This window comes from Danio rerio, chromosome 22 (genome assembly GCF_052040795.2).
Source record: "Danio rerio strain M-AB ecotype USA chromosome 22, GRCz13ab, whole genome shotgun sequence".
In the NCBI taxonomy this organism is placed as follows: Eukaryota; Metazoa; Chordata; class Actinopteri; order Cypriniformes; family Danionidae; genus Danio; species Danio rerio.
The window spans coordinates 28,250,790-28,534,148 of NC_141042.1; the positions used below are offsets into that span (position 1 = coordinate 28,250,790).

Here is a 283,359-nt window from a genome sequence, read left to right on the forward strand (position 1 = left end):
ACAGCAAAGAAAAAAAAAGAGTAGATTTTTTTTGTTTAATTTTTTAACAAAGCATCCCAAATATTTAAAGTTAACAGATAAGAGAGAGAAAAACAGACACTTTTTTTTCTGCAATTTGTTGTAGGACATCATTCATTTGCATATGGGGTAAGGATAACAAACGGCAATAAAGAATTAGTTTATGAATATAGACTGTAAAAATATCTGTTAATTAATACTATTTTGTGATTTACAAGTGCTTCCTGTTTATTTATGGTTGTGATTTATATTATGGGATGTTGATCTCTGCTCTGTCGACTTTTGATGTTAAAAATTCAACCCTACAGTTTAACAACGTGAGTTTTATTGACATTTTAGTTAGTTTAAAATAATACAATGTATAAGAAACAATATATATGGAGAAGTAAGTCTGTAAAATAATAGAAAATGTGCAGGCAGTTTATTACAAGGTTATAATAAACAGCACCAACCCCAGTCAATATATCACTTTAAATTGTTAATAAAAACGTAATAAAAATGTTTTAAATTTTTTTTTTTTACTTTTCCAGGTTAAAAGTTGTTAAATAAAGGCCTAAATGAAGGGGGAAAGTTAAAAATAAAAACACGAAAACACAAAATACTAATTTTCAGATATTTTTAAAAGAGTACATAAAAAATGAAATACTATAAGAAGAAAAAACAGAAACATCCAACCGCATATAAAAAGTTTTTTTAAACTGCTGAAAATCAATAAAAGATTGAGAAGTCTGTAGTCTATAAACTTCTCACGTCAAAGAATAAAGTCTGTATTCTTCATATATTTGTGTCATATCTCTTTCTCTCACGTCCTTATATAAGGAGTCTCTGTTTGATCAGCGTCTCCTCGTCACTCACTGGATTGCGTTGTGTTTTTTGTGCTCTGACTGAGTGATGTGTGTTTTTTGGGACTCATGTTGAGAGCTTTTAACACTGCTCGCCTCCTCGTCTTTTGTTTATTGCTTTTGGCGGTCTGCAAAAATAAAAAAAACTGTCTACAATGTAGTACAGAAGTCTCCCAACCAAACTTTCAGCCAATAACCGAAGGTGTTATGTGTCAAATTACACGCTTTAACAGTTTAGATTGAGCGGTCTAAAGGGAAGTGGTTTATTTTAAGGGTTTTTGACTGAATTGATTTGAATTTCGTAGCTTGCGGTCTTTTTTTGTTCCTCATTAACGCCATGAAGCCTGTGTGCTTTTGTGTCTTGTATCTGTCATAAATAAAAGGAAATTAATTGGCTTATAGGTTTAGTTGGCAGTTAGTTAAGAATAATGTCATCGTGTCTTGTTTAAATGTAAGCACATGAATGATGTGAATAATTATGACAAAGGGTTTCGGGTGCTTTAGAAACAATAAACTGTGAACAGTCGCAGTGAAGAAAGCAAGAGTCTAAATTCCTGACGATATATCCTGTAACCTTTTTATAATCAAGCCCTTCAGAGGAGGATATTTCGTTTCTTTAAGAGCTCTTTAATAATCTATTTAATTGTTTGTTTCTGAAAACTGCTGTTTATTGAATATGGCTTTACTCTTGAATTATTTTTGAGTTTTCCCAGTAACACTTTAGAATAATTGTCCAGTAGTTAATGTATTTACTAACATTAACTATGAATAATCTTGTAAAGTATTAATTAATTATAGCTCCACATTAACCAATACATTATTAACATCCAAAGTTGTGCTTGTTAACATTATAATGTGTTGTGAACTAACATGAATGTTACCGGCATCCTAAAGTCTGAGGATTTGAGTTAATTATGTTTAGATTCTGTTTTTCCTTTTTTTTGTTTTCAACTTTCAAAAAACAAATTAAATTTTACTATTTATGTTTATTTATGTATTTTATGTTTATGGATTTATGTAATTTGATTAAGCAATGTTGGTTTTCCTTTTGTTTTGTTTTGTTTTATTTGGTTTTTCTGGATTTGTAACACTTTTTAGTCAATTATGTGTAGCAACGTTTATTATTATTATTTATTCATTTATTTTTTTCATTTTGTTTCAGTTAGTTCTTTTGTTCCCCATATCTGAGTATTTAAGTAGGTGTAGCATCTTATTCTTTCTGTTTTTTTTTCACTTTTATTGCAAAGAAGAATTTGATATAACGAGGTTGAGGTTTTTTTTTTGTATTTTGTCTGGTTTGGCTTCTAAGGATATAGAAGTAGTTCTGTTTTATCATTTTTTGGGGGGGTGGTTTTTGTGACTAAAGATTGACAATTTTGTTGTTTATTTATTTATTCTTCGTATATTTTTATACCCCTCACTTCCTATTTTGTTTTATTTTATGTTTTGCAATTTTTTTTGCAGTTTTAATGCAATTTAATCGTAAGAAGTTGAATGAATTAAGCAACATAGGCTCATTCTACACATAGCCTATCTAAATTTCTGGAGAATTATGTAGCCAAAAGTACATATGGCTGCATTTCATCTTTAAAAAGAACGGTTCAAGAAGACTAAAACAGAAGCCAAAAACTAAAATAAACAAGTCAACAACAGGGTGAGAATGTGGTAAAATCTTAAAATGTGGTAAAAATCAGGCGAGGGATTTTCTATTTCTGGATTGAATGGGAGGTGGGCGGGCAAGTCAATCGATCGGTCAGTCAGTCAGCCAGTAAGTCAGTCGACAGCGGGTGGTGGATTTATGCGTGAACAGCATGCACGAATGGCATTCGCAAAAGAAATTTGAGATCTGAAAAAGTGTACACAGCAGCCTCGCGATTCGCAAAAACAAAATCTGCAAAAAAAATAAAATAAAAAATACCCCCTGGGCCATATTTTTTGCGTTCTCCAAAAATGTATACTGTATTATTTATTTTATGCAATGTTTTCAATGTTTTACAAGTTTTATGTTATTTTATTTGATGTGTTACCATACATTTTATTCTATTTATTCATTGTAATTACCTATCCTTAAAGGATAAATAAATACTAAAATAAATATTAATAAATATTTTGAGTCGGCAAAGTGGAATTAAGCACTTTGTTTATCCTGTACTATTTAATATATATTTTTTTGTATTATAATATTTTATTATTTTTTTTATAGATTTTCATGCATGCAATAATTTAATTTAAAAACATAATATGAGATGTGACTGCAGTGGTGTTTAATGATCTCTAGATTTACAGATATAGGTAGATCTAGATTACTATATATAAATTTAGCTTGGAGCTCTATTTATTATAATCTTTGCCATTGATTCATTATTTCACCTTTTGAGCTTAAAATATATATATATATATATTTAAGTTTAAAAGTTCAAATCATGTGACCCAGAATCAGAACTATGATTTATTGGCCTTCAAGCCTTCACTATTTGTTTGATTTCTCAATTGCTGTACACAATTATGACCGATCAGACTCTGATTATAATCGCTCCGCCATGATGATCTACACCTGATATTGACATAAAAACACACTCCCTCAATATCTCGTCTTCCTGCAAAACTTTGAGGGTCTGAAGTTCAAGTAGGGTTACTAAGTGTGAAGGAAGTGGAGAATTCAGGTGCTTTTGATTACTTTGACATCTCATTATTATGCTAAAGCAGGAAAATAACCGAAACAATGTTTAAAACTAATACTCCCAGATTGCATTAGCAGCTGCTCCGTGGCTCCACTTTTGTTTCCTCTGCTCAACAAAGCCATATATCTTCATGCAATAGTTGTCAATGCTGTTCACTCAAGCCTTAATGATTTGCTTTACTGGGATTTGTGACTGATTTTGGCAATGAAATCTTTAAAAATGTAATGTAGAGCACTAGCATGTTAATATGCTTCAGCTTCACAAGCAATTAGCATCAAAGCTAACGTCTTAATGCATTGTTTTGTATTTTTAAAATCTTGCTAACATTTATTAAGTTCAGTGTGTTGGAAACCCAGTGGAATAGACAAATTACAGTTAATTTGTGGGACAAATTTTTATTTATGTTGGCTGGCTTGTGACTCAGAAGAGATATTGCGCTAACTTGGCAAACCTAGAACTTTTACAACTGTTAGCATGGTAAATTTAAGTTAGTTAAACTGGGCTGTTTTCTATTTCTCTGTTTAGTTTCAATGAGCAGAGAGAATTATGGGAGTAAAACATAAACAGTAGTTAGTTGCTTTATGATTCAGATACTTTAGATTTGTGACTTCATTAGCAATTAACCCTAAAGTTGATGGTCTAATTGATAGTTTTGTGTTTTTAAAACCATTACCTAGCATTTGTTATTTTCCAACCCGAATTGTTGGTCTAGAAGCAGCTAAACTAGAGAAAATGTATTTATAAATTACTGTTTAATTGTGTGACAGAATTAGAAAACTTTCAAAACCTCACTGTTGGGATAAATTGCAGATCGTCTGTGTGTTTCCTCAGTAAGCTGGAGCTCCAGGAAGGCAACAACAACTGAGAGATGTGAATCCAACAGTTTATTGCTCTCTTCTAAAGAAGACTGGGGTATTCCCAGCTTTTATACATCATACTCAGGGTTACATGGGTTATGAATACGTGCAAATATTCAGCTCAGTTAAGCAGAACAATTTTATCCAGTGCTCAAGAATGTCAAGGCGCAACGTCAAGGCGCCTAGTACAGGGACAACTTACAATAAGATAAGACACAGTTACAAAACAGAATATTTGGAGAGTGACTACATGGATATTTCTTTCAATCCCCTCTTCCAGGCTCTGTTTTTACAAGAGCCTGGATCATACCATATTCTCATAAACTCTATTTGTTAAATGGTTACCCTCATTTCCATTCATAGCTAAATGTTTATAACCCTTTACCTAAGGCATTAACCATCCTATACATTCGTTCCATAAAACATCTCAGAAGACATGGACCAAAAATACATACACATAAGAAAATAATAAGTACCGGTACTACCATTGAGACATATGGAGCCAATGATCCAAACAGGCTTTCTAAAAATCCCCATCCCCAATTAAAATTTCTTTCCTTCATCTCATCCTCATACACCTGTGATGATATCCTTTTCATCGCCTTTACAGCTTGTCCTACTCGTCCAAGATCCTCATCATCCGCGGGAACGTAAGTGCAGCATTGGCTCTCTCCGACCAGGGAGCAGACCCCGCCCCTTTCCGCTAAGAGCATGTCCAGAGCCAGTCTGTTTTGCATAGTCATTAGTCTCAGAGCTCTCATCTCCTCTCTTAGTCCAGAAATGGCATCCGTGGTACTGTTTATAAAAGAGGCCAGTCTATAATGCATGATCTCTTGCTGTTTTAAGGCATCTGCTACGCCAAAACTGGGAATCATAGCCTCCCAGAATCTAGTCCAGTGTGATCTCATACGGTGTTCGTCGGGTACGTCGTCCTGGGGAACTGACCTCCGTTCCCTTTTGGATTGTCTGGCAAGATGCATGACAGTGACCATGTGTTGTAATTGGATCACAGTACAAAGACCAGTCCAATTGGTGGGGTAAGTGTTGAAGATGGTTTCTCCCCCACAATACCAGTACCAGTCATCGGCCAGGACCGCATCCTGTCTCGGCCAAGTGGGGACACAAGTTTTGTTGCTGCGTTGACAGTATGTGTTGTTCAGGTTGTAACATGCCGTGACAGCTGTCTCATTTGTGATATTAGCACATTTAAGTTTGTTCAGTTCACAGGTGCCTGGGATGTAACGTGGACAAACACTTAGTAGAGAACTATATTTTTTATTCTTTCGCCATGGTAAATATACCCCTGAAAATCGATCCCTTTCGCCAATTACTATATTACAATCTTTAGCTCTTAAGGTGGATACATTACCTCCATTTGTCTCATTAAAGCAAAAAGAAAAAGTGAACCCCTGGGGTTTTGTCAACAAAATATTCAAACCCTTAGTTCTAGGTGTAGGTATTACAACAGAATGATTCTTTCTGCTAGTTGATTTGCAAAGAGGCTCCCATGTTTTTTTGTTAGAAACACATGTGGGGCGCCACTCATAAATATCTCCCAAAGCATTTGTACAAAAAGCAAGTTTAGTATATGTAAAAGGCAAAGGTTTCAAGGATATAGTCACAGCAGAGGAGAACACTTCTTGGCAGACAACACATGACTCATTGGTTGTCTGTCGTGCAGTCCAGTTAGCATACTGCCAGAATAAGTTGTGTACTTCAGTGTGGGCCTGTGTCAGTCCCAGTAGGGTTATCAGTAGAAGTAGTCTGCAAAACAAAAACTATTAATATCATATCATAGACATTTACTTCAATGGTTTCACTCTGGTGCCATGGATCCACTGTGGAAAAAGATCAGTTAATACAGCAGTGCGTGTAACAGCCAGAACCTCAGCTGGCCCTTCGTATTTGGGGTCAGTTAAATCTTTCTGGGGTTTTATATCTTTTATTAGCACCTTGTCCCCTATCTGGAAAGGGTGTGCTGCCTCAAGTGGAATTTCAGGGTGTTTCTTTGTTACCCTTTCCCAATACTGATTAAGTTTCTGAATTAGGGCCGCTGAGAATTCTGATATGTGGTTAGAAAGCTCAATACCCACTCCCATAATTCCCCCTTGCCATGGGATAGGGAAAGGTCTTCCCATGACCACCTCATATGGTGATAAAGAATCCAAATTTGCTTGTGGTGTCATTCTCAAATCTGCTAGTACTATTGGTAAAATTTTTACCCAATCTTTATGACCGTGTTGTCTTAAGGCCTTCTTTATCTTTCCTTTCAAGGTTCTGTTAGTTCGCTCCACAAATCCAGATGATTGTGGATGATAGGGTATGTGGAAACGCCAATTTATATTTAATTCAGTTGCCAATTGTTGCGTTACCTTTGATGTAAAAGGTGTTCCTTTATCTGAATCGATACTTTGTGGGATCCCATATCTAGGTATAATTTCAGAGATCAGTTTCTGTGTTACCACCTTTGCATTTTCCCTTGAGCAGGGAAAAGCTTCTACCCATTTTGAAAATTTATCCACGCAAACCAGTAGATACTTAAACGGTCCCCTCTTGGGCATATGCGTGAAATCTACTTGCCATTCAGAAAAAGGTGTAATTGGTCTTGGTAAATGTTGGTGCTGTGCCACAGTCTTTGATACATTATATTGAGCGCATATAAGGCATTTGTCAAGTATGTTATTAATGGTGGTTTCTAGTTTTGGGACACAAAACAAAGATCGCATTGTTTCATGTACCCCTCTTCGTCCACGATGAGTGACACCATGAAATTCGTGGACGAGGAATGACAGTGCCACATGTGGGAGACATAGGCGACCTGTCTTGTCGTGCCATAGACCCATCTTTTCATCAAACGTGGAAGAAAAGTCGTCCCAGAAGGACTTATCCTCGTCAGTGGCTGATGCTTGTAACATAGCCAAATCAATGTCAGGGAGCATCCCCGAAGCCGAGGTTGTAGACAACAAGGAAACGTGCATAGAGTCCTCAGGCAAAGGCTGTTGTGCTGCTAATAGCATGTCGGTCAGCCAGAGCGTTTCCTTTGGCTTCATCAGTGTGTTCCTTCGAATGGCCCTGAGTTTTAACAATGGCCAGTTGCGAGGGAAGATGGCAAGTCATTATTAAATCAGTTATGAGGGTATGGCTGCGCACCCCCCATTTGTTGGAGGGCGACATTCAAAGTTTGATCGAACAGACCATCGCCAGTCATCGTTCGAAGCCTTTGCTTGAGCTGTTCTGGAGTCATTTGAGATTGATCAGATAATTGAAATTAAAGTATCTTCTGAACATCTGGAGTACAGTTACTAATAAAAGTGGAAAAAAACTAAGTGGTAAAGTGGTTGTGGTTGCCTTTCAGGGAGATCAAATCCTCCCAGATGTATCCAAGCATTGGAAAAACGCTGGAGGAAGGCAGAAACTGTCTCTTTCTTTTCCTGCTTACAGCTGGTCACGTGTGACAAATCTCTATGAGCACAACGAGTGTCCACAAGGTAAGCAGTAAGCTGTCGCTTCAGGATATCTATAGCACCCTGTTCATCCCGCCAGTAAAAGTACGGTACATCTTTTGTGTATTCTTGTTCCTCATAATCCCCTTCTTTAATTTTTACTCTACGTATCATTTGCTGGGGTTGTAGTTTAACCTCATCATTTTTAGAGCACAAGCAAGGAACAGCATCAATGAGGGCTGTCTCATCATATTGAGACCCCATTTTGTTCATCAAATAAATTTATAATCAGCTCCTGTAAGCTGTGCATTTCTAGAGACACGTATCATAGTTTCTACAAATTCTACTGGCCTGCTCATATCAGGAAGCAGTGAAATGACATCCTTGAGCAGTGTTGCGGAGGGAGGGGTTACTTCGGCATGTCCCCCTTTCTTTGAGACCCATAGGAAAGCCTGATTATCCCCTTGGTCTGGTTTCTCTGTGCGAAGCCCCTCTAATTCTTGTACAGGATACAGAGGCATCCTCTGATGTGCCTTTCCTTGCCCCTCATCAGGAATGGGGGAGGAGAGGGTAGGAGTAGGAACAGTAACTGTAACTGAGGGAACAGTAACAACAGGGGCTGGAGGCACTTTGGGTGTCTCCTTTCTTTTTACCTCAATCTTTGATGCTGATCCTTTAAGAGGCTTCGGAATTAATTTCTTTACCTCTTTTGGTAGGTTAATAATTTGTTTATCATTCCACACACTCATCATCTTCATCCAGATTTCATAACCCTTTTTCATATAATCATGGTCCCATTCGGGATCTCCTTCACTTTCATAAATTAATTTGTGAGCCCGTTTTAGCACATGGGGGTCAAATGACCCATCTCTAGGGTAGGGACGCATCGCTTGTGCCTCAGTCCACCCTGCTAGATTATCTAACCATAGATTAGTGTAATATCCCCACCCACATCGATACATCCAATCTTTAGGGCCTTCCCCTATCTCAGGCTTGGGGTATGAACCACCCATGTTAGTAAATACTTACTAGAAAACACACAGAATGATCGTTTTACTTTTGTATAGCGCGCTCTTCTTGGCTTTTCAGGGAAAATCCCAGCCAAGGATTACTCAGTTCAGTAATGAAGCTTATCAGGCAGTCAAACCAAATTCATGTCTTGCCAGCTTCCTGAACACTCAGTTCAGTGATGAAACTAATCAGGTAGTCAAAACCAAATTCATGTCTTACCTGATCAGCTTCATCACGTCGGGGGTCACCAAGTTGTTGGGATAAATTGCAGATCGTCTGTGTGTTTCCTCAGTAAGCTGGAGCTCCAGGAAGGCAACAACAACTGAGAGATGTGAATCCAACAGTTTATTGCTCTCTTCTAAAGAAGACTGGGGTATTCCCAGCTTTTATACATCATACTCAGGGTTACATGGGTTATGAATACGTGCAAATATTCAGCTCAGTTAGGCAGAACAATTTTATCCAGTGCTCAAGAATGTCAAGGCGCAACGTCAAGGCGCCTAGTACAGGGACAACTTACAATAAGATAAGACACAGTTACAAAACAGAATATTTGGAGAGTGACTACATGGATATTTCTTTCACTCACAAAGTTTCAAAATGTCATCTATTTAGTATATAAATAGACAGAATATAATTGTCATCAATTTACCTAGCTTCAATAGCAATTAGCATCAAAGTTGACATTGAATTGATAGCTTTGTTTTAACTAAAACTTTCTAACATTTTTTACTTTCAACCTGTGGTAAACCAAATGGATTTATTGTCTGGATGTAGATAAACAAGAGAAAACGTGTCCAAATGACTGTTTAATTGTAGGACAAATGTTTGCTTTTGTTGGCTAGCATGCTAGCATGGAGAAAATACACTGTTCTAGGAATACAGTAATTTGGCAAACCTGCAGAAGGACTTTTTTATTTACTAGCATGGTAAATTTGAGGCAACTGTGCTGTAAAATGTGTCTTCTTGTATTCTACATGCAGTATCAAAGAACAGAGAGGATTATGGGAGTGATGCAGTGCAACTAAACCTTGATGATTTGGGGCTCGTTTAACCTGCAAATCTTCTGATCCTTCAGATTTTTTTTTCATCTGTTTACACATTCCTCAATGGTAACCCATATCTGACTCATTTGTTTACACTTGTTATACCATCTGAAAGACTGTGCATGCTTAAAGGCAGGTTATTTTTTCCAATTATTTTATTTGGTAATCCCTTTATTGAATACTCATGAAAAGTAAAAAAAAAAAAAAATCCAGTAGCTCAAAATGCATGTCAAGTTGGGTTTCCTCCGGGTGCTCCGGTTTCCCCCACAGTCCAAAGACATTGCGCACAGGTGAATTGGGTAGGCTTAACTGTCCGTAGTTTATTAGTGTGAATGAGTTTGTGTGGATGTTTCTCAGAGATGGGTGGCAGCTGGAAGGGCATCTGCTGTGTTAAACGTGCTGGAAAAGTTTCATTACACTGTGGCGACCCCGGACTGATAAAGGGACTAAGCCGAAAAGAAAATGAATGAATGAATCTGTTTAATAAATCTGTTTTGTTTAAATGCAGCAAAATAGATTAACTATATTCACAGAGAAATGGGTGCAAATATCCATTTTCAAAATGGGGTGTACTCAATTATGCTGAGCACTGGATCTGATTTGTTTCCAAACAAGAAGGAGGCCTTGGTGTTCTGGGGTTTGCAGCTGATTTTTGCATCGCAGAGCGGATGTCTTATTAATAGTCTTGATTTTTAAACATCTTGCTAACATTTATCAATTAAAGCATGTTGTTAACCTAATGGAATTGTGGTGTAGAAGCAGCCAAACAAAGTAAAAGATGTTTCCAATTACTGTTTAATTGTAAGACAAAAGTTTGTTTATGTTGGCTTACCAGGTAGCATTTAGAAGAAATGCTCTGCTAGCCCTACAGTAACTTTGGCTAACTTGCAGATGTACTTTTGTTGCTATAAGCGTGGTACATCTGAGGTAAATCTGTGCCACAAAATGTCCTTTCTTGTCTATTGTTTCAGTATATTTTGAAAAGAGGATTTTGAGAGTGGAATAGTTTCTACTGTAAGTAGTTAAAGGTGCAACAAACAACACTTTTAACAACACTACTGGACTGAATAAAAACCAAACAAACGCTGGAAGCCAATCAGCAGTAATGGGCATGTCTTGTAACTATAGCAGAGATATAAACAAAGTCATAATCGGTTATATACTCATTTGTTTTGGTATGTTTCCAGGGATTTGTGACTGATTTAGCCTCCCCTCATATCATAGAAATTTCCCAAACGTCATGTAGCGCGCAAGTAAGTAAACGTGTTCCAACTTCACTAACCATTAGCATCAAATCTGAAATCTAATCGATCGTTTTTTGTTTGGACATCTTTATTCATCTTAGGGTGTGGTGAACCCAGTAGAATTGTGGGTGTAGCAGCTGGACAAAGGGAATATATTTCCTAATTGTAGGCCAAAGATTTGTTTATGTTGGCTAGCACATTAGCACTGAGAAGGACAAGCTGTGCTAGCTCTACAGTAGCTTTGGCAAAACCCGCAGAACGGCTTTATAAATGTTACCATGGTAAATATGAGTCACAAAACATGCTTTCTGTTGAGTATCAGGGAGCAGAGAGGATTATGGGAGTGCTGGCGGTCGCTCAGCCGTGTCCGTATGCAGTGATCTGGGTGGTATGAGATGAGGGTGAGCAGGCAGAGATCTGTTTTACGCAACTCCACATGCAGCGCATACAATACAGCTTCTGTCCGCCACATCTATACATCTCTGAAGGCATTTCTCCTCTGACTGCTAACGTTCTCGCTAACACGTAAACATCTTACATGTAGGGGGAAGTTCACCTAGATCTAATGACATAACGATTGCCTCAGACAATTATTTCTGAACTGTGAGATTGTTTATACAATGGCATGTTTATAGAACGGTGATGTCATGAGCATGCGCGTCATGTATGAGCTTGACAACAATGGTGGACCACAGATGTCTATTGCACAAAGTCGGTTTGGATTTTTACCCTGGTAAGTTCTCGTAAAATTTGAGCAAACTCAGAGTTTTGGGGCTCAAAAAGATGAGTTGGTTATTGTGACCATGGTCAGCAGTTTTGGGGAAAGTTGCTTTTAAAAGTAGTGCATTACAGTATTGAGTTACTCCACACAAAAGAGTAACTAATTGTGTTAAGTTACTTTTTTATGGAAACTAATGCGTTCTGTTACTTTTGTCCTACTTTTGCGTTATTTTTTCTTACCTGGCTCTGCATTTAAAATCCACCTATATAACCTACACCTTCATTAGCCTTTTAAAAAATGGGAAAAAATTTTATTTTAAGAACTTTCTGAGCCCGGAGCTATACATGCTGTATATACATATAAATGATAGATTAATGTAATGTGTCGCTACTTATGTATGTTTTTGTGTTATTAGTTAAGTAAATTGAAAGTGAAAAGTGTTCACAAGAGCGATTAAGCAGCTAAACGTTCATATCGCTTCTAGGCATCTTCTTTAATGTTCCTCGCAATCACAGTTTTGCTCTTGAGCGCCTCCAAGTGCTGTTAACTGTAACTTCAGCAGCTCCGTGCACGTGAACAAAAGTGCCAATCTGATTGATGGAGAAGGTTTTGACGCAGCGCATCAAAACAAAAAAAAACGAGCATGAGGCGTTTTTTTTAAAAATGACGCTCTTGCATCTGGCGTTTTGCGCGTTGGTGTGCATGATCACATTGACGCCCTTTGTTTAGTCACAAGGCATTAAACGTAGACAGAAAACGCGAGCAAAAAACGTCTCGGTGTGCACGGGCCTTTATACATTGAATGCATTTCTTCAAGTGGCCTTAACAATTGCGTAAATTGTTTCCCAAAAAAGAAAAAAATCTTACTATATTACAAAACGTAGTCGCTTCTACAGTAGACAGCTACACCTTCTCAACAATGAAAGCAGTAACCTATTTTTATTATTATTTAGTCAAATTAATTGTTCTACCTTGAGAACGTAAATTGATGTCAATCATTTGTTGTTTAGCTGGAGGTGTAGTGCTTCGCATCCATTTTTTTTTCTGGTGTCATGTTTTTTGCAGTTGTCAAGAGTTGTACACATATTCTACACTTAATGACAATCCACTTCTTTTTCCTCGATGAGGTCAAAATAACAAGAATCCATGTCAAAGTCTCTGGCCTGCCACTGTTTCTGACTGTCATGACTGTCAAGTAGTGACGGGTAATTTGTGAATGAATCAAATGTTTTTAACCAGATCTTCTAAGTGAACTGTTCGAACCAGTTCATTAAATTGAACGTTGCGTCTTTAGTACTAACATACCGGATACCTGTTCTGAACCGAAATTAACCAATATCCTGAGCTATCCAGTTACTAGAACAGTACACTGACTCATCTGCTGTGAAAAAAGAGACCTGATGATGATGGCGACGAGTGCAAGCTGACTGTCTGTTCCCTCGCAGCATGCTCTCTCAATGAGTGCGTGATTCGAAGTGACTAAGGAAATTTTTCTTTCATTAATTTTTTTTCAGCTAGTCCCTTTATTAATCCGGGTCGCCACAGCAGAATGAACCACCAACTTATCCAGCACATTTTTACACAGGGGATGCCCTTCCTGTCGCAACCCATCTCTGGGAAACATCCACACACACTCATTCACACTCATACTCTACGGACAATTTAACCTACCCAATTCACCTATACCACATGTCTTTGGGCTGTGGGGAAAGCCGGAGCACCCGGAGGAAACCCACGTGAACGAAGGGGGACATGCAAACTCCACACAGAAAGGCCAACTAACCCAGCCGAGGCTTGAACCAGTGACTTTCTTGCTGTGAGCCAACAGCACTACCTACTGTGCCATTGGGTCGCTTCATGAGGTAATTTTTATTCCGTAATATATTTTGTAAAAGCCAATTAAGCAAGGTAAAATGTAACCTGTATTGCATTTTTTAAAAAGTAACTAAAAAATGATTACTTATATTTAATAGTAATGCGTTACTGTACTTGCTACTTTGAAAATGTAATATTAATACACAACGAGTGTTACTTATAATGCATTACCCCCAACACTGATTGTAACTTACACAACCCCCTAACTTGCACCAGAGCAGAGTGGCACTGCACAAAAGTAAGAAGATGGATTAAGCTGGGATTTTGTGGCTATCCAGGATGAATTTAGCCTTGACTCCATGAAAAAAGCAGGCTAAATTAAGCTAAATGATTCTCCCTAGCATGAATATCCACGGGTCATATTTAAGACAAAGTGAACGATTTAATTTGTTAATACGTCTCACCTCATATGTTTCTGTTAATTCTCTGAATGAAAGTAATGGGAGGTGTCAGATTGGTGGGCGAGAGGGGAGTTTTTCAACAGGTTTCCCAGTGGTTCACATCAGGTTTTATCCGTACTTGCATCATTGATTCTGTGGTCTTTTAACAACTTATCCTGGCTATCTACACTGGGCTTGACATAGCAACTCTTTCTCATGCTGGATCAGCAAACGTGCAACGGACTAAGCCAGGAGGACTTGATTAAACTAGGTCAAGCCACGCTTTTCCATTATCCTGACTTTCTTGATTCCACTTTTGTGCAATACCCCTTAGGTTTTATTCTGAGTTTGAGATATCAAACCCAAACCTAAAGATCAGCTTTGAGTAAAGTAATAAATATCAACTTATATGCAACACTCTCAGTACAAGTTTGAATCCGGTGAACCTAAAACTAACCAGGGTGGATGTGTTTGGCTTTGTCAACTCTAAACCTATGTCTCAGGACTGTACAGTATGTGTGCAGGTGTGTAGTGTTTATTTGTAAATTGTCATTGCCACATACTGGCCTGGCATACAATACATAATACCACATTTATTTTTTTGTGTAGATCCATATGAACATAGATTGTTTTGACATTAGCCCTTTTTACACAATACAGACCTTTCTGTATTCTTTATTATGGGCAATTTTCCAGAAAGGTCTGTACGTATGAACAAGCCCTTTTTAAATATACCGGTAAATTTGTTGCGCCAATTTTCCTGAAAGAGAAGTTGTAATATTACCGGTAATTTGCCAGGATGCTTTGCTGTGTGATAGCATAAGATTGCCGGAAAGAGCGTGTTCACGTCCTTGAGGTTTCCAGGGTGTTGCTACGTGGTTACTAGGGTGTCTTGGCTAGTTGTTATGGATTTTTTTTGTTCTATTTATTTATTATGTTTCACATCATTTTATGTAGTTTCTAGGATATTATGGGTGTTAATCAACATGGTATGTGGTTGCCAGGGATTTTTTTATGTGATCGCCAAGTTGTTCTGATCAAGTTGATGTATGGAGGCAAGCATTTTTTGGACTGTTGTCAGGCAGTTGCTATGTGTTTTTATGGGATGTCCTACATTAGAAATCTGTTTAAATTGAAAGAGTCTGTACAAAGGGCAAGCACGATGGCTCAGGTGTTAGCGCTGTCACCTCAAAACAAGTAGGTCGCTGCTTCGAGCTTCAGCTGGGTCAGTTGGTGTTTCTGTGTATAGTTTGCATGTTCTCCTCGTGTTCACATGGGTTTTCTCCGGGTGCTCCGGTTTCCCCCACAGTCCAACGAATGAATAAATGAGCCTGTACAAAAGAATTTAAAACTGAAATGTTTTCACAAACTTTCATTAACTCAATATTTTCCAGATAATATTTTAATGACTTACTATAAAGTTGCTTTACAAAAATATTACACTATTGTAGCTCAAATGGCTCTTTATACTCTACATGAAAACATATAAATGTCTCTATATTTTATGAAGGGGTTTCCTCAGAAGGGGGTTATAATATTTGGGTGTCCTTGGCATCCCCTTTGAAAACTTCATTTTTTTTTTATTACACTTTGACATTAATATAGGAGTTTTGGCTAGCTTTCATAGTAAATCATGTAGTAAGCTAGCACACACACACACACACACACACACACACACACACACACACACACACACACACACACACACACTCGCACACACTCACAGACACACACACTGTGCAGCCAGTTTTCTTATTGTACATCAGAGACAATGAACACTGACAGTATCTCTAGTGGTTTCCGCTATACAGTCTGGAGGGGACTTTGTTTTGATCAAAAGATGCTCTGTGAAATGCAAACAGGACTCAGGAAACACCTTATAGATGATCTAACCTGATGTCACTTTACAGTAGACAGTTTTAGTGTTGCAGATTTGCTAAATAACATGTAAATTGAGATGCTGGTAGACATATGTGTTCGCTGAGGGCCTGAGAAACACTCCTTCAGAAGGAAATTCAATTGAAAACCGTAGGCCTACAAAGCATACCGTCTGTTCGCATTTAAACCTTTGAGCTTTTTGAGGCTCAAGTCTCGGGAATATCTGTCTTGCTGTGGATTTGTTTGCATGGGTTTCGTCTCTTACATGGTGCGACAGCTTTGAGATCCATCCAGGAGTGATTGTCAAGAGTCTGGCTTATGGATTCATGGCTCTGACTCAAGTTCAGCATTCATTCCACCTCTTGACTTTTCTCTTTGTGAGAAGATTGAGAGTTTGGGGTGTGGAAAGCTGAACTCTCGACTTTTCCCTTTCTTGCAAGTCAACAGTGACAGTTGCGTGTCTATGACAATGAAGATCTAGTTAAAAATATTGCTACTTAAAATAAACATTACTGATACAAGACAGGTTTTGAATATATGTTTAGTTTTTTATTATGCTTTTTGATTGCTCTGGTGTTTTGGGAGTTTTTATATGTTGTTTGGTTGCTTTGGGTTTCTGTCTGGTTGCCAGTGTGTTGCTAAGGTGTTATAAATATACAGTGCTCTGTAGGGCATTGAGTGATTTTTTTTTTTTAATATGTTGTTTGGTTGCTTTGGAGTTCATTCAGGGTGTTGCTATGGGCTAAGGTTGTTACCTACTCTGGCATACTTGAAGGTTGCCAGGGTGTTCTGAGTATCTTTGGCATTTTGAGGAGATTACAGGTTGTTGCTGTGAGGTTTTCAAGGTTGTTTGGATTCTTTTGGATTCTGGGTTGTTGCCAGGGTGTTTCCAGGCTGTTTTGAGTGATGTTTAGTATGTTGTTTTGACATTCTGTGTGGTTGTCAGTGTGTTGCTAGGGTGTTCTGAGTGACTTGTAAGGCATCAAGTGTTTTTTAATGTGTTGTTTGGTTGCTTTCGAGTTCTGGGTGGTTGTCAGGGTGTTGCTATGGGGCTGATAATGCTAAGGTCTTTGGCTGCTAGGACATACAGACGCCCCATTCACACGGGGCTTCAGCGTCTACACTTCACAGAGGGTGTGTCTGAAGTTGGGGTTGATGCGATCTTCAAAGCAGCGTCAGCCAATGAAATTCAGTCAGCAATAGGCCACTGTCTAGCTGGTGTATTTGCATACAGCAATCTGATTGGCTGACGCTTCCGTCGGCGCTTGAAAAGTTGAGCTAGTCCCAACTTCCACAACGAGCAACGTCTCTGAAGCTGGTTACGGATCCACAATGTAGTTCGGCAACTCCTGATGTCACCTATTCAAAATGAATGGGAAGCGTTTATGCTGACGCCCCGTGTGAATGGGGTTGTTGCTATGAGATTTCCAAGGTTGTTTAGATTCTTTTGGATTTTGAGTGGTTGCCAGGATGTTTTCAGGCTGTTATGAATGATTTATATTATGTTGTTTGGTTGCTTTGGCATTCTGTGTGGTTGCCATGTGTTACAAGCGAGTTCTGAGTGGTTTGTATGGCATTGAGTGTTTTTTTTTTTTTTTACTATGTTGTTTGGATGCTTTGGAGTTCTGGTTGGTTGTCAGGGTGTTGCTATGTGGCTGATAATTCTAAGGTTTTGGTTACTCTGACATACTCGGAGGTTGCCAGGGTATTCTGGGTATATTACATTATATGTAATGCCAAAATAACAACATAACAGAGCCCTATGTGTGCACGTGCCTGCAAGTTGGGGAATACGACTAAAAACAGTCATGGGGACTGCAGAAACAAAGCACACTGTTCAGATTGATGCAGACATTGACTTGTACCGCAAAGAGACCTCTATCTCACTTATGGCTTGTCCTCTCAAGTGGTGGAAAGACAATGCACAACGTTACCCACTGCTGTCATCCTGGGCCAAGTCATATCTCTGTCCCAGAAACATCAGTCCCAAATGAGAGTTTTTTTTTATGTTGCAGGGGACATTGTAAATGCCCAGAGATACCATCTTTTACCAGATTATAGTTATATGATAATTTTCCTTAAAACCCATCTCTATCTAAGTGAGTGAGTGAGTGATTAAATGTTGAATGTGATGAGTTTTCAACAATACTAAATTGAAACTTTATTTTTTTACATGGTTTAATAATTTTTTGTTATTACAATTGAAAAATTGAAGTTCCTGTTTCAAAGCTTACAGATAGGTGGCTAATTTGTATGTCATTGACACTTTTGGCACTTTTTTTGGGGTATTTTCATTAGTTTTGTTTTTCCTGTAAATGATTCAATAAATAAATACCGTACCGTGCCATTCATACCGAGGTATAACCGTACCGTGAAATTCTGATACCGTTACATCCCTAATATATATATATATATATATATATATATATATATATATATATATATATATATATATATATATATATATATATAATATTATTCATGACATTCATTATATGTAATGCCAAAATAACAACATAACAGATTACATTTACAATAGATAATTTTTTATTCAGTCATTAGGGGCCAAGCAGAGAACCTGCGAGTCCTGAATATTTACAGTATCAGGGGTCACCGAAACCGAATGTTTCACCGGGATGCTTTTCGTTTGTGTTTATCATCAGTGTTTTATGAGACGTTTTTCCAGATTCAAACCCCAAACGATTTTCACTGGCATCGAGCAGAAGTTTATGCTAAATCACTCCTTGACATTAGATGGCGCTACACAACTTTAAGCTTCTGACACCCCGATTATAACACAGAAGAGGAAGAGAGGAAGTTCACACTCTTGTTAAAGTTACTGGTGACTTAAACAAGCATGGATGGTTCAACCAGCAGCTCCAGCTCTAGCGATGAAGAAATGATTAGTGTTCACCAGAGCAATAAGCAGCTCCATGTTCATATCGCCTCTGAGCATCTCCTTCAATATGCGTCGCATTGACAGTTTTGCATTGAGCGCCTGCAAAGTGCTGTTTACTGTAACTACAGCAGCTCCGTGCACGTTAACAAAAGTGCCAACCTGATTGGTGAAAAAAGTTTTGACACGGCGCGTCAAAAATAAAAAAATAAAAAAACGAGCATGAGGCGTATTTTTTTAAAAAGGATGCTTTTGTGCCTGTCGTTTTGCGCGTTGGTGTACACGATCACATTGACGACTTTTATTTAGTCACGAGGCGTTAAACATCAACTGAAAATGCGAGCAAAAAGCGTCCCGGTGTGCACTGGCCTTTACACACTGGATGCCCTTCCAGCAGCAACCCAGCCGCAATTTAGTTAATCCAATTCAATTATAGAGCATGTTTTTAGACTGTGGGGGAAACCGGAGCAACTGAAGGAAACCTACGCCAACACAGGGAGAACATGCATACTCCAAACAGCTGTGAGGCGACAGTTGCCATTGAGCCACAGTGTTGCCCCAGAACACAGACTATTTTATTCTTTTAAAATATTTACAATAATTATAATAATTTTAATAATTTAATAATAAGACATTGGCATCATAACTTGAAAACATATATTGCATGATAAATTGATATACTGATCAGAATATAAAGACCAGAATATAAAGCAGCCATGAATATTTAGTTTTTATAAATAGTTTCCTCAAATGATATTTTCCAGCTAAAGCTCTCAAAGGACATTGTAATTATCACTCGCAACCATGACCATCACTATAAATACATTATTGCTTCCTTGAGCACATGCGGCTCTTCCTGTACACGACACATTGGAAAACTAAACATTCACCAACTGACAATCAGCACATGATCCCACTCTCATTTACAGTAAATCACACATATGAGACTTTAATCATGCTGCATTTCTTATGTTTTATGTCCCAGTCGACATACGTGTCAGAACAGTGTTTTTGGTCCGTCTCTGAGTGATGCCAGTTAAAACAGCGGGTTCTGACAAACTCGTACAAGGGGATTAAATGTTGACAGTGGAGACCTGAGAGCTCCTGGCTCTCCAGAGTGGACGGATGGACCTTTTCTTCAGTCTATAGCTGGCAGAAACCATATCGTTGATTTGAGCTCACGCTAAATCCTCTCTCTTGAGACAAAGTTCGGCTCTATTCCTTTCTCCGCTCCTCCACGCTCCGATGACGGCGAGCACTGTAGCGTAAACTACACTGTATGCAGTTTCAGTGTTTGAGTTGGCAGCGTGGATGAAACCTGGCTTCTGACTCCCTCAGGAAAGCCCACCTAATAGTTGAGGGTAAAAAGAGAAGCATCTGTGCAAAATAGCAGTTTGAGGAACTCCTGCTGAAGTGGCCAACTTGGACCTGCTAGTTTTGAACTTGTCTAGTTAAAGGACGCTCTCGATAGCAAAACCTGCTTCGCATACCTTGTCCTTGCAATATGTGAGTGTAGCATTGGCAGCATAGTAGTCAAGATTTGATTGAGTTTATTATCTGACTCAAATGTTGACAAATGTATTGACCTTATTACGCAATGCGAAGTTCACACTTTTGTGTAATTGTTTTAGAACTTCTAAATCAATGGCCTATTGTAAAAACTAAATGGAAAAACAAATGGCAGACAACTGGCAAACTTCTTGCTCTACAAACAAGTGTGTTTATAACAACACAAAGTGATATATAAAGTATATATATATATATATATATATATATATATATATATATATATATATATATATATATATATATATATATATATATATATAAACCAGCATCATCATCAAGCGGTTTTTTTATGTCTAAACATCAATCTAAGTGAATGAGACTGGAAGTCTGAAGCCAATTGATGTTTTAATGACTGCACCTATTCGGATAAGATTAATAAGGTCAAAATACTTACTGGCTATATTTTCTGATATTCCTTGATAGAGCAGCCTTCAGAACTGCCATAATTGAATGTGGCACTAATTTAACAAGGTGCTGAAAACTTGTTTATATTGACATTTATTGTAACTGAGATTTATTGGCGGCACATTCATGATGTGTTCCAGCATATCCTAAATGTGCTCTATTAAATTCAAATCTAGTGATGATAGAGTATATTTGAGTATAGTGAACATACTGTTTAAGAAACCAGTTTGAGATGGTTTGAGCTTTCTGCTATGGTGTGTTATCCTGCTGGAAGTAGCCATCACAAGATGGACACATGGGCTGTTTCTCAATATGCATTCTTCAGTGATCTTGCGTCCTCGTGTTACGGCATCATCAGCTGCTAAAGTTCAGTTCCAATACTCAAGACCACAAAAATGGAGGATGTGTGAATATTCCCCTACGTGTTCTTGATATCGAGTATGCAACGATGCAAGCTTGAGCACCGAACTCGCTCGTGAAGTCGCAGAAATCATTGCGATTGGAGGTGGAAAGCGCAGCATTTTATATAGATTTACTATTAAAGTTCAGAGAAATAACTTATTTACCTTAGGAGTTTCCCTAAAAGAAACGGTGAAAGTAAACACGATGAAAATCTTAATAATGGAATATTCACATTAAGAGTGTTTATTTGATAAAATTTGTATTAAAATCTGTTTTATTTGTATTGTGCAACATATATCTGTAAGGTCTTTATGCATAGTATATATTGTGAAAAAAAATAAATCGCTGTATTTGCTGATCTCACAGGACACATTCTCTGTTCTCATGGTCTCCCGATTTTGTTCTTCCAAGGTGAAGTGGCAAGACCGGTCTTCACAAGAACCTAAGTCCGTTCTCTGCATTCTTGGAATTGAGAAACAACCATGGTTTGGCATAAAGACATATTTGTCAGCTCAGTTGCCAAAATTTTGCTTAAAAACAAATCAACAAGCAACAAGAACTGCTGATTCAAGGCAAGATGTGTAGTCCTGTGATCAAGTCAATCAGGCTCATCCTGAAAACGTACCCTTATATACATTACTGAAGCCCGCGGAATACATCCAAGGAGGTACATATTTCTGCAGTTTTTGCAAATCCACGAGAGGTCACTGTGTACGCTTGTTCAGATCACAAAATTCTCTTGCGAGTGCCATTCGCACATGCTTTTCTCACATAAAAACACCAGGGGCCGCTGTTGACTGACTGACTGACCGACCAATCAACTGACCCACCTTCCTACTTGCCTAATTGAACCAATTTTATTGATTGACCCACCCACCCACTTCCCTAAACCCAACCAACAATTTCAAAAGCAATCTAGAAAAAGAAAAGCCCTCGTCTGATTTACCACATTTTCAAATTTCACCATATTCTCAAACTGTTATTTACTAGTTTATTTTATTTTTTGGATTTTGTTTTTGTCTTACATGTTTTCTGGAACTGTACTTTACTGGAATCGAACCCTGTCATCATGATCAACTTCTCTCTGCGTCTCAAGTCTGTCAACCTACATGACGAGCTAACGGGACAAACTGGTTACAGTGGGAAAGTTCATTTAAAAAATTAAATGCAGCCATAAGTACTTCTAGCTACATAATTTGGGGTCTCCAGACACGTATATAGGACTACGTTTTCAAAATAAGCCTACTGTATGTTGATTCATCTTGTTCATGACAAATTGTACCATCAGAATGCTTCAGCAGAAACTAAAACTCATCGGACCAGGGGCCTGTACAGTGAACCTGGATTAGCTGACTAGCCAGTAAAATGTTAGTAGTTTCCACCAATCATGGGTTTTACGTAACATAAAGACAACTTGACTTCAATCACTCTTTGTTACCATGGTATTATGGAGCTGAGCTGAGCTACCTTTATGGAACCTAAAACTCAGAATTGGTGCAAACTAAACTGAACCTTAACGGGCTAGTTGGTAACTCATCTAATCCGCCTGCTTGGTACATATCCCTGGCAAGCTAATGTTGAATCTTCTGTTGTTCGCTTCTGGTGAGTCCTTGTGAATTGTAGCCTCAGCGACACCAATGTGGTCTTCAAGGTTCTCAAGTGTTTTCTGAACCTTGCAGTCTGGCCATTCTCTTCTGGCATTAAGACAATTTCAGCCACAGAACTGTTGCTCAATAGATACTTCTTATTTTTAAGACTACTTTCACTAAACCTGAACATCGACATCCATAGTTGGTACAAAACATGATGTGGAATACAATGGTTTCCCAACATTCTTCAGTATACTGTACCTTCCTTTCTGTTCAACAGAATAAAGAAAAAGTGGAGAATGAGTAAATGGTGGAAAATTTTAAATTTTCAGGAGAACTATGCCTTTAATAGACCATGCTGGTCACCTTTAAGTTTAGTGTTAGATCCGTGTTAATCTTAGATTTGCAGTTATCCTCAGAAAACAAATGTCTCAACTTAGCAGTAATGTTCTGGAGATGTTCTGACAGTTTGCGGTCCTCTGTCTCCTGTGAAAACTGTTCATCAGAGGGCACATTTTTCCTATGTCAGCCTATTTTTGGGCCTCCTCGTGCCTCCCCACATCCATCTCTCCCCAGAGTGTCTGAGCCTCTTTCCCAGAGAAACACAGTGCAGTTTTGCAAGAATATCCTTCTTGATGAATACATGCCCATGGAAAAGTGGCCATCTTCAGCAAATTCCCATAAAACAGATGCATTCAAACAAGTGCATCCATCAGACTTTGCATCTGTAATGTGTAAGATCTGAACTGTGGGTTAATCTTAGTCACTTAAGAGTTTAAAGAGATTTAGCGGACCTATAATGGTCCGGTTTGCTGAAAATACTAAAATTAAGCCTTCGGAATAAAGATTTCTGCCAGTTTTATAGTTGATTTGTGAGTTGTAAAGGAGCGTCAGTTGACTCAAGGCCAATGTAAAATTCCCTAAAAGGTGGCGAGATGTTTTATGAAGCATCTTGATAGCCGTGGAAATTAAACCCTGCATCTTTTTGTGTTTAAAACTTTGTCTCCACAACTGCAGCGTAAATATGTCATGATGAATCACTCGGATTTGCACTAATCAAAAGATTCGGCTCTGTATTTTCTCAAAAGAGACCAAAGATGGAAAGACTCCAAGCCTACATCTGTTCTGGAGCGTCTCCAAAGTGAGTTCATTCATGAAGGTATGCTAGTCTGAAACAGTGTTTTGTATCAAACCTGTGAATAGATACAGCATATTACACCCCTCATTAGTAGTGTTTATGAAGGCTAGTATTGTATTGCTGATACGATGGGGATTTTTATTAATTTTGGCATGCAATTTGTCCCAAACTGGTTGTACTATGGACATGAATGATACCACAAACCATGCAGACTAGTGTACTGTTTCATTTTTAAGTAATTAGACGGGTGATAAAACATGAACGTTAACACCCTAGCAACCACTCTGAAGACCCTAGCAACAACCAAAAAATCAGAAGATCTTAGCAACCACATAACAAACTTTTGGCACACAACACCTTAGAATTGAGTTTTGCTCCTGAAATTCTATTCAAAAGTTCATAGAATTTGATTTCCTTAAGCACAAGATATTGCTTCCACTACAACAAGGGTGCCCAAACTCAGTCCTGGAGAACTGGTGTCCTGCAGAGTTCCAACCCCAATTAGACACACCTGAACCAGCTAATCAAGCTCCTTCTAGGTATACTTGAAATTTCCAGGCAGGTGTATTGATGGAAGTTGGAGCTAAACTATGCAGGACACCAGCCCTCCAGGACCGAGTTTGGACACCCCTGCACTACAACATGTGCCTGATTGTAATTCCAGAGCTTCCTTCAATTTAACACTGGTAAAAGTAGCTTTTTGGTTTCCTTGTGGTAAATTTACTTGACAATGAGTTTCCTTTACATTTTTGATGTTATTCAAGATGCATACAGATGACAAAATTGGTGTCATGGTGCTTATTCTTCCTTCAATAATATTTTACAGTTTAAAGATAAAATATAAAAAAATATAATTGTCACTAAAAATCAGTTTCCTATTGAAAATACAATTACAATTGTATCTTTTACAGCAAAATGAATAAAGGTTCAGTAAATGATAAAACGTGACGTTTTAAACAATGTGCGTGCGGCGCTGTGAATGAACTTGAATCACAGCACCAATAAAGAGCAAAAACTCAAGTTTTTTAACCTTATGCACATAAATTCAAACAACTTTCATGAGTGGTGATGGCAAAAAGAAAAATATTTTGAAAAACATTGAAAGTTGTTAAAATGAGTGAGCAGAAACATTTGCTTTTTTGAAAGCTCTGGTACTCAGCTCTGTCTGATTTGCACAAAACGCGTTTCCTTTTGCAAAAAATCTAATGTTAAGAGACCTTTTGAAAACGGTTTTCGGCAAGCTTTTTTAAAAGCCAACAGGAGTGAGGAGCTCCTACATAAACTGCAAAACAGCTGCAGGTTTAGACAGGGGCACCTGGGAGGCAAAGGATGGTAAATTTATGAATTGGTGAATAATTCACCAATTTTTCCATGCGATTTTTGTTCTTTAAAACTACCTAAAATTAAAACGTTGCTGCATACTTTAATTAATTATTTGAAGTAACAGGCGACGCAGTAAATGTAAAATAACATTCATTAAAATTTATTTAAAAAAGCACCTGAATTTTTACATTTTGTGATTTTTCTTCAGTTGAATAAAAATCTATTTTCCATTCATATATTAGCAAATATTTTGTTACTATTTAAAATTATATGAACAATATTTTCCATTTGTATATTAGCTAAATATTTAGCAGTGTCCTTTACTGCATAGAATTCATTAAAATGTAAAATAACATTCATTACAAGTTGATTTTAAAAAGCACCTAAATAGTTTTGCAATTCGTGATTTTGTTTCAGTTGAATAAATTAATTTTTTAATTTAGATATTTCATCATTTAAGATTTCTTAAAAATACTGTAAAAATCGTCTCGTCTGTTTCTTGTGAACCCAATTTCGTGTCTTGTGTTGTCTCATGGAGTAAGCGTCTCGTCACTCCCCTAAATATACATGTCACATGTCTCTTTAAAAAATGCATTTGCCAAAAATATCAGGAACGGCTCTTTGCTGAATAAAGGTTCCCAAGCCCTGGCTTACAGATTATGGCTTCATTTTCAGAAACATAAATTTTGAAACCTAATTTCCAACATTAGCATTTTCAGGCCCTCAAAATGCAGTTGTTGTGTAAATAAACAGCTGAGATTGAAAAAGGTATGGTATTGTATTTTGTGTATTCTACATAAACAGATTTTTTTTTCTTTTGCAGAGGATACAGAATGACCAATCACTTCAATTTCATTTATGAAAAAGTTAAATAATAAATAATGCAAGAAAATTCCTTCCACTCCAAAATGTGCCTGTATAAACTTCAACCTTCCCTTCACCCCATTAGTAACTCAAGACTGATAAAACTTTCTTTTTGGACCCATTTTCATTTTTCTGTTTCCCATTTGTCTGCTTTTTTTTTTTTTTTTGGAGTACTTTTAAGTCAATAAATTCCGTTTCATTCCATGTGTTTTTTCAACAGCATTATGTTTCCGCTTCAGGAGAGATCGACTGATACCATCCTGTTTTTAATGTAGCAAAACGGCTCCTTTGCATAAACTTCAGTACAGGAATGCATTTAGTAGTGCCGAGGCCACTGATAGGAGAGCTGGCTGTGTAGTATCAGCACATGCTCTGAAGTCTGACGTTTTACAGAAACATATTGTTCTGACATTGTTCTTGCAGTGCCAGACCCACCTGATGGATCTGAGCTGGTATTTCTCTGACTGCAAAACATATTGGACAGACCGCAGGAATAAAAACTCTCTCATAAAAGCTGCAGAGCATAGAGTGTGAGAGAAAATAGCTGACAGACTTGAAGATTAATGACCATGTAATGGATGTATATTACAGTGCTGAAAATTTGAGCGATCTTAACTTTTATTTTCAGCTGGACTCATGCACCCAGCTCTCCATTGGGCCCCTTAGAACCTAATGTTCAAGTATTTGCAGATGTATTGAAAGTTTCCGAAGGTTTTAGCATTCATTAGCATGCAGCAACTTTGTCTAGGCATGCTATTCTTGGGTTAAATAGGAAACATTTTATCTATCTGAATTTTATCTAATTATATCATTCATACATTAATTCATTCATTTTCAACTGGTTTTTACTGTGTTCATATTGTATAGGATAACCCATCTGGTGCTAATGAGGCGAGACATGGGTAGGGTTATGGACAGGTTTGGAGGAATGGGTTGGTTTAAGAGTTAAGGTGTAAAGGTTGGGTCAACAGTGTAATTATGAATGTAATTTAAATTGCAGATAATACTTTAAATATAAACTCAGTGTAAAAACATTTATGTATCAAATGATTATATTAAATGTAATTACATAATATTAAGTGGGACCAATGATTATTATATATCATTTTGGTCACACTTTATTTTGATTTGATTATTGGTGCGTTTGTTGAACTTAAGTTACATTGCATCTAAATGCCTACTAATTCTCATGATATTATAAGTAGACTGTTAGGTTGGGGTTAGGTTTAGAGTAAGTTGACATGTACTTGCAAAACTTTCTTATAGTCAGTTAAATGTCTGTTGAAGGAGCAAAATCAGCAGATATTAAGCAGACAGTCTACTAATACCCAAATGGACCATCAAAATAAAGTGTTACCAATTACTTTTATATTATATTATTTAAGATGATAAAAATCTTTATTCAGGGCGATGCAGTGCCCCAGTAGGTAGTGTCTCACAGCAAGAAGGTCGCTGGTTCGAGCCTCGGCTCAGTTGCGTTTCTGTGTGGAGTGCATGTTCTCCCTGTGTTCGCGTGGGTTTCCTCCGGGTGCTCCAGAAAGTTGAACATCATGAAAATTGAATTACTTAATTATAACTGAAATTTATATTTAAAATATATATGAGATTTTATAGATTTTATTTAAAAACTTCTTAAATTTATATATATACATATATATATATATATATATATATATATATATATATATATATATATATATATATATATATATATATATATTTATATATATATAGATATTATAAATTTAAGAAGTTTTTAAATTAAAATTTTATTTTGAAAATTTTAATTTTAAATAAACAATTAAGTCTGATATATAAATATCTAATATTTATAAATAAATATAAATGTTATAAATATATTACATTAATTGTAATTAATTTAACTATGTAATATAATATTAACATATTTTAAATAAAAATATGTTTTTTGTCACATTAAAATATCCTTACTGAGTTACTGTTAATTACATTTAAAATAAAATATTCTGATTAAATATAAGACTGAATTGTACATATATATTTTAAACTTCCTAATTGTATACATTTAATATTTTAGTGTTGTTCAAATATATGACATTAATTGTAATAAATTTAACCTCCACATTATAATATTTAACTAATTTATGCTTTTTTGTAACATTATAAATATCCTGACTGACTTACTGTTGTCTTTTGATCAATTACAATGTAATCCAAAAAGTAGTAGAGTAAATGATAAAAACCTTATCCTCCTCTGTGTCTGCAGGTGTAATCACGTTTCGCTCTGGAGGTGATGGAGAAGATGTGTGTTATCGTGAGGAATGTCTGTGATGGTGCATGTCTTTTGTCCACATCCACACTCCCGTCATGAATCCTCACGCGTGTCAGTCTCTCGTTCAGATGAATGCGGGACGAGTGTGAGTTACTGCAGTTTTCCTGAGGCCGTGTTGACATGCTGTAGAGTTTGATGCAGTCCACACGTCTGGAGCTGTGCTGGATGAGCCTCATTCTACACTCACTGGCCTGAAATACAACATAACACACAATCATCTGGAAGCTTAAATCTCTGCATGTGTTGTGAGCGTTTAGACAGCTGTGCTGAAGGAGCTCATCTGCTTTGGTCGTTGAAGTTGATGACAGTTGGGTTATGTCATGTTTCAATTAAAGGATATCTAGATGTTCGACGTTACAAACAGTGGACTTTTGTTTTGTTTTTTCTTCATTGGTGTAAATCCTTTGCTGTTTTTATGTTGCTGTTGTTGTTTTTTTTATTCTGTGTGTAACAACAAAAAAGGGCATTTAAAAAAAATTATAAGTTATGAAAATTATAATATTAAAATACATATTTATTATAAAAATAAGATTGTATCATAAATATCTTTTTAATTATTATATTTCTATATTATTTAGAATATTTTATATTCAATATTTTTGCTCTCTATATATGAGCAATAACACATAGTAGCAGTAGTAGTAGAGGTGTGCATTGTTAGTGTCCCACCAGTGACAATAAACAGCCATATCGAACTGCTACGAGTTCTGCTAACAGTTCAACAGCATAATCGTGTAAATTAAAAAGAAAATCAAACATGAAGAGTTAAAAATTCTTTTTGCACAAGAAACAGCTGATGCCAGAACAGCAGAAACTTTTGCTTAAAAACATGTCACTTCAAAACTAGTATTTGAATGATTGTGTAGCATAATGACTAAAGTGATGACAAAACAGCTGACTTTGTTCTCTTTTTAGGATTATAAAACTGAATGGCATAAAATGCTTTTAGAGATTTCCCACAATTTCTTTGTTGTCGGGAGATCACAATGATAAACCCTGAAAAAGCAAACACTACCAGATTGCTATGGTATAAATACAGCAATAAAACATAAAAAAGAGAGAGAGATTAACGTAGACTGTCTCTTACCTGTTTTATAATGATGTGATCAGCTGTAGTTGGCAATACAAAATGAAAACACAGATTTTTTTTCTCTGTTATTAGGACTTAATAAGGACTTATTATGCAGTCTTTGTCACCATCTTGTGGCACAACTGTCTTTGCTCTGCTCAGTATTGCAGGCTGATGGGCCCGACACGCTGAATCTCCAAAATTATAAAGATTTAAAATAGGCACTATTTTTTATAAATAAACTGCAATAAAAATATTTATAATACAATCTTATCTTTATAATAAATATGTATTTTAATATTCTAATTTTCAAAACTTATATATATTTTTAATAAACAGTAAACCCAAGTACATCTTATTAAATATAATTTATTTTCATTATCATAGTAGAACAGTTTCTCAAGCAGTTTGTGATGCATTTTGAAAGCAGGAGATGAGCCCCTGGTCTAATGCACCATGTGGCTTGAAAAACCCGTTCTCTTTTAGTCATTATCTGGGTAGCACACATATTCTGAATGCCTTCTGCAGAATTCAAATGAGCCATTCCAAGATTACAGTGAGATTAATCTAGATCAGAAAAAATTAATCTATGCCCACCTATAATGTATGGTGGTGTATAATGTATAATGGTAGTGGTATAATGGTAGTGTTGTCCCCTCACAGCATAAAGGTTGCTGGTTTGAGCCTCGGCTGGGTCAGTTGCCGTTTCTGTGTGGAGTTTGCATGTTCTCCCTGCGTTTGCGTGGGTTTCCTCCGGGTGCTCCGGATTCTCCCACAGTCCAAAGACATGTGGTACAGGTTAATTGGGTAGGCTAAATTGTCCGTAGTCTATGTGTGTAAATGAGTGTGTATGAATGTTTCCCAGAGACGGGTTGCAGCTAGAAGGGCATCCGCTGCGTAAAACATATGCTGGATAAGTTGGCAGTTCATTCCGCAGTGGCGACCCAATTAATAAAGGGACTAAGCCGAAAGGAAAATGAACGAATGTATGAATACATTTATATTTGCATTAATATTTTAACATGTTCATATTTAACATATTTATAATTTATTTTATAATACACTGTTGTCGAAAAAAATTTAGCATTATGTTACATGTGTATATATATATATAATATTGTAGCATTAAGTATATTGTAGCATTATTTATAATTATGAATTTATAGTTAAATTCTAGAATTATACATTATAGTTACCTATTTCATTTATAGATATGATTTAAAAGCATTAAAATATCAAATATTTATTTTACTAAATGATCTATATAACACTTGTAATTTTATATATCTTGAATGTAAAATTTATAAAATACTGAATTATTAAAATATGCATAATTTTATATATATTATACCTGTTATCCTCGATTTTATGATATAGACCATTTTAAGGCATGTTAATAAAAACAATGGCCCCAACGTATTCATGTTTTACATTTTTAATTTCTATAGCTTCCGAGAGTTTAAAAAGAGCCACATATTGATACATGATGTTCTGAAAGCTGTGTTAACATTAAGTTATGATGGATTTGCCTCTTGTTAGTTATAAAATAGTTTGATAACACGCAGGAAATGTTCATAGGCCAATGACATGACCACATTGAAATAGTCTAAATTGCATTTTTAAAAATAAATATAATAAAATAATAATATATTTTTTTTACATTTTTATTATTTGTTTTTATTTTGTTCATGCACTACATATAAAAATCTGTACAAAACAAATACATAGAGGAAAAATGACCTGGTTCTTTGTGTCTTCTGGGCAGCTTGTGATCAGTTGTTTTCATCTGACTGAAATGGACACTTATGATAACATTCTCTCTTCCCCTTCCTCTTCTCTCTCATTCATTCATACTTTCTCCTCCACTGATGTTCATCACATTGCCAAAATCTGTGTTTACACAAGTAAAAGGCTCAGACAGGACTTGCCATCGCTAAAGAAGTGCCGGGATGTCCCGCCTGGCCTGTTTGTGTGGGCTGTCAGGCTCCCCCATCCCGGATCTGTAAAACACGGAGAAGCGGAGACAGAAGAGACAGAGATTAATCTGCAATACACAATTCAGTCTCACATATAACGTACATACAGAGCAAAACACTCTTTAAACACTCATGCTAACGGCAAATCATACCTCATAGCCACTTACAAACCCACAGGACTTTATAAACACCATCACAGACACATACCAAAAACTAAATTCAATCATGTAATTGATATCAATGTCAAGCATGAAAATATGCACACATATATTTGGATTTGAGCCAAATAGGGCTGCAGGATATTGGAAAAATCTTGTTTTGCTGCGATTTATATTACGATATGAATATAACTTCACTAGATGATTTAAATCGACTGGGATAATCAAGTCTTTTTCTATGCTGTGCATCTGCAGAAAATCTAACAAATTACAAGCTTATATAAATATGACAGAGCAAAAATAAAGTTGCTTTATGGTTTCCTGGGGAGGCTAAAAGTATTTGAATATTCAAATTAAACAGTCAAACGTAAAAAAAATAACATGGTCATAAATAATTTGATACATTCATTCATTCATTCATTTTCTTTTTAGCTTAGTCCCTTTATTAATCTGGGGTCGCCATAGCAAAATGAACCTTACCCAGCATGTTTTACAAAGCGCCACAACCCAACACTGGGAAACACCCATACACACTCATTCACAAACATACACTACGGACAATTTGGCTTATTTAATTCACCTAGTTCATGTCTTTGGATTGTGGGGCAAACCGGAGCACCTGGAGGAAACCCATGCAAACACGAGAACATGCAAACTCTACACAGAAATGCCAAATGACCCAGCTGTGGCTCAAACCAGCAACCTTCTTGCTGTGAGGCAATTGTGCCACCGATGACGTCCCTAATTTGAGGCAATAATATCTAAAAAAATGAATATCTTTATATTTTATTCTTTCATAAATTGTCTTGTCCTGTGATGTAACTATTGTGGAAACACACAATACTATATCAATGTTAAAAGGTATTGTTCAGCTCTAGTGCCAAATTAGAGACACCTTTTTTACACACCACTCAATTTAGACTGTTTATTCGGTAAAAAAAGTGATTTAAAAAAGTGAGTAAACCCGTTTACTTAAAATAACAAATTGACTTAACACCAAAAAAGGAGTAAACCCATTATAACTTGAAACTGCTGAGTTGTATTAACTTAACATTAAGTAAATTACCTGAGCATAATTATTATTAAGGCAATGTGTTCACTCAATATTTTAAAGTAAAGTCGACTTAACACTTTAAAAATAATAGGTTTACTCACTTTTTAAAGTAAACTCCCAATATAAATTATTACAGTGTACATGACAACATAGTAAAAAAACTTAAATGTTTTTCCCTTGAATTTTTAAAAAATTCACAAGTTTAGTCATGACAATTTGCATTTGTACAATATAATTATTAGCTGTATTATTTATTATTTGCAAATTCATATTTGTTTTAATAAAAAGTTCAGATTTGTCCACCTGTGGGATTTTGGAGACGTATGCATCACCATATAGGGCATAAGAATAGGACGTGTGTTTGGATATAGCTCAGTTTTTTGATCACACTTCATTATTATTGTTCATTTATTCATTTACTGGAGATTTGAACTGAATTTAGAAATAGTTTTAAACAAATCTTTGTGCTTAACAGTTGAAATAAAATGTGTAGGCTAATGAATGTCTTCAGTCGAGTGAGTTTCCACTGTTTCTTACTCTACAAAAGTAAAGGAGTAAAGTAAAGAGTAAAAGTAAATTGATAGGCTGAATGGAGAAGACTCTGTCTTTATCCTCACACAGATGGTCTGTTTAACTTTTTTTGCTAGTTTTTTCATTTAGTTTTTCAACTTACAAAATCTGTCATGTAAATATTAATGAGAGATGAGAATGAGAGATGAGACTAATTAAAGTTATACTCAAAACACACCCATAACTCATTAAGAGAATACGCACAACAAAATTAAGAAATGAAAGTAAAAAATGGTGAGCCCTCTGACAAAACAGTGGATGCCCTTCTCGATCTTTAAAGTTACTTGAAGAAACATACTACATTTACGTGGACATCAGTAATAGTTATTTGCCTTAATCTAAATGATAAAATTAAAGAGTTTACTTGAAGTGCTTTTTGAATGTTGTGTCACCACACTATTCACGTTTCCTGCAGAGTTTTGAGTAATTTTGGATGTTTCATCTTTATTTTTTAAACTTTAACTGCAGTTCGTAAGTTTCATTTTCACTCATGAATATTTCATTCATGCCCCTGTGACAACCTGGGGTATTGGACATACATAAAATGCTGGGCTCCACACAATTGATTTGTGTTGGGACAACTCGAAGGAATTTAATTAACTCATTAGATTCTACAAATTTAAGTCAATTGAACATAAAACAATTATTGTCTCCATAAAGTTGTCCCCATTTTAAATTAGTTTGAACAACCAGCAACCGGCTTTTTTAGTGTACATATGCCAGGCCAGTGGTTAGCGCTGTCGCCTTGTATATAAACAGTACTTTGAAAAAAGTAAAAAACTAATAGTAGCAATTTAATAAGAGAACAGGATTTTTTTTTCTCTCAGCAATGCAATTTCAACATGGTGTGATTTGTTCTTCAGAAAATGTGCTACTGTGTATTAAAGGCAGATTTATATTTATGTCTGTTTATATTCACACATCCACTCATACTTTATTCAGCATGTCTGCCTCTCTGCCTCTGCGTGTTTCTTCTGTGGTCTCCTGTTTTGATCTTTTGTGAAGGTGCCGCAGCTCAGCGAACACAATTGCAAATGTGCCGATAGTCGACGCTTCACTTCACTTCATACAAACAATCAAATAATCAAAGTCGGCCACACACAGGCCTGACGTGAGGCTCCTTCAGCTGCCGCAGGATTCAGCTGCGCTTTAGGTTAGTTTTACTTCACATCTATTGTGGCTTAGATCAGACAAAATGTGTATAAAAGGTTATTACAAGGTCTGTTGTTATTTATTTATTTATTTAGTTAGTCATTTAGTAAAAAGTTGCTCTTCTGTGTGGAAGCCTACACTAGAAAAGAAATATGGGGAAAAACTAGTTGTTGTTGGAGTTTTACTGTTATGTATATAGTAGCAATGTAAAAAAAAAATTAAAATTTTAGGGTAAATCATCTAATTTCATAAATATTCATACACCAATATTTTGAAGTACTGATAATCAAAAAGCATGAGGATAAAAAAAAAGCCACATGATGAACCAATGCTTATCGCAGACAACACTTACCACAAGCAGAGAAATATATTGACAAGCTCGGTGTCATTCACACAGCTGGTAACCATTGTAACACATATACAATTATAGTAATAATGCAATAAACATTAATTAACATTAAGGGCCCTATCAAACACCCGGCGCAAGACGCGACACGATTGTTGTTTGCTAGTGTTAGCTCGACACAAGAGTCATTTTGACGTTTTGCACGAGGCTGTTTAAATAGCAAAATGCATTTGCGCTCATATGTGCGACAATAGGAGTTCTGGTCTAAAACAGGAGGCGTGGTTTGAGGAATTTAAATAGACTGCACAATAGACCAGAGCGCAGATTGCGTTAGCTGTGCGCCTCGCTTAAACATTGCTTATTAAACACAGGACGTATAGCAATACACAAATATCTTTACAAATGAAAAATAATTAAATGATTTAAATATTACAAAAATTATTACTTTCTACATAAATATAAAAACCACCACCTCCATGCCCTCTTCATCTCAAGTTTTTTTATTTAGCTTATTCATGACAATAATAGTAGTATTTTATTGCATATTTATATTTGTTTTTTTAAAAACAAGCTTAGATTTGTCCACCTGTCAGGTTTTGGACCGTATGGGGCACAGCATTTGAATATAACTATTATTGTTCATTATTTGTTTGCTGGAAATTAGAACTGAATTTAGAAATAGTTTTGAAACAAATCTTTGAGCTTAAAAAACAAAATTAATTATGTAGGCTAATGGATGTCTGTTTGTACAACACATTTACCTATCCATGAAAGAGAGTGAAAGTGACCCTGTTAGACCATGCGCAGGGATGCAAAGCAAATTTTTTCCGTCCTTAAAATAGTAAAAGTGGATTCTGACATACCCTTAATGCTTTTGCGCCCTGGACTTTGCGCATAGATTATCAAAATAGACCCCTAGATGTTACATAACTTATGAGAAATAAATTGAAAAAAGAGTGAAGTGTCATGCAAGAAATTGCAGTTGTTTACCGTATGTTCTAAAGAAATTAACTGTTTTTGTCAACTCTGCTATTGTTAACTCTGTTATTGTTAACGGTTTCTGTCAACTCTGTTATCGTCAACTCTGTTATTGTTAATTCTGTTCTCGTTGACTGTTTTTGTCAACAGTTATTGTCAACTCTGCTATTATCAACTCTGTTATCGTCAACTGTTTTTGTCAACTTCGTTATAGCCAACTCTGTTATCATTGACCTTTTTTTTCAACATTGTTATTGTCAACTCTGTTATAGTCAACTGTTTTTGTCAACTTTGTTGTTGTCAACTCTGTTATTGTCAATTGTGTTATAGTCTACCATTTTTGTCAACTCTTTTATCATCAACTGTTTTTATAAACTCTGTTTCGCCATCCTTGTTATTATCTACCCTTTACATTTACATTTAGTCATTTAGCAGACGCTTTTATCCAAAGCGACTTACAAATGAGGACAAGGATGCAATTTATACAACTATAAGAGCAACAATGAATAAGTGCTATAGGCCATTTTTGTCAAATCTGTTATCGTCAACTCTGTTTCACCATCTATGTAATCGTCAACACTATTAATGACAACACTGTTATAGTTGACCATTTTTGTTAATTCTGTTATTGTCAACTATTATCGTCAACTGTTATCATCAACTAGGTTAAAGTCAACTGTTTATGTCAACTCTGTTATTGTCAACTATTTTTGTCAACTCTGTTACTCTCAACTCTTTTATTGTGAACTGTTATCATCAACTCTGTTTTTATCAGCTCTGTTATTGTCAACTGTTATTGTTGACTCTGTTATTGCCAACACTGTTATTGTCAGCTATTTTTGTCAACCCTGTTGTCGTGAACTGTTATCATCAACCCTGTTTTCATCAACTCTGTTATCATAAACTGTTATCATCAACTCTGTTTTTATCAACTCTGTTATCGTGAACTGTTATCATCAACTCTGTTTTTATCAATTCTGTTATCGTGAACTGTTATCATCAACTCTGTTATTGTCAACTGTTTTTATCATCTTTGTTATCGTCAACTCTGTTATTGTCAACTGCTATCATCAACTCTTTTCATCAACTCTGTTATTGTCAACTGTTTTTATCATCTTTGTTATCGTTAACTCTGTTATTGTCAACTGTTATCATCAACTCTGTTTTTATAAACTCTGTTATTGTCAACTGTTTTTATCATCTTTGTTATCGTCAACTCTGTTATTGTCAACTGTTATCGTCAACTCTGTTATCGCCAACAGTAATTGTCAACTGTTATCGTCGACTCTGTTATTGCCAACACTGGTATTGTCAGCTATTTTTGTCAACTCTGTTACTGTCAACTCTGTTATTGTGAATTGTTATCTTTAAATCTGTTTTTATCAACTCTGTTATCACCAACACTGTTATTGTCAATTCTGTTTTTGCCCACTCTGTTAGTGGTTTTAAAAGTTTAACAATAAGGTAATGATCAAATGTTCACTATAAATTTTAAGCAGTTTGTGTTATTTACATTAATATAGGATTCAGTTTACTGTAAATTATTTATTTGTTGTATATAATTTTAGATTAGGTGATAGAATGATTCATAAGTGATATTTACTTCTTGAACAAATTTTACCCAAATAAAGCCAGGATCATTTTTATGCAAATCATCAGCAGCAAAATTCTGCTGCAACCACAAAACAAAAGCATAACATTGCAGAACCAAATTAAGATTAATTAGCCCCCTGCCACCTCAACATTTGTCAATGATTTCCCAGCACTCCATCTTTATCCAGCACATGATTATTTCAGCTGTTGTTAACCTGGACGTCTTTATTTGAAAGGTTGACCCTGTCTGCTGCTGCTTTCATTCACTGTCATTTGACTCTGTCTCTGACTCTCCTACTCAGTGAATTCTCAATCAGTTCCCACATTGTGAGCATGGGTCACTTGCCAAACTGTAAGCAGAAATGGGCGGGCCGGTTTACTGTGGCCCAGCAGGGTTAGAGACGTCCAGCCAAATACACGTCATGCTGAGCGTCTGGATAAAGCTCAGTTCAACTTTTAACGACTCACTAGCACCACATACAGTATGGTGGGAAATGTGCTATATAAAACTTTTTAAAGAATGGGGGGAAAGTGGTTGTTTTTGTTCCTTTGTTGATGGAAGTATGTAGTGTAGCAATGAATAAAATCACTGTTTACTTTAGTTAACTTTGGATAATTTTTATCTTTTAAACTAGTTGTTTACTTTGAGTTCAACTATTATTTTTTACTTTTACTTTGAACTTTTACTTATTACGTAGATTTCTGCTATAATTTAGTTATTGAAGCATTTTATATCATAATTTCTCAGTATTTTGAGTTTACATATTTATCTTATTATATATTCTACAATATATATTTTTATGATTGTCCCTCAAAGTTCATGTTTTGTTATTCTGACTTTTTCCGTAGAATTTAAAATGTACAAGTTGCAGTTTTTTTCAAAGAATTCTAAATTTAAATCCTGAAATTAGGATATTTTTCGATGTAATTAAATTTGCAATTGAGGAAATGTAAGATTTTTTTGCAGAATTCTAAATTTTGCAGAAATCTGATGTTTTTTTTCTGAGAACTTTAAATTCTAAATCGTATTATTATTCAGACTCGTTTGTGATTTTATTTCCCAAATTTACACCTTAATTCTTTTTTTTCTCCTAATTTTTTCCTCATACTTTTAAATATAATAAATCTTGCTCTTCCAAGTTTTTCCCTTCAGAACTCAAATTTTCTATCTCCAAACACTATTTTACATTTCACAAATTTCTCAGAATTGAGAAAATAGTAAAACTCAGGGGTGATGGGATATAATAAATAACACTAAAACTTAGTTTTATTTTGAGACAAATAATGCAACAAATGTGTTCCCCAAAGCTGTATTTACAAAAAAAAAACCACACACACATAAAAAGACTTTAAAAATCTTAAACAATTCTAAAGATTCTGGGTTAAAGTTTGACTCTAGAACATATAATTATTATCGTAATTTAACACAAAAATGAGGCAGATGAAAAACACAAAAGCATCTTTGTGAAGAAAAGAATTTGATTTACATTTCTGCTTGATGAAGTCTGAGTGTGAGAACTGTGTGTGTTTGATTTCAATGCTGGTTCTGAAGCTGTATTTCTCAGATGAATGAACATGAACTGATGCTATAGATAAGACTGCCACACATAACATTTATGAAAGACTATATCACACTTCTATAGATGCACCATTATTACACTATATCTTGTGTTTTAGTACTTAAATAAACATCTATTTTTATGTATATACTTCTGTCATGCATCTGTATGCATATGTCTGTGAATGCGCTCAAAAATGTGTGTGTTTATTATGCATTTATAAACATCCGCTATATGTATGTAGGGGTCGAGGGGGGTCACAAAGCCCCTATTAGTCTGTTTAATGGGTCGTGGTCCATGTAAAACTGTCCTGATGTATATTACATGCTACTTACAGAGAACAGAAGTCTGTATTTCATGCGTGCAGGTATGACTTTTTTTGGATGCGATTTGTTTTCCATGTTTCAGAAAGGCCATTTCCAGCTGCGGACACAGAGAATAGATATTTTTAGTGTAACTAATTCATAAGTGCTTGTAAGACACAGATAAGAGACTCTTATTGTATCATAAATGGGTCAGTCTCATAACATGCACATATATACACACTTATTTGGTATTTCTTTACACAAGAATTGATCCTTTTTTAACTCGTTTCCATTTATTATTCATTTATTTGACACAATATTCTAAATTCTTGCAGTTAAATAACAATTCTATAATTCTATAAATAATAATTCTTTAGTTAAATAAGTTTATGTTTCCTTTAAGTAAACACTTTGTACTGTCACAGTGATTAAATTAATACTAAATACGTGTAATGCATTACAAGTAACACAAGTTACGTAATAATATTACTTGTGTAAGCAACGCATTAGTTTTAAAAACTAAGTAATATAATTTGAGGTACTTTTTAGAAATAAGTAACACTAGCTACTTTTTAGTTTAATAAATTCAATTTTTAAAAAATTAATTGCTGAATTAAAATTAAAGTGCTCACAATGAATCACACAGTCAATGAGAGAATGTGTTCATTATTTTGAATGCATCGAAGAAAGGAAAAATGGGGTTATTGTCTCAATAGACAGTAATTTTACTTTAGACAATCAGTACAAAAGTCGCAAACACATTGCTTTAAACTTTTAATAATCTGCATATACAGCATGTATAGCTTTGGGGTCAGGAAGTTCTCAGATAACATTATCCTAAAATATTTATTGTTATTAGTAAATGTGTACAATTTTTACAAGGTAAATGAAAGTGTAGGTTATACAAAGCTCCTCTATTAAAAAAGAAAGAAAAAACAAGTACTGAAAGAGATTACCTTTACTGAAAGAGAGTAACTCAATATTGTAATGTACTACTCTGAAATGTACTGTATCTTTCCCCAAATGCATGTAAAAATACTGCATGTTGTGTTTTTTGTTCTTTAATTAGAATATCAGCCAGTTTACATTACAGCTAAACCTAATAATTTTAGTTGAACAGTTCTATATTTGTGTAAAAAATGCGTATTGAAATTTTCTGATTACTCACCTCTTGATGTGTGGTAACATTTTCTGTTGATGGCCAAATTTTCATGGGAGGACTTCAGTAATTCCAGCAAAACATCTACACAATCAAACTTTGAGAGGAGACAAAAGATTTGTACATGCAGATTTCACAATTTTATCAAAGTGGTGATAAGATGAATCTGTTTACAGGTCAGCATTTACTGCTCACACAAAGTTTCGCAAATTTTTTCTTTATAACTTCATATCTATCTATTCCTAGAAATGGGTTGCGGCTGGAAGGGCATCAGCTGCGTAAAAACTTGCTGGATAAGTTGGCGGTTCATTCTGCTTTGGCGACCCCAGATTAAAAAAGGGACTAAGCCGACAAGAAAATGAATGAATGAATGAATGAATGAAGTTCATATCTAACAATTCAAGTATCACAAAGGGGAAAAATCTGAATTTAGCCTTTATAAATTTGGGAACATTCGATTTTAGATTTAGTTTGAAAAGTCAAAAAAAGCTAATAAAAATTTATTAGAATAACAAGAGAGAACTACGAAAAAGTCATATTTCTGAGTTTATATCTCACAGTTCTTACCTTTTTTCAATTAAATTGCAGGTACAAAATATTACTGAGAAAATTAGAGAAATTCTATGCAAATCTCAACCTTGCCATGAAAAAAACTACGCTTCAACCAAAATAGTAAAACCATTTCTACATTTAAGCAAATATTTTACAGTACTTAAAAAATAATCAAAAATGTTTCTGTAAATGATTTCAAGGTATTATATTTGAATTAGCAAAGTCTAACAAGTGCCAATTTCACATCTATCACATGCATAATGGACAGATGTCACATCCATAGCGGAGCTTTTCCCTCATAAATGCAAACGTGTGAAATAAAATAAAATCAATCATATTGTTCAATAGAGATCCAACTCTTATCCTCTTATCCTTTTGATTAGCAATGTTTCTTGTGGGTTGTGCAGTTTAATTCACATAATTTCAATAAAGGATGTCTTATACTGTAAACTCGCAGACTTTTTTGGTCGTATCCATAATGCATGTTTATTTTTTTTTTTTTAAAGTCTTAAAATTTTTTACAGATTGATATTTTTCTGATCCCATAGCTCTGTGGTTAGTTGTTTTGGAAAATATAAGCAGATGATCCAATATAATGTTAACATATCAACAAATTTAAGTTCTGTGTTTTTGCAAATGTCACATCCATAATGCTGGAATTTCTCATAAAAAAGTCATTTGGTTAGTTAATTAAATAATAATACATAATACAAAGAACTTAACATTTCAAGTCATTTGCTGAGAATTGCTTGATATTTGTGTGGCTGGCAGCCTTTGCTGAATGCTGAGAAAGATCTTCCTGTGTTATTATAACTGGTATTTGTCATAAATCAGCATTGAAGCCTTTCATTGACCCGTGTCTGAGTCCAATATAACTGAGATTTACCCACCAGGCTGTCCAGCAAACAGTCTCAGGCAGGGCTGCGAGGTGTCAGTGATCCCATGAATTCTTCTGCGCTGGGCACAAGGTTATGCATCAAATCTATTGACTCTGGCACTACTTGAAGAGGAACCCGTTTATACAAATAATTAAAGCCAGCACCAGTTTACAACCCATGTTCAGGCTGGAGAGACCAAACAAGATGGTAATTTATTCCACATGTCGCTATCAGGCTTGAAATAGGGTGTTATGTGATTGTGGTTTTTATGCTTTAAAACTAAATGTTTGATAGCCAGAACAGAACACATTAGCCAAATACAACAAATCAAATGTACAAATGAATATATTGCCCTTATAAAAATTTACATTATGAAGTTTTATTAGAAATAAAACCAGAAAACTATGGCGGCCACAAATTAACCTTGGTTTTGCAACGTTTAACCACATTTGTTGTAAAGCAAAATAAAAATGTTGATTTGCTAAAAGAAAACATGATTATTATGCTTTTAATTTATCTATAATATAAAGACATTGACAAGATGTAATATCAATGTTCTTAAACATCTAAAACATCTATATGCCTAATGTCTATACTATCCAAAATACTTTAGCTGCAATACAATCAAAATTACAGCTAAACAGATTCATTACGAATTGAAATATTATTTAGGCCAGATTTGCAACTCTGAGTTCAATTAAGTTTAGATCGTGTGCAACTTTAGGCTAATAGTGCTATTTAATTGCTAGCATTTGCTATGATAAGCTAAAAAGCAATTGACCTATATAGTGAATATTATTTTTATTATGCAAATATTAAAATAAATTAGTGGATTTAATCTGTAAAAACTGTATTTGTTCATAAATGATTCTGAACGCAACTGAAATAGTATGAAGTAGTAAAAGTGTAATTACATTAAGCATGTTAAGTCACAAAAAATTACATCTCATCCCAACCCAAATTTCTTCTTAATTCCATTTTTCTCACCATATGATTATAGCACCTTGTTTTGGTTCTTTTTGTACATTTGTCAAAACAAAATGATAGATATGGGAGTCCTAAAGGGCAAAAGAAATTAAAAATGCAATGACTTCTCACATGCATGTGAGAGGTGTAAGGTCTGTCTTCGCATGAACAATTGACTGAAACTGCTATCACACCTTTTACAAAGTGAAATAAAAAAGACTGTACAATGTTTAGTTAAAAAACAGAGACAAACTGCCTGAAATGTTTTATTTGATCAAAATGTTACAGGCAAACTTTTTGGGAACTTAATTGAACTAGTTTTGAGCAGAAAAAGTTACCAAAAGGCCTGATGTATCAATATGATACATAATTAATTTATAAAAAACATGGTATAAAAATGGATCTTGATAGAATTAATAAACATTAAAGTTCCAAAAAATGTGAATATTCTGACTATTTGTTAGTGTCAGTTTTAACAGGGTTAAGAATCATTATAATTGATTCTTAGGGCTCTATTTTACGGTCCATGCGCAGAGCGCAAAACGCAGGGCGCAAACGCTTTCAGGGCGTGTCAGAACGCGTTTTTGCTAATATAAGGACGGAAAAACCTGCTTTGCGCCATGGCACATGGTCAAAAAGGGTTGAGTTTTATTTTCTTAATGAGTTATAGGTGTGTTTTGAGAATAAACCAATTTGAGTCTCATCTCCCATTCCCTTTAAGGGCCAGCTGAGTCGCGCCAAGAGCGCATTCGCTATTTACAGGACGCAAAGTAAGTCTAAGTGGGAAAAATGAGCATTTCAATAGCAAACAGTTAACAGTTTTTTTTAACAGAAAACTGTTAAACAGAGCATCTACTGAGAATGAGAGATAATGGAACTACTTTCACATTCGCTCTTGGATAGGGAAACCTTTTCGCACAGACATCAATTAGTCCATAAATAAATAATTTTGTTTGTTAAGCGCAAATATTCGTTTCAAAACTATTTCTAAATTCAGTTCTAATTTCCAGCAAACGAATAAATGAATAACAACAAAATGTGCTCAAAAACCTGAGTTATATCCTAAAACACATGCTGTGCCCCATATGGTCTAAAACCTGATAGGTGGGCAAAACTAAGCTTGTTTTTGATAAAACAAATATAAATATACATATAATAAATAATACTGCTAATAATAATAATAACATTATACACAAGCAAATTGTTATGAATGAACTGAAAAAGCCTCCCGAGATGAAGAAGACATAAAAGCAGTGATTTTTCATATTTATGTAGGCTAGAAAATAATACGTTTTTTAATATTTTAATCCTTTATATTTATATCCTATATCTATTCTTATTATATCCTATATACATCCTTAATATTTAAATTTTTTCATATGTAAAGATATTTGCCTATTGCTCTCTTGTACGTATTAAGCAGTGCGTAAGCAAGGCGCAACTCTGCGGCGTAGTTTAGACCGGGTTTGTTTTGGTCTAATGAAAAATCTATTATAGTTTCTTAAAATAGCAACGTGCCAGCAGTGCGCCTCAGAACACCTCCCTTTTTAGACCAGAATGCCTATGGGTGCACAAATGAGCGCTAATGCATTTGCTATTTAAACAGCGTAGCACAACGCCTCAAAACGACTCTTGCGCCAAGCTGAAACTACCAAAAGATTATTGCACCGCGCCTTGCGCCACACAGGGCCGGGTGTATGATAGGGCCCTTGAAGTCAGACTTGCACCTCTGTTATCAAACAAAACAGAGGATCAAACTAAATTCATTTGTTGCTCTTTAGTAAATAACTATAGTAACTGTAATCAATATTTAAATGCAGTGAATAAAAATGTTGTCTTTTGAAGCTGACGGTCCATAAATTTACGACTATCGAAAGCTTTTACCATAAAGTTTACTTTACACCAGCTCATCATGGCTTTAGCCTATAGAATTATAGTGTTTTTTGAATACTATACAGGATGCAAATATGCGATTTCGGAAGCAATTTAGGTGTGGCCGTGCGTCACTGTCCTCCTGCCTGGACAAAACCAGCCCATGCATGCAGTGACTGAGTGGCGATAATGAATAATTAATGATATGGCAGTCGCTCCCAAAAACAGAAGTTGATTAAAAGTATGGTAATAATAGTGTGGGTTAAGCTCACCAATTCCTTATTATCCAATTTGTCATGGCAGTTTTCATTTTAAGGCATTGTTTGTTTTCTTTTTGTTTTCTATTTTGCGCTCCACGTCTCTTTACTCTTCTCTCCATTTTGAACGTGACTGTAACCGAGCAACGGATCAATCAAATGGTCAATGAAGAGGGAGGGGTGGTATATATTTTTATTCAATAAAAAACTAAATTATATATTTATATAAAATGCAGGATAAACATTTTTAACCAAACATATGTATTTATTTTGTTTAATATGTATAATAATATGTTTAGTTTCAAAAATAGTTTTGGCACAATGGCGCCCCCCCATGTGTGGCGCCCTGGTACCTCTATGCGCCGCACATACTGCATGCATACCCCTTTTTTGCGCCGCTAGGTAAAGGGCCTCGAGTTTTCACAAAGACACCAGAGCTCCAGGAGTCAGTTCCTCCAGCTGGATATTTTTAAAGTCTAAACTCTGGAGATTGCCGAGTCTTTGTAGAAATGCCACAGGTAACCTGGTGAACCTGTTAGCCAAGTCCAGCCGCTGAAGAGAGCTGTTTACCGGCAGACAGTCTGCGTGGAGCTAGGAGAGCAGGTTATCCGCCAGAGTAAGCTCCACAAGAGGAGAATTACCAAACACTCGCCAATGTAAAGCTTTCAGTTTGTTACCTAACAGATGAAAAACCTAAGCAAAAATTGGTGTTGCATAATTGGTGTTCGTAATGCATAATACTATAAATAAACAAGGTGATTAAAGAACCTTTCTTTTGGCTAACTATTGCCATTTACAGTTTTTCCTTAAACAAAGCGATAGATAGATAGATAGATAGATAGATAGATAGATAGATAGATAGATAGATGCCAATTTCATTCAGTACAAAAAATAAGATTTTACTTAAAATGTACTTTATTTAAGTGTATATTTTTTTTGCAATCAATTACACTTTTTTCCCTTACCTTGCATTGGTGTTACATAAAGGGACAGTTCACAAAAAAGGAAAATTTACTCACCCCCAAATGCTTTCAAATCTAACAGTATAGAAGATATTTTGAACAAAGGTGAAAACCTGTAACATTGTCTTCCATCTTATTCTACTAAACGTGTAGTAAGTAACCATAGTTTTGTAAGACACATAACCTGTAAGGTCAAGCACATAAAGATTAGACAGGCCCACAAACAGATCCGCAGGCAATGTTTGCAGTTGGTTTCTGGTCAGACTGAGATACCGTAGATGGGAGAAGATCTTCAGGTCATCAGATGATATGGAGCTCAAATTACTGAAATGAACACGAAGGTCTGTGGTGTTTCCTGGAAAAACTTTACTGGGTAGCTGTTTTAAGTTAACATGAAGACAAATGACTATGACCTTATCATTTTCAAGGAGTTGTCTGCATTTTCCTTGATGTAAAATGCCATTCTGTATCTGAGAAAAAAGGCTGAGCAGAACTGTAAGAGTTAAAAAATAATATTTGCTCATATCTATGAGCAAGATGCAACAGAAGTACAAATGTATGGATTCTAGTTAAAACCTCAATCGCTTGATGCCTCAGCCTTATATTTAGCATGTGTAACTGATCCTGCTTTAATAAATCACATTGAATACATTTGTCAATATGCAAACAAGGGTTTTCCAGGTCCACATGTGCATCAAAGTTTTGTGTAACACTGGACTTTTATCATTAAATTCTTGTAAGTCATTCACAACAAATCATAAGATGTTTTTTTTTATCCATGACAAGTGAAAATAATATCAGCATACGTTACATTTTACATTTAAAATAGCATTTTTATTGCCCCCTCTAAAAACATCACAATAAAAAAAGCTTCATTTTATTAAGTAATCACGATTATACAGAGACCTAGAAGGGACGTGATGGTGGGGAAAAATGGGTGGGAGAAAAAAAAGGACAGTGATAGGAAAATATAATTTTGAAAAGTTTTTCCCTCGCAAAGGTATTGTGTGTTCCCTCGCAAAACTGTTGTTCCACTAACACACTCTGTTATTGATTAAAGTTACCATAGCTATTAAGTAAAAAGAAAATGAATCTCTCATTTTGTTTTGTTTTATAACAGTGGTGTCACTGTAAGAATGCACAAATCTATAATGAAAGCATTCCATTACTTTAGTAACTGTTTGTGCTCATTTAAGAGAAAATTAGTCGTGTTGACAATAAAACACGCAGAATAAACATGTTTACATATTAAGTGTGTTTGTCTGTTTAAACACACACCAAAATCCCAAAACGTCCGGCAGTTTAGCTCCTCTTTAAATGGCGTATACAGAAGCTGAGCTGGGATCAGTTTTTCATACGGAGCGCATCCATCAGTCAGCAATTATACATAATATCCTATCATTCAGTTTTTCTCCCACCCATTTTTCCTCCAACACCATGTTCCATCAGTCTGCACTATGCATACAAATTTGTCACAGCATTAAATAAAATGTGCATATTTGCATCATGATATCAGTCTTCAATAATGCATAGAGCAGACGTAATGCTTATTGAAGGTGTTCTTCAAAATAACAGATGACAAAAATATAATCTGTGCCACTAAATATTTGTTTTTCTGAACAAAAATAGATATAATACTTGAGTATATAAATTCTGATGATCACGTAATTATCATTCATTTGCTCTTGGAAACACACTTAAACATCCAGTCACACTTACTAACAACCCTATAAGGAGTCCGAAAATAACCTCTGACCTCTAACCTCTGGCTTAGAAGACACTTTTTGACAAACTGTATAGTATAGGAAGACACAAACACTCTACTCTTAAAATTAAAACTAGATACTTTAGGTGATTTATGGCTTGTGCTGTATTTAAATATCATATACTGTACCGTCCCCTTCCCCAGTCATTTATATTGTGGTGTTTGGCACTTGGATGTCCTGCCATTTGCCCAAACGAACACTATGACATTTTCCGCTTTCATAGACCCCAGATGGATGATCACCTATCCGGCCTTCACCAAGGTTAGCTGAAATTAAGAGAGAGGAGATGGAGGTCTCTCGTAAGACACGGCTTTCGAAAAGGATGACATGAGACTCTGCTGGGTAGCTGCATTGGTTTACTAACACTAGTTTAGGTCTGTAATTTCTTAGCATCTTCATAAGGGTGGTCTTGTTTTACATGGTGAAAAAGGTCATGGTGTTGCCTGCTTTTGATGACACAATTCGTCTGCTCAGTTTGCAGTGCACGTTGCTCTGTTTTGCATCGGATAGCAAAAAACGAAGTAGCTCATGAAGTCTAGTGACATTTCTTGTCAACAGTGTCTGTGATTCTGACCTTTTTTACCTTATTTCTTTCTTACTCATTTAAGTGCAATTAACACTGTATGGCTGTAAACTTGTACGGCGTGCGGGCCGTGCGGCATCTGGCAGGGCAGGCTGCAAAATGCTTGCGCAACGTTACGCATAGTGCGTAAATATTATCGAGCAATTATCGAACTGTCATTATCGTTTTATTGAAAAATTGTATATATTGGATAATTATCGATATCGAATTATCGCCCAGCCCTACCCTGTACATATGTTTGTTATATAAAGTAAACTGATATAGTAGGAAGGCTATTTGCCAAAAAAAATTCAAAAATGATTTCTTATTGAAAAAGTGAGATAAAAAAAACACACAAAAGGGCGAATAAAATTAAAAGGTAGGAAAATCTAAGAAAAAAGGCAAAGAATAAAGATTATTTCAGAACATCAACTATTACTGGATCTTTTAACAGATTGTGGTAAAAAAAAAACACTACATCCTAATTTATAGAAAACAAGCCTCATGTGTAGAAACAAGCTCCGTTTACTTGGTTGAAAATAATATAATATAAAATAAAATATAATATTCACAGCTTAGATAGGATTCGATGGCAATATTATGGAATTAAAAGAGAAAGCCTGCATTGTTAGTGGAATGTTTTTTAGTACTAAGGATTCAGATGCAAACAGAGAAGAGAACAAGCAGCCAAACATGTGAAGATGAGCAGAAAAGAGATGCAGTGCACTGTACTTACTGTCCACACATTTACACCAGTAGTGAAGGTGAAAGGTCAGTGAAGAATGATACGAAGCATTGGGCCAGGGCTACAAAAGGTTAGCGGTATCATTGTAAGCTATTGAGATCTTTACAGCCAAGTCTACAAACATGACACTACACTATGTTTACCTCAATTAAAAGCAGTAGTTCACCCAAAAATGACAATGCCAAATTGATTTGCTGACTTTCTTTATGTTTAGTGAGGTGTTTGTTTTTTAAAGTGACCACAACTCCTTGCACAACATTACAGTGAGCTGTCTATACAAGTACATTTTTGGATGAACTTTTCTCTTATTTTGAGATATGTATCTATATATGAGCAATTAATCAGAGCAACAATAATAACAGTGCAGTGATACACTTTTTTTGTTTAAAGCTGAGCAGAAGAGTTCAGACAGAAGTGCATGCACTATGCAGAAAAGTAAAAAAGATTTATTGTTCAGAAAGGGACTTTACATGAATTGGCATGAATTAGGCATTTAATTTTTCATGGAAGAGCTTTGACTAATGAAAAAAAGAAAAGAAAGTTTTTAGCATTACATAAGTAGAATGTTTTCAATTAATGATAATTATTTTTATATTTAACAAAACAAATGCTTATTTCAGCGGTTGATCAGAAAGTTTTTTTGCATCATTTTTGCAATTGGTTAAAATGCTGAGTCATGCAAATTGTAACTAATAAAGCACGATAAACATTCAAATGTTTTAAACTGTTAAATTATAATCCTTTTTCATTACTATTGTAGAACTACAAATAAACATGTTTTAGAATGAAATGGAATATATTTGGCACACAAAATGAGGTAATGGCAAAGAGCTGAATGGCAAATGATGAATAAATTAAGCTATTTCTCTTTTTATCCAATAAAACATCAAGTGCTAGTAATAGATTTCAAACATTGCTTTAGATGAAGTCTTTTAACTATATCCTCCAATTATACTATATTTCATTATAACCTAAAGGCCCCAGTATACATCAACAGAAATTGATGTTGTCATTTTGAGCAAAAGTTTGCATCCGTTGGTAAAAACCTTTAAACTGTCATTGCCTGGTCCCATTTTACGAAGGTGGTGCTTTAGAGCTCCGCCTTTTTTAACAGGTTAATCTTCTTCAGCTCATTTGTTCTGCTAAGTGTATTGAGGCCAATACTATCCAACAAATTCAAAATAAAGGTTCTAAAAAGTTTTGCACAGATTTTGCATTAAAAATTAACCATTGTTGGTTCCCCAAAGAACCTTTTAGTTTAATTAACGCTTTTCTCAGCGAGAATTCAAGATATTCAATGATATTTAAGATTATCAATTATATTTTTTCACTGTAATGAAACCTTTATGGAATGGATATTAAAAGCTGTTCATGGAACCGTCTATGCCAATATAGAAGCTTTATTTTTCAGACTAAAAGAGCTGCTTTACAGTGGAAGAGTAATTTTATTAGGAGAAGATTTTATCATGTTTGATACTTAAAAAGCTTAATACTTAAAGTATTTGATTAAACTGCTATAAACATGATGGGACTCCACATGACTAGATTGCTGAAAACTGCTGTTTTGTCACCACAGTCATTTTTGTTAACGTTTATTTAGTTATTACTGTTAGAAAAAAATTGCACAGCACATATTTACATATTCATCTAAACATCACTGAGGCGTGTTGATGATGTCAAGATGTTCACAAACAGTAAACAATGGCTCAGGAATTTCGAACTTATTTTTTCTTCTAAACAAGAACAAAACATCTTTTATATCAGGGCATTAAAGGTATAGTTTTTTCAAAAATGAAAATTCTGTCAATATCAGTTTTAAATCTATATCAGTATCTTTCTTCTATTAAACACAAAAGAAGGTATTTTGAAGAAAGTACCCATTTACTAATAAAGTATTTGTTTTTCCCTACTATGTCTGCCAACGGCTACCAATTTACAGCATTCTTCAAACTGTCTTCTTTTGTGTTGAACAGTAGAGAGACACATGTTTGGAATAAGTTGGGTGAGTGAAAGCGTCTCCTCCTCACCTGTTCTTGCTGGAGGGCTGCTGTCGTGTAGAGTGCACTTTGATGGCTGCTTCGTGTGAAAGTCTGGGTGAAGACTGAGCGAGGCGACGCTGAGGGGAAAGGGCAGTGGGTGTTGCCTCTGAGGGCACATCGGATATGGCTATGCTGGACGAGTGGGCGATAGAGGGTTTACGCGGAACCCTCTTGAGCAGCCGACTGACCCACTTCTTCTGCTCCTCTGTGGAGTTTGCCAGCAGCAGCATCTCTTTCGCTGTAGACATGTCGTAATTCACTGGAGGACAAAAACCAAAAAACAGATTCTTTTCAGAGTTCAAAATTCCATGTGTTAATATGCATTTTCAAAAGCTTCAGTTTATATCAACAATTTTATAACAAGCATTTTTTAGCAAGCAATTAAATCAATCTAAAGTGACAGTAAATACATTAAAATGTTACAAAAATCTAAATCCAGTAAAATTCAGCTCTATTTAATGTCTTTTAAAAAGCTTCTAACAGTTTCCACTGGAATATTTAGTAGCACAACTGTTTTCAGCATTGATAATAAAATATTTCATAAACATCATAGTAGTATTTTGATTTATGAAAAATACAAAGTACGTAAATATAAAATGAAGGATCATGCAACATTGAAAAAACAAATGCTGACAATTCAGTTTTGACATCACAGGAGTAAATTAACATTAACACAAATAAAAAAATACATTCAAATATTTTAAAATATTATTGGCTGAAATATGCCACAATTTGTTTGGTGTTAATACATTTTTGATCAAATACTTTTTTTTCCATGTAGTAATAAAATATATCAATATAAATATATGATATATTATTTTATATCCCATGCAAAATAAGCAAATTACTAATTTGTAAAAAAAGAAGCAATTCACATTATTATGTGTATAAATATTATTTGATTATATACATGCAGCCTTGCTAACGTCAAGAGACTTAAAATAACAGTAGAATAAAAGTAGAATATTTCAGTTATGACTAATATCCATAAATACCCGCTTACAGTGCTCAGCATATACGAGTATACCCCCCCCCCCATTTTTTTCTATATGACGCTTTACAATATTATATTTGTGCATATACATTAGTTTAATCAGTACTGAAGACAAATCTGGAGCTTATCTAACAAATAACTGACAACAATGGTTCAAAAATTAGTACCACAAATTTATATGTTAGGAATTTTTTCAAAAATAGCAAAATACAGAGAAACCAAAAATATATGCAATTTTGTTGAAATGTCGTAGTTTGTAGTTGTTGTAAAATGTTGTAGTTTTTTTTTAAATGTATTATCTTTCCATTTCTAAAGACATTCTGTGACTAAAATATTATTTTAATAAATACATCTGTCTATTAAATCTGTTTTGTTGAAATGTACCATTATATATTACCCATATTCACTGAGAAATCGATAAAAATATTCATTTTCAAAATGGAGTGTACTCATTTATGCTGAGCATTGTTTGTCTATAATTAGTTTATATGTACTTTTAATGATATATAAAAATTATTATTTCTTACATTTATATTTATTTAATTGTTAATTAATAACATTCATTTATGAAATTATATTAGATTTTGCCTTGCATCCAGACAAATATTTTAACATTCTAAGTTTAATCAGCTACAGTAAAGTAAAAAGAGTTTGTTGTGCCTTTCTGAGTGTGATCTCCTATCCTCTATCTGCAGCGAGGACCTCTTCTTTGCGATCGATGTGGCCTTTATGCTACTTGACTCTGCAGCATCTGCACTCGATAGCTGGCTGAGGTCTAAAGACGTGCCATAGGGGTCGTGGACAGACCTCGCAGCTCTAGGGGAAGTGTTAAAGCATTAGAACAAACTCGTGACCCTTGTGTGGGATACACAGCGACCTCTCAGCCACAGATAACGACTCCACGGCCAGCTCCTCTTTCTTGCTCTCTCCTTCATTCGCATATAGTTTCTGCACACAGAAGAAAAGTTCAAATGAGAGATGCCAACATTTAGTTGCTTAATTTGAGGTGCAAGTGGCTTATGCTCAAATGAAATAAGGGAGCATGAGCTTATGCTTGGAGAAACAGAATGAAGCATCAGCTTACTGTCCGGGGGTGTGGTGTTGTATTCTGTGTTTGTGTCTATTGTGGAAAGCATTAAAAATGGCTTATTATCTGAAATGGTTTAGCATATCATCTATCCCAAGAGGTACATTTAGCTCATGAATATTTAATACCTAAATACTGATTATTCATGGAAGGACAGATAACGACAGATAAAGTGGCTGATAAATAACATGTCATTCTATTCTCTAGACCAGCTTTTCTTACGCTCTGTGTACGCTGGTGTTTCAGTAAAACTTTCTCTTTCTCCAGGGATCTCAGGTTGTCTTCCGCCTCCTGTCTCGCATTCACCTACAACAACAGCAACAAAGAGACCATTTGACAAACCTGCACTTTGTTTCCGAATGCCTCCGAGTTAAGGGCTTTTGTTGGATGAATGGATAATACAATATGTCTTACTTCTTCTTCAAGATCTTTGGACAATTTCTCCAGCCGTGATTTGCTGTTCTGTTGAGATACAACATAATTAGTTTGTAGGAATTACATCTGTTTTAAATACATATATTTGATGTTTTAAATTTGCTATACACTGTTGGAATGATCTTCCCATTTCCACTCGGATTCTGGATACACTGGCTTCCTTCAAACAACAACTAAAAACCCATCTCTTCAGAGAACACCAGAACCCCTGGTAAATAATACCAAAACAACCTAGAAGCAAATTTTCCTTCTCTCCCTCTCTGTAAAAAAATAAAATAAAAAAATAATGAAAACTTCTACTCTAGCACTAAAATTTTCTGAGCAAACAAGTTACTTTGAATAAATAGCACTTCATGTTGAATCGCTGAATACCTACTCAATTCTTTGGACAAAAGTGTCTGTTAAATGACTCTGGTTAATGGTTAATAGTTTTGTGCCATTAAAACATCCATCGTATACTGCACTACTCTAAGCAAGTGTCGATTTTTTGTTCTAGAAAACAAATAAACAGGACACATTAAAACTTAGACAAAATATAGAGGTTTTTATACAAGATTAATATTTTACAGTAGTTTTTACATTAAATATTAGAAATTTTAAGTTTTATTATTATTATTATTATTATTATTATTATTATTTTATATATAAGAAAACACAGACAAAACATGAAATGAATGTATTCAGAATAATGTACTACTTATGTAATGTAAAAAAAAAAAACATTCCCATTTAAACTGTGATGATATTACTTTTTAAAATAGCCAACAAACCTCATATGAGTGCCATTGTATGTTGTCCTGCATGTATGTCTTTGTTACCGGCATTTATTTTCCAGTTATTCCTTTGCTTGCAAGCCTCTTCTCCAGGTTGTTGGACTACGTGCACAAAACACATGAAAAAAAAAAACATTAACAGAAAAACAACCTAATGCCAGTTGTTTGTTTGATTCTATTAAAAGCAGCAAATATCTAAAGAATGCAGTGAAACACTTCAGTTATGCCGGGTATCGCCTACAAACAGAGCGATTGTAGATAACTCTGCTGCAGGAGAAATCACATCAGCTATTTTAGAAAGCTAAGTGCTAATTTTGTGCCACATGCAATTATAAAGCAGCTATTATAAACGTGTCCTGCCCTAGTATGCACCCTACAGTTCTAATCTCCTTCACTTTACTGGGATATTTATTTCTCCCCAAAAATTAAATTTGCTCTTAATTTACTCATCCTCAACCCATCCAAGGTTCGGATGACTTTTCTTGTTAGCCTAGCAAAGAGGATTTAGCTCGTTGGTGATTATTAAAATGTAAGTCAAGGCTAGTAGTAAATAGGGGTGTACCAGATCACAGTTGATCCGTGATATGTACGGATCACAACCCACGGTTCGAAACACAAGTGGCCCACGGATTAATAATTGTTTTTACTTGTAGATTAATCCTAAATTTGTAACTACCACAGAGAGATTGCCTCTCGCGTCATTCAAATCACATGTATGAAAGCATTTAGGCTTTCCTGTAAAATATAATGATGACTTAAGTTAAAGGTGTTTGCTGTAACTAATTGTTTAGCCTGCATTAATGTATTCGGTGTGACTTGCATGATAAATTAAAAGATCAACAAACACGCAACAGATTATAAATGATGGGGATTTGCATATGTTTAATAATCCTTTTAGTCACTACATTCAAATCTGAAAACGCAAAAATCAAGAAAGAGATTCAATCTCTTTTGAGGTAGTTATGGAGTTACAAACAGTCAAATAACACAGAAGTACTGGCATAACAACTTATAGTTTAGATAAAACCACTGATGTTTAAAATCACCGTCATATGCATTTAACGACACTCAAAAATAAAAGTTATAGGCAGCAATTACATTTTTTATCCAATAGGTAATGACAACCAGCCATTAAAAAATATGCCATTGAATAATTAAAATTTTTTTTGAGTAAATCATTTATTGAAAATAAGACAAAAAATAATTATGGGTTGTACAATTAGCGTTTTCAGCAACAGTTGTAGTAACAGTGAATTTTTCGTGCGATTTAAGATCAATTACACCACCAAAAAAATGAATACTCGGTTTGCCAAGGCTGAAAAAAAGGTAATAAAGTTCAGTTCTTGCACTAATTGAACATTCATTTTATACGACTTTAATTTATTATCTTGAGCTAAAGGTATAAATTTAGTTTTGTTTGTATTCATTTTCCTTTAGCTTAGTTTCTATTTCAGATGTCGCCACAGAAGAACGAACCAGCTATTCAAGCATAATGTTTAACGCTGCGGATGTCCTTCCAGCCACAACCCAGTATTGGGAAACACCCATACACACTTATTCACGAACACATTCAACAACTACGAACAATTTAGTTTATTCAATTCACCTTTAGCGCATGTCTTTGGACTGTGGGGGAAACCGGAGAACCCAGAGGAAGCCCACTTGAATATAAGTAGGACATGCAAACTCCACACAGAAATGCCAGCTGGAACTCAAACCAGCAACCTTCTTGTGTAAATCAACATTGCTAACCACTGAGCCACCATACTACCCATGTTTAGTCTGTATGGTACTGTTTTTTCTTAACGTGCCGTAGCCATTGACTTGCATTTTATTAATCAATATCATACAATCTTTTTGAATTTATACTTAAACTAGTAAACTGGAAAACTTAAACTAGTAAACCATTTAATGGTGAGTAAATGTTGACAGCATTTTCATTTTTGGGCGAAATATGCCTTCTACTAAACTAATGTTCTAAAGAAAAAGTCACCTACATCTTGGCGTGAGGCTGAGTAAATCAACAAGTATATTTTTATTTTTGGGTTAACCATCTCTTTAATTGACATGAAAAACATGTTCTATTTATCGTATATTACATTAGCAATTATTTAATATTACTATGAAAACTGCTATTACTAAAAACAATATGCACCTCTGTGTGGTTTAAGCCATGATCTTCAATGATATCCTCCTCTGAACACTTATTTTGTTGTGTTAACAATCTGAAAAACACCACAACTTTTTCATCCAACTTCACTTGTTTTCATCTTAAATTGAATTACAAAGCCTCAAAGTATAGAGTAAACACTGTACTGTGTTTCTAATCAGCCAATCTAATCAGCCAATCATATCGGCAGCACTTTAATAAATTTAAGCATGTAGACATGGTCAAGACGATTTGCTGCAGTTCAAACGAGCATCAGAATGTGGAGGAAAGGTGATTTAAGTGATTTTGAACGTGGCATGGTTTTTGGTTCCAAACGGGCTGGTCTGAGTATTTCAGAAACTGCTGATCTACTGGGATTTTCACGCACAACCACCTCTAGGGTTTATTGAACCGCAGTTCTGGGGGCACAAATGCCTTGTTGATGCCAGAGGTCAAAAGAGAATGACCAGACTGATTCCAGCTGATAGAAAGGCAACAGTAACTCAAATAACCACACGTTACAACCGAGGTATGCAGAAGAGCATATCTGAACGCACAACACATCCAACCATGAGGCGGATGGGCTACAGCAGCAGAAGACCACACTGGGTGCCACTCCTGTCATCTAAGAACAGGCAACTGGGGCTACAATTTACACAGGTTCACCAAAATTGGACAATAGACGATTGGAAAAGGAAAAACATTGCCTGGGCTGATAAGTCTCGATTTCTGCTGCAACATTCAGATGGTAGGTTCAGAATTTGGCATCAACAACATGAAAGCATGGATTCATTCTGCCTTGTATCAACGGTTCAGGCTGGTGGTGTAATGGTGTGGGTGATATTTTCTTAGCAAAATTGAAGCCAACTAGTACCAATTGAGCATTATATCAATGCCTCAGACTGGTTTCCTGGACATGACAATGAGTTCACTGTACTCAAATGGCCTCTTCAGTCACCAGATCTCAATCCAATAGTGGACCTTTGGGATATGATGGAAAAGGAGATTCACATCATGGATGTGCAGCCGACAAATCTGCAGCAACTTAGTGATTCTATCATGTTAGTATGGACCAAAATCTCTAAGGAATATTTTCAGTACCTTGTTGAATCTATGCCACGAAGAATTAAGGCAGTTCGGAAGGCAAAAGGAAGTTAAACCTGATACTAGTGAAGTGTACCTAATAAAGTGGCCAGTGAATATATACTGTATTATGTGACTAAATAATTTTGGATTTATGTTTTTTTCCTCTAATTATTCCATTTAGCATTTTTCATTATTTCCATCTCAGGTTTGTTTAAAGTTTATTTTATTTCCATTATTAAAGTTAAATTACTATTATGATGCAAAAAACACAATTGCATCACTACTACTGTATATATATATGTGTGGATATATGGATGGTATTACTACAAACCATCTGAATAAATAAACCATTGTGTATTGTATTTTTATTTATTATTCTTAATTTTTTTCCATTATCTTTTAATAATCTTTTAATCAGTTTTTCTTATTTGCGTACTTATTAAAACTAAGTGTGTTTGGGTTTTAGGTATATATTGTATACATGTATTACATTAATCACTTTAAGATTGTACTCATTGTTTATGTATTCTGCAATACTTTGGCAATACTTAACAGCTATGACTAGCTCTTTGGATTTGAATTCATTTAAAATAAACAATGATTTCAATAAGGAAATGTATTTAATGTGATTTTATTGTAGTAAAAAGTTACCTTTCTCTGTCTGCACCATAACAAAAGCACTCATTATTTTAGCGTTTCTGCACGTTTTATCAAGTCAAATTTAAGACATTTTAAGATCATTTTAGGACCATTATGAATGAGATTTTAGATCATACATGTCTAAACACTAGTGGTTTTTGGTTAATGGCCCGGTTGGACCAAGGAAATTGAAAAAGAAACACATGTAGTTATTTTTTTACCACATATTTTTATGTGTCAAAACAAGAAAACTCTAGTTGTATAGAATTTTTTTAACATGCCCTTTTTTAATTACAAGTTTAACATTGTTAAAAGTATATTTATTATGAAGAGAACTACACAAAAATGCAAAAATATATATTGTTTGCATTTGGTCCCAATTGATTGAGTATAATTCTTATTCAACCTAATGCGTTTCTGTTATAAACCCTTAAGTTTCATGCCTATTTATAAACTTAATATAAATTAAATGCCACTAATAGTGAGTCATATTTACATTGTGAAATGAATATCCAGTGTTTTTCTCACATAATAATATACTTACTATTAAAACTAATGTTTGTACAGGATAATAGACAGTTGGTTGAACTGCTTTTTTCTTGAAGAGCTCTGTTAACAAATTCAAGTAAAATCTACAGTAACTTACTGTAAATCAATTACAGCAAAAATACTGTATTTATATTTACAGCACCATTTATCTTATGGTATATGTACATACAGAATTGTATGTATTATCCTTACTGTAAAAAAAAATAGTCATTTTCATAAAGCAAATTTAAATTACAGTAACATACTGCATAAATGTCCTACAGTAAAATACAGTTCATTTTACAGTTAAATATTGTGTCATTTAGAAAAATCATTAACAGTGATAATAGTAACTTCTGGCATTATTTCTTTATATTTATGATATTATTTCATCAGTAGGGTAATTACTGAGCTACAAAGTTAATGAATAGGAGAAACAGGATATGCTGAAATAGTGAATACTAAATAGTACGGTTATATTAGGCTATCATTGCATTTACGTGCATATTAATGAAACATTTTGGGTAAAATGATAATGTATTTCATTTTCAGCTTTTCTGATACAACTTTAGTCTAAAATCCTTCAGTAAAATGAGATATGCAAACAGATTTTTAATTTTCAATCGACAGCCCAGATGGCTTTTGGTGAACTGTCTTTCCATTACAGAATCACCACATTTAAGATCTGTTCTCTTTAAAAATATGTGATCTTCACAGCCTAATATATATTTAATAAAAAGTGGGTCTCAGACCAGACAAGAAGCACTGCATGAAATTACATTTAAAATAAACATGAAAATTTATTTTAGCTCAGAATTTTAAACAGAGTTTCTGTGCTAGCCTGCTGGTACTGACGATGCTAGCGGTTCCATACAATAGACTATCGTCTCGTTTTATGCTTGAACAACTAAACGAATGCTTACGTTAATTTAACTGATTGTAATTTAACTACATTACAATGTTTATGCTGTAAAAGCAACCTTATAAATTTTTTAATAATCACAGAAATCTTTCATCGGAAATTTACTGTTGGCTGAAAAACTCTAGCTGTGCAATATACCCCAGTATTCAGTTTTCTATTTTAAAAAAGTGCACTGAACATGTAGTTTTTATATCGTTTGGTGCATTGACCATTTGTGTAAGCAGTTTTATATAACATGAAAATAATAAAATATTATAGTCAATTACAATAAATAATAATAAAATAAAAAGTGTAGCAAATCCATAGTAAATTTGTGGTAACCTTGGTTTAGCTACAATAACTTTTTAAAATGTTTATATATTGGGGTTTTTGTTTTTGGTGAATGTTCATTTTAAATTATTATCAAATTACTGTGGACAAGTGTGTAAGGATGTGCAATCATTTCTCTTTTAACAGATGAGAAGGAGAAAGTGAAAGAAAAGAGAAAGAAGAAAAAGAAGAGCAAGGTTGCTTCTTTCATCAGAGCTGCTCTACGATGGTTCTGCTTCTCTCCTAGTAATGAGCCGTTCACACTTTCCTCATCTCATGGTAAATTATGGTTTTTGCATCTCAATGTTTTCTAGACTATAATGTCATTTATAAACTGTATTTTTACTCCCCTTTATTTGGAGTTTAACATCTACTTGAAAATGACTTTGTAATGCAAACTGCAATCATTTGTCTTAACAGATTCTGAGACTGAGATCTATGAAAAGATGATTGTGGAAGAGGAAGAAGTGAAGGAGATAATGCAGGAGGAGAATTGGTGGAGATGAAAAAGGAGGAGATGGAAGAAGAGGAGGAGGTGGTGGTGATGGTGGACAAAGAGAAAGATAACACAAAGCAAGAGAAGACAAATGAGGAGGAGGAGGAGGAGGAGGAGGAGGAGAAAAGTGGGGAGGAGAAGGTGGTGGAGAAAAAGGAAGAAGGGAAGGAGATAATGCAGAATGAGATTGTGGTGGAGAATAAGGAGCGGGGGATGAAAAAGAAGAAGATGGTGGTGGTGGTAGTGGTGGTGATGGTGGAGAAAAAGAAAGAAAGAAAGATACCAGCACCCGACTAACAGAGGAGGAGTTCTTGAGGAGGAAAATGGAGGAGGAGAAGGTGGTGGAGAAAAAGGAAGAAGGGAAACAAATAATGCAGAAGGAAGAGGTGCTGGAGAAGGAGGAGGAGGTGATGAAAGAGGCGAAGGTGGTGGTGGAGATAAAGAAAAGTAAGAACGATACCAGCACCCGACTGTCAGAGAAGGAGTTCTGGAGATGGAAAATTAAGAAGGATGAGGAAGAAAAGAGCTTGCATGAACGCGTCGCCAGAAGGCTATCAGTGGCAAAGTTTCTGATTGAGCAAATAAAGGAGGAGGAGGACAAGATGAAAGCTGAGGAGGAGAAAAATGAGGAGGACATAAAATACATTGAAACGGAGGAGGAGGAGGAGGAGAAAGAGAAAGTGAAGAAGAGGAGAAGGAGAAGGCGGCCAAGGAAAAACTGCAAGGTGGAAGAGGAGGAGATGGAAGGAAAGGAAAGTGAGGAGGTGGAGAATCACATTGAGGAGAAAGAGCAAATGAATGACATTGAAAAGGAGGAGGAGGAGGTGAAGGTCAAGAAAAGGAAAAGGAGGCAGCAGCCAAGAAAAAACTGCATGTTAGAAGAAGTGGAGGAGATGGAAGGAAAGGAAAGTGAGGATGTGGAGAATCACATTGAGGAGAAAGAGACAATACATGACATTGAAAAGGAGGAGGAGGAGGAGGTGAAGAAAAGGAGAATGAGGAGGCGGCCAAGAAAAAACTGCATGTTGGAAGAAGAGGAGGAGATGAAGGAAAGAAAAGCGAGGAGGTGGAGAATCACATTGAGGAGAAAGAGCAAATCAATGACATTAAAAAGGAGGAGGAGGAGGTGGTGAAGGTGAAGAAAAGGAGGAGGAGGCGGCCAAGAAAAAAACTGCATGTTAGCAGAAGTGGAGGAGATGGAAGGAAAGAAAAGTGAGGAGGTTGAGGAGCACATGGAGGAGAAAGAGACAATAAATGACATTGAAAGGGAAGACAAGGAGGAGGTGTTGAAGAAAAAGTAACATGAACAAGGAAGACAAAGAACAAAGTAGAGGAGTAGAGACATACTGTATGTGGAGAATAAGGGTGAACAACATTGTACAAATTCAATAAAAATGTGTTTTGTACAATACTGTAGGTGCTGTGTGTTGTGTTCATCTGCTTAATTCTCTGTTTCAAAAGTACTGAATTTTGTTTGTTTAAAGAAAATGTTTATTTATATTTAGATTGAACATAAATGAAAACATATATAATGTAGCAAAATGGTTTTGTATAGTTTAGTTTCTATGTATGTGTGTATCACATTTACAAAACAAATATATATAATACACACACATATATAATGTCAAACTTATATTTTTCATGTGATTAATCTGCCCAGCACTAATACAGTAAACCTACAGATCCTGGAGTCTGACCTTTAAGATTTATATTGCAATTCAGATTTTTTTGTTTAGAATTGTTAAAGTCGAATAATTCAGATAATTGCTATCTTTCCGAGGCAGAAACAAGCTTCCATAGAAACCACTTTATCTCATCACATCTTTAAATGATGAAAATCCATTAATAATCTATTAAATTTTACTTCTATCTAATTCTAACTTAATGAAATCTTAGTTTACCATCAAGACTAAAGACTTTTAGTGCAGGTCTCTTGTCGCTACGTTTTTTATTACCCTACAGTTGCACAAACTGAAATTATGAATTGAAAATAAGTCCATTGGAAATGTTTAAGTAGCAAAAACTGCCAATCTCACACAAACATACACACACACACACACACACACACTTCAGACTAGCAAGAGGTGGTTTTTCAGGCAATTCAAAAAAGCTATTTATCCGCTAAAGAATAGAAAAAAAGTTTTAGCTGCACTGTAAAAAATGTAATGACAAAAAGTCAAGACAACAAATATTTTGATGTTGCTTTAACATATTTTAATATAATAACATTTTTAAAGTTATAAAAAGTTTAACTCAATAATTGTAATCTATTTGATTGATGCAAGTTGAGATGACTAGAAAAGTTAATTTGACTCAACTGAACCATATAAGGCAGTAGGAATAGTTTTAGTGTAGACTTGAGACCACCCGAGAAATCAATGACAAAACTGTGAAATGTGTTAAAAGCGGATTACTTCAAATTAATTTATTATATATTATTTCAGTCAATATCTGTCAGTTTTTGGGTTTGAGTTTTACAACAACCTCTGGTGGTTCATTAATTGTGCTTCTTTGTCTACAGCTACATCAATTTCTAATTGATTATTTATTTAAGAAACATTTTGTCACTTAGATTTTTTATTTATTTTATGTCAATTGCACATTTGCAATCATTTGACTCTAAAAGGAAACATTTCTGACAAAACTGTAAAAATGTTGTAGAACAAAACACACATACACAAAATTTATAAATAAGTGACAGTACAAAACAGCACAATGTTGCAGCAGATAAAAAAGTAATATCGTTATTAATATTATTATTATTTTTAATTCTTTAAAGTATAAACAAGCAGAGGGTTGAAGCCAAAAACACAAAAATAAAATGAATTAATAAAAACAAAAGAACAAAAAAATGCAGAGTGATATTACAGTGCAAAAAATGTGCACAGAATAAAATGCTCAATAAAATAAAAGACTAATGTTGTAGATTAAACACAATAAAGTAAATAAAATAATTTAAAACACTTTTAAAAAATAATTTAAAAAACTAATAAAATTTGAAAATAATGAAATGTTTGGTTTATTTAATACGGTGCACACACAAAAACTGCAAGAGCAATGTAGCAATACATGGCATGCAAAGCTGACTTTCTTTGTCATTTAAAGTGTAGCATGAGAGTGTGAGGTGAATGTTTGCATGTGTGTGGAGAAAAAAGTAGGAGGAAATTCAGAAAATTAAAAAGCTGTGCTTCCAAAATCCTCATATCCATAATATCCGCAAATACATAACTTAACTCGAAAACAACATTGAAAGATTACACTTTTACCAACAAGCACATGCATAAAATGTAGATAACAAGCCATGACCCCCAGATCAGCCACACTGACTTACTGTCTCGTATGGTGTCGAAGGTCCACTGATCGTTCTTGAAGAAGGGGTGACATTTTATTTCATCCACAAGCCTCACCTCCCTAAACATAACAAAACACTGGTCAGCAAAACAAACAGAAGCGCTAATCCGTTAAATGACCATACAACAGGAACATCCAACAGCACAGCATGGAGGAGTGGAGCAGTCAGAAAGACATCCAAAAATAAGGACCGTTCACCTCACCTTCCTTTCACTTCATCTGCATTGAGAGGGTGCAGCAGTTTGGACTGCCACGTGTGGGACATTGATGCCTGAATGCAAAGGGAGGAGTGTGTGTGTGTGTATACATGAAAACACTGAGAGAAAACATTAAGCCTCTCTCTGTATGTTAGATCAGGAATGCTTGTATTTGGGCATGTGAGGGAGGAGAAAGAGGGAAGGAGAAAAGAGGAATTCAGATGGAAGTTGTCAGGCTGGAGGGTGAACGTCCATGAAGCTGACATGTAGTAAAAGCAGTAGGAGATGAAATTAACATTTTATTAGGGACTTTATTTATAAAGAGTTTTTAAAGGCATAACATGAATAAAGATCAGCTTGTATGTTGTCTTTAAATTTAATCTAATTTAATTCAGTTAAATTGTTGCTATGGCTTAGTAAGTTTTTTTTTTTTGGGCAATTTGGTGCTTAAGAAATATTTCTTGTGATAATTATTATTATTAAGAATTATATGTATATTTTAAGAATTTTTCTAAAACCATTAAAAGAAAAAAAATCTTATTTACCATAGACCTTTAAAAAATATGGAACATTTCATATGATTACACTGATAAAAGTATTTATTTATATTTTAGGTATCTGTAGTAATCAGGCTAAGATTATATTAACATTGTTGTATTTTGTCGAATATACATATAATTTACTAATTCAATCAATCAGAACACTACAAAGAGTCAACAACAACACTGGATTGTACAAAACTGTGTGTCAATTATACAGGGCTGCAAAATGATGAGAAAAAAATAATTGATTATCTTGAATGGTTTAATAAATATTATAAATTTTTTATAGCCAACATTTGTGTTTGGGGAAATGGATCATTATATTCTGGCTACAGAGACAACATATGTTTTTCCATCACATTAGCTGAGAATAAACTAAGCAAAAACTGCTATTTTTTTCTCACTGAAGCTGCTAAATTAATCTCCTTTTTTTCTGTGCCTTGTAATTTATGGCAAGAAAACTTTACTGTTTTCAGTGATAACAAATCTTAGGTACTCTGTATTTACATCATATATGTTATAAACTACAAAAGAAATCTGATCAAAATGTGTAAAATATTGTCCAGAAAATGTACTTTTTTTTTACAGTGAAACAAATTTCAAATTGAAAAAATAATAAATTAATTTCACTACCAGCCAACCTCTAAAAACAAACAAGTAAGGGTTTGTGTCTAGTAAAAGCAGTAGGACATGAAAGTTTTATGAAAGACTTATTTTATGAAGAGCTTTTAAAAGCACAATATTAATATAGACTTGTAGGATCTCCTTAAATTAAATAAAAAAATATATGATTTGGTGTTTAAGAAATATTCCTCAAGATTTTCATTTTGGAAAAAAGTGTTTCTAAAATCATTCAGAAAAAAAAAAATCCAACTGACCACAAACTTTTACAAAATAGGGAAAATTTAATATGATAACAAATCTAAGATACCCTGTGATTACATTAAATACGTTATAAACAGGGCTTGACAATAACACCCGCCAAATGGGGGTAGATTTCAGCCGTGGCGGGTTAGACAGCCACTCCCACTAGCCAGTTGGCTGTGATACATGTATTTACAGTACATAAGAATATTGTTTTTAAGTGTCAACTGTGAATAAAAAGTGTATGTATATAGCTATATTTTGTTTGCTTTACACATTATTTAAAATGTGTTTCAAAGAAAATAATTAGTTCGGTGCAGCCAAAGAAAAACTTAGCAAATCCTTAGTGTCGAGCCCTGAAAACTTATGTGAAATAAACTATTAATAAAAATAAAATAAAATTAATTGCATTGCGACACTTTAAAAATCACATCCCATGTACTCATGCTCATTGAGCAAGGTCATAAACAACACACAAAAAATGGTAAATGAACAAGGAGGCATGTGGACACAAAGTATAAATCAAGTAAAGTTAGCATGTCAAATTCAAATTTATAAATATAAAATATATTTTAAAATTAAATTAAATTAAATTGTGGCTAGTGAAAATGGCGAGTGGCTAGTAATGTTGGAAAACTCCTAGCCACTGTGGCTGGTGATCAAAAAAGGTAATGTCAAACCCAGGTTATAAACTCCAAAAATCTCATCATGTGTGTCCTAAAAATTAGCTTTTTTTATTTTATTTTATTTTTTTACAGTAGAGTTAATTTCAAATTGACAAAAAAAAAAAATTATGTTACAAGCCAACCTCTAAAAACAAACAAGTAAGGGTATGTTAAGCGAGTAAGAGTCTGAACTTTACAAGAAAAAAAGACTCAAATCAAGCTTTCATTTTCTCAGTCTCACCTACTACTCAGAAAGGCACAGATGAGGTGTTTGGCATCCTTTGACATTTCAATATCATCTGGGAAAGTTAGGCTGTTCTTGTGATCCATGATCTTTCCATATGTGCCCACCAGAGACTCGAAATAAAATGAAGTGTCGCCTTCCCAGATCGACAGAAGAAAACATTTGATTATGAGAACACTGAAATAAAATTACAAGAGATGCATATGAAGCTGACACTACTCACCCACTAGAAGCTCATAAATGAAAACACCAACAGACCACCAGTCACACTCGCATCCGTAATAACCAGTCCCTCCTTGCGAAATTAAAACCTCTGGAGAAATGTAATCAGGTGTCCCAACAGCAGTCACAGCGTACCATACCAGTCTAAACACACATGTAGACACATGGATATAATCATTACTGGCTGAGTTAATGTAGCTGAAATAAAAGTATGTTTAAAATTTAAATTATTTACACAATTCATATTCATTCAATTCAAGGACTGCACTGTATAATCTAGCCACAAGATAGCAGCACTAACAACTATCATCACCGAATGGAGGATTTCTGTAACGTACGTTAATGATTGTTTAAACACATTTGCTGCAATGTGTGAGGTGATAATTGTAAATCTCTACACTACAAAATCTAAAAGAAACTCTCTCATTCTCAGTCATGTTCAGAACATGTGAACACACCAACTACTGGTGTATGATATTTATAATTTTCAATAAAATTGTAATTGTATAGTGAGCTGGCATTACAGAGAGCTTTATTCAATTGAGAAAAACAAACAAAATCACGTCCTGAGAGTCCAGAAACGTTTAAAACTATTGGAAAGCAGTCCCAATGACAAATAGGTGGGTTAAAAATATTCCTTTATGGGGTTTTGTTTATAAAATATGTAAGATTTAGTGAAATAATACAAGTAAGTTAACACAAGCAGGCTTTCCTGAACATCCATTAAAACACAATAATGTGAGTTCTGTTCAACAGATCAACAGAAAATACCAAACAAAGCTGAAGCACAAAATGTGCATCTTAGAGCAAGAGTTTGTGTGTGTGTGTGTGTGTGTGTGTGTGTGTGTGTGTTTTGAACTTCAATCTGTTTTAAATAAATCATCAACAAAAAACAGTCACTAATTGCTTCGGTTCTAAATTAATCAGCCATTTTGAATAAATTGTTTGAATAAATGTTCATTGAATAACTTATCAAAGCAGAATAAATTCAAAATCCCACACTTCCCTTATATAAAGTTTGTGAAAAACAGCATGTGACCTTGTACATCCGAATTAGTAATTAAGACGTAGGGGCAACACTGTGGCTCAGTGATTAGCACTGTCGCCTCACAGTAACTAGGTCGCTGGTTCGAGCCCCGGCAGGGCCAGTTGGAATTTCTCTGTGGAGTTTGCTTTTTCTCCCCATGTCCAAAGACATGCATTACAGATGAATTGAATAAACCAAATTGGCCACTGTGTATGTTTAAAGGAGTGTGTATTGGTTTTTCCCAGTACTGGGTTGCAGCTGGAAGGGCTGAATGATTGAATGATTGAATGAATCAGGAGGCAAAAAGTACCAGAATTATCAATTACTGAAGTGTGAAATTAATTCATTTACTATCCTATGAGGCCTGATGACGAAAGGTTAACATGAGGTGACAACAACGTCAATGCAACAGCCTGAATTTCATTCTCACTTCCACTATTCTATTTTATTATTGTCAAGACACAACTTAGAACTTAAATGAAGTACCGATTTAGATAGTAGCCTACCATTTTTGAAAAGGAGTAAGAGACTTGCTGTGACCTACAGTAGTGGTGTCACCTAGTGGTCATATCTATTAATCCACTTCAGGCCTAAACTAGCCAAGGAATCAGCACATAATTACACTAAGCAAAATATTTTTCAATGAAATTATCAAAAAAAGGAGAGAAACATTTTTGTTAGTATCAAACCCCCTTAAAAGACACTTCTAATGCACTTATCACACACCGAGTCCATCTTCATGCATGTGCCAAAGTCTGCAAGTTTGAGGTGTCCATTGCGGTCCAGCAGCAGGTTGAATGGATGAGAATGGATGAGAATGGATGGCGTCAAGTGCCAGCACCACTTCTGCCGTATAGAATTGAGCCCATTCCTTTGGGATGTCATAGTTGTTGGTCAGAGTCACCAGATCTCCACCTGGCATGAACTCCATCACCAAATAAAGGTACTTTTCATGTTGGAATGCACAGCACAGCTACTGTATGTGGACAGAGAGATAGAGTGGTGAAAAGAGAATTCACAATATATTTCAGTAATTAATACCAGTGAAATTTAACAATACTCCATTTCAATTGCAGCAACCCAGCTAAATTAAATAATAAGTAATGTGATATTAAACACAGACTTTATTTAACCGTTTGAATATTTATTTCAGAATTTAAATACTGGTATTAAAGAACTTTTAATGCTATCAATTACAGAATGTAAATAATAAATTTAAAATATAAAAATTATAAATGTAATATTAAATGACATTTTAAGTATGAACATATACATACACAAAAACAGTTGTGTCAAGCAATTAATCATAATTAATCAAACCCAAAATTTAAATTTGCATCTTCATAACATGTACATCATTTTTTATATGTATTTATAATTTGATGTAGATATAAATATTTCATATAAAGATATAAATTAACATTTTCTCAAATATATACATTTCTGTGTGTATGTATATGCTAAATATATACATTCAACAAAAATATATTTTGTAAATACAAACTTAATTTTCATGTGATTAAGCATTTGACAGCACTAATAAAAATACAACTAGCAACAAGTTATAGCTATTTAAATGATGTTATATTTAAAATCAAGTTTAATTTTCTTTGTTTTGGTTAGTTAACATTAACATTACAGCAGCAGAAATATTAGGCTTCAAGGTCTAATGAACAGGTCTGTAGTTTTTGTCATCCTTATTTTCATGAGTTCATAACTAACTGACTACAATATGGGCATGTGCATCCTGTGAAATACAAGAGTTCAAAAACAGCCAGTCAAGACTATTTTCTCAGTCAGGTTTACATTTTACTATTTATACTATTTTATACTATTTAAGTGAAGTACTAGTAGTTTTAGTAATTTAACATTATTATTTTTTAATCTTTTACCGGCCCATGCCTAATCCCAAACCAGGGCTTTTTAAAAAGTACAAATTATTGTACCAAGGCTGCGTTTAATGGGTAATACTGTATATTTTGCCAAATTAAATACCAAAAGAGAATTACACATTAAGCTCTATTTTAGGATCACAGTGGAACCCCAAAAATAAACAAATTTTGTTCAAAAATAGTTCATAGGTTTAAAATAATCCAATTTTTCAACAGGATGTGTCATTACAGTAAATGACATTGACCAGAGATGAATGCCCTCTGCTGACCAAAATCAGACATTCTTTAAATTAATTTTCTTTTACAACGTTAATACTGTCCCTATCCTCCAAACTTGATTTGATCACTTATTTCACATTTAATTTCCTAAACTAGCATTTTATAATACTATAGCTTATACAATACCCATAATGAGTACAACCTGAAATATTTCTCAGAAAATACCTTGCTTTTAAATTATTTAGTTTCCTATAGAATGCAATATTTGTGGAAATCTGGCTTACTCCAATGATGCAGAGGTCAGTACAACATGCTAATTGAAACTATTCTAACAAAATGATTTAGCTGATTTTGTTCTAAATATACACAATAGATGTTTTCTCTAATAATTCAAACATTTTTTTATTTTTTATTTACATGTTTAATCTTTTTTTTTTTTTTACTTGTTATATTGTAGAAACTGATCTAATATTTGCCCCAGGTTTCACTTACAAAGCTTTAGGCTTGTTCAAGACTAAAGTGCATGCTTGAGTTGTCTAAATTAAAATTTGCTGAGAGATATCTTAAAATAGCCTACATCAGTTTTATAGATTTCTCTCAAGATGCACAAAGATAATGTTTTTTTTTTTTCTAAATAATGTCTATTAAATATGCTTAAATAATTAAACAAGGCCTAGACCTGGGCTGCCCTTTGTGAAACCACTAATAATCATTATTCCCTTATAGACTAAGTTAGTGTTCTCCTTGATCCCAAGCTCTGTGGCAGCAATTTCAGAAATGTTTCTTGCCCTTTATGTGTTCAGGTGTTTGACAAATAATTTTATCGTCATGAAAAATTCTCTTTCCGTGCAAACGCAGCCAATGCCATAGATAAGTTACGCCAAAAGCAGAGTCGCAGTGCCATGGATTACCAGACAACAACGCATACAAACGTCCACCCAACATACCTGAGGGCAAATTCAGTGTTGTTTCTAGGGTCGAGAAAAACAAGCTCTTTCTGTTGAAGGAAGATGCCAGCAGGAAGACTTTCCAGACGGTTCCCGCTCATAAACACCTGCTGAAGGTTACCGATGAAACCTGAAGGGTCCAGGAATTTGAGTCTATCGTTTTCTCTTTGGCTCTTCAGGAGACCTCGCGGGAAACTCGTCGTTGAGTTAAAATACACAAACAGAAGAGCAGTTTACTCGTTTTCCAAATATTTAGGCTAGTGTTACTTGACCAATTGTTTATTTAGCGTAAATCACTAAAAAAAAACTAATAATCATTTTAAAAACAAAAAGAATGTCTAAGCAAACATCCAAATTTAGTATTTCATTTAAAAATGATAACGTTTGACTTAGTTATACCAGAATATATATTGTATGTGTCTATACTATGTTATAATTGTTATGTAGCCTAAAACGTTGTTTTTAAAGTTTGCTCCTTAGAATGGTTTGACGGCCTGACTTGATCGCCAACACTGACATCTAGCGGTTGGTTTCTGTAATACATTAAATAAAATGTACAAAGTCAAACTGATGACAGACAAATAACTTTATCAGTTTACTGGTAAAAGTCCCTAATTAGTTATATTTTGTGCAAGCAGACCTTCGAAAATATGTTTTCTGCCATTTTCCAAGTAGTTTCCATGATAAGTCTAAAAACCATTTTAGGTTGCCAGTAGGCTACATTTAGCATGAGTTATAGTCAGAGAACATTGAATAGAAGTTATTCATTCATTCATTCATTCATTCATTTTCTAGTCAGCTTAGTCCCTTTATTAAGGGTCGCAACAGCGGAATGAACCGCCAAATTATCCAGCAAGTTTTTACGCAGCAAATGCCCTTCCAGCCACAACCCATCTCTGGGAAACATCCACACACATACTGTACTCATACACCACGGACAATTAAGCCTACCCAATTCTCCTGTACTGCATGTCTTTGGACTGTGGGGGAAACCAGAGCACCCGGAGGAAACCCACGCGCCAAGGCTCGAACCAGCGACCCAACGACCTTCTTGCTGTGAGGCGACAGCACTACCTACTGTACCACTGCTTCGCCCTGAATAGAGGTTATATTTATATTATTATAAGCGGCGGACATTAGATTGGTTCATAGTATGTCATCATACTAAGACACTGATAATTATGACCCATTTGAGCCGGGATTTAGCTATTCCCAGTGTCTTAAAAATACAAATGTGTTGCCAAGTTGATGTTTACATCTGAAGGCTCTTCAAAAATCTGCTCATTCTATAAATAGAAAGAACACTGGGGTCGTCTAATAATAGAAAAAATAACTATTTCAGAAAAGAACTTTGAAGGCTGTTCAAAAATAATATCTAACATAATTGTAAACAATGTGGGATATATGTGAGCATCAGGGGATTATTTCCAAGCATTCTCATGTAGAGAGCCAGAGATAATTGCGTAATATTGTTTTTAAAGTCCCAGATGAAATGAAGCATGAACACTAATGAACACAGACTTTGTGTTTTTCCAATCAGACTGCAACAGGCTTTGCAAAAAGAGACGCAACGAGTTTATTTTGCACAAATACTTACACCAAGTTTCCAAGTGAATCTTGTTTTCTGGATTCTTTGACACAAAAACGTTTCACTGTTTTGGTTGTGAATGTGGCCTGGATCTTTAAAGACCCCAAACTGTCAGCTGAATGAAGTTAGGGGGCCACCGGGGTGGTGAGGTAGCACATTTACCATGGAAACAAGTCCATTTGAGTCACATGGGCTCATACTAATGAGTATTCTGGCTGTCTCTTACTAGTCTGAGCAGTTTGTTGCTCACTTTTGGCCTATGGTATTGACAACATGAGTCTAACGGGGATCACTCCATCTCCTAACGGAATGGCATCATTCGAGACAGACGACACAGAAACACAAGCTACTCTCTATGGTGAGAAAAAGTGCCATTTTGATTTATCATTTACTTTACATTAAGGTGTTTGTGCTGTCTGTTTAAATTAATATTGTATGTGGATTAAATAAAATAAAATAATAGCGATTATAAATGTGCTCTTGCACTATTTATGCACAATTTCATCCATAAATCACAGGATTCTCACTTTCTTCACACAGAAGTAAAGATGTTCAACATCACCCTGTCTGCAGTAGCTCTGTTCATCCTGGCTGTGGCAGGAATTATCAGTTGTTTCTCATACCTGAGACACAGGAGGTGAGTGAAAAAAAAAATCAGAAGTATTTAGGCATTATAACGTATGGATAATACTGTATCAATGCATTGTAGAAAAAAAAAAAAAATTTCCAAGATGTGAACTTCCGTTTTAATTAAAAGTGTTTATATGGTATGAAGTAAAGTCAGAAAAACCTAACAGACTTTTAAAATGTGTTTCGTTCAGAAGAAATATTTCATATTGTGCTTTCCAAAAAAACATTGCATTCATTTTGCAAAAGTATTTTTGTTCCTTCTAGAAAGTTTTTGTTCCTATCTCAAAAGCACTGCATTCTTAAAAGAAACTTTGCATTTACTTGAAAAAAAAAAAAAAATTTCCTCAAAAAAAAAAAAAAAAATGCATTTCACCCAGAATGTTTAACCATTTTGCTTCCAACTCGGATTTTTGCTTTTGTTTATTTCTTCCTAGCAAGAGGTGTTTCCTTTAGAAAGTAACAAAACATTGTAATCCCCAAATAAATTGTGTGTACCCTGCATGGGGAAAGTTTGCAGTCTCTCCCAAAAGTACTGTTTCCAGAACAAGGTTTGCTAGCTAGTATTTTATTGCATTCTTCAATTAAATTAGTTTTCCCTTTAGAAAAATTGCTCTGTTCTCAAATGTATTGTGTTCCCAAGAAACTCAGAATATGCCTATAAATCTTTTGTATTTACCCCCAAAAATGTTCCCTTAACAAAAATACTGCTTTCTCTCAAGAAAGTTTGCATTCTTTCCTTAAATGCATTACATTAACCAGGGTTTTTGCTTCATTCATATTATTTAAATATTTATATTCCCCCAAGAATTGTATTCTCTCACAAATGTATTGGACTTATTCTCAACACCTACTTTTTGGATCTCAAATTAGCCGGCAACTATAGCTCTCTGCAACTCTCACATGGTATAACTACTGCTGCACAATAATATCCTTGGGGGTTCTCTTCTCATTTTTAAACAATGTTTGTAGATATAAGTCAACTCTTGGTGTTGGAAAAAATAATCATTTTGGAACACCAGATTATATTATAGTTAGAAGCCAGCTCGCTAGCTTTCTGCAACTCTCACATGGTCGCCTACTCAAGTTAAACAGGGTTGAGCCCAGTCAGTACCTGGATGGGAGACCACATGGGAAAGCTAGACTGCTGAAAAGAAGTGGTGTGTGGTCTGGCACAATATGGCTGCCGTTGCATCATCCAGGTGGATGCTGCACACTGGTGGTGGATGAAGAGATTCCCCCTAAAAATGTGTAAAGCACTTTGAGTGACCAGAAAAGCTCTAAATAAATGTAAGGAGTTGTTATTATTATTATTATTATGAAATTGCGTCTAATAACTTGTGTTCTTCATAGGAAGTATAAGAGGGCTCGTGTCTATGAGAGCGCTGTGTCCTGTGAGCTTCCCGAGGAGCCAGTGGATGTTACTTCTGCAGTGAAAACCGACCGTTTCCATAACCCACTCGCACTTTTCAGAAGATCGGAGGGCCCAAAAGACAACTCACGGATCCACTACATCTACACCAACCCTCTGCCTGTGGGACACGAGGAAGACAGAACCCCTCCTTATACGGTTTCTACACACACTCCTCTCACACTGCAGGACTACGCCAATGACCCCAGCAGTGGCATCATATTGGCTCCACCTATTTTTTACATGCAGCTCTAGAAAGTTATGAAAAGTTTGTATTTAGGAAACGATCTTGTTCCAAACTCCCATAATGCTCTTTCTAACGTGGAACACAAAAAGAGACATTTAGCAGAATGTTCACGCTGCACTTTTCATGAATGGTGACCAAAAAGCACCATAAATACAATTTACTTGTCATTCACTGTATTAATCCTCAAACTAGTTATTCATAATTTGTTCACAGCTTGAAGAATCAAGGTCTTGAACACTGAGATATATGAAGTTATAGTAAAGTAAACAAGTCTCTGAGATAAGCAAAAGTCAAAGGCTGTACATCTTTTCTCACACAGCTTTTATTTAGAGCATAAAACAGCTGAGAGCGTGCTTTACAAAAAAAGCAGAAAGTGAAATATGCACCAGAAAAGTAGACTGAGAGAGAACGCCAGGGAGGGGGGAAATCACTGGTGATTCTTATGATGATGTCAAAAATAATCTGTAAGTAATGCTTTTAGACAATTGGCTGAGTTTCCCGAATCAGCCAATCACGAGCCTCCTTCCGGCCTTGCCGCTCTAGCTCTGCCCCAATGGTCTCCCGGCATTTCCTGTGGTAGTCATTTACCCAATCACGCTGCAGGATGACAAGTTTGCATTATTACAGCAACCCATGTGTTAATTGAAGCCATTTTATACATGTTTAAAGGAATTATGGCATAAATTATCTTAAGTCAAAAGCCCAAAGTATCTTTAGATTTTTACAGATATGTTAGGATATTCTTATTGCGTTCATGACAGATTTTTTTCATCAGCATAGTATGTTTGTATCCATTTATTTTGAGTTTATTACTGTGCTCTCACGTTTATTTTGCACTTATTAGTTTTTCCACAAGGTGGCAAAACAGAGCAAGACTATTATTACAGAGTGGAAACATAAATGGAAGCAATGGAGCAATATTCACAGAGGCTATATCAAATGGAGTACACTACATGTTCATATGTTCACTTTTGTACCTGAAGATTTAGGCATGCCTAAATATTATTAGATTTTTTTTTTAATAAACACTTGTAACCAAACAATATTTGTAAGTTTTTTTATATACATAAATACATTGTACAACTGCTTAATAACACAATAGTGTTAGGGAACATTCACAAAAAATGTGTCTTTGCATCTAAAAATGCTACATGCAGTGTTCAGGAATGTGTTTAAAACCACTTCCTATCAATAAAATAGTTGTCATGCTTTGACAACTTGCTTTGAATTAGCTCATAACACTTGCTCCACTCCTGAGTTCTTCTGATTAGTCCACTGCTCTGTAACTGACATTGATGTGCAACACTGCTTGTAAATTCCTTTACTTTAACACAGCAACTACGTCCAAAATCACCCAGTACTCAAGTAGGAGCTTCATTTGAATTTAAATTTATTACACGAACATTAGAAAAGTATGTTCCATAAAGTATGAATAGAATTTGGATGTACTACATCCGCCATTTGTCATTATTACGGGAACTACCTGCATCAGTTGTGTCACTTTGCACCCATTCATGAATTCTCTCAGATTGCATTATGAAATGGCGCCACTGGGCATGCATTACATAATCTTGCTAGAAGCAGTAGATCATCAGGGTACATCTTGCCTATTGTTCTCCAAATACCCAAATTTAGACATTCTACTCCACTAGTATACTGTTTGTAATGTACTAACTATACAGTAGGGGGGTATGCGATTTCGGACGCAACAAGGTTCTTAAAAATGCAGCACCCATGTGTTATGTAACAGTCACATACATCTGTCAAGCACATGCGAAAAACAATGAAACAATAAAAAAAGGCATTTTGTTTGAATGTCTGCTTAGCATGCTAATGGAACCAAAAATGGCCAAAAATATCTACTATAGAAATGAAGCCTATATAAAGTAATCATTCCATTCTCTCAGCCTCCTCTTACCTCTTTCTGTGTGAGCAGGTCTGTGTTGATCATCTTCAGCTGGATGGGCACCAAGGTGAGGGGTTCGAATGTCAGACTACCTCTGTTTCTGTAGTTATACTGAACGAAAGGAAGATAAAAGCTGAAATGTAAAACTTTTAGACTTGGGAACATTGCATTAAATAATTTTAGTTAAGTTTGCACTGTTCTTGCACTCAATACTAACACCTATTGGTGTGAATGAATCATCACATGAAAAAAAATATATATAAAAACTAAATCAACTGGTGCACTTTTGAAAAGAACCACATGAGAAAGGCAATGCATGTATTGCAACAACTATTAGTAAAATTATTAATTTGCTGTGATTTTATGCAGTAGTTACTTTGGTTGTGGCAGGAACCACAAGAACCACATTTTCCAGCCGAATACCAAAGGATCCATCTTCATAGTATCCAGGCTCTGGAACAAAACAAATCAAAGACCTAAACAAAACAACAACATCTGGGGCAGAAGTGAAATAATGGCATCTAAAAAGAATATTACAGAAAAGTGTGTTGAAAGTGTTAGTTTCACTTTCACTTTCTAATACATGACAATGAACTGAATAATATGTGTTTTTGTACCGTCGCTGACAATCATTCCAGCCTCCAGAGGTTCATCTGCGAAAGTTTTGTAGCTGATGCCACACGGACCCTCGTGGACATTAAGAAAACATCCGACGCCATGACCGGTACCATGAAGATAGTCCAACCCAGAGTCCCAGAGGGCAGCACGAGCAAATGAGTCCAACAGGTGACCTGAACAAAAGTCCACAGTCCACTGAGACCCAACATTTCACTTGACCTTACTCTAAACAGGCTAAACTGTTTACGCTTGACATTAATATTGGCAACTTGATGATAAATACAGATGTAAATGGTGTCTAAAACATTTTGAGATTGTCTAACTTTTAACTACTTTCAGAGGTAATCTGAAAACACAATTCTTCTGACTGATTCTTGAATAACCACAAAAGAGCAGTAACTCACCATCCCCATTTACATATTTTAAGAGCGTACCTTTAGTTCCATTAGGGAAAACTGCAGCACTGACAGCAATGTGTCCTTTTAGGACATATGTAAAGCATTCCTGCAGAGATCAGAGTGTTGAAGGACAAAAGTATAAGCATTTTTAGGTAGACTGACTTTCAGTTTTTAGAGTGTAAAGTAAGTATACATTTCTTAAAGGGGACAATTATGCAAAAATATTTTTTATAAGGGGTTTAAACTGTTGTGTGAAAGTCTGTAAATAGAATCAGCTTCTAATAGTAAAAAATGTCTGCAGAAACACTTTGATTGACATTCTCTCATTGCACTTGTCACAAGAGGGGGAAAGCCCAGCCCATTAGTGACATCTCTCCATCCTTAACATAGGACATTAGTCTTGTTCTTGAATCTGCCATATGCTGACACATTTGTAGTTCAACCTTGTTTTGAAAAGAGCACAATCTCATTTGAATTTAATGCAACATTCACCAAAGTGGCACAATTTCGAATCAAAGCCTAAAATGGGTAATTTCAAAGAGTTATAAAACATTATGCATGTGGTAAAACTTCAAATACACACTCTAGGGATATTAGAGACTTATTTTACATCTTGAAAAAAAAGGGGCAGAATAGGTCCCCTTTAATGAAAAAAGGTACATCTTTATGCATTTGTAAAGAATATTTACCTTTTCATATTCAGAGGGAGTCCCAAAGTGTACCGTACGAGTCACATCTGTAGTTCCATCTCTGTATATAGCAAGATAATAGTTTTATAGTACAGTATATATTGTTTAAACTACATAGTTGCAATATATTTGGAATTGTTTAATTGACAGTTGAGGCAACAAACATTGGTACATTGGCAAACATTGGCAATAAAAACATTTATTGAGCATTAATCACATTAGAATTATTTGTTCAGGATATTGTGACACTGAAAACAGCAGTGATAATGCTAAACTCAACTTTTGAATTTGGAGACTTTTCATTATTTGGAGTAAGAAATCGATTATTTAACAGTATAAATATATTATTTTAAATTGTGACAGTGTTTAAAAAAATAACTGTAATTTGAACCAAATAAATGCAGTCAAACATATTATTTTTATTATTACATTGTAATATAATATAACAAAATATAATACAATTATTTGATTAATAATACGATAATTATGATACAATAAATAAACAAATGTAATAAAAAAGCCACAAAAAGTGTGTGTGCTTACGTGTATTGAGCTCCAGAATCAATAAGATAAACTTCATTTAGAGAAAGAGTCCTGTTGGTCTCTGGAAGAGGCCTGAAAGACAGGACATAAAGAGACGGGCATTTTAAAAACAAATTACACAACAAAATGTGATTTTTTATTTTTTTTAATATATGTGTTTAAATAGAGAATGATCATTACCTGTAATGTATTATGGCACCATTTGGCCCCACACTAGAAATGGTTGGAAAACTCAGTCCAACAAACTCTTTCTGCTGACTGGACAGAAAAAAAGAAAAGGATTTTAATGTGAAAGTAGATTAGACCAAAAAACATCCTCAAGATAGTCCTTGTGTCACAGTTTAGCAGTTCAATTGTAATGTTATGAAGCTGCGAGAATACTTTTGTGCACACAAGACTTTTTGCAACCCTTGCTGTCTACGAAGGGTCCAAGAGCTTCAGGATTTCATCTAAAATATCTTAATCTGTGTGCTGAAGATGATAGAACTTTCAGGGGTTTGGAACAACATAAGGGTGAGTAATTAATGACAGAATTTTCATTTTTGGATGAAGTAACTTTAAAAATTCAGTGCAAACCATAATATCACTACTATGATGCTGCAGTTTTTTTCATAAAATTCTATACATGTGTAACGAAAAAACTGTGTGTGCAGAAATTAATTGTTCAGAATGTTTTTTGTATGTCAAATGCAGCACATTTGACTTACCTCCGCAACTCTTCTGCTTTATCTGCAGCTGATATTTCTGTAACCGTACCTTTGGGAATCTATACATGACAAAAAAAAAAGCTCTTATATTTTCCACCAGCCACTTATCAGAATCGCGTATCTCCTGTAGATAAAATTATACATAATATTACCTCTTTCTCCAGCCAGGCAAAAAGTTCACACAGCGCCACAGCATCTTTGATCTGCGATTAAAATTATGATCTTTAAAACAAAATAGTTGATGATTTCTGTAATATTTGCAATCTTGTTTACTTACATGTGCCATCTTCATGCCCTGGATCTCGGTGGCGTTTTTGACAGCCTTAGCCAGACATAAGGGTGTGTATGGGATGGCAGATCTGTGGGACTGGACATTTACAATTGTTAAATTAATATAATGTATTTATATTTACTCACATATAGACAGAAAAATGTTATTTCAAACCTTTAAGGCACACCAAACCTCAAAACAGAATTACAAATAGCATAAAGTTTTATACACACACGCACGCACGCACGCACGCACGCACACACACACACACACACACACACACACACACACACACACACACACACACACACATCAATGGTTTTTAAAACTCTAAAGAAACAATTTGGCAGAAAAAAAAAATCAGGAAATCAAGATTCTTGTGACATAAAAGAAAGAAAAAGGATTTAGTTTTTGTGGCCACTGCAGTATGTGGCATTTTATGCTGCAGTTAATGCAGCGTGTTTGCCTAACAGGACACTATTGAAAATGGTCCAATATGGAAAAAAGCCCATTTATTTACTTATTTATTTTTATTTATATATTTATATATAATGTTATATTATCTGTTATGCATTATGGTTATGCAAAGGCTACATCTTACAGTCATGTTAATGTTATAGGTATTAAATATATTATCATTTTAAGTAAGTAAGAAGGGACGCTGCATAAGCACATTTTTACCCCGTTTTGTGCATACATCACCTTTATAAATGAGTTTACAGGTCATTTTTAGACATGTCAAAAAATTGGAAGCTGTAACCTTGAATTCATGAGGTAATGAGCCAATCTGTCAATTTTTCTGAAGCAGACCAATCAGGAGGATAAACTCTCTGAACAGAAAGCGTGGTATGTTTTATGCATGACAGAGTTTTTAGAGATATACTGTATAGATTACAGTAGACTGCACTTCATACACATGGGGTAACCAGGCAGAGCTTGAAAAAAAACCTGTATTTCTATTGGTGATGAACCAGAATGTCAGAAGACATTTTGACAGGAAAAAATGCCGCAAAATGCAACCATTTAAATACAAAAATAAGCTTTTGATTGATGTATGATTTGCAATTACAGAGGAATAAATTTAGTGAAAGAAATGATCCCTCTTTTGAACTGAACTTTGAGTCTCATAACTTTGCAGGTGTTTTTCATGCTCTAATAGTAATATTATACACAAGCTAAGCTTTAAAAAGTGAAATCATAATCAATGACCCCTTTAAATGAGAAGCTACATTGAACAAAAAACCAAACCTAATTGAAACTGTGAATGTACAGTATCTCGACTCACTTTAGGTATAGCTTGTGTAAGTGCGCAGCTGGCTTTGTCGCAGATCCACATCTTGTCTTTGGGCTCCAGCGCTGCACAAACCGCCTGCAGCTCTGTATAAACGGACTCGTACGGAAAACATTGAACGCTCAGATCCGGTTTGCTCGGACTGTCCAGTTCCAGGTGCTCCCGAATCGCAGGGTCCGATAAACGCTTACTGTCCACAAACAATCTAAAACAACATACAGACAAAAGGTTTTAAGATACAGAGGCAGAGATTTATTTTTTTTTTGTATAAAGTGAAGAATTAAGAAAGCAGTTTTACCTTATGCTGTTCATGCCGATGATGGCGTAGGCGAAGAACACAGGGTTGTACTCGATATCTGACCCGCGCAGGTTAAAAAGCCCTAAAGAAACAAGACCGATTACATTTTAAAAAAAAATTAATTTAAAAAATAAAAGTATTCCTTTCTTACATTTTATTCTATTGATTTTTGCTTTCTGTCAGCAAAATTGAACAATAGTATAAGAAATTAACAAATTTAGTACAATCAACTTCACTGCAAAATATTATATGATTAATAAGTCATGACAACATAAAGTATGTTTTTATGTTAATTAGTTAATAACATGATTAATTAAAACATACGTTGCCACATTAGATTAATTTGATTCAACTTAAAAAAAAAATTAGGGCAACAAGAATAACAAAATGTAGTAAATGAGTGTATAAGTATAATTGAATACTAATTTAACATATATAACATTTAACATATAATATACATGTAATGTTGCTACATTTGTGAAAAAATTAATTCACTAATGTCTGTCCTCCAAAACGAGCCTGCAATCAAATCCAAAATTGTTAATACCATCAACACTCAAGCTAATCTCCCACAAGAACCATTAAACGGGGGAAATAAGAAAGCATAGAGAACAACAAAGGCCCTGTTGTGATCCCTAAAACACACACTGTTGGCTTATACGTACATGCAATCTCATCCAGAGCAGTGACAACAAACCAGGAGATCTTCCTTTCGGACATTTTCCCTCTCAGAGTCGTGATTTTATCTTGCCAGGTGAAACCTGAAGAGAAAATGATACAAGATCTTATTGTTCTGGTGCAGAAACTTGCATATATGCTTTACCTCTAAACCAACAATGTTGTATCGTTCTATTTTTAAAACCACCAGTGGGTGAGATTTACCCATGTGCATGAATGCTGTTTTGATACGGCTAAAAAACATCATGGGCCCTATCATACACCCGGCGCAGTGTGGCGCAAGGCGTGACGCAGTAGTCTTTTGGTAGTTTAAGCTTGGCGCAAGAGTTGTTTTGAGGCGTTGCGATACGCTGTTTAAATAGCAAATGCATTAGCGCTCATTTGTGCGCCCATAGGCGTTCTGGTGTAAAAAGGAAGGCATTCTGAGGCGGACCGCTGGCGCGTTGCTATTTTGACAAACTATAATACATTTTTCATTAGACCAAAACTAACCCAGTCTAAACTCAGGTGCAGAGTTGCGCGTAGCTCACGCAATGTTTAATGCGCACAAGAGAGCAATAGGCAAATATCTTTACATATGAAAAAATGTAAATATTAAGGATATATATATAGGATATAATAAGAATAGATATAGAATATAAATATAAAGGATTAAAATATTACAAAACATTATTTTCTAGCCTACATAAATATGAAAAACCACTGCTTTTATGTCTTCTTCATCTCGGGAGGTTTTTTTCAGTTCATTCATAACAATTTGCTTTTGTATAATGTTATTATTATTAGCAGTATTATTTAATATATCCATATGTATATTTGTTTTATTAAAAACAAGCTTAGATTTGCCCACCTGTCAGGTTTTAGACCATATGGGGCAAAGCATGTGTTTTAGGATATAACTCAGGTTTTTGAGCACATTTTGCTATTAATATTCATTTATTCGTTTGCTGGAAATTATAACTGAATTTAGAAATAGTTTTAAAACGAATATTTGCGCTTAACAAACAAAAGTATTTATTTATAGACTAATTGATGTTTGTGCGTAAAGGTTTCCCTATCCAAGAGCGAAAGTGATCCATTATCTCTCATTCTCACGCATGCAGATACTCTGTTTAACAGTTTTCTGTTAAAAAACTGTTAACTGTTTGCTTGTGAAATGCTCATTTTTTCCACTTAGACTTACTTTGCATCCTGTAAATAGCGAATGCGCTCTTGGCGCAACGCAGCTGACTCTTAAAGGGAATGGGAGATGAGACTGTAATTGGTTTATTCTTAAAACACACCTATAACTCAATAAGAAAATAAACTCAACCCTTTTAGACCATTCGCCGAAGCGCAAGGCAGATTTCTCGTCCTTAAATTAACAAAAACGCGTCCTGACACGCCCTGAAAGCATTTGCGCCCTGCGTTTTGCACATGGACCGTCAAAATAGAGCCCAAAGTCTTGTTTACATAACTCTATTCCATTATTATTCTGTATGTTCAAAACCAGCAGATCATATGAACTTACTGTTATTTAAGTATCTGCTTAAAATAAAAATAATAATAATAATAATAATAATAATAACAATAATAATAATAAAACACTATGTCATTGTATTTGTAATATCTAAAATCCTAAAATGAAATGATATTATAAGCCTAATTATCATAAAGTTTCATTTAAGTGTGTCAATGTACTTCCAACTGAAACTGAATATTGAGTAGGGGCTGGGCTTTCTTTCTGTGCATCATTCCTTCATAGCAAACTAACGGAAAGAGCGCGTGGGTTGAGAATACTGTGGCTGTAGCTGTCAACAAAGAAGGACGGCCACTCCAAAAGCAGAAGCAAATGGTCAGAATGATTAACAAAACATTTTTTTCAGTGAATTAATAGTACAAATAGTAATTAGAATAAAAATGTTCGCTAGCAAAATAAACATTGTAAAGTTTGACTTCACGTGGACTTTAAATAGGTGATCCTGACCTGCTGCAATTTGAGGTGGAAATGCCCCATTTTGATCAGCTTTTATCTGAACTACACTGCAAACGATGCGTTTCTTACTTCAATTTTTTTTTGTTTCTAGTCAAAATATCAAGAAATTCTTAAATCAAGATGGATTTTCTAGTCTTGTTTTGAGAAATAATGTAGCAAAATTAAGTGAGTTTATAATATATAACATAATAATTGGACATTGCAAAATAATTGGGGAAAGAAAAATAATATTTTTTGCCATTTTAATATAAGATTATTTTCCTTATACCAATTATTTTGCTTGTTTTAAGGAAACATTCATTCATTCATTTTCTTTTCGGCTTAGTCCCTTTAATAATCGGGGGTCACCTCAGTGGAATGAACCACCATACTATTGTCATAATATATAATATAAAATATAATATAGTGTATAAAGTGTATAATTTTATCTTAATTGTTTTTACACACCAGCAGATCCGTTGAATCCACAGATAAACTCCTGCCGACAGTCACACGGCGCAATGTATTCACATAGCCTAGCCAATTCACCTATATTGCATGTGTTTGAACTATGGGGTAAACCAGAGCACACAGAGGAAACCCACGTGAATGCAGGGAGAACATGCAAACTTCACATAGAAATGCCAACTGACCCAACCAAGGCTCGAACCAGCGACCTTCTTGCTGTAAGGCGACAGTACTACCTACTGCGCAATTCCGTCACCCTTTTAAGGAAACTTTTTTTTTTTTTGCTTGTCTAGAAAATTTATCTTAATTTTGGATTTTGGATTTTTTTGTTTCTTTATTCATTTTATTTTTTTATTTAGACTAGAAACTAAAAATCTAAGTGAGAAAATAATTTTAGCAGTGTTTTTTTTTTTTTACAACTTGAAATTGTAAAATCTTTTTTGTTTACTTAAAGTCAGGGACTGGAAGACTTGGTGTGTGTTACTCATGTGTGTGTGTCAATGAGTCTGACCGGTGTATTTGAGGGCGAGGGCAGTGAGTTTGGTGCTGGGTCGAGAAGGTCGATCCTCCCAGATGGCGTCGATCAGATTGTCCTGCACCGCCACTAAAGAGTGGCCCGCACCACTCAGAGCCTTTGACATGTTCTTCCACTGATCTGAAAAAAACAATATCAAGCTGAACTATTAAAATTAATGAGATTTCACTCGCTCTAAACACAGGATTGAGAATGAAATATGTGAAGTAATAGTACATTTATATTTTGTAATTCCCTTTAGAATAGACTACCTAAAACATTTACATTTAAAACTTGAAACTTACGTAAACTTATGTCAAAACGTTATGTAAAAAATATTTGATCAATTATTAAATTAGGAATATTATAATAGACTGATTATATTAATATACTTTTTGTATTGATTTTAACTAATAAAAATCTGATTTCATTTTCTTCTTCTTACACCACCCTCACTTGTTCAATAATTTTTCTTTGTGTCCTTTAATTTTTTAATCACACAATAAAAATTCTAAAAGAATTTGATTTGCTTTTCTTTGTATTTATGAATTAGTTTGGTTGTTACTGTCATCTAGTGAAAATTTCAAGTCAACAGCACCTTTAGAAATGTTTTCGGAAAACATTTTAATGTAAATGTGTAAAAGCATTTTAAATTCACAATAATATTACATTTATCCCATGTAATGTTTATAAAATAGGAATCCAAAATTCAAAAAATAAATGTAATAACTAAAAATATTTTGATGACATATATAAATAATATGTTACCTCTCAAATAAAAAATAATTGTTTGCATCTGCAAATAGAAATAAAAAGTACTTTATCCACATTTGTACTTCTCAGTTTACTGAATTGCTCACCAGCAGCAATGATCCAGGGATCGACTCCGACTTTGGAGTTTTCCGGAAGGACACTGATGAGCCAGTCCTCCTGCGATGGCGTTTCCTTCAGTCCTTATCAATAAAAGAAATCATAATAATATTCATATTCATTTAGCTATTTTGAAAAATGCTGCATGCATTTACACTAACAAAAGCACAACTAGAGAGTTACACACAAGGGGAAAATTCACCCAAAAATGTATATTCTGTCATCCTTTACACACACTTTTTATTTCTTCTGTTGAACACAAAGGAAACATTTTGAAAAATATTGGAAGCCAATGATATTCACAGAATTTAGTGTTCCTACAATGGAAGTCACTGGTTTGCATACTCTTTTTTTAATTTCTGAGTAAACTATATATTAAACCTAACAAATTGAAATATACATTTGAACTCAGAATTATTAGCCTACCTTTGATTTTTTTTTCTTTTTAAAATATTTCCTAAATGATGTTAAACAGAGCAAGGAAAGTTTGGCAGTATGGCTGATAATATTTTTTCTTCTGGATAAAGTCTTATTTGTTTTATTTTGGATAGAATGAAAACAGTTTTAAATAATTTAGGGGGGCTAATAATTCTGAATTCGACTGTATATCCTATAAAACACTGTTTGATATCTTAGCTGACATGCTTTTTACATTTCTGTATGTAGTAATTTTAATAACAGCTGCAGCAGCTGATCTGGCAGCTGGTAATCATAAACTATGACTAACGTTGATTGTACCCATTTTCATGAGAGTCCAGTTGTTGTCCATCTGTTGACTGGCTTGCAGGAAGTATCGGCCGTCGGTCCATAAAGCCGCGTGCTGTTCTGTGACTATAGCAGTACCTAAATCAAACAAACACAACACTGATGACTACACTGATGCCAACAAAATATAACCTTTTGTAAGGCTAGGAAAATTATGTATCGCTAAAAATATCTGCATATCCCTTTGACTGCCGCTTGACAATGTTTTACTGTTTTAAATGATGCCTGTTAAAGTCATTTAAAGAATTACTGTTTAAAATGATGGTTTACACACACAGCATTGTTGGTTTACAAAAACAAAATAAAAAAAATCAAACAAACATAACCTTGTTGCACTACTACACTTGATTGTAATTGATTTTGGTTTTATTGTTAAACAAAAAACAAGAAAAAATGTTAAATGGGAATTTGAAATATTTTATGACGTACTTAAAAAAAAATAAACATGATTTAGCATTCAAAAATATTTATTTTTGATTATTTTATAAATAAATTGGTCTTGCACTTTAGATTTTCAGATTTTTAATAGTAAATGTATAATGTCCGGTACTTTTACCATAAACCGGCAAATCAACCATTTGGTAAAGGTTGATTTTTCAGAAATTATGGGATGTGTTGAAAAAAATTGCATTGCATGTGTTAACAAGCGACATTACGAGTTGAGAAATGCTATCCAAACATAGTTTTCTTGGTGGGGTGTGTAAGAATTGAAATATTGCAAATATTCTGATATCTTTGACAATTCAAAACATGAGCTGAAAACAGAGACTGGTGACTTCACAACCCACCAGGGGGGAATGCGGGAAAAACCAGTTCCTGCTGCATTTGCATCTGACTATGCTGAGACTCAGCTTCATCCCCCCAACTCACGCATATGGTCATTTCAATGTTTCAATGTTCTAGAATTAACCAAACTGACTTTAACCATCATGTTTGATATCATTTGAAATGTCTCAGTGCGATTGGTACAATGGTCTCATTCTCTCAGAAATAGACATAATCAGAACAATAAATATATAACTTCAGGCATCTTTTGAACCACTGAGAAGGGTGTGCCACTAAGTGTGAATGCCTTTTGTTCACACCCCCTTCCTTGAGGGAATTCTTGGATTATTTAAGGTAAGGCCTAAGAAAGACTCAGCGCGATTCTGCTTACCCAGATCAGCCCATAACATGGAGTCCAGGCTCCACGTTATGTAAAATTTACACATTATGTAAAAAGTCAGGAATGCATCTTTTAATCTTGGATTTATCTTTGATAATTTGATGTTTTGTATTGATCGTTTATGAATTGACTGATTGAATTGGCATAATACATTTACCTGACTAATAAATTGTTATGTTTTGAATTATTCAAACCTCGTGTTATTATCACTGATAAATGTTGTTGTCTATAGCACTACAAGCCACTGTACAGGTTAGTAACGGACTAAAACATGTTAGACGGAGCAGCGTGGCACGCTAAACAATGTTGTTAGAGATCCGACTAGCAAATTGGCATTATTTCATGTATACGTACTGCAAAAGGCCAACTATGGGTTTTCTATTTAGAATAACAAAATATTGTTGAAACTACTTTAAATGTGGATATTTAGGCCTTCATCTACAAATTTATAATCCTGTGCGATTATTATTAAAATACTTTGTCTCGATTAAGTAGATAACAGATCTATGGGGACCACATAAAAATCTCCTAAATTGAGTAAGTAGGGTTCTGCCTTTTTAGGAGAGTGGTTAATCGCCTCTGTTTAATGACCAAGACTGACAAGCTTGTATTAAGAGATTGTATACCCGGCCGGTGCAAGACTCGAGATGCTATCGGAATCTGAGTAAATGAGAATAAGGTATAATAACAAATCAAAAGAATATTCAATCATAATCTAAAATAATGTGAAAGGAAACAAAATAATCTTATCAATGTTTTATAATTGGAGTCAGATAAAACGAGGATAAACATATTAATATTCTAAACCATCTCATACTAAAATTGGAGTCAGATATGAGTTAAGTTTAATATAAATCAACATTGTGCACTGGAAGACCGAACATGCAGTGAACCTTCATCCACCATTGGATACGTCATTGGGCCAACTGGGTGGACCCTACAGGTGGTTAAAGAGGTATAGATACTGGGAAAATATGTGATATTGCTGTTGAGCATTGCAATAGTGATATTTCTTATAATATAACATTTTCTTCGAGAAAAGCATTTTTTATTAGCTTTATTTAAAGCATTATTTATTTAATGATCATACTAAATAAACAGGTAATAATGGATATTTTTCTGATCTAAAAAACTTTTCTGATCTTGAAAATTTAGTAGGCAGGTATAAAGATAGTAAGGCCCCATCTGATTGGTCAAATTTGGATAAACAGTCAGTGCTGATTATTGCATATACTATTATCGTAATAATGACAATTTTTTTATATATTGTGCAGCCATACTATGAACATAACTTTAATTTAACAAACAGGGACATTTTGTTTATGTTCAGTAAAATTATCATTAGTATAACTGCTATTATATAAATAGATTTTTCCAATGAAGCATCGACAGTCGGCCATTTTGGAAGCAAAAAATGCAAACAATTCCAGTGAACCTTATGAAACTTGCATATTTTGCAGATTATAGCTACTCAAAATGATCAATTACTGTAATGTTTTGGGTTGCACTTATATCTACTAATATATATATTTTTTGAGATACTACCTTTTTTAAAAACCTGCGTATATATTGTCTGCTTTGCGCATCTTGTAATAAATGTGATCGTTCCTGTATATTTCTATTTATGATCTTTTTGGCAATTCCACAAAAAATATACATTGTGACCCAGTAAAACATGCAATTAAATAATACTATTTGTCATTCATTTATTCATTCATTTCCTTTTCGGCTTAGTCCATTTATTAATCTGGGGTCGCTACAGCCAAATGAACCGTCATACTATTGTCATAATATATAATATAAAATATAATATAGTGTATAAAGTGTAAAATTTTATCTTAATTGTTTTTACGCACCAGCAGATCCGTTGAATCCACAGATGAACTCCCGCCGACAGTCACACGGCGCAATGTATTCACTCTACAGAGAAGGATACACACAGAGATGAAGAGAAAACAGAAGGTCCATCTGCAATCAGATCTAATTACTGCTCATTTAACCAGACGAGATTACCACACATAATTAGGAGACATTTCATAGTCACAGCAGGAAAGACCATCACTCACATAATAGACCGATTAAATACAGAGGGCCCTATCATACACCCGGCGCAATGCGGCACAAGACGCAACGCAATTGTTGTTTGCTAGTTTCAGCTCGGTGCAAGAGTCGTTTTGGCGTTTTGCACCACATTGTTTAAATAGCAAGTGCATTTGCACTCATGTGCGCCCATAGGCATTCTGGTCCAAAAAAGGAGTCGTGTTGGGGCGCATTGCTGGCACATTGCGATTTTGAGGAACTTAAATAGACTGTTCAATAGATCAAATCTGGTCTTTTGTCCAGCGCAGAGCGCAGAGCGCCTCACTTACACATTGCTTAATACACACAGGCCAAACAGCAATACGCAAATATCTTTACAAATGAAAAAGATTTAAAGGTGCAGTAGCTGATCTGCCAAAATGCTAACCGCTTAGCATATCATCTTTGGATGGCGGGGAGGGACTGTGATTCAAAGCCACACCCCCTGTAATCTAGAGCACGCGCATAGCGTCACAACAGCAGACAGACAACTCACTAGTTCATGTCATTCGCCAGTTAGTTAGTGCCAGCGCCGTGCAGGAATTAAATTTATTACTTAGCCACACTTACATGCTATTTCTGAGTAAATATCCAGAGTAGCATGGTAAATAGTATAGGGAGGCTTTCATTGTTCAAAAATGACACAATGTTAATATAAAAGCAACTTCAGCTCAATAAAGCAGGTTAGGTGGAATAGTGTTATTTACTGATGTTTTGTTGTTAAACAAAATTTAAATCCATCTATAAATCATTATCGATGCTATAAAAGCAGCATCGATAATGCTGCTTTTAAACTTAATTATTTATAGGCTAATGGATGTCTGTGCGTACAACACGTTTCCATATTTACGAGAGTGAAATCGAAAGTAAACAATGAGGAGGCTCATCTCTCATTCTCGTGCTGTAGATGGTCAGTTTAACTGTTTTCTCTCTAATAAAGTGTTCAGTTTTACCACTTACAAAGTCCGGCATGTAAATAGCAAATGCCCTATAGTGCGGCACAACAAACTCTTAAAGGGAGCGGGAGATGAGACTCTGATTGCTCTGATTACAGTGCAAAGTGGATATTTCCGTTCTTAAAATAGCAAAAGTGGATTCTGAGACGTCCTTAATGCGTTTTAACAATTTATCTTGAAATCTCTAAAAACATTGCCAAAAAATTCAGTAAATACTGGTAGAAATCAATTTTTTATTAATAGATTGTGACCATTGAATAGCACTATTGTCAATAAAAGAAACAATCACACTTAAAAGAGGACACTATAATGGAAACCTTTCATTTTGTTTTATTTTACTAAATGTGTAGCCAAAACCATGTTTTTTTTTTTTAGGAGTATTGATTAGCATTTCTTTAACCACAGCTTTACTACAAATATCATAGTTAAACAACTAATTTAATTACTTATTAAAAATAGCAAAATTATGCTTCATTCTTGGTTACAAAGACAACGCCAAAGCATGCTTTGTTTTCATTTTAGCAAAACAAAATATAATTTTACAGTTTCTGAATGGTTATGAGGGCTAAGCTGTTGATTAGTATCATTCATTCATACATTTTCTTTTCGGCTTAGTGCTTTTATTAATTTAAGGTCGCCACAGCGAAATGAACCACCAACTTATCCAGCACATGTCTTACGCAACGGATGCCCTTTTTAGCTGCAACCCATATCACGGAAACATCCATACACACTCATTCACTCTCATACACTACGGACAATTTAGCCTACCCAATTCACCTTTAACACATGTCTTTGGGCTGTGGGGGAAACCGGAGCACCTGGAGGAAACCCGCCCGAACACGGAGAGAACATGCAAATTACACACAGAAACACCAACTGACCCAACTTAATTATTTAAAATGGCTTAGTGATTGTGTCCTATGTGTGATGTCCTTTTTTTCCTTTTATTATAATCATAACGCATGTTTTCTTTACACTTTTTTTCTTTTTATATTTACCTTCTTTAGTAAAAATTGCTTTGAGATGCATACCTTTAGAGGCACTATAGAAAATAAAGTTAATTATTATTATTATTAACTGAACATCAGTTCATGAAATTAACTTCCCAGAAAGTCATATTTAGTCACATTTTTGCTGTAATTTTTATTTGTGGTAATCCAGAATGTTCTGGATTATTTTTGTGTCAACATTGTATGCGAGGACAATATGGTGGCTCACAGCAAGAAGGTTGCTGGTGTAAGTCTCGGCTGTGTCAGTTGGCATTTCTGTGTGGAGTTTGCATGTTCTCTGCATGTTCGCATGGGTTTCTTCCGGGGGCTCCGGTTTCCCTCTCAGACCAAAAACATGCGGTGAGGTGAATTGAATAAACTAAATTGGCCTTAGTGTGTGTGTAAATAGCTGGAAGTGTATCCACTGTGTAAATAGCATAAATATATGCTGGATAAGTTGGTGGTTCATTCTGCTGTAAGTCGAAGGAAAATTAAGGAATAAACATTGTATGTGTACCATTCGTTTTTTGTTTTTTTTATATTGCCAAAATCACATGCATAACTCAAAATTCCAGATTCCAGAAATCAACGTTAATGCAGAATTCCAATAATTTACTAATAATATTACAACTTCTCATTGCACATAAGTGCCAAATCAAATGTATAAAGTATTTTCAAAAAAGGATCTGTTGTTCACACATGATCTCTTCATGCTAATTTACCAGAAATTTTCCAGAAAATTCTATGTGTAAAAGGAAGCTAATATCAGTATATTGCAACAGATCTATTTAGCATGATTAAGATATTTTGTTCTTTAAATATCACAATTGACCCTTTTCACAAGACTATGTGCTATGTCATCTTTGCTTCAAATTAAAAAAAAAAATTACCTCTTGTGCACAGTCTCCCACTATTTCTTTCCTTTTTCTGAAAGTCTTGATAACATGATTGTGGTATTCTTCTTTTATTATTCCAGCAAATGGGATTTTTAAAAATCTATTTGATTGACTGCACTCTAAGGGCCCTATCACACACCTTGTGCAATGTGGCGCAAAGGCGCGATGCAATTGTTATTTGCTAGTTTCAGCTCGGTGCAAGAGTCGTTTTGACATTTTGCGCCACGCTGTTAAAGTAGCAAATGCATTTGCGCTCATATGTGTGCCCATAGGCAATCTGATCTACAAAAGCAGCCGTGTTATGGCGTGTTGCTATTTTGAGAAACTATAATAGTCTATTCTTTAGACTAGAACAAAGCCGGTCTATTGTCTGGCACAGAGTGCGCCTGGCTTACACACTGCTTAATATACACAAGATGTAGAGCAATACGCAAATATCTTTACATATGAAAAATAATTAAAATATTAAGGATATATATAGGATATAAATATAAAGGATTAAAATATTACAAAACATTATTTTCTAGCCTACACGAATTTAAAAACCCCTGCTTTCATGCCTTCTTTATCTCGGAAGGCTTTTTCAGTTCATTCAATTTGCTTTCGTATAATGTTATTATTATTAGCAGTATTATTTATTATATCCATATTTATATTTGTTTTATTAAACACAAGCTTAGATTTGTCCACCTGTCAGGATTTAGACCATATGGGGCACAGCATGTGTATTAGGATATAACTCAGTTTTTTGACCACACTTCGTTATTGTTGTTCATTTATTCGTTTGCTGGAAATTAGAACTGAATTTAGAAATAGTTTTGAAGCAATTCTTTGCGCTTAACAAACTAAATTAATTATTTATAAGCTAATTGATGTCTGTGCGTACAAGAAGTTTCCCTATCCACGAGAGCGAAAGTGAAACTAGATTATGAGAAGGCTTATCTCTCATTCTCGCGCTGCAGATGCTCTTTTTAACTGTTTTCCTGCTAGTAAAACGCTCAGTTTTTCCACTTACTTTACAATATGTAAATAGCAAATCCCAAAGTGGATTTTTCCATCCTTAAATTAGCAAAAGTGGATTCTGACACACCCTGAAAGCGTTTGCACCCTGCGCTTTGCGCATGGACCGTGAAAATAGAGGCCTAAGTTGTTGTCTGCAAGCATCAGTGTTTATTGAGATTGAAATAAGAAAAAAAAAAAAAAATTGAGATAAAATAGCAACACTTGTGACTGCTTTGGAAAATAACGCTCGTCATAGACATCATGGGATGACTGATTGTGAAGGAACGTGTAGTCTGGCACATTTGTTACCCACGACAAGTCAAGATCTTATCAAGAAAAAACAAAACGCATAATCTGACACAGTGACTTTTGTAACTGACAATAAATATCGTGTGATCTGACCGTGGCTTAAGTTTACCCAAGAATGACATCGTTTGCTGCAGTGAAACCCAGATATGTTAAAAGGCCCCACTAGCATCAATATCAGAAAAATAGAAACTTTTGTCGGACCACCTCACAGAATGCTTGCATTGCACAAATAACTATTACACTGTTTTTGCAATGCCTATCTCAAGATTCCAGTTATAACCTGCACCCTTTTTTTGAGATGTGTTTATAAGCATCAAATTTTAGTGCATGGTAAAATAACCTGATGTGCGTCTCCTGACGGAACGATGTAGGCCTGGATAGGCTCAGTGATGTACTTGCTGTTCTTCATGGCCTGCCGGAGCTGCCGGAGCAGCTCCACCGTGATCTTTGGAGACATTGTGTCTGTTGGGAAACAAACAGAGTGATCAGTGGTACATCAACAATGACAGGTGAGTAAAACACAATTAGAGGTCAGCCAGTGTAATATTGCAAGTAATATACACTAGTTAACATTTGAAGTGGATAAAAAACTTTTCTTTTTACTGTAGATATCATACAATACCTGCTCTATTCTTCGGTCAACTTTAAACTTTTTTGATGCACTTCAGATGTTAACTACTGTATAATACATCAGCTATATAATAGGACTGCACAATGTATCATTTCAGCATCGATATCGCAATCTGAAACTTTGGAATAGTCACATCGCAATGTTTAGTCTGGGTTATAATTTAGCATTTCACAAGTGTTTTTGAGGCCTGTGACTGTGAGAGGGGTTTAAAAGCATCCAAGTCTAACAAATTGTGCCCTTTTTTAACTTTGACAAATTAATAATGATTGATTTTATTGGTTTATAAAATGAAGACTATGCCGTATTATTTTACATTTGATTACTCATCTACTGTATACCCGAATACAGTTTGAAAACTGTATATAATTTTTTAAAAATAAAACGCAGTTTATATAATTTTTATGTTTTTTATTCATTGAATTTAATTATGCATGTAGGTCGTTTCTTATATTTTATGTACTTCCCTACAGAATCATCCCAATCAATCAAAAAGTATTAATTATTTCCAAATAGTTAAGCAAGTAATCTAGTGAAAGGGTATTCATACCGCAATATATATATCGCAGATAAAAAAAAATATTGCAAATTATGTTAGCTCTAATTATGCAGCTCTAATATACAACAACTATCATTGAAGTCGATTCCTCTGAACCCTTTATAAAATGCTGGCTTCCAGACAATTGTTTTTTGTTTTGTTTTAAGGAATTAAGTAATTAAGTTAACTTATTAAGTTGTACAAATTTAAGTGGACCGAACATAAAACATATAAAAACTCAGAATTATGTTGTTTTAGCTCATTTTAAATAAGTAGTTTATTGCAGAAAACATCATTTGAGTTTATTAAATATTAATCGCAATTTATGTGAACAAACTTTTTTGAGTGACAGACTTGGATAAAAAACATCTCATCTTTAAAAACATCTTGACAGCTTTTAGCACTTTGTGTGATCACTGACATTAACTTGCAAGTTAGTGATGACTAAACTTAATTCTACAAGTTTGTGTGTGTGCAAGCGCATCTAAAAGTGAAAATAAAAGGCTTTAAAAAAAAAAAAAGTATTACCTGTAGTCATTTTTGCTGTGTAAAGCAGAGATCGTACTGCTAACGTGGAGCTCAAAGTTGGAATGATATGAGATTTTTAACCTTTACCTTGCACAGACTGCCTCTCAGGTAATTATTATGCCATTATGCAATGTGCTCAAATTATGATTATGCCGTAGTTAAACATTTGCTCTCCGCGTCTTCATATTCTGACTGATCACAAGCAACCGATTCACAAACGTAAAACTAAAGAGCAAAATATTAACAATAAACTTACTTTTTTTTTGCAAATAAAAATTCCTGCCATTGTTGTTAATTAAGTAAATATTTACATTTGTGAATAATTAAATTATTATTTAGACTTTCTAAAATGTAAAAATTTTAAACATTTTAAATTGTGGATCAATAGTTTTTAAATGAAAAAGAAATAAGCTACTATGTTATTTTGCCAGAAATTTGAAAATTCTAATTACACAAATAAATTCTAGTAGGGACTCCAGAAAATTCTAGGTAAATTCATGTACACACATGCACGCACGCACGCACGCACACACACACACACACACACACACACACACACACACACACACACACACACACACACACACAGTTGAAGTCAAAATTATTAGAAATATATATATATTTCACAAATGATGTTTAACAGAACAAGAAAATTTTCATTTTATGTCTGATAATATTTTTTTCTTCTGGAGAAAGTCTTATTTTGGCAAGAATGTAAGCAGTTTTTAAGTTTTTTTTAAACACCATTTTAGGTCAAAATTATTAGCCCCTTTAAGCTATATATTTTTTTTCGGTAGTCTACAGAACAAACTATCATTATACAATAACTTGCCTAATTACCATAACCTGCACAGTTAACCTAATTAACCTAGTTAAGCCTTTAAATGTCACTTTAAGCTGTATAGAAGTGTCTTGAAAAATATTTGTCTTGATGAGTTATTAAAACAATTATGTTTAGAAATGTGTCGAAAAATATTCTCTCCGTAAACAGAAAATAGGGGGAAAAAAATAAATGGGGGCTAATAATTCTGGCTTTAACTGTGTGTGTTTGTGTGTATGTATGTATGTATGTATACATACATATATATATATATATATATATATATATATATATATATATATATATATATATATATGTGTGTGTGTGTGTGTGTGTGTTAGATGCGCTTGTCAATTACCCATGAACCCATGAATTTATGATAAAAAAAAACACGCAGAGAGTTAAAAAAAACATGCTTATTTATAGACATGATGTTGGTGTATAGCATAAACATTGTATCTACAATTTATTCTATGTATTTTGTGAATGATTATCTCATTCAGCGTGTTCATTCATTGACAAATGACATGCGCTTCAGTTAGAGAGCTGTGGAATCTTCAGGTGACTCTTACATCATCCAATCACGTCAGCGAAATTATCATATCGTCACCTGATTGGATAGACGGGACTCCACTGTGAAACAATATAAACAATCCACACAGTAAAATAGATAGTATTAATTTCAGATGACAGATGTGAACTGCAGGATGACAAAACAACGCACTATTGGACTTTACTTTTAAAAACATGACAAAAATACTTATTTTTGAACTGTTTTGTCTACGGTAGGTGTGGCAGTCCTCCGTCCCGTTCATACAAATACAATGCTTGCAAAATAAACATATTCCCCAAACATTTTGGTTTTATATGTGTTTACGCATCCATATGTGGTTGTTTACAAATGAAAGAGACTGTGTGATGCGCGCAAACGCTTTTTTATACATAAAATACACGCGTGTTATTCAAACGACAACAACAATAACAAACGGGTTCGTCTCACGCTGCTGAAGCAATTGCTGATTTTGGAACATAATCTGCATATAACGACTGACTGACAACAAACAGTTCATCATTTACCTTGGAGAAGCCAGTGCCAAAGTGTCAATTATTAGTTAAAAGTCTGCTGTTCCTTGTGTTTAGTGTGCGACGGAGGCTGCCATTACAGTGATGACGTGCACAGTCACCTGACAGCTGTCTCTTCCAGTCACATGGCACCCGCGGGACCTGCCCACTTGTAAGTTTAGATGGGATACAGGTGCGGATGCTCACGTCAATATTATGTTTTTTCTGACACCGTACAAAATTAATTCATATTTGTACATTACTGCGAGGGTTGCGGTAGGGGAAAACGTTATTAAAATACAATTATTAAATAAAAATATTAGATAAATAATACAAATATTTCTCGCTAACGTCTGGCCGCAGCTGTATCTCTTCTAGGAACAACCCCCACGCCAACTTCTGCTGGAGTCTGGATCTGTTTTAAACAGTCATTGGATGTTGAAAATTGTAAGTACTAGAAAAGTAATATTATTATTATTATTATTTCTGATTGATTTATTTTTGATATACTAATGTAAACAGCATAAAATGCAATCTGACATTTTATATATTACAATTCATTATTTTTATTTTATTTTAAATTTTATTAATATATTTATACATGCTATTTTTTATTATATTTATTTACATCTCTGTACAGTTACTTATATATTTGTTTGAATTTGCTTTTTTTGTTGTATATTTATTTAGGCTGTATGATAAATGATATTTAGTCAGAACTGGCACTCTATAAAGCTTCAATTAAACCTGATATACAAGGCTTATTTTGACATATAAATAAATAAATAAATAAATAATTAAATAAATAAATAGTTTATATAATGCTTATATGTATGTATGTTGGGGCAGCATGGTAGTGCAGTAGGTAGCACTATTGCCTCACAGCAAGAAGTTCACTGGTTCGAACCCCAGCTGTGTGGAGTTTACATGTTGACCCCATGTTCACGTAAGTTTCCTTCGTGGTTTCCTCCGGGTGCTCCGGTTTCCCCTACAGGCCAAAGACATGTGGTATCCTCTGCGTAAAATCATATGAATAATCATATTCATTCCGCTGTGGCGACCCCAAATTAATAAAGGGACTAAGCTGAAAAGAAAACGAATGTGTGTGGATAGATAGATAGATAGATAGATAGATAGATAGATAGATAGATAGATAGATAGATAGATAGATAGATAGATAGATAGATAGATAGATAGATAGATAGATAGATAGACAGACTCACCACTTCATTAGGTACAGCTGTCAAACTGCTTGTTAACACAAATTTCCAACCAGCCAATCACATGCCAGCAACTCAATGCATGTAGACATGGTCAAGACGATCTACTGTAGTTCAAACGGAGCATCAGCATAAGGAAGAAAGGTAATTTAAGTGACTTTGTGATGTGGCATAGTTGTTGGTTCCAGACATCTGGTCTGAGTATTTCTGAAGCTGCTGATCTACTGGGATTTTCACGCACAACTGTCTTTAGGCTTTACAGAGAGTGGTCCGAAAAAGAGAAAACATCCAGTGAGCGGCAGTTCTGTCGGCACAAATGCCTTGCTGATGCCAGAGGTCAGAGAAGAATGGCCAGACTGGTTTGAGCTGATAGAAAGGCAACAGTAACTCAAATAACCACTCGTTACAACCAATGTATGCAGAATAGCATCTCTGAACGTACAACACATCCAACCCAGGATGATGGGCACAGCAGCAGAAGACCACACCTAGTGCCACTCCTGTCAGCTAAGAACAGGAAACTGAGGCTACAATTCACACAGGCTCACCAAAATTGGACAAAAAAGGTAGGGAAAATGTTGCCTGCTCTGATGAGTCTTGATTTCTGCTGCAACATTCAGATTGTAGGGTCAGAATTAGGTGTCAACAACATGAAAGCATAGATTCATCCTACTTTTTATCAATGGTTCAGGCTGCTGGTGGTGTAATGGTGTGGGGGATATTTTCTTGGCACACTTTGAGCCCATTAGTACCAATTGAGCATCGTGTCAACGCCACAGCCTACCTGAGTATTGTTGCTGACCATGTGCATCCCTGTATTACCACAGTGTACCCATCTTTTGATGGCTTCTTCCAGCAGGATAACGCACCATGTCATAAAGTATGAATCATCTCAGACTGGTTTCTTGAACATGACAATGAGTTCAGTGTACTCAAATTGCCTCCACAGTCACCAGATCTCAATCCAATAGAGTACCTTTGGGATGTAATGGAAGGAGGACCAAAATCTCTGAGCAATATTTACAGTACCTTGTTGAATCTATGCCACGAAGGATTAGGGGAGCTCAGAAGGCAAAAGGTGGTCCAACACAAAAGTACTAGAAAGGTGTACCTACTAAAGTGGCCGTTGAGTGTAGATAGATAGATAGATAGATAGATAGATAGATAGATAGATAGATAGATAGATAGATAGATAGATAGATAGATAGATAGATAGATAGATAGATAGATAGATCTACGTTTAAATGTGTGTGATTATGTAATAATAAAATATATTTATTATTTCTTAGATTTCTTTGTATATTGTATAGATGTGTAGATGGATGAATGAATAGATCCAAGACAAAAGTACACAATGTCCAAAGAAAATGATAAAGTCCTACATCATCGTGTCACCCAGTCACATAACAAATTACAGAGTCAAGTTGCATTAAAAAGGAGAGCTGTTTTGTATTCACACTGATTGCGTCATTCAAAATATACACCAAACAGAAATCAGAGTTACAGAGAAAGAGTATAATACAGTATTAAGTTAGCTTTTTCAGGAATTTACAACAAATACACATTCATTAATCCCACCGAAACTCCACCAAGAACAGAGCAGAAACATCTGTGAAATGCGATCACATTAGTTTCTGTCAAGAATAAAGGTGTGAAATGGCAAAAAGAGATTATTTAAAAGAGTTAGTTCCAGTATTGAGTTGAGCTGTACATGTTTGTGAAAGGACTGAAGTGAAGGCAGTGTTGTGACATTATTGTTCTGTCCATCTAGAGCCTCAGTAGACAGACTGCAGCGGTCAGGGTGAACACTGACATCCAGCAGGGGACCAGTATCAGTCCTGCATTTCCAGCTGAGAAAGAAAGATAAACTCCTGGTAATGAAGGCAAAAACTGTGAAATTAATATAATGATGATCAACACAGAGTTCACACTTACTTCGAGAGCACTGTTTTGTTTCTCTGAATGAACCCATCTTGTCACTGTTCTTAACAGAGTTTAGCTTCTCTGGGCTCACTTCGCCTGAAAAACAAAATGCATAACAGCATCTTTGTTTTTATCATAGACTGTAAAAAATGGATGTAGTATTCGTGACATCACCCATAGGTTTCCGAGGAACACAAAAGAAGCTACAAGTAGGTGTGGCCAACAGTCGTCATTTTCTTTGTGCATCATCGCACCGACCGAAGGATACCAAACAAGGGCAAAAAGGCAAAGCGTGAGCAGAGCTACAGATGCCTGCTAGCGTTTTGCTTAGAGAGGCGTTTTTTATTGGGAGAAATGCTTAATACTTTATTACCTGCGGCTCGTTTGTGTAATGACCACATTTACACTTTATCAATCAAGTGTTTAGTCTTTTAAAAACACTTTTGTAACACATTGAGCCACTAAACATTGTTCTTATGACGTTTTTCAACAGGAGGAAAATGATAATTACTTCCAAACACCTAAAAATATTTATAAATGCAAGGCTATTTATGAAATCCAGGCATAACACTGTACAACTACATTTCAGATGACTGTTCTAGAGCCTAGCTAATCAATCTTTCAGATTCTGGAGTGCTTTCAAACTTTAAAGAAAAATATAAATATTAAACGACAAACAAATACATTAATAGAGATGGTATATAAGTATATAATTTCACTCACTTGGAAAATGGAGGCTGCGTAAAGGGTTTGTGAGCACAATAAAGAGCACACAGCATGCTATATCATCTGATAATTGTAAGAAATAATTCCAAAAGGCAACTGACAGTGTAAAGCCACATAAAACAACACAGAAATACAATGTATATGCAGAGTTGAGCAGCTAATCAGCCGGAATCAGCTGAGGTGAAGTGACGGCTACCAGTGAGACCTAGCTGTCACTCAAGTGACCACGCCTTTAATTATGCAGACCTAATATAACTTAATATAAACATAACAGATGAGTTATAAAAAAAAATCACTCTCACAGTTCTTATAAAGAGTAATGTTAGCTGTATGAACCAAAATCGTTCTTTGTTCCAGGCTGTAAACTTCTTTTTTCTGCTGTAAAGTTGGCCATTTTAACAGTGGGCTCGATAGAAATCTGCTCTATTACAGAGCAAGGACAAGAGGAATTTCGATGAATTGCAGTTTCAGTTAATTCCGTAATTGCTTCTCGAGGGAGAGCAGGAGGTTGCCGCTTGGTTTTAAGCTATTCTCTTTTGGTAAGTTTCTACTTTTTTGTAGTTTTTAATTCTTTAAACTTTTAGAAACAAAGGTGCAAAAGCTGTCACTAGCTATGTTTCCATCCACCTATTACTATGAGCATTTTGGAATAACACGTAAAAAAAAAAATCCCCCTAGAAAATGAGATCTCAAGGGGCTGTTCTATTTATTAAATTAAAATCTGTAAGACTCTTATTCGATTTGTTTGTACACTGTAAAAAAAGTACTTTTTGAAAAATTGTGGAAACCAACAATTAAATGTTGATTCAACAAATTACTTCCCAATAAGTAATCCAAAATGTGGGGTGGCATGGTAGCTCAGTGGTTAGCACTGTCGCATCACAGCAAACAGATTGCTGGTTCGAATCCCGGTATTTCTGTGTGGAGTTTGTATGTTCTCACTGTTGGCGTGGGTTTCCTCCGGGCGCTCCGGGTTCCTCCACAGTTCAAAGACATGCAGTGTAGGTGAATCAGATTAACTAAATTGGCCATAGTGTATGAGTGTGTGTGTGAGAATGTGGATATGTATGGCTGTTTCCCACTACTAGGTTGTGGCTGGAATGGCATCTGCTGCGTAAAACATATGCTAGAATAGTTGGTGATTCATTTCGCTGTGGTGACCTCTGATAAATAAGGTACTAAGGGCGTTTTTAATCATTTTTTTGCGTCTTTAATATCTATGACAGTTTACGTTCATTAAACAGTAAGAATGATTAATAAATTCATATGAAACAGTCATTTAGAGTCACGTCTCATCTTTAGTTTCAGGCTCAGGCACGCTTTGCACTCACACTATAAGCGTACCATGCCAAAGCCCAAGTAAACCGCGCTCTGGCACGCTTCTTCCAACCGGGCCAGGGCCGGCCAAGTGAACCGTGCCTGAGCCCAATTCAGAGCACTCACACTTCTCAAACGGGCCTAGGCACGGTTTGGATTGCATAGTGTGAGTACGCTCTATGCCGAAAGAAAATGGATGAATGATTAGCCCAAAACAAAAATCCTCTCTGAATTAATTTTAGCTGATGGTCTGAAGTTGAAGTTAAAAATATATATTTACCAAACATATTAAACTGTGTTCTGCCAATTTATCAAACAGAATTGAAATATTTGTGTTTGGCCAAAAAAACTTGTGTGTGCACATATGTGTGCACGTGTGCCTATTGTTTTCACCTGGGGCATATTCAAATTCCAGCGCTGCAACAGCGGAGCTCCGACAAAACATCATATTCAGACAGATTTACCTTCACAAAAGTTATGGTGAGTACTGAATTCTATATTTATTAAATCATCTTTAAGTTTAACCAAGTGCTAATCTCTATTTTGACATAAACACAAACGGCATGGACATTATGTTAGCCTCTGACACAGGCTAATGTTGGACACAGTACATTAATGACAAACATTTCTCTGTATGTGGCACGTGAATTTGCGCATGTAATATTGAAGCCTAAGGGTGCTTTCACACCTGTGAATCGATTCAGTTGTTCCGAAACAGGGATTAAAATTGATACATTGTTGCTCTTTGCTCTTGGTGTGGTTCGCTTTCATGCTGCAAAGTTTCTAAGCGGACCAAAAGAGCTAAAACAAGTCACGTGTGAGTAAACTCTTCTCACATTGGTCAGAGTTTCACAGTTTATTTTGCAGAGTCCCGCTCAGCTGTCAGGGAAGGTGGTGGTTTGGTGGTGTTTGACTGGGTGCACGCGATGTGTCTGAAGAGTGAGGAGGGATGCGGTGGGGAGGGGTGAGAAGGGTGCGCGACGTATTTCAGGACCGGGAGGGAGACGATTGTTTACCAGGAGATTATCACTCATTTGCGGGCATCCTGGAGAACTTCCAGGAGACTTGGGATGTCTGGAATGACCTCCCGCCCTACTCATAATTCTCTCTTCATATAGGCATATATGCCTATTACATATCCATAAAACACTGATATAACCGGGCTCGGATTGTTTGCTTTCTCACTACAATCGATCCGCTCCAGAGTTAGTTTCAATCGAGCCGAGACCACCTCATTCATGCGATCTCGGAGCGATTGTTTAAGCACGGATCTGAGCGCGATCGGTGGTATACCACATTTGCCAAACGAACCGCGCTAACTGGGCAAACGAGACAGGTTCCGAAACAAAAGTGTAGGTGTGAAAGCACCCTAAGATATGGTTTTGACCATACTGATCTTTCTGGGTACTATTAGTTACTATTTATTGTTATTAATTTGTTACTTTATGATGGAAGAAACACAAATCTGCTCTAACAAGTTTTTCTTTCTTTCAGTGTAACAGTAACATGAAGTCACCATTGCTGGGTGAGGCACAATTAAACCACAATAAACTTTCACAGTAAGCACCTTTTAACAACTGAGTTTATGTTTTTTCCATGTCAGTCTCCAGTTCTGCTAGATCTAAGATGTAACTTGTGAAGTGTGAAGTTGCTTCATTGAGTGCTGTGAGTCAGTGTACGCGGTTAACCCATGAGACACGGTTAACCGTGAGCCATTTCTTAAGTTCCTCTAGTTATATGGTACCAAACTTTTGTGAATATTTTTCTTCAGTTAAACACAAAAGAAGAAATTTTGAACAAAGCTGAAAACTGGTAACCACTGGCTTCTTTAGTAGGAAAACCAGATACTGTGGATGTCAATGGTTACAGGTTTCCAAGCTGTCTTCAGAATATCTTTGTGTTTAACAGGAGAAAGACAAACAGGTTTAAAAGAAGTGAAGGGAGAGTAAATTATGACAGAATAATTAGTTTTGTGTGAAGCAAAACCCTGTTTTTTGCCTTCTAACTTCATTTATTCACCATCTGTTGTTTAAATGTGTAGAAGATTCTTTCTTTTGTTGAACATAAAATATGATATTTTGAAAAATTGTTGTAAACAAACGGGTGCTCGGCCAGAATGACTTACATTTTACATGTGAATATGCTGTTTACCACATAGCATTCTCACAGTACGGAAAGTTAATTATCAATTATACAATGCTAATAATTATGTAAACAACCATGTTCTTCCTTGAAAACACCTAAAATTACATTTTGTGACCCAACATGGTCACAAAAAGTATATTAATGGTATGGTGACATTTGTATAAGTATTTGATAGACTTAGTATTGACTAATGCTATTCAATCTTTTTACATGCAGGGCCTTTGGAAAACCACACAACCACAACTGGATGGGATGGGAATTCCTGAAACAGTAAGCAGTAGAAATTGTATAATGAGCCATACTTCAGGTTTGTGTCTCTTTGTGATATGTTTGCAGTTGTTTGATTGTTTTATTCTGCTGAACTTACTCAGTATGCTTTGTCTGTCAAAACAAGGAACAATCACGTCCATTCAAAAGTCTCAAAAAGGGAAAACTGCACAGTAATCTGATGCCCAGGTGGAGCATAAAGACCCTGTGATTTTGCACAACATTGTGAAACAGGAGAGCGGTGTATGACAGAGGTCTTTTACCCTAGGACAGCTAGAACAGTGGAGAAAATCATAGGCACTAAAGTGTTTCTTTTAATTATAATTTTTTGTTGGAAGTTTTATGGGGGTTGCAGAAGCGAAATGTTTTGAATTTAAAATATACTTTTTACTTATCTATTTATTTATTAATGTAAATTAATCTACACCTGCAGGGACTTTATGATGGAGTTTCTCCAAACTTATTATAACATTTATTTTAATTGATCTACTGAAAAAAAATACACACACACACACACACACACACACACACACACACACACACACACACACAAACACACACACACACACACACACACACACACACACACACACACACACACACACACACACACACACACACACACACACACACACACACACACACACACACAGTGTCTCAAAAAAGTCAAACAATAATATATCTTACAAGAATAAGACTACTCATCATAATAAGTACAGGAATAACAGTGCAATCTGTGCATCACAATAATTATTTTATTTACTTTCCTTTGCGGTGAAGTAATGATGGCCTAATTATGACTTCTTTTTTTTTGCTGTGTAAGGCTTAAATAAAAATGGTGTTTTTAAAATGAAGATAAGACTTCGTTCAAAGGTTTACGAGATCTGAAAGCTACAGTGCTTTAAGTTTTATTCATGAATTTTCAACTAAAATCATGAAAAAAGGTGGATTGGATTAATTGTTAGAGAAAATTAATTGCACTGGATCAGTATGTCATGTGGCGGGGAGTGGTCGTCCACACACTGCCTGTACTGTTGTAAATGTTGTAAACCACTTTCAGTTTATAACTATTTGAAACTGCCCATTTTAAGCTTTGATCCAAATTGCGGAGTTTTGGTGACTGTCGCTTTAATTTAATGTATTTTTAAATGAAGATTATTATTATTATTTGTAAATCCTACATGTGTGCAAATGAAGTTTGTGTATTTACATTTATAACTCAACATTTTATAATGCTCCTTAGTCACTGACGTTATCATCAGCAGGTGAAAATGGACGACTGCTTCTGACTTAGGGCTGTTAATATTAATGAGGCAGGGAATCGTCACTAATAACCCTAATAACTAATAAAGTTAAACTTCCATTTATTTTGACCAGGATTTGCAGAAGGCACCAACTAAAATGTCATACTAATACAACTAATAGACTGCTCAAACCACTGATCTATGTAAATATATTGCTTACAAATAGACAGCACCTGAGTTTAATATGAGTGTCACAGCAAAAGCTCTAAATACTTAGGACATTGTGATATATCAGTTTTTTCTTTTAAATAAATCTGCAAAAAATGTCAACAATTCTTAGTTTTTCTGTCAATGTGGAGTGTTCTGTGTACATTAATGAGAAAAAAAAGAACTTTAGCAAATGGTTGTAATATAACAGAATGAAAAATATAAGGGGCTCTGAATAGTTTCCGTACCTACTATATATATCAGATACATATACTATGTCACCATGTCATTAAATAATTTTCTACTCCTGTTGGGTCACAAAATGTAATTTTGAGTGTTTTCAAGGAAGAATGTGGTTGTTTATTAACTTAATAGCATAGTACCAGTATAGTAATTCACTTTTCATACTGTGAGAATGCAGTATGTGGTAAATTTCATATTCACAAGTAATATTTAAGTCATTGTGGTCGAGCACCCGTTTGTTTTCAGCAATTCTTCTAAATTTCATATTTTATGTTCAACAAAAGAAAGAATCTTCTAAACGTTTGAACAACAGATGGTGAGTAAAAGGGAATTAGAAGGCAAAAAAAAACAGGGTTTAGTTCCATGTAAAACTATGTCATAAATTACTCTCTCTTCACTGTGTCTTTCTTTCTCCTGCTGAACACAAGGATATTCCGAAAAAAGCTGGAAACCTGTAGTGACATTAATAGTATTTGCTTTTCCTACTTAAGAAGTCAATGCTTACCGGTTTTCAGCTTTCTTTAAAATATCTTCTTTTGTGAAGAAAGAAACTCCCAAAGGTTTGGTAACACATGGTAACATTTAACCAGAGGAATTTGATAAACGGCTCATAGGTTAACCATGTCTCACGAGTTAACCTCGTACATTGACTTACGGCACTCAACGAAGCAACTTCACACAAGTTACATGTTAGAGCTAGCAGAGTTTAAGACTGATATAGAATAAACAAACTCAGTTGTTAAAAGGTGCTTACTGTGAAAGTCATTGCGGTTTATTTGCGCCTCACCCAGCAATGTGGCTTCATGTTAATGTTACACTGAAAGAAAGAAATATATGTTAGAGCAGATTTGCGTTTCTTCTGTCTTAAAGCAACAATTTAATAACAATAAATAGTAACCTAAAGTACCCAGAGAGATCAGTATGGTCAAAACCATATGTTAGACATCAATATTACATGCGCAAATTTACTGTTTGTTTGCTGCATACAGAGTAATGTCTGTAATTAATGTACTGTGTCCAACATTAGCTTGTCGGAGGCTAACAAAATGCCCATGCTGTTTTTTTTTTTTTTTTTTTGCCGAAATTATTGAGACCAGCACTTGGTTAAATACAGAATTCAGTACTCACCATAACTTTTATGAAGGTAAATCTGTCTGAATATGAAGTTTCATTGGAGCTCCGCTGTTGCAGCGCTGGAATTTGAATATGCGCCAGGTGCCAACCAACGGTACACGTGCAAGCATATGTGCACACAGATTTTTTGCTTCAAATTTTGTTGGCCAAACACAAATACTTCAGTTCGGTTTGATAAATTGGCTGAACAAATTTTTTTATATATATATGGTGAATATATATTTTTAAATTTAACTTTTTGCTTTGGGTTAATTATTGGAAAGTAATTTTATTGAGTAAACATTTAATTGTCAGTTTTTCACAATTTTTCAAAGAGTAATTTTTTTCAGTGATGCTACAAGTGCCTCATTTTAAAGATGTTTTATCAGAAGCTTAAACAGCTTAATATTGTGTGCTTTAGTTTACCTGACACCACAAAATTGACCTGCTGGCAAGTCCCATTAGACAATGATGAAGGAGACCCAGGTAAGATGGAGATTCTGGAGATGGGGATGTTCAACACCTCTGCCACTTTCTTACGGAAATCATACCTGTAAATGTGTCATAATAAAACACATATTGCTCTAGTAAAGATATATTCAATGTACAATGTAATAGTTGGGAGTTTGCATGTTCTCTCTGTGTTCACATGAGTTTTTTCCCGGGTGCTCCGGTTTCCCATAGTCCAATAACATGCGCTAGAGGTGAATTGGATGAACTAAACTGGATGTAGTGCATGAGTGTGTGTGTGTGTGTGTGTGTGTGTGTGTGTGTGTGTGTGTGTGTGTGTGTGTGTGTGTGTGTGTGTGTGTGTGTGCGTGTGTGTGTGTGTTGTGTGTGTGTGTGTGTGTGTGAATGAGAGAGTGTATGGGTGTTTCCCAGTTCTGGGATGCAGTTGAAAGGGCATCCGATGTGCAAAACATATGTTGGAATAGTTGGCGGTTCATTTCACTGTGTTTACCCTTGATAAATAAGGGACTAAAACTAAAGAAAATCAATGATTGGTCAACTCTTTTAATTTTACGTCATATAATGGACTAAAATAATAAAAATGATCTGTGTGTACTTTATGTTTGTACTTTCTTATTAATTTGAATGAAAAAGAGCAAAAAGTGAGGTTTTCCCCACTAAATTCAATCAGTTACCCATACTGTATGTGCGGCCATACTTTCAATACTCATATGTAAACAACATTGTGATGTTATGTACTGAATATGCTTCTCTGCATATTTATGCTGTTTAGACAATAGAGGAAAAATATGTGTAAGCTTCTATATCAGAGAAAGACTTGGTAAACAGAAATAGGTGCAATACTTTTACGAACAAATTTAATAACCACAAATACCTTTTGTTCCTCAAACTGCTTCTTTCTCTTCTGCTTGATTTGTTATATTAGTCTTTAGTGCTCAATTTTGAAGTCTAATTAATTTGTATGGCCAAAACATGACTATAAACAGGGCTTGACATTAACTTTTTTGAACACCAGCCACTGTGGCTAGTAGATTTCCAACATTATTGGCCACTCCTCATTTTCACTAGCCACAATTTGTTGTGGGGAAAATATATTTTATATGCATATATTTGACTTTAATATGCTAAAATGACTTGATTTAGGTTGTGTTATGTCCACATGCCTCCTCATTCATTTAACTTTTTGTGGGTTGTGTATGAATGTATGTATTATCTCCGACCACACTAAAATAAATAATTATTTCTTTACCACAAAAATTTTAAATATTTCAAAAGAAGCAAAATATAGCTGTATACATGCTCTTTTATTCAACAAAATTTTTCTTTAAAAAAATGTACATAAAAAAAATGTGCCATGTATCTAAAATATGCACAGTAGTCTGTCCTGGCTGAAGGTCCCAGATCACCAGTTACATCACATAAATGGAGTTCATCTCATATAAAAGCAATGTTATCGTAAAAATTATATATCTGCCAGGTGGTGCATTAAACCAGAGGCTCCTCTCCTGTTTTCAAAATGCATCACAAACTGCTTGAGATGATACTATGATAATTGGTGATGAAAATAAATTATATTCGATAAGATGTACTTGTGTTTACTAACTGTTTATTCAGTTAAACATAAATTCTGAACTATAGCCCTACATAAGCTCCAAACAGCGATTTTTGATGACCTTAATCCGACTAAAGTCATCTGAACTAAACAGAAATGGAAATAAGAAGTGGAGTATGCATATATTAGTGACATTACTGAAGTAAAGACTGCGATCAAACTATTAATGTCATGTAGGACTTTTCGTCATATTTTTCAACAAGATCCACACTCGTGGCTGTCATTAAAGGACCACACACATGCACATGGCAAAATGCAGAAGTTTTTTCTTTCCATTTAGCGTGCGTTATTAAATTCCATAACGCTCTCACCAGTACTTACTCCTTATTTATGTCTAATACCCCATTGTGTCACGGGGGCATGAATGAAATGTTCATGAGTGATGGTGAAACTGCTGAACTGCAGTTAAACTCACCCAAAATTACAGCAAAGTCTTACATGAAAGCACTTCACATAAACACCTTCACAAAACAAGGCAAATAACTAGATTACAGATGTCCATGTAAATGTATTCAGTAGTGTCTTCTAAGAAAGTGAAAGATCCAAAAAGGCATCCTGCTGATTTGATTCAAAAGGGCACTTTTTTTTTGTCAGACAGCTCACCAGTCAGGTATACATCCACGCAGCAGGACTGTGTGTGTGCAATCATGCTTCATCGCAAGTGATCATCCTTTCATTCGGTATTTACCTGCTTTCTTTTGCTTGCGCGAACACAATTAGTTTTTGTCAGTCGTGCTGCTTCTCAAGTCCAAGATCACATTTGCTCGAATATTGGGCCATTTTTAATGTCGAACCCTGTTTTTTAGAAAACTACAATTTAAAAATGATTTCTAACCAGCCAAAAGTGGCTAGTGGGAGTGTCTGTCTAACCCACGATAGCTGAAATCTACACCAGTTGGCGGGTATTAATGTCAAGCCCTGACTATAAATGATACATTTTCAGCATCAGTAATTTAACAAAAAATGCAAATTTTATACAGTTCAATGGCATTTTTACATTATGTGTCTCCAAAATGTCAGAATCAAGCCGCATCATAGAAACACACTTTAATAATTTAATAACAGTTATTAAAATCTATGCTAAAATAAGACATGTATGGAAAATTGTGTTACTAGTGGCAGTCACTAGTGACCTGAGGTGTATAATAGTGTACACTGTAAAAAACAAATGCTGCCTAAATTAAAATTTTAAATTTTAACTATCTTTGCCATAATGACAGTAAATAATATTTTACTACATATTTTTCAAGACACTGCTATACAGCTTAAAATGACATTTAAAGGCTTAGCTGGGTTAACTAGGTTAACTAGGCAGGTTAGGGTAATTAGGCAAGTAATAATGGTTTGTTTTGTAGATAGAAAAATAAATAGCTTAAAGGGGCTAATAATTTTGACCTTCAAATGATTAAAAAAAATTAAAACTGCTTTTATTCTAGCTGAGATAAAACAAATAAGACTTTCTCCAGAAGAAAAAAATATTATCAGACATGCTGTAAAAATTTCCTTGCTCTGTTAAACATCATTTAGGAAATATAAAAAAAAATAAATAAAAAAAAAAGGGGGGGGGGGGCTATTAATTCTGACTTCAAAAAAATGTACAGTTGAAGTCAGAATTATTAGACCCCTTCGAATTTTTTTCTTCTTATTAAAATATTTTTTAAATGATGTTTAACAGAGCAAGGAAATTTTTAAAGTATGTCTGATAATATTTTTTCTTCTGGACAAAATGATTAGCCCCTTTAAGCTATATTTTTTATCGATAATCTACAGAACAAACCATCGTTATACAATAACTTGCTAAACTATTATGTTTAGAAATGTGTTAAAAAAATCTGCTTTCCATTAAACAGAAATTGGGGAAAAAATAAACAGGGGGTCTAATAATTCAGGGGGGCTAATAATTCTGACTTCAACTGTATGTATATATATATATATATATATATATATATATATATATATATATATATATATATATATATATATATATATATATATATATAATTTATATATTATTAATAATTACATTAAATATCTTCTATCTTTTTTTAATAAAACTAATCATTATTGAAGATTGTACCTGTTGAAGGAGTCGATTTTGGGGAAGATCTGCAGAGCAGAAGGGGATTCTGGGTAAATATCGGCACATACAGCTGTGGTACCATTAACTCTGAGAACTAACGCCCTCTGGATAACTGTGGATAAAACATTTAGACATTTTCTGAGTTCAGAATCTGAATAGAAATATAAGTGTAAATGTGAAAGTTGTTCATGTAAGCTACCTGTAAAGTCTCCAGTAAGTTGCACTAAAGAGTCAGTAAACAGCTGTCTTTTGGAGAGACGTATGGGTCCATATCTGCCTGTCAGATCGCCAACCATACAGGCCAAAGCCCTGGTCTGAGAACAGTTGTTCATCTAAGAGAGAAGGATTTCTGTCTTAGTTATTCTGGATAGTGTTTGATGATAGACTATTATTGTATAGTTTTGTACATTTGTCATGTTGAACGGATTAAAGATCTCGTCATCTTCAGGACATGAGCCATCTGGGTACATGGGTTTATCTGCAATGTACCAGGAAGCCCATGAAAACTAGAAAACAATGAGAGAATTCAAATTCAGTGAAATAAAATATGTCGCAGTAATATGAAATTTTGACAAAAAATTTACTTACATTTGATGATTGCAGATCGACCTCTATCTGAACATCACCGTAACTGCCATCTGGAAATGTCTGCTGGGACTAAAGACATGCACATCTTCTCATTTAGCATTTATTTAATGTTTTTTTGTGTGTATTATAGACATTTAAACATGTATAACAAACATTACTGTAATATTTAAGATATTTGTATATTACATATTATCTTTAAATAAATATTTTATGTAATATATATTTTTTCATTTTATTTGATGCACTACACCATTCTTTTATAATAAAATTGATTATTACTTAAAATTAAAATAATATATTTAGCTTAGAGTTGTAAAAAATATTTTATTATTAGAAATCAAATAATATTTTTAAAATAGACAAAATATTTTTATGTCTTTATTAAATCTATTAAGTAAACTACATTTGTCTAATATTAATATATATTTTATATTCATTTTATTAAACATCATGCATTAATATTTTATATAGTATCTGCATGTTTACTTGAAATATGTGAATTCATGTAGTTATATTAAAACTAATTACGTGATTAAACATAGAATATTTGAGCACAAGTACACATATATAATCAGTAAAAGAAATAAGCGTATGCAGTAAGAATTCTACATAATTTTAATAAATAAAAAAAAATATTATTTATTAATATATTATTTATTAGGCGGCACAGTGGCTCAGAGGTTAGCACTGTCGCCTCACTGCAAGAAGGTTGCTGGTTTGAGTCCTGGCTGAACAAGTTGGCATTTCTGTGTGGAGTTTACATGTTCTCCTCGTGTTCGTGTGGGTTTTCTCCAGGTGCTCCAAAGACATACGGAATTAGGTTAACTAATTGGCTGTAGTGTGAGTGTGTACAGGTATGTGTGCTTGTGTGAGTGTGTCTGTGTGTAAATTGTGAGAGTGTATTGGTGTTTCCCAGAACTGGGTTGCACCTGGAAGGGTATCAGCTGCGTAAAACATAAGCTGGAACACTTGCCGGTATATTTCGCTGTGGCGACCCCTGATAAATAATGGATTAAGCCGAAGAAAATGAATGAATATTATTTTATTAGTTATACCAATAATATAATATATAGACTAGTATACATATTGTCGTGTATAGAATAAATATGCTTGCATTTTAATCTATTATTTTAAAGTAAAAAAACATTATGCGTTTTGTTCTTAATCATATGAATCATTCTTGCTCACGCAACATCAACACCACAAGACAGCCACGTAACATGTGCTGCATGTGACAGATCCATCTGCCTGCAGCAGAGTTGAGCTTCACACCGTCCCAGCAGGACAACTAGAGCCCTACCCTCCACATCCACAGCCTCACCCAGTTCCCCATCTCCCCTCACCACCCCACCCAGCATTATAATTACTGTCATCTTTTTGTGGCAGATTTAAAGTGACGGTAGATTTTAAGGCACTAAAGTGTAGGAGACAGTAGGAAGGTGATACTTATTTTTTTACAGTTCCCTTTTTTTGTTGTACAACGACAACAGTAGAAACATTAATTAATTTTTCTTTGGCTTAGTTCCTTTATTCATCAGTGGTCGCCACAGTGGAGTGATTCGCCAACTTATCGAGCATATGTTTTACACAGAGTATGCCCTTCCACACATCCATACACTCTTTCACACACATACACTACGGCCAATTTTGTTAATTCACTTCACCTATATCACATATCTTTGTACTGTGGGGGAAACTGGGAACACGAGGAGAACATGCAAACACTACATAGAAATGCCAACTGACCTAGTCGGGAACTATTCGGGACCTTGTTGTAACCTGCGACCTTCTTGCTGTGAAGCAACAGTGCTAACCACTGAGCCACCGTGTCGCCCACAGTGGAAACAAAACAAGCCATTTAATGACACATTAGTAACATGATCCAGGCAACCATCCTGAAACCCTACCATCCCTATGATGTGTTTTGAACATGCATGTAGCTTCTACTTTTATAAGTAGATGTTTTTTTTTTTTTTTTTTACCATCATCACTGTCCCAGTGACAGCATTACTGAACGTGGCCTCTGCGGTCACCCAGTTTCCATCTTTAGAGGCTTCTGCTGATATATCAGCACACCTCATTCTGGAAATAGCAAAATAAATTATGTTAAAGGGATAATTAACCAAAAAATAAATAAAAAATAAAAATTATGTAATGATTTACTTGTTGCAAAACAGCAACCAGCAACCATTACCATCCATAGGAAAAAAACAAATATTATGGAAGTCAATGGTTACAGGTTTCCAACTTTTTTCCAAAATATGCTCTTTTGTGTGATGTTTTCAACACACACACACACACACACACACACACACACACACACACACACACACACACACACACACACACACACACACACACACACACACACACACACACACACACAAAATACTCAAACTTGTTTTGAACAAGTGGAGGGTGAGTAAACATAAGCAGAACTTTCCTTTTTGGTTGAACTTTTGCTTCAAGTTAACAATGGTGAAGTGTAAGCTTCATGATTCAATCCCCATCCCCCAACATTCCTTGGTAGGTCACGTTTTGCTTGCATATATAAACATTACAAATGATAAAGTGTAGTGGAATGAGGAGTGCGAATATTCCCACACATGCTTTTCATGACAGGGTGGTTTTTAGATATCTCAGAAATCTGACCCCATAATTATTACAAACAGCTCTGCGGAAAATTTAAATGAAGTCTTTTTGCCATTGCACTTAATTATGCCTGCTAAGGAAAAATAAATGACAACATCAACTTCACTACTGCCTAACTGTGGCAAACTTTGCCAACCTTTGATATAGACACTTAATGAGGAACTGAGACAAAATGCAGAATTGGGAATCATCTGCACCACAACCTACACCTGCAGCTGTTTTCCTATTTATGGTTCTGCTTCTAACAGTTTAAAAGAAGAAGCAAACTAGTAGTTACTCTTTCAAATCTCAAAATAGCAAATGTCAGGTGAAGGAACTAACCTTGAGGTGTTACTGTAATGTATGACCAAGGACCGACCGATTATGCTGTTTGGTCCTGAAAGGGGCATATTACCATCCCTGTACTGGTTCTGAAAGTTGTTCTGACCTGTCAGGTCTCCAAACTTCCCACTAATGTCTCCAATCTCATACTGGTCAACCGTGCCATTCCCTGGAGCTGGAGATAAAGTTGCATTTACAGAAAATGGGTTAAAGTGCCCCATGATGTTACTGTCAGAACAGGGATCCTGGGTGCTCTTGATTGGGAGCATGTGGATGTGGTAGCCTCCGGCTTTTGAGTTAAGACCAGTGAAGGAGATGTCTAGTATTGTTGGTCCCTGAGGAGAGACTTGGGAGAATCGGATTTGTCCTCCAGAGGATTCAAGGCCAAACCAGGATTTTGATAGAGCAGAAGGAAAGCGGTACAAAGTAAGGTTTGCGCAAGCAATTCGGGTTGCTGTTCGGTCTGAACCGTGTATCACTAAAGAACGGCCAATCATTCCAAGCACCCAAGAGGTGGTGTCAGTGAAAAAGTTCTTGGTTGCCACCGACCCCATGTCCGACTGCAAGTCTAGAGTCTTATGCTTGCCAGAGATATCCCCAACTTCACAGGCAAAAGGGTTCCCGGGACTACAGTTAACTGTGTATGCACTCCCCGTGGTGTTGATGTTGTAAGGGTTCCAGTGTCCTCCAGTGGACAGACAACATCCCACGTCACTGTCTGTCTCAGTGCTGATGGGATAGTTGTGGATGTGCCAACTGTGATTCACTGTGGATTGTGCAGAAAGTTGTCCATAAGATAGGTCAGCGAATATGGCGACATCTGAATACGGATCACCAGTAAGCTGGCTGAGGAGGACTGTCCCCACAACTGGACCACGAAAGACAGCCTTAGCAACAGTAACTTCACCAGGGTAGTCTATACTTGAACAGGCAAATCTGGTCCCATTGGGCATGTGTATCACAACGGAGCGACCCACAATGCTATTCCACCCAAACAGAGGTAGGTTCCAGTCTATGAGAGTAGCCTGAAAGTTACTTGTATTCTCCAGAGATCCATGCCTGGAACTCAGATCTCCGACCTCAAAGCGATCATGAGTGGAGCCTTTTGGTGGTGGATATGCCGGTGCCTGAACATTCACATTGAATGGGTTCCAGTGCCCCCCAGCATTGTTATTACTACAGCTGCTGTCTGAAGGAGACCTCATCTGGGGTAGGGGAAATTGATGAACATGGTATGGCCCAACTCTTCTGTTCAGGTTAGTCAAGTTAACGGTGATGGTGGTGAGATCGAATGGAGATTTTTGCTGGAAGGAGAAGTAGCCTTTAATCCCTTGCATGTTCAGCACAGCGTTGACTGTCTTCTCTGAAATACTTCGGATCTCTGCACAAATGTAGCCTGAGGTCAAGCTTAGGACAGCAAATCGATTAGGATTGAAAGTGGAGATTTCCAACCGAGACTTCACAGCTTCTAGAGATGATCCCAAATTTAAAACACCCAGCTTTGTCAGGCTCTTGGGATCAAGACTACTAATGAGGGTAGTGCAGCTCATGACACTTTGGGACACAAAAATAGTGACATTTGTTAAAGTACTGGTCTGATCAACATTTCGTAGATTTGAGAGAACTCTTGCCCCTGCTTCTCCTGTGAGTTGCCGTATGTAGACGTTTCCAGACACGGGACTAAAAAAACGTGCCTGCAATGTTCTTACCTGGGAATCTGGGGTGAGTGCTGCACAAACTCTAGTCCCATTACATGTGTCCACCAGCACAGAGAGGGCATCCAGACTAAGGTGCTGCTCAAATAAAGTGGACACATTTACAGTAGCCTGAGGCTGTTCTACAAAAAATGAGAAAACACTGTCTCCTATGTGCGATTTTTGACAGGGTGAAGCAAAATGGCCGTACATAACTGGGAACGTAGTGAGTGAGATGTTGAATGATTGACATCTGCTGGTTCCTGTGAGATTAACGGTGGACCTCTGATCTGCGGAGTCGAATCGGATCCAGCCAGTGATCCCCATCATGTTGAAGTCAGCCTGATACCGTACACAAGAAGCTGAACCTAAGGGAAGGCAAGAGTATACACAAGAAGCAGGAATTAATGGTTATGAAACTGTTTGTGCTTTTAAACATTAAACAGGGTTTTTTTTGGGTGAACTATCCCTTTAATTTTAGCCAATCACATGCAGCTATATCAAACACACCGCTCAGATACTGTGCTCTGTTTTGAAATATTCATATTACAAACCGAAATGCTAAGTCATGTTTTCTTTGTAAGACTAGACATGCTACACTTCACCACCTCATGTGTTATGTATACATTTGGTTAACACTAACGCTGATTAAAGTACATTATTATTGACTTTAAAGGCTCTCAGGTGACGGTGGGTTCAGGTGTCGCAGTGTCAGATGTGAACATTTCTAAGAAATTCTGTAACATTGCCCTATTCAGTTCAGGCAATTGTGGGGTATAGTGCATAAATAAATAATGTCAAGTTGAGTCACACTGAGCAACAATAATCAAACAATCAACCTTTTCCACAAAACTCCCGTCCATGAAAATGTCAAGGACGTTTTTACTCTTCCACCTCTTTCTCTTGTGAAATAGTTACAAAGGTAAAATCAATTGTGCACTCATACAATTTAACTTTGCATACAGTTTAACTAAGTTAACCAAAAAATAGGGCAGCAATAATTAACTGCTTTTATATGCAGTAAAACACAGCATCCTTATGTTCAAGCTTGTTCATTTGACATTGCATTTTATCTCCCTTAACACAAAGTGTTGTGTATAAAAACAATGTATGAACAGGTTTCACTGAATAATTTAGCCGATGTTAAGCAATCACACATTAATACTGCGTACAAAGATAAAAAATAAAAAAAACATCAACAACACATTATGATGCAAATGCAGTACATCTTCCCTTTATCTATTATCAATTGTTTATCGATTTAAAATTGAAAGAGAAATGCTTTGAACATGCAGTTTTGGGAAGTAAATCCTTATTTTATTGGATAAAAACAAATTATCGCCACTTACCCCACAGGATGAATAGAGTCAAAGCTCCTTGAAGCAACATGTTGGCAGTTGTAGTTTGTGTGTGCATTTGCAAGAGGTAGAAAGTGAGGTAGACTCTGTGCGTCTGTCTAATCTTCAGCACAGGACTAGTCTGTGTTGATGTGTGCACATTTGTGTGTTTGAGTCAATTCTTGCTGCCTCAGTGTGTAGCTGTGTGGTTTGAATGAGACTCTGCCTTGTCTGCTGTGTAGTCTGAGTCTCAAGGGAGACAAGAGTGGGAGGGGCTTCTCTACATCCTGTGTTCATGCGTTTCTTGACATAGACATTGAACAGATGGCATAAAATATATAACAAACATGAGATTTAGCAACTTCAAATATCAAATATTAATAATATATTATAATATATTGTAAATATCAACCGGCTACTACTTTACTGCATCTTGAAACTTGACTGTTTATCTGAATTTATAGTTAGACACATTGTAGTAAGGAATGTGATAGATGTAAGCGATTTTGCTTAAAGTAATACAATAAAACAGTACAACTGTATTATAATACAATTCTACTTTATAAATACATTATCAACCTATAGGAAACATGCTATTAAATGCACCATCAGTCGAGATGGTAAAAACAAAATAACTAAAAATCCTGTTTAGAAATCCAGTTTGTCATTGATTTCGGGTAAAATGGATTTCAGAGGTATTTTTCCTTTGAATATTTTTGTAATTATTCTTAGAAACATTTATATTAGGATCTCCACATTATAGCGAATCCCATTGTATAAAGTCATGCAATACTGAGTTAAGAATTTTGCATTATTATTACAATATGGCAAATATACAATGTTAGGAAAACTCATTGACTCTTTTAAGATTTGTTTTTGGTGCTTTTGCCTGTATGGGGTGGGTTTTGTTTTTGTGAAAAGCCCTGAAGCCAGAGCACAATGGAGCTATATGTCAGTGCACTGCACATTGGGCTTTTGACACTGTAAAACAACACATCTGTCCTTATATGTTGACATACTGCACATGTTAAAGAGTTTAGAGTGGTGGTGTCCAAACTCGATCCTGGAGGGCCGGTGTCCTGCATATTTTTTGTTTCAAACCCTAATAAACACACCTGAACCTGCTAATCAAGCTTTTAGGTATACTAGAAACTGCCATGCAGGTGTGTTGAAGGAAGTTGAAGCTAAACTATGCAGGACACTGGCCCTCCAGGACCGAGTTTGGACACGCCTGTTTTAGAGTTTTTGAATGTGTCATTTATATATCTACTGTATGGTGAAAGGCCTCTTTAAACATTTAAAGTAGAATAGTTCACCCAAAACTGAAAACTTTGCCATCATTTATTGACCCTTCACTTATTACAAACCTGTTTGATTTACAGATTTCTAACATTTTTCAAAATATCTTTTTAAGTCATAAAGGTTTGGATCCACTTGAGGTAAATGATGACAGAATTATAGGTTTTGGGTAAACGTCCTTTTAAAGGGGTGGTCCACTATGATATCATATTTTAAACTTTAGTTGATGTGTAATGTAGCTGTGTGAACATAAACAACATCTCTGAATGTAAAAAGTTCTAAGTTCAATGCAAAGGGAGACCTTGGTTTTTACAGAGTTAGCTTAGAAAAGCCTACAATGAACGAATTTTGCGGACTGCAAAAAATACTTCCGCTCCCTGTGAGATCACAAGTTCGTTTACTGCGCACCCCAAACTGCACAGGTAAGGGCATTGGCCAGAGGCGCTGTAACATTATAGCAGAGATGAAGCTAAAAATGCGTCCAAACACTGCAGTTTCCACAAAGCTTCGCTGTTTCTGGGCTCTATTTTGACAGTCCATGCGCAGAGTCAAAACGCAGGGCGCAAATGCTTTCAGGGCGTGTCAGGACGCGTTTTTGGTAATTTAAGGACGGGAAATCTGCCTTGCGCTGCGGCGCATGGTCTAAAAGGGTTGAGTTTATTTTCTTAATGAGTTATATGTGTGTTTTGAGAATAAACCAATTAGAGTCTCATCTCCCATTCCCTTTAAGAGTCAGCTGCGTCGCGCCAAGAGCGCATTCACTATTTACAGGACACAAAGTAAGTCTAAGTGGAAAAAATTAGCATTTCACAAGCAAACAGTTAACAGTTTTTTAACAGAAAACTGTTAAACAGAGCATCTACTGCGAGAGAATGAGAGATAATGGAACTACTTTCACATTCGCTCTCGGATAGGGAAACCTTTACACACAGACATCAATTAGTCTATAAATAAGTACTTTTGTTTGTTAAGCGCAAATTTTCGTTTCAAAACTATTTCTAAATTCAGTTCTAATTTCCAGCAAACGAAATAATGAATAATAATAATAAAATGTGCCAAAAACCTGAGTTATATCCTAAAACATATGATGTGCTCCTTATGGTCTAAAACCTGACAGGTGGGCAAATCTAAGCTTGTTTTTAATAAAACAAATATAAATATGGATATAATAAATAATACTGCTAATATTAATAACATTATACAAAAGCAAATTGTTATGAATAAACTGAAAAAGCCTCCCGAGATGAAGAAGACATAAAAGCAGTGATTTTTCATATTTATGTAGGCTAGAAAATAATATGTTTTGTAATATTTTAATCCTTTAAATGTATATTCTATATCTATTCTTATTATATCCTATATATATCCTTAATATTTACATTTTCCATATGTAAAGATATTTGCCTATTGCTCTCTTGTGCGTATTAGGCAGTGCGTAAGTGAGGCGCAACTCTGCGCCGGAGTTTAGACCGGGTTAGTTTTGGTCTAATGAAATATCTATTATAGTTTCTCAAAATAGCAACGTGCCAGCGGTCAGCCTCGGAACGCATTCCTTTTTAGACCAGAATGCCTATGGGTGCACAATTGAGCGCTAATGCATTTGCTATTCAAACAGCGTAGCGCAACGCCTCAAAACGACTCTTGCGCAATCTGAAACTACTAAAAGACTATTGCACTGCGCCTTGCACCACACTGTGCCAGGTGTATGATAGGGCCCTCTGTATTTGGGCTTAAAAAGGACATGACACAAATATTACAGTTCAATATTAATTAAGTTCCAGAGGATTATAAAATACACAGCAAGCATGATTTGCTTTCCCAGTTCAGTGCTGGATTCAGCTAAAATCTCCTCAAAGCAGAAGCTGTGAGCTACAAACAGTAAGTGTTTTCATTTGTTAAAATTGATCATGACATGTACAGTGTCTAGCGTTAACGATATGCTGTAGCAACAATGTGAACAATGCGAAATGCTGCTTTGCAGGCAAGCGATTTAGCTACAAATTCATATTTATCAGTCAAACTGCTGTAAACACACACACACACACACACACACACACACTCCATCAGCACGTTCGTGTCTCTTATGTGTGTGCGCGTGCGACTGCATTGATTGTCTTCAGGCAGCTTTTTTATGTGTTTCACATCTTAGATAATGAAGTTGCAAAAGATATGTGGATGATTCATATTACTTACCCCTGCATATTCCGGATACATGTGAAACACGTTGTGTAACGCAATGGGGTAAAAAAAAAATACAGGTTAGCTTACCTGACTTGTGTAGCACCAGAATAATAAATCAAGGCTCACACAGGTAGCATCCCACATCTTGTGCTTTATTCTCCTGTCACGATATATTACAGAATATAACTTAATCCGAGCATCAGAGAAAAAGAAAAATCTCTCTCACACACACACACACACACACACACACACACACACACACACACACACACAAACACACACACACACACACACACACACACACACACACACACACACACACACACACACATAGACGCAGACAACATTCACACACACACACACATGCATAGATGCACACACAATGGCAAACGCTCTTAAAGGAGCTGCACCCCATTTTCACTCGTTACAGACACTTGTCAGAATTTATTTTAGTGAGCAGGCAGGAGGTTGACTGATTGTTTACACAGCAGAAAAGCGCATGCTTTTACGGGTGTGAAGTGGAGCCGATCCGCGAATAGCCGCCCATAATGACGATGACCAATCAGAGTCACTTAAGGGCGGGCCTTTCAGAGGAACTAGGAAATATGACAGTCATTTTCATGATAGCTGAGTAGCTGTGTATAATCAAAGTGAGATTTATGAAAAAATAACGCGATTTCCTTCAAGTGAGCACACATTGCTTTGCATCTTATAAACACAACCAAGCCTTAAAATTACATTCTGGAACACCCCTTTAAGAATGCAGGTATAAATAATGGACCAAGTTTAACAGTCACAAACACTAGAGGTTTTTTTTTTATTATTATTTCACGTGAACCAATTTGATTCCCTAAAAAAACTTACTTCTAAACATTTAGAAAACTTTTTTTTGCAGTGCAAATGTTCAATGGATCTGAAAGATTCTTCAGAAACATGAATACCAATAAGACACTAGAGTAAATTGTATGCTACGTGTTGTACTTTTTCATTTCTCATTCATTTGGCAACATTTTCCTGTTAATTACAGGTGCGGGGTTTATTTTTGGCTTAAGGTGCTCTAAGATGCTCTTTAGGATCTTCAAGCGGTGTTGTTTTAGATAATGACTGCAGAGTCTTCAATGACGTAGTCAAGAGTTCACTCAAACACTCAATGGTCTGGAAAGATGCTTATAATTTTGACTAGCTGGAGTAGATGGAAGTACAATGTGCATACTAATTGTATATGATTACTTTTCCTAATTAAAATATGAAGTAAAGTAGTAAAAAAAGAAGTGACTAAACATGCTATTCACAAATACAGAAGCTGCTACTAAGCTGTTGTTCCTTATTGATTATTCACTTCAGTTTTATAATGAATGAAGCTATTTTTTACATCAGATGTCTGTTTGTAGTTCACAGTTAGATGAACAATTCTATGTTTCAGTTCAGGCTTATCTGTCATTTCAAGAATTTATGAGAGATTCACATTTACATTTAGTGATAAAGAAATTCATTCATTTATTCATTTTCTTTTCGGCTCAGTCCCTTTATTAATCCGGGGTCGCCACAGCGGAATGAACTACCAACTTATCCAGCACGTTTTTACACAGCGGATGCCCTTCCAGCCGCAACCCATCTCTGGGAAAGTGATAAAGAAATACTTTCCAATAATTTTTAGCATATGTTTGCATATCTTTAGCAGTGCAAGTAACCAAATACCTACAGATTGTGTGCATGTACTGTACATATAAGAAGTAATATATTGTATGTACTTATACACTTCAGAAACTGGTGTCATGTTCCATACTGTCGCTCCATTTAGGACTATACAGTCCAAACCTAAAGTTAAACCTTGATTTAATGAAGTCACTCGGGCTGTAAGACAGGAGTGCAGGCGAGCTGAGGGACGGTGGAAAACGACAGATTGCAAATATATTTGGATATTTTAAAACAAAGTCTAATTGAGTACCAGAATACAGTTAGAAATCTGAACTCTAAGTATTTTTCTGATGTTATCTCTAACAATAAGCCGTGTGTTATTTTTCAAACTATTAATGCTGCTTTGAATCCTCTGCAACCATCCCATCAAGAGTTTTCTCAGGATGTGTGAACAGTTTTTTAATTTTTTTGTTGATGAAATTGTCACAGAGAGATCACATATTTTACTTCCCTCGGTCGATCCATCTACCGCTACTATGTGTTCTGCTGTTTTTTAGCAGTTTGAGCCTGTATCTCTTGCTTTTTTAATAGATATTATTATTATCAAAATGAAACCATTTACTTGTTGTACTGTTGTTGTTCCTGCACATTTTCTAAAAGTGTTTTTTTTCCAATATTTTTATAGCATTTTTTCCAGATATTATACAAACTTACAAATGTATATGAAAAACAAAAGTCCTATCAGCAAAGAAATGACATGAAATACATAGCAATAAAAACAAGAAAACTGTAGAACTCTTAAATCTAACTTACACTTTTATGCACCATCTCTCCCATCTCCCACCCCTCCCTATTTTTTGAGGTCTTCAATAAGTATGTAATGGTGAATTAAGACACTGATAAATAAATAATAAGCCAACTGAAAAAAATATAAATAAAATAAATAAAAATAAATAAATAAATATATGGGTAAATACAGAGGATGAAAATGTAAAATAAAAACTAGAAGTCTCTCTTTCTCCCTTTCGAAATTCTAGTCAGCAGTTCCTGAAATGTTAAGGTTCTCAATAACTGACAGTATGCAACTCCATGTTTTGTTAAAGGAGTTCAGTGATCCTTTAAAACAATGTCTCAGTTTCTCAAGATAGATGCAATTAAGAACCTCTTTAATCCAGTGTTCTGATAATGGAGGGGACACATATTTTCATTTGAGGAGAATTGCGCGCCTGGTGAGCAATGTGGTAAAGGCAATGACGCGGCATGATGTTTGTGTAGTTGGGGTTGGAAGATAACCAAAAAGAGCAGTCAGAGGTTAAAAGTGTTTTTGAATCAATTGTTCAATTGATTCAATTTAGAGAATTATAAATAGCAGACTCACTACTGGTGTTTTTTCACACAGTTTAAAACGCAGTAGTTGAACCATTAATCAAAAAGGCAAATTTGGACAGTTCAGTTCTTGCCAATTTTAGACCCATATCAAAACTCCCATTCCTTTCTAAAGTTTTAGAAAAGGTTGTATGTATACAACTGTAATCATACTTAGACCTATGGATTTAAAGAAGTGTTCCAGTCTGGTTTAAGATCTTGCCATAGCACTGAAACAGCACTTGTAAAAGATCGTGCTGTTCTTTGCTCTGAGATCTTACAGCTGCTTTTGATACAGTTAACCACTAGATATTAGTTTCTCATTTGAGCACTGTGTTGGTATTAAGGGTATTGCCTTGGAATGTTTTCTTTCAGTTTTATCTGACGGAATCTTTTCTGTTCGCCTAGGGGAGTTTGTGTCCATGCCAGCACCTCTGTCATGTGGAGTACCTCAAGGTACCATTCTTGGACCTATTTTGTTTTCCTTATATCTGCTTCCATTAAGGGTCTATTTGTAGAAAGTATGGGATTTTATTTCATCTTTATGCAGATGATGTACAGCTTTATTTGCCCTTAAAATGGAAAGATGCTGGGTCCATATCACCATTGTTGGACTGTCTTAAGCACATCAAATCTTGGTTGGCGCTAAATATTTTTATGTGCAATGAAGAAAAGACAGAAGTAGTGATATTTGGATCTGGGGAACTCAGGATTGTCTGGTTCTTGGTGTGTTAAACCCTTTTGTGAAACCTAATGTAAAAAACTTTTTTGTGACTTCACACTGGATAAACTGATTAATTAGTTAAAGCTATTTTTTTTTCAGTTGGGACAATTATCCAAATTAAAGTTTTTTTTGTCTTTTAACGACTATGAAAGGGTTATAAATATTTTTATCTCAACTCGGCTAGATTATTGTAATGCTCCATATGTGGATTTAATTTTCTATTACTCATCTGCAGAATGCTGCTGCTCGTTTGCTGACAGGGACACACAAACAAGAGCACATTACACTCATACTGGCTTCTCTTCATTAGCTTCCTGTACAGTTTAGGATACATTTTAAGATGATAGTTTTTGTGTTCAAATATGGACTAGCATCAAGATTCTTGTCCTCGTTAATCCAATTGTACACTTCATTTAGGACACTCAGATGTGCTGATCAGCTACTTTTGGTTGTTTCACGCACAATGTTGAAAACCAGGGGAGACTGTGCCTTTGCAGTGGTGGCCCCCAAACTCTGGAATTATTTGCCTCTCCATGTTAGGCAGGCCGCAACCCCCTTGTTTTTTTTTTTTTTATCTATATTAAAACCTATTTTTACTCTTTGACTTTTAATATCATATGAGAATCATATGTCTGTTGTATTTGTGGTGTGTTTACAGCACTTTGGTAAGCACTTTATAAGTAAACTTTGACTTGACTTGACATTAAATAATCCTAATACTCTTCTGTGGAGTGTGAAGTTGTTCAGCTGGAGACAGTTTTGGATTTTAGGAATCAAAATTTGGTCAAACTATAATTCCACAGACAATCTGTCAAATTTTTGTGAATCATGTTAGTTTTCTCTTTATATAAATTGATTTATTGATCAATTGCTGATTTAATCATTTACAGTTATAAATGATATTGTTCCAGATGTGTTGCAAAAATTTGCTTAATGATGTCATTTCATCTTGTGACATGCAACCATGACACAAAACAGGGTCATTCTGTAAAATATGTGATTAAATTAGTCAAACTGAATATGTTAATTTAGATTTGATCGCAAAAGTAGTCAGTGTAATACCTAACCAAAAAGTTTGGACACTCTATTGAAATTCTTGACTTAATTAGGATTAAACTAGGATTAAACCCTTACATGACATCTCTCTATCTGTATCATATGACATCTCACCGTGTCCTTACTTATTAAACAAAAATAAAGGCAGGATAGAAAAGCCCTATGATTCAGATACTGTAGATCCTCTTTTAGCAGTAATGACTGTAGAAATCAATTATTTTTGCAACAATTTTCTGTAGGACCTTCTCAGTTTCTTAGATCTTTCTTGGAACTTTTTTTTTCACAAAAACATCACAGCATTTTATTCAGGTTGAGGTCTGGACTTTTGTACTATTGTACTGATTGTACTTAAAATGTTTTCACATGAAAGTATTTATTGTTTACTCATATGTTTATTACTAAAAATAGGTAGGTTTTAAATGTTTACATTTTTGGTGTGGATTGGACAATCAATTTTGATAACTTTTATGTTTATCCTGTTCTGGTAGTGTAGACTGAAAAGTAGCTAAATTTAACAATAATTGCTAGGGTGACAAGGTATCAGAGGTCCTCTACTGCCCTCTGTAAGTCATAGAGTGTAATGTACACTACTGTAAAGCTGACATAGTTTATGTATTTTAACTCATTTTAAGTAGCATTTTTAAATGCAAGGTTTGTGTAGTCTTGGCTTTGATTTTTAAATCATTCTTATTTTATGTTTTTGAAAATATAAATGAATTTTAGAATAAATGTTATTATGTTGTATCTCTGTATCTCTCTATGTGATATGTGATATTACTACAGGGTATACTGTAGCCTATATGAATAGTGGTAATTGCATGATGATTATTACATAGTGATTATTACATGGATGTCTGCAATATTAAATTCTGATTGGTCTGTCATGACATTCAACAGTGTGTTATTCCTATTTTCAACCACTGAATAACATGGGCTCATCCAGTATCTTTGGATCACCTTGACTGTCAGTGAATAGGGCTATATGTTCACATCCATATACTTACATTCACATCAGTAAGGCTCCACTGTTTTTTGACTATTTGATGCCATCTTATGAATGAATAATACGTATTTAGTCTATTCTCCATTTACACAGTATCGTTTTATAGTTTGGCGTCATCTTATGATTGAATAATAAACATTCATTCATTTTCTTTTCGGCTGTTATTAATCAGGGGTCACAACTGCGGAATGAACCGTCAACATATCCAGCATATGTTTTACGCAGCGGACGCCCTTCCAGCCGCAATTAACCCAAAATTGGCATGAATAATGAACAGTTTAGAGTATACTCCATTGGCTGTTTTTGTTTCTGTCAGCTTTGCATTTTATTCATCATCATCATCATCATCATTCTTAGCGCGACAATCCATTACTGGATCCAGGCTGCCACAAGTATTTTCCGCTAATGTTTTCTCTCCCCGGCAACTGCCCACCAATTCCTTATACCTAAAACATTGGTGTCACTGCTAATGCAGTGTCGCCATCTTAGTTTAGGCCTTCCTTCTTTTCTTTTGCCTACCGGGTCAGTGCTGAAGACTTTTTTTGTAATGGCATTTCATCCATACGTATGATGTGTCCTGCCCACCTTAGCCTCGCAAGTCTGATATATTTAAACATATCAATTTCCTTATACAAGGCTGCAAGCTCATTGCTATGACGTATCCTCCATTGATTATAGTCTTTTATTGGGCCATATATTCTCCTCAGAATTTTTCTTTCAAAATCTAAGAGCTTTTGTTCTATGGCTTCTGTCATTGTCCACGTTTCTGATCCATAGGGCAGGACTGGGCGAATCAGGACTTTATAGAGGGCTAAAGGCCCAAAAAAACTTAATACTACCAATAATTGGTGACATTAAGGGAATCACTACCTCAGTCAAAAAAAAAAACATCTTTGCTTGATTGTCTTTTCCATTATGTTTGTCCTCAGATGTCTTCACATTTTTTTACATTAGTTTAAAATGACACTTCTAAGCTGATGTTTGAAATGAGCTCCTGCAATGATTAAATATTGCCATCTTCTCAGTGTTTTGAATGTAGGCTATGAATTCGAATGAGACGCGTATGTGTATTCGTGCAAAAAGAAATGTGCTCTGACTAGGGTTACCACCCGTCCCTTAAAATATGGAATCTTCCCGTATTTTAGAATAAAATTGCGCATCCCATTTTAAATCAATACAGGATGGGTTTTGTCCCTTATTTATCCATTTTTAAAGTAGCTTTTCATGCAAATCATCCCACACGCATTTTATGAAGATGCCTTATTTTCTACTTTTGAATGGGTAATGCTTGATGTCATCGTTAGTTTGATTTGTCTTTGTCCAGTGAGAAGGGTGGGTCTTTTAAGCGGAGAGAGTATTGTCCGATCATCTCCGTATAATCTTCCAATCAGATCCGAATTGAGCTGCGGATCCATTTAAATATTTGTACTCCGGTTGCATACGGTCTAGTGCCAGGAGTTCAAATATTTCAACAGATCGGCAGCTCAACTTGGATCCGATTTTTCCGCATATGGAGATGATCGGAACTCCCAGCCTGATCTCACGAGAAAACTTAATTATTTTACGTTTTACCAGTTTAGAGGCTTATTCATACGAATTTGTACGAGTTCAGTTGTACAAAATTGTAAGATTTTAAAAAGGAGGCGTGGCACCTACCCCACCCCTAAACCCAACCGTCATTGGGGGATGAGCAAATCGTACTAAATTGTACGAATTGGATTGTACAAATTCATACGAATTAGCCACTAAATGAAAACGTTACGAATTACCATGAGATTGTGTTGGAACTCCACGCAGCTGCCGGACTACTCTCCATTGGAAATGAATAATTTCCGGTCTGTTGCTTGTCGTTTGTCGTGTGCAGTGAGAAGGAGGGTACGGCTCATTGTGTGACAACATGCCTCTGGAAAGCAGCATTCCCTGACATCGATGCTTTTAATCCCAAACGTAAAACTGTTTGAAACAAATAAATTATTTAAAATATATATACATAATACATTCATGTAGGCCTACTGATAAATGTTAACGTTTGTTCAGGTAGGCTATGTTTCTATGCACATCTGCTTATATATTTTTATACGAATTTATATTTATTTAATGTTTAATGTTTAAAAATATTTTGCTTATAAATATTTCTTGAACCATACATTTTACTATATTACTATAACTTAAATATAGTGCACCTGAATTGAAAATGTACTCAACATATTTAGCTAATTTAAGCCTTTATAAATTTCTTGGTTCTTGTTGTTGTTGAATGCAGAAGAATATATTTAGATTTTATTTTATTGACAGAATTTTCTTTATTGAATTTTTTTGTTAACTTAATGTTTTATTTATTTATTTATTATTATTATAATTTTTAAAATTATATATTAAGTTTTAAAGCATGTCAATTTACCTATTACTTAATGTGTTGAACGATATGCATTATCCTGTCATGTCTGTTTAAACCCTACCCAGTTATCCCATGTACTTCTGCAAGATGTACAGTTGAAGTCAGAATTATTAGCTGATGATACCCAGCTATACCTCTCTTTTTACCGTGATGATCCCTCGGTTCCAGCTCGCATCTCAGCCTGCCTGTCAGACATTTCACACTGGATGAAAAATCATCATCTTCAGCTTAACCTCACGAAAACACAAATGCTGGAAGTTTCTGCCAACCCGACTCTACGTCACAACTTTTTAATCCAGATGGATGGGGCAACCATTACTGCATCCAAAATGGTGAAAAGCCTTGGAGTAACGATTGATGACCAACTAAATTCTCTGACCACATCTCTAGAACTGCTCAATCGTGCAGATTCGCACTCTACAACATCAGAAAGGTCCGACCTTTCCTATCTGAACATGCAGCTCAACTTCTTGTTCAAGCTCTTGTTCTCTCCAGACTGGACTATTGCAATTCTCTACCAGCCGGGCTTCCAGCTAACTCTATCAAACCTCTTTAGATGCTTCAGAATGCAGCAACATGAGTGGTCTTTAATGAACCTAAAAGAGCACATGTCACTCCGCTACTCATTCGTTTGCACTGGCTGCCAGTTGCTGCTTGCATCAAATTGAAAGCTCTGATGTTTGCTTACAAAGCGATTTCTGGCTGAGCCCCCTTTTTATCTGCTCTCACTTCTGCAGATTTATGTGCCCTCCAGAAACTTGCGTTCTGTGAATGAACGTCGCCTCGTGGTTCCATCCCAAAGAGGGAAGAAAGCACTTTCCCGAATGCTCGCGCTTAATCTGCCCAGTTGGTGCAATGAACTCCCTAACTGCATCAGAACGGCAGAGTCACTCGCTGTCTTCAAAAAGCGACTAAAAACTCAACTATTTAGTCTCCACTTTCCTTACTAATATGCAATTCCCTCTCTGACTCCTCCACTACCTACAAAAAAATAAAAAAATTACTAATGTTTTGCTTCTTACACTTTATTTACACACCTAAAACTTGCCTACAGCACTTATTCATTGTTCCTCATATAGTTGTGTAAATTGCTTCCTTGTCCTCATTTGTAAATCGCTTTGGATAAAAGCGTCTGCTAAATGACTAAATGTTAATGTAAATTAACCCCCCTGAATTATTAGCCCCCCAGTTTATTTTTTCCCCCAATTTCTGTTTAAAGGACAGACAATTTTTTTTTAACACATTTCTAAACAACATCTCATTACTGATTTATTTTATCTTTGCCATGATGACAGTAAGTAATATTTTACTAGATATTTTTTCAAGACACTTTTATACAGCTTAAAGTGACATTTAAAGGCTTTATTAGGTTAATTAGGTAAACTAGGCAGGTTGGGGTAATTAAGCAAGTTATTGTATAACGATGGTTTGTTCTGTAGACTATTAAAAAAATATATTTAGTTTAAAGTTTATTATATAGTTTAATAATTTTGTCCCTAAATTTTTTTTTTTAATTATCTACTTTTATTCTAGCCAAAATAATACAAATAAGATTTTCTCCAGATGAAAAAATATTATCAGACAAACTGTGAAACTTTCCTTGCTCTGTTAAACATAATTTGAAAGACTTAAAAAAAGTTTTTTTTTCTTTCAGACATTTTGGTCTCAAAAGCATTTGATCCGGAGACATCTGTAAAAGATCTGATAAAAGTATTTAAAAGGTTCGAAAGGAGACATCTCATATATGAATTGCAGATGTGAAAAATACATCTTTCATTAAATCAAAAATCAAATAGAGGTCTTTCTTTGCAAGGTTTGAGTGCGGGTTTCCATCTGAGGTTAATATGAGAACTGAAACAGGCCTAAATTGTAAAGGTTTTGACACGTGGTTTGAGGCTAAACCTCCACTCTAGACAAAAAGACACTTGCATACAGCGGAACCAGTGCAAGTTTGTGAATTTAATAACATTAAATATGAAGCCTGTTTAGTAAATCTTTTTTATATTTTTTTATTAAATCTATATACAACCATTTGACAGTCATAACTAAAGCAACATTACAATACATATGAACTCGTGGCCCGTATCCAGCCTGGTAAAAAGGGTGGTGGTTTTCTTTCAAAAAGTGGACATTTTTGCAGTTATACACCTCATTTTCTATTTCATTGAGATTTAAATATTGCATTTTGATGACATTTTAGCCACTATTTTTAGCTAGATTAGCCTGTCAGATGGTAATCATAACCACATTTTTTCATGTACCAAAAATATTTTCTAAATATTTACAATAAAGACATTACTTATTGAACAATACTTATTTTTAAAATACAAATTTGTCACATGATATATTATTAGGAAAAATGAAATCAGTAACACTTTATAATAACTACACAGTATGAATCATTTACTAGCATCTAACGAATTCATTATTTGTTAAGCATTAACTCTACATTAACAAACATTGGTAAGAAGTTTATAATTGCAGCTACAAATGCTGTACTTTTGACTTACAACCACATTTATAATGTGCCTAATAATTGTATTTTTATAATTTGTTAATGATTTATTTTTCATTACTAAATTAAGTATTGCATTATTTACAAACCATTTGTATTCAAAAGTAGTTGGTGGTAATTAAGATTTCTCAGAATGAGTTAGTAAATTATTAATAAACTATTGAAATCAACGCTTATATATCATATTACTCAGGCATATATTAATGGTTACTATATATGTTAATGAGTGCTTTATTAACTCAACTTCATGCAGTTTTGTGACCTAATCTAAAGTGAGGACTATTCATGCTTTATAAATCACTTATAAATGACTAGTAAATGCACCGTATTAAATAAACAATATTTGCAATCTTATCTAAAAAATTAAAATTACTGCAAAGTTCAAATATTGCCAAATAACAGGTGTCAAAATACAACATAAAACTGGATAAAACAACAATAGAATTATTTAACAATATAATCAGAAGCAATGTTTAATGTACAGTAATTTTATTTTAGTTAAGGTTGCAAAGATAAATTTTTTCATTTGTGTATCTTTAAATGAATAGAATTGAAAAAAGTCGTTTATGTAATTTTTCCTGTTTAGAATTTAACTGAGCCTTCAATTGTCATTTATAAGGGATTTATAAAGCATGAATAGTCCTAATTTTATATTAGGTCACAAAACTGCATGAAGTTGAGTTAATAAAGCATTGATTATCAAACAAATTAACTATTAGTGTATGCCTGAATAATAAGATATATAAATGTTAATTTGATAAGTTTATAAATCGTTAACTAACTCTTTCTGAATGATCTTAAAAAACAACCAACCATGCTTAAATAACTGGTTTGTAAATAATGCAATTAAGTAATGAAAAATAAATCATTAACAAAGTATGAAAGTACAATAATTAAGCACATTATACGTGTATTTATAATGCAAGAATAGAGCATTATTAGCTGCAGTTATAAACTGCTTACTAACGTTCATTAATGTAGAGTTATTGCTCAACAGATAATGAGTTCACTATTTGCTTATGCTTAATAAATGGTTCATAGTGTGTAGTTATTATAAAGTGTTACGAAATCTGTTAAAGTTTTAAATTAAAAAACTGTGGCCCATTGTAATTTATAAGGCAAATAACAAATTGAGCAGCACATTCAACTTTCCAAAGTCAGAATTTAGCCTTTTGAATAATAATAATAAAAAAACATATTGAAAATAATAATGTAAAGCTTGTTAATTTACCTTGCCTATCTTGTAAAAAATGATATTTGAACATACATAGATAACAACAATGGCCAATATAATCAGTGGATAATAACAATAACAATAGTATTCAAATTCATTTTAATATGGGCCACTTTTAGTGCTTTACACCTTTTTAACTGTTATTTTTTGTTTCAAGAATAAGTCCAAGATTTAGAATGCTGAACTATAATAACAGGTGTGAACTATTAACCTATATTTTAAAAAAACCAACATAAGTTTATTTTTTGATGCATATACATTTATTACATTTGGTTAACATAAAGCAATTCTTTACATTGAAGACTATTTACTAATGAATGTGATAAAGGCGCTGCTGGTATAATGTGTTCATAAAATTATAAACCTTTACAGAAATTCAAATTCAAGTTCAGAAATTCCAAATCCAGATAAACTGCAAAAAGTTACATTTAGCCTCAGTCTCCACCAGTACACCGGAGGTCACTGTAAAACAATTATTTTTTGACATTAAATATTAGAAACAGGCAATCAACTAATGACAAAACTTATGATTTACCTTATTGTGATGGTTTTGCTTTGGGTCTTAAGACTGATATATGACTTTCGTCTGCAGATCTGCACTATAAACCTGTTTTTCCAGTTGCTCTCTTTTTCCAATTGTAAAAGCTAAAAATAAACAGTACATTTGGTATTTATTAATGACAATATTAGATTGATTAGATGGCTAAGCAATATTTTCAAAAGACTTTAAATGTTGAAAAATGTACACTGAAAAAAAAAGATGACTTACTTTTTTTAAGGTAAGTGGTTACAAACAATTGATATGGGCTAAATTTAAAGAAACAAACTATATTCAGTAATGTTCAACTTATTTTGTTTGCTTAAATTCAGCCCATTTCAATAGTTTGTAACCACTTAATAAAAATGTTAGTAAATTCAATGAATTATTCATTTTCAGTGTACCACCTACGCTGTAAAAAGCGATTAGTTACTTTACTTTCGAAAAGCGAGTAAACCCGAAACCTAAAAAGCAACAAGTTGGTTTTACTTTAAAAAACAAAGTGAGGAAATGCATCGCCTTAACTTTTATAATTATACACATTTGTTTAATTAATAATTATAAGGCCACGATTATACTGTACTTTCTTTTTTTAAGACAAAGTCAACTAATCGCGTTTACAGTGTATCTGGATCATAATGGCATTTTAGACAGTACATTTAATTTTCTACATTAAATTAATGCAAAAACTCACCGATCAACACAATGATCATAAGTCCATTCATCAGGGCAGATATGAGGATAATAATCGGCCATTTTGTCTGATTCTGCTGAGAACAATTAGAATTCTGCTCCCACACTGTCTGATTGTGACAAGCACTTGATTGAGTTGGTTCTGAAAAAGAAAGTGTATAATGTGTAAGGTATAATGGCTAATGATAAATTAATATATGTCACACGCAGTAACAATTTAGCAATTGTTGATCACTGAATGATCAACTTCACTCACCGGTAATGTATAATCTGGTGCTTTTGCTGAATTTTGGCTGTGCGCCTGTGGTACAGTAATAAACTCCTAATTCATTAGCAGTGACGTTATTAATAACCAGGCAATGTTTAAACTGCACTGAATATTTACTCCTTAAGGTTTTATTTAAGTAAAAAGGTGGTGTAGGTGTTGAGAGTGATCGTAGAATCACTGTTGGAGGATCTGGAGTTTTCAGTATAATCCAGTTAACCTCATTTTCATCAAGATCACAGTTTATGCTCACATTTGATCCTAGATCAGTTAATAGATCTGACACTGTAGCTTTACAACAGATGAATGCATCTACAAGATTAAAATTAAAATAGTCCTCTTAAAATCATGAAACAAAATTATATGTGACTGTTTTAAGATTAAAAATTTGCATAGAAATGTATTCAATATGTGTCAAACTCACAGAGCTGAAGCTGAAGGATCCTCATGATGAATAAAGCACTTCAATATGAGTTTGAATTAATTAATATAAGTTTAGGTCTTCTGCAACTATATAGCAAAGACAGGAAACAAAAAAAAAGAAAAAAAAGTCGTCTCATATCAGTCAGAGGAATTCTAAAAATGGTTAGACTGTTGCATTAAAGGGACAGTTCACTCAAAAATGAATATATCCTCACTATTTACTTATTTAGGTGATTTTAAACTTTTAATTTCTCTCTTCTGTTGATGAGTCACTGGATGTTTTCCCCCAACATTTTTCAGTATATCTTCCTTTGTGTTCATCAGAAAAATTAAACTCAAACAGGTTTAAAATAAGTGAAGGGTGAGTACATGGTGACATGATTAAAATATGATTGAACTATCCCTTTAAGTGAGAAACTGCAATTAGCAGCCCACCTAGAGGGCAGAACAACTGCACTAATTTACCACAGAAAGTTTTAGAGGAGGGACGATGGGATATTGTAGCAGAAATAATGATAGATGGCTTAAAAACAAAATACCATGATGATATTACAAGCTGTTTTACTAATAGTAGGTCTATACAGTTAATGTGACAAATTGGATATAGGAACTCTGATATATAACATGATTTAATTTGTGTCTGTAATGTAAATTTGATGCCACCATGAAAAAACTAGAATTTCATAACCAGATCTTTAGACAGACAGCAGAACACTTGCTTGTTTAAACTACTCTTTTAAAATGAGCTAAAACAGCAGAATTCTTGAGATTTTGTTGGGACAACTAAACATTTATTTATGTTGTCCCAAAACAAATCGATTGTGTGAACCCGTTTTTTTTTTTTTTCTTTTCTTGTGATATATGTAAGGCTGATGTTCCAATTGTAAAAAAAACTAACTTTTTAATAATTATTTCAAGAATCACATGCAGTTCACTTTTTTGGCTTATGCAGTTCATTTTTTTTTTTGGTTTACTTGACACACTTTTTTAATTTAGCACTCATTTTCACAGCTGCGCACAAGACTGCTTTCTTCCATAAATGACAGTTTTGTTTCTTTCTAACTATTAAAGAATGTTACACACATTTCACATAAATCTTGCAAAATTCATCCATAACATGACAACTTACCTAACCCATATTCATTCATTATTCTTCAGCTTAGTTCCCTTATTTATCAGGGGTCACCACAGAGGAATAAACCGCCAACTATTCCAGCATATGTTTTACACAGTTGATGCCCTTTCAGCCACAACCCAGTACTGGGAAACACCCACATTCATACACATACTCTCATATTCACACACACACACTCATACACTATGGCCAGTTTACAACTCAGGCTCATTTTGAAAGCGTACCTCTATATACATTTCTGTAGAGCATCAAAAACATCTCAGGAGGTACGTTATTTGGAGTTTCTGTATTCGCGAATTCATTAGAGGCCGCTTTTTGAGATCTCAAATTTCTCTTGTGAGTGCCATTCACACCTGCTGTTCTCTGGTGAATCCACCACAGGCCACTGTTGACGGACTGTTTGACTGACTGAATGACTGACGAACTGACCGACCGATCGACTGACCCACCCTCCCCCTTAAGTGAGTCTTTACTGTAGAGCAGATGGATTGTTGTGAACAGATAGCTTAAGCAGACAGTGTAAAGTCACTTCCCTTAATGATAGTTTTGTTCATCCACATTTTTTAAAGTAATTTCCACAGGTTAAACATTCATAAGAGAGGGGAATCATCCACGGAAGAAGGCGAGTCAGGGAGAGGGTAAGGTGAACCATCAGACACCGATTCCAGCAACTGACTGATCGTAATCTCAGGGTTTATATAGGGAGTGCTGATGAGGGGTACAGGTGTGTATATGTGCATATTAGAATTCAGATGACAGAGCTCTGGTGTGATGAGAGGTGGCAGGAGATGGAAAGTGATGATGGTTGCTGAGGGAATAAGATGGTGAGAGTGAGTGGTTGGTGGAGCAGCAGGAACGAGCTGGGTATGTGACACCCAAATGGCAGATTATCCTGCTGCTGCTTCTTTAATAAGGTAGGTAATTAAATATGACAGAAATGTGGATGATGTGTCAAGGAGATTGACAGAGGACACAACTAAGCAACACAAGCAACACGGCGATCTGTTAATGAGGAAGTAGTACTGTATGTCCCAATGCTTACATACTCTTCTATAGCTGCATTCCAAATGGCACACTATACACTATGCACTCATGCAATATGTAGTTATGCACTTACACACTCAACAGGATAGTATATGTATGTAGTGTCATCCCAAATGGCACACTAATGTATTTTTTACTGAGCGGAAATTCAAACCGTCTCCCTAATGACGTTTGACGGTTGCCAAATCAGTGAAATAAACGGCCGAATTATCAAATAATACCTGCCGTAAGTATTGCCGCATTTACAATCGGGAGGCGCTATAATCCCGGGACGTGTTGTTGTCGCGTACGTTCTGATCAGCTGTGTTGTCGCGAGTTCTGATCTGTTGTGTTGTCGCGCGCGTTCTGATCGGCTGTGTTGTCGCGCGTGTACTGTAAAGTGGGTGGGGGAGGGGGTGGGTTGAGCGCGCGTACTAAAGAGCGGTGTTGTCGCGCACCTACTGAAGTGCGGGACGGAGGTTGAGCCCTATGTGTGCACGTGCCTGGCTCCACCCCTTCCGCTACGTAAGCAAAACTGCGGTTGTTGAGTGCGTGAAGTGTCCATCACTACACACTTCATTTTAGTGGCTAAATGAGTGCACTCACTATTTATAGAGTTTTCAGTGTAAACACACTACTTACACTATTTATACTACAAAATGGCGTAGAATAGTGCATAAGTATGCAATTTGTGACGCAGCTTATTACACTTTCAAAAGTATATACTTTTCCTTCACAAAAAAGTACATACTTTCAAAGTGTAGTATAAGTATGCAAATTGGGACTCGTTATTTCAACCCATTGGGGTTGTTAAAATTGCGGTTGTTTCAATCCAATTTAATGTGTAAAAGGGACTAACCCAACTGCTGGGTTATTTGTATCTACACTTTTGTTGTGTATACTTTTATATTATTTCTCTTGTTGTTTTATTGCTTGTTTTACGGTGTCCTTGAGTTGCCAGAAAGGTGCCTTTAAAGAAAAAGTATCATTAGGCTTTGTTTTAGATTAAATTAATAGGACTAAATTTAACCCAATGTTTGGGTTAGTCCAGGGGTGTCAAACTCAATTCCTGGAGGGCCGAAGCCCTGCACAGTTTAGTTCCAACCCTGCTCCAACACACTTACCTGTAGGTTTCAAACAAGCCTGAAGGACTCAATTAGTTTGATCAGGTGTGTTTAATTAGGGTTGGAACTAAACTGTGCAGAGATGTGGCCCTTTTGGAACTGAGTTTGACACCTATGGGTTAGTCCATATTTACCCAATTTGGGTTAAAATATCCTGGCATTTTTAGCTTTGCATTACAAACTGGTGATTTAGCTGCTTTCATTAATTGAGTGTGAGTAATAAACACACGACTGTGAAATAATCCAGCAGAAGGATTAAAAAAAAAATATCACATAAAAATGTCACTAACTATACGTAGCTGTAGTTAATTGAGAAGCTGCACAAACTGCTGTCATTATCCCAGAATCATTTTCTAGATGTTGTTATCAGCCAATTAAAACTAATTATATTGCTTATGTCCCCCGATGTAACGGTATAGGGAAACCACTACTGTATTGTTTATGTGTTCATAACTTCAAGGTAGTTTAGTGTCTGCGTTGTTCTCTTTGATGAGAGCTTTTGTAGCTACAACACTAAATGTGTAATTAGCCATTTTGTCATATGTGTTTGCCACCATGGTCTATCTCAGCCCATGTTTGCCAGGTTAGTGGGTATTTTAAACCCTCTCTGTCAACTCTAAACTTTCTGTGAAACTGATAGAAATAACTTTCTGCAGCAGGCCACAAGGTAGGACACAAGAAGAAACCACAGCAGCAGATATTAACTGTGTTGAAAATAGGTACTGACCTTAGACTGTAAGTTTCTTTAGACTCTGTGACTGTATAGAAGTTATATTGAAACATTATTATACAGTATATGTATGTAAACTATTCAATTACATTATTATTAGTATTATTATTGTTATATGACTATATCAGTATAATTGAGTGCAGCCCTCACTCCTCATTTAAATTAATATATTTTATAAGATTCTTTACAATAATGTATTTGTGCATATACATTAGATTAGCCAGTCCCCAAAATTAGAACTAATCTAACAAAAAAACAAAACAGAAAAAAATAAGATCAAAGTCCAAAAATGTTTAATAATATGTTTAGGGAAAAATAATGAATTTCCTTTTTGGCTTAGTCCTTTATAATCTGGGGTCGCCACAGCAGAATGAACCGCCACCTTATTCATATATATATATATATATATATATATATATATATATATATATATATATATATATATATATATATATATATATAGTTGAAGTCAGAATTTTTAGCCCCCCTGAATTATTAGCGCCCCTGTTTATTTTTTTCCCCAATTTCTGTTTTACAGAGAGCAGATTTTTTCAACACATTTCTGAACATAATAGTTTTAATAACTCATTTCTAATAGCTGATTTATTTTATCCTTGTCATGATGACAGTAAATAATATTTGACTAGATATTTTTCAAGACACTTTAAACAGCTTAAAGTGACATTTAAAGGCTTATCTAAGTTAAGTAGGTTAACTAGGCAGGTTAGGGTAATTAAGCAAGTTATTGTGTAACGATGAAAAGTTACCTTAAAGGGGCTAATAAGACTTTCACCAGAAGAAAATATATTATCAGACATACTGTGGAAATTTCCTTGCTCTGTTAAACTTAATTTGGGAAATATTTTAAAAAGATAATAAAAAAAATCAAAGGGGGGCTAATAATTCTGACTTCAACTATATATATATATATATATATATATATATATATATATATATATATATATATATATATATATATATATATATATGCATTCATGGTATATATTTAACAAGGTACTGGAAACTTTACATAGAGATTTTGGTCCATATTGACATAATAGCATCACGCAGTTGCTGCAGAATTCTCGGCTGCACATCCATGTTAATCTCCCATTCCATCACATCTTAAATGTGCTCTATTGGATTGAGATCTGGTGATGGTGGAGGATATTTGAGTACAGTGAACTTATTGTCATGTTTATAAAACCAGTCTGAGATGATTCACACTTTATACGCATGTTATCCTGCTGGAAAAAGCCATCAGAAGATGGGTACCTTGTGGTCATAAAGGTATGGACATGGTCAGCAACAATACACAGGTAGGCTGTGGTGTTGACACAATGCTCAATTGGTACTAATGGGCCCGAAGTGTGCCAAGAAAATATCCCCCACACCATTACACCACCAACAGCAGCCTGAACCGTTGTTACAAGGCAGGATGGATCCATGCTTTCATATTGTTGATGCCAAATTCTGACCCACCATCCAAATGTTGCAGCAGAAATCAAGACTTAACAGACCAGGCAATGTTGTTCCAATTTTGTATTGTCCAATTTTGGTGATCACATGTGATGGCTGATTAGAAATTTGCATTACTGAGCAGTTGGGCATGCATACCTAATAAAGTGGCCGGTGCATGTATTGTGTAAGTTTAAAGTAATACATCTGATATTTAAAGCATGAATGTCATTGCTTATTTTATATTTGTTTTTTCTAAAAGTATTTATCAGTTTTAGGCTGTTGACAGGTGAACATTCATTTATAACAACTGAAACTTATTCAATGTGAATCTATTTTACAGCCCGAGGAAAGAAGAAGGAAACAAAAGAGGTTTTGACACCATTTTTTATAATGTGAACATTTTGACAGCCAAAGCAAATCACATCACATGACAACCATTGATAAATGTTAAGATTTATATTGATAATGAAATGCAATGCCTAGGCTGCTCTGTTTCCATTTGAGGTTACGACAACTGTGAGAACTGAAGTACATCAATGCATGAGGCTAGAGGAACATGTTTGCAGTAGTTTAAGGTTAAACCCCCACTCTATACAAAGGTAAGTGACCCTGTTTGTCATTGGTCGTGCCAAAGCCAGTGGAACATATCTATGGTTTCAGTTGAGCATTTCAGTTTAACCACACAGTGCAGTGAGCATGGGCTGGCACCGTTTACACTATAAGCATTTGTGCATGTACTGTACATGCACACATGTTTTCACATTATACACTTACTGTACATGTATATGTGTATGTGTGCCTGAGTGTGTATAAAACAAAAAAATATTTAACTTTTTTAATTAATTTTGATGTGGATATTACTAAAGTACATGTATTTTTAATTTATATTTTATTTTTTCTTTAATGTTGTCATTTTAAGGTGTTACATACAATTGACCTTACACTGGACAATGAATCTGAGGGAATTAAATGCACAATGGACTGATATCAGGTAATAACAGGTAAAACACAAACAGAAGTGCATATAAATAAACAGATGTGCAGCTAAACAATGTAAAAAAAAAAAAAAAAAAAAGTTGATGTGACATTACCCATAGATCATTAGCTTCAAAATAATTTGACCAGTTTAATCTGCAATACAATTTAACGTAACTAAATTAAACTAAAATGTTTTGTGACTTTTTTTCATTTTTTCAACATGCATCATTTACATCAATGACGTACATTTTTATCTGCTTCTGCATTTGTTACTGCATCCATTGAAACATTGGAAGAACATACAGAATTTTTCCTAAATGAATTTTGTTTTTTGAATACTGTGTAACATACTTACAGTTCTTGTTTTTGGGTGACATCCATTATGTGATTAACTGAATTAATTTCATCCACAACAAAAATTTTAAACATAATACTTAGTTAAAAGAAGTAATAATTACAAATAACAGAGTCCAAAACCAAAACAAAAAGACATTGTATTTGTATTTAGAAAACTGTATGCCATTTATTTACTTGCACAACTATCTCTTGCTTACAAAACTTAAAAACAGAGGCAATAACAGCCAACAACAACTTCTGGTTAGACCTAAACTGCATTTTGTTGCCTTGTACTTGTACAGGTGTGATAACAATAAAGTTGAATCTAAACTAAATAAAATCTAAACAACAACAACAACAAAAGACTAAATCATTAAACAAACTATTAAACATTTTGCAGACTAAAAAATTACAGTATGGTCATTTAACCAATGCATCTACAGTTTAATTTCTAAAAGCATTACATAAACACAATCTTACATGTAAAGAAATAAAATATATAATTATCTCAGTGTAACAGCACTGAGTAGAATACAGACCGAAAAGTATTCAGTCCGAAGATTCATACGCAAATTTTCAATTATATGAAATTATTTTTTATCAAGATAAAATAAAATGGTTAAAAGGAAATATCAACAATTTCTTTAATCAATTAACAATAGCTGACAATAGCATATTTTTTTTAAAAACACAGTAAGAAAAAATGAGAACTATAACTTAAAAACGAAACTTGTAAACAAAACGTGCTTGAGCATGGGATTTTTTTACAATGCCACAGACCCCAAATTGTAGGTAAAAACCTTTTTCTGTTTATTCCACTGTTACATTTATAAACTTACATAACTAATTACAATGGGGATTTTCAACTGGTTTTCAGACAGCAAAATGAAATAACAACCCAATCTTATATTAATTAAATTAATATAAACTAATTTATTTTATTATCTAAATAATGTTTGACTTGTTAATGTTTGGAGTGTTTAGCTGCCAAAAAGTTTGTGGTTAGAAAAGTCAGAGATGTACATCAAGAGAAAGTGAACAAATAACATGAGATCAGTCCTACTTTTGCATTTATGATTTTGGCAGGTTTAGAGCAGCGTAGGTGGTGTTGAGTTGGCTGGAGCGCATTTTTTTATGAAACTTGGAAAAGTCCATTGTGGCATACTGAAAGAACAATATTAACATTTTCAGCTGGAGTTGAATTAGTACAGTTTGAGTTAAAATGAATAGTTATACCTGTAATTGATCTGGGTCCTGTTGTTGTTCTATTACTTGTGTCTGTGGTAGATCAGTCCTGAATTGTGATTGCTCTGCTGAACTTCTGTTTCCAACAACAAAACACTTTATTAGTCCTGAAAATGAAACAGTGAATTCAGATTTATTATTGTATATTTATTCTAATATGCATGTCCCAATAATGGCAAAATAACAATGATAGTCTAAATAAAAAAAATAAATAAAAAACTCACCGACCACCACCAGAACTAGAAACCCATTCATTACACTGGATATAAAGAAAAATGTCTGCCAATTTGTCTGATTCTGCTCAGTACAATTAGAATTCTGCTCACACTCTGTGTTATTGTGAAACTCACTTGATTGAGTTGGTTCTGAAAAAGAAAGTGTATAATGTGTGTAAGGTATAATGGCTGTGATTTTGCTAAACTTAAAATATGCCACATGTAATAACAAGTTAACATGTTTATGAATGATCAACTTCACTCACCGATGATGTATAATCTGGTGCTGTTGCTGAATTTTGGCTGTGTGCCTGTGGTACAGTAATAAACTCCTAATTCATTAGCAGTGATGTTATTAATAACCAGACGATGTTTAAATTGCACTGAATATTTACTTCTGAATGATTTATTTGAGTAAAAAGGTGGTGTTGGTGTTGAGAGTGATCGTAGAATCACTGTTGGAGGATCTGGAGTTTTGAGTAAAATCCAGTAAACTTCATTTTCATCAAGATCACATTTTATGCTCACATTTGATCCCACATCAGTTAACAGACAAGACACTGTAGCTTGACTACAGATTATTACATCTAGAGGGCATAAATATAGAAAAACATTATAATCAAGATTACAGACAAAACCATTCTGAGAATAACATTACCAACATCTGACAGAGTAATGTGAACAAAATATAATAAACTCACAGAGTTGGAGTTGAAGAATCTTCATGCTGTTGCAGTGAACTAAACAGACATAAATATATTGAATCCTCTCCTTCTACAAGTCTACTAGAAGCTTGAAGCAAAGAAAAAACTTCTCTCACATTGGAGGAAGTCAAGTTAGCTCTCACCACACTGTGCACACTTTTTTTCCAACACATACCGACAAACATACCATCACATTATTTATAAAGTTATGTTTATTTTGTTATACCAGCTATACAAATGTGTGACCATGTACCACAAAACTTAATTAAAACTACTAATTAAAAACTAATTTACAGAATTACGGGAATTTACACAATACCTTCACAGAACATGCTTTTTTATTTAATATTCTAATGATTTTGGCATAAAAGAAAAATCAATAGTTTTGACCAATAAAAGTTATTTTTGGCTATTGGTAAGAATATACTCATGCAAGTTTGCATAACTTTAATGGTGTTGTTTTTATATTCGTATTGTAAAGCAGTTGTCCAACCTTACATTAAAAACTGAATATACAAATATAGCAAGTTTTTGACAGGGACATTTTGCTCATAAACCACACAGAAATAAGGATTGTGGTAGTGGATTGGAATAAGCAGTCTGTAAAGTATAAAAATAAATGACGTCTGTGGGAAGTCCCCATTAAGATAAAAGTACAAATGTGCCTCTGTGTAGGAATGGAAAGAATTTAGTCTATTACAGCCTCTAGATGGTAGCAACGATTAACTTCAATTTGGTACCAGTACAGTTATGAGTTTTAAAATGTGACCAGCAATACTTCAGCTACTTCAGCTTAAACATTGATAATAATAATAATAATAATATTAATAATAATAATAATAACTATTATTATTAAAACTCAGCAATAACACACATCAAATGCATATCAAGAAATAAAGCAGAAAGTTTAAACCTTTGGAATTAATTTTCAGTTTCTCACAGAAAGAATAAGAAACATTTTTATGACAATATCTGCATTCATTTCAAGGTTTTATGGTGATAAAATGAAGCTGCAACCTGACTGTGCATTTAAAGAGACAATGCTCCTTGACCTGCTCCTCCGGTTTTTGTGTCACCAATGCCAGTATATTTCCATCTGTTTACAGCACTTGTTCAGTTCACCTGAATGAAAATGAAAGACAGAGAGACTATGCAGCAGCTCTTTCTGGAATAATAAATATCTTAAAAACACAAAATCTAAGTTCAGGTAATTATCAATTGTCAGCCTGTATGGTTTCTTCTTGTTTAGATTTATATTGTTATTAATACAAGTATTTATTCATTTATTTACTTATTTTTTACAAGAGAGTATGTGCTGTTTTCTGTTCTACTGCTGCTGCTATTAATACAAATTTAAGATGCAAATGACCTCCCTGTGTACATGGGAGTGTATTTCCTTGTACCTTAAACCTTCTCTGCATTTCTTTCCATCTGCATTACAGATTATGCATATATTCTGGAGTACATGAGAATATTGTTTTCACTCATTCAGGATGCATAATACAGTGATTTCCCAGAGGAGTTAAGAGGAATCCTCCATCTTATATCCATGTAAGTCACTGATTAAGTCACTTATTTTATTAATTCTTGCTATTTTAATTAAAATTGACAACAGTTCATCCTTTTCCCTTTAAAAAATTCACAAATACATTTTTACAATTCAAAGAGATCATTAGAAATATTTTTTCTTGTATTTTAACTTAGATGAAAAATTAACCAAAACCAAATTCTTGAGATAAAATTGTTGTGTTTTAAAACAACCAACTTCACCAACCAAATTTAATCTTTTATAGTCAAACAGGAACAGAATGGGATTCATTAAAATGTGCATTTTAAAAACTAAATCCTAATTTTAAAACATTATCTTTTGCATTAAAAAAAACAACAACAACAACAAAAAAAAAAAAACACACACAATAAGGGGCATCCTAAGTATAAAAGAAAATGGGCTTACATTAAATTACTAATCAAAACTTGAAGCTTGACATTTTTAGCAAACAATCTAAAGAGTTAATTTGACTATATGAGCACTGTGTTCAGTTTCAATTAATTAATTAATTGCTTCAGTAAAATTGTGCAAATTCCACAACTATTTACACAGTTTGCATTGTAAACTGATTGTATAATCACTCGGACATAACAGTTCAGTTTTACTCTCTTCATTTTTCCAATCTTTTTGCATGCATCTGCATATAAAATCACAAAAACCCACAACACAATACTCTAATATGAACTTACCCGAGATAACATCATCTAACCTTTTTTCTAAATTGCAACACAGAATATCCAAAACATTTAGAATATATATGTGGCCTCAGATCTACTAATAAACAATACAACTACATCACACACTGAACATGTCACAGTCACCAGCGATCCAGTATGTGCAGATCGCTGGTATACACACGGATCGCCAACGGACTACACATCTGTCATTTCATGGATTACAAGATGCTGTCATGCACCACACACACACACACACAGTTCCTAATCCTGACTGATTGCATACACACAACTAGAGGATTGTCAAAGACTGATTACAAGGACTAAGCAGCACAAACACAGACACTGTTGCTGAGTTTTGTTTACTGTATTTGTTACATGTTTCCTTTATTTTGCTGTGTTTTGACCCTTGCCTTGTTTATTTGTTTATTCCCGTGTGCTGCCTGCCGCATCTGCCTGTGTATTTGACTACAACTTTGGATTGCCTGCATACATCTGTTTGCCCCTGTGTTGACTATTGCTTACCTGACCTCTCTAATAAAGCTGCATTTGGATCCACACTTCCTTTGTCAGCGTCACATTCCATGACAGAATATCTGTCATCATGGCAATTGAGACGGAGCACATTTTTCACAACTTTGAATTCAATCTTTTCATCAGCAAACTTTGTTCCGGCCTGTTTGTTGATCTTTGAAAGCAAAGCTATTCACAAAATGAATAATTTCACACAGCTTACAAGTGCTGTGCCCAATTGGTCAAGTTGTGATGTACACATTTGTTCAAATGTAGACAACTGTCTGTGACAACAATGGTGTTTTCCCCATCTGCCTCCATTTAATTGGGTTACTTCAACCAATGAGCTGTTTAAAATTGCAATGGTTTCTGTTCTTTCATCATGGACACTGTGTATGGTACCATCAAATTAGATCAAAATCACAGTAACCGACCCTACAAAATTTGTGGGTCCATTACAGCCTTCTTGGCAGATGCCACTGCTCATAAACAACTTCTAGTTTGCTTGAAAGATACAAATTGTGAGTTATAAAGTCAGAATTCTGAGATAAAAATTTTCAACTCTGAGATAAATTTGACTTTACAGCATTTCTCACAATTGTCAGTCAGAATTCTGCCTTTATTACTGGCAATGGTTCATTAGTAGTCACTGAGATACTGTACCTCAGTGATCTGTTCTTGGTCCCCTTCTATTCTCTATTTACACTACATCACTGGGAACTATCATCCAATGACGTTTTCTGTTATCATTGTTATGCCGACGACACACTATGCTTCATTTCATCCTGATGTCCCGACGGTGATGTCTCACACTGCGTGGAGGATATCCCAGCTTGGATGAAAAACCATCATCTACAGCTTAATCTGGCAAAAACTGAACTTCTCATCTTGCTTGCAACTCCACACACTCCACATGGTTTCTTTGCATTGGTTACCAGTTGAAGCTTGTTTCAAGATTAAACCATTGATGTTTTCGTACAGAACAGACAATGGCAATGCACCCTGTTCCCTTCACCTGCTCCTGAAGGTGTACATCCCTTTAGGAGCCTGCAGTCGAGAAGTGAGCACTGTCTTGTGGTGTTATCGCAATAAAGGCTATAATTTAATTTCCAAAACCTTTTTGTTCAATGTTCCTCGCTGGAGGAATGATCATTCCATTCCCACACTTTATCCTTTCAATTGAAATGAATTCTGATTTTAAAAACTCGCATTGGCAACTTTTTTATTTTAGAAATTTGTCTCAATTCTGAGTTTATAACTTACAATTCTGAGACAAAAAAATATGCAATATCCCTTTTTTTATTCAGTGACAGAAACGGCTTCTAAGCAATTCAGCTGCAGTGTGTGTATGCTTGAAACTCATTGAAATAGCATGTTTTTGAATGCCATAAGTCAGTTTCCACAATTCCACATCTTCTGCCGAAATCTATTTTGATGGTCAGGACATTTGGTGCCATGCTCAAAACCAAAGTTAAAATATTTTTATCAGCCTTGGCTGATGGTCTTAATAGTGACCTAATAAAAATCTGCAATCTTTAGTGATCTATGTATACAGTCACCCATGGCGTGAGTCTTCGGGTCTGTTTACAAATAACTGTTCATGATATGTCATACTTCTGCTGACACAAAGTAAAAATGTTTATAATGGAGACGTTATCGTAGGAGGAATAAAGTGACTTTAAACTATGAAATAATTGGATTGGATTGGTTACTCCTAGCTAAAGCTAAACTTGAGCACACATAAAAAAGAACTTTATAAGACAAGTAAACATCTATCTAGGCATAAATTTTAATTGCAACCAATTCAATTACCACCTTTTTTATTGATATATTCAATTTAAATTATTTGATTACATTTATTTAAATTAATTACCAAAAGCCCTGCAGCAAATACATGAGTTTGCTCAGCAAGTTTTTTTTTTTTTTGCTTTAAATCAGAAAATATTTACTTGCTACATATAACATTTACATTTAGTCATTTAGCAGACGCTTTTATCCAAAGCGACTTACAAATGAACGTGAAATAACGTTACAAAGATTTTACAGCAAAAGTATATTTTGCTATTATGGTTGCTTAATTTGCTAGATTTTTAAACCACAAGAAAATCAACACAAAATAATTCACCATGATTATTTATTTACATCCTCTAATTTTAATAAACTTCATCGTTTGCAATAATATGAAGCTTGTATATAGCTTGAAATTTAAACTTCATTACACTGTAATCAAGCAAATAAAGATCCTCTGCTTTACGTTTTTGAGACTATCAGTACACATGAATTGAAATGTAATAATTAAATGTTAAATGGCAGTGCACAACAATAATCAACCATCATTATTCTCACACATAAAAGCTTTTAACTCGCCTGAAATGCTTACACAGCTACAGGCCTTAAAACACATGCATTTATTAAACTTCCACTCCATTGTTTGAACTTTATCCACAAAATTATCCACATGTTCTAAACCATTATCCCTACTTGACATTGCACATTCTGTGATGTGATTATAATGCACATCAATATATACAATGAAACAAAAAATATTGTACAGCCCTAATGTACAGAATCAAGGCACTAACACACAGGCAGCTCATTCCTCCTTTCCACTAGGTCTCATTTATTAATGTCTAGGCACAAAATGGCCAGTGAAATCTGTGTATGAACAATTTTAAAAACAAACCATGATTTAAAATCTTTGCATCAGTGCCATAGAGGCATCAGAAGGACAAAGTGGCAATATATTTTATCATCACTTGAGCATGATTAAGACAATTGTTGTTTTTGAAATGTTCCAGAAAATAAAAACCATTAAGGCTATTTATGTAAGATCAGGACCAACATTTCATCCAAACAAAGTTAGTACCATGCATTTAGGCAAGGCAAGGCAAGTTTATTTATATAGCACATTTCATACACAGTGGCAATTCAAAGTGCTTTACATAAACGAGAATAAAAGAAACAAGTAAAATAAAAATAAAAACAAATAATAAAAATGCGTAAAAACAAAACAAAACATAAAAACAGGTAAAATGTGATATAAAAGAATGAAGAAGAGAAAAACATGATAGTGCAATCAGTCGGACACAGCACAGTGCTCATTCAGTAAAGGCACAGCTAAATAGATGTGTTTTCAGTCTTGATTTGAATGTGCCTAATGTCGGAGCACATCTGATCATTTCTGGAAGCTAAGAACTTCTAGTTTATATGATCCTAAAGATCTGAGTGATCTGTTAGGTTTGTATTCAGTGAGCATATCTGTGATGTATTTAGGTCCTAGGCCATTTAGTGATTTATAGACTAGTAATAATACTTTAAAATCTATTCTGAATGTAACTGGCAGCCAGTGTAAAGACCTAAGGATAGGTGTGATGTGCTCTGATTTTCTGGTTCTGGTTAGAATTCTGGCTGCAGCATTCTGGATGAGCTGTAACTGTCTGACTGTCTTTTTAGGAATACCAGTGAGGAGTCCATTACAGTAATCCACCCTGCTGCTGATAAAAGCATGAACAAGTTTTTCTAAATCTTCACTAGAAACGAAACATCTGATTCTTGCTATGTTTTTGAGATGATAGTATGCTGATTTACTGACTGCTTTGACATGACTATTGAAACTCAGATCTGACTCCAGAGTCACACCAAGATTCTTGACCTTATTTTTTGTCGTTTGACCTTTAGTGCCAAGGTACGCATTTACCTTGAGAACCTCATCTCTGTTCCCAAACACAATCATTTCAGTTTTCTCTTTGTTTAACTGATGAAAGTTTTGGCACATCTAATTGTTAATTTCATCAATGCATGGGCAGAGGGTGTCAATGGGGCTGTAGTCATTAGGCAGTAAGGCTAAGTAGATCTGAGTGTCATCAGCATAGCTGTGGTAGGAGATTTGGTTCTTTCTCATTATTTGGCTCAGGGGGAGCATGTAAAGGTTGAACAGGAGAGGTGCCAGAATCGAGCCTTGTGGGACTCCACACGTCATGGGTGTCCACCTCGACCTATTGTCACCTATACTGACATGGTAACCTCTACCTTCAAGGTAAGATCTAAACCATTTGAGGACCGTGCTAGATAGCCCAACCCAGTTTTCCAGCCTATCCAGAAGTATGCTGTGATTGACAGTGTCAAATGCAGCACTGAGATCGAGCAGTACCAGCACTGTTATTTTACCTCAATCTGTATTTAGGCGTATATCATTGATTATCTTTATAAGAGCACTCTCTGTACTGTGATGTGCTCTGAACCCAGATTGAAAATTGTCTAAATACCCCTTTAAGTTTAAAAACTTGTTAGCCTGGTTAAAAACAACTTTTTCAATGATTTTGCCAATGAAAGGGAGATTTGAGATTGGCTTGTAATTGCTCAATAGGGTGTTATCCAGGTTGCTCTTCTTCAAGAGGGGTTTAACAACTGCAGTTTTAAGTGAGTTTGGAAAAATCCCTGATAGAAGTGAAGCATTTACCACTTTTAGAAGATCCATTTCTAAACAGGTAAACATCGTTTTGCAGAATGATATGGGGTGTGTTAAGACTGCAGGTTGATGTTTTCATAACTTGCACAATCTCTTCTAAGATTTTACCGTTAATCGCCATGAAATCAGACATAATGTCTGATTTCTTAAGTTGTGGTTGAGCTTGTTTGATATCGACACAACTTGGCTGATTGGATGAGCTGATTGCCTTTCTGATATTATTGATCTTATCAGTGAAGAAATGAGCAAACTCATTACATTTGCTTTCAGAGAGGAGCTCACTTGGAATCCTACTGGGGGGGTTTCTGAGTCTCTCTATCGTTGCAAAGAGTGTACGAGCATTATTTAAGTTGCTGTTTATAAGGCTTGAAAAGAAAGTCTGTCTAGCAGTGTTTAGTTCCATATTAAAGGCATGAAGACTGTCTTTATAGATATTATAATGGACTACTAGTTTTGTCTTTCTCCACATACGCTCAGCTTTTCTGCACTGTCTTTTCATCATTTGTACTCTTGGTGACCTTGTCCAAGATCCCTTTTGCCTGCCAGTCATCTTCTTGACTTTAACAGGAGCGATGTCATTTAAGACATTCTCAATTTTAGAATTAAACAAATCAAGGAGAGAATCAACAGAATCTGCAGATATGCTTGGTGCTAGCGATATGGTCTTTATAAACTGCTCACTAGTGTTCTCATTTATGCATCTCTTTCTGACAGAGACAGATCTGTCTTTAATAGCTGGAGTGATCAATATATCAAAGAAGATACGGAAATGATCAGATAGTGCCACATCCTTAACAACAGTCGATGAAATGTGTAAACCCTTGGTTATAAGTAGATCAAGGGTGTGTCCACGATTGTGTGTGGGTCCTTGAACATGCTGAGTCAGATCAAAAGTGTTAAAAACAGTCATCAGTTCTTTTACAGCATTGATTTCTGGATTATAAATGTGAATATTAAATTCCCCAGCAATACTTAAATAATCAAATTCAGAGGTTACAATTGATAACAGCTCTGTGAAATCCTCAATAAAAGCTGGAGAATATTTTGAAGGTCTGTAGATAATGATCAGTAAGATGCGTGGAGCACCTTTTAGTGCTATACTCAGATATTCAAAAGACAAATAGTCACCAAATGACACTTGTTTACACTCATAGACATTTTTAAACAGGGCAGCGATACCTCCACCTCTCCTATTAACTCTGCAAACACTCAAAAAGTCAAAGTTTAAAGGAGCTGCTTCATTCAGAACTGCTGCGCTACAACTATCATCTAGCCAAGTTTCATTTAAAAGCATAAAATCAAGGCAATTTGTGTTGATAAAATCATTGACTAAAAGAGACTTATTGTTGAGTAATCTGATGTTTAAAAGCGCTAACTTAACAGTTTTAGCTGTTTTTTCTATAGCTAGTCTCAGATCTACATTTAATAGACACCAGATTTGAATGATTTGCTATATGGCCTGATGAAGTCTTTGGTTTTCTGTCACTTAACACAACACATATCTGCTTAGAGAAAGCTACAGACACACTGGGTTCCTGCTTGTTCTGAAAACATTTGATAAAGACACTGTTATCTAAGCAGGTCCCCGACACACATCACAGAGAGCTCTTGTGTTCACCAGCTGAAGATGGGGCGTTGTTGCTTGGGCCCTGGCGGTGTGGCAAAAATCGGAGGGCTCTTCCAGGTGGGCTTATAGGTGGTTGTGGAGCAGGCCGCTTTTTGGTTGGTAACTGGGGGCTTGCGGCAATGGAGTGTGAAAGGTTAGTTCCAGCATACACCAGTTCCTCCATCTTTTTTGAAAACCCCAAGAGTGGTGAACATTGTGATAATGAGAACGTGTCCGGTGACAGAGGCTGTGCATCTGGAGATTCTGTCTGCAGAAATATGTTTTCCTGAGGATCATTTTTGAGTGACTAGACTTGATGCTGTTCTGATGTGTCACAGTCTGCCTGTGTTGAGCAGAGGACAACTGATAGTGTCTCTATCAACATTGGGTGTTTTGGCTGCGTGGCATTATCACTGTCCTTGGGTGATTCGTCAGCGACAAGTCCACTCAGGAGCTGATTTGAGGTCCTGTGGTCATCCGGACATTTGCTAGGTGTGTGTTTGCAATTCAGTTCAGTGGCATACACAGCTGATGGATGATTGAGGGAGAAAAAAATATTGTCCTTTAACACCTTTGCACCAAGTTTGTTTGGATGAAGGCCGTCTGATGTAAACAGCTGTCTTTGGTTCCAGAATAGATTGAAGTTGTCGATGAAATTCAGTCTTTTCATGTTACATGTTTTCTGTAGCCATACATTTAGACCAAGAAGCCATGAAAATATATTTGTCCCTCTTGCAGGGAGTGGTCCACTTATGAATGGCTGAACCTTCAATCTTTCAACTGTTTCCAAGAGCTCACAGAAATCTTTCTTGAGCTCACAGAAATCTTTCTTTAGCATATTTTGCTTTGCAAATTGCCTTTCTGAAGTAGTTTAATGGCTAAAAGCTAGTGTTGCTAGAGCTACCATTGTCTCAGTTTGTTATTACTGATGCTGCCTTGGAATTGTTATAAATACAACTTTGGCCATTAAAAGCTGCATATAAAAGCAATGTAAAACATCGGCTGCAAAGCTGCTATACACTAGGCAGTTATGTGATTTAAAAAAAAAGCGTCTCTTTTAGAGTGTAGAAACTATGTAGAAAAGCTTTAGATGGAGATATCTGGTTGACAAAGTAGTAATCATATACCTGCTTATTTGGAACTTCACGATTCAGAGAGTATACTTCAATGATACAGATAGTTGATCTAAAACAGTGATTTTTCATTAACATCCATCCACCATATGGGTAGGCAAAAAAGCGGATTGAACTACACACTAATTATGTACATCCCTGCAAAAAATCAAAGCAGTTATTAGTGATTTGAGATTCAGTGTCTTTCACACCAAAAATAGCCAAAGCTGTAACAATTCAGTAAAAAAAGGAATGTAACAAAAGTTAAGTTTCTTGTCCTGCTTTTCATTAGTCAGTGTCACCCGTGTTTTCAGTTGTGACAGGAGAGAAGGCAGATTGTATTTTCTTTCTGTAAATAATTAAAACAATGATAACCCCTAAACTAATTAATATAGCTAACGGAATGAAAACCCAGAGTAAAAGTGTTGATAATTCCATTTCTGATGCTGTCTCTTCTCTTTTGTCATCTGGTTTACTTGGTTTGTTTCCATTTTCTGTATTTGATTCTGTAATAGATAAATAATAATAGTTAACAGTAAAAAATCTACAACAGCATCACTACAGTGATAACAGATCCATCTATAATGTACATAATGTACATGTACATGTACATCTACAGTATATTAAGACAAACTTCAACAATAAAAATTTATAATAAAAACTTGTAATATATTCATGATGAGGTTTTTACACACCGTTGATGATCAGTCGTACAGCTGGTTGTTCAGATGAGTGTGAGATGTAGCAGATGTATTTTCCTGCATCATTGTGCTGAAGTTTGTTGAGTTTAATGGAGAAGTTTCTTCTCAGATGTTCCTGAGGGAAAGATTCAGTTCTGTTCTTGTACCATTGATCCTGCTCCATTGAAGCTTCGCCCTTGATTAAGTCAAACACAGTTTTACCACTACCATCTCTCCAATGAACATTAATGTCTTGCTTGCTTGCATCTTTAGTTGAGGAACAGGGCAGAGAGCAGAACCACCAATAACACCTTCTACTGTGGCTAGCTGAAGAGATGCTGAAATGACATTAAAAAAGTAATCAAAAGTCCAAATACATGTAATGCTCCAACAGTTTTATTCAAATTTGAAACACAAACTAACAGTATTTAAAACATACCTAAAAAAACTATTTAACATTCATTTGATTTATTTTCATTTCAAGGCAATATAGGATTAGACAATCCTGTAAATATGAATATGGGGTGTGTTGGAAGAAGTGCTGTACAGAAGTATGGTGAATGACTTTTTTTTAATAAAATCCTGACCAGCTTTATCAGGAGGTTGCCTTTAGTCTCGTGTAGCTAGACCTCACACTGATGGCTGAAGGTGTGGGAACTTTGGCCACTTTGAATGGTCAATCACCATCCAATACTTTGTAAGACTAATAAGTTAAGCAACTAACCACGTTTTGTGCTGTGCCATGTTTGAGGACTTAAAAATGTCCTTTGAAAAACAGCCTGCCATGATTGGAATTCATATCCATTTAGCGGAGACTGTAAATGTGAATGCATCAAAGGTAATTTGATCTGTTCTCAGAAATCAGTTGATAAATCTGATAATTAAAAAAAGAAATGTAGTCGATGTCATTTTATGCAAACCCCTAAATCTTTGTTATGTCATGATTGATGTATTTAATTATAGCAACTGGACCGAAAGGGGGCTGTGAGATTTTTATATTAAAAAAAAATCTGACATCTGCGGTTTGGCTGCTTAGTGAAAAAACAGCATTAGGTGACCAATGCTTTATAAAAACTTCGGCCTGGGTAAAGATTTTTTTTTTCTGAAACTCTGTGCACAGTGTGGCTGTGTTCTAACTGGACAACATGTCTGGGTTCACGTCAAATGATTGAGGTAAATTCAAAAACGCATTGGCAATGACAATGTTCATTTAATTTTTATAATTTAATTTTTATTATTTTTCACACACCTATATGTGTATAAAATTGCTCACCTTTGTTAACCAGCAGTGCAAACACACAGATGAAGTAAGGCAGACTGTAGAAACAGAAAAAATACAAGGTTTTTAAATTTCCTGTTACACAGGGGTCTCAAACTGCTGGCCTGCAGGCCATTTACAATAGTTACACGCTAAACTCATCTCTCATCTCATGAGGCATTTTGCTCACATTATACTACTAGTAAAACACCTCAAACAATCCACAAATCGCTAGTGCGCATGTCTCGGGGATAGACACGTTTTTTAGGGCTCCTCTCTGTGGCCTCAATTAAGTTATTAAATTACCGTGTTTTTTTTCGACTTTAATACTTTTAGTTGTGTTTACGCTTTTCTTACATCACAAACTTCTGCTAAAGCTTTGAAAATGCCAAAACTGAGTGCCTCGCACAAAGGAAAAGTCGCCTACGACGTCGCCGGAGCTAATGCTAAGGCTAACAATTCACCTAAAAAGTCTGAAATACTACCAGACACCGCTTATGCCTTATGTAAAGAAATAAGTAAGGAGATGTCTGAGTCAAGCTTGCAAGATGTGACAACCCAAACTTTTATAAGAAGGTTTTTGACCTGCTCCCGAATGAAGATAACGATAATGTAATTATTGGAGGGGATCTAAATTGCTATTTACACCCTTACTTGGCAGGTTATCTCTCAGACCCCCTCCTAAAATTGCATCAGTACAGGTTTTAAACAATTTGATTAAATCAAGGAACATGGTTGACATATGGAGAATCCAACACCCTACTGATAGAGACTGCTCTTATTACTCGCATGTTCATAAATCGTACAGTAGAATAGATTACTTTTTGATTGATTCTCGCTAATTCCACAAGTTAACGATACCAAATACCACAATATATTGATTTCAGATCACAGTCCCCTTACCATGTCTATCAATCTCTCTCTTCCTAAACAATGTTACTCCTGGCATCTCAATCCATATTTATTAAAGCAAGAGAAATTCATAGAACACATTGATACTAAACTAAAAGACTTTATAGAAAGCAATGATAATGGGGAGGTCTTGATAATGATAATGGTCGACTCCACACTGTGGAAAACCTTAAAAGCAGTCATACGCGGGTATGCTATTTCTTATGAATCTGTTTCTAAAAGGGAAAGAGAGAAACGACTTAAGGAAATACAAAGTATTCTTCCTACTCACGAATTGGAATATCAAACGTCGAAGTTGCCTGAAGATTATAATAAAATAATAAAACTTAAATATGAATATAGTTGTATTCTGGGTCATCAAATAAACAGTCTTTATTTAAAAATGAAGCAACGATATTTTGAAACAGGGGATAAGCCTGATAAGCTTTTAGCACGTCAGCTTAAAGGAATTCAAGCTTCCAGGTCCATCCATAGTATTAAGTCCAAAGACGGCACCCTTTTAGTTAATCCCAGTAATATCAATGCCCGCTTCGAAGAATTCTACAGGGAGCTTTATACATCCAATAACATGTACACCGATACTGATTTATTAAACTTTTTTGAATCTATTGATATGCCTAAACTTAGTGACAATGCAAGGGCAGACTTAGACTGATTTTACCAAGGAGGAGATAGATGCTGCCATAAAGTCATTTCCATCTGGAAAAGCGGCAGGGCCAGATGGATTCGGCCCTGAGTTTTACAAGAAATTTAGTAATGTTCTCTCCCCTCTGCTCCTTAGGATGATACATAGTTACAAAAAAGATGATATTTTGCCCAGTACTATATACGAAGCTAACATTTCTCTTATTTTAAAGAAAAACAAAGATGAAACTGACCCAGCCAGTTATAGGCCAATTGCGCTACAAAATTTTGATAGAAAAGTGATCACTAAAGTGTTAGCCATGCGACTTAATAAACATTTATCATCCATCATTCATCCCGACCAGACTGGATTTATCCCTGGAAGATTCTCTTTCTTTAATGTACGTCGCCTTCTTAATACAATACATGCCAATCATGCAAAAACAAAAGGGGCGGGAATTTTATCTTTGGACGAACAAAAAGCTTTTGATCAAGTTGAATGGCGTTATTTATATGAATCATTGCAAAGGTTTGGATTTGGTCAAACGTTTATGTCATGGGTTAGATTAATATACAAGCCTGTGTTCAGTTTTAACTACAGACAGATCACCTAAATTTCCTTTATGCCGATCAGTACAACAGGGTTGCCCTCTCTCTCTTGCCCTTTTCGCTATTGCGATTGAGCCCCTTGCCCTAAGCATAAGACGCCACAAAGAAATTACAGGCCTTCAAGTGGGAAACAGAGAAGTTCTGATTAGCCTTTATGCAGATGACATTATACTGTATCTGTCAAACTCTGAGCATTCAGTCCCAACTCTTTTGAATCTTATCACTTCTTTTGGAAAAATATCAGGATATACAATCAATCTGTCCAAAAGTATATTCATCCCCCTTTCTGACATTCATGACCCTGACTTCCTTGAAAATATTGCATTTAAAATAGTTAATGATAATTTCACTTATCTTGGGCTGACAATCCCTAAAGATTTCAAATCAATATTTCAATTAAACTTTGTAGAATTTCTTTCGAATCTTAAAAATAATATTAATAACTGGAAGATTTTACCCCTGTCTATGATTGGTCCCATAAATTCAATTAAAATGGTTTCTCTCCTTAGATTTTTATATCTTTGTCAAAACTTTCCTTTTTTCCTCAACCGCAGCTTATTTCGAAGAGTTGGATTCTATAATAATGTCTTATATTTGGAACTATAAGACACACTATAAGACTATAAGAGTGTCAAAAATTCATCTTCAAAAGCCTAGGTCTGCAGGGGGCTTGGGTATGCCAGTATTTAAACATTATTACTGGGCCGCTAACACTAGAGCTTTAATGTTCTGGCTGGAGGACGCACCAGTTAATTCTGTGGCAGAGACCCCTCTATAGGTGCAAGTGGAGGCCAATATGGCTTTGGGGACCTCCCTAACGGCGATGTTATTCTCTAGGCTGGACACGCCTATAGAAAAGCTCAAACACTACCAGAGACCTCTGTATACGCACCAATTTGTCAGAATCATTCATTCTAACCGGCATGGACTGATAAAACGTATTATGCTTGGAGAAAAAACGGTTTGTGTTTTATCAAGGATCTTTATGTTGAGGGGCATTTTGCTTCCTTCAGTTAGTAAAGGCAAAAATTTGACCTCCCTCATACACATTTTTTCCGTTATTTGCAAATCAGGCACTTTGTGAAGTCTAAAATTCACAATTTCGAACTCTGTCCAGAAAATCATTTGTTTTATGATATCTTTACAAAGATTTTTGTTTTGTTAAAATGAGTTCACAAATAAAAATGAAAAACTATTTTGTTTTTAAAACCAAATCTTTACCTGATTTAACTGCTAGACCTCCATAATTAAGGGAGGGGAACACATTTATGATAAGATGTTATAAATAGGTTAAAATCAATTATTTTTGACCCTTAACATACAACATATGATAAAATATGCTGTATAGGTATAATTATAGGTATAATTTAGACTTCTAGGTATTTATTGCGGCTCTCAGTTTTCCTGGGGCTTTAAGTGCTGCTTACCTCGCTTGTTGGTTAAGTCCACCCAAGCAAAAAAATAAAATAAAAAAGTGTTTTCACTGTGCTTTATAAAGAAGATTTAAATAGAAAAATTGAACAATTGTCTTACTTATCTTAACTGGAAAGCAGCAATTACTACTTCCGCGAGTAAGAATATTACACTTTCAGTTGTTAGGACTAAAAGTAACTATTCAAAAACATGATTACCAAGTATGATTGCAATCTATAATTCTGTTTAAAACCACACCAGAATTTATACGGTCGTAATCTATGTACCTCACATGGTTTTTTCTCTTATGTGTGTTTGGTGATTTATCACTAGCAGTTATCAAATAGCATTTTCAGTGTTTTGTGTCCCTGTACATGTTTGATTTGATTGTAATTTGATTTTGTGGCTTGTTTGAGCAAGCTTTTACCAGTAAAAGAAGATGGGCAAAAATCCCTCTACATTTACTGTGAGTCGCTTCAAAGCATCATTCTTTATTTAATGAATACTGTAATTTCTGAACTTGCTTGCATGTCAGCATTCTTGAATATTAGTTACTATTTACATGGTAATAGTTTCAACCTCCACAAAACCACGTTTTTCTGTATTTTTTTAATTTACTTATTATTACAATGAATTATTGTTTTATTTGTGCTTAGAAGTGTTACATCAAAATTAAAGAAACTGTGAAAACAGTCCACATTAACAATAACTTTATGCTTAATATTTACATTAATGTGCCTTTGAATTTTCAACTGAAGTAACTACTGGCGGGGGTCTGAAGGGGAGAAGTATTTACATGCGTGTCATGTTTATTCAATAAAACTCCACAAAGGATTCACCAGTGTATCTTGCCTCCTCGGGAAGCTTCCTCTCTCCTCGATTTTTACAGTGCAATAGGATATATGCACAGCTAGTGTTTTTCAACCATCGATAAACTTCCTGTCAAAGCTTAATGTGACTATTTTCAATTTCATAAGGTTTCTTTTACAGCACTGATGTTGTAATGTAATTTAAATATAATCAGTTAAATAGACTTAATCATCCATTTAGTTGTTAAAGCATAAAACGAGACGAAAGACCATTTAAACGCAGGTGGCGTCATTAGCAGGAGGCTAGTGCAGAAATTCTATTGAAAATACTGGGGTAAAGTTCATTTCCATATTTTAAAGACATGGCGAGGAAAAATAGAAATTAGTGCTTCTTGTTTGTTCTGATACCCAATTTTTTACATATCTTAGTCAGACAGCGAATAACAGATTTTTTTTTAAAAATCAGATCTTAAAGGGCCATGACACCCCACACTTTCGGTTAAAGTCTATTTCAGAATTTTTTAAAAAGATGCATGATTAATGGGCGTGGAGCTCCGCGAGCATCGGGCAGGAGTGGGCGTGGCCAGCAGGGGAAAAGGGGAGCGAACAACTGTTGATGTCAGTTAACTTAGCTCACAAATTGAGACAAACCGTGAGGAGACGCATGAGTTTATAGTTTACAAAGTTAAAATGCAAAGAAATAAACAGTAATTTAATGCCCTGCTACATTTGTTATTCGTAATGTCATATACAGACAACCACAATTTATATCATTATAAAGATAATCGTGTTCATATAAACACTATAAATGAGGACTTCTCCCTCAATCCCCGGGTCTGAATCATAGATCTAAATGCAGACTCAGTGGAGCAGGTCTCTTGACCTGTCTATTTTAACCATTAGTCTTGCTGGTAATCTGAGGATTTAGGCAAACACAGCAGCACGGCGATGTGTCTGAATGTGAATGAACTCCTGATACAAGACAACATCCGCCATTCTTCAATTCTCGTGCTGCTCACCCAACAAAAATGCTTGCATCACACCCACAGCTTTGCTGTATGATCGGCCCTGACAGGATCGCGGGGAAAACATGCAACAAACCCCGTGGATCATGGAAACAAACACATACGAGCCTTCATAAACGGCTACTGCGTGCCGTGGGTCCGTGTCTCACAGCTTGAGCTTGGCACTGGTCTGCGAGGTCTGCGTCAGTGCGTCTGCCTTGCCTTCGGAAAGCACGTGCTGTTGTGCTCTCATGAATAATTAAGCAGCCGGCTCTTCTCATAGGATAAGGAAACTCCGCTTTAAATAATAATGAGAAACCGACGTGTCATCATTGCACTTGCGGTACTTTGCTACGTCGTTGATTTTGATCCCTCCCCAAAAATCATTTTAAACCCGGAAGCTGAAATTAGCTGACAAAAGCTCAAAATTATCCAGTTTTCCCCACAATTAAAGCTGACAGGTGCTAACATTGTCTTAACTGATGCTCAACACACACAAATCTGTTAATAAATATATAAAAAAAAGTTCTCCAGGGTGTCCTGAACCTTTAAATATGGCAATTTTGTATGGGATGACAATAGAAACCCTGGGGCTGGCTGACTGATATCATATTCCGTGTCATAGACACGAGGACAGAGGAGCGAGGAAACAATGAAGGATATTGAGAAGGTGTCACTGGGGCTCAAGACGGACATTACCCAATGGCATGCACTGCTTCAAGACTGATTTCAAATGGCCTACGTAGTGATGAAGTCGAAGCTACTAATGGCAAGGTGTCCTAGCTGCAGTCTGTAGCATGATGGCTTACTGAATCAGGTGCAATATGAATTTAACATTGTAATGCCCATGCTACTGTGATAGTTATCTTCTGAGTTGGGTTTGGCTTGGGGTAGGTTTAGCCCTTACGAAAAATAATTGCAGTTAATTGAAGTAAAACTGCAGTATATATGCCAAACGAACTGTGCTAACTGGGCAAATGAGACAGGTTCCATAACAAAAGTGTAGGTGCAAAAGCACCCTAAATCAAAGATTGCTGCAGCCAAATGAGCCAGTGTATAGTTACATAACAGCCCTGTATGCTCTCGCTAAAAACTGCAACTATGGTGCTCTTCAGAATGAACTGTTCAGAGACAGATTAGTAGTTGGGCTAAGAGACAGCACATTATTTAAGCGTATGCAACTTGACAAAGAGCTCACTCTTGAGAAAGCTGCTAATATGGCACGACAATAAGAAGTTATTAAAAAGCAGCAGATTGATTTAAGGGGAGAAAACACCTGTGGCCTCATGTATCAACGCTGCGTACGCACAAAAACTTTGCGTACGCCAGGTTTCACGCTCACGTTTGGATTTACTAACGATGAAATGAACGCGAGAATGTGTGTTGGTCCACACCAACTTCATGCTTGGCGTACGCTTAGTTCTTGTGTGTGTTTGTTTTAATTCCATTGGCGACTCCGAGAGGCAGATGTGTTAAATTGCATACTACAACGTATCTTTGAGCCGTGCAATGGCAGCTGTATGGGACGGGTTCATCCACATGTCTAGCAGGTATATAAGGTTTCCATACCATGCAGCTGACCAGTCAAACATTAAAGCACAATTTGCAGCAGTCGCCGGTTTGTCCAATGTAATCGGAGCAATCGACTGCACACTCATTGCTATAAAGATGCCACCTGAAGACGAATTTGTATACGTGAATCAGAAACATTTCCATTCAATAAATGTGCAAATAATATATGATGCACATACTTATTAATGATTCCTTCTTGTCTTCCTCGTGATGAAAAGTGGACAAAATTTTATATTTAGCAGGGAAAAAAAGAACGTCTTCATCAGATGCTGGATTCGAACCGAGTTCATGCTTGAACGTGTCAAAACATGTTGCCATGCGTTTTACAAGCTAAGCCACTCACGCTGTTACAGACTTTAAAAAATTGTACACCTTTACATCGCACATTTCTTTTTTTAATCCAATCAGTGTGATGTTCAGACCCAACTGTGTAAACCGCATCAGCTAAACTATCAGCTAACTCTATTTTTTTCTTTTGTTAAGTAATTCCGGAGGACAAACTCCGGTCTACCTCCGAAAGCAGCACCTCCAATTTACATTCTGTTGAAAGTTTCTCTTTTTGCTTGCTTTTGCCATTGCTTTTCCGTTGGGTTTTGCCAAAGTATAGTAATTAGCATATTCATACCGTAGAGGAGGCAGGGAGGGGTTTTGCACTCGTGCACGTGGGCTCAGTTTTATGTTCATTCGGATGTACAAAAAAAATATGCGTATGACTCGGCATACACAGTGTTTCATACATCTGAATTTTTTACTGCGTACACACATTTACAGCTTTGTGCGTACGCAATGTTTTAGTATGATTTTAACGCAAGTCTTCCTACATGAGGCCCCAGGTCATGGGAAATGGCAGTGTCCAGCTAGAGATGCTACCTGTCACACCTATGGAAAAAAGGGCACTACAGCAATAAAACAGCCAAAACAGTTCATGCTATTAAAACAGATGTGTGCAGTGATTCATCTGAGCCCTGGTTAGGCACTGTGGAGACAGGACAGGATGCTTGGTCTGTGGAATTGTTTATCAGACACCATAAGATAGGGCTGTGCAATTAATTGAAAATACAGTTACGATTTCAAATTTGGCTCCTAACGATTATGAAAAACCATTAATCGAGATGAACGATTATTGCTTCATATACCGCCCCCTTTCTGTACTTTACTGTAACTTTTGCAGCACAGGATATGTATCATTCATGTTTTTAAAAGCGCGAAAGAGCACGTGCCGTTGTGTGTGCGCTTAGCCTCGGACAGCAGAGCACACACACATCTAACGCCATCTTAATGCGAGCGCTTTAATGGTCAAATGCATGCACATTTGTGTCAGAGCACAGTGTTTAGTGAATATTCACATTCACCCTCATTTGTTTTGATTCTCAAACAAGACACGTGAAAGAGAAACCATATCAGAGCTGCACTATTCTTAAAGTGACAGCACGCGATATTCTCATGACAACAAAAGGACAAAATCACTCACTGCTCTTGACTAAAGGACTTTTGTAGCTAAAGTGTTTTTCTTACAGTAAAGATGCTTAAAACAGAGTTTAAACCATAGACTGTAAAAAATATGGACGTAGTATCCGTGATGTTACCCATAGGTTTCTGAAGAGCGCAAAAGAGGCGCAACCGTCGCCATTTTGTTCGCACTCACGGCAGGATACCAAACAAGGGCAAAGAGGCGGAGAGTGAGCGGAGCTATAGACACTGCTGGCATTTTGCTTGGACCTGGTTCAAACACGCTTTACTTTGGCAGAAAGCTTAATACTTTATCACCTGCGACTCGTTTGTGTTCTGACCACATGTGTTTGGCTGTACACTATATCAATAAAGTGTTTAGTCTTTTAAAAACACTGTGTATAATATATTGAGCTACTAAACATTGTTCTTATGATGTTTTTCAACAGGAGAAAAACGCGAATTACTTCCAAACACTTCAGATATAGTCTGTGTTAGCAAATGCAAGACTATTGATGAAATCCAGCATAACACTGTATGATAACACTTCAGATGACTGTTCTAGACCCTACAGCTAATCAATGTGATGCGATACTGTGCATTACAGCTCTAAAGAACATTATAAATGCTAAATGATCTTAAATAAAACAAATACATTAATAGAGATGGTTTACAAGTATATAACTTTACTCACATGGGAAACGGAGGCCACGTGAATGGTTTGTGAGCACAATTAAGTGCACACAGCATCCCATATCATCTGATAATTGTATGAAATAATCCCAAAAGGCAACTGACTTTGTAAAGCCACAGAAAACAAAACAAAAATGTGATGAATATGCCGATATCAGTGGCTAATCTGCCGGAGTCAGCTGAGGTGAAGTGACGGCTGTTAATCAAGTGGCCACGCCCTTAATTATGCAGACCTAATATAAAGGAAACTGATGAGTTATAAAAAAAAATTCACCCCCCTCACAGTTGTTATGAAGAGTAATATTAGCTTTTTGAACCAAAAATTTTCTTTGTACCAGTCTGTAAACACCTTTTTTTTCTGCTGTAAAGTTGGCCATTCTAACAGTGGGCTCAATTGAAATTTGCTCTATTATAGAGCCAGGACTAGCGGATTTTCGAAGAATTGCAGTTTCATTTACTTCCGTATTGGCCTACCGAGTGAGAGCGGGAGGTTGCCACTTGGTTTAAGCAGATTTAATAACTCATTTCTAATAACTGTTTTCTTTTATCTTTGCTATGATGACGGCACATAATATTTTACTAGATATTTTTTAGGATACTAGTATTCAGCTTAAAGTGACATTCAAAGGCTTAATTACGGTTAATATATAACAGTGGTTCCTTTTTAGGTTTCAAAATATTTAACCTGGTACCCTTTCGAAAGGGTCCCAAAAACGAGAAAGGGTACCAAAAGGTGGAGCTAGACGTGACGCTGAACGCTATTGGTTTACAGAGATACGTCATTCGCTTACCCAACAAGCCAGAGTGAAAACAAAAGACCCGCCATGTTTAAAATAAACGCACAGCCGAGAGATCACAGCGGAATTATATATACATATAATAATGAGCCATGGTCGATCCAGGCTCAAACAAACCTTGTCTTCGTCTTAATGAACAGCCACAAAGCCATGGAGTAGAGCAGAATCTATTCTGTGACTCAGATTTTGTTACGAGCCAGTCTAAAGCACGAGTGGTTTCGCTTTCTTGCTTGCGCTCGCCGCACGTCTATATCTGAAATAACAAACTTCTTGAGCTGATGATAATAACGTACGCTTGATTATTGACGTGCTTTTGAAACCTGATCTAGTCAGAAATTGACAAACGCTAGAGGGAAGCGTGAAAAAAAGAAGCCGGGAAAAAGCACAATATGTCTTCAGCAAACATGAACAAACTGCCTTGTTTTGATTTTTATCATTACCTTTTGGACTAATTTAAACTCAGAATGATGGAATGACTCTCTAACAGAGGCTTTACATGCTGCTAAAGATTACAAAGATAAGAGGTTTTCACAGAATGTAGGCTATACTTTGTGTTGTTTTGAACCCAAATGAGGACGAAATGTCTGCTGTGTGTAGTTCGTCTGTAGTTTGTAACATATCGGAGACTGTAAAGGGCTGTGTGTGTTTATATATGTTAATTCATTCATTTAATATGATTGCAGATGTTACAGTAGGCTATTTCGCGCTGTCATTCATCTGCAGTTGTAATCAAATCCTGGTAATAGAAAAGTTAGTAATAAACATTTGTACAGAAGTATTAATGTGTTTAAAGCGTCTGTTTTGTGAGAAGTGCTTCTCATATGATAAGCGACCTGTACAGCTTTACTCTAGACATTTCCTCGAGCGAGAATGATGTGACTGAAACTTTCTCTTATCCACCACGCCCACCAAAAGGTTACCCTTGATAGTGGAATAGAATTAATAGAGCTCTGATGCGTATGCTTACACTGCAAAAAGTGCTTTTCTCACTTTGATTTTTTTGTCTTAAAACAAGACAATATGTTCTGCTTGTCTAGAAAATTTTTCGTGATTTAAGATATTTAGACTAGAAACAAGACAAAAAATCTAAGAAAAGCATTTTTTGCAGTGTAGTAATTTGATGGGCAACTTTGAATTTAATCTTTTCATACCCAATATTGTTCTGACTTGTTTGTTGATCTTTGAAAGCAGAGCTTTACACAGAAGACATTTTTACAGCTTTCGAGTGCTATGTCCGAATAGCAAAGTTGTGACGCACACACTTATTCAACTGTAATTAGGCAACAATGATGGTCTTCCCCACCCATCTTTATTTAAGAGTCACTTTAAGCATATCAAGCAAGATGAGCTGTTGATAAATGCACTGCTTTCCATTCTTGCAGAATCATGTACACTGCAGAGCAAATCAGATCAAAATTACAGTAACCTACCCTACAAAATTTGTAGAGGCCATAGCAGTTTTGTTGGCAGCCTCCACTGCTTGCAGACAGCATCTAGTTTTCAAGAGAGATACACCACAGGTCACATACTGTCAAACATTTTGATTGTCTGGAAGCCAGGCTAAATGTATAAGCACTGTTACTGCACTTCTGACCTTTTTTTCAAAACTGTGAAATGTAAACTTGAAATTGCAAGTCATAGGGCGTATTCACACTATGCTATCCGAACCGTGCCCAGGTCTGTTTCTTGGATCGTTTAAGAAGTGTGAGTGCTCTGAATCGGGCTCAGACACTGTTCACTTGGCCGGCCCTGGCCTGGTTGGAAGAGGTGTGCCAGAGCGTGGTTCACTTGGGCTCAGTGCGCGGTACGCTTGTGTGTGAGTGCAAAACGCGCCTGAGCCTGAAACTGAAGATGAGATGCGACTTTTAAGGGACTGTTTCATATGGATTTACTAATCATTCTTACTGTTTAATAAATGCAAGGTGGTTGCGGGCCGTCTGGGGATATGGGAGAGGGGACAAGCGTGCTTCGGCTCGGCTCCAGGCAACTGTACATAGTGTGAGTACGCCCATAAAGTCAGAATACAGAGATAAAAAGTTTAAATTTCAGAAATTGGACTTCATATCTTAGAATTATCATTCAGAACTCAAGACTTTAACTCAATTGCAACTTATCTCACAATTCTGACATTATAACTTGTACTTTATTCACTTGATAAATTTACATTTTAATAACAATTTTCAGTTTACATCTTACAGTTGTGATAAAAAAGACAGAATTTTGAGTTTTTTTCTCAGAATTGGAAGATACAAAGTCAGAATTTTGACTTTACTTGGAATTGACACTTTATTTATTTGCATTCTCTATAGTTAAAAACATCACCATTTACATTATCTGGAAGCTTGTATATAACTTGAAGTTAGTTTAAAAGTCAATTATACTGTAATCAAGCAAATAAAGATCTGCACATTTTCTAAGCAAGTTGAGTTCCTAAACATGCAGGGCAACAATGAGGATTTTAAAACAAAGAATTTTTCTTGTGCATATCTTGCACAAAAAAAAATAAAATAAAATAAATAAATAAATAAAGGTTTTCTGTTTGAGTCTGATTTGTTGAATGATTACAATTCTGTCAAAAAAATTATACAAAATACATTTAATATGAACAAATGCAAAAAAAGGACACTTGTGGTTCAGAACAGGGCTGCACAATATTGGAAAAATTGATGCTTTGTTTTCCTGCAATAAAAAGTTAATTGTAATACAACAAGACACAAATGAAATGAACAGTGCTTTACATTTTTGAGCTGAGTCTATCAGTACACATGAACAGAAATGTAATAATCAAATGTTAAATAGCCCTCCACAACAATAATCAAACATCATTATTCTCACACATGAAAGCTTTTGACTCTGAAATGCTTACATGGTTACAGGCCTTAAAACACATGCAAATGATGAAACTTTCACTCCATTATGTTTAAACTTCCCACAATCTGAACTATAATCCCTACTTGACATTGCACATTCTTTGATGTGACTATATTGCAGATGTACATGTTAATATTTATGAGGAAAAAAATGTTGTACAGCCCTAATGTACCGAATTAAGGCAGTAACAGGCAGCTCATTCCTCCTTTCCACTTTTCCACTAAGGCCTCATTCACTAATGTCTAGGCACAAAATGGCCGATGCAATCTGTGTATGCATGATAAACCTTTGTACAAAAATATTACTAATATAATTACTAATATACAACAAATGAAACCACAATGATCATCACATAAATTTTTTATCAGGCTTTGCTGAAAAGAATTTTTGATTTGTGGTGTCACTGCACTGACACTTGCGTAGCTAATTAAATCTCCATATGCAAATACCTTAATGTAGTGGGCAGCTAGTAGTTTTGTTTTAGTTGAGAAGGCCATAAACAGAAGAAACATGAAAATGAAAGAAAGGCTAATCACCATTTAAATTTCTCCCAACACTGATATCATTGTGGAGAATAAATACCTATAAATATATGATGATCTCTACTCTGTTAGCATAGACATCAACCTGAGTGAGAAGCAGCAGTCACTATTTCTGTTGTAATTTCTGGAGATATTACAATTGCTGCATTTCCAGTGTCGCGCCTAAAGCGAGTGTGCACACAGTCACTTCTGGGGTCTGATCGAGCCAAATCGGGGCTTCCTTAGGGCCAGCGGCTGGACTTTTTTGGCCCTCTGAATGGCTTGGGCCAAAGAGGGCTAGCTGGGGCTTTGAGGCAAAGTGAAAGCAGAGGTGGAGTTTGCCCGAGTCTCGTAAAGATGGAACACTAGTTTTCTAATTGCACACGAGTTGATGTCCCAAAAAAAAAAGTAAAATAAAATAAATAAGGGGGGAAAAAAACAAATAGCTGGCAAGCTTAATTTCATAAAACATATTATAGGCTAGGGGTCTTTTTTTTGCTTAAGACTGCCCTTATGTTTCCCTTTTAAAATGTAAGGGTGTTGCATAAAATAGTACCCTAGTTTTAATTTAATAAGTAATATTTCTTTGCTGCATCCTCTTTGATCTTTCAATAATGCATGATAATCTTTAGGCTACACCACATTAAAGACACAGTAGTCAGTAACTCAATTGTCAAGAGTTTTTGTCAAGCTTAAAAAGTGTGTTTGTGCATGAAACATGCGTATTTAGATGCATGTACAGTATGTGTGTGAGAGACAAGGTGAAAGATTGCTCACTTCCCAGCTCTGTTGATGTTGCGAGCGGTTGGGTTTTTAAAGTTTTAAAACATTTAAAGAATTACAAATATTGTATATAATAAAACTCATTAAATAAACCAATATAAAACAAACTAAAGCTATAGCAATGTAGGTATATACAATACAAATTTTTTTTACCATTTTAAGCCATTTTTAACATTAATTTTACAAAGGTCTATCAGAAAAAATTATTTTTGATCTTTTCGCAAAAACAAACAACAGAGCAGTTGTGAAATATTATTTACAAATTATTTGGATACGATATTAATAAAATCCCACTAACAGCATTTTTGGGTGAACAAAATGTACACGACCTTCTTTTCTGTCATCCAGTCCTGTGCAGTGCTGAAAAAAATGAAATTTTAAATGTAGAGCTTTATTGGAAGGATGTTTAATATTTTAAATCGTAATTATGCTTTTGGGGAGATTCAGTGGAGATATGCCTTTCTGAAATATTTAACAGTACTTTTATCAAATAATTAGTTTTTACATTTTTTTGTTTGAGAAACGAACATGTGAATATATATGTCTCTGTGAAAAGTTCTGTGGTTTTATACTATGGATGGTGCACTGAGTCATCCCTCCGTTAGTGGCGAGACCACTCAATGTATGATGCCAACAGTCGGTCGATGAGTAAAAGAATATAATGAATGAAAATACATGGGCCTGTGCATATAGAAATGTAATGTAATTCTGTACAGCAACATGTAATTTGTTTGTTTCATTTGTCTCTATTTTAATTGTTTTGTTATGACGCGATGGTGTGGTTTATCTGCCTGATTCCCACTGAACTGGGTGGACTGTGTAACGTTTGAATTGGGGGATGTTCTTGGGGTGGGGTTTGAGTGCCGCATTGCAAGCCATTGGCCCGACAGTGGAAATGCTACATGATTTAGACCTCTCTTCTCATGCTCCCAGGCTACTGGCACAGCCCAATAAAATCGCACTGGAAATGCGGCTAATGTCACTATGTCAGTGCCAATGAGGCATCAGAAGTGCTCTGGGATACACCAACAAACACTGAACAAGCTGAGTTACAAAGGACACAGTGGTTACATTTTATTGTCACCTGAACCTGATTGAAAAAATGGTTTATTCTGAAATGTACCTAAAAAACACTTAAGGCTGCGTTATATCTTGCTTTGTAAATTGCCTTTCTGAAAAAGCTTCTTCACTTAGGGATAGTGTTGTTAAAGCTACCGTTATCCGAGTTTGTTATTACTGATGCTGCTTTTATATGCCACAAAAATTATCATAAATACAACTTTGGTCATTAAAAACTGTATATGAAAGCAATGTACCTATAATGTCGTACTGATATACACTGGACAGGCATATCATTTCAAAAGAAGGCATTCAAATTGTAGTATTTTTTCTCTGCAGAGTGTAACTTATTTACATTTGGTCTATGCTGTTTTCTTGAGAGAGTGTACAAATGACCAGTATGTAGAAATAAGTCATTCCTTTGATTTAAGACCCAGTAGATTTTACATCAAAAAGAGCTAAATATGTGACAATTCAGTTAATATTCAGTGAAATAAAAGGAATGTAAAAGTTTACCTGCTTTTCATTTGTCGATGTCGTCTGAGTTTTCAGTCGTGACATGAGAGAAGCTAGATTGTATTTTCTTTCTGTAGCGCAATAAAACAATGATTACCCCTATAATTACTAGTACAGCAAATGTAATAACAACCAAGAGCCAATGTGAAGTTTCTCCATCTGATCCCGTATTGTCTCCTTTGTCATCTTCTTTAATTGGTTTGTTTTCATTTTCTGCCACAGAGGCTGCAATACAAATAAATCTATTTAAATGATAATAGTAATATTTTGAAACAAATACAACAACATTACTGCAGTGATAACAGATCTATCTATACAGATCAGCATTAAGACTAAAACTTCAACAGTGACAATTTAAAATAAAACTTATAATATGTTTGTGATGAGGTTTTTACACACCGTTGACGATCAGCCGTACAGCTGGTTGTTCAGATGAGTGTGAGATGTAGCAGATGTATTTTCCAGCATCAGTGACTCGAAGTTTGTTGAGTTTGATGGAAAAGTTTCTTCTTAGATATTCTTGAGGGAAAGATTCAGTTCTGTTCTTGTACTGCTGATCCTGCTGCTCAATTGAAGCTTCACCCTTGATTAAGTCAAACACGCTTTTACTGCTACTGTCTCTCCAGTGCACATAAATGTCTTGCTTGCTTGCATCTTCAGTTGAGGAACATGGCAGGAGAGCAGACCGACCAATAAAACCCTCTACTGTGATCTGAAGAGATGCTGAAATTACATCAAAATTTTAAACACACAATTTGGCATTTATATAACAATTTTATTCAAATTCAAAACACAAATAAAGATATTCAAGACATACCTTAAAAATATTCATTTGTGCCACGCAACGCCTGCAGTTAAACTCACAGCGGTTTATCATTGATACAAAAAGCAATGCTGGTTATAGCCTGCCTGTCTCTTATAACCCCCCCTCTCTTTTTAAGCTGTCGCATCAATGACATAACTTTGATTATGTGCATTTTGCAATAGTCTTGTTCCATGCAACAGAAACGCAGTGTTGTGAGGGCTTTATATTTTATCAACCGTGATGATTGAAAGCATGGTTGAAAGTAATTCCTATTAACATGTAAACATTAAATCATAACATGCGCACTTATGTTTTAGCACAAAGCTCCCTCTGGTTGTGTTGCTTATGACTGTGGAGATTAGTTGTGTTTTTTCTACGTGACCACAGTTTTGTGACACATGTTGTTGTGTTTGCGACATGTTTTCTCACTTAAAGCCAAAATATTGACACTGTAGTGAGTCAAGCTGGACCGAGAGTCATGAGAATGGTACGAGGCTGGTACGTGAGTGCTAACGACCAGCACCTGTATGCGCCACCTGTCTTGAGTGACATGGAAGAACTCTGAATATAAAAAGAAGAATAGACAACAGTGGAAGGCGAGAGATGACCAGGCCTGGATACACTATATTTTGTTTTGCTTTGCTTTCAGTTTGGTGGCTGTCCCATGAGGTGATGCCGTCTCTTTGTTTTGTCATTATTAAAATTATTTCAAAGTTTGTCAGCTCTGCACCTTCTTCTGCCATCAACATTGTTACAGACATATTTCAAATGTACAGTTCTTTTTAGGCACAAGTTTTTCACTGCTTTCTTTTCCTCTGTTTTAATTTTCACTCTCTGCTCTGACCTCTGAGGCACCAGGTGTACGTTAGTCAGGGATGCCAAACACAATTCCTGGAGGGCCGCAGCCCTGCACAGTTTAGTTCCAACCATGCTCCAACACACTTAACTCTAGGTTTCAAACAAGCTGGAAGGACTCAATTAGTTTGATCAGGTGTGTTTAATTAGGGTTGGAACTACACTGTGCAGCGCTGTGGCCCTCCAGGAATTGAGTTTGACATCCCTGCTCTAGCCAATAGCAGAGCATCACCTGCATGGGAGGTGGGTATAAGAATAGTAAGGACCATTCTGATTGGTCAGATTTGGAAAACTTCTACATGCAACACAATTGCTTGGCAGATAAATTATATTTAAGTTAATGCAGCTCTCTGCGATATGGATGTCAAATCCAAATCGAAGCCTAGTTCTGAATGGACAACATGGCTGGGTTCCCTCCAAACATGGAAGACGTGATTGAAGCAAATTCACCATGATTGCAGCAAAACATTGTGTATTCTGCATCATTCACACCACAGGATGGTTATCCTCTGTTCTCACGTTTGCATCAAATTGTATGCAATTTACTCACACAAAAATAATTAATTCTACATTTGTTTGAAACCAGCATAAAAGCATTTATTGCCGCCTGTTGGTATGTGTTGTGCCCTTAACATGCATCACAGTGTTCGTGTGGACATGGCCTTAAAAGGCAAAGATGTATTTTCTTTGTGAATGTTGCAGTAGTTGCACTGCTTTCCTGCCTAACTGACTGGACTGGCACATCTGAACTGACTATATTCGCCATCAGATCAGAGTATATCAACAAAACATGGTTCTGGATAAAAACATGTAGCGTTACACCCCTAGTTAGTAATACAGACCTTTTTATCTCCATTCAGTAAGACAATCTCTGCTGCCATTTACAGAGCTGTGTGCTCATTCTAGCCAACTAACGTACCTCTGTATTACAGAGATTTCTTCTTTAATATTTTTTTATAATTTAAATTAGCTTTTTGGTGCGTTACTGCCATATTTTGCTCTGGACAGTGATATCACTAATCAATCGCTAGGCTGACATACCAAAAAATTCATTGCCGACTTCATACAGCACAGCTTTAGCCCTAATCTTTAATCACATATGACATATTTTGTGAAATTGTCAACAAATGGCCAAAACTGATACTGCTTTACAGGAGAGTCACTCAAAGTGAACTATCAAAGAAGCATTTAGAGAAAATCTCTAATTTGGCATGCTAAATATCTGATCCTATCAGCGATTCAAAATCCTGCTGTGTAAAATGAACTGGGGTCGCTCGCTCACTCTGAACTAAAAAACACATTGGTGTAGGGATGCAAGATATATTGACGGCCATATCATTATCGGCTGATAAATGCTATTTTTAAGATTATCGTTATCGATTTGATGTCTAAATTAGGCCGATATCTTTGTTGTGTTAGAGATAGCAGGGGAGATTCACTTATTACTCCACGGCCGAATAATATTAGTTTCGGGGTTCTCCCTTCTCTTTAAGTTGCAGCCGGTGAATGTACGAGAACACATGTAACTTGGCCCAATTACCAAAGAGGGAACATCACTCGTCTCATTGCGAAAAAAAACACTCCTCTTTTCTGTCTCTCTCTCTTTGCTTCACACACACACATACACATACACAGACACACACACAGACACACACACAGACACACAGACACACACACACACACACACACACACACACACACACACACACACACACACACCAAACTGCAGACCCTGCACACGTGCTAAACAAGAACTTGTCAGGCTGTTTGTAATCTAATATGATTATTTGTTATTATCAACGTGTGCTTGCCATGTGTTGTTGATGTAAGATAGTATTCAGTTTGATCGGAATATTCATATTGATTATAACGAGCGCGCGTGAGAGCGGTCACCGTGCGCGAGCACACACATCGGACAGCCTTGAGCCTTGAATCAATTCAGTTATTCCGAAACAGGGATTAAAATTGTTACATTGTTGCTCTGTGCTCTTGGTTCGGTTCACTTTCACAGTGCAAAGTTTCTAAACGGACCAAAAACAAGTAATGTGTGAGTAAACTTTCCTCACATTGGTCAGTTTCAGGGTTTATTTTGCATAGTCCAGCTCAGCTGTTGGGGATGGTGGTTTGGTGGTGTTTGACAGGGTGCGCGCAACGTGTCTGAGGAGCGAGGAGGGATGCGGTGGGGAGGGGTGAGAAGGGTGCGCAACGTATTTGAGGACCGGAAGGGAGACGCATGATTACCGGGAGAATATCACTTGTTTGCGGGCATCCTGGAGTCTCTGTGCATTTGCGGGAGACTAACGAAACTTCCGGGAGACTTGAGATGTCTGGAATAACCTCCCGCCCTACTCATAACTCTCTTTTCATATAGCCGTATGCCTATTAGATATCCATAAAACACTGTAATATAACCGAGCTCGGATCGTTTGCTTTCTCACTACAATCGTTCCGCTCCAGAGTTTGTTTCAATCGTGCTGAGACCACCTCTTTCAAGTGATCTCAGGGCGATTGTTTTGGTGCGGATCCGAGTGCAATTGGTGGTTTTACATATGCCAAACAAACCGTGCTAACTGAGCAAACGAGGTTCCGAAACAAAAATCTTGGTGTGAAAGCACCCTTCATCTTATTTAAAATATATTTAACTTCCTTTTTGATTAAATCACATTTTGTTATTTAACCTATGATTTTTATGCAACAGTCAAGTTGCATGTTAATTAGCTATGAAGAAAAGGATTTTTTTTGCATGCTGATGTATGTGAAATGGTGAATATAGGTCTATATAATCACCTTGCAATGCAAAAAAATATAATATTTTTAAATATTTATAATTATCGAGCCTATATCCCTACATTGGTGTGTTATTTATTTTAGTTTTTCATTATTGTAAAAAAAAACCCATTAACGTTGTAAAAAACCTATATGTGAATAAAATTGTTTACCTTTGTTAATCAGCCGTGCAAACACAAAGTTGAAGTACAGCAGACTGTAGAATCTGAAAGAAAACAGAGTCCTTTAATTTCCTGTCACTTAAGCAGTAGAGATGTTAATAGTACATAGATTTGAGTTGATGTGCATTAAACAAAGAACTAATCTATTGTGACCCCTCACAGCAAGGTGCAAGATGGGTAAAGATGCTCTGTGCGATTAATCGAAATCAAATCACAATCGCGATTTGAAATGTTGCAATTAGCTAATCGTAAGATGCTGCAATATGAAATACATACATTATATATATATATATATATATATATATATATATATATATATATATATATATATATATAAAATTTTCTTCACAAATGCGTGACTGTCGTCTGTGTGTGACAGTCTTACTAGCACAATTTTGTTCTGGCTAATCAGAATTGCACAACCAATCAACACGGAAAGCCCACAATAAAACAAACAGGAAAGTGCGGACAAGAGGGATGATGGTGTCTGCCACTTCAGAAGCATTAATAGTTGAATTTATATTAAAGAAAACCAGCGCGTCAGTAATATGGGAATATTTCAGTTTTAAAGTCACAAACACCAAACAAAATCAGGTCATTTGGAAGAACTGTCGCATAACTGTTGCCTCAGCATGAGAAAATAAAACAACCAGCACCTAAAAAAGCACCACAGGCGGCCAAAGACACCAGGAGTTAACTAACACCATAACTCACTACTCTTTTCTCTAAAAACAAAAAATAGTCTTTATTTTTAACAAATTACAAACAAATTTGTTATTTATGAACAAATTTGAATAAAGGGCTTATTAAAAGTTATGTAATATCTGTTCATTTTATTTTTTAACTAAAACTTACTGCATTTTTGCAGTAAGAAGCAACGATACAGAATATTGAGCTGAAGCTTGACTACAAAATTAAATCGCAAATCAAATCGAAATCACAATATCTGTCAGAAAAAAAATTGCAATTAAATATTTTCCCCAAATCACACAGCCCTATCCTAATTTTTTTTAACTTTAATATGATTATTATATCTAAAAGTATATTTCTGTTTTAACAGTTCTTTAAATTAAAAGAACTGCCTTACTTCCTTTAAAAATGTGTAATTGTAATATTAATAATGGGACTATGCGCGCCGTATTGTCTTTGTAGTGTAATTCAGCGTAATATATATATATATATAATATATATATATATATATATATATATATATATATATATATATATATATATATATATATATATATATATATATATACTTGCATATATATTTTTGTCAACTTTTTTTAAAGGCCCTAAATCACACTGCACATTGCATTTTCCTCATGTAGCCTAAGTTACATGATAAATTCACCTCCAGATATGTTAAAAATATCTTATACTACTGATAAAAACCTTGAACATCTCAAACAAAACACTAAAAATGCTAATGCTTGCAGCTAATATTAAATCAAACACAAATACGAGAACGAAACAATAATATGAGGTAACGTTACACTGATTATGGATCGCGGTTGTGGCAGTATTGACAGAATCAAACATCGTAATTGTACCTGGGAATCATGTTGTCGATCTAACTTAATATCTGTTTTACTTCACGTTTTCGAAAAGTTTAACAGACAAATCGAAACTGTCACGGGTTGTTGCTAGAACGGATACATACGCTGCCGGAAGTCCCGCAAAATCTCGTCGGAAGTGGTGGCGCAAATTCTCGTCCGCTTGAAAAGACAACTTGCAAATATATTTATATATTTAAAAAAATAATCATATATTAATTATTACAAATATTACAAATATAAGAAATATAAAAGTTGTGTACAAAAAAGTCTTTACAATGAAACTGTCACGTCCTCTCACCCGGAAGACGTACTTGCTGACGTACGCATCTATTACGACAGTTCCTGTTTGCGCCACAGAATAAAAGTACAATTGCTGTTATTTACAAAAAGTAAACAAATGAATAAAACAAAATATAAAAAATATAATATTATAAATTAAATTAAATAACACTGGACGACACGGTTGCGCAGTGGGTAGCACAATCACCTGATAGCAAGAAGGTTGCTGGTTCGAGCCTCTGCTGGGTCAGTTATCATTTCTGTGTGGAGTTTGCATGTTCTCCCTGTGTTCGTGTGGGTTTCCTTTGGGTGCTCCGGTTTCCCCAACAAGTTCAAAGATATGTGGTATAGGTGAATTGGGTAAGCTAAAATTGACCGTATATGTGCGAATGAGAGTGTATGGGTGTTTCCCAATGATGGTTTGCAGCTGGAAGGGCATCCACTGCGTAAAACATGTGCTGGATAAGTTGACAGTTCATTCCGCTATGGCGACCCCAAATTGATAAAGGGACTTAGCTGAAAAAAAATGAATGTATAACACTGTTGCGGCAAGTCAGACGTCTCGATGTTTCATCGAGAGGGGTTTGGATGCAGACCTGGTGCAGTACAATCTGAGCTTCATGCATTGCTTTATAACAGGCTCACCTAACCCTAATCCTACCCCTCATAATGATGTCACTAGCTCAATTGAGTGCGTTGTGTCGAACATTGCATCGCTGAGAGACGCATTCTCAGCATCATAAAGGCTGCTTCCAGATGCTATTGGTTTCATCCCGCCCGCAAACATTCTTTTACATCACTGATTAGCAGGTTCTTGTTTGTACCTGTTGAATGCTGGAACTAACACTCATTCTGACGTTTCTATGGCTATCTGGATGCTTAAACAATAGGCGTGGCAAAATATAGGGCTGGGCTATTCAATTGGCGGCCCACGGGCCAAACCCGGCCCCCGAGGCAATTTGTTCTGGCCCTCCAAATTGTGTGACCAAGACATAAAAATAAATTTAGTTAAGTCGAAAAACGGCCGCTATAGCTATGAAGTGACGTGCGTCTGTTCAATTCAGTATGAGCTGCATCAGTTAGTGAACTATCTGTAGGTAGATCATCTGCAGGGGGTAGATCATCCAAATCTTCTGTATAGTGGCAGGCTGGAGCTCAGGATTTGGCCAGTCTGACACCATGAATAGAGCAAATGCTTTATCAAGGAAAATTTCTCAGTTAAATGGAAAAATTCCAGTACACCTAAATCCAGAAGTGATGTTGCATGGTGTCACTGTTGATTTGAAGGCATCATTCACAAGTCCTACAGTCTGGTAAACTAAATTTAACTTGTACCTTCTGTCTCACTTTACCCCAGAGCATTTGTCTCACTTTACCACACCGCCACATTTTAGAAAAAAATATATTTTTTAGCAATTTAGGCTAATCTTGAGCTAGCATCCTCACATGGTTTTATATGTTGGTAGTTCATCAACATGTATGACATATGTTTTTCTCCTTAAATCAATTTGCTTTGCCACAACAGTTGATTAAGTTGATGGCAAAAAAATTACTTTTACTTTCAAAAAACATATTTTTGTGAAAAAACATGCTTTCCACAGCACCAGGAATTCCTATTATTCAAGGTAAAGGAGATATGGAAGGTGCTTTAAAAAAATTGTTATAAAGTGATATATATAATCTGTTGCCTAGATACAGGGGGTGTCTCACATAACCAATGTCTCACATTACCCCGTTCTCCCCTATGCATAAACCCAGATGATAACAACAGTTAATCTAAATAGCTACTTCTCTAATATAAAGCTTGTTGTTCTAAATTAGACGTGATAACCGTGAAAGCATGATTATTCTTCAGACTATATCTTACAACCAAAATCTATAATGTTGCATCACTAATTGTTATGCTGTTCAAAACATAACATGTGAATGTGTCTGAATGAAAAAGCCTACTTCAACAATGCACTGCTTTTGTTGTGCGTAATACAACATTTTGAATCTTTGTACACAAAAAAAAAGTCAATTGGACAATGCAGTTTTTTTAAAATACAATATATTAACATTTTAATGTAGAAAAAGCCAAATGTGGGTGTCTTTATAAGCACAAATACAGCATATGGGCTCTTATAGTTGTGTCATCACTCATATAGCAAGTCATATGTCTCCAGCCCTTCGTTTGGGATGCTTTTCATGAACCGGCCCCTATGATAAACTAATTGAATAGCCCTGATGTAGGGGAATGGCAAAGATTTTTCATTGGTCAAAGGTATTTCTGGTTAAATGCATTTGCCAATCAGATTAATGTATTAAATGAACTGCTCATTTAGCATAAAGGTGGATCAAAACATTGTATGTTTTTGTATTACTTTATTTACCTTATCCTTCAATTGTTTTTGCAGTTGTTTTGAGAAGTGTCTGGATGCAGATCTGGTGTAGTGCAATCTAAGCTGCATCCACTGCTTTTTAATGCACTCACCTAACCCCACCCCTAACCCTACCCTACCACACACACACACACCGCGAAATGCAGAAGTTTTTTTTTTTTCCATTTGACGTGCGTTATTAAATTCTATAAAACTCTCACCAGCCCTCCTTATTTGCATCTAATAACCCAGTTTGTCACCAGCACGTGAATGAAATGTTGATGAGTTAAAGTGAAACTGCAGTTAGAGTCAGGCATACTGCTGATTTGATTCAGAAGGGCACTTTTTTGTCAGACGGCTCACCGGTCAGTTATACATCTGCACTAAAATATCAAGGTGAAAGTCATCATAGCCATCTCCCAACCTGACTTTGAGAATCTTGTTCCAACTCATTAGCAATCTTGCTGGCTTCTGTGGCAGCCTGCTCGAGCTGGCTCCACCCCCATTGCTCCAGCAACCCTGGACACTGACACAAAACAGTCAATCTCAATAACCTGTTTACATATCACCACCCCCGCTCTCCTCTAAACATTACTCCAATCAGGCGCGTGCTACACTAGCTCGCAAAATATCTAGTAACATTAATGTAATCCTAGACATCCCAAGTCTCCCGGAAATGCATAAAGAGTCTCTCAGGTGCCCGCAAACGACTGATAATCCTCCGGAAATTGCGCGTCTCCCCCCTACAGATCCCTACAGTCCTACAGATTCGAACAGGGCAAAACAAATCACAGAGGCAATCGGTACATTTATAGATGTGGATATGCGAGATCTTAATTGAAAATGGAAATTTCCGGTTTTAAGAAAATGTTAAATGTAATAGAGCCCCGTTACATTATTCCTTCATAAGCCTATTTCAGTCAGATAATTCCTTCTTTCAGATCCACTGAAATGGCAGGTGACAGTCAAATCAAGCAAGTCTGTGCTGTCTGAAGAAAAGGTGGACACTCATCTTTCTGAAAATAAAAGAATACTTAAAAATAGATTGAAAAGGGGGGGGCGCTAGTGCGCATGCATATGGTATAGACGTTTTTGGTTGGAGCTCCTCTCCAAGTCCTCAACAAAGTTGCTATTTTGCCAAGTTTTTTTTTTTTAGCAATAAAAGTTAATGAGCCCTATTGCGATTAACTTGAGAGTACGACGGAACTCAAAAATACCGAAACCGTCTCTAGCAAAGGCAAGAATGGCGACGAGCGAACTACCGGAGCTTGTGCTAAACCTAGCTTACCCAGCACGTGTGATATTACACCAGATGTCTACGCGTTGTGTAAAGAATTGTGTAAAGAATTGTGTAAAGCAGTGGTGCTCAACCCTGTTCCTGGAAATCGACCTTCCTGCAAAGTTCAGCTCCAATCCTGATCAAACACACCTGAACCAATTATTGCTAATTGTTGCTAATCACGAGCTAGCAGTTATTGACTTTGAGGCGCACATTCTGGAACTGGAAGCCAAATATGCGGAACTAAGTAAACAAAATAAACAGCTCCGCGCTAAGGTTTCGGACTTGGAGGCTCGCTCAAGAAGAAACAACATAAAGATTGTGGGAATACAAGAAGGGGAAGAAGAAGGTAAACCTACTGATTTTGTTTATAAACTGATTCCCCAACTCCTTGGAAAAGAGTTTTTTCCTCACCCAATCAAAGTTGACCAAGCTCATCGCTCTCTTCAGCCCAAGCCAGCTGCCGGTAAAAAGCTGCATACTATTCTGGCATGCATCCACAATTTCCAAGAAAAGGAGCTGATTTTGCGTCGTGGGAAAAAGCAGTCGCTAGAATTTAAGGGCAAAAGGGTCTTCATCTTTTCTGACTACACTGCTGAAGTGATGTCACAGCAAAATGCTTTTCGAGATGTAACACAATCCATGCGGAAACACGGCATCAAGTTCTCGCTGCGATACCCGGCCAGGCTGCCTCGGGATGGAGCGGAGGCACCAGTGACTTTTGACTACCCGGCAAAGGCAGAGAGTTACGTGGAAGGGCTCAGTACTACTACCTCCAGCGTGTATTACACGCACACAGCTTTGACGTTTGCCACTGAGATTGTGATATGTTCTGATTCTGCACCTGTTATTATTGCTAATAACTTTGTCTTTATTAAATTTGATTTCCTTAAATTTATCTAAATTAAATTTATTTATATTTTGTTTTGATTTATTTATCTATTCGTATTATTATGGCTTATCATTGTGATTTAAACAATTATTTCATGTTTACTAATGTTTTTCTTTCATTTCTTTTGTTTTTTGTTTTTATTTTCTACTATTATTATTTTATTTACTTATTATTATAATTTTATTAAAATTTTAATTAATTTATTTATTATTATTATTCCTTTTTTTACGGTAACATGTATAACGTGCTTTTACATCCGAGGACCTGGAGAGGGGTCTTTTCCTTTTTTTTTGTGTCTTGTTTTTTTAGACCCTGTAAGGGTGGGGCGTTCTTTTTGTTGTTGTTCGCACTGTCTCGTTCTTGCCTGTTGTTTTTTTCTGTTTGTGTTTATTTTACTATCTACATTCCTTTACTACCTACTGTCTTTTTAATTTAATAAATTTGTATTTTTGGAGCCTTGGTGTTGCCGCCTTTGATTTACATTTACAATCTACATTCCTTGCAATGACTTTTTGACGCTATTATAGTTCACTACTACAAAAGAAGTGTTTACACTATAAGAGTCTTTTTCTCCTCTTTTACTCTTATGCAGGGGTCTTTCGGTAGAGTTGTGACTGGAACGTTAGGGGATTAGGACATCCTTTAAAAAGGTAGAAAGTATTTAGACATTTAAAATTGTTATCAGCAGACATAGTTTTCCTACAGGAGACCCACATCAAAGCCACTGAACAGCGCAGGTTGCGGTGTAATTGGGTTTCACAGGTTTATCAGTCACCATTCACATCCCACGCGCCTGGGGTGGCTATTCTCTTTCGGAAAAATATTCCGTTTCAGTTTTACTCTATGGTTACTGATCCACATGCCAGATATATATTAGTTTCTTGCACCATAAATTCAATCCCTCTGACTTTCCTGAACATCTATGGCCCGAACATAGATGACCCTATCTTTTTTCAAAAGGTTTTCGATTTGCTCCCAGGTGACAATACTTTTAATATTATAATTGGGGGAGATTTTAATTGTTACCTAGACCCTTTTTTAGATAGACTGTAAACATGCCCCCCTCCTGGACTTGTGTCTGTGCAAGTTTGAAATAATTTGCTTAACTGCAGACTTTCAGTGGACATTTGGAGATTCCAACACCCCACGGATAGGGATTATTCTTATTATTCACATGTGCACAAATCCCACAGTAGAATAGATTACTTTTTAGTCAATTCACAATTAATCTCGCACATCATTGACACAAAGTACAGTGGTATATTAATATCTGATCATAGTCCCCTTATCATGTCCATTGATTTATCTCTTACAAGGCAGTCCTATTTCTGGCGCTTTAACCCGTCATTGCTTGCTGATAATACATTTGTGGAATATATCACTACTAAGCTGAAAGATTTCATAGAATTCAATGACAATGGAGAGGTGACAGATTCTACACTCTGGGAGACTTTAAAAGTGGTTATGCGTGGGCATATAATTTCCTATGAATCTGCTGCCAAAAGTAAAGGGAGAAACAGCTTTTGGAATACGGAATACTCTTCCTAATTTAGAACAGATGTATCAGATATCAAACTCATCTAAAGATTACAACAAGATAATGAAACTTAAATATGAATACAGTCGCATTCTTGGCGCTCAAATACACTGTCTTTTTCTAAAATTGAAGCAGAAACATTTCAAAATCGGCGACAAACCTGACAAACTTTTGGCACAACAACTCAAAGGAGCTCAAGCTTCCAGGTCAATACGCTGTATTAAATCTAAAAATGGCACATTGTTGACTAACCCCAATGATATCAATGCCAGTTTCAAAGATTTTTATAGTAAATTGTACTCTTCCAACAGCACGGCCACTCCCTCTGATTTAGCCAATTTTTTTGATTCTTTTGAGACGCCCAGCCTTAGTGATATTGCAAAGACAGATTTGGATTCTGATTTTACTTTGGAAGAGATCATCTCTGCCCTTAAATCATTTCCATCTGGAAAAGCGGCAGGGCCAGACGGATTCAGTCCTGAGTTTTATAAAATATTCTGTAACATCCTTGCCCCGTTTCTTTTCAGAATGATAATTGATTCCAAGGAAAATAACATTTTACCTAGCACCTTGTATGAAGCCAACATCTCTCTTATCTTAAAGAAAAATAAGGTTGAAACTGCAGGCATCTATAGACCGATAGCACTTCAGAATTTTCATAGGAAAATAATTACCAAAATTTTTGCTGTTCGTCTCAACAACTATCTGTCTCTCATTATTCATCCTAATCAAACTGGGTTCATTCCTGGTTGTTTTTCTTTTTTTAATGTGCGACGCCTTCTCAACAATATATATGCTTAACATAAAGAGACACCAGGCCCAGCTATTCTGTCCTTAGATGCGCAGAAAGCTTTTGATCAGGTAGAATGGCCCTATATGTTTGCTGTTTTACATTTTGGTGAGGCATTTAAATTATGGGTCGAATAATATACTCCAGACCGGTGTGTTCAGTCTTATCTAATGCTGACAAGTCATCAGTGTTCCCTTTGCACCACTCAGTCAGTACAACAAGGTTGTCCACTCTCACCTGCCCTCTTTGCTATTGCAATATTTCCTGTTGTAATCGACGTGTGTTCAACATGCAAAGAAATATGGATAAGAAGACTAAGGAAGCGCTTTTTAAGGCAAGTTTCAGAATAAAACAATTAATGTCGCATCACTAGGCTCTCCAGCGTTTTCTCCAGAGTTTTATGCAATTTTGGGTGTTTCATTTTTAACTTTTGACTTCTGTTATAATAGAGTTTGATACCACATGGCAAACGGAAAGAAAACCTCCACATTTCGTTACTCGGTGGACCTTTAAGGTAGTCAAAAATCGCTGCTTACATGGTAGACTCTTAATAAGAGTATTATCTTAATTATATTAAAATCGGAGTATTGGTGTCTTATGTAAATGTACTCAGAAAGTAACATGATGTCGTGAGCTGTCAGACAGCCCATTACTCTGCCTTTCAGCATGAGCCCTCAAATGTGTTATTAAGTTTGAAGATAGACTGTAAAATATATGGACGTAGTATTCGTGACGTCACCCATAGGTTTCTGAAGAGCGCAAAAGAAGCCACAAGTAAGCGCGGCCAACCGTCGCCATTTTGTTCGCACGTCATCGCACTCACAGCGGGATACCAAACAAGGGCATAGAGGCGGAGAGTGAGCGGAGCTACAGACACTTGCTGGCATTTTGCTTGGACCTGGCTTTAGACACACTTTACTTTGTGAAAACGCTTACTTTATCACCTGCGACTTGTTTGTGTTCTGACCACATGTGCTTGACTGTATATCAATAGTGTTTAGTCTTTTAAAAACACTGCTGTAACACACTGAACCACTAAACATTGTTCTTATGATGTTTTCCTACAGGAGTAAAACGCAAATTACTTCCAAACACTTCAGATATAGTCTGTGTTAGTAAATGCATGACCATTGATAAAATCTAGCATAATACTGTATAACAACGCTTCAGATGACTGTTCTACAGTCCACATCTAATCACTCTGTCAGATTCTGGAGTGCATTACAGTTCTAAAGAACATTATAAATGATAAATGATCTTAAATAAAACAAATACATTTATAGAGATGGTATATATAACTTTACTCACATGGTAAACGGAGGCCACGTGAATGGTTTGTAAGCACAATTAAGTGCACTCAGCATCCAATATAATCTGATAATTGTAGGAAATAATCCCAAAAGGAAACTGACTGTGTAGTCACATAAAACAAAACAAAAATAAGAGAAATATGCCAAAATCAGTTGGCTAATCTGCCGGAGTCAGCTGAGGTGAAGTGACGGCGACAGCGAGACCAAGCTGTCAATCAAGTGGCCACGCCCTTAATTATGCAAACTTAATATAACCTAATATAAAGGAAATGATGAGTTATAAAAAAAATTCACCCCCTCACAGTTGTCATGAAGGGTAATATTAGCTTTATGAACCAAAATTTTTCTTTGTACCAGGCTGTAAACACCTTTTTTTCTGCTGTAAAGTTGACCATTCTAACAGTGGGCTTAATTGAACTTTGCTCTATTATGGAGCCAGGACTAGCGGATTTTCGATGAATTGCAGTTTCTGTTACTTCTGTATTGCCCTCCTGAGGAAGAGCAGGAGGTTGCCGCTTGAGTTTAACCTGTTTCCCCCTTACATGCAAGCGACTGCTTTACGATGTTGTGTCAGAATCCTTGTGAAATACAGCCATACTTTAGAACAGTTAATTTAAGCAAATTTGATGAACGCAATCATGCGTGTTGAATCTGAAGGGAGTTGCTCCCCCTCCACTCCGCCCATCCTGCGTGCGGTGTGTGTCTGTGTCTGTCTGTCTGTGTGTGTGCGCATGTTTCTTAGCAACAAACCTACATAAACATCTGTAGCCACTAAATCAAAAAGTTACAAATGGCTGTGAGATTGCGTTGCACTCTCAGCTCAAATCATTCGAAAGAAAAGGGCCACATTGTCCCTCGATAATGTCAACAGACTGGACTGTCTTAGCAACTGACTGAATGTAAAAGAGAACTGAGTAAAATTGTTTCTACTTTATAATTAATGTTCTCAACTCACAGCAATACAACTTTACAATGAGTACAATTGTTTGTATTTAATAAATAATTGTTATTATAATTTTCTATTTTTCATATCTGCAATGCCAGCATTTTGGCACTTTTTTGCAGTCCACTTAGAATCCAACTTGGAAATCAATGTTTTCTTTATTGGCATTGATTGTTTTAAACTCAAATGGCTCTAACATGCCTGTGTTTTTATTTCTATAATAAATATGGCTGTCAAGCCAGGATCTTGATGGATTATTGTGGGTTTGTTGTTTACATGAAGAAATCTGTGTTACAAGTTAAACAAAAATTCTAATAAACAATTATATTTTGAATTTAAATAGTTTTTGTCTTGCGTTTACATTAATTTTACATTTGAATAGCCAAAATTACAAATTTCAGTCTTTTAAATGTGATAAATTGCGATTCATTTTCAAAAAAAGGTGAGATTAATTAGTCAATTTTTTAATCGATTGACAGCACAAATATATATATATATATATATATATATATATATATATATATATATATACATATATATATATATATATATATATATATATATATATATATATATATATATATATATACATACATACACACACATACAAACAACATTTAAATAACACATCTTTCAGCTTTGCTCAAACAACATCTAAAACCCTCTTCAACAACATGAAAGGCCTTCTTTAAACTAAATATGGTTTAGCCAGCAAAGTTTAATCATTTGAATTTAGTGAATAGTGAACATGAACAAAACAACCTGTAATGGTAAAGAATGAAGTCAATAGGCTGTGGCTTTGTGTCAATAGGCTGTGGCTGTTCGAATACAGTCAAACACAAATCCAACAGGTTTTTAATAAATGAAAGTGGACAGGCTCATAAAGTACTAACCCCGATCCTACCTGTGTTTATTTTTTATCCACTGGTGTTTAGATCAACATAAAATGCACCATATTACTGTAACGGGGAGACTGACACGGAGGGATCCATTTTGCAGTATTTATTAAAGGGTCACGAAACACCAAAACACATTTTTTGAGCTGTTGACAGTCGTATATGTGTCCCACACTGCTAAAAACACTATTAGGACACCTATATTTCACTAAAAAGTGTAAATTGGTTGTTTTTGCGTTATTTCAAGCAAATTTGTACTTCCTGTTTGAAACGAATTTTTGAAGCTGCGTCACGGTCATGACATAATAGCGTGTATTCCAGCGTGCAGACTGGGCGTCTGTGCCAGAGTGAGTCTTATTACGTCTTACAATGTGATACATTAATGCATGAGTAAGGCTTGGTTCAAACCAATCAGCGCGCTCTATTGTGGAACTTCATTAATATTCATTAGTGTCACCGTGTTTACGCCACAAAGACGCCACGTTGTGTTGGCAAAACAAGCGTGAAGTGTTGCGTTTATAGTTTCTTGCCGTTAAGTTTCGTTTTCATTTTCTCTCTGTGAGAGCTCATCTGGATCACGTGTGGATTACAGTGTACGCGATGCTCGACAACAATAACTTACGTGTCTGAGGATTATTGTTTACCTGAGAGCTGTTCTCATCTGCAAACGCTGAAATCTGAATTCGCTTGTAGTATTCTCTCCATATAGACGCGGCTCTAGTTGCTGGTGATTGTCCTGTCTCTACAGATTTGGTAAGTGAGCGACCAGTGCTCTTTGTTTATTCAGTTTGTTTGTATCGAATTAAGTTACTATTGCACTGAGTGCAGAAATGTAAGCACCGCATTTTGTGACCGGAATAACACACGCGGCTTTCTGACGCTACCTGCCGTGTGCATCTAAGTTTCCGGGAAATGCGGAGTTTTTTTCTCTCTCATTCGCCGTGCGGTATCAAACATTGCATGAAAAATACACGCTTGCAGCAGTTCCTTGAATCAAATATTTCGTTTGTCGCGAGAGGCATGAATGAATTCCCTGAATGAAAGAGCCAAACTGCAGTTAAAGTCCAACTTTTAATAATTTGGCAAATAATTCGACTACAGATGTCCATGTAAACACAGTCACATTGTCCGCTGTGGGTGTGTATTTTGACTCTGAAACTCGCGCGTGCACAAATAGACACTCCCACACCATCCCACTTTAGTTTCTCCGACACTCCCCCCTAAACAGAGCTGGACACGCCCACTTTTCTGACTTTTTCCAAAGTGGAGGTGTGAAAACACCCTGCTGAAACGAGGGGGTTTCATGGCCCTTTAAGTCACACTTAATCAAACAATACGCACGGCTGTGCGAACATACAACATACACATCAATGAGAAGGGGTTGTAGACGACAGACACAGAGTGATTACCAGGCATGGGTCAGAGGCAGGCAGCGTGATTCAGAGTCCGTGTAACAGGCTTTAGTCAGGGCAGGCAGAAGACAGAGCAGAGTCAGGAAACGGGCTGAAGTAGTAAACGGGAGATCAGGCAGGATAGAACGCTTAGAAATGCTGGCCGGGGCTAAACAAGACTTCACACAGAAGAGTGAGTGTGAGCTGCTTATAAAGGGTACGTGGGTCATTAGCGGAATGGAGAACAGGTGTGCTGGAATCAGAGTGGAGGGATGACGTAATGTTAGAAGTCCGGAGATGGTGGCCTCTGCTGGCCAGCGAGGGGAATGACTGGGACCGAGTCGGTGACAGAGCCCCCCCCCCAACGAACGGCTCCTGAAGTGAGGCTAGTCTCGACGCCGGGGTCTTCCACGGGGGCGAGGGGCCGGCATGTCCGGATGTTGTAAGTGGAACTCTTCCAGTAGTGTTAAGTCAAGAATGTCCTTGCGGTTGATCCATGATCTCTCCTCCGGGCCGTACCCCTCCCAATCGATGAGATATTGGAGTTGTCCGCCCCGGCGTCTGGATCTCAGGATTTCGTGGATCTGGTAGGCCTCCTCTCCATCGATCATGAGAGGCGGGGGACCCTGTTCACCGGCTGCCACCTCCCTATCCGCCTCGGCTGGACCAACAGCAGGCTTGAGCAACGAGACATGGAAAGTGGGAGAAATACGGTATTGATTAGGGAGTGTCAGTCGGAACGAAACAGGAGATATTTGCTTGTCAATTTGGAAAGGACCCACGTACCTGGGGCTGAGCTTCTTGCAGGGTAGTCTGAGGCGTAAGTCACGGGTGGAGAGCCATACCCATTGTCCTGGGGAATACGTGGGACCAGGACGTCGGTGTCGATCGGCTTGTTCCTTGAAACGCCGTACAGCGTGAGAGAGATGGGTGTGAGCTGCGTTCCATACTTCCTCGCAGCTTTTGAACCAAGTGTCTACAGCGGGGAGTTCAGTGGTCTCGCTGGACAAGGGGAAGAGAGGAGGTTGGAAGCCCAGTACGCACTGAAATGGAGTCAGACCTGTTGATGCCTTTCTCAAAGAGTTGAGCGTATTCTGCCCACATAAGGAATTTAGCCCATTCAGTCTGATTAGAATGACAGTATGTGCCAAGGAATCTGCCGATCTCCTGGTTGAGGCGCTCCGTTTGACCATTGGATTGGGGATGGTAGCCGGATGTAAGGCTAACGTTGACTTGCAGGTTCTTAAAGAAGGCGGACCAGAGTCGAGAGGTAAACTGGGATCCTCGATCCGATACGATGTCTTCAGGGAGACCATAATATCGGAACACACATTCGCAGAGCAGTTCGGCCGTTTCCATGGCTGTAGGCAGTTTGGCTATGGGAATGAGGCGACAGGATTTAGAAAATCGGTCTACCACAGTGAGGATGGTGGTCTTTCCTTGAGATACTGGTAAGTCGGTGACGAAATCTATGGCAATGTGTGACCAGGGACGATGTGGCACCTCCAGGGAATGGAGCAGTCCAGCTGGACGGTGACGGGAGTGTTTGGACATCTGACAGGGTGAGCATTTGTTAATGAAATTGATGACGTCCTTGTTTATGGATGGCCACCAGTATCGGGATTGGATTAACTGCACTGTGGCAGTGCTGCCTGGATGACCGGAGCTGGGGTGGTCATGTACCTCTGTGATGAGTCTCTCATGGAGTGATGGGGGAACAAAGATCTTGTTTTCAGGACAGGACTGTGGCGTGGAACTGTGTTCGGAGGCTTGAAGAATTTCATGCTCGATGTCCCACTGAATGGGAGCGATAATCAGGGGATCTTTGAGAATGGGCTCATCACTGTTCTCTGATGTTTCCTCGTCTGAGAGGCGGGAGAGAGCGTCTGCCTTAATGTTCTTCGAGCCAGGGATGTATGTGACTTGAAAGTCGAAGCGTGTGAAGAACAGAGCCCATCTTGCCTGTCTAGGGTTCAGACGTTTACAGGATCGAATGTATTCCAGGTTTTTATGGTCAGTGATGACGGTGAAAGGATGTTTGGCGCCTTCAAGCCAATGTCTCCACTCCTCTAAAGCAGCCTTCATAGCGAGGAGTTCACGGTTTCCCACATCATAGTTCCTCTCCGCAGAGTTGAGTTTGCGAGAGTAGAAAGCACAGGGATGAAGCTTCTTCATAGATTGGGATCTGTGGGACAGAATGGCTCCAATGCCAGTGTTAGATGCGTCGATTTCAACAATAAAAGGTTGCTCGGGATCAGGATGACGCAGAATGGGTGCACTGGAGAAGCGGGTTTTGAGCTGAGTGAATGCTCGAGTAGCGTCTGGGTTCCACTTGAGGCGAGCATTATTCGCCTTAACCATGGCGGTAAGTGGAGCAGCAACTGAGCTAAAGTTTCTGATAAAGCGTCGATAGAAATTGGCAAAGCCCAGGAATCGTTGCAGTTGTCGAATAGTTTCTGGTTGTGGCCATTGCGTTACTGAATTGACCTTCTGTTGATCCATGGCCACGCCCTCGGGGCTGATGATGTAACCCAGGAATGATATACATGTTTGATGGAACTCACACTTGGAAATTTTGGCGTATAACTGGTTCTGGATGAGGCGTTTGAGCACTGCCCTGACGTGTTGAATGTGCTCTGATAAGGAGTTGGAGTAGACCAGGATGTCGTCAATGTATACTATGACCCATTGGTTGAGCATGTCTCGAAATATCTCATTTACAAAAGCCTGGAACACGGAAGGACTGTTTGCTAGGCCGAAGGGCATAACGAGGTACTCGTAGTGGCCGTTGATTGTAGAGAACCCGGTTTTCCACTCGTCTCCCTGTCGGATGCGGATGAGGTTATATGCACTGCGGAGGTCCAATTTGGTGAAATACTGGGCTGAGCGGAGTTGTTCAAGGGCTGCTGGAACCAATGGTAAGGGGTAGCGGTATTTGACGGTGATCTCATTCAAGCCTCGGTAATCAATGCAGGGGCGTAAACTGCCATCCTTCTTCTTCACGAAGAAGAAGCCAGCTGAAGCAGGTGATGTAGATGGTCTGATAAAGCCCTTTTCTAGCTCCTCGGAGATGCAAGTCTTCATAGCTTCAGTCTCGAGTTGAGAGAGAGGGAAAATTCGACCACGAGGGGGCGTGGTGCCTGGCAGTAGTTCAATGGCACAGTCATTTTCACGATGAGGAGGAAGCTTGGTAGCTTTTTGCTTATTAAAAGCCTCGGTTAAGTCATGATAAGCCTCTGGAATTTGACAAAGTTCGGGATCTTCGGTGCTGGTAATCGTGTTGATCTGGACTGGGGAAACAGAATGCAGACACTGGGTAAAGCACTGATCGCTCCATTTAATGATCTCACCAATTCTCCAGGAAACTTGAGGATCGTGTAGTTGTAACCATGGCAACCCGAGGATTACAGAGTGGCGAGGGGAGTCGATGGCAAGAAGGGAAATCTCCACTTCATGGAGTGAGCCTGTTTGAAGAGAGATTGGTTGAGTCTGGAATTTTATGCGTCCCTCTCCTAGTGGGCGCCCGTCTACAGCAGTGATGGCTAGGGAGGAATCACAGGAGGTTAGAGGGATGGAGTGAGTGATAGCAAACGTGTAATCGATAAAGTTGCCAGCGGCTCCTGAATCGATCATGGCCATGGTCTCAATCTCATTTCCATTGTGTTTCAAACTGACAGGTATACTCATAATGTCATTAGTGGTCGTGAACATTGTGGTGGCACTCACCGGAAGGGTTTTAGGGGGAGGCTTGTTGGGACATAAAACCTTAGTATGACCTGGAAGTCCGCAATAGATGCACAGGTGGTTTCTCCTCCTTCGTTCTCGTTCCTCAGGGTTCAGGCGGGTTCTGCCCAGTTGCATGGGTTCAGCGGAAGTTTCAGGGGATACAGGACTGGAAGCAATTGAGCACATTGGGTTACGAGTGCGGAGGAGAGTGTCTAACCTTATGGATAGTTCAATCAGTTGGTCCAGTGTTTTTCCCTCGTCACGACATGCCATCTCTTTTTGCAGTTCTGGTTTCAGAGCCTTTCGGTAGAGCGTAGTAAGTGGATCATCAGCCCAGCCTGTTTGCGCTGCCAGAGTGCGGAAATGCAGTGCGAATTCAGCTGCAGAGCGATCTCCCTGTTGGATACACAATAGCTCCTCGCCAGCATTACGACCACCCTCAGGGTGATCGAACACAGTGCAAAAACGTTTGAGAAAGTCATTAAACGAGGGAAATATCGGGGTGCTGTCTGGCCAAACTGCAGTAGCCCAGTCTAATGCTTTCCCGGTGAGCAGTGAGCACACAAAAGCAATTTTTCCATTCTCGTCCTTAAACAGATGGGGCTGTTGGGCGATAAACAGTTTACATTGTAACAGAAAGCCTTTACATTTAGCTGGGTTACCTGAGAATTTGTCAGGGAATGCCAATCGAGCTCCGGAGACCATCGGGGGTTGTGTCACAACAGGTGGACTCAGAGAGTAGTTGGCGGTGAGTTGCGCTGTGGGAGCAGCTTGCAGGTTTTGCAGTGATTTCACAAGTTCGTCTGTCAACTGAGTTAAGTGCGTTAGTTGTTGATGAGTGGTCAATACCTGAGCTTGAGCTGTGACTTCGTGAGACAAAACCTGAATGGCTGCGGGATCCATGTTGGGCGAAGTCTTCTGTAACGGGGAGACTGACACGGAGGGATCCATTTTGCAGTATTTATTAAGTCACAATTAATCATCAAACAATACGCACGGCTGTGCGAACATACAACATACACATCAATGAGAAGCGGTTGTAGACGACAGACACAGAGTGATTACCAGGCATGGGTCAGAGGCAGGCAGCGTGATTCAGAGTCCGTGTAACAGGCTTTAGTCAGGGCAGGCAGAAGACAGAGCAGAGTCAGGAAACGGGCTGAAGTAGTAAACGGGAGATCAGGCAGGATAGAACGCTCAGAAATGCTGGCCGGGGCTAAACAAGACTTCGCACAGAAGAGTGAGTGTGAGCTGCTTATAAAGGGTACGTGGGTCATTAGCGGAATGGAGAACAGGTGTGCTGGAATCAGAGTGGAGGGATGACGTAATGTTAGAAGTCCGGAGATGGTGGCCTCTGCTGGCCAGCGAGGGGAATGACTGGGACCGAGTCGGTGACAATTACTAGGTTGCATTTTAACACAAGATGGCTGTCCAGATTGGTGTCCCTCAGGTCCACTCATCACATGATGGATCTCTGTTTTTATTTTTATTTTTAATCTTTTAGGCTCTTTAAATGTCATTTTGAGTCTCTTGATGGTTCCTGGAGCCTCAGCAGCAGAATTTGGTACAGAAACAGGTGTGGACTGTTTTCATTTGTGACAGTGTTTGGATCTGCAGCATAAACATATCTAAGCTAATCTAAACAAATGTGTGTGTTTACAAACCAATCTGATCAATATGAGAAAAAACTTCAGTTCATACAATTCAACACAGTACGATAATAATATTAGCGTACAAAACAAAATGCTCTGAAGAACTGTGTTCTGCTCTTTAGTCTAAAGAGGTATATGTGTATATATTATGTTATAGATTTTTAAACTACTGATTGGTGTAAGCATGCCTTTTAATCAACTTTAGATTCATTGTGGCAAACTTAGTTTTTCTTCTAAAAGACCAGCTTTTGCTTTTTGTCTCAAAAAAGTTAATATTTTCTATAATTTGACTCAGGTTACACAAAAGTGTTAATTCTCTTGTTTTTACCAAATCTAATGTCATGATCATCTTGAACATATGTTCAGTACTGAGGACAACTTGTGAGTTAATCCATGTTTAAAGTATCAATATAGTCCAAAGGCTTTATTTGCTAATGATGGTTTATGAACGATGAAGGCAAAAACAAATCAGGCCAATAAAAATACGAAAAAGCTTTGAACTAGGTCTATTTGCATGAATCACAGAAATGATTTGTAATATGCGGGATGTACAATGTGTTTTGTGTAGTCAAAATATAGACTGTACAAAAATAAACCCATTGTTGATGGTCATGATTATTAATATTTACTGTTTTTCTGTGATTCTTAATAGCAAAAGTCAATTTATATTTGGTAACACTGGTATGTCCAGGATTTTTTTTAGAATTGCACATGAAAAACAAGTGCAGAAGCAGATATTCATAAATCATTTCATATCTTCATATTTTTATTGTACGTCATCAGATTTTTTCACTTGTAACATAATTTAAATGAGTTATTTCACTGAATACAATAGGCTCTTAGTAATAAGCTTCTCTTTGGCTGGATCTCAGCAGCAGAATTTGTTAGACAAATGTGCTGGAGCTATTTTCACTTTGGTGTTTGCATTTCCTGCATCCTGGAAACATGTTACCATAATAACACCGCTCATTACTAAAAATAAAACCTCAAATAATGGCATCAGGTGACATACTTCAGAAAACTAAATGAGACGCATCTGTGTGCTTATGAACCAGTCTGATCACTATGAGAACTTCAAGATCATTGTTGTACAGGGTGGGCCATTTATATGGATACACCTTAATAAACTTATTGGGAATTTTACAAGCAAAAGATTCAAAGTAAATCGGCACACTGCCACTTTAGCTCTCAAGAAAATTTTATTTTGTCAAAATTACAAAAACACTACGTTTCGACCGACATGGTCTTCATCAGGTAAAGCGTTGCAAATGGAAGTCCTCCAGAAATAGACTAACAGCTCTACACAGCACCTGCAGTCAATTATCACAATCAGCTAACAAGCCGGTAAACAGGAACATTTGCATACAATAATATACATCTAAACAATGTGAAAAACATGAATACAATTACAAACAGACATTTAAAATACAAATACAAATTCTCACTATAGAATTCCTCGGAGACAGTATTCTATAGGCTAGATAGATATAGCACATCACACCTGCACAAAATCACATCACTCAAACACAAGGCCAGTAGACCTAGGGGCAAAAAACATTATGTACATATTTAGTATACAACAATTCATTCATTCATTTTCTTTTCAGCTTAGTCCCTTTACCAATCCGGGGTCGCCACAACAGAATGAACCGCCAACTAATCCAGCAAGTCTCTACGCAGCGGATGCCCTTCCAGCCGCAACCCATCTCTGGGAAAAGTATACAACAATATAGAATGCAAAAACGCTTACAAAAAAGATTTTAAATCAAAATCTAAATTCAAACCTCTCGGGGATAAAGTGTTTAGTGTGTAAATGTAAAACGCTTCCCTCTGTAATAAAAGTCTGTCAACATCGCCACCCCTTCTCGGCACCTTCACTTGTTCAATGCCAATATATCGCAAAGTCGCAAGGTTATGTTTCAATGCATTAAAATGAACGGCGATAGGATTTCGTTGATCGTTTAATCGTATATTACTTCTGTGTTCAGCAATTCGTGTTTTTAAACACCGTCTTGTTTTACCTATATAGGCTAAACCACAAGGACATTTAATCATATAGATCACATTTTTTGTTTTGCATGAAATCACACCTTTAATCTTTAATTGCTTACCAGAATGTGGATGACTAAAAAACTGACATTTGGTTGTAAAATTACACTGTGCGCATTGACTACATCTATAGTTACCTTCAGGGACTGAGAAAGGATTATCCGACCGATCGGAACCTTGATCTGCTCTCACTATCATTTGTCGCACATTAGGAGCTCGTTTAAAAACAATTCGTGGAGGATCTTTACAACAGTGTCTCATAACAGGGTCTGAATTTAATATATGCCAATGTCTTCGTACTATATTTGCAAACTCATTACTTAAAGCTGAATATTGAATAATACAAGAAATCCGTGTGTTAGTAGGTTTTAGTGTTTTTCGAACCAAGGCTTCTTTTTGATCCATATTTTCGAAACGGGCCGCAGCTTCCTTAATCCATTTTGTAGAATAACCTCTATCATAAAAACGTTGACATAATTCCTTACGTTGTTTTTCAAACGTTTCCGTATTGGTACAGATCCGTCGAATTCTTTTAAACTGACTAATTGGCAAGCTTTTCTTTAATTTAGTGGGATGGAAACTCAGACCATGTAAAAATGTATTTTTATCAGTAGGCTTTCTATATAAATCTGTCACCAATTTACTCCCATCTTTTATTATCAGCAAGTCTAAAAAACTCACTTGTGAGGGGTTGAACTCAATAGTAAATTTAAGATGTTTACTAGTGTGGTTTAAAAATTGCTGAAAAACAAGCAAATCATTTTCTGAGCCACACCAAATCATGAAAATATCATCAATATATCGCCGCCACAGAAGAATATTAGACAAATATGAATTAACCGTTGCATTAAACACATATTCATGTTCAAAAAAGCCCATATACAAATTCGCATAATTAGGAGCCATAGTGCTTCCCATTGCAGTACCTTTAATTTGTAGAAAATAGTCATCTTTGTACATGAAATAGTTTTTTGTAAGCACTAATTTAGTTAATTCTTTAAGACATTCGATAGTAGGTTTCTTATCACTTAAAAACTCGCGTAGAAAAAAATCAATAGCTTGTATACCGCCATCATGTGGAATGTTGGTATATAACGATTCCACATCTAAGGTCACCAGTAATGTTGGATTTTGCGGAAGTGAGACAGACTGTAATATTTTAATCATATCCTGTGAGTCCTGTACAAAAGAGGGAAGACTTTGAACATGAGGTTTTAAAAATGAATCAACAAAGACTGAAATTTTCTCAATTAGAGAGCCCATACCAGCAATAATGGGTCTTCCAGGAGGTTTAGCCAAATTTTTATGTATTTTAGGTAGAATATATATTACCGGTGTGATTGGATAATCAACTTTTAAAAACTCAAATTCTTTGTTGGTCACATCTCCTCTTAGAAGAAAAGTTTGTAAAGAGTCATAAATTTCTTTTTTAAAATTATTCGTAGGATCACCTCTTAGTTTAGTGTAGAAAGATTGATTTTGAAGTTGTCGATAAATTTCTTGATCGTAATATTGAGTATCCATCACCACAATTGAGCCCCCCTTATCCGCCGGTTTAATAACCACAGATTTATCATTCTTTATATCGTGCAAAGCATTCCTTTGAGCTACAGGCATATTGTTAAAAACAGTATATTCGCGTTTTTTTTTGAGAACTTGTCCCACATCTCTTTCAACCAATCTGCAATACGTCTCAACAGAAAAGTTTTTGTTTTTAGGTGGCATAAAAGTCGATTTTTTATGAAAAGCCCCAGGATCAATTGCTAGATTATTAACGGGAGGGAAATTAGTATTATGCTGTGTGGGAGGACACAAATTGAGTCTACTATCATTACTCGAAAAGAATTCTTTAAGACGTAAAGTTCTAAAAAATTTTTGAAAATCCAGAAAAACATTAAATTCATTACAATATGTAGTAGGTACAAAAGACAAACCTTTCTCTAGAGCTTGTAAACAGTCAGATGATAAGGGTTTACTGGAAAGGTTCACTACATTTTGACAGTTCAGTGAGGAGGCAACTTTTTTTTGATCGTGCACCTGCCTTCAAGATTTTTCTAGATGTGCGCACATTTCTGTTTTTTGCAAAATTTTACAAGCAAAACAATGGTGTGCTTGGTTTTAAACGTAATTTTATTCCTCATGAGTTATTTACAAGCCCACTCACATATACCAATGTGCCACAAACAGGACGCTAATTTCACCAACCATTCCCATTTTATTAAGGTGTATCCATATAAATGGCCCACGCTGTATTATGTTTTTGTATAATATGAAGTAATATAGAAACATTATTCAACAATAAAAGCTCTGCCTTTCAGGTATTTGTTGGATGAATAGTATAAAACTAAATATTAACATAATAATAATGGAAAATAATAGAATAGATAATAACAGTATGATCTGTATCAAATAGTTTGATTTAATTCAAAGATAAATGATGAAACAACCAAACCTATGTCTGTACACAAATGTCAATGAGATTTGAATGGCAAATACATCCAAATGTTTGCATGTTTGACTCTTTTGTTTTTCTCTTTCAGTTTCTGCATCACTGGAAAATCTGCATTCCTGATGCTGGGTTCATCAGTCAACAGATGACAGACACAATGACAGCAGAAATGTGTGCAGAAATACTTTCATATTTACATGCATTAGAAAAACTTTACCAAAGCCCGGTTAATATTGTAGTCAAATGCAAATAAATGCTGTAAAGATATACCTCATAATAATTCACTGTATTTGTTTAACCTGTTTATTAAATAAAAACAGTACAACTTTTAAACAGCTTCTTTTTCTTTTTTGGTAAATACACTACTTAAAGTTGCTTATAGGAAGTAAATGTTATATGGATGTGTATGGTTTGCATTTAAGTTTAAAGCGAACAGAGAAAAAATCATTTTAATCTCTTGAGGGAATTTAATTCTTTAGTTTAGGGGTTTATTTATCACAATCGTGATCTCTAATGGCCTCTGGTGGTGCGAAAACAAACTGCAGTTTAGTTCCAACCCCGCCCCAACACGCTTCTTACCTGTAGATTTCAAACAAGCATGAAGGTCTCAATTAATTTGTTCTTGTATGTTTAATTAGGGTTGTAACTGTCCAGAGCTTGACACCCCTATGTTACATGACATCCTTATAGGCAAATGTGATTCAACATTAAGGTAACATTTATTTTTTAAATAGAATTACATGTAATATCTCCCCAAAGTACGTAAAAATGATATTACATGCAATAAACTCACACAGATATAAAACTCTTTCTCAGTGTTGTCGTCGTCGTGGTTAAAACACTAATAAGTAATTTGGTTGTCATGTTCACACAAACACTTTCTAAATCAAAGGATTCGTGTTACAATTTTGATAACGAGTTGTAGAGGGCAGCAAAGTAATGATTTCAAGCTGTTTTCCGTTTATTTCTGTCTGTCCATTTGTAATGTGAAAACTTTACAGATATACTATTCAGCTCGCAACAATAGTTTACATGTGGTCATACTGTAGGCTTATAAATGGTAATATTGATAGTCATATAATTTTCTTTTCAGCTTGCTTAAAATGTTGAATCAACAGTGGGAGCAGAGTTTGTCTACAAACAAATTACAGGAAAGACAATTGGGATAATTTCACAATATTTATGAACTGAACTATTTTACGAAACACCATTTTATTCATGGTTTGAGCTTGATGAAAAATCTTTTTATAATAATAATAATAATTGCTTTTATTCATATATTACCATTCCAGAGCTTACAATGAATGTAACAAAAAGACATAGTACAAGCAGACGTTGAAAGAAACAATATTCAAATAGAGACAACATAAGTTTCACAAACATACAAAAAGTGAAATATAACAAATTGGGAATACAAAACAAGACCTAAGAGACAAATATGCAGAATACAGGTTGATCAAACAAAGTGGGTCAGTTTATCAGATCAGAAGTGTGACATTCACAAAACAAGTGCGTTTTAAGTAAAGATTAAAATTCTGAGATATTATTAACAGAACGGAGTAAATGTAGTAGAGAGTTCCAGAATTTGGGTGCAATAACAATAAATTATTTGCCTCCCATTGAAGAGAGGCGGTACCGAGGGGGAGCAAGAAGGTGTTGTGGAATAAAGATTCTGGTCTGCAAAATATTCTAAGTTTCTAAGTCAAAGTTTTCAAAAAATGACAAAGTCTGAGATCTCCGAAGTCTTTAGGCAAAGCAGTTTATTTTATCAGTAACAACAGAGACAGGTCGTTCAAGTGTCTCCTGAGTATAGGCTAGCACACAGTTTAATTGGGTGCAGTTTAAATACACTTCTTTGTCTTAATACTCCACCCAAATTTACACATTACACACCTCCATTAGCTTCTCCGCTGATGGATTTTAAATCTCTCAGGTGTCCACCACCAATAGAATCTCAGGGTCTTTCAGGGGTCTTATCCATGTCCAATTAGGGTTTTTTCTTCCTGTTTTAAAAGTGATGACTCGGCCAAAAAACAATGCTCAACAATATATTTTGTTCACTATCCACTGAATTGTCAACTGTAAGTTCAACTGAAGTTCATAGGTACTCATATTTTAAAAGTCATTACAACTATGCACCCATTGTCAGGGTTGTGGATGGGAAATGGGGGAAAATAGCAAGAACTCAAGTGCAGGAAAACGGGGAATTTATTAAATAATAAAAATAAAATAAAATGCAAAATAAACTACCCCGTTTACCTGCACTTGAGTCCTCGCTCCTTTTCCCCCGTTTCCCATCCACCCTGACAGTACAAACTAGCCTTCCTTTTCACATCTCCCAGTTCTCGTCCCTCTGCATGCCAGAAGAAGGAGCGTTTTGAAAAACTCCTTTCACTCCATCAAGGGGTATCTACGGTGAAGGAGTTTGCATACAAGTTCATCTACGCTGCAGAGGGGCTTGAATCTACCAACACTGCACTGAAGGAGGTGTTCAACGCTGGACTCAACAGCCCCCTTCAGGCCTGGGAGATTGGAATGCTGGGGATTTTAACATTCTGGCAGTTTGTGAGTTATGTCTACCACAGCCAGGGAAATGGTGGCCTGCCTCCACTTGGTCCACCACCCCTCCCACTTACAGACTGCCAAATCTTCAGTCCTCTGATGACCCGCCAGCGGAGACGGAGGAGGAAGAACGGGTCAGCCTCACCTGTCGCCTACCCAGAGGTGACTGAACCTGCTGCAGCCCTTTCAGTTACCACCGTGGCTGCAGCATCACCTACTGAGGCACCCGCAACAGACACTGCACCAGTCCTGCAGGCAGTGGAGTATACTGCAGTGTCTGAAGAGGTGGCCAGCTTCCCGCCACCCAGACCAAGGAAGCGTAGGGCTCTCCACCACAACGGCTCCAGCCCCAGAGCGCCCTCCAGTGTCGGCTTCAGCCCCAGAGCGCCCTCCAGTATCGGCTTCAGCCCCAGAGCGCCCTCCAGTGTCAGTTCCAGCCACAGAGCGCCCTCCAGTGTCGGCTCCAGCCCCAGAGCGCCCTCCAGTGTCGATTCCAGCCCCAGAGCGCCCTCCAGTGTCTGCTCCTTGCCCTGCCGGCACCACCCAGACATCTTGCCCTGCCGGCCCCAGCCCGGCTCCTTGCCCTGCCGGCACCACCCAGACGTCTTGCCCTGCTGGCCCCAGCCCGGCTCCTTGCCCTGCCGGCACCAGCCGGGCTCCTTGCCCTGCCGGCACCACCCAGACATCTTGCCCTGCCGGTTCCCCACAGGCCTTCTGCCCAGCCGGCTCCCCACCGACCTCCTGCCTTGTCTCCCCTGATAGACTTTTCCTGGGTCGTCCCTCCTGCTCCTCCCTGGTGTTCCTTTTCTCCACCCTGGACGGACCCTCCGGCTCCACCCTGGTTCCCTGCTGGGGCTCCTGACCCGCTGGACCCACACTGGACTGATCCTCCCTTGTCTTGCCCTTCCATCCCTCCCTTGTTTGTCTTGTTGGGCCTGGCTTGACTCCCCTCCCTCCCCCCCTACATGTTGTCTTGCCTGTTCACCTCCCTGTCTTGTGTTTGTTGATGTTGCCTGTTTTGTTGTCTTGTGGTGTTTCTTGTCTTGTTTCTGTCTCTGTGTGCCAGCGCCGTCGTGGGTGTACGCAGAGTGTGCGCGCTCCTGCTTGATGCGGCCACGCAGGCTTTGCGTGCCTCGGACGCGCGCGGTCTTGTATTCATGTTTGTGTTTTCGTCTGTCTGCAGCGTGGTGTTTCATTCCCAGCGTCTCAGTCTAGTTGGTTTCGGTTTTGGTCGGCGCTGGGAGGAAGCATGCACGCTGCGTGTGTGAGCACACGGTGAGTGTTTCATTCATCGTGTGCTCGTGTCTTGCGTCTGTTGTCAAAGCACGTGGCTATGTGTTTACATTGTGGTCACGTGCTTTTGTGGTGTGCTTCAGTGTTGTGCTTGTGTTGTCATGAACATGCGGTTAATGAGTTCTCTCATTGGCTGCATGTTCTTGTCCTGTTTCATGTGAGCGCATGGCTGTTTCTTAATTCCAAGAACGCAGAGAATGAACTTGTGTTCTTGTGGAGACCGATCTTGCCAGGTGTCCTCGAAAGAACGAACTCAGGAGACCGCGAGGGCAGAGAACACGTCTTTTGAGAAATGGGATGCTGCGTTCTTCCTGATGGTCACCTGACCTTCACGCGTTTTAAATGGAAATTATTTAAACATTACAGCATTCATATAGCGATATATTGTTTTTCCCCTCTTCAAAATATATACTTTGCATAAAAACATTATAAATATACTTTGCACAATATAAATAAAACACATTTTAATACGAATTTCAGCAAACAAACACCCTTAATGTGTTTATTCCTTTATTAAGATGTTCATGGTAATGTTTACTTTCACCATTTCATTTAAAGAAACTCCTGAGGTAAATAAGTTATATCTCTGTACTTTAATAATAAATCTAAATAAAATGCTGCGCTTCCCACATCCAGTCGCAATGACTTCTGGGACTTCCAGAACGAGTTCGGTGCTCAAGTCTGCATCAGTGCGTCCTCGATAACAAGAACACATCCGGGAAGTTTCACGCGTCCTCCGTACTTGCGGTCTTGATTATTGGAACTGAACTCAGGCAGCTGATGATGACGTTGCACGAGAACACGAGGACGCAAGACCGCTGAAGAACGCATATTGAGAAAGAGCCAATGTCTTGTCTCTGTCATGCGCTCTCCCGCCTATTGTCTAGTCCCACCCTCCTTGTTAACCCATTATTAGTTAATTGTGTTCACCTGTTTGTGTTAATTTTCTACTGCTTATAATCTCCTCATGTCTTCTGTTCTGTGCCAGTTTGTCGTCTACACTCCCCCTGTGTTCCTGCTCCAGTCTTGCCTTGCCTTGCCTTGCCAGCCCAGCCAAGTTTGTGTGTTTTGTTAATGTTTTCCCCCTCGGGGTAGTTTTGTTTTGCTTTTTATTTTAATTTTATTATTAATAAATACCCATTATTTGCTGCACCTGAGTCCTCGCTCCTTTCCCTAACCACGACCGTGACACCCATACCTGATAATAACACCACAGGTATGGGTAATAATACAATAGATAATAATAGTAATAATAATAATAATAATAATACTGAAATCACTCAAAATAATGATTTAGGTGAGAGTAATACATTCATCAGAAATTCATCAAGACACAATAATTTCCCCAACAAAGGTCGGAGTCAGAGGAACGTAGTGAGCGAGTAAGAATGTAGGGGACAAGCATGTTGCAAAGATAAGAGGGAGCTATGCCATTTAAGGATCTATATGCAAGAAGCAGAATTTTGAATTTAATATGGTATGCAACTGGGAGCCAATGGAGGTCATACAAGATTGGGGTTATATGAGCAGAACATTTGGTATGAGTAAGTATTCTAGCCGCAAAGTTTTGCATATATTGTAATCTGGAGATGAGGCTGGCAGGCAGACCAATGAAAAGACATTACAGTAGTCAATGCTTGAGGAGACAAATGCATGGACGACAGTCTCAGCATCCTTGCTACAGATGAAGAGACACAGTTGGGCAACAGAACGTAAATGAAAGAATGCAGATTTAATAACAGATTTAATGTGAGACTGAAAGGAGAGTGTGGAGTCGAAGATAACATCTAATTTATTTATTTATTATTTTTTTCATGAATTGAAACTACCAGTGGGCAGATTCACAACAATATTGACTCGCCAAAAACAAACTGAGCAACTGGTCAAAAAACAAGCCAAAACAACATTATACTTCCAGTTTATTTATTGTTGGGTAAGAACCCATAGTTAAAGAAAAATACATTAATATGACTTTATAACTTTATACAGTAAAGAGCACAGTACGATATATTTTTCCAGACCAACAATGATGGAAATGTTTTAAAAAAATGTAATTAAGAAAATTAAGAAATATTACTATTATTGATTGATTTTGACCTGCGGAATTTTCCACCTCATTGATCTGAAGGAGCAAAAAATAAAATTAAATTAAAAATTAACAAGCTGAAACTAACATTTAGCTGACTTAAAAATTAATCTGAACTGAAAGGTTTGTTTGAATATCACTAATAGTAAAACTAATAGTAATGAATTTGGCTAATATTACTGATGGTTTCACACAGTTTATCTTGTTATGATGGTATTTTGTTTGGATCTTGAAGCTGATAAACCACTCGTGTTTGCAGAAAATCATCATCATATTTTTCAAAGCGCATTTTCAGCTGCAAAACCTGAAAATGGGAACAAAGATAAAGAGTATTTACAGAAGACTAAAATTGTCCTTCATAAATTGGCAAATATATTATGTATATGAAGATATAAAAGGCAAATAACAACATCAACATATCTTGATTCCTGAAGGAGTAAGTTAACTCACAGATGATGCAGATTCTACTGCTGTGCTGAGTTTTGGTGGAGTGCCTGTTTTCATACAGTAATAAACTTCATCAGCAGTGACATTATTAATAACCAGACAATGTTTAAATTGTTTTGCATATTTACTTCTGAATGTTTTAATTTTAAATATGTTGCTATCGAGTTTAAACTAAACAATCTTCATCTTCAGTTTAATGAAATGAATTCTAATGTGACTAACATGAACTCATGGACTGTTAATGTATCTTTCTGTCATCACTTTACTTGTAATGGCACATTCTCATTAACTTATTCTTAACTACTCATGAACTCCTATGTTCAAATTGTTATTTTTTAAGTAAATACAACATAAGTTTAAGTAAGTTTAAGTAAGTTTAAGTCAAGTAAAACTGCTAGATGGAGGTAAATGTTTTAACCAGTAAGCCTTTGAAACATTATTCAACTGTTTCAGAGCTAATTAATTTAGCAATTAAATAGTAGTTCTGATTTAAACAGACCACTGAATCAATGAATAAATTCATTTGTTTGTTTGATTTGTTTTACATTGATTCTTAAAAAGAAAAGAAAAAAACACAGCTGCACATTGGTCTTTGATACACAAAAGTAAAATAATACTTCTAAAATGTGACAGTATTTGTAATGAAGTTAGATGATATATATATCTCAGAGGTTGTGTTAACCTAATATTTTCCGTCATTGACAGATTTTTTCAGCAGTGACGGAAAAATCTGAAGGTGATCCGTCATTTTGACGGATTATGCTGAGGGTGATCTATAGTAATTTGTAGCTAACTGTAATTCCCACTCCTGTCCAGCTGATGGCGATTGCCCTTGTTTTGTCTCCTCTTTGTCACCGCTGCGTACAGTTGCAAAAATCTCACAGCAGCTGAGTGTGAGAAGTTTTTTTAAATGGCCAAATAGTTGTGAAATTAAAAATAAAGGTGAAAAAAGAGGAAGTGATGCAGTGGACGATGAAGAACAAACAGACAAAAATCCTCAGTCGCCGACAGCTGTTGTTACGGGCCAACCAAGCGGCAACAAGAAGATCAGGTGGTTTGGAGTGCGCTGTGAGCACCATGCACTACCGAACGCAGAGGGGTGAAGTCGCGCCCCTGGTGCTGAAGGAGTGCATGCTGCAGTATTTTTTCCTGGTGAAACGAGTGCTTGCAAGACCGGAAAATCCCACATTCAGAAAATCAGAAATGTTTCCTAACTACAAAATGCTGCTAAAGTGGCGCTACCCAGATAGCAGGTACACTGAAAAAAAGTGTTGCATGCAGAACTGTTGCAAACAATTTGTTTGTGTTGAATTTAAACAAACAAATTAAGTTTAGTAATGTTCAACTTAATTTGTTTGTTTAAATTCAGCCCAAATAAATAGTTTACCACCTCTTAACATAAAGAAATTGAGTAAATCCAAGGAATCATCTTTAAATAATTTTTTTCAGTGTATAGTAATTGGTCCGAGCTCGACTGCCCTTCGGCCCCTCCGGCTACAGCTCCGACTCTGCATCAGCGAGTGTTATCCGGGCCGAGTATGACCCGCAGCTCGCTCCTGCACATGCATGATGCGGCTGTAAAGCACTGGCCAGATTCCTGTTAACCATATCTGGCCTGAGTCTGTCTGTAGAGTCCGGGCCTCTTTGGCAGCAGAACGCGGCGTCCGCCTCCAGAACAATATTAAAACTGTCACGAGAAGTCGACTTTCCGAGGCAAAGACACAGAATTTAATGACAATAGCCTCTGCATCAATTTTTTTTGATGCATTTGATTATGCACAGGCAAGCACCTAGTTCAGGTTGACGCAGGAGTAAGATATGAGGTAAGACAGATAAAAGTTTTTGTTCATTTGTCAAATAAATGAATTAATAATTTAGCCTTAATGCTCGTCATGCAAGTTCATTATTAAAATATGGATGAAAAATGCGATTAGAAAATATGCTTATTAATTGACGGTCAATAATAGGTCATGATGGAATTTTTAAAACCCTCTCCGTCAAAATGACGGACAAAGACAAAGTCTAACGCAACCACTGTGTTTGAAAAGAGTGTGTATGGATCTCTTTCCCAGTGTTGGGTTGCAGATGGAAGGGTCTGCACTGAGTAAAACATATGCTGGATAAGTTGGCGGTTCATTCCGCTGTGATTAATTCTGCAACCCATGATTAATAAAGAGATTAAGCTGAAAAGAAAATGAATGAATGAATGATGTGCTGTTTTGTTTTGTTAATTCGTTTTAGGCAGGTACTCACTGTAATACCAAAGCCAATTTGCACTTGTTCGCTTCAAAACAGCTCTATAATTCTCCTAACAAACTATAAGATGTACAATGAAATGTATGTATAAATTAAAGACATTGTACTGCATGTTAAGCTGCTTATTTGGCCAAATACTACAATGGATGTCATATTACTGTATGAGGAAATCTTAAGCTGCAACCAGACAACTCTGTTTGTGAATGTTTGTTGGAATTATGATTTTGGGTACTGAATATTAGATCACTGTTAGCTAAAAATGCTTTGGGGAATTAATAGATTATGCATATTTTATTATGCTTGTAATTTTTCTTTCATCAAGTAAAGCATAAACAAGATAGCACAGTTTCTGTCATTGTCTCATAAAAATGTAATTATAATCCAATACAACATTAAAATGTATATGTGATATAAAATGTAATATTGGATAATATAATTTTGGTAAACCTTGTTGCTTTTTTATGAAGACATGCACTGCACTGTCATTGTATTAGAAATACAGAAACTCTGTAATATGTAAATATTTAAAATAAAAACTTATATTTACATATACCGTGAAAGATAGCAATAACTGACTGAAACTATTATTTTATGTTAATTGACTGCCACACATGAAATATTACTGTATTTATAATTAACTTAGTATATAAGAAACTAGTTGCTAAGAATTCAGGTGCAATCAGTTGTCTTCTTACAGATGAATTACTTGTCATAGATTCAGTGTTTCTGATGCCAAGTAGAACCTTTAATAACTAATTTATTTAAAAGCTCACTTCCTGCTTTGCTACTGTTCAGACGTCTTTGCCAACTGCTCCGCTCCTTGCACTCCTGCTTTTATATTTTTACTCTAATTTTAACTTGAGCCTATCAGCACAGTGCTCAAACGACACAGCTTGAAGATCAACATCGAATCTACAAACTTTCTGGAATACAACTTTACCAACAAAAGAGGAATTTTCATCTAAACAATCCTCCCGCTACCAGCTGCTTTCATTCCTGAGATGGGAAAACAAGGCTGTGAAAATGGCTCTGGATCATATTGATTTGGAATCTCCCTGCTGCACCAACTGCCACAAACTTTTACAAAAGATTGCAGTTCTTGAAACAAAGTTACTTGCAATCCGACCAGAACTGTTGAATTACACAGGACCGGTTTATCGTGGAGCCTCACAGCATTCAGCCGGTAAGCCCTATAAATCTACTCCAGCTACTGTTTTGAGAACAGAAAAACAGATTGAAACTGTTGAAAATCAGCGTGAACTATGGCATAAACAAGGTGCAAGACCAAAGGGTACTCGTGGGGTCAGATCACGAAGGTCATACGCTGCTGCATTAGCGTTCTCTACCCCAAATACAGCTCGGACTCAAATACAGCTTCAGAACAGATATGAAGTTTTGAGTAATATGGGTGAAGAATCCCCAAATGCAGTTAGAGAGAGATCGCGTGATTCAGCAATTAACTTAGCTCTGAACAGAGGCTCAAGGCCGACTAGACAGCGGCATTCTGCTCCGATCGCAACAGAGATAAGAACATTGATTGTTGGAGACTCAATAATCAAAAATTTTAGGAGCAGAGCTACCATGACATACTGCTTTCCTCATGCTACAGTTTCTGATATAAATAAAGAACTTGAGAACATATTCAGGAAACATGACACCGCAAAATGGATTATCATCCATGTGGGGAAGAATGATATTCAGAAGGAACAGTCAGAACTGCTCAAGAAAGATTTCTGTGAGCTTTTTGAAACAGTTGAAAGATTGAAAATTCAGCCGTTCATCAGTGGACCACTCCTTGCAAGAGGGATAAATATGTTTTCAAGGCTCCTTGGTCTAAATGCATGGCTGCAGAAAACATGTAAAATGAAAGACTGAATTTCATTGACAACTTCAATCTCTTCTGGAACCAAAGACAGCTGTTTACATCAGACCAAGCTTGTTTGGCCTTTATCCAAACAAGCTTGGTGCAAAAGTGCTGAAAGACAATATCCTCTTCTCCCTCCATCATCCATCAGCTGTGTATGCCACTGAACTGAATGACACACACACACACCTAGCAAATGTCCGGATGACCACAGGACTTCAAATCTGCTCCTGAGTGAACTTGTGGCTGACGCATCCTCCAAGGACAGAGATAACACCACGCAGCCACAACAACCACTGATAATGGACAAACTGCCATCTGGAACTAAACTCTCACACTCCTTTGCTGCTAGCCCCCAGTTAGCAACCAAAAATCAGCAAGCCACACGCCCATCTCTAACCCCACCTCGCCCTACACCTAGGAGAGGCCTCAGGGCTTTGCGACAGCGCCAGGTCCCAAAAAACACCTCATCTTTAGCTGGTGAACTTAAAATCTGCCATTGATGTGTCTCGGGGTCCTGCTTAGATAACAGTGTCTTTATCAGATGTTTACAGAACAAGCAGGAACCCAGTGTGTCTGTGGCTTTCTCTACGCAGATATGTGTCTTATTACATGACAGAAAACCAAAGACTCTTTCAGACCGTATAGCAAATCTTTCAAATCTGGTGTCTATTAAATGTATATCTGAGACTTCTGTAGTAAAAACGGCTAAAACTGTTAAGTTAGCACTTTTAAACATTCGATCACTCAAAAATAAGTCACTTTTAGTCAATGATTTTATCAACACAAATTGCCTTGATTTTGTGCTTTCAAATGAAATTTGGCTAGATGACAGTTGTAGCGCAGCAGTTCTGAATAAAACAGCTTCTTTAAACTTTGACTTTTTGAGTGTTTGCAGAGTTAATAGGAGAGGTGAAGGCATCGCTGCCCTGTTTAAAGATGTGTATGAATGTAAACACGTGTCATTTGGTGACTATTTGTCCTTTGAATATCTGAGTATAGCACTAAAAGGGTCTCGACGCATCTTACTGATCATTATCTACAGACCTCCAAAATATTCTCCAGCTTTTATTGATGATTTTACAGAGCTGTTATCAACAGTAACCTCTGAATTAGATTATTTTAGTATTGCTGGGGATTTTAATATTCACATTGATAATCCAGAAGTCAATGCTGTAAAAGAACTGATGACTGTTTTTAACACTTTTGATCTGACTCAGCATGTTCAAGGACCCACACACAATCGTGGACACATTCTTGATCTACTTATAACTAAGGGTTTACACATTTCATTAAAGAAAAGACTTGTAAAGAGAGATTCCCTTGGAGAAACTCAAGAGCAGTTCAAATGATGAAAAGACTATGCAGAAAAGCTGAGCGAATGTGGAGAAAGACGAAACTAGTAGTCCATTATAATATCTATAAAGACAGTCTTCATGCTTTTAATGTGGAACTAAAAACTGCTAGACAGACTTTCTTTTCAAACCTTATAAACAACAACGTAAATAATGCTCGTACACTCTTTGCAACAGTAGAGACACTCACAAACCACCCCAGTCGGATTCCCAGTGCTTCACTTCTATCAGGGATTTTTCCAAACTCACATAAAACTGCAGTTGTTAAACCATTCTTGAAGAAGAGCAACCTGGATAACACCCTATTGAGCAATTACAAGCCAATCTCAAATCTCCCTTTCGTTGGCAAAGTCATTGAAAAAGTTGTTTTTAACCAGGTTAACAAGTTTTTAAACTTAAAGGGGTATTTAGACAATTTTCAATCTGGGTTCAGAGCACATCACAGTACAGAGAGTGCCCTTATAAAGATAATCAATGATATCCGCCTAAATACAGATTTAGGTAAAATAACAGTGCTGGTACTGCTCGATCTCAGTGCTGCATTTGACACTGTCAATCAAAGCATACTTCTGGATAGGCTGGAAAACTGGGTTGGGCTGTCTGGGACAGTCCTCAAATGTTTCAGATCTTACCTTGAAGGGAGAGGTTACTATGTAAGTATAGGTAACCATAGGTCAAGGTGGACACCCATGACATGTGGAGTCCCACAAGGCTCGATTCTGGCACCTCTCCTGTTCAACCTTTACATGCTCCCCCTGAGCCAAATAATGAGAAAGAACCAAATCTCTTACCACAGCTATGCTGATGACACTCAGATCTACCTAGCCTTACTGCCTAATGACTACAGCCCCATTGACACCCTCTGCCAATGCACTGATGAAATTAACAATTGGATGTGCCAAAATTTTCTTCAGTTAAACAAAGAGAAAACTGAAGTCATTGCGTTTGGGAACAGAGATGAAGTTCTCAAGGTGAATGCGTACCTTGGCATTAAGGGTCAAACAACAAAAAATGGTAACACTTTACAACAAGGGTGCATTAGTTAACAGTAGTTAATGCATTAGTTAACATGAACTAACAATGAATAACGCATTTATTAAGCATTACCTAACCTTTGTTAATGTTAACTAAACGTTTATTTATGTGTTAGCTAATGCATTAGTAAACATGATCTAACAGTAATTAAGGACTTTGTTCAGCATTATTTAATCTTTGTTAATGTTTATTTACACATTATCTAATGCATCTCTTTACATTAACAGCTTAATTAGTTCATGTTTACTCACTCATTCACTTACGCATTTGTTAATGGATTAGATCACTTGATCTTATAATGAACAACACATTTATAAAGCAATACTGAATCCTTGTTCATGAAAACTTACAATGTTAGTTAACGCGTTAGTTAACATGAACAACATGTTAGCATAATTGGTTAAGCTTATAATAAGTGCATAGTTCCTGATCAATGTCAGGGACAAAGGAGGACTCTTTTGGAGTGCATTACATCGGAACCGCAGCTTTAACTGTTATTCATGTTTGTTAACATTTTACTAACATAATTTATCATTAACAAAGCATTTATTTATAGAATTATGATCCTTATTGTAAAGTGTACACTATTCCAACATTACCTAATGCTTATCTAACGTTAATTAACACTTTACTAACATGATTTATCATTAACAAAGCGTTTATTAATAGAGTTTTGATTCTTATTGTAAAGTGTACTCTATTTCAACATTACCTAATGCTTATCTAACGTTAATTAACAATTTACTAACATGATTTATCATTAACAAAGCATTTATTAATATAATTTTGATCCTTATTGTAAAGTGTACACTATTTCAACATTACCTAATGCTTAAGTAACGTTAATTATTACTTTACTATCATGATTTATCATTACCAAAGCATTTATTAATGTAATTTTGATCCTTATTGTAAAGTGTACACTATTTCAACATTACCTATTGCTTAACTAACATTAATTAACACTTTACTAACATGACTTACCACCAAACCAACAATAACTAATGTTACTAACAACTGTGGGTTCATTTTTGATTTTCCTGGATCCCAAAATCACTTAAAACCATGTATCACTTAGACTTTCAAAATCTTTATTACATTACATAACATATACTGTGCAATAATATAAAAAAAGAAACAAATAAGTAACATAATAATTATAAAAATAAAAAATCAAGTATAAAAAGTATATATACATATACATATAAAACCTTTTTTTTTCGTTACAACAATCAATAATTTTTTTTAATTAAAAGCAATTTCCCCTCATTTTTCATGGCTTGTATTTTGTGTGCAATGCTCTCATCTGCCATAATATCATCTTGACATTTATGAGTAAATGATTAATAATTTCTCTCCCTGTTTATTTTGAATTTCTGTATAGTTCTGCATAGAATAAGAGCTGCAATGGCCAGTTCAGCAATAGCTGCACTCTGCATAATCGTGTTTCGGTCCACATCATACTTTCGGAAGGCATCAGTCATGTTGCTTCCTTTGTCAAAAATCTCCAGGACTGCTTTGTAGCACTTCACCACCTTCCATGGTTGAGTGACTAAAACAAACTTTAGATTACAAAAAAAGTACATTTGTTAACGTTACAGGAATCATAGTTCATGTTAGGTAATGCATTTACAAATATGAACAAACAATGAACATAATTTATCAACCATTTACTAATGTATTATTAAAATCTTTCATTTTACTAATGTAAAATATTAAAATGTATTTTTAAAAGTTGCGCTGGTTAAAATTAACAAACAATGATCAACTGTATTTTCATTAATTATTGTTAATCAATAAATACTTTAAAACATGTATTGTTGGTTCATGTTAGTAAACTATAAGTATGACCTAATATTAAGTTCAGCAATATTAAAAAGTGTTACCATTTGGTAAAAAAGTTTGATTAAAGCTACTTACCAGACATTTCTGTAAATTCATCATTTTGTTTTGGGTTTTTCTTTGGTCTTTCTCCCGCTTGATGGCAAGAGCTCAAATTACTTTCCTCCATTTAACCGCTTCAAGCACAACTTCCGTTACCCGCCAGACTGTTGACGAAAAATGGGTAGTGTAGTTTTTTTAATGGACTACAAAAGTTTGCCAACGAATTCCTAATTTGCAACCACAATAGCAACTTATATACAACCACATCGCTAAAGCGTTATTGACTAATGCGTCTTCTGGAATTAAATAATTAGCGGTAAAACTTTGAATTAATGATCGCGAATTTTACTTCCGGAACCCTTTCACCTGCGCTCGTGCCCACGAGCCGCGACGACAGCCCAATACTGAAGCGGAAGTAATAGAATTCAGTGCAACAGCAGGTAAGCAATGAATTTTAATATTTTAAAACAACTAATAATACTAATTAATGGAGTCCAAGATGGCATCCTGCTAACTTGACTTTTGCTGAGCTCTGCTGACAAACTTTTATAACGGCATTTATAATATTCTTGTAAGTTGTATTTGCATAAAATTATACACGTCTACCTCTTTACCTACCCTAAGATTCTGAATATGAAGCCGACCACTGAGAAAAAGAAAGACTCGTCGCATACCTCGAAGATGAACTTTCATAACTCTGCATCAACGGAGGAAACTCTAACCGGGGCTATAATGCCGCTTCCAGATAGTCCGGCTAAACCCCCATCTAAAAAGGGCAAAGCAGATAATGACACTTCTTCCGTGATCACAACGCTTTCTCAACTAATCAACACCAGTTCAGACAACATAGAGAAAATGGTGAGTGAAAACGCCCTCAAAATTGAAGGCTTGAAAAAAACAGTGGACTTTGTATGTTCCGAAATAAATGACATCAAAGGCAAAATAAGTCATTTTGAGACGAGAATGAATGCTGATGAGAAGCAGATAACATTTATTGAACAGCATCTTACTGAAATGGAACGGTATTCCCGGCGTTGGAATCTGCGTTTGCAAGGTGTACCTGAAAAGGAGCGAGAGGATGTGAGAGCGGAGTCCATCCGCATCTGCGAAGCTACGTTCCCGGAGGGAGGCCACAACCTAGCAGACAAAATTGATACGGTTCACCAAATTGGAAAGAGGCTTCAAAATAGTTCTCAGCCTCGACCCATCATTATTCAGTTTTCTTTTCGAGTGGCGAGGAGCTAAGCAGAGTTGTCCGGCTGATATTCATTTACAAATCTATACAAAACACCACATTTTTGGCGACGAGGATGGCAGCACTTAGTTTACCTACACCTCCTATGTTTTTAACATGCCTGGGCCAGCCCCCCCTTCCGATTCATACGTGGAAGAAGATGTTTGAAAGCTATCTGGTTGCAATCGATGCTACGGGAGATCGGTGGCCAGAAGAGAGGAAGCGTGCTGTCTTGCAACAGTGCTTGGGAGCCGAGGGTTTAAGAGTTTTCTATACGTTACCCAATACGGGTCAGAATCTTGCTGATGCTTTTAAAGCCCTTGAAGAACACTTTCAGCCGATTACAAACATCGTCGTGGAACGACACAAATTCAGACAACGTACACAGCGGCCGGATGAATCCGTGAAGGACTATGTTGTTGCTTTACGTGAGCTAAGTACATACTGTAACTTCGGCGATCGCACGGATGAAATGATCCGAGATCAACTGGTAGAGAAAGCATTCTCTCCACGTATTCGGGAACGGCTTTTATTACAGCCGCAGTAAACATTGACGAATGCAATGTTATTGGCGGGTCAAACAGAGACCGCCGTGGGGCACGCACAAACATTAGATGCGGCCCCTGTGCACGAAATAAAATCTGCTCAGCATGGCAGGACACCACAGCGTCTAAAATTCTGAGGGAAACATATGACTAAAAAACAATTACAAACTACTGCACAGGTTAATCGAGCTTGTTTCCGCTGTGGGTCTACTTCCCATCTGGCTAATGCTCCAAATTGTCCAGCTGCTAAAGTCACGTGTAGTAAATGTGAAAAATTAGGACATTTTGCAAGAGTTTGAGCTCTGAGAAAAGAGTCCAATTACTTGATGCTCCAGAGATGGAGGTCCCTGAAATTGTGCATGTACTTGAAGTGGAAGGGAAGTCACTCTGTGATAAAATAAATTGCACTGTAAACATTGAAACAGACGAACTAGGCCCAGTGCCGACTGAGCTCACCGTCGACACTGGCTCGGCTGTCTCTATTTTTCCTCATCACCTTTATAAACAACATTTCAGCTTTTCACCCTTACGACGCCCACAAATGAAATTGGTGACATACTCAAAAGCAGCACTGCCTGTACTTGGATGTCTATCGGTGCATGTGCATTATGGTAATGCTGTATCAAGCACTAGCATCTATGTTGTGGAGAAAGGCACCCCTATACTGGGTATTAGTTTCTGGCTTAAATATTCACATTGCGGGGAATGAATTGGTCCCACCCACTCCTACTACTACAGTGCAACAAATAAAGACATCAACAAAAGAGGGCATTGGCTGTGCTATAGGCTTTGTACACCAGGTGAAAATAAAAGACTAAGTAAAGCCTGTACAACAAAAACTTTGCAGACTCCCCTTATCAGTGAGAAATGCAGTTTCCCAAGAGCTTTGCCGCTTACAAGCTGAAGGCATTATTGAACGGGTGGATGCTTCCCCGTGGGTGTCCCCTATTGTGGTGACTACGAAAAAAAATGGAGAAATTCGCTTATGTGTGGACCTGCGGGAGCCCAACAGAGCAATAATAATTGACAGCCATCCACTCCCACACATGGAGGATTTATTTACTGAGTTAAGGGAAGCCACCATATTTTCAAGCATTGATTTAAACAATGCATACCTACAAGTGACACTTCACGAGGACAGCAGAGATCTGATGGCTTTCATAACTCATGAAGGATTGTTCAGATTCCGTCGGGTCCCATATGGACTGGCTTCAGCACCAGCCACTTTTCAAAAAATGATGGTTACAATATTGAAAGGCTTTCAAGGAGTTCAGAATTATCTAGATGATGTCATTGTGTATGGACGCACACCAGCCGAAAATGATCACAACCTACAGGCCATGTTAATGGCATTACAACGTGCAGGACTCACACTAAATCATGATAAATGCAAGTTCAGCTGCACAAGCCTTCCTTACTTGGGACATACTATCACGACAAAAGGCCTGCTACCCAACGATTGTCATATCCAGGCTATTTAGCAAGCACCAACCCCAACGGATGCAGCCAAAGTACGTTAATTTCTTGGACTGACATCCTGGTATTCAGGGTTTGTGCTAAACTACTCCTCAGCGGTAGAGCCTATGAGGGCGTGCTTAAGAAACATGGATCCTTTCAGTTGGACTGAGAGTGCTCAGAGGAGCTTTGAGAAATAAAAGGAGCTCATTGTTAACAGCCCAGCCCTTGCAATTTTTGACTCAGTTTTGCATACACTGGTAACCTGTGACGCCTCAGATTATGGATTAGGGGCTGTTTTAACTCAAATCCATGCAGACGGCTCTGAGCGTACTATTGCATTTGCTTCTCGCACACTCTCAACAGCTGAGAGGAAGTACTCCATTGTGGAGAAAGAGGCACTGGCCTGTGTGTGGGCCGTGGAACGGTGAAGAACATTCTTATGGGGCCGACGGTTCACGCTTAGAACGGATCATCAAGCTTTAACTACCTTGCTTGCAACTAAGGGTATGGGCCGTGCTGGAATGCGCATTGCAAGATGGTCCACCCGTCTTCTTTGCTATAACTTTGAGGTGTCCTACAAGCCGGGTTCCGAGAACGACACAGCAGACTGTCTCTCACGCCTGCCTTTACCTACATGTGAGGACACTAACTCTACTATCGAACCTGACATGGTAGCATTTATTTCTGCTGAACCTCGTGCTTTTTCATTGGAAGAGTTCTCCAAGGAATGCGCTGCATGTCCAGAATTGTCAGCATTGCGACTGCATCTACTCACAGGATGGCCTAAGAGCAAGAAAAACCTTCAACCTGAGCTGGCACCATATTTTCACATCAAGGATGAACTGGCTGCACTAGACAGCTTGGACTTTAGAGGTTCGTACCGCTTGGTGGTGCATATAGCGTTGCGTGGGTCCCTAATTAACTTGGCTCATTAGGGCCACCAGGGCATTGTTAGAACAAAACAGAGGCTCCGTGACTTGTACTGGTGGCCTGGCATGGATAATTCAGTTCAGTCTGCTATTGCATCATGTCAGATTTGCCAAGCTCATGACAAGAGTGCGAAAACGCATACACCTCCTCTCCAGCCTGTACCATTTCCATATGCACCCTGGCTAAAGGTTGGATTGGACATTGTAAGACCATTTGAGTTAGGAACCTGGGATTGCAGGTATGCACTCACATTAGTTGACTACTACAGTAAGTGGCCAGAGATAGCCTTCACCAGTAATGTCACTACTACCACTGTCATTGAATTTCTCACCACAACATTCAGCTGGTTTGGTAACCTGGTGGAAATAGTGACTGATAATGGTGTGCAATTTACATCTCTGGTTTTTGCAGAGTTTCTGACAAACAGGAATATCCAGCATGTGCGTACTTCCCTGTATTTTTCACAAGCTAATGGTGCTGTGGAGCGTATGAATCGTGTCCTGAAGGATTGGGTTCAAACAGCAAGCTTGGAAGGAAAACCGTGGAAAAAGGCAGTGAGGGACTTCTTGTTGCACTATCGTACACTGTAATCCCGAATAAGTTGACAAAACTCAAAAAATTTGAGGTAATCAGTTACGTCAAATTTTTTAAGTTATGAAATTATCTATTTTAAGTAAACAGAAACATTAAGTTTTGAGTTTGTTGTACTCATGCAAGACACTTCACCTAACTTAAAATACCCAAGTTACTCAGCTTATACGTTTTAATTGCAATTAACTTAATTGCTTTAATTTCTTTCAACTTTAAATACTTAAATCACCCAGCTCATACATTTTGATAGCATTTTTTAAAATTAACTTCTCCATCGTCAGTTTCACAAATAAAATAAGGCATTCGTTAAAAAAATAATAAGTGCACATTCTGTGAAGTGACTCGTTTAGTGTAAACTACACAGAAACTGTATATATATATATATATATATATATATATATATATATATATATATATATATATATGTATATATATATATATATATATATATATATGTATATATATAGTTGAAGTCAGAATTATTCGCCCCCATTTATTTTTTCCCCCAATTTCTGTTTGACGGAGAGCATATATATATATATATATATATATATATATATATATATATATATATATATATATATATATATATATATATATATATATATATATATATATTCAGTCTTGGTTGAACTATGATTCTGTCATTTACTTATTCCAAACCTGTTTAAGTTTCTTTCTTCTGTTGAACACTTAAAAGGTTATTTTTGACCAAAAAAAAAAAAAGCTGAGACCTGTAACCACCGATTTCCACAGTATTTGTTTTCCTATTAGAAAGTCAGTGGTTACAGGTTGTCAGCTTTACTTTACTTTTGTGTTCAACAGAAGCAAGAAATTCAAGCAGGTTTGGGACAAGTGAAGAGTTAGTAAATGACAGAATTTTACATTTGGACAAACTATCCCTATATATAATAAAATGCACCCTTACGAATTAAAGGTAAATAAATGTTTTGAAGTTACTACCCCAGAGACAGTCTTTATTAAGTAAAAAAAAAAAACAATCAACTCATTCTTTAAGGTTTCCATGCTACGAGACTTTTTATTTTCCATCATCCATGCCAAGCAAAACTTTTTGCACAACTTCAAAGTCCTTTACTATATATTATGTGAAGAACATACATTAATCCATACAAGACAAGAAAGGTCTGGAAGTGTGCTGTGGGTGGTGTCCAATTCATTCTTCAGGACAACAGAGACCCTCAGTGAATGCAGGGCCAATAAAGCATCTTCAGTCAGCAGGATTATCAATCTAAAAATATAATTCAAGGATATTAATGTAAGGACAGTATCAAAATGACTGAGCCAATATTATATGATTCATCAACTATCCGTGATTACAAATATGTTAAGTAAAAGTTTTCAAAACTTTCATCTTTTTATTAAACATGCCTAATTGTGAAAAGAATGAATGAAGTCTTACCAGGGTGTTCCTAAAGAATCTTAAGTCACGCTCACGCAGCAAGACCAAAAGACCTCTGATAAAAGTAGTCCGTCATGAACTGACATCATGCAGTTCCTGGAAATCAAGTATAATAAATGATGAATAAATGATTTTAAATCAATTAAAAAAAAAAAAAATTCAAATTATATTTTAATGTATACATTAACACGTGACCCCAAACATACCTGCTCATCATAAGCCTTTAAAAGATTAGCCAGGGTATCTGCTGTCTTGCCAGTTTTGGATGCTGTTTGCCTTGAAATTGTCATCAAATGAAATAGGTGGTGGTCCAGTTGTGCAAAGAATTTGTGGGGAAAATTCTCATTTGTAACATGTTGGTACTCTGCAAACAGCAAAAAGAAACAAGAGAGAATTTCATAAAACAAACCCACACCACAAAATATACAATTCTAGAAAAAAAATTATTAATATTATTATTATGTTTCATTTACTTATCTATTTTTTACCTCAGATAAAAAATCAGGTGTTGATCAGATGTTGAAAGCAGGATCTTCATGTTGTAAACTGAACTCAAGGTCTAGCTGAAGTTTCACTTTCCTTGTAGTTCCTATCTGTAGTCAGCAACACCCGACCTTCAATTCTGTAAGTACACAAAGTCACAGTGTCATTTAGCTGAGAGTGGAAGTAGTACAATTGCATGATGTCTAACGTTAACCTCCAAAACGGTTAGCAATAGAGCTGATTATCATGTTAGTTGCTTTGATTTGATGAACACAGATTTAATTTAAACAGTATTGAAATTTCTAAAACTGAATAGGACGACAAAGAAATTTAAGGCCTGATTTTAAAAGCTAGAAATAACAAAACTTACCTTATTGTCTAATGATGTAAAAATATATAGACTAAAATATTTATATTTTTAAGATATAAATATATTTTAAGCTACAAAATTTGCACATCAGAAAACTATGTCTTGTTTACCACGTCTTGAATATTTTGTTTTGTTATTATTTTATTTAATAACATAATTTTGTATTAATGTGTTATAGATATGCATACTTTGTTTTTTAGGTTGTTTATATTCTCTCCAGAGTAAACATTTTAAAAAATAGATTGAAAAAAAAAAAAACTTTTATCATACCTTTAAAATACATTTGACCTAAATGACATTTAAACTCATTTAACTGATCGCATTAATCAGGTAATCATTGATATGCAGAGATGTCGTCTTAAGCGCGAGGGAATATTAAGTGTTGATCAGTGCTGGTGATTGAGGTAAAGTTAGTTTTATATTTACACATTCAGACTTTCTCCTTAATAATATAATTTCAGAAAGGTAATTTTTGCATATTCTTAATGGTGAAATCATATTAGCAGCCAATGACTTTCAAAGTACAACATTGTTCAGTCAAAAAAAATAGTGCATTTAGTGTAATGTTGTTTTCATGTCATACTTGCATGTGATTTCAGAACGAATAGACAAAGAACCATGGTAAACAATTTATGGAGCGAGTCACAAGTTGTTACTAAATGAATGTATGAATATAAAACCAACTTTATCTCAATGTGGTAGTGTAAATTGAAGCTCTGTTCTGTACCTGCTCAGGTGAGGAGCGCAGCTTAAATGTTCTCCGTCAGGCTATCCTCATACATGGATCAGCAAGCAACAAGCTGCGTGTGACAGAGTTAAGTTTTGAGACTACGTTTTTGCGCGTCATCAGAAAATACCGTTAAGTGTTTAGGCGGAGATCATTTGAGTTATGATTAACGTTATGTTTCTTGCGCCTTTCGTTTCCGAAGTGCCTACAGATTGCAAAGGTAATACCACATTCACACACTGGATGGAGTTCAGCGCAGCGCCATGACATGCGGTTGTGAGAGCGCGCGTCTCCATGACAACTTCAGCACAGGCTGAGAAATGGCATACTCGCGCCAAGATTTAAATTTTTTTGAAAAATGTAATCTGCCGATTTAAAATATTTTTGTCTTTATCACACTCTGTTAAAATTCAGAGTTAACACGTAACAACTAACGCTAACATTGCACTGATTCTAACTTTTTAAACAGCAATGTTAACGTTAGTTAGCAACAAGTGAGGCTAAACATGTTTTCTGTAATGTACGACATGTAAACGCACCCTGATTAACTCTACATTACATTGAACTGTTACTGTGATTATATTAATTAAAACATACATTTAATATTTCTTGGATTTGTAAATATTTTACTTACTGTAGTGTGAAGCGAGGCCGATCCGCCATCTTGAAAAAAACGAATGAAGCATGAGCACGTACGTGAACCTGGATGACGTCAGACGCAAAATCACTGGGCTGACAGATTTTGAGTTAATGAAACTTTAAAGAGACATTTTGTATAAATTAAACCCAGCAGAATTGTTCACCTTACTTGAAAGATTAAATTTTTTCAAACTCAAAAATAAGAAAAAGTTCTAAATACTTATCAAGGTTAATTAAGATAAACGAATTTTAATGATTTAAGTTAATAGAACTCAATTCAATTAATTAGTTACAGCATTAGGGTTTACAGTGTACTACACCTCATGCCACCACAGGCGTTGCTCCTAGTGAACTCTTGCTGGGACGCAAACTTAGAACGAACTTGGACATTCTGCCCACTAGGCCTTCTGCTTGTACCGACGCTATGGTGCGAGCTCATGTTCAGGCGCGACAAGCTCGAGTCAAAATATATACTGACAAAAAACGGGCTGGACAACCATCTGCCTTACAACCAGGTGACAAAGTGCGTGTGAGGATACCCACTCATGTAAAAAAAAGCAGGGGGAAATTCAGTTCACCACGTATGGTGTTGGGAAAAAAAAGCCAGGACACATATATTCTGGATGATGGAAAAGTCTGGAACGCTGTTCACCTGTCACCATGTCCTGTGCAAAGCAACTCTGATAATGAATCTACGGGCGCCTCAAAATTAGTTGTCGCACTTGAAAACCAGAAACATCCTTGAACCAGACGGCAACCAGTCTGGCACAAAGACTTTGTAACATGAACAATTTACGCATGCACATTCCTCACTATAGCAAGGCTATATCAGTGTTATAAAGTTGCAAGCCTTAAGGGGTTACATGTTGAATAGTAATTCTACATTGTTTTTTTTGTTTTCTTATTACATGCACAGTGGAGTTATGCTTAAGTTTGTATCAGTGCTGAAATAATAATAATTATTATTATATGCATATTGGTTAAGTCTAACCTCACAACTGATAAATTGGTGAATTCAGTTTGTAGAGTGGTTGTTGAACACCTTCCCTAGTGCTAATCTAAAAAGGGGGGAAAATGTTGTGTTGTTTAATGTTCAGTTCTATTATTACTGTTTGTGACCACTAGGCGTCAGAGAGGTGTGTGGAAGGGAGAGTGGGAGAACAAAAATAAAGTGAAGTAGTGTGGAGCTAAGCAGAGTTTTCCGGCTGATATTCATTTACAAATCTAAACAAAACACCACAGTAGCAAGAACGTCGGAGTTTCTGCCAGTCAACTTCGCTTCACAGAGGACTTAATCGTGCCTGATCGAGAAAGAAGACGGCTGCTGTGGCTGGAGGTTGAAAGGGCTCGTAAGGATGGGAAGAAGGCTCACTTTGTTGGAGCTTGTGCCTTTATTTATGGATCTGAAATATTCCCCCCTTAGCACAGTAGAATTATTCGATTTAAGTAGATATAACTGCTCATTCTATACAAGAAAAAAAATTAGTGACTGACTGCATTTATGCCGAAAACTGGCTTTAGTTGTTTTATTAGTCAGCTGCTGTCACGTTACATAAAAGATGAGGAACCCAATTGCAAGCAAAACAAAGTCTTTTAATATTGTTCTCACAAATGGACAGGAAATTGGTGAGTGGCTGGAGGCACTGAACAGGTGAATAATTATAGTGGTGGTCTGGTTCGGCAGCACTGATCAAATGTTCATAATACTCATCAACAGAGCAGATAAAACATTCGTCATAGAAGAAACCGGGATGTCTCAGATGTAACTCATCAACAGAGCGGATCACACATTCATCAGGAAGAAACAGGAAGCATCAGAGACTGCAACATGGAATACAACCAGACCACTCACCACCAGCGAAGAGAGGAGCCTGACAAAACACAAAGAACCATGAGCAAACAACGAACTGACAAAGTGAGACAGGAACGCTGAACATTTATAGGCACAAAAAATGCGCTACACCTGTAGCTCGCTGATTATCAGCCGAGCGGCGCTACGGAACAGTTCCGGTAACAAAGATCATGTGATGACATGAAAACAAACACCCACTGACAGCCACGCGACACCCACACAAACACAGAAAGAAAGGCACACATACTTAGAAACACGTATCATAATAACGAACTGTCACACAACGCAGACACTTCAAATAAGAAGCAGATGAATCCACAACCGTGACAAGCTGCTATGCACCTTAATCTTTACAAGTTTTTTTTCTTTTGTCTGTTTAATTTTCTTTTGTCTATTTCAATTGTTTGTTTCAATTGTGAAATAATTTTGGTAGGTCTAATACACTTCCAGATGCCCTGATCTGTATTGGTGGATATTTTAATATTGCCCCTAACAACAATCTAGATAGATTTCCTCCCAAACAGGCTGCTTCTCCTAATTCAAAATTAAGAATGTTTATGGATAAATTTGATTTAATTGATATCTGGAGGGAGAAGTATTGTAATGTTAAATCTTACACATGGCGTAATAAGAACCAATCAAGACTTTCCCGTGTAGATTATTGGCTTGTTCCTCATGCCTTTAAAAATTTGAATGTTTCAGTTAGTATCCTTCCCTCACCGTTAACAGATCACCACACTATTCTTCTTTCTATTCCTCTATCCACAGGACACTCAAACATTAATTTTAGAGCCTCTTATTGGAAAATGAACTCTTCTCTGCTTAATCATGATGAGTTGAAAAAAATTATTTCTTATTTGATTCAATTCTACTGGACCAAAGCTTCATCTGCCAAAATTTAGATCTAATTGGGAGTTACTAAAATACGAGATAGGATTATGTGTCAGGCACTTTAGCGCCAATCTGGCAAAACAGAGGAGGTACGAAGAGGAAAAGGTCATTTCTAATATTATATCACTTCAAACGAAAAATCATGAAGACATGACAGAAGCTGATTTAACAGAGCTTGCAGAACTTCAATGTAAATTAGATTAAATTTATAAGTATAAAGCCTAAGGCTCCTATATCCGCTCTAGGAGGAAATGGCTAGAACAAGGTGAACAAAGCTCTGCTTATTTTTTTTTAATGGAAAAACATAATTCTAAAATTCTCACTATTGACTCTTTACAAATGCATTTTAACAAATAATCCTAAAGAAATTGCCTCTTTCTGTAGTAACTTCTATTCAGAACTCTATAAATCTAATTATTGCGAAGAATCTGCATCCCTTTTCTTTCAGTCTTTAAAGGAAATTAATCTAATTTCTAATGATGAGCAATCTGCCTGTGATAAAAATATAAATATTACTGATATAATTGACAGCATTGGAGGTCTCAAAAATAACAAATCTCCTGGCACAGATGGCCTAACGGCTGAATTTTACAAATGTTTTGGAAGAGAATTAGCACCATTCCTGCTAGAGATATTTTCGGAGAGTGTTCAGTCAGAAAGTTTGCCTCCAAGTTTAACACAAGGTTTACTAACTCTAATACCTAAACCCAAAAAAGACCTTTCTCTAATAGATAATTGGCGACCTATCTGTCTGCTCAATAATGATTATAAAATATTAGCCTTTATTTTAGCTAAAACACTTAAAAAAAGTTCTAAACTCTGTTATTGATGAGACTCAATCAGGATTTATGCCAAAAAGACATATTGTTAATGATATGCGTCTTGTTTTAGATTTATTAGATTATCCTGAATTAATTAATGATGACATCTTTATTCTTTTCTTAGATTTCTATAAAGCATTTGACTCTCTCAACCACAAATTATTTTTTTTATCTCTCCAAAAGCTTGGATTTGGTGAATCATTTTGTAAATTTATAAGAACTATTTACAATAATGCCAATTGCTCTATTAATCTTAAATGGGGCACCTCTCCAAGATTTCAGCTGTCAAGAGGAGTTTGTCAGGGTTGCCCTGTTTCACCTTATTTATTTCTTATAGCTGCACAATTTCTTTCCTTCTCCCTTTCGAGTAGTGATTTACAGGGTACTACTGTTGTAAATAAACACATACTTATCATTATTATTGTCAACTAGCCGATGACACTACTTTGTTTCTTAAAGATAAATCACAAATTCCAGTCGCTATCAAACTTATTAGCTATCAGAGATTGTCACTCTTCCTCTCTTTATAACATTCCTGTTAAATCACAAGTAACATATCTTTGTGTGTCGATATGCAAGGATGAAAAAAAACAGATGCAGATCAAACTTTGTCCCAGTTATTGAGAAAGCTAAAAAAAAATTTAATTCATGGTTACAGAGAGATTTATCTCTAAGAGGCCGGACCCTCATTGCTAAAGCCGAAGGTATTTGTAGAATGACTTACCCCGCCCATTCTCTATATGTAGATAAACATGTATGTGCAGACATTGATAGAATGTTATTTTACTTTCTGTGGAAGCATAGGAGACATTATGTCAAGAAATCTGTTGTTATAAATCGATACGAATGTGGTGGTTTAAATCTTTTAGATTTTGGCTTTTTAAATAACACTTTTAAGGTAAATTGGTTAAAGCAGTATCTATCCAATCCGGATTCATTTTGGAACACTCTTCCTAATATTGTTTTCTCTAAGGTTGGAGGTCTCCCCTTTCTATTAATGTGTAATTATAATATCGCTAAATTGCCCCTCAAATTATCCAACTTTCATAAACAAGTACTTCTGGCATGGCATCTGATTTACAAGCATGATTTTAGTCCTCACAGTTATTTTATTTGGAACAATTGTAATATTTTATACAAAAACAAATCATTATTCTTCCCTAATTGGATCCAAAACAATATTATCTTAGCTTCTCAGTTATTAAATTCTGATGGTTACTTGTATTCTTATTCAGAATTTCTAAATAAATACAATATTCCTGTCACTTCTTGTGAGTTCTCCATAATAATGAATGCTATTCCCCATGGAGCCATATCTCTTCTAAAGAACTCTGCCAGATCCCAGAGTTATTTGTCAATAGTTCATCCTTTTGATACAATGATTGGGAAAATTTGTTTTATATCTACTCCCTCTGGTCGGAACAAAAGAATTCGACAGTTGTTTCAGGCGGAGCTTACTTCTCTTCCATATATTGTGTCCCACTGGAATGGCTTATATGAGAATATCCCATGGAAAAAAGTGTGGACATTATCATGCAAATACTTAATAACCAATAAAGTAAGAGATGTCTCTTACAAATTGCTGCACTTATTTTACCCTGTTAAACTTTATATTAAAAAGATGTATCCAAATATTGATACTTCATGTTCCTTCTGTGGCACTGAAGATGAATCTGTGTCCCATATGTTTTGGGAGTGTACTTATGCTAATTTATTTTGGAAGGATTTCTGGATTTTTTTACACACCTTTTCCTCTCAAAGTTTATCTTTGTTGTATAAGGATATTTTATTTGGATGTCATAACTTTCGTAAAGAAGACAAACTCAACTCAACTCACTTTTTATTTCTATAGCACTTTCACAAATCACAATGGATTACCAAAGTGCTGTACATAAAATCAAATAAAAAAGCATGTAAAATATACATAAAACCAAAATACATAAACTCATATCACATGATTAAAAGCTAAAGAAAATAAGTGTGTTTTCAGTGACCTTTGAAAAGACTCAAAAGTTTGAGCTGTTCTTAAAGAGAGTGGGAGATCGTTCCAGAGTCTTAGAGCTGCTACTGAGAAAGCTCTATTACCTCGACATTTTAAGCGGATCTAGGAACTTGCAAATAGGGACGATCCATAGAGTGAAGAGATCTCACAGGTTGGTGCATAATAACTAGCTTAGAGATATACTCAGGGGCCAGGCCATGGAGGGATTTAAAAACATACAACAGAACATTGTACTGAATTCTAAACTGGATTGGCAGCCAGTGAAGGGAAACAAGTACAGGTGTAATGTGCTCTCGTTTTTCTTGTGCCTGTTAAAAGCCTGGCAGCTGCGTTCTGGACCAGCTGCAGTCGCGAGAGAGAGGCTTGACTCACACCCAGATACAATGCGTTGCAATAGTCCAGATGAGAAGAAATAAGAGCATGAACAACTTTCTCTAAATCACTGAAAGAGAGGATAGACTTTAGCTTGGCAATATATCTAAAATAGAAAAAACTATTTTTGACAACCGCATTAATTTGCCGATCAAATTTTAGCTCAGAGTCAAAGATGACACCAAGACTCTTTACTGAGGAATGTATTTTCCCAGGAAGCAATGACAGATTGCTATTAGAGTCTGAACCTTTTTGGCCAAAAACAATAATTTCGCACTTATCTTCATTCAGTTGGAGAAAATTATTTGCCAACCAACACTTCACATCAGCCAAACAATTAAGCAAAGCCTGAAGGGAGGATTGATCCCTAGATTTTATAGGGAAGTAGATTTGAGAGTCATCAGCATATAGATGGTAATTTATGCCATGCTTTTCAAAAAATTTTCCTATAGGAAGTAAGTAAAGGGAGAACAAAACAGGACCCAGTATTGAGCCTTGCGGTATCCCACACATTAATTGCATGACAGATGAAGAGGAGTTGCCCAAACTGACAGATATAGTTCTATCCTTCAGATATAAGGCGAACCAATCTAAGGCCAGACCCTGGATACCAGCGAGTTCTCTTAGCCGATCAGTGAGAATATCATGATCCACTGTATCAAAAGCAGCAGTGAGATCTAACAGTACAAGAACAACAGGGCTACCTGAATCAACCTCCAACAAGATATCATTAGAAACCCTCAATAGAGCGGACTCTGTGCTATGGCGAGCTCTAAAACCAGACTGAAACTTATCAAAAATATTATTATTAGCCAGAAACTCATTTAGTTGTACAGACACAACCTTCTCTAAAATCTTTGAGATAAAAGGCAATTTAGAAATGGGGCGAAAATTCTTCATGTCTGAGACGTCAAGATTCGCTTTCTTTAGCAGGGGCTGAATAACAGCATGTTTAAAACTAATTGGAACGATATCAGTAGAGAGACTACTATTTACAATTGAAAGCACACTTGGACCAATTGAGTGCATCACCTCCTTAAATAAGGTGGCAGGAATGACATCACAGGACGAACCAGAAGGCTTCATATGTGCAACAATGTCATTACGTTGTGACAGAAACACAGGAATAAAGCTGGCTAGATTTTTTAAGGGGGCAACAGAAATTGTAGAAACACTGACTACAGGTGAAATCTGTGAACGAATTCCAACAATCTTATCAGCAAAAAAATGCAGAAATTTTTCACAGGTGTCAACAGATGAAGAAATTGATGGAGAAACAACAGGCTGAAGTATGGTGTAATAGTAAAGAACAGTACTTTTGAATTATGACAGTTCTTTGAAATTATGTCAGATAAATAATTTGATCTAGCTGCTTTGACTGCCCTTTGAAATGTTGTCAAGCAATCTCTCAATAATTCATATGAAACTTGGGTAACGCTTTCTTTTACACCCGCAAAGTACCGCGTAAGTACAGTGAAATTACAGTGTACTTTTCTGTACATACTGTGTAAGTATAATGAACGTATGTGTGTGCATTTTTCATCTATTATGCAAGGATGGTGACAACCTATTGCTATCTGCAAATGTACTGTATATGCACCTGCGTGAGTACATTAGTACTCTTATTCAGTGCTTGGGTTTTATTTGGGGTGTTTAATGAATAAAAGGTTTACAACCTGTGAAATTATGAACCCTTATTGTATACTGTATGTATTTTAAATCTGCAATTCAATATAAAATATATTTCCATACACTACTTACCTTATGTTTACTCGTCGATCTCACCAAAGCCATCGATGTCTCCATAACTCACTATCAACAAATAACTTTGCATGACATAGACCTACTGTCAGGGTTCAATGCAGATTAAAACAGGCTCGCATCTTTACTGCTGTTGCACAGGGGGGCTAACTGTTGCATTTCAGTAAATGTATAGCTGATGCTTTATAGAAAAATCTAGTAATTTGGTTTTCAATCAATAAAAACTGCTGCTGTAGTTTACTCTGTTCTTAGTGTTCAAGTATACACTAGTATGTTAAAGTTCAGCTTCTTCCCTCTTTGTTCCCTGTAGTTAAAGGGTAAATACAGTATTTGTTCCCTCCTTGTTCCCTGTACTTACAGGGTAAATACCACATTTGAGGGTTGTAAATTAAAGTGAAGCTTTGTTCCTCCCTTGTTACCTGTACTTACAGGGTAAATACCACATTTGAGGGTTGTAAATTAAAGTGAAGCTTTGTTCCTCCCTTGTTCCCTGTACTTACAGGGTAAATACCACATTTGAGGGTTGTAAATTAAAGTGAAGCTTTGTTCCTCCCTTGTTCCCTGTACTTACAGGGTAAATACCACATTTGAGGGTTGTAAATTAAAGTGAAGCTTTGTTCTTCCCTTGTTCCCTGTACTTACAGGGTAAATACCACATTTGAGGGTTGTAAATTAAAGTGAAGCTTTGTTCCTCCCTTGTTACCCCCTTGTTCCCTGTACTTACAGGGTAAATACCACATTTGAGGGTTGTAAATTAAAGTGAAGCTTTGTTTCTCCCTTGTTCCCTGTACTTACAGGGTAAATACCACATTTGAGGGTTGTAAATTAAAGTGAAGCTTTGTTCCTCCCTTGTTACCTGTACTTACAGGGTAAATACCACATTTGAGGGTTGTAAATTAAAGTGAAGCTTTGTTCCTCCCTTGTTACCCCCCTTGTTCCCTGTACTTACAGGGTAAATACCACATTTGAGGGTTGTAAATTAAAGTGAAGCTTTGTTCCTCTCTTGTTACCTGTAGTTAAAGGGTAAATACAACATTTGTTCCCCCCTTGTTCCCTTTAGTTTACAATGTAAAATCTTGAAGGCAGTGAAATAAATATACAAACACACAATATATTTCTTCTTTACTTTGTAACCTTTATTTTAATAAATAAGCATTTTAAAAGACTTCATATTAATCAAACATTGTCTTGTCTATCATTGCCTATACTCATTCATTTTCTCTTCGGCTTTGTCCTTTTGTTAATCTGGGGTCGCCACAGTGGAATAAACCACCATCTTATCCAGCATGTTTTACGCAGTGGATGCCCTTCCAACTGCAACCCATCTCTGGGAAACATCCATACACACCCACTCACACGCATTCACTACGGACAATTTAGTCTACCCAATTCACCTGTACCGCATGTCTTTGGACTGTGAGGGAAACCGGAGTACCCGGAGGAAACCCTACCGAACGCAGGGAGAACTCCATGCAGAAACCTTCTTGATGTGAGGAAACAGCACTACCTACTGTGCCACCGTGTTGCCACCCAGCTGCAACCCATCACTGGGAAACATCCATACACACTCATTCACACACATACACTACGGACAATTTTAGCTTACCCAATGTCACCACAAATTTTTGGACTTGTGGGAGCACCCGGAGGAAACCCACGCTAACATGGGGAGAACATGCAAACTCCACACAGAAATGCCAACTGACCCAGCCAAGGCTCGAACCAGTGACCTTCTTGCTGTGAGGCGATTGTGGGTAGCAACCCACTGCACCTGCCTATACTCAAACAGCAAAATAACACATTATTTCCTTCCCCCTTTTTTTCTGGCATCTCTTGCTTGGCTTCCTCTTCTGCTCTTCTCAGCTTCCACTGAGGACTCTGATGGTGAGTGGCTGATGAAATCCCATGGGTCTTGCTGCTCTGCATTTATATAAAATATATGAACAGACATAAAGGCTTTTAGTAAGCTATAGACATGTTTATTTTCCTGTTTAATGTGTGTGTAGTGGTTGTCCAACAATTTCACACACTAAACATTTACAGATACCATACAGACACTATACATTACTATCAAACAAAAGTACTATCATCAGATCATATGGGAGATTGTGATCATTTATAGTGATAATAATTAAAGCGCAGAGGGGAAAAGGCTTAAATATATGTGCATGCAGTATAGACTTTGAAGTAAAGATTATTTGCAGTTCAGTGTACATATTTAAATTCTGTGTCACTCATTAAATGGTAAGTAAATGTAACATTTGGGTTAACTACCCCTAAGGTTAGTTTTTGATTAAAGTACATGTCTTAACCCATCATTAGTCCTAAATAAAGTGAAAGATAACATAATATGGTTGATGTACTGTTATGGACCCTTTTTACATTTCAGCGCAGTGAATGGGAAAGTACAACACATTTTTTTACAACCTTCTTTGCTCAAACTTTACGATGGTGTTGTCTCGACAATTAGAAAAATAAAAAAATAGTGTGAAACTGATAACGCCAGCAAGAAGAGAGAATAACTTCTAATTTACTCATGACCATAGACACTGTTTGAAACACCTCGCACATGTTATCATATTATATAATACATACGTAAATACAAATAAATGTTATTTTATAAAAAAATCATATAAAAAACTCAAGGATTTTAGATCCTGATGATCGTTAAACGCGTCATAACAGTGTTGTGAAAAGGGTGTAATTGTTAAAAATAGGTACAAACATCAGATAGAAACAAAAACCTAAACAAACACTTCTATGTACGTTACATAACGTCATAAAAATACTTGTTTTATTTACCTCGCGCTGCCGTCCTTGTACTGCCGTGAACAGGAAATTCTGGGAATGGAGGACGAAGAGTTGAATCGATTCGTCTTCAACAAACCGATCAGTGTGACATCAAAACATCGCGAGAACAACAGACAGCTCCGTGTGCATTTGAATCCATCTCGCGATATTGTATCACTGCAGGTACGTGCCTACTGATTCGTTGATACAAACGAGTTGTGAATCAAGAAGCCTCTAAAGATCCGAATCAAACTGCAGCAGCACGCCACGAGGTTTTGCTCAGACTTTTGGGACGTTTGGATTTGCTCCGTCTTGTCACCATGTAACACATGTGAGTAAATCGTTGTTAGTAAATAAGGCTATTGTTACGATTAGAAATTGTGCATTAACCAGATTATATTTATTTTGTTTCATTTGTTTTTAGCGTAACATTAACGTTAGTTCATGGCCGAATCTAAACGGCCAGCAGCGAATATTTACCAATGTTTACTGTCGTTTACTTTGCACATCTTAGAGATGTTGCCAAAGTTCCTATGGATTTAGTTTCTTCATGTCATTCCAGACAGACTGGATGATGAGCAGGTCAGATCTCTGTGGCTGTTGTCATACTGACTGTGCAGACGATTTTCTCCCTGTATACGTTAATTACAGCAAAGTTAATGACAAAATTAATGTTTGGAAATGTAAATTGATATTTTCTGTAGCATGCCAGTTTGATATATCAATACCCCCCCCCCCCCCCCCATTACTAGTAACGTTTGCCTAGGACTTTAGCACAGTAGCCTACTATTTAAGCCTTTTCCCCTCTGCGCTTTAATTATTACCCTTTAACTACAGGTAACAAGAGAGGAACAAAGCTTCACTTTAATTTACAACCCTCAAATGTGGTATTTACCCTGTAAGTACAGGGAACAAGGGGGTAACAAGGGAGGAACAAAGCTTCACTTTAATTTACAACCCTCAAATGTGGTATTTACCCTGTAAGTACAGGTAACAAGGGAGGAACAAAGCTTCACTTTAATTTACAACCCTCAAATGTGGTATTTACCCTGTAAGTACAGGGAACAAGGAAGGAACAAAGCTTCACTTTAATTTACAACCCTCAAATGTGGTATTTACCCTGTAAGTACAGGGAACAAGGGGGTAACAAGGGAGGAACAAAGCTTCACTTTAATTTACAACCCTCAAATGTGGTATTTACCCTGTAAGTACAAGGAACAAGGGAGGAACAAAGCTTCACTTTAATTTACAACCCTCAAATGTGGTATTTACCCTGTAAGTACAGGGAACAAGGGAGGAACAAAGCTTCATTTTAATTTACAACCCTCAAATGTGGTATTTACCCTACAGGGAACAATGGAGGAACAAAGCTTCACTTTAATTTACAACCCTCAAATGTGGTATTTACCCTGTAAGTACAGGGAACAAGGGAGGAACAAAGCTTCACTTTAATTTACAACCCTCAAATGTGGTATTTACCCTGTAAGTACAGGGAACAAGGGAGGAACAAAGCTTCACTTTAATTTACAACCCTCAAATGTGGTATTTACCCTGTAAGTACAGGGAACAAGGGGGTAACAAGGGAGGAACAAAGCTTCACTTTAATTTACAACCCTCAAATGTGGTATTTACCCTGTAAGTACAGGGAACAAGGGAGGAACAAAGCTTCACTTTAATTTACAACCCTCAAATGTGGTTTTTACCCTGTAAGTACAGGTAACAAGGGAGGAACAAAGCTTCACTTTAATTTACAACCCTCAAATGTGGTATTTACCCTGTAAGTACAGGGAACAAGGAGGGAACAAATACTGTATTTACCCTTTAACTACAGGGAACAAAGAGGGAAGAAGCTGAACTTTAACATACTAGTGTATACTTGAACACTAAGAACAGAGTAAACTACAGCAGCAGTTTTTATTGATTGAAGACCACATTACTAGATTTTTCTATAAAGCATCAGCTATACATTTACTGAAATGCAACAGTTAGCCCCCCTGTGCAACAGCAGTAAAGATGCGAGCCTGTTTTAATCTGCATTGAACCCTGACAGTAGGTCTATGTCATGCAAAGTTATTTGTTGATAGTGAGTTATGGAGACATTGATGGCTTTGGTGAGATCGACGAGTAAACATAAGGTAAGTAGTGTATGGAAATATATTTTATATTGAATTGCAGATTTAAAATACATACAGTATACAATAAGGGTTCATAATTTCACAGGTTGTAAACCTTTTATTCATTAAACACCCCAAATAAAACCCAAGCACTGAATAAGAGTACTAATGTACTCATGCAGGTGCATATACAGTACATTTGCAGATAGCAATAGGTTGTCACCATCCTTGCATAATTCTTTATATGTATACAATACTTGAAGAAATGTACATCGTAAACTTATATCGTGATGGATATCTTATTGTTACTCCCCTTTTACGCAAACATTATGGTTAGTTCTTTTGCAATTTAAAGAAAAGTACAACGTTATTTCACTGTACTTACGCGGTACCTTTCATGCTGAATATCTGGTTGTTACCCCCTTATTACCCAAGCATTACAGTTTGTTCCCTTATACTTACGTAAACGTTATTTATACTTACACTATAGGTACAGAAAAGTACACCGTTATTTCACTGTACTTACGCGGTAATTTTCGTGATGAACATCTGGTTGTTACCCCCTTTTTACCCAAGCATTACGGTTTGTTCCCTTATACCTACACATACGTTCATTATACTTACACAGTACGTACACTGTGAAAAAAAAAAGTTGAATAAACTTAAAATAATAAGGCAACCGATCACACACAGCTTTTTGAGTTAACTAAGTCGACTTAAAATATTTTGTTGAATTCCTTGTTTAACCAACAACATATTTTTGTTTGCTGAACAAATATTATCATGTTTACTCAACAAGATCTTTTGTTTGCTGAACAAAAATTTTCACGTTTATTCAACAAGATCTTTTGTTTACTGAACAAAAATGATCATGTTTACTCAACAAGATCTTTTGTTTGCTGAACAAAAATTTTCACGTTTATTCAACAAGATCTTTTGTTTACTGAACAAAAATGATCATGTTTACTCAACAGGATCTTTTGTTTGCTGAACAAAAATTTTCACGTTTATTCAACAAGATCTTTTGTTTACTGAACAAAAATGATCATGTTTACTCAACAAGATCTTTTGTTTGCTGAACAAAAATTTTCACATTTATTCAACAAGATCTTTTGTTTACTGAACAAAAATGATCATGTTTACCCAACAAGATTTTTTTAGTTTACTGAACAAAATAAAACAAACTGATTCATTATGCATTTACTATTAATTTTTAGGATTCAAATTAAATACACAAGAATAGTCAATTCACTTTTTTTATTTTTAACTGTGTTCAAATCACAATCCAAAACATTTGCATACAAAATCAGCATTTGACATTAGCCGTGTTCAGCATTGGGCTAGTTTGTACACAACTAGTACTGAATGTTTCCAGATTTGAAAAGATTGTACACTGCCTCAACATAAAATAACTGGCAACCTTACTAAAACCAAGCTATTAGTGTGTCCAAACACTCAAACCAGGTGAATCTACAATCATCTAATCAGAGTAAACCCTAAAAGCCACTCCATTCAAACAGTCTTTAAAGTGTACTGCACTTTTGTCAACAAAGTACATCAAGTCCAAAAACAGACCTCAAAACATTCAAACAGTGGCACAGTAGGAAGTGCTTTCGCCTCCCACCAAGGTTGCTGGTTCGAGTCTCAGCTGGGTCAGTTGCCGTTACTGTGTGGAGTTTGAATGTTCTCCCTGCGTTCACGTGGGTTTCCTTTGGGTTCTCTGGTTTCCCCCACAGTCCAAAGACGTGTGGCACAGGTGAATTGGGTAGGCTAAAACTGTCCATAGTGTATGTGTGAATGAGTGTGTATGGATGTTTTCCAGAGATGGGTTGCAGCCGGAAGGGCATCCGCTGCGTAAAACAAGTTCATTGCGCTGTGGCGACCCCAGATTAATAAAGGGACTAAGCCGAAAAGAAAATGAATGAATGAATGAACTGAACTCTCGCAGATCATGTGCCACCAACCTCCATAAAACATGCTGAATCACTTAAAAATTATATTTGAGTTCTTTTGGGTGTTCCATATTCAGTCTATACAAGAGGCTGAACAAGTAAGCGAAGGCTGCAGGCAGATGTGTGATATCCTGAAGTACTATGGCCTCCTCCAAGATTTTAGCGAGGTTCATCACATATTGCAGGGATGCAGAAGTGCCATTATCATCTTCCACCACAGTGAAGATTCCAATCCTTTAATCTCTGGTGCTGTGGTCTTCAGGGTCCGTGTCCTTATAGGAGATTAAGTAATGGAAAAATTAATTGATGTGTAATATTAATTACTACTTATTAATGTTATTACTATTATGCAAAGAAAATAAAAACATGTAATACTTTCGTACATACAACCTGTAACACTTTGAATAGTCTATAATATATAATAATTGAACAATATATTGACAACTTTTTAATATTTAGCAATTTTTAAAACTTTTATTTTACATAAAATTGCAAAGATTTACTTTTATTTGATACAGTTTCAATTGTGAAAGTTGTTTATTGTCCTGTTTAGAATATAACTGAGCCTTTAATTGTCATTCATAAGGGATTTATAAAGCATAAATAGTCCTCACTTTAGATTAGGTCACAACTGGATGAAGTTAAGCTCATAAAGCATATACTAACATACAAAGTAACTATTATTACATACCTTAATATTAGGATATTTAAATGTTAATTTGAATAGTTTATTAATCGTGTACTTAAGCATTCTGAACGATCTTAAAAACACCAAGTATTCTTAAATAACTGGTTTGTAAATAATGCAATACTTAAATTAGTAATACAAATGAATCATTAAAGTTAAAAAAATACAATCATTGAGCACTTCATGTAGAGTTATGCTTAACAGAAAATAAATTAACTATTCGCTAATACTAAATAAATTATTTATAGCGTGCAGCTATTATAAGTGTTACCAAGCAGACTAATAAATGTAGAATAGGGTATGAAAATGGGTAACTTACCAGACATATCTTGAGAAAGCAAGCAGAATTTTTACGAAGAAAAATTGGCAATCCCTCAAGAGCTGCTCTTTCTCGATCGGTGACAATATCAGTGACCTAAAGGAAAGTCATTTACAAAGGGTGTTTTACAATCTTATTGTTTTGTAAGTAAAAATGTACTTAGTACATTTAAATGAGCATAGTATTTTATTCATGCTGTTGAAAAAACACATGGCTTTATTTTTAAAAAAGAATTTTGTGGTTTCCATACAATGGAATTTGATAATGGTTGTGTTGGCAAATTTAGAAAAATTTTTAGTTTCATGTGACAATTACTTTGAGTTAAAAACTACAGCTATTATTTTCTATTTTCCTCTTTGAATGTATTCATTTGAAATGGTCACTCAAAACAAGTGAAACATCTGTTATTTATCTTACTTCCATCTCACAATCAAAACACAACTTGACACAATTAAAATTAATGCAAAAGGGCTGGACAATTAAATTGTTGCAATCACGTTTTATTGGACTGTATTACCTGAGCAAGAAATTCATGCTTTTGTGTTTGACAGGACAAAATATGTTGCACATGTTAAAAACATCAGACGGGTGTATAAGAAAAAAAAAATCTTAATGAGTACCTGCTCATCCATCTTGTTTAAAGTTGTATCCATCTCTGGACCCATTGAATCCCTTCTTTTTCTGTAGAGTTTCAGGAGAGGTGCTGTATATTTATCAAGTCACTCGATTAACTGTCTCAGGAGATCTACATTACAGATCTGAGAAAACTCTTTGCAGATCTACAATATACAAAAAAAAAACATACATATTAATATTTACACATAATATATATATATATATATATATATATATATATATATATATATATATATATATATATATATATATATATATATATGTAACATATTGTAACCTGCATTCTGGAGATAAACATTCCATTTAACATTCCAGAAAACAATCTGGGTGAATCGCCAGAAAAATAAAATCACTTGGCGACGAAAAGTCTGGCTTTGTAATCCATGGTGACATGTTAACAAGTCTGGGAGACTTCACAGAACCACTCTCTGCCTACTTCAAAAGAACATGACAGATAAGATAAGAAAGAAAAAAAAAAACTCTTTAGTCAACGTTCTGCTTACAGACAAGACATTCCTCAAAATTAAACAAAGACATTTAGAACCCAAATCTCTTGTTTAATTTCATTTAACTTTTGTAATGTGTACAATCCCTGATATAGACTATACACATTCGTACTTTCAGGCCTTTTTAAAAGCATCAATGATGTAAGGATATGGGAACTATGTGAATGTACCTTTTAATGTTGGTGTACTTGTAGAGTGTTTGGTGTCAATAGAATGCCCTCGACATTTTATAACACATGATGCATAGATCGAGACCATAACTCGCATTGCTTTATTCTTTAAAGCCCTGTATTAAATGCCTGTCCGCATGCTTTAGGCGGGCGCTCAAATTTGCATACGCGCAGCCCAGAGACAAAGGAAGGTTCGCGCGCAAACTTTCCCCTGAAATCATTGGTCAGAATGCTGTACGGGTTGTCACGTGACCCGCAGGTATAAGCACACTTCCTCCCAAACATCTGGGCAGAAAGAGAACGTCCCAAAAAGGAACATCATTGACGGTGGTCCCTTTAAGGGCCACACGGCTCTTCACAGCCGCATGGACTTTCCCGCCACGTTTTCTTTATTTTCCGGCAAAGTAAGTTTCAGTTTAAAGTTTGCGATCGTGTTCGTCCGAACTGCATTACAAACTCCACGCATCAAAGGACATCAAGAGTAGTTTTCATCACGACGGAAGAGAGACGCATAAAAGAGACCTCCAGACATGAAAAACCAGGTGATTTTAGTTATGCGATTAAGCTGTGCCCCTTTTATCAAAAAGGTGTTTTTTATAACCTTGGTGGTCCGTAATGGTGCGTGTGGAACTGAAAGTTTTGTCACTCTTTTATCTGAAATCTCTATCTCCTAGCTTTACTATTTCTCTTTGCTGTTACACGTTCTATAGACCCGATATCTCCGCGTGGTTTACCTTTGTTTTGTGTTTAATGTATGTTTGTGCGTTTGTTTGTTCATTACGTCTGACTAGTCAATAAATTCCATTTATAATCAAATGAATTGTATTGTTTGCCTCACGAGAAAATGTCACTGTTGTTTAAACAATAAGTTGTTTAAAACTTTTGAATGATTAATCTACTTCACAAGAAGTAGCAATTAAATTCCCTTTTTCTAAATGAATAGATTACCGTGTCCGCTCGGAAGAGCGGCGGCTCTGCTTGTGTTCGTTTGGTCAAATTAACCTTAAATTGATCCGGAATATTAATTATTAATAATAATTCGTTATTGTTGATAAGTAATATTCATAATCTGGGAATCCGCTCGGTCGCGCGAGCATGATCATTTACAATCATATGTTTGTTTGACCAAACTGACTGAAGCTTAAGCCGGAATATTAATAATTAAGAATAAACCGTTATTGTTGATTATTAATATTCATAAAATGAGCTAATTTCATGTTACATATATATATATATATATATATATATATATATATATATATATATATATATATATATATATATATATATATTTGTAAATGTAAATATTTAAATGTTCAAATGCTGAATACAGATGTATTTTGAATTACCTATAATAATAATGTTGTTTGTTATTTTTAGCATTATCATTACTACCTTGAATGAAACTTAAGCAATTGCAATATAGTGACTTACCTCTTCCTTAAAGTCCAGGTTATCTCTCTAATTTCTTCCTGGCTAAATCTCAACAACTTCTTTTGGGCAAAGAGAAAAGGTTTCTTGCATCTGCTGGTGAATGACCGTCAAATTTCACTGATGATAGCAAGTCTCACCTCCTCAAGGAAATCTTGCATTGAATTATGTCATTGTCAATATTTCAGTCCTTTTGAGCAAAAAGAAAGAAAAATATATATTTAGCCCTTTATATTTTTTATGTAAATAAAAGCTAGCTGACTGTTAAAGCAAGTTGGTCTGAATATGATAGACATTTAGTCGAGCTAATATACAAGCAAATCAAGCATTGAATTACATGAAAATCACACGATTTTCACACAAATTACACAGTTAAACACGTCACCGTTTGTTCCACTGGCTCTGGTTCGAAGGGAAAAAAGGTTATGATGTGTGCAATGCTGACAGCAATCTAGATAAACAGGACATAATGTTATATTCGTTTTAGCAAGGAAATTTGACTTGGATACCTGATCTGGTATGTTATATGATACTCATTGTATTAATCGTGAGTTATTAAAGCAAATGACTCGATTGAAATCGCTATTTGTTTCAAATACATTCACTCAAAACTTTTATTGATGTAAATAGCCAAAACCAAGTGCATGAAACAAGTAACTCACGGCTAAATTATAACAAATAGTTCCGTATTAGGATACACGCGCACATCAAAGCCAACATATCAAATAATATAACGTTAGATGACAACAAAAAAGACATACATACCTATGATTTAGTGATGTGACGTTGTGCGCCGAGGCTTCGAAGCATGTATCAAAAAAACGATACATCTCGCAGTGAAGCAGTGTACCGGAGCTTGATTCGTTTTGCCATCATCATGTGATCAGTGACGTCCGAAGCTTCATTTTCGCCTTTACCCACGTGACTGCTTCGAATTTTGATTCAAATTTTTAAACACCCTCATAGTAAAGTGTATAGCTAGAGAATTGGCGTCTATTACATACATTTGTTTCAAAGCACTGCACCAGTCTCAAACACCAGTAATTAAACTAAACTACAATAGTATTTTTTAGTAAAAAGGTTTTGAACAATACTAAAGTGTATTAGCGTATTTTTTTATGACTATCTTTAAAGAAAACCACCGCATATCGTAGTATTGTATTTGACAGAGCATCTGGTGAATGCAACCCTGAAGCATCATTCATATAGCGTCCTCCTAGAGCACTCGCCTCCCAATCAGGAATCGCTGGTTCGATCCCTGCTTGGAGCGGGACTAATTGTATTATGATAAACTTTTGAATACCTTGGATTTTACTACAATCATCAGTTGTGTAATGTAATATATCTTGTGTAAAAACTACAGTAATTGAGTAATTTGTTTATATTGCTGTTTTTGTATTACTACATGAATGAGTTGGTCAGTTGTGAACATTTGACATTATGGCAACACAGTGCTTTCCCACACTTTCACCAGAAGAGGTCCTCATCGAGCTCTGATTTAGAAAGCTTCGAGTAACGAACCTTTTTCCGATACAATTGAGTCGAGTGCTTCACTGGTTTAGAAAGCTTCATTTCACCATCACTACTATGATTTAGCAGAAACGTCGTTGGCCTGCTCTTAACCGCTCTATCACGGTCTCTCACATCATTAATACACTGGTAAAATAGATCGGGCAGTCAGATGGGTAGCACATCGCACAAAAAAACATGTATACAATTATATACAATCGATTATGAAAACGATTGACACGTAGCTCCGCAGAAAGAAAGATGGTTCGTTTTGTCGCGCGCACGAGACAGGTACCCCCTGCAGTGAGCTATGGAAGTAAATTGCGCATGCGCCAGAAGCTTATAAGGCGCATACGCCAACAAGAAGGGCACGCATCAACGCAAAACTAAGAATTTTGTATTAGTTCAACGAAATATTTTAAGTTTTTCACATTGAAGCACCATATTTGTTGAACAAACTAACTATTATTTGTCAGCATTTCAAATGAAAATATTTAAATTCAGTTAACTTATTAATCTTTGTTCAGAGGACTTTTTGAAAGTTGGCGTTTTTACAGTGCACTTTATGACATGGCGCCTTACCCTGCTGGAAGTAGCATTCAGAAGATGGGTACACTGTGGTCCTAAACGGATGGACATGGTCAGCAACAATGCTCAGGTAGGCTGAGGTGTTGACAAAATGCTCAATTGGTACTTATGGGCCCAATGTGTGTCAAGAAAATTAGCCACACACCATTACACCACCACCAGCAGTCTGAACCGTTGATACAAGGCAGGATGGATCCATGCTTTCATATTGTTGATGCCAACTTCTGACCCTACCATCCGAATGTCACAGCAGAAATCGAGACTCATCAGACCAGGCAACATTATTCCAGTCTTCTATTGTCCAATTTGGTGATCCTTTGGTGATTCCATGTTCAAAGTCACTTAAATCCCCCTTCTTCCCCATTCTGATGCTCAGTTTTAACTGCAGCAGATCGTCTTGAACATATCTATAGGCCTATGCCTAAATGCATCGAGTTGCTGCCATGTGATTGGCTGATTAGAAATTTGTATTAACGAGCAGATGGGCATATGTACCTAATAAAGTGGTCGGTGTGTGCGTGTATTGTGTAAGTTTGCAGTAATACATCTCATATTTAAAGCATGAGTGTCATTGTTTATTTTTTATTTACTTCAGTTTTTATGAATCTTTTACACCCTGAGGAAAGAAGGAAACAAAAAAGGGTTTTGACAGAGATGACACAACTTTTTTTAATACCCCAAATAATTTTTTTTTTTTAATAATGTGAAGAACATTTTGACAGCCAAAGCAAATCACATCACATGACAGCCATTGATTAATGTTAAGATTTATATTGATAAAGGAATGCAATGCCTAGGCTGTTCTGTTTCCATTTGAGGTTATGACAACTGTGAGAACGGAAGTACATCAATGCATGAGGCTAGAGGAACATGTCTGCAGTGGTATAAGGTTAAACCCCCACTCTATATACAAAGGTAAGTGACCCTGTTTGTCACTGGTCGTGCCACAGATAGTGGAACATATCTATGGTTTCAGTTGAGCATTTCAGTTTAACCACTTGGTGCAGTAAGTCTGGCCTGGCACGGGTCACACTATAAGCATTTGTGCATCTATTTTCACATTATACCCTTACTTTACATACATGATGTCTATGTATGTCTGAGTGTGTATAAAAGAAAAAAATAAAACTTTTTAAATTAATTTTGATGTGGATATTACGACAGTACATGTATTTTTATTTAATTTATATTTTATATGTTTTAATTGATGTCATTTTAAGGTGTTTGTCACGAGTTTACTTCTCAGGAATACAGATCACTACGAAGAGATTCAAATCCAGGTCTTTAATGATTATCTTTTTTTAAAAAAATCGATACAAGAGACAATCACACACATAACAATGCTGAAAAAACATGCAATTGACCTTACACTAGACAATCAATTAATGAATCTGAGGGAATTAAATGCATAATGGACTGATATCAGGTAATAACAGGTAAAACAAAAAAACAGAAGTGCATATAAATAAACAGATGTGCAGGTAAACAATGTTAAAAAAAACACTTAACCAAGATGACATGTGACAAAACCCTCAGATCATTAGCTTCAAAATGATTTGATCTGTTCAATCTGCAATACAATTTAACATTCCTAAATTAAACTAAAATGTTTTGTGACTATTTCTCATTTATGATCATCAACATGCATCATTTGCATCAATGACATACATTTTTATCATTTTTTATATTAGTTATTATACTACATCCATTGAAACTTTGGAAGAACATACAGAATTATTCCCAAGGACTTTTTTTTTGAATACTTTGTAACAGTTCTTGTTTTTGAGTGACATCCATAATGTGATTTACTGAATCAATTTCACCCACAACATACATTTTAAACAAAATACTGAGTAAAAAAAAATAATAATTGTGATTAACAGAGTATATCCAAAAACAAAAATGTACTCGCATTTAAAAAGCTGCATGCCATTTATTACTTGCGCAACTGTCTCCTGCTCGCAAAACTTGAAAACAAAGGTGACAATGACAAAAGACTGAACCATTAAACAAACTATTAACTATCAATTTGCAGATTAAAAAATAACAGTATGGTCATTAAACCAATGTATCGATACAGTTCATAAAAGCATTACATAAACACAATCTAACATAAAAAGTAATAAAACACATGATTATCTTGTGTAACAGCACAAATTAGAAAACAGACTGAAGAGGATTCAGTCTGAAGATTTATAAGCAAATTTTCAATTCTATGAAATAATTTTGTATCAAGACAGAAAAATAAAATGTTGAATGGTTAAAAGGAAATATCAACAATTGCTTTAATCAATTAACAATAGCTGACAATAGCATATTTCTAAAGGATACTATAGCAAAAAATGAGAACTATAACTTATAAACGGAACTTGTAAACAAAATGTGCTTGAGCATGGGATTTTGATGATGCCACAGACCCCAAATTGTAGGTAAAAACCTTTTTCTGTTTTTTTCCACTGTTACATTTATAAACCTACATAATTAATTATGAATCTGAGGATTTTTATCTAGATTTCAGACAGAACGAAATAGCAACCCGATCTTATATTAATCAAATTAATATAAATTAATTAGTTTAATTATCTAAATAATGTTTGACTTGTTAGATTTTGGAGTGTTTAGCTGCCAAACAGTTTGTTCTTGGCATAAAAATAAAAGGGGGGGGGGGGGGGAGGAGGAAAAGTTATAGATGTACTGTACATCAAGAGAAAATGAACAAATAACATGAGATCAGTCCTACTTTTGCATTCATGATTTCGGCAGGTTTAGAGCAGCGTATGTGGTGTTGATTTGGCTGGAGCGCATTTTTTTTTTTTTTACAAAACTTGGAAAAGTCCATTGTGGCATACAGAAAGAGCAATATTAACATTTTTAGCTGGAGTTGAACACATCTAAAGTAAAAAGAATATTACAGTATTCTCTATATTCTACCCGTGTTTGATCTGGGTCCTGTTGTTCTATTATTTCCGTCTGTGGTAGATCAGTCCTGAATTTTGATTGTTCTTCTGAACTTCTGTTTCCAACAACAAAACACTTTACTAGTCCTGAAATTGGAACAGTGAATTCAGATTTATTTTTATATATTTATTTTAATATATACGTCACAATAATGGCAAAATAACAATGATAAAGTCTGAATTTTAAAAAACTCACCGACCACCACCAGAACCACAAACCCATTCATCACACCAGATATAAAGAAAAATGTCTGCCAATTTGTCAGATTCTGCATAGTACAATTAGAATTCTGCTCACACTCTGTGTTATTGTGACACTCACTTAATTTAGTTGGTTCTGAAAAAGAAAGTGTGTATAATGGCTAATGATAAAATACATGTATGTCACGCATAGTAACAATTCCACAAGTATTAATTACCGAATAATCAACTTAACTCACCAATGATGTATAATCTGGTGCTGTTGCTGAATTTTGGCAGTATATCTGTGGTCATACAGTAATAAACTCCTAATTCATCAGCAGTGACATTATTAATAACCAGACGATGTTTAAACTGCACTGAATATTTACTTCGTAATGATCTACTTGAGTAAAAAGGTGATGCTGGTGGTGGGAATGATCGTAGAATCACTGTTGGAGGATCTGGAGTTTTCAGTATAATCCAGTTAACCTCATTTTCATCAAGATCACAATTTATAGTCACATTATTTGATCCCAAATCAGTTAGTAGATCTGACACTGCTGCTTCACAGCAAATTAAAACATCTAAGTGACATGAAAAATAAATTCAAATTAGAATTACACACATTGAACAATTCTATGGAGAATAACATTAACAATATATGACAAATTACATGTGAACACAATGTAATAAACTCACAGAGTTGCAATTGAAGAATCTTCATAGTGATGCAGTGAACAAAACAGATAAATATAATGAATCTCCCTCTACAAGTCCAGAAGCTCGAAGCAAAGAAAAAAACTTCCACATCAAAGGAAGTCAAGTTAGCTCTCACCACACTGTGCACACTTTCTTTCAACACATGCCCCACCATCATAAAATTACATTGTTTATCAACTTACATGTTTATTTTGTTTTATACTAACTGTTTCATACATATTTGTGACGCTAGACAACAAAACAAAATAAGAAACAGAATACCTTCACAGGACATGATCTATTCTAATGATTTTGGCATAAAAGAAAAATCGATCAGTTTGCATCACTATGGTGGTGTTTTTATATTCTTATTGCAAAGCAGTTGTCAAATAACCTTACATTAAATTTTAAACATTGTGGAATATTTGTACTGGAATATTACTGAATATAAATTAACTATATAAACTAAATAAATTATATATACGCTGAGGCTTGAGGCTTGTAATTTTCATTAAAAAAATGATGTGGTCATAAAAACACTGTAAAAAATTATTTCCATGATTTGTTATCACAACGTATTTTCTTTTGTCAAGTCAACTAGATTCACTAAAGTAGTTGAGACAACAAAAGATTTTAAGTTTAGGTTGATTAAAATAATAGCATGGTGGTAACTCACTGATTTGACATTAAAAAGTTAGTTGATTCAACTAATAGATAGTTCACTTGACTCCCGAGTCTTCGTTTACCCTGCGCATGTGCACAATGCTCCAGGGTCAACACAGAAGACATTTGAACCACGAGAAGGCGCCATTTTCTCCCCTTCAGAAGTGAGCAAGTTTTATAGTAAGTCCTTTTAAAAATCAACGTTTTTATGGTCTGGGTTGTCTTAGAGTAATTTGAAGTATTGCAGAAGAAGTTAGCAGTTGGCAAAAATTGAACTTTATTATAATTTTGCCTCAAAATGTGGATGAAAAAAGTCATTAATGCCCTCTGTCACCTGTTCCTTTGAGCATAACGTTAATGTAGACCAGGGGTGTCAAACTCAATTCCTAGTGTTGGGGTACTCAAACTTGGACTCGGACTCGAGTCCGGACTCGAGTCCAGTTTTGATTGGACTCGGACTTGTCACGGACTTGGGTAAACTTTTACTCGGACTTGACTCGGACTTGGACATTTTGGACTCGGAAAATATCACGAGTCCAGTCGAGTCCACATCATTCACAACACAAATTAAGATATTAAAAATGAATAAATAACAGCATGAAACTATAACAAGAATTTAGCGAACTCTCTGGCTGCATGCCAGCATTTATTTACGGCACCGCACCGGACCTGCAGGTAGCAGCAGCAGCACGTCATCACCTTAAACGTGTAACCAGAAATAGCCATAATCGCACAATGTGTGGCAGGTCTAGGACTATAATGTCTTCAAAATCAGCAATAATTTGTCTTCTACCGACATGTTGAAAGAAAACAAAGGAAGGTAAAAGTTTATTTACTTGAATTGTATATTCATATCGTAGGGATGATGTTAATACATACTGACGATATTGTTTTGTTGTTTATATTGTTGTCAATATATCCGCAAATAACTGCCAGAGTCAAAGTTTCACGCTTTGGCTCTGAGCCAGAGAAAGATGCATTTAGCACTTGATTTAGGCCAGGGCTTCTCAAATCCGGACTCCGTAATATTAAGTTTCCTGTGTGACTCTTGTAATGACATCCCCGCAATCATCCCGTTTCATTTTCCAATACTTCCCCCTTATGTTTAATCCTTCTATGAAAAGTGAAAGTACCGTCAACACAGCCGAACTCAAATGTAATAGAACTGCAAGAGCTGTTCAAGAGAATTGTGCTTTTCGGTTTATTTTTGCTTGATAACGCGTTAAAATGAATATAAAAACATCTGCATTCTCTTTCTTTCCATTAAAGCTGTGCGTCGATCGTCACAACTTCTAAATCAGTGTAGCCTCCATGCTGACTGACGGACACCTTCCGTAGCCTATAATAAAGTCATCCCAGATCAGCTTCTGATTTTGTGGGTAGGGTTAGGAGAGTATAAAGAGTGTGTAAAATTACATGAATTAAATGATGAGATAGCAAAAATGTTGTAATAATGTTGCTTGGAGTTGCATATTATATTAAGTCAATATAAGCACAATAGATTTAATGTAGAGTTATATTCAAATCCAGTCAACATTCAGAATGAATAATCACTGGACTAAGTCCACAAATTCAAGCAATATTATAATCTTTTTAAAGATAGAATGAGGTTTGTGTAAAAATTTATGTTCAGGTAATATTTTGATGAGAGACATTGGAGGGATTAAGTGTGCCTGTGTCCACAATGTGAGTCTTCTGTGTGAGAATAAATATTACTGATTGTGAGCAGCAGTATATATCTGCCCTACATGTTGAATATGCAAGAGACAATCTGATAATGACACATTTCTGATTTGAAAATAGTCTATTTATATGAAGTCAATGACAGAGTGCAAGAATACGTGTATAACAAAATTAATCACCTCAAAATTTCATTTAGAAATTATTTAGAATTATGCATAGTTTTATGCTGATTCCATCATTGTCTTCTGAACTGAGGACCAGGACCATCACCTATCCTTAAAAGCCCCCCCCACCATCCATTTATTTATAATAATTTTTAATAAATAAATATATTAAAATTTATTTTAAATAAATAAATGTATTATTATTGTTGTTATTATTGTTATTATTATTATACAATTAATATTCTAAATAAATAACAGAAATTTGTCCTAAATGTAACTGGAACACAACGACACAACTGGAGTGATATACTAAGATCATTTAAGAAGTCTTTTGCAAGAATATTAATTTAATTTGACAATTCCATAGGATACAAAAAATATGTTTTATAGAATTATCTGTGGGCAGCACGGAAGCGCAGTGGGTAGCACTATGACCTCACAGCAAGAAAATCGCTGGTTCGAGCCACGTCTGGGTCAGTTGGTGTTTCTGTGTGGAGTTTGCATGTTCTCCCCGTGTTGGCGTGTGTTTCCTCCCACAGTTCAAACACATGCGCTATAGGGGAATTGATCAACTAAATTGGCTGTAGTGTATGAGTGTGTTTGGATGTTTCCCAGTATTGGGTTGCAGCTGGAAAGGCATCCACTGTGTAAAACATATGCTGGATAAGTTAGTGGTTCATTCCACTGTGGCGACCCCTGATTAATAAAGGGACAAAGACGAAAGGAAAATGAATGAATGAATAAATGAATGAGAATTAATTGTCTTTTTTAGACCTGAATTGTGAACTGTTTTAGGCCTAATCTTACCTCCTTGACTCTTCATCCCTCCTTTCTGCTTCATAGCATGTTTAGATAAAATAAGATCATCATCATATTGTTTTAATTTTATTTTGTCCACTTGCAAAACTCACTGTGCCGACACTTCAGCATGAAAGGGGGTTACACAGGTTTCACGATGCATAATGGCTGCGTATTATGTCATCGTGTCCCACAGTTGCAAAACCTTTAGTTAAAGTATTTTGTATGTACACTTGCTTTATTAAAATAAAAGAATGTCCAAGACAAAGCTAATACATTTATTTTAAGTATATGTACACTAGTAGTGGAAATTACTGAAATTCACCTGAAATCTTGCCTAGGACTACCAATTGGTTAGGGCCGGGCCTAATCATGATCTTACTGGATAATAGCATGCACGCGCCTGCTTTAACACACTGCAGCAAAGCGATCATTTGAATGGATGAAAATGTCGGCCTCACGGAAAAGAAAACTTGAAGAGAATAGACAGTTCAAAGTTGAATGAACTGATAAGTATGTGTTTATTTTTTTCTCCCCTTCAGAAGTGAGCAAGTTTTATAGTAAGTCCTTTTAAAAATCAACGTTTTTTATGGTCTGGGTTGTCTTAGAGTGATTAGAAGTATTGCAGAAGAAGTTAGCAGTTGGCAAATATTGAACTTTATTATAATTTTGCCTTAAAATGTGGATGAAAAAAGTCATTAACGGCCTCTGTCACCTGTTCCTTTGAGCATAACGTGGACCTTTTAATGTAGAAATTAAGAACCCCTGTTCCCCTTCGGTTGGGGAACTTCAGTGCTATACAGTGGATTTGATATTGAAAATCCACGTATGGGAAGGATTCGGTTCAGAAGCCGCTTGTCTGAAAGAGTATTGAACGGGCCAATGAATGCAATGAATTGGCAGCATAAGCTTGCACAGGTGTGCCTCATTGGCAATTATCCTAGCATATAAGCACACCTGGAGCGAGCAAATGCCATCCTTTTCGCTTCAGAGACTTTCTGATCGAGTCGATGAGGGTTCCTCCTGCTGTGATCCAGCGATTCCGAGCGAACGTGAGCATTCTCCCGGTCCAGAGTGTGTACACGCAGCGGCAGATGGTCGAGCTGGGGTTCTCCCTTGCCTGGCGTTCTTTGGGTCCGGTCCTCCAGAGAGGTGCGTATAAAGTTGTAAACTTTTGCTGCGGGATTGGTTTGCAGCCATAGACCTGAAGGAGGCATATTTCCATGTCTCCATTCTTCCACGCAATCGCCAGTTTCTGCGGTTTGCGTTCGAAGGTCGAGCGTGGCAATACAAGGTCCTCCCCTTCGGGCTCTCCCTGTCTCCGCGGGTTTTCACCAAACTCGCGGAGGGTGCCTTACCGCAGCCGCCGTCACGCCGCTCGGATTGCTCAAATGAGACCACTTCAGCATTGGCTTTACGATCGGGTCCCAAGACGCGCATGGCACGCAGGCACACACCGGGTCTCTGTTACTGCGCTGTGTCGCTGAGCCCTCAGCCCTTGGAACGACCCCTCGTTCCTACAGGCCAGTGTGCCTCTAGGACATGCGTCCAGCCATGTAGTTGTTTCAACAGATGCTTCCAACACGGGTTGGGGGGCCGTGTGTCGCGGGCATGCAGCTGCGGGCCTGTGGAAGGGTGCCCAGTTGCATTGGCATATCTATCGCCTAGAGCTGTTGGCAGTGTTCCTCGCTCTCCACCACTTTTTACCGGTTCTGGAGCGGCAACACGTGCTCGTCAGGACAGACAGTACGGTGGCGGCGGCGTATATCAACCACATGGGGGGTATGCGCTCTCGCCGCATGTCTCAGCTCGCCCGCCGTCTGCTCCTCCGGAGTCATCCGCAGCTGAAATCGCTGCGCGCCATTCACGTTCCAGGCACACTCAACCGTGCAGTCGATGCGCTCTCACAGCAGCTGTTACGCCCTGGAGAATGGAGACTCCACCCCGAGTCTGTCCAGCTGATATGGGCGCAATTCGGGGAGGCCCAGATCGTTCTGTTGCTTCCCTCGAGAACGCTCATTCCTAGTTGTTTTTTTCCCTGACCGAGGGCTCTCTCGGCACGGATGAACTGGCCCACAGCTGGCCTCGGGGCATGCGCAAATATGCGTTTCCTCCAGTGAGCCTGCTCGCGCAGTTTCTGTGCAAGGTCAGGGAGGATAAGGAACAGGTTCTGCTAGTTGCGCCCCTCTGGCCCAACCGGACCTGGATATCAGAGCTCTCCCTCCTCGCGATGGCCCTCCCCTGGCAGATCCCTTTAAGAGAGGACCTACTCTCTCAGGGACAGGGCACCATCTGGCACCCTCGCCCTGATCTTTGGAACCTCCACGTGTGGTCTCTAGACCCGAGTAAGACTTAGGTAACCTACCGAGTGCGGTGGTTAATACCATCACTCAGGCTAGAGCCCCCTCTACTAGGCGCGCCTATGCCTTGAAGTGGAGTCTATTCACTGAATAGTGCGTCTCTCGCAGAGAAGACCCCAGAAATTGCCAGATCAGTATTTTGCTCTCTTTCCTCCAAGAGAAGCTGGACAGCAGGCTGTCGCCCTCCACTCCAAAGCACAACCTCATCATCCGGTTCCTCAGGGGTGCTAGGTGAATTAATCCATCCCGCCCATGCCCTCTTGGGATCTCGCCCTCGTTCTCACGAGTTTACGCGCAGATCCCTTGAGCCACTCGATTCAGTATCTCTAAGATTTCTGTCCCTGAACACAGCTCTGCTGGTCGCGTTGGACTTCATCTAGAGGGTCAGGGACCTGGAGGCATTTTTGGTCAGTGACTCGGGCCAGACTACTCTCACGTTATCCTGAGACCCCCCCGAACTCTCAACCGGGTTGTGTGCCCAAGGTTCCTACCACCCCCTTTAGAGATCAGGTAGTGAACCTGCAAGCGCTGCCCCCGGAGGAGGCAGACCCAGCCCTTTCCTTACTTTGTCCAGTTCGCGCCCTGCGCATTTATGTGGACCATACTCAGAACTTTAGATAATCTGAGCAGCTCTTTGTCTGTTATGGCGGTCGGTAGCAGGGAAGTGCTGTATCGAAACAAAGATTATCCCACTGGATTGTGGATGCCGTTTCACTCGCTTATTCGAGCAGAGGTGAGACTCCACTCAGAGCGTTGCATCCACTTGTGCGCGTGCACGCGGCGCATCTCTAACAGACATTTGCAGAGCTGCAGGCTGGGCGACACCCAACAGATTTGCAAGGTTTTACAATCTGCGAGTGGAGCCGGTTTCTTCAAGGGTATTAGGTAACCCTTTGGTGATTGAGGAAACAACTCGGTAGGGTGTTGAAACACGCTTGCTGCGCCATTCTCCCTAACACGGAGGTACATGCGCCTTTTTATCTGTCAGTAAAGTTCCCTGTCAGGTAAGCCCTGCAGATTCCTCCGTGGCCCCTAGCACTGACTCAGTGGAGGAGTCCCTTGCTGGCCCACGACGTTGTAGGTCTGCCCGCTGGTCAGCCCGCGTTTTGGGTATAGGTGCCTGCAATGCATGATCCCCACTAGGCGATCCCATATGCTTATTTCACCACGGTTAAGTCCCCCCCCTGGGTGGACCCGTGTCTTCCCTCTTCGCTAACCACTTTTTTCTATGCGTACTCCACTTCTTAGGGTTAGTCCATATGTAAATTCTGCCATCTTTCCCTCCTTGGGTAGCAGATGGCCTCCGCAGCATCCTCCCAACCGGGATTTCACGCTTCCCAAAGTACTGTAGTATATTCCTAGAATTATCTAGACGCTCACGACTCCCAAAAATATATCTAAATCCGTAAAACTTCTGTTGAAGTGGGATAAATTAGGGCCAGGGGCACGTTGGAGGACTGTGCCTCCCATGCTGTGGGTGCGTCACGCTTGCTTGACTATCCCCTCATCGGGGGCGTTGGTAAGGTGCAGTCATTATGGTGCTATGGTCCCCGAGGAGGGGAACGGAAGTGCTATACTCCGTCGCCATAATGACTCTCCCTTAGCTGTCTGAAAGTCTCTTCAGCTTAAAAGGATGGCGTTTGCTGGCTCCAGGTGTGCTTGTATTGGGATAATTGGCAATGAGGCACACCTGTGCAAGCTTACGCTGCCAATTCATTGCATTCATTGGCCCGTTCAATACTCTTTCAGACAAGCGGCTTCTGAACCGAATCCTTCCCATACGTGGATTTTCAATATCAAATCCACTGTATAGCACTTCCGTTCCCCTCCTCGGGGAACGAAGGGTTACTTCTGTAACCTCGAACGTTTTAGGCTATCACTAACAGGGTAACTGTAATTCCCTGTTAAGAGAAGAGTCGAATGGTCTCTCTTTGCTGAACCTTTATGTTCTGTGCAGATCTGGGTCAGTCGCCATGAATATGGTTTCATTCACTGGGGCTGATTAGAGTTCTCTGGAAGTAATGTTAATAAAAATGCATTGTTGCCTTGGTAATGCAAGCGTAAATTAAACAGAAGAAATGTGAGAAAGTGGCATGAGAATAATGTCAAACGTGTGAGTCTTGTAAAATAATAAAAGTTCTACATATATCCTCCTATTTTCATTTTATTTTGAAGCAAGCTAACAAAAAATACAAGGCACTTTGTAAAAATGTATCAAAAGCTTAAAATATTAATTTAACAGTTTAATTGTTATTTGAAAATTGTATTTGATTAATTATTATTATTATTATTATTATTTAGCACTGTTACCTCACAGCAAGATGATCACTGGTTCGAGTCCCGACTGGGCCAGGAGTGTTTCTGTGTGGAGTTTGCATGTTCTCCCCGTGTTGATGTGGGTTTCTTCAGCGTGCTTTGGTTTTCCCCACAGTCCAAACACATGCGCTATAGGGGGATTAAATTAACTAAAATGGTTGTGGTGTGTGAGTGTGTGTGTGAATGAGAGTGAATGGGTTGCTGCTGGAAGGGCATCCACTGCCTAAAACATATGCTGGACTAGTTGGCAGTTCATTCCGCTGTGTGACCCCTGATAAATAAGGGACTAAGCCGAAAGAAAATTTATAAACGAGTTTTTATGACTGTCTGGACTCGGCCGGACTCGTCTCGGATTCGGATGTTAAGGACTCGGACTCAAGTCCAACTCGACCCCTTTTGAACTCGGACTTGGACTTGTACTCGACTGGTTAAGGACTTGGTCTTGACTTGGACTCGACATAGGTGGACTCGACCCCAACTCTATCAATTCCTGGAGGGCTAAAGCTCTGCACAGTTTAGTTCGAACCCTGCTCCAACACACCAACCTGTATGTAACCCTTTTTCCTTTTACCTCTGGACTCCAGATAAAAAGAACCTGATAAAAGGGCCTGAGTTCACAAGATTACTTTTACATCCACTGATCGTCGACTAACCTGAACACGTTTAACTTAGACTAATGTTAGTTATGTACTGCACTCACTAATCACTCAAATACCAACAAGAGAGACAAAATAAGGACCCAAAACCACAATGATTAACAATAAAAGTGTATTCAATGTATTTTAAATAAATAACATCAACAATATCAATCAATAATGTAGAAAAATAAAATAAAAGTGTATTATTCACATCCAATAGGTTTATATTCTATGCTCAGATGCAGCACAGAAAGACAAAAATCACTTAAGGAATACAAAAATACTCAAAATATGCCAATAAACCAATGCGTTTCTCCTATTATTAAACTAAACACAGTAATTCGTATATGCTTGTTCCCTTATGCTATTATAAATTAAAATCTCTTCCCAAAGCTATCTCTCTATGTATTAAATAGTACATTTGCTACTCTTAAACAAAAACCCGAAATAAACAATAGATTATAACCCTCCCGTAAACTTGACTTTAACAATACAAATGAAATACTGTTATAACAGAGAATTTGAAAGAAAAACCTTTTGACCAGTCACTTTAGGGCTTTGTGGAACCAGACTCTCATACACACTAATCCCACCCCGTTGCAGGCCTGATGTGCAGCTTGAGTTTGTTGTGGCCCAGACACAAACAAATGGCCCCTTCGCTCAACCGAGCAAGCAAACTAAAGGTACCTTAATCATTAGATGAGAAAACGAGGCTCACGCAGGTGTAACCTGACACCATCCAACGCCAAACTCGCTGTCCAAGGATGCTCGCAGACTGGTTCAGCTCACAGCTGTTAGATGAACTTTGTCTCACCGTGATGCTTCCCGCAAGTTCGTTATCTAGTTCACAGTTTTCAGTTCGTAAGGGTTTTGAACCAATTTTAGGGAGTAAAGTCCTGTGAAGAACTTTCCTTATGCAAAAAGACAACTTAAACTGTTTCTCACTAACTTCACACATCAGATCTTCTTTCAGTTTCTTTTTAGCAACATGTGTGCGCTGCTAAACACACTAAATATAAACTTAAAGGGAATATAACAGACTTTATGGTCTAAAATCTACAAACTTTACGATCTCTCACGCACTGCGTGTGTCTTTTTTTCCTCTCTCTTCCAGTTCTTCTTTTTTCTCCCGCCCCTACTTCACTCCCGATTGGAGAAGCAAAAACACACTCTCTAATTCACCTAATCAGATAACAGCATCTCCCCACATAGCATTTGTTATCTGCTTGTTAAGTGGTGACGTGTTTGTGACGTATGTATACTGTTTCCGGGTCCAAGCCGCCACTCATGTGAGTGGAGAAATCATTCGTTTTTATTCACGTTTATTCCTATCACACATTAAAGTTAATTTTAAATAAAATCATAGTGTACACAACAATCTCTGGGCTTGCTGCATAACAAATACCAAAATTTTAACAATTTATAAAAAATTAATCACTTTCTGGCCATCGGATATTAGGCATGAACATATATACTGCGATCGTGATTTTCGAAAGCCTTAAATCGCTTTGTAAACGTTATTATTACCATTTCATGAGTCTCCCCATTCAGTTGAATAGAGCGCTTGGACCCGGAACCCGCTTCGCGTGACGTCACACTTAACAAGCGGATACTAGACCTGTGTCATCTCAACCAAGCTTGCTGAATACCTTCTCACGTATTTCTTAAAGGAACATACACATAATTTTAATTGGTATCTGCATACACATAAATGGTGTTAAAGGGTCACGAAACACCAAAACACATTTTTTGAGCTGTTGACAGTCGTATATGTGTCCCACACTGCTAAAAACACTATTAGGACACCTATATTTCACTAAAAAGTGTAAATTGGTTGTTTTTGCGTTATTTCAAGCAAATTCGTACTTCCTGTTTGAAACAAATTTTTGAAGCTGCGTCACGGTCATGACATAATAGCGTGTATTCCAGCGTGCAGACTGGGTGTCTGTGCCAGAGTGAGTCTTATTACGTCTTACAGTGTGATACATTAATGCATGAGTAAGGCTTGGTTCAAACCAATCAGCGCGCTCTACTGTGCAACTTCATTAATATTCATTTGTGTCACCGCGCTTACACCACAAAGACGCCACGTTGTGTTGGCAAAACAAGCGTGAAGTGTTGCTTTTATAGTCTGCTGCCGTTAAGTTTCGTTTTCATTTTCTCTCTGTGAGAGCTTATCTGGATCACGTGTGGATTACAGTGTACGCGACGCTCGACAACAATAACTTACGTGTCTGAGGATTATTGTTTACCTGAGAGCTGTTCTCATCTGCAAACACTGAAATCTGGATTCGTTTGTAGTATTCTCTCCATATAGACGCGGCTCTAGTTGCTGGTAATTGTCCTGTCTCTACAGATTTGGTAAGTGAGCGACCAGTGCTCTTTGTTTATTCAGTTTGTTCGTATCGAATTAAGTTAACTATTGCACTGAGTGCAGAAATGTTAGCACCGCATTTTGTGACTGGAATAACACACGCGGCTTTCTGACACTACCTGCCGTATGCATCTAAGTTTCCGGGAAATGCGGAGGTTTTTTTTTCTCTCATTCGCCGTGCGGTATCAAACGTTGCATGAAAAATACACGCTTAGATCAGTTCCTCGAATCAAATATCTCGTTTGTCGCGAGAGGCATGAATGAATTCCATGAATGAAAGAGCCAAACTGCAGTTAAAGTCCAACATTTAATAATTTGGCAAATAATTCGACTACAGATGTCCAAGTAGGTTAAACACCATCACTTACTCCTGTCTGTGTGGGTGTGTATTTTGACTCTGAAACTCGCGCGTGCACAAATAGACACTCCCACACCATCCCACTTTAGTTCCTCCGACACTCCCCCCTAAACAGAGCTGGACACGCCCACTTTTCTGACTTTTTCCAAAGTAGAGGTGTGAAAACACCCTGCTGAAACGAGGGGGTTTCATGGCCCTTTAATACCACAGGGTTACATGTAGGTTTCAAACAAGCCTGAAGGACTCAATTAGTTAGATCAGGTGTGTTTAATTAGGGTTGGAACTAAACTGTGCAGAGCTGTGGCCCTTTTGGAACTGAGTTTGACACCTGTGACGTAGACTAACCATGTTCCGTACACTTTCCGCTATTCAGCGCACTCAAACGACCACTTCTCCGTCATTGAAAGCAAGATAAGCATGTTTGTGTGTTCATTCTCTGGGGGAATACCTATTCCACAATCCAAATCTTGATTGATGTCTTTTGGACCAGTAGTTTTTGAGAAAAGATGGGAAAAGTACTGCCCTCGCATGTGTACGGAAGATGATAGGTATTAACGGTGTTCTGTACACGACTAAATAGTGTTTCGTACAGGGCGCATAACTTTAATTCACTGGCAAAAATGGGCATTGTTTGAAGTCTGCTCCTTTGGTGTCACACGCGTCTGAAATCGCTGCAAGACATCCACATTTCAGGCGAGCTCAACCGTGCAGCCGATGTGCTCTCAGGGCAGCTATAAGTCAGCTATAAGACACAAGTCAGGGAATAAAACAGCTGGCAATGTGCATTCTCGGTGGAAGCAAACAGATCGATCTGGGCTTCCCCGAAGCGTGCCCATATCAGCTGGACCGAATCGGGGTGGAGTCTCCACTCTCCTCGACACATTAGCTGCCCTGAGAGCACATCGGCTGCACAGTTGAGCTCGCCCGGAATGTGGATGTCTTGCAGCGATTTCAGACTCCAAAGGAGCAGACGGCTACGAGTTAGCTGAGACATGCGGCGGGAGCGTATACCCCCCATACGGTTGATATAGGCCACCGTCGCCATGCTGTCCGTCCTGACCAGCCTGTGTTTCCGCTCCAGCACCGGTAAAAAGCAGCAAAGAGCCAGATACACTGCCAACAGCTCCAGGCAGTTGATATGCCAATGCAGGTGGAGTCCTGACCAGAAACCCGCGGCTGCATACTCGTTGTATATGGCCCCCCAGCCCGTGCTGGAGGCATCTGTCGTTACAACAACATGCCTGAATACTAGCCCTAGGGGCACTCCGGCCCGTAGAAAAACCAGATCCGTCCAGGGGCTGAGGGTGCAGAGACACAGCGGAGTGACGTGCACCCGGTGCGTGCCCGCGCGCCATGCCCGTCTGGGGACTTGATCGCAAAGCCAACGCTGAAGTGGTCTCATATGAAGCAAACCGAGCGGCGTGACCGCGGCTGCGAATGCCATATGCCCCAGGAGCCTCTGAAAACATTTCAGTGGGACCACTATCTTCCTGTGGAGCTCATTTACACAGGAGAGGCGTGCAACCATAGCGACTGAATCCAGCTCCAGCCCGAGATAAGAGATCCTCTTCTCTCGGTTGACCTGAAACCACAAACGGTCGAGGTGACAAAACACTTTGTCTCTGTGCATAATCAGCTGATCGCGGAATGAGGCTAGAATGAGCCAATCGTCGCAGTAGTTGAGTATGTGGATGCCCACAAGGCGCAGGGGCGCTAGGGCACCCTCGGCAAGCTTGGTGAAAACCCACGGAGACAGAGAGAGCCCGAAGGGGAGGACTTTGTATTGCCACGCTCGTCCTTAGAACGCGAACCGGAGAAAAGGGTGGTGGCATGGAAGAATGGAGACGTAAAAACATGCGTCCTTCAGGTCTATGGCTACAAACTAATCCTTTGGACGGACGCTCTGAATTAGAGATGCGCGGATGGGCTATTATTTCATCCGCAACCGCATGACAAAATTCATCATCCGTCCGCCATCCATCCATCCATAACGTTTTTGACCAATTTTTAAAACCGCACCCACCCGGCATCTGCTGATTGGGCTCTTTATTTGAATGGCTTATTCCTTTTTATTATTAAATGAATGTTTCTTTATTGATCATTATAGAACAGAGAATGACTTTAATGTAGACATGCAGTTAATCCAAACGTGCAAGTCATTAATTGACGACGCTTTGAAGTGACGCTAAAGATACGAGGACGTGTCTTTTCACTTGATTCGATTCCTAGGTCCTTCAGTCTTTTCCTTGCGTCCTTCCCTCGTACCGTTATCCCGGTGGGGTGGAAACACGAGGAAAGAAAGCAAGGAAAGGAAACGAGGATGCACAAATAAGAAATGAGAAGCACCCGAGCTCTCAGAATATCAGCAGTGAACTCCGTCTCCAATCGGCGCACAGGGACAAAAGTAAATAAATAGCCTAAATTAAACGCACTGTACTGTACAACTTTTTTTATTGTAGCCTAATAGAAAACGCATTGACACATCATTTCAACATGCTGCTATTTAGCCTACAACTAAATGCCTATTTCACTTTATTTTTTAGTAAATAGATAGAATAATAAGTCATTTACATTATAGCCTAATAATGTTTACATTTGTAGTTGTCCATAGCAACCCCAAAAATGTACCTGATTGCCTTGCACATCTAATTAATGGGCACAGTTTTTCTACTATTTTTTTATTTATTTATTTTTTATTTTTTGCTGTGGATGTTATTGAGCTTGTAGAAATCGGAAATAACACCAGTTCTGCGACAAGATGAACCTTTATTTATATCTCTATCAGACAATACCTATTTTATATGCCAAAAGAAACAACAGGCAGTAAAAAAATATTAGCATAAATATCTTAATGTAGGCATAGGCTATAGTCGCATGCTTTGGCAAACAGTTGAAATTTTTTTTAATAAAAACGTCATATCGTGTCTTAGCCTTGTAGGCTCAGTCACCCCCACAATTAGAAATTAAATTAGAAAAATAGATATGCCATCCCTCTTTGAGCAAACATAAAGTCTGACCAGGCTAAGTGCATGTATGACAAGTGCCCCAATAACCCATGGACTTAGGATTATCCCCATTCCCCTCAAACTTGAAGCATAACGGAATACTACACCAGTTGCGACAAAGAAATTCTGGCAAAATAACCTTAGCCTCGGAACGTAAAAGCGAGGCCAACATGTCTAGAATAGAATAGGCTAAACCAATATGAACGTAAAATTATCAGCTGACCGAACTCAAAAGTTTATATTGAACATATGTGTAGCCTAAATAACATAGGCTAATTGGTTTAATATGCCTGACCTTAGGTCTAGTTTGATTTTTTCTTGGTACAATGCAGGAATAAAATAGCATCTACAGTGTCAGGATTCAGACGGGAGCGCCTGCATAGCCACTATAATGCGCCCTGCTGCACTGAAGGAGCGCTCACTCGCTGCACTTGTTCCTGAAATGCATAGAATTCTCTTGGAAAGGTGCTGTAGTCGTGGGAATGCCTGGCCTTATTTCTCCCAAAAGGAAGTAGATTTTCCTCTGCTGATACGTCTATACGGAAGTTTGTAGAAGAATAATTCTGTACTTCATCCAGAATTAGTGTATCTGATTCCTCCTCCCATTCTGTGAAGTCAGTCCTAGGCTTTTTCGTTGGTACGCCAGCTATGCCTATAAAAACAGTGCAACCGCCCGCCACCCGCCCGAATTTAATTAAAATATTATTTTTTCGTAACGTCATCCGCCCGATCCGTGGTTTATCCGCGGAGTCCGCGGCTATAACCGCCAACCGCGCATCTCTACTCTGAATCAAGTGTTTCTGCGTGAGCATTCTGAAAGGCATTTTTTTATAAATGACAGTTCAGTCTGCGCTGATTTAGGATTGGCCTTAACCCCCCGCTCTTTTTGGGCACAATGAAATACGGGCTGTATAACCCGGACCTCATCTGGGCTGGAGGGACCTGCTCGATTGCATCCTTCGCCAGGAGGACAGCAATCTCCTCTCGCAAGACAGGGGTGCTCTCGGGGATCAACCTCGTGAAAAGGACACCCGTGAACTTGGGAGGGCGAATAGCGAACTGAATTGCGTAGCCAAGTCAGACCGTCCGTATGCAGAAGGGGCAGCGTGAGGAGCAGTTTTGCGAGCCCGCTGATCGATGACTTTACCCATCGCCTTGGACTGCTCTTTCCCAGCGGAGAATTCCTGGGTGAACTCCCCAACGGTGTCGCCGAACAGGCCAGCCTGGAATATGGGAGCGTTAAGAAAGCGAGCTTTGTCAACGTCACTCATATTAGCCAAGCTCAGCCAAAGGTGGCGTTTCTGGACCACTAATGTGGCCATTGTCTTCCCAGGGCACGAGCAGCCGATTTGGTGGTCATGAGAGCATAATCGGTTGCCGTGTGGAGCTCATGCAGCAAGCCCGGGGGAGAACCTCCCTCCTGCATCTCGGCCAGCTTGTTTGCTTGGTAGCGTTAATAGGTGGTCATAGCGTGCAGAGGCGGCCTGACCCGCAGCAGTGTAGGCTCTGGCCATGAAAGACTTAGATAACCTACACGCCTTGGCAGGGAGTTTGGGCGAATCTCCACGCTCCCCCCGGGGAATCGCCTCATATCCCATGGCCGCTCCATCATAGAGGGAGGTGAGAGCGGTAGCGCACGAGGACCGGGCAGAAAAGTGGTGCCCTCCATGCCTGCGTGAGCTCTCTGTATACCTCCGGGAAGTTGGGGACATGGGGTCTAGAAGGCTTCGCCTTCACCCCCACGTAGCACCCGTCTAAGCGGTCCAGCCGCGGTTCTGGGGGACAAGCCATCTCCAACTCCACGGCCGAAGTAGCCCGAGATAACACGGCTAACATGTCCAATTCCAGATCCGTAACCATACTGACAACCCCGGAGTGTGACGGGGTCCAGATCTTCCTCGGAGCATGTCAACCCGCCCTACGATGAAGCGATGAACATCAGGCCCCGGTGTCATCTAATGCAAGCACAGCCAGCCCGGAGGATGGACCAGCGCTCACACTCGAAGCAGAAACAGAGTGCACTGGAGAGGAGCGAGGGGTCTGCAGGCCCGAAGGTGACGGATTAGCCCCCACTGTAACCCTCCCCAGATAGCAAAATACACTCGGGCCAGATCCGGCTAGATTCTCGCCTGCCGGAGACTTCCCACTCGGCCCGACTTCGGCTGCCGGCTGCCTGTGGACTCACTGCCCGATTCCTGCCCGAATCAATCGGGTCAGATGCAGCATCTGTAAGCGTGCCGACGCTGCCAAATCCGAGCCGAAATCAGCCCAAGAGTAATGTGCGCTGCGGCCCAGAGCTGGGGCGACTTTTTATATACCTTTATATTACAAACCTTTGAGTTGATACAGCAGCAAACGCAGGCTATAATGTAAACACAAAGTGTAGGCACTGCATTTAACCTTTGAATCAAATGCAAACAGAAAACAGCATACATATATTATGACAAAAATAATCAAACAAAAGGACAAAATAAATGATAAACGTTTATTGATTGCAAGAAACAAATAATACTAAAATTTAATAAATTATTTTGTAGTGCACAAGAACATCAATATAAAAACAAAAAAACTACACAATTAAGACACACAGGAAGATTTAAAGAAAACTAAAACTGCACAGTGCACACATACACAAGTTTTTAAAACTGTTTTCCCAATAGACTTGAATTTAAAAAAAATGTACAAGACACATATTAAAACAGCTAAATTTTATAGAAACATGAATGTAGAAAACAATTTAAGATATAGCAAGAAACATCTTACAAATACCTGATAATACATAAAATATACAAGTCAAAATTGTAAAAAGAACTGTTGAATTATATATATATATATATATATATATATATATATATATATATATATATATATATATAAAAATGTGTGTGTGTATATAGAGCTTTCTCTTCCTTGCTCCTGACAGGGATGGAGGAAGAAAGTTGTAGCCACCTTGTAATGCATTTTCCACTTCTTTATCAGTGGTGTGGTATGGACATTTGTCCTCACTGCATCTGTGTTTAAAAGATAACAGATAATTAGTAGTGAACAAGTACAAAAAAAAAAAAAAAAAAAGAAACAGGCTTGCTCACATAAGTAAAACTTAAATGGGACTATGTAGATTTTTTTTGTTCCTCTGGTTAATGATTCTATGATGAAGAAATACAGAGATGGAACAGCCCCTAATTGTATTGAAATGTTTATTTAAAACCAACTTACAGACTAGACAGTCCTAAGGGGAGTGCACGAAAGGTCACTTTTTGGTTAGCCCTGCTCCAGTTCATTTGTTTAGTTAGTTAAAAGCTTTCACAGGATACACCAAACTGCTTCCTTAATGGAAAACACAAATGATTCCAAAGTAGGCTACCTATGAAGCAAAAACTAAAAAATAAATAAATAAATAAACTTAAAACACTTTGAAATAAGCAAGAGCTTGCACTTACCAGCTTTTTTATTTGTTCGGGCTGCTCCTTTAGTTAATTTTCAAGCTTTTCCATATCAAATTGGACACTCCAATGGACAAATATGATTTATTTATTTTTATTTGTTTTTTCATTCATTCATTCATTTTCTTGTCGGCTTAATCCCTTTATTAATCCGGGGTCGCCACAGCGGAATGAACCGTCAACTTATCCAGCAACTTTTTATGCAGCAGATGCCCTTCCAGCCTCAACCCATCTCTGGGAAGCATCCACACACACATTCACACACACACTACAGACAATTTAGCCTACCCAATTCACCTGTACCACATGTCTTTGGACTGTGAGGGAAACCGGAGCACGCGGAGGAAACTCGCGAAGGCAGGGAGAACATGCAAACTCCACACAGAAACGCCAACTGACCCAGGGAAGGCTCAAACCAGCGACCTTCTTGCTGTGAGGCAACAACACAACCTACTGTGCCACTGCATCACCTATTATTATTTATATTATTAATGGTAATAATAATAAAAGCATTTCCCAGCGATAAGTTGTTGCTGGGAGGGCATTCACTGCGTAAAACATATGCTGGATAAGTTGGCGGTTCATTCTGCTGTGGCGACCCCAAATTAATAAAGGGACTAAGCCATAAGTAAATGAATGAATAATAAAAGCAATAATGACTGGAGTTATCATTTCATTTTAAACTACATACAATAAGTAACAAATAAATGTTTAACATTTTATAATTTTTTTTTTTTTACATTTAATAAATGCCACCTTGATGAACGGAATAATTTTATTTAAATTATTAAATGAAATTAATTAAAAAATAAAATAAATTGACCCTAAACTTTTGACAGGTAGTGTAATTTTTTTTTATTTCTGTGCTGTGTTCATTTAAATTCATTAAGTTATAACTGATGTAGTTAAGGCAACTATCACACAGTTATGTAAACAATTCTAGCCATCATATTTTTCTATGGCTTGTGCATTATTGTTAAATGAACACATTTTGAGAATTGAGACTTGTGATTTATTTGTTCACATGGTTAAGGTATCGGGCTGGGTTATGGCTCAGTTTTGGGGTTTCTGGTTAAAAGGTGGTGTTGATATAGTTAACTTATGGCTGAGAAACAGTACCAATAATGAACCGGTTTTGGCCCAGTTCAGGGCCAGTTAGCGGTGATAAATTGGTTGATATTCGGGCCGGTTATGGCCCATGTGTGGCCCTTGTCTTTAATCCAGTCATTGGCCACTTCAGGGCCGTCATTCTTTGCGGTACTTGGGCCGAGGGAAAAGTTATTGTGTGGCCCGGAGCTGGGCCAGAAAACATTTGCTATGTGGGTGATTGATTAAAACAGAGATAGACTTGGAAAATTTCCATGTGGGGTTTGTGCGTATATTCTGATCAATATCTTAAGCATAAACGTCAGACATCCCTTAAAGTAGACTGATTAGAGCTGACTCCAGACCTGTGAAATGGATCAACAATCAAATATCAAATAGTATTTATTGCTCAAGCACTTATTCACACACACAATATGCACTAACGTGCAAACACACAACAACAACAGTCTATGACTGGCGATGAATGGGCTATATGCACGCATTACTTCCGCGTTTTGTCTAAGGCCGCGGTCCAGCTTCCGGTCTGGGTGATTTTAAGCGGAGGTAAACAGTATTATGGCAGAGTCGTCAATATTTACTCGCTGTTTGCGAGTAAATTATGGTCAACGATGTGCAAATGATTGTCCGGATGTGCTCTACAACACCGCAGAGCAAAGCTTGAGAAGGGTTTCAAGTTGTATGCATCTTCCTACCTGTGCAATTATGAAGGTAAGTTCAGCTAGCCTGAAGGCTAACTTTAGCGTTAATACTCTTACGATCCGTCCATCTGCAGCTTTATCACGTAAGTAAAAATAATCATATGTGTACGTAATTCTGTCTCAAAGTGTCAGGTAAAAACAGGGCAGGAATAAGATCTCAGTGAGAGCTCATTACTACCGATAGATCTATGAAGAAATCGGAGTCTCCTCACCAGCTGAGAGTAGGACAGCATACATGTGAAATTCTGTCCCATTCATACTTTTACTGTTCTAAAGTGACCACCACTGTTCAGTTCGGATAATTACAGAAACACAGATGCTGTCTTAGCTTGTAAGCATGATTATTGAGCAAGATATATTAGGAATAAAATAATACAATGCCGTTCCATCCACAACAGACAAATAGCACTGTATCACTGCTGATATTTATTGCTGAAACAGTGGAGATAGCATGCTTTCTATTTAGTCGATAACATTGTAATTAAATGGGAGGGTGACCCAAAACAATAAGGTGTCATTAGTTAATTTCACATCAACAATTTGTCTATTTCAATATTTATTAGTTTTTTACATTAATGAACAAATGCTTATTCATTGTGCTTGTTAACTCACAATGTAATAGCTAATGTTAACAAGCATGACTTTGGATTTTTATTCATTAGTAAATTAGTTTAACAATGTTAACTATTAAATATTAAATAGTTATTTTAATAGTGAGCAAATACATTAATTAATGAAACCTTATTTTAAAGTGTGACTAAAGGGAGCTACTTTTAAATAATTTAAATTAATGATTTACTGTGTAGTTTAATCTGATGATATTGCTGCAGATGCCTTTAAAAAGAAGATATTTTGAAGAAAGCTGAAAACCTGTAACCATTGACTTCCATAGTATGAAAAAGAACTACTATGAATATCAGTGGTTGCAAGTTTCCAGCTTTCTTCAAAGTATTTTTGTTTGTGTTAAACATCAGAAAGAAACTCAAACAGGTTTGGAACAAATGAAGGATGAGGAAATAGAATTTTCAGTTTTGAGTGAACTGCCTTTAATGACTCTCTGTAAAAAAACTATTAATATTCTTGTTTCTGTTTTCTAGGTAACATTATGAGATTCAGAGCTAGAAAATTTTATGTGTTACTTCATCCTGGAGCGGACATCCGTCAGAAGATCCATGCCATCATCTGCTAGTTAATAGCTCCTGCTCTTGTGTGGCTGAGAGTGGGATATGCAAACATTTGGTTGCTTTGCTTTTTCAGACAGCCCATTACTCTGAAATGTGTAATGCGAGTTGTCACATGAACAATTGTTTGGAATGGATCAATTATGTGTTAAGTTCCATAAAACAGATGGGTGATTTATTTATTTATTTAATAATTTATTTATTTAATATGTATAACCCAAATACCTCTCTATGCACAAGTTACAGAAGAAGCACCTGATTCAAGAAAACAACTGATTCAATGTCATTGTTTCTGTTCATCTGAATAAAATATTTTTTTCAAAATGTTACATTTTTTTGACAATTTTTTTTTCAAATTACATACAGTGAATTATATTTTATATGTACAGTGAATAAAATAAAGGTCTTTATTCTGAATTTAAAAATTGCACTTAGAAAGTAGCTTAAGAAATGTTTATGTATATTAATGTTCATTTTTTTTACTTCAAAGGCAATGAAAACAAACTATTATTTGCCATAAAAGCTCCATTCTTTAAATGTCTGCATCCGGTTGTCACTCGAGCCTCGATCAGTTTTCTAGACTGAAATTGTCAGCTACACTCTTGTTTTTTTCTGTTTCTGTAAAATTCTCACGTTTAATATCAACAACCCACCTCTTCTGCACGACTTTGTCTTTTGGAAACGTGTGGAAACTAAGGTAAGAGTTCAATTTTTGATGCTGTGCATTGCTGAACAAAGTAGTGGTATCTACAAGTACTGTTCTCACGTCTTTGAAATGACACTTTTAAACGTTTAGATGTCATATTTATGTAGCTGACATAAACATATATAAGTGGGCTATAATGGCATAAAACATTAAGACAACTGTCCAAAACATTACTCGTTTTTATCTGTAGCGCTCCTGTTGTAGCACTGTACTGTATGCTCGGCGGAAGTAGGCTCGGGGTCTTAAATTTTACCGGAAATGCGTCACGCGCCGCCGTGCATAGAGCCCATAGACACAGGGAGTATTACCAGGCATAGATCGAGGGCAGGCTCTATCAGAGTCCGTGACCCAGGCGTGGGTCGTGGGCAGGTAGCGAACATCAGAGTCCGTATACAAGGCATGGTTCGTGGGCAGGCAGCGAGTATCAGAGTCCGTATACAAGGCGTGGGTCGTGGGCAGGCAGAAGGCGAAGCAGAGTCAAGAAACAGGCTGGAATACCGCTCAGAAATGCTGGCCGGGGCTAAACAAGACTTCGCACTGAATGAGCATTTGGTGCTGGCTTTTAAAGGGTACGTGGGTCATTAGCGGGATTCAGTTCAGGTGTGCATGATCAGGGTAAATGGATGATGTAATGCTTAGAAGTCCGGAGATGGTGGCCTCTGCTGGCCAGCGAGGGGAATGACTGGGACCGAGTCGGTGACACACTTGAAGTATAATCTGTTTCTTATCCAAGGCTGAGTGTATTCTCAGCCGTCTTTATCAAAACTGGTTAAAAACCGGTATAATATACATTCAGGCAGTTATATTCTTACTATACAAAGTCTATCTTGAATAAAAGTAGAATCACTTTAAAAGATTTAACTGTAAAAATAGCAAAATCCCTCTGGACATTTTAGATAGTAATAACTACTAGAAATAACAATAGAAACAGTTGATTCCAGTCCTCAGCCATCAGTTCCACTCAAGGTCTCTGTGACCTCTGACCTAGTTTGGTGGCTTCTGAAAATAGTTATAAAGAGACAGGATAATGCACTGAACATTCTTATATTAAGCATTGTGTTAACTTATTCATTAATTAAAATCAATTCACAGTTAAATACTCATTCAAATGATCAAATAATTATATTTAATAAAAAATATGAGAAACAAGATGATGAGAAACGGATAAACGTAGGTCCATGATGAGATGGATTCCTGATGATGAGAAATCCAAATCCTTCACTTCTGTTTCCATTTGAGTTTAAAACTGTAAGAGCTGTAAATATAGTGTAAAAATACTGCACTCAGTTCAAGATTATACCTAAATAATGATGACAGATCCAGTTAATTGCCAGTTAGGGAAGTGACCAACCCGAACAAATGTGATTTGAACAAATGAAACAAATCAAAAACTAAGATAGATCGCCAATCAAACAATAATCTCAAACTCAATTCCTAGAGGGCCACGGCTCTGCACAGTTTAGCTCAAAACACTTCCAACTCACACCTAATAGTCTCTAGTAGTCTTGAACACCTTGATCAGCTGTGTATGATTAGGGTTGGAGCAGAGCTGCGACCATCCAGGAATCGAGTTTGAGACCTATGCCAGTTTTTATCTTCTAATGTCAAAACATTAAAAACTGTGTATACACTGCTCTTAAGAAGAATTATAGCTTACTCCTTCAAAAAATAATGAAATTATACCATAAAAGAAGACAATTTCGACATTAGTTCAATATTTTAACAATTATTTTGAAACACAAAGAACATTTGCACCTTTTGCAACTCAGTGAACTGAAAGAGCAACGATAAAAGTAATATTAATATACAGATGCAACTTATAAATTAACAAAATAAAAAGAGAGACTATAATTGTGTTAAAATAACATCAATAATTCATAATAAGTGCGACGCTGTGGTGCAGTGGGTGGTGCTGTTACCTTATACAGCGAGAGGTTTGCATGTTCTCCCCATGTTTGAGTGGGTTTCCTCTGGGTGCTCCGGTTTCCCCCACAGTTCTAATACATGTGCTATAGGTGAATTGGGTAAGCTAAATTGTCCGTAGTGTATGTGTGTGAATGAGAGTTTATCGTTGTTTCCAGTAATGGTTTGCAGCTGGAAGGGCCTCCGCTGCGTAAAACATGTGCTGCATAAGTTGGCGGTCCATACCTCTGTGGCGACTCCTAATTAATAAAGGGACTAAGCCAAAAAGAAAACATATGACTGGTTGAATGAATCCATCAGAAGAGGAAAGTAACGAATTACATTTACTCTCGTTACTGTACTTAAGTAGTTTTTTTGAGAATATGTACTTTTTAGAGTAGTGTTTAAAATCTGTAATTTTACTTTTACTTAAGTATGATTTGCCTAAAGTATTGTACTTTACAACATTTTAAAACATATGCGTTACTGAGTAAAAAAAAAATATATATAAAGAAATTCAACGTCACTGCAGCCGTACCGTGAGAAAAATCTGCGGGAAACTTGTCTATTTACTGTTGCTGGAGTTGGATGTATCGCCGGAGTTTAGAAAGTTTATCAGCAAAATACCTGTCAACCCCAGCAATGACAAGGTAAGCTAATGTATATGCCCTTACATGCGTACTATGGAACTTCAACACGGGGAAAGTTTAGAATGCTTAGTATAAAAGCATCTCCAATCCGTTGTTTAATGTAATGTTTGCACTTGTTAGACTAACTTCCAAATCTCGTCACTAACGCTAAAGTCTGATAATCTTCCGTAGAAATGATCTTACGCTGACATATTTCCTACTTTTAGTAGCGCATATCCCGCATAGTATGCATTGTATGTGGTTGCCATGACAACCTAAAGCCCTAAACCTGTCACTTACTCGCCCTTTGCTTGTAATAGGCCTAAACATGTTTGATTCTCCTCCTTATGTTGAACACAAAAGAAGATATGTGTAAGAATGCTGGAAAGCTGTATCCATTGATTACATTTTGGAAGTAACTTGCCCAACAGTGTTCGTTACATTGCTAATGTTCGTTAGCATAAAGATTAGATAATAACGGGGTTGCGGAGCAAAATTGTTTATGCACAATGGGCTCTATGCACAGCTAGAGTTTTTAAAGCCAACAATAAACCTCCAATGATAGCTTAATGTGAGTATTTTAAATTTCAAAAGGTTGTTTTAACAGCATCAATGTTGTAATGTAATTACATTCAGTTATAAAGACTTAAGCATTCATTTAGTTGTTCAAGCGTAAAATTAGATGAATAAGTGTATAAAGGTTTTGACTCTCGGATTCTGGTTAAACCTTCAGTTGGACAGAGGTGAAAGATGCAGTTTGTCTTTAACCATCATCTGACCGCTTAAAGGAACACATATTTGGTTTTGGTTTCAGCAGTTCAGCACACACTGTAAAAAAATGCTGGGTTCCACAAAATAGATTTTTGTCAAGAAAACATGAAGGAATTGAGTTAACTTATTAGGTTTACTAATTTAAATGGATTGAAAACAAAATAATAAGGTTGTCCCCAAAAATTGTGTTCCTTCAGCTCATTTTAAACAAATAGTTTGAACAAACAGCAAATATAATTTTTGAGTGCATATACTGAATACAGTAATATGCAAATACAATTTCAAATAAATATTTCTACGTTATATAAGCTTCAATACCATTACAGTATATGCTTATTGAAACAATTTTATAATAATTTATTTTTAGTTCTGTTCATTATTTTTGTTTAATTCATTGGAATATTTTGGATTTTATGAATATTATACAAACAACAACAACAACAATAATAGGTAGCTTATTTCCATTAAAAATTATTATTTTTAAAATTATTTCTTAATTGTTAATGCTGAAATTAACATGGCAATGCGGTGGCACAGTAGGTAGGGCTGTCGCCTCACAGTAAGTAGGTCACTGGTTAGAGCCTCGGCTGGGTCAGTTGGCGTTACTGTGTGGAGTATGCATGTTCTCCCCGCATTCCCGTTGGTTTCCTCCGGGTGCTCTGGGTTCCCCCACAGTCCAAAGACATGCTGTACAGGTGAATTGGGTAAGTTAAATTTTCCGTAGTGTATAAGTGTGAATGAGTGTGTATGGATGTTTCCCAGAGATGGGTTGCAGCTGGAAGGGCATCCGCTGTGTGAAACATATGCTGGATAAGTTGGCGGTTCATTCTGCTGTGGCGACCACAGATTAATAAAGGGACTATGCCAAAAAGAAAATGAATGAATGAATGAATGAAAATAACATACACATGATTTAGAAGTTTTTTTTTTATGTGAAGCAACATAGTTACCTAAAATGCAACCTTACTGTAAAGTTTTACAGCAATACAAACACAGTATTAGTTGACTATACTACCAAGACCAGAAATTGGCTGGATAAAAAACAGACAGAAACTATGTAAAAACCCATATTTGCTTTACAAATGGAAATAGCTCAAACAGATCAAGAGATTTTACATTTTTTACATTTACTGTTACTTTTGTAAAAAAAAAAAAAAAAAAAACTGGATATGAAATATCTGTATCAATGTATTACAGTAAAAATGCATATGTTAATCAAATATTGCTTGTTTAGATGCTTCCACTTTATATTAAGTGGCTTTAATTACCATTTACTTACATTTAAATTAATCATTTATTACAATGCACTTATTATGTACATGCATGTTTTTACATTGTACTATTTTAAAAATGATCTGCTTGTAATTACATCTGTGATCAATTTCTGAACCTTGAGGTGTTGTGCAATACTACATAAACACAATATGCACATATTCTTATTTTCTGTATAAGACCACTTAATATAAAGTGGGAAAAAAACCTGGGGTGCGTTTCCCAAACGACAACGTAACTCAGGGCTAAGCAATCATAGTATGATGCATAGTTTGGGAAAAGAACTATGTAGTGATGAGTGTTTCTCAAAACCCGTAGTTCTCTGTCGCAGATCCATCGCTTGAACCACATTAGTTATAACGTAAACCGCCCATAATGATGCTCTAAAGTGGGTTAAATAACTAATTCTTTAGAGGAAAACTTTTTCTTTCTTTTCTTTGTGCAAATTAAATGTTTTACATGCACACTCATTTAAAATAAAATCCAATATTAGATTTGGTAAAAAACATGCACTTGCTTTCTATATTAACTGAAATATATGTAAATGGCACATATGGGCTATGTTTGCTTTACTACTATTATTGAAAAGTTGAACATTACATATTCTATTCCAGGGGTCGCGAGCCGCTTGCGGCTCTTTTACTGCTCTTGTGCGGCTCAACCTCTCGCGCGATTTAACATACATTAACCAATTGACTGACGCCCCATTCACACGGTGCTTCTGCGTCTCTTTCTGCTTTTGTGCGGCTCAACCTCTTGCGCGATTTAACATACAACAACCAATTGACTAATGCCCCATTCACACGGGGCTTCAGCGTTGTTTGCTGCAGAAGCTGGGAGTAGCTCAACTTTTCAAGTGCCAACGGACACGTCAGCCAATCAGATCGCTGTATGCAAATACACCTGCTAGACAGTGGCCTATTGCTGACTGAATTTCATTTTCTGACGCTTCTATGACGATCGTTTCAGCTCTAACTTCAGACACGCCTTCAGTCAAGGGTTGACACTGAAGCCCCGTGTGATTGGGGCGCAACACGAGTGACGTGCAGTTCGTTAATATCAATCGTCATGGCAGAGTCAGGAAAGCGTACAGCTAAGCGTAAATACGAAGATGAGCGCAGAACATTTTTATCTGAATGGGAGGATTTATATTTTTTTGTTGAAAGAAATGGAAAGCCATTCTGCTTGATATGCCAGACTTCGTTGTCACATTTTAAGGATTCAAATCTTAGAGCGCCATTTCACCTCTCTCCATTCTGCCGTAGCCCGGGAATTTCCCAAAGGCAGTAAACTTCACAAGCACAAGGTAAAGACACTGAAAGGTCAGGCAGAAAAGCAAACTCAGCTTTTCCAAAAATTTACTAAGCATTCAGAGACGGTCACATTAGCATCATATCAGCTAGCATGGAACATTGCTCATGCAAAAAAGCCATATCTTGAAGGAAAATTTGTTAAAAAGTGCCTCAGTGATGCTGTTGCTATTCTTTGTCCCGAAAATGAAAATTTGAAACGTTCAGTAAAGGACCTTCAACTGTCACGACACACTGTTGAACAGAGAATATCGGACATTGACAATTCAGTAGAAACACATTTACTGTCAGATCTTCAGAAGTGCCAGTATTTTAGCATTGCGTTGGATGAGTCCTGCGATGTTCAAGACAAGCCACAATTGGCAATATTTGTACGGTTTGTGTCAGAAGACTGCACAATTAGGGAAGAGCTGCTTGACATAGTGCCGCTGAAAGACAGAACTCGTGGCATCGATCTGAAAGAGACACTGATGACTGTTGTTGAGAAAGCAAATCTGCAGTTATCCAAACTAACAGCCATAGTCACGGACGGAGCTCCAGCCATGCTGGGATCTGAGAGAGGTCTTGTAGGGCTGTGTAAAGCTGACGACCGTTTTCCAGTATTTTGGACTTTCCACTGTATTATCCATCAAGAGCACTTGGTGTCTAAAAAGCTAAGTTAGACCACATTATGAAACCTGTGCTGGAAATTGTCAATTTTGTACGCACACATGCTCTCAATCACAGACAGTTCAAAAATCTCATTGATGAACTTGATGAAGACCTTCCATCTGATCTGCTTTTTCATTGTGCCGTGCGATGGCTTTCAAGAGGACATGTGCTTTCTCGTTTCTTTCAGCTTTTGAATCCAGTGAAGCTGTTCCTCGCAGAGAAACATAAGGAGTATCCTGAGCTACATGATCCCCAGTGGATTTCAGATTTGGCTTTTTTGGTTGACGTGCTGCATTATCTGAATGGACTGAATGTGGATCTGCAAGGAAAGTTAAAGATGCTGCCTGACCTGGTGCAAAGTTTTTTTGCATTTGTCAACAAACTAAAGCTGTTCAAGACACATCTACAAAAGAGAGACTACACACATTTTCCAACTTTGTTGAAGGCAAGTGGACAAGAAGCAGAGGTTGTAAAAGGGAGTACTGCATGGTATGCTACGCTGCTTGAAAATCTTGAGCAAAGTTTTGAGGAAAGATTCTCCAACCCACGACAAAAAAGACAACAGAAAACATTTCTGATCAACCCATTCACTGCTGAATCAGGCTGTTTAAAAGCCCCTTTAGTGGAAGATGAAGCAGCATCTCAGCTTGAAATGATTGAACTTTCTGAGGATGACAGACTTAAAAGTGTCCTGAGGGAAGGAACCGTGGAGTTTTGGAAGATTGCGCCCGTTGAGAGATATCCCAATGTCAAACAGGCTGCACTCAAACTGTTGTCAATTTTTGGGTCAACTTATGTCTGTGAATCACTTTTTTCGACACTGAAACTAGTGAAATCAAAGCATCGCTCTGTTCTTACTGACACACATGTGAAAGAGTTACTACGAGTAGCCACAACTGAATACGAGCCAGACCTGAAAAAGATTGTGGAAACCAAGGAATGTCCGGTGTCCCACTGAGTCAAGTAAAATGAGGTAGGCTAATTTAAATCCATGAAAACTATTGCGTTATATAATTAGGTGTATAAGTTATTGTGACAGATATACTGTTGTTTGCGCATCTGTTGTGTGGCTCTTTGCAGTGATAAAGTTTTTTTTTTGGCTTATCATGCCAAACAGGTTCGCCACCCCTGTGCAAATACAAATATATATTTCTACATTATATAAGCTTCAATACCATTACAGTATATGCTGTTTGAAACAATTTTATAATAATTTATTTTTAGTTTTGTTCATTATTTTTGTTTAATTCATTTGACTATTTTAGATTTAATAAATATTATACAAACAATAACAACAACAACAATAATAATAATGTTAACAATAGTATTTTTAATAATTATGGTAGTAGTTAGTTAATAGTAGGCAATAAATTAATAATCATCAGAAATGTATTTGTTGCAGTGAGTACTAATCTTTGATAACATTACTTATTACAGCTGTCCATTGTTTGTTCATGGTAGCTCATTTCCATTAGGTATTATTTATTTTAAAAAGCATTATTTCTTAATTGTTATTGCTGAAATTAACAGTCGTGGTTTAGAAGGCTTTTTTTCCTTTATGTTAATCAACATAGTTACCTAAAAAGGCAACCTTACTGTAAAATTTTACAACAATACCAACACAATAAAGTTCAAGTCTATTAGTCTCCTGCACCTAAAATGGGCTAAACAGCTAAATAAAAAAAAAAAAAACAGACTAAAAACCCATATTTACAAATGCAAATAACTCAAACAGATCAAGAGATTTCACAATAATATGACTTGATAACTCTATACAGTATGCAGCACTGTACGGTATATTTTTCCAGATCAACAATTGTGGAAATGTACAAAATATGTTGTAGCCAAAGTTTAGAAGATTTTATTGTGGTGACAAGTCTACCAATTATCTGAGTGGCTATAAAAATGTTCTTGTATTAATGTAAAACTGTAAATCACATATGTGTTAATTCAGCCTGATCTCACGAGAAAACGTAAGTATTTTACGTTTTGGCAGTTTAGTGGCTAATTCGTACGAATTAGCCACTAAATGAAAAAGTTACGAATTGCCGTGAGAATGTGTTGGTTAATAGATATCACTAGTTTAGCTGGTTATACTTTGTAATACTGTAAAAGGCTTTAATTACTTTGTACTTACATTTAAATTAATAATTTAGTACAATGCAATGAGTACACCTCTTAACAAATCTCTTATTTAAATTATTATTTTCTATATAGGAAGCTTTACAATATTTTATTTGTTCATAAACATTAGATTAGTCAGTAGTAAAGTCAAATCTGGAGCTTATCTAACAAAATAAATTATTGATTGCAGTCCAAAATTAGCACACCTAAATTGATATGTTAGGAAAAAATATTAAATAAAATGTTTTTAAAAGAGCAAAATTCAAGAGGAACAACAAATATATGCAATCTTGTTGAAATTTAAATGCATTATTGTTTCATTTCTAAAGTTGTTCAGTGACTAAAATATTATTTTAATAAATATATCTGTTCAATAAATCTGTTATGTTTAAATCCACCAAAATATATTAGCAATATTCACTGGGAAATTTATAAAAATATTCATTTTCAAAATGGGGTGCACTCAATTATGTTGAGCACTGTATATGTTTTTACATTGTACCATTTTAAACATGATCTGCATGTAAATACATCCGAATTCTGAACTAAATTGTCTGAACTAAAAGTGTTGTGCTGTACTATACGAACATTTATAATAAAACTGTAATAATTAGAACCTTATGATATAAAGTGGAACCAATCTGGTCTGCTAACCAACAGTGATGAATTTGACTTATAATGCTTTCACACAGTTTACCTTGTTATGATGGTATTTTGTTTATATCTTGAAGCTGATAAAAAACTTGTGTTTGCAGAAGATCATCATAATTTTCTAACCGTTCTGTTTTCTTGACTGCAAAACCTGAGAATGATAACAAAGCATTTTTACAGGAGAATCAATTATTCTTTCATAACTTGTCAAAATATATACTGCATTAAGATACAATAAAAGCCAAAATAAACAAAACATCATTAACATTTCTGCCTGAGAACAGGATCATATTGTAATATTAACAGTATTTCTGAACTCACTAATCAGCAGAATGAGCAGAAGGCCGTTCATCACAGCAGATATGATGATGATAATAGTCTGATATTGTGTTTGATTCTGCTCAATAAACTCCAGCACTGTCTGATTCTGACACTCAGTTTGTTGATCTGCTTCTGTAATAACATTGCAAAGTTAAAAAAGGCAAATAAGCACTGATTATCAATATATCTCGATCCCTGAAGGAGTAAATGAACTCACCGGTGATGTAGAATCTGCTGCTGTTGCTGAATTTTGGAGGAGTGCCTGTTTTCATACAGTAATAAATGCCTAATTCATCAGTAGTGATGTTATGAATAACCAGATTATGTTTAAACTGCACTGAATATTTACTTCTGAATGATTTATTAAAGTAAGATGCTGCTGGTGTTGAGAATGATCGTAGAATCACTGTTGGAGGTTCTGGAGTTTTCTGTATAATCCAGTAAACTTCATTTTCATCAAGATTACAGTTTATGCTCACATTTGATCCCAGATCAGTTAGCAGAAAAGACACTGCAGCTTGACAGCAGACAAGTACATCTGTACAATATAAAATAAATATGCATCATAATTAAGACGGTCTGCTTAAAGCATGTTAAACAAGAATGTACAGCTGAATTAAGTTTGTAAGTCATGAATGTAATAAACTGATAACAAACTCACAGAGCTGAAACTGAACAATCTTCATCTTCAGGTCAATGAAATGAAATCTGCTTTCCTCCACACGAAAGTTAAGATGAATCTGAAGCTGTAGGACAAAGACAGGAAGAAAAGCTTCACATCAAGCATAGGAAGTCAAAGTCAAACTTGCTCTGACCACAAGACCTGTGCCCACTTATCACTACCTTAATCAAACTAGAAATTGTATTTTATTTTTTATTTTAAAAGTTAATTCTTTCAGTCTATTTTATCACCTGAAATGTAGACTGTACAAAATAGTTTAATTTTACAAAGTGTTTAAATTACATATATGGTGGTGCTTTCTGGAACCGTTCTTCTTGTGCTTTCTGGAATCGTGGTCAACTCCTTTCTGCATCTCAAGTCTGTCGACGTACATGGCGAGCTAACGGGACAAACTAGGTTCAGCGGGAAGGCCGTCCACAGGACGGTAAGCAGATCAGCTGATAAGAGCGAAAAGGAATGCTGTTATACTTCCTTGTAGTGTTCATTTAAAAAATTTAATTCAGCCATACATACCTCTGGCTACATAATTCGCAACCTTTAGAAATGTGTATAGGGCTACGTTTTATGAGCCTATGTTGCCTAAATGCATCCGACCATCTTGTCATTATATGAACGGATTCATTCTCCAGAATAACTTATTTTGTGTTCAACAAAAGAAAGAAACTATTAAAGGGTCAGAATAGTCAGTTTCAATGCTCACTGGTTTTATAAGTGTGTTTTTTTCAGTGGGAAGGCAATTAGTTATTAAATGTGTAAACCATTATTAAACTGACTACTTTTAGTGTGACCTATATATTTATACTTCTACATTCAACTGTGGTGTTCAAAACCCCTGCGGTATATTTACATGAAGTACAGTGGTGCTAATGCCGGCTAAAAATAATTTTTCTGAATGCCCCTTTATTAAATGCTGGCACAATCAAACAAATCAAGTCCATATTTTGTTCAGATTCTGTCTCATTTAGTCACTATAAAGATTTTTGTCAGGTCAGGATTAGATTTGAGTTTTCCTTTTTTTATATTAACAGGAACAACTAAAGAAATCCAGTCAGCAACAGCTGCCACCCAGTGGTGAGTCTGTGAATGGACCTTTCTGCAGGTCACAACACTATGGGCTATTTTGACGATCCATGCGCAGAGCGAAAAAATTTTTGCTAATTTAAGGACGGGAAAATCCGCTTTGCGCCATGGCGCATGGTCTAAAAGGGTTGAGTTTGTTTTCTTAATGAGTTATAGGTGTGTTTTGAGAATAAACCAGTTAGAGTCTCATGTCCCATTCCCTTTAAGAGCCAGCTGCGTCGCGCCATAAGCGCATTCGCTATTTACAGGACGTAAAGTAAGTCTAAAAAAACCTGACAGGTGGGCAAATCTAAGCTGGTTTTTAATAAAACAAATAAAAATATGGATATTATAAATAATATTGCTAATAATAATAACATTATACAAAAGCAAATTGTTTTGAATGAACTGAAAAAGCCTCCCGAGATGAAGAAGACATAAAAGCAGTGAATTTTTATATTTATGTAGGCTAGAAAATAATGTTTTGTAATATTTTAATCCTTTAAATTTATATCCTATATTTATTCTTATTATATCCTATATTTATCCTTAATATTTAATTTTTTTCATATGTAAAGATATTTGCCTATTGCTCTCTTGTGCGTATTAAGCAGTGTGTAAGCGAGGCGCAACTCTGCGCCGGAGTTTAGACCGGGTTTGTTTTGTTCTAATTAAAAATCTATTTTAGTTTCTCAACGCGCCAGCAGTGCGCCTCAGAACGCCTTCCTTTTTAGACCAGAATGCCTATGGACGTAAAGATATTTGCCTATTGCTCTCTTGTGCGTATTAAGCAGTGTGTAAGCGAGGCGCAACTCTGCGCCGGAGTTTAGACCGGGTTTGTTTTGTTCTAATTAAAAATCTATTTTAGTTTCTCAACGCGCCAGCAGTGCGCCTCAGAACGCCTTCCTTTTTAGACCAGAATGCCTATGGGCACATTTGAGCGCTAATGCATTTGCTATTTAAACAGTGTAGAGCAACGCCTCAAAATGAGTCTTGCGCCAAGCTGAAACTACCAAAAGACTATTGTGCCGCGCCTTGCACCACATTGCGCCAGGTATATGATAGGGCCCTATATTTTTAGTATTATCAGTGGAAATAGGCAGCTTTTATTGACAATAATTTAAAAAATTGTAACTGTATAAGAAGAGGTGGGTTAATGTGTAGAAGTTTAACTGGTCTTAACATAAACATTGAATTATTTTTGTAAGCAAAATGTTGAAACAACATAATTTGGCCATTATGAACATCAGGTAAATTTGCTGGATTCTGAATGAACTTGTTGTAATTGTAATTGTTGTTTTGGTTTACTAGTTAGAAATTAGCATTAGCTAGTAGACGATTCAAGTTAGTTGACCATTTACTGCTTAACTATGAGCTTAGCATATATCATTTGCAGGAAGACGCTTCAGCCAGTGTGCTATTAAACAGAACTAATAGCTAATATAGTTGTTTTAGTTTAGAAGTTTAATATATTTGGTCTGGGTTGGTCAGTTACCAGTCTGTGCAGTTAATGTCTACAAAGGCCTACTACTGAATATGTTTATGCTGTCTAAACCACAGAAAACATTGCATAAGTTGCTTTATCTTATAGAGAGGGACTTAGTAAGCAGAAAAGGCTGTGATATTTTGATGAAGTGATTTTAATAGCCTCTCTTTTGCTTGTCTTTAGTGAGTTCAGTAGTTTTGTTTGGCTCAGTGGCATTGTTAAATTGATGACACATTAAAACAATATTAATGTACTTATATATGATCCCGTATGTCATATTAGATGAGATAGCATTAAAGCTTCATATAATAATAGCAAATTTTTTATTATTGTATTTAAATAACAAATTACAAAGAGGTTAAAAGTAGAGCAAGCGTCAGTGTTGACCTTCAGTGGTTTTCAAGTAACAAGGTTTACCAGATACAATGTGTTTGAGTAAAATGTTTTATTTATTTTTTTATTTAGATTTCTCTCAACTTTAATAAAAATATTGACTTTAAGCACTTTTTCCACCAGAAAATGACAGTGTGTCAAAATAACATTAGTAATTGACAATTGATTTGCTGTTATAAATTATAGAAATGTTACCTCATCTGAAGTGAAAACTGCATATTAAGATATCTAAGACATGGCATCTTTTTGTGAATGCAATATCAATGCAAAATGAATGATTCCACTTTGCTAGCCTGATTGTAACAAGGAGACTGACACGGAGGGATCCATTTTGCAGTATTTAATAAACAGTTCAATCACACACATACAACACGCACTAAAGTGCGAACTCACATCAACCGCAAACAAGATTGGTCTTGGGGCTGGCGGCTGACAGACACAGGTTGATATCTCAGGCATAGATCAGTGGCAGGCAGCGAGGTTCAGAGTCCGTGTAACAAGCGTGGGTCGGCGGAAGGCAACTCAGAGTCAGAAACAGTCCTGGGTGATGCACAGGAGATCAGGCAGGGAAACCCGCTCAGAAATGTTGGCCGTGGCTGAACAAGACTTCGCAATGAACTGGTGTTTGAGTGTGGCTTATATAGGGAGCGTGGGTCGTTAACGAGATTCAGTTCAGGTGTGTGCACAATCAGTTTAGATGGATAATGTAATGCTAGAAGTCTGGGGATGGCAGCCTCTACTGGCCAGCGAGGGGAATGACTGGGACCGAGTCAGTTACACTGATAATGGTTTATTAAAAAATGAAGACTGAAGTATTGAATGAAATAAAATTGTATTAAATGTAAAATAATCACTGTCTCTGCTCGATTTACTCATGGCATGTACTTTTTTTGTGTTCAGATCCTACAGCTCCTTTATTGTTGTCTTTGCAGTGCTGATTAAAAAAGTGAGCAAATGAACTAATTAAGGTGTACAGTGAATTACTGATGCTTAAAAATTAAACTGTACTCTTACTATTAACATTTCTGTCATTTCAGCATCTCCTCAGGCCTCTGTCTGTCACCATCCTGCACTTTGTCTCCATTCCCCTGGAGGTCCCCGTGTTTCCCCTCTACCTTTGTT

The 283,359-nt window shown here is 36.4% G+C and overlaps 10 protein-coding genes, 7 long non-coding RNA genes and 1 pseudogene across 27 annotated transcripts; 5 read left to right on the plus strand and 13 right to left on the minus strand.

Moving 5' to 3' along the window:
* Positions 1-4,410: 4,410 nt before the first annotated feature.
* Positions 4,411-9,339, minus strand: LOC147838540 (uncharacterized). Its single transcript, XR_015522144.1, has 2 exons — positions 9,072-9,339; positions 4,411-6,162 (listed from the first exon to the last, which is right to left on the minus strand). It is a non-coding gene; the product is annotated as an uncharacterized LOC147838540 (long non-coding RNA).
* Positions 9,340-14,103: 4,764 nt separating this feature from the next.
* LOC141380294 (uncharacterized) lies at positions 14,104-45,082 on the minus strand. Of its 6 annotated transcripts, XR_015522177.1 has the most exons (7): positions 44,953-45,068; positions 41,855-41,916; positions 40,422-40,509; positions 39,284-39,371; positions 31,303-31,562; positions 28,405-28,684; positions 27,565-27,713 (listed from the first exon to the last, which is right to left on the minus strand). It is a non-coding gene; the product is annotated as an uncharacterized LOC141380294 (long non-coding RNA). The 6 variants fall into 6 exon arrangements; XR_015522173.1 differs by lacking the exons at positions 27,565-27,713; positions 41,855-41,916 and adding an exon at positions 14,104-15,449 and having other exon boundaries at positions 44,953-45,078; XR_015522175.1 differs by lacking the exons at positions 27,565-27,713; positions 41,855-41,916 and adding an exon at positions 19,818-20,240 and having other exon boundaries at positions 44,953-45,078.
* A 752-nt stretch (positions 45,083-45,834) lies between these two features.
* LOC103909610 (rho-associated protein kinase 2) lies at positions 45,835-71,694 on the minus strand. Of its 2 annotated transcripts, XM_087304491.1 has the most exons (12): positions 71,551-71,694; positions 70,600-71,132; positions 68,268-68,517; positions 66,516-66,658; positions 66,290-66,428; positions 63,761-63,840; positions 54,298-54,402; positions 53,507-53,554; positions 53,315-53,398; positions 52,666-52,953; positions 51,000-51,270; positions 45,835-47,931 (listed from the first exon to the last, which is right to left on the minus strand). In XM_087304491.1, the coding sequence occupies exons 7-10, from the start codon at positions 54,349-54,351 to the stop codon at positions 52,834-52,836; spliced, it is 306 nt and encodes a 101-aa protein (XP_087160617.1). In that variant the 5' UTR covers positions 54,352-54,402; positions 63,761-63,840; positions 66,290-66,428; positions 66,516-66,658; positions 68,268-68,517; positions 70,600-71,132; positions 71,551-71,694; the 3' UTR covers positions 45,835-47,931; positions 51,000-51,270; positions 52,666-52,833. The 2 variants fall into 2 exon arrangements, with proteins under 2 accessions (XP_087160617.1, XP_087160616.1); XM_087304490.1 differs by having other exon boundaries at positions 68,268-68,514; positions 70,600-71,694.
* On the plus strand, positions 54,524-61,562 carry LOC147838541 (uncharacterized; annotated as a pseudogene).
* Positions 71,695-72,420: 726 nt separating the features above from the next.
* Positions 72,421-76,281, plus strand: si:dkey-246e1.3. Its single transcript, XM_087304474.1, has 3 exons — positions 72,421-72,545; positions 72,728-72,824; positions 74,168-76,281. The coding sequence occupies exons 1-3, from the start codon at positions 72,461-72,463 to the stop codon at positions 74,478-74,480; spliced, it is 495 nt and encodes a 164-aa protein (XP_087160600.1). The 5' UTR covers positions 72,421-72,460; the 3' UTR covers positions 74,481-76,281.
* xpnpep1 (X-prolyl aminopeptidase (aminopeptidase P) 1, soluble) lies at positions 74,773-97,518 on the minus strand. Of its 2 annotated transcripts, none has more exons than NM_212980.1 (20): positions 97,433-97,518; positions 94,182-94,303; positions 89,464-89,527; positions 86,416-86,520; positions 85,668-85,760; positions 84,805-84,948; positions 81,859-81,954; positions 81,194-81,275; positions 80,890-81,100; positions 79,611-79,700; positions 79,486-79,536; positions 79,334-79,392; positions 78,807-78,884; positions 78,627-78,698; positions 78,084-78,144; positions 77,431-77,500; positions 76,996-77,169; positions 76,755-76,831; positions 76,391-76,489; positions 74,773-75,069 (listed from the first exon to the last, which is right to left on the minus strand). In NM_212980.1, the coding sequence occupies exons 2-20, from the start codon at positions 94,296-94,298 to the stop codon at positions 74,950-74,952; spliced, it is 1,863 nt and encodes a 620-aa protein (NP_998145.1). In that variant the 5' UTR covers positions 94,299-94,303; positions 97,433-97,518; the 3' UTR covers positions 74,773-74,949. The 2 variants fall into 2 exon arrangements, with proteins under 2 accessions (NP_998145.1, XP_087158665.1); XM_087302539.1 differs by lacking the exon at positions 97,433-97,518 and adding an exon at positions 95,536-96,414 and having other exon boundaries at positions 74,777-75,069.
* Positions 97,316-126,719, plus strand: LOC141380295 (uncharacterized). The gene is made up of 3 exons (XR_015522181.1): positions 97,316-97,610; positions 97,781-97,864; positions 125,469-126,719. It is a non-coding gene; the product is annotated as an uncharacterized LOC141380295 (long non-coding RNA).
* Positions 100,062-118,801, minus strand: cusr (Copper-only SOD repeat protein). The gene is made up of 10 exons (XM_087304432.1): positions 118,590-118,801; positions 115,547-117,608; positions 114,556-114,655; positions 112,574-112,642; positions 112,393-112,491; positions 112,185-112,317; positions 111,983-112,097; positions 108,249-108,373; positions 100,573-100,656; positions 100,062-100,487 (listed from the first exon to the last, which is right to left on the minus strand). Exons 1-10 carry the CDS (start codon positions 118,654-118,656, stop codon positions 100,405-100,407), a joined length of 2,937 nt encoding a protein of 978 aa, XP_087160558.1. The 5' UTR covers positions 118,657-118,801; the 3' UTR covers positions 100,062-100,404.
* Positions 126,720-132,258: 5,539 nt separating the features above from the next.
* Positions 132,259-135,935, minus strand: LOC147831599 (uncharacterized). The gene is made up of 5 exons (XM_087304480.1): positions 135,911-135,935; positions 135,478-135,798; positions 135,223-135,363; positions 134,526-134,635; positions 132,259-134,452 (listed from the first exon to the last, which is right to left on the minus strand). Exons 1-4 carry the CDS (start codon positions 135,933-135,935, stop codon positions 134,553-134,555), a joined length of 570 nt encoding a protein of 189 aa, XP_087160606.1. The 3' UTR covers positions 132,259-134,452; positions 134,526-134,552.
* A 7,716-nt stretch (positions 135,936-143,651) lies between these two features.
* LOC147838542 (uncharacterized) lies at positions 143,652-144,882 on the minus strand. The gene is made up of 5 exons (XM_087304800.1): positions 144,858-144,882; positions 144,423-144,743; positions 144,166-144,306; positions 143,933-144,048; positions 143,652-143,860 (listed from the first exon to the last, which is right to left on the minus strand). The coding sequence occupies exons 1-5, from the start codon at positions 144,880-144,882 to the stop codon at positions 143,768-143,770; spliced, it is 696 nt and encodes a 231-aa protein (XP_087160926.1). The 3' UTR covers positions 143,652-143,767.
* A 1,086-nt stretch (positions 144,883-145,968) lies between these two features.
* LOC137488949 (uncharacterized) lies at positions 145,969-200,299 on the plus strand. 2 transcript variants are annotated; one of them, XR_015522156.1, is made up of 4 exons: positions 145,969-146,067; positions 146,303-146,411; positions 147,627-147,784; positions 148,135-150,547. It is a non-coding gene; the product is annotated as an uncharacterized LOC137488949 (long non-coding RNA). The 2 variants fall into 2 exon arrangements; XR_015522155.1 differs by lacking the exons at positions 147,627-147,784; positions 148,135-150,547 and adding an exon at positions 200,164-200,299.
* LOC147831600 (V-set domain-containing T-cell activation inhibitor 1-like) lies at positions 154,349-162,787 on the minus strand. The gene is given in 5 exon segments (XM_087304801.1): positions 154,349-155,288; positions 155,478-155,753; positions 155,756-155,800; positions 156,736-156,831; positions 162,694-162,787. Coding segments are annotated over 5 exon segments (729 nt in total). The 3' UTR covers positions 154,349-155,070.
* On the minus strand, positions 167,893-178,636 carry si:dkey-208m12.2. 2 transcript variants are annotated; one of them, XM_087302283.1, is made up of 5 exons: positions 178,514-178,636; positions 176,952-177,004; positions 172,752-173,075; positions 172,353-172,577; positions 167,893-168,095 (listed from the first exon to the last, which is right to left on the minus strand). In XM_087302283.1, the coding sequence occupies exons 1-4, from the start codon at positions 178,522-178,524 to the stop codon at positions 172,360-172,362; spliced, it is 606 nt and encodes a 201-aa protein (XP_087158409.1). In that variant the 5' UTR covers positions 178,525-178,636; the 3' UTR covers positions 167,893-168,095; positions 172,353-172,359.
* A 19,162-nt stretch (positions 200,300-219,461) lies between the features above and the next one.
* Positions 219,462-228,444, plus strand: LOC147838543 (uncharacterized). The gene is made up of 3 exons (XR_015522193.1): positions 219,462-219,600; positions 223,562-224,587; positions 224,675-228,444. It is a non-coding gene; the product is annotated as an uncharacterized LOC147838543 (long non-coding RNA).
* Positions 220,622-223,291, minus strand: LOC147838544 (uncharacterized). Of its 2 annotated transcripts, XR_015522094.1 has the most exons (6): positions 223,247-223,291; positions 222,613-222,685; positions 221,521-221,654; positions 221,239-221,396; positions 221,033-221,128; positions 220,622-220,861 (listed from the first exon to the last, which is right to left on the minus strand). It is a non-coding gene; the product is annotated as an uncharacterized LOC147838544 (long non-coding RNA). The 2 variants fall into 2 exon arrangements; XR_015522093.1 differs by lacking the exon at positions 222,613-222,685.
* An 8,652-nt stretch (positions 228,445-237,096) lies between the features above and the next one.
* On the minus strand, positions 237,097-242,384 carry LOC137488950 (uncharacterized). The gene is made up of 5 exons (XR_015522095.1): positions 242,322-242,384; positions 241,560-241,746; positions 239,434-239,592; positions 238,814-238,909; positions 237,097-238,078 (listed from the first exon to the last, which is right to left on the minus strand). It is a non-coding gene; the product is annotated as an uncharacterized LOC137488950 (long non-coding RNA).
* A 4,024-nt stretch (positions 242,385-246,408) lies between these two features.
* LOC147831601 (uncharacterized) lies at positions 246,409-247,517 on the minus strand. Its single transcript, XM_087304834.1, has 4 exons — positions 247,493-247,517; positions 247,051-247,377; positions 246,807-246,947; positions 246,409-246,697 (listed from the first exon to the last, which is right to left on the minus strand). Exons 1-4 carry the CDS (start codon positions 247,515-247,517, stop codon positions 246,525-246,527), a joined length of 666 nt encoding a protein of 221 aa, XP_087160960.1. The 3' UTR covers positions 246,409-246,524.
* Positions 247,518-276,766: 29,249 nt separating this feature from the next.
* On the minus strand, positions 276,767-279,357 carry LOC147831603 (uncharacterized). Its single transcript, XM_087304476.1, has 4 exons — positions 279,279-279,357; positions 278,835-279,155; positions 278,618-278,749; positions 276,767-278,447 (listed from the first exon to the last, which is right to left on the minus strand). The coding sequence occupies exons 1-4, from the start codon at positions 279,301-279,303 to the stop codon at positions 278,347-278,349; spliced, it is 579 nt and encodes a 192-aa protein (XP_087160602.1). The 5' UTR covers positions 279,304-279,357; the 3' UTR covers positions 276,767-278,346.
* Between the last annotated feature and the right edge of the window lie 4,002 nt (positions 279,358-283,359).

Bases quoted from the DNA above. Each gene is read 5' to 3' on its own strand.
- LOC103909610 (XM_087304491.1), bottom strand. From the start codon at position 54,351: ATGCCGGTAACAAAGACATACATGCAGGACAACATACAATGGCACTCA. The intron at 53,399-53,506 runs GTAAGACATATT...CTGTTGTTGTAG, and splicing joins CCAAAGATCTTGAAGAAGAA to GTGAATGCGAGACAGGAGGC. The intron at 52,954-53,314 runs GTAAGAAAAGCT...TTCTGTGTGCAG, and splicing joins AACACCAGCGTACACAGAGC to AAACTATATGCGAATGAAGG.
- si:dkey-246e1.3 (XM_087304474.1), top strand. From the start codon at position 72,461: ATGAGTCTAACGGGGATCACTCCATCTCCTAACGGAATGGCATCATTC. The intron at 72,546-72,727 runs GTGAGAAAAAGT...TTCTTCACACAG, and splicing joins AACACAAGCTACTCTCTATG to AAGTAAAGATGTTCAACATC. The intron at 72,825-74,167 runs GTGAGTGAAAAA...TGTTCTTCATAG, and splicing joins TCATACCTGAGACACAGGAG to GAAGTATAAGAGGGCTCGTG.
- xpnpep1 (XM_087302539.1), bottom strand. The intron at 81,955-84,804 runs GTCAGACTCATT...TTTTCTCTTCAG, and splicing joins CCTCGCCCTCAAATACACCG to GTTTCACCTGGCAAGATAAA. The intron at 75,070-76,390 runs GTAAGAGGAGGC...GTCATCCTGCAG, and splicing joins ACCTGCTCACACAGAAAGAG to CGTGATTGGGTAAATGACTA.
- cusr (XM_087304432.1), bottom strand. From the start codon at position 118,656: ATGCACACACAAACTACAACTGCCAACATGTTGCTTCAAGGAGCTTTG. The intron at 112,318-112,392 runs GTACAAAACTAT...CTTCTCTCTTAG, and splicing joins ATCCGTTCAACATGACAAAT to ATGAACAACTGTTCTCAGAC. The intron at 112,098-112,184 runs GTAGCTTACATG...TTTTATCCACAG, and splicing joins ACTTACTGGAGACTTTACAG to TTATCCAGAGGGCGTTAGTT.
- LOC147831599 (XM_087304480.1), bottom strand. From the start codon at position 135,935: ATGAGGATCCTTCAGCTTCAGCTCT. The intron at 135,799-135,910 runs GTGAGTTTGACA...TTAATCTTGTAG, and splicing joins GATCCTTCAGCTTCAGCTCT to ATGCATTCATCTGTTGTAAA. The intron at 135,364-135,477 runs GTGAGTGAAGTT...TTTCTTTTTCAG, and splicing joins CACCAGATTATACATTACCG to AACCAACTCAATCAAGTGCT.
- LOC147838542 (XM_087304800.1), bottom strand. From the start codon at position 144,882: ATGAAGATTCTTCAACTCCAACTCT. The intron at 144,744-144,857 runs GTGAGTTTATTA...TATGCCCTCTAG, and splicing joins GATTCTTCAACTCCAACTCT to ATGTAATAATCTGTAGTCAA. The intron at 144,049-144,165 runs GTGAGTTTTTTA...TTTCATTTTCAG, and splicing joins TCTAGTTCTGGTGGTGGTCG to GACTAATAAAGTGTTTTGTT.
- si:dkey-208m12.2 (XM_087302283.1), bottom strand. The intron at 173,076-176,951 runs GTAAACAATTTT...ATGTAATTTCAG, and splicing joins TGCACGGCTGATTAACAAAG to CATCTCTTCAGATCACAGTA. The intron at 172,578-172,751 runs GTGTGTAAAAAC...TTTGTATTGCAG, and splicing joins TGTACGGCTGATCGTCAACG to CCTCTGTGGCAGAAAATGAA.
- LOC147831601 (XM_087304834.1), bottom strand. From the start codon at position 247,517: ATGAAGATTCTTCAATTGCAACTCT. The intron at 247,378-247,492 runs GTGAGTTTATTA...CATGTCACTTAG, and splicing joins GATTCTTCAATTGCAACTCT to ATGTTTTAATTTGCTGTGAA. The intron at 246,948-247,050 runs GTGAGTTAAGTT...TTTCTTTTTCAG, and splicing joins CACCAGATTATACATCATTG to AACCAACTAAATTAAGTGAG.
- LOC147831603 (XM_087304476.1), bottom strand. From the start codon at position 279,303: ATGAAGATTGTTCAGTTTCAGCTCT. The intron at 278,750-278,834 runs GTGAGTTCATTT...ATGTTATTACAG, and splicing joins CAGCAGATTCTACATCACCG to AAGCAGATCAACAAACTGAG. The intron at 278,448-278,617 runs GTGAGTTCAGAA...TATCATTCTCAG, and splicing joins TCTGCTCATTCTGCTGATTA to GTTTTGCAGTCAAGAAAACA.